Source organism: Mustela putorius, unplaced genomic scaffold, assembly GCF_011764305.1.
Source record: "Mustela putorius furo isolate JIRA1106 unplaced genomic scaffold, ASM1176430v1.1 tig00000083_pilon_pilon_pilon, whole genome shotgun sequence".
Taxonomy (NCBI): domain Eukaryota; kingdom Metazoa; phylum Chordata; class Mammalia; order Carnivora; family Mustelidae; genus Mustela; species Mustela putorius.
Genome location: NW_025421273.1, coordinates 17235253 through 17523610, shown reverse-complemented (window position 1 = coordinate 17523610; position 288358 = coordinate 17235253). Strand labels below are relative to the sequence as shown.

The window sequence follows — 288358 nt, the reverse complement described above, 5'->3', positions numbered from 1 at the left end:
ATAATAATAATGTCATAAATTCAAAGTTTTGAGGTTAGATATTTTAAATATATAGTTCCCTAAGTAAGATCCTTATAAACCTCCAAATAATTACTCAGAAAGAAATTCAGTGAAGATTTAGCCCTTATTCTTCATTTCCTAGGGGCTAAAAATGATCTGGCCAACCACACCTGGTAAACCTGCAGCTACACTAACCTCAGGTACTCCTCTCCCAACCTAGGATTTTTTTAACTGCCCAACTGTGAGTTCTAGATCTGATTACTTGGAGCTACCATAAGAAGAAAGGTCAGATTTTGCATGTTACCTCTCCATCAAAAGCCCACATTTCACTCCTGAAGAAAACATGACATCCTTCTGCCTCTGAGTGTGGTGGTCCATTTTTTGGGCTGGTGATTTTTTCCTATCAAATACAGCTACCCCAAATTTTTCCATGGAAGTCAGACATAAGAGTCATGAGTTGATCACATTAATAATACCACATAAAAACCAGGAACGTGACATCAGAGAACTTCTTAACAACCTTTTTCATCCATCAGTTTGATTCCATTTAGCAGAAGAGACATCAAGACAAGGGGGCAGCCACTCATTCTAGCCCTCCTGTGACAACAGATGATTCCTGAAGATGCATCTCTTCTTCATTCCCCTTTTTGTAGAGTGGATTGACTTCTATGGACTGAATACTTGATACCAGACTCATCAGATACAATCGGCAAAAACATTGTTCTCTTATACTCCTTCAAAAGGAAACTAAACCAGTGGTAGGTGACTTAGCAAGAGCAGATACTGATTTCAAAAAAAATTTGTTTACTTTCTACCTTTTTAGGCAAGGTGTAGAGAAGGAAATAGGCTAACTCAATATCAATAAAAGAAATGGTCCCTTAGAATTTCCCAAAGAACTGAATGGGAAGGTCATGAAGAATGAAAGCAATAAGAGAACACTAGCTTTGCATCCCTGTGTGACCTCCTCTGGACTCTATCACCCACCCATCATCTACTAAGCATATCTGTCTATAAACTATATATGTAGGTGGATATCTATCCACTTTTCAACTTTCTTCATTTTATAGATGTACATGGTACATGTGGCATAGTCTGTGCTCCTATTATATTAACAGGGACATCATAGTCAATAAAGCCCCACCCTTAGCCTGCAGTGTTTGTGGAGAGAGACTGATGAGTGATTATAGTGACAATTGCATGGGATAAACACAAAGAAAGGGTTAGCACAGGTTCTGTGGGGATGCAGAAGGGTGAGGCCTAGGGAGACCGAGTGGATGGACAGGCATTAAACAGTCAAGGAAGGGAGGAGAAACCGTAGGCAGAGAACAGAATGTACCAAAATGTGGAGATAAAAGACAGAAGTCAGAACCTGGTCAGTCAGGAAAGGTGTATACAGAACTAAGTTAAATCTCTGGTTCTGCTTTGAGGTTGTTTTTCAACAAATGTCATGAATGTAATTGGAACCCTGCCCAGAACACCTGCAATCCAAATGTAAATACTGTGGTGTGCTTTAATTCATCTCCCCAGAAAGAGGTGAGCGCTGATGTCATGTAAAACATTCCCATTGCCAATACAGACTTGAGTGTATAGTCAGTTTATATTATAAATACGAGTGCTGGGGTGTCATTTGACACTATCTGAAAAACAAGTTACACTTAAGCGAGAATCTGGGAGAAAGAAAAAAAAAAGAAAGCTAAAAGGGAAAAACTCATCGTAGCCCTGGATGTGTGCATTCCCGATCACCACTTGGAGAGTTTGTTTTTCCATTGATTATATTGCTCTCCAAGGTGAAAACAACAGAGAATTTCAGTTATTATCCAAGTAGGATTAGGAATCTGGTTTCCACACTGACGTGCAGATCTAACACATTCTCTTCTTCGGATCTGGTCTTTTAAACACAGCCTATTAAAGTTGCTTTAATTGGCATTTTGCTAGAAAGTTAATGCAAACTTACCAAAAATAGCTTGTGGGAGAAGCAGATAAGAACACAAAAGAAAAATACATTCTAATTGCACAATCGCTTTGCTTTCATTCAAGCTTCTTTACAAAGACAGTTTTAAAAATAGTGGCTCAATAACTTAGCCTTGGGCAGTCTGGTATATCCGTGCCTCCATTATTCCTGGAGGGATCTCACTCACTCCTGCATCTACATTGTCAGTGAGAAGGTTTTCTTATTCATCCAACCAATACTATTGATGATGCATTGCAGATCTCTGTTTGCTACACAAAATCAACATTTGTTTGACTCCTTTCTGTTTACCCCTTTTCAAAGAAACTACATTTTCATGCCTGTCCTTTGAGAACTGCTTATAAATCCTGTGTTGGGGAGGTTTCCTTGCAGCTGACTTTTATTCCTTTTCACAAATGCAGAGTCACATTGCCAACTTGTGCCAGTTAATGAAGAAATGTACACAAAAGTTCATTGTCTGATAGGCAAGACAGATGAGCAGAAATTAGAGTAAAATTTAATACACAGTGTGTTAAAGAGCTATGCAGAGACAAAGAGAAAGACAAAGGAACACAGCCCTGGGAGGAAGGCAAAGGGAAACTTCAATTCCCACTACCCCAGACACAGTGGGTCTCACATGCCATGAAGTAATATTAATCCCATGGGTTACTGGAATGTCCAAAGCCTCTCTGATATTTCATTTATTGCATACTGTTTGCATATTCTTTTTTGCATAATAATTATATAATTACTTTTTTTCCTCAAACCACAAAGGAGCCATTGAATATTTAAATTAAAATCAACCTAATTTGACTATTGGTTCTTTCTCCCTGACTGGATTTCTTTTCCGCTTCTGCCTTATACCCTTCCTTTTACAGGTTCCTTGCTCCTGCACCAACCCACACACCTGCTTTTCTCTCCCTGGAACAAGTGTGCTAGTAAGACCAGCAAGGATGACTCAGAGAGCACCGTGGCGATCATAACCCATGATCACCATCAAGGCTTTCGTAGAGATCATCACATCTGTGGCGCACTTAGCAAAGATGTTCAGTGTGTAATATGTCCATTTCACCAACACTCATAAGGAGACCTCTTAACAAGTCCATGAAGCTGGGATTATTCCCTATGTTTTGCACATAAGGAAGTAGGTGCTCAAGTCATTCAGCTGGGCAATACCTGAGCTCTTCCCCAGAGAACTGAGGCATAGACTGAGAATGTGGGATGGACTCTCAGTTAATCAAAACTAGAACAGAGTCTGGATCACAAGATGGGTGAGAGTAGGAGTGGTTCTGGAACTGCTTTAATCCCTCCTTCCTGGGTCAGTTCTGGCTGGGAGAAGGGAGACAGGAAGCAGGCTGGACCAACTCGATAACCCTGAGTTCCCACCCTGCCTGTAGGAAGACTGTTCCCTTGTCTCTGCTCACCAGGCTCTACACTAACCTCATTTGCCATGTCAAGACTGCTTAACCCCTAATGGAGGACAAGCTTTGTTCAAGATTCTGTAGAGACAAAGGGCCGGCACAGACTGAAAGCCAGGCTTCTGAGTAGTGCAGACTATGTCCTTTTGTTCAGCCAAGGCTGTAGGCAACACATTAGCCAAAAGTTCTGAGTGTCAGATCAGCTTTGCTGTGGTCAGCTTTGCTGACCTGCTGCTTCAGTTCTGGAAATAGAGTGTTCTTGTCATCCCTAAGGCCAATTGCTCACGTGATGGCTCAGTACTGGCCCCAGGCCCTAGCCTCTTTTTCTCTTTCTGAATATCAAGATTGATAACTGGATTGCTATTCCAATCCTTGGGCCTAAGGCTCCATTAATTACCCATTTCTTTCATCATCCTCAATATTTCAGAAACTAAATCCCAACATTTCTCTTCCAAACTTTCTTCTCTATTCTCAGATAGAAGCTTCTGCTAAAGCCAAACATGAAGCTTGAGCCCAGCTCCTTGATAGAAGACCCAGGTGATGCTACTACCCCTCCACCTACTAAATTCTAAGCATTTCCTGGCCTCATGTTCTTATTATTCTTTCTCTCAAGCTTTATTTTTATTATCTTACACACTTTGACCCTGATGTTATAAGAGAGGATCAGGATCTGACACCCCACAACCTGCATAATAATGTCTGAACCTCTTAATACACAGAGTATGTCCATGACGACATGAACCCCAGCAACCTCTCCAGCCTCTTCTCTTACCATCATCTGCTACACCTGTGATGCCCAGGGCCATGAAACTGTGCGGACTTCCCCAAGCAAATATTCTGTTCAACCCACTCCCCATTTACATTTCTTGAGATATTCTCTTATCTACTTAGCCCATTCCTCTTCAAATCTAGAGCTTATACCACATCCTTGATGAGGGAGAAATATACCTGGCCCTTGAAAGAAAGAGAGAGAATATGTGTGTTTTTCTACTATCTGATAGCTGATATAATCTCTGACCTTTTCGTTAATTTCTATCACTCCATTCACTTGTCTCCAGAGTTTCATCCACTGGGTGCATTGGTAGAAACCTGAATCAAAATCCATTTGACTACTGAGCTAACTTATTCCATAACTATAAAATGACAGCTCTGGGGGTCTTCATCAGTTTGCAACCATCTTTAACAGATCAGGGCGCTCTCTCCTACTGAGCCAGCCCTCAGGTCTCAGAACCCTTTGTAAAGTATTGCTCTAATCAATATGAAATCGAAGAGGAACGTGTGTTTACCAAAAGATTCCATGAGAACAAACATCCTGAGAGAAGATATTTGAAATGTACATAACAAATATCAGCATCCAGATCTTATAGAATGCTGACAAATAAAGCAAGAAAAATAAATATTTGCTACCTTCACTCTAGGAAGGAAAATTCCTGGTTAGGGGAGGCAGGGTGGGAGAGATTTGAGTTCCCTAAGCTTGGCATTTATGAAAATAAGAAAAGAGCACCATGGAAACATGCAACTATTTGATGTCAACAGCAGGTGTGGGTCAGGCTGTGGTTCCACCTTCATTCTGCTCACCTGCTTTGCCCCAGAGCCAGCAGACTCCAAGGTCTGCTGGCAACTTCCTGTGTTTATGAGTAGCTAGCAGGGACTTCAGCTTGATTTGCTTCTCCTTGGTCACTACACCCATTAAGCAGACCAAGATATTTACAAATCAAGATCCTTACAGGGGATCCAGAAGGGAATGACTTTTCTGAACAAGCACAGACACAAAACATTTTGACAGTGAAGAAAATCTGATGGTTCTGTCTATTATAGCAGCTGGGATTTGACCATAACACAGAAGATGCGTGGTGAATACAGTTGCAAGTCATCTGCCCATGTTTCTTGCTGAATTGTTGTGTTTTCAATGGTGAGTCCATTAAACTTTTCTTTTATTAAGCTTCCTTCAACTATGAAAAGGACAAAATTGTCAACAGACCAGTCTCCTTAAAAGGAGACCTGAATAAAGAGGCAAAGATTGGGTTGAGGGATGTCAGGATTCCTTCACCTGATGCTTTAATGCCACTGCTTCTGCTATAATGTTCTGAGAGGTGATCAGTTTTGGCTCAAAACCAGAATGGTGGAACTGTTAGATTACCAGTAGACTGATAGCATTTCATGTAGCCAAGCAGTCAGGCTTTGGTGTCAGGTAGGTTCAAGATCTGGAACTGGGGGTAGGTTTCTTAATTTCTGTGATATCTGGCTAACTCAATTACAACACTAGGTGAAGGATGTCTCTTCATAAGGCTGCTGCAGAGAGGAAATAAGATCCCACTGTCGTGTAGGTGCTTGGTAGGTGCTTATTGTGCCTGTCGCCTTTCCTTATTAGCACTCCTAAAAGAAAGTGAAAGAGTATACTGATCTAACGGGCCAGTAGTAAAAACCACAGACTAACTTTTTTAAAATGCACTTTAAGGAAATAAGCATTGATAACATGTTTCCAGAACCAACTATTTAGAATGATGTGGACGAATGGTAGTCATGTAAGAATGTCAGCTCTGTGGGGCCAGGGACCTGACTATTCACTCTCTGTGGATCTCTAGCACTTAGCTCCACAGCAACACAAAGCTAAAATTCTCTGAAAAGTTATAAAAGCACCTCTGAACAAAATATAACAGGTATTGGGTAAATAGGTCCTATGAATCATGACCTCGGCAAAAGAACTTGTAAGACATTGTACCTGGTACATAGCAGGTACTCAGAATGAGTAAGTAAATTAAGGGTTTGATACACACATTTCCTCAATACCTAACCTGGAAAACAATGGGGAGTACTCTTATCCCCATTTTATAGCTAGGAAAACTGAGACCCAGAGAGGTTCCTTAGCCTATCCAGTTATCACATAATTAATACATAATGAAGCAGGAATTTGACTGTCTTCAAAGACATTTTTCTTAAGGCTAACCCCAGCCAGGACTGGTGGGCTCTGACTCTGAGTAGACAGTGAAGGGGAGAAGGAGGACTGCTGTCAGGAGTGTCCGGCTGGCAGGGGCCCAAAGGGTGGGGTTGTGGCACAGGGTGGTTGGACAGACACAGGACTGTGCTAGCCTAGCTTCAGGGCTCCTGCCATGGGAGAGATTAGAGCAGACACTGGCAGAGACCCTGAGAGGGAGGCAGCTATGGAGTCAGGAAGCTGTGGCTAACCCTCAGAGGGTTGAGGGGGCCAGAGAAGACAATGCTGTAGCGACAGTCACAAATAGAGAAGTCTTTGGCAGACTATTCTCCCTCCTACTTGAGGCTCTTCATCAGTTTTCCTCCTCTTGGATTGTGCTCTCTGAAATCTCCAGCACAAGGAATTGCCTAAAATGAAACATCACAGCATTTACTGTCCTATTCACTCCCGCCAAGAAGGAATAGCATAAATAACTCACATCATCCTTTTTAGCATCGTGTTGGCAAAAATATATTAGAAGATATAATTGTCTGACACTTCGAGGAAGTGATGTTTCAAAAATAGGAACCCATGAAGAGGGAGAGAGAAAGAGAAAACACCTGACTCGCTTCGCTTCCTGTGGCTATTTATTTTAAAGATAAGCCTTTTTTTTTTTTTTTTTCCTGGCCTCAAGTTGCTGGCATAGTTATGTACCTACTTAAAATACGCAAGATAGAATCTTGAGAGCCTCTTCTATCTGTCCTCGAAAACTTCAGTCTTTCTTTCATTATCATGAAATTTCAGAGTTGAGAAGGATAGTCTCCATCCAGAGCCTGAATCCTCTCCCTGTGCTTTTACCCAAATTCAACCAAAACTACTCAGTGACAACAGGAATGCCCCTTCTCTGCAACAGGCCCAATCAGATCGTCCCAAGTACAATCTGATCATTTCATCTCTGCTTATACCCTGCAGGGGCTTCCCTTGATATCCAGATGAAGAGCAAATAGCCTTAAAGACCTAGCTAAGGTCCCTTTCATTACAGGGGCTCTGCACCTACTGCTACCTCTGTGTGGCTCCCATGCCCAGTTAAACCCATTCTGTCAGTGTGCTGCTGGATACCGCTCACATCAGCTCACAGGGCTGACAGTTAAGTTTTCAAAAACGTTACGTGCTGGTTGTTAACCACAGATTTTATTTTTAAATGACATAAATTATATTAAAACAAAGGCAATAAATACTCAAAATGTATAACTTCCTGACTATTTTAGTACATTGCCCTACTCACCATGCTTTTTGTTTTCCAAGTTTATTGAGATAAAAATTGACATATAATCTTATGTATGTTCAAAGTGTACATGTGCCAATTTGATGCATGTTTGTATATTGCAAAATTATTACCACCGTAGTCTTACCTAGTATCTCCATCATATCACATAATTACCATTTCTTTCTTGCAGTGAGAACACCTCAGATTACTCTTTCAGTAACTTTCAATGTGCTTGTGTATGTGTATACACACATACATACATATACACACATATACATATGTATCTATACACACACACATACATTATGTATATATAGAAATATATATTTACCTATATATTACAAATATATATTTACAACACAAAATATTTATAATATTATGAAAAACTTGATATATTTATTATTAATTATAATCACCATGTATTATTAACTATAATCACCATGCTATACATGATATCTACTGAACTTACTCATCATATAACTGAACTATTGTACCCCTTGACCAACATCTCCCCATTTCGTCCACCCCACCCCCAGCCCCTGGCAACCACCATTCAAAGCTCTGTTTCTATATAATGTGTCTTTTTAGATTCCACTTTATATATAAGTGATATTACACAGTATCTATACTCATAAGGTCATTTCTCTGTGATAGAAATGCTGTATAATGGTGGTTACTATACTTGTCTATACTACACTGTACTATACTATACTATACTATACTATACAATTACTATGCTATACACTCCACATTCAGACCTGTGACACTGACAGCCTGGAGCCAAACATAGAGAGAACATACACACCATGGAAACTGCCAGATGCTACGTATCAGGGCTTATCCCCTTCCCCACTCCCCCACAGAGCTGGTTGTTAAACCTTTAGCAGCAAACCATTGCTTCAAAATCATCTCCATCCTCGCTTCCTGTGGCTGCCTTCCCTGATCACTAGTCTAGGTCAGATTCTCGTGTGCCATGACTTCATAGGTTCGAATTCCTTTCTTGCAAAGTCTTCTTGCTTCGTAATTACACATTAACAGTGAATGACACTACTAAGTATATAGACTCTATATAAGAGCAGAACTCTTGCTGGGTTCTGCACACTAATGCAATGCCCCTGGCAACAAAACGATGCCAAGCTCATAAGAAATTCTTAATAAATAACTGGAGGGTCATAACAAACTTGAAATATTACAAATATTTAACTTGAGTTGTAATCTCCATGCCCTTTTAAGGGAGAATAACAATTTATTATTTTAACACATAAATGAGAATTCTTCTTAGGAATAAATTATCTTCTTTTGGTGTAACACTGATAAGCTCTTTGAAGTTAAAAGGAATGCCTCCTGAGGTCTGAGTGTTAGCAGGAGCTAAGGCACAAAGGATGTGGCTAAACCCCCTGCTTGAGAGAACAGGAAAGGGTAGCCTGATTGCATGAGATTGGAGGACTAGAGGCTGTGAACTCATCAGTGAGAAATCCCCTGTGGTTGGGTGGCCAGAGAAAGTTTAAGAAAAAGGATGTCTGGTATTTCATTGGAAGTTACCCTTGGCTCTTCTCTTCCTCCTTAACCATGCACAAGATCCTATGTGTGAGCACATGATTATAAATTAAAGGAAAGGCTACATTTCATGCTTGTATTGATACTACAGTATGGCTTGGATGGCAAAATAATTCATAAACTGAAACGATTGAACATGTACAAGACTTGAGAATTTGAGGTAATCACAATCAAAGAAAACCAGGAATTTAGGAAAACCTTCTTGGTGGTTTTAGATTTGCAGTTCATGTAAGGCATGAAAGGCATGTAAGATTGTAAGTTGTTTGTTGGCATTAAGGCTGTTCCTCAGATCTTCTGGAAGATAGGTAGTGGTCCTATTTCTAAACCTAGAGACCAAGAAATGCTTTATTTGTGTCTGAAAGTCCCCTTTGAGAAAAGGGAAAGTTTGGAGTCAACCAGACATATATTCAAATGCAAGATGAAAAACGCACAACCCTTGTTCAAGGTAATTATGATCATCCAACAAGAGCTAACTGGAGGCTGAATTAAATGGGATCAGGAAGAGAGGAATGGCAGATTTTAAGATATATTTTGGACATTGCATCATCAGTAAGACTTGTTAACAGATTAATACCGAAAATGAGGAAAACAGAGTAGTTGTAAAATCACTCAGATTTCCGAGTACAGCTTCTGAGGGGATGGTGGTATCATTTAGTGAAATGGGAATAACTGCGGGAGCACCATGGTGTGGAAGGGACGTGTTCGTGGTGTCTGTTCAGTGGTGCACTGATGGCACTTGTTAGAAAAAGGAGAGCCGGAGTTGTTGGATGTAAACCTTTCACTAGCAGGAGGATGCCCAGAAATACTCATAGTGAGGAGGCATAGTTAGGGTCACACAGCCACTGCCAATACACTCACTGGCTGTATCTGTTGACTTCTGCTCTTCAACTCACTGTGTGCTGATCAGCACCCTGTGGGTTAACTTGGATAAAATTAGAGGTTTGAGTCATAGGAATAAATGTTTATATTTCAAATCCATTTCTTTTTGAGAAGCAAATGGCAGCAAAAATATCGGCCTGAGAATGCATATATAAACTTCTGGGAAATTTTCAATATGCATCTTTCATGACTTATTTATCTAATCTTTCCTACTTGCCAGAATTATACATTAAACATTGAATGAGATGTGGTCAAGTAAATATTATGAAGGAAAAGGGGGACAGGGAAGAGGCAATTGTATATAAATTACCTTTTTCAAAACATGTAATAATGTTCTCGTAGTTCAAGTTTTAATGAACATCAAGCATAAACCATGGCACCAGGAAAATGCAATTCAGATGTGACTTCAAAGAGCTTATAGTATCAAGAAGCCTCAAAGACACCTATATTCAAAGTTACAAAGTGCCAAATGAGAAACAACTAGACAAATTCCGAAGAGGGAGAAATCATTCTTTCTTAACAATGATCCAAAGATTTGAGTATGTGATACTGATGATGGTTATGTACTGTCAGGAAATCATTATATAATATGCATATGGATTGAAGCATATGGCAGAAAAAAAAAAAAGAAAGAAAGAAAAAAGAAAAGGAAAAAAAATGGTTCCATAGAATAAGGAATCACTGTATGCAGTAGTTAAACTAGGATAGTTTGGGACATGATAGAGAATAATATCACAAATACAAGCTGAAATTATGAGAAAGGACACATCACAGGCCAGAGACCATAAGGGGCAAACCTGAGCCATTAGTTGATAAAAGTGCTTGGTGACCAAGGTGGAACCTGGACATCTTGCTGATTTAGACATTAGGTCAAGTTATTTACCAACATTAAGGTCATCTGCACAAATGGAATACAATTATACAAAATGTGTGGTATGCACACATTCTTGAAAATACAATTTTGCAAATACTGACTTGGAGGAGACACAAGAGATTTTGTGTGGGAGGTATGTCAGTGTTTCCTAATGTCATCACTATTGACATTTAAGGCAGGACAGCTGCTGTGCAGGTCAGTTCTGTGCACTGTCGTATTTTTTTTTTTTTTTTGTAGGACCTGTCCCTGTCCCCTAGTCAGCAAGAGTCCAGAAGCCCTTCCCCACTCATGGCAACCAAACAACTTCATACACTGTCAAATATCCACTGCGGGGCAAGAACTGTTGTTGCTCAACCCACCAAGACAAAAAGGATTTGAGAGGCTTCTTTAAGCTCCTAACCACATGACCTGGGGCACATTTCCTGAGCTTTCTTAGTTTAGTGGCCTCATTTCTGAAAAAGGCATGATATGAGGACGTGTGTCATGGGGTTACTTGGAGAAGGAAGTGAAGTGGTACACACGTCACTGAGAAGTGTGTCTGGCACAAGGGAAGGGTTTAATCGATGCTGTGTTAGATGCTCAGTGTCTTTCCCATCTTGCCTATGTGTCTGTGCAGAATCTCAAGTGCAGAAAACCAAGTGGAACCCACTCTTCAGATCATAGGACAACACCAACATTTGTTTAAAGCGCCAAAGCTTCTTTTTTTTTTTTTTTTCCCTTCATCACTCAATCCTTTCTCATGGAGGAAACTCATTAGATTGGGGGTTTCTAGCATCAAATATTTTTGTGCATATGTATGCTTTTAATTTGAATAAATTCCATCTAGCAAGAAACTTCCCTTACTTCCTCCCTCTTTCTTTCTTTCTCTTTCTTTCTCCTTCCTTCCTTCCTTCTTCTTACTTTCTTCCTTCCTTCCTTTCTTTCTTTCTTTCTTTCTTTCTTTCTTTCTTTCTTTCTCTTTCTTTTTTCTTTCTTTCCCTTCCTTCCTTCCTTCCCCCCTCCTCTTTCTCTTTCTTTCTTTTCCTTCTTTCCTTCCTCCTTCCTTCCTTCCTTCATTCATCCATTCCTTCCTTCCTTCCTTTCTTCTTTCTGACCGAAGACTAACTTAATATGGATCCAAGATACCTCAACTTCAGTGGTTCATGACCTCAATCATACATTAAAATTTCAAAGATGTCTTGTTAAAAGAGTTTTCTAGGCCCCACCCAGATTTTCTGATTCATTAGATCTGGGATGGGTATCTGTTTCTAACAAATTCCCAGGTGATGCTTATGAACCACAGTTGGAGAGCCACTGCTCCGGTCCATGACTTCTGGCTGCTGCCTTAGTACTCTATTCATACATTCTTCTCACAGTGGATGACCTATCTCCACGTCTCGGACCCCACAAACAATATTTCAGTCAGCATCATCCTTGTGCCTGTCCCCTCACAACTTGGTCTGACTTTTCCTAACTGTACTAAGAACGTCATGGCTGGCCCATGGGATGCATGCATGCTTATTCCATTAGGTACTGCCTGATCTTACTCTGGAATGGCTGAGCCTGGCTATCCTCTCACTAACTATGCCTCAACAGCTTTATCTCCATTTAACAAAAGAGGAACTATGAGTCAAGAAGTTAACTAAACAGACTGCCTCTGCTCTGACCATTAACACAGCTAATGAGTGAAAAGTCTTGGTGCAAACCCCAGTGACTTTACCCTAGTTGGTTGTTTCTAAGATGATCTTTCAGTGGCTCTGAGTTCTGCCACAGAATTTTCCACTCTCCCTGGACCTCACAATCTTATGCTCACAAACAAGCCATTATTTTGCTCAGAATTTCATCTCTTAAAAGAGTAAAGGCACCTGGTTTTTGTGAGTTTCCCCAAAGTTGGATTGAATCACCCAGCCTGGTCAATTCTAATTCTTGTATGGCATGAGTCAATCGCTGTAACATATTCCCCATCCGTGCTCACACAAGTCTCAGTCTTTTGCCTTGCCCTCCACAGACAAGGTGCTGTGTCTCTAAGGAAAGAACTCCAGACTTAATGTGATATTCCACAGATTTCTATGGTATGTTGGCCTGTCACTTGCATTGGGACCTTAAAAATATTCCCCTTTACTCACATATGTCCATTAGAGTTAATAAATCATCTTTATGGCCATGGTCCATTTTAATTTTATCATCTCTGCCAGACAATGCCAGGTAATGTCATATTCAAGTGGAGGAGAAAGCTCCCAATAAGAGATTCCAGGTCATGTGATTTATAAGAGTGGGGGCTAAAATTCTGAAGTGGGCATGTCCTTCCCCTCCACCATACTCTGAAATATCTTCGGGTTTCAACTTTCTTCTGCATAAAATGAGTAGGTTCAAGAAATTGTTGGTTTTTAATCTTTAATAATTTTATTGTTGAAATCTTAATTACACCATATGTAAGCTGAATAGTGTCTCCCCCAAATTTATACTCATAATCGCAATTATCTCAGAATGTGACCCCATTGGGAAACGGGATCTTTGCGGGTATAACTAGTTTGAATGAGGTCCTACTGAAGCAGGGTGGGCCCTTACTCCAATACAACTGGTGTCCTTTAAAAAAGGAGAAAATTGGACATAGACATGCATAGGATGATATAACAGAAACCAGGGAATGGCACAGATAACCAGCAAACCACCAGATGCTAGAAAACAGGCCTTCTCCTCTAGCCCTCAGAAGAAATCAGCATTGCCAGCATCTTGATTTCAAACGTCTGGTCCCCAGAAGTATATGAGAATAAATTTGTATTGCTCTAAGCTCCCAGTTTATGGTACTTTGCCATGGCAGCCCTAGGAAGCTAATGCACACCCTAATCTATTCAGCGCATCCCAATTGGTAGGTCCCTTCTTTTTCAAAGAAGATGAACCATGAGAGACTATGGACTCCAAGAAAGAAACTGAGGGTTTCTGGGGTGAGGGTGGTGGGGGATGGGTTAGCCCAGGGATGGATATTAAGGAGGACATGTATTGCAATGAGTACTGGATATTATACACAAACAATGAATCATGGAACACTACATCAAAAACTAATGAAGTACTATGTGGTAACTAACATAATAAAAAATAATAATAATAAAATAAAATTCTCATTTAAAAAACTGTAGTTGCTACGTGTTACATAGAACGTCCTTTAGCTGGGGATAGGAGTAATGAGGCAAATAAGGGTAAAGCTTTCTCTTTCTTTTTTTATTTTTTTTTAAAGATGTTATTTATTTATTTGACAGAGAGAAATCACAAGTAGATGGAGAGGCAGGCAGAGAGAGACAGAGGGAAGCAGGCTCCCTGCCGAGCAGAGAGCCTGATGCAGGACTCGATCCCAGGACCCTGAGATCATGACCTGAGCCGAAGGCAGCGGCTTAACCCACTGAGCCACCCAGGCGCCCCAAAGCTTTCTCTTTCTGCACCCATCTGTGGGGTAGTCATTCCTCATCATTGAGGAGAAGTACAAATGTCTTTGCAGGTGCTATCAAGCCAGAGCCTAGAGGAAGGAGGGCACCCTCTTCTTCCCATTTCAGAGACTGTCTTGAGACCAAGATAAAGAGACTGTCTTTACCTTGAATTCATACTGCATCGAATAAAAGTTGGGACCCAGGCAAATGTACCCTAAAATGATTTAAACCTGTTTGAATTCCAGGCCTGGTATTTCACTTACTTGTGGAGCATAAGGAATAACATGGAGGACATTAGGAGAAAGAAAGGAAAAGTGAATTGAGGGAAATTGGAGGGGGGGGGAAACAATGAGAGGCTGTGCACTCTGAGAACAAAACTGAAGGGAGGGGGTGGGGGGATAGGTGAGTCTGGTGGTGGCTGTTAAGGAGGGCATGGATTGCCTGGAGCAGTGGGTGTGGTGCATAAACAATGAACCTTGGAACACTGAAAAAATTAAATTAAAAATAAATAAATAAAGCCACAGAAAGTGGAGATCATGTGGCTTGCATAAGGCATTAGTATTAAACAATCTTATTAAAGAAAAGTCTCACCCCATGGGTCACAGTCACCCCTGACTTAAACAAAAAACATCTTTAGCTAAAGGATTCATTTTCTATGCCCAGGGTGTTTTAGAAATCTGGAAAAGAATTATGCCACTTTTCTAGGTTGTCTGACTCTTCCATATCACAAGGGAAATAGGGTGTGAACTCAATGGATACAGCATGAGAGACACACCCATTTGCACTCTGTCACCCCTAGGCTGAACCCTAGATTTCACCCACAGGCCTCTCACCACTTCACCTCTTTCTCCAAAGGCGTATTATCTGCACCCTCTTCCCCGGGATCCAGCAACACTTGCCTCCAAAATAGTACACATAGTTTGCCTGCCAGTACCCTCTTGGGTCTTAAGAATTTTTCAGTCCCAGATAATTACATTTGAATGGCCTTTCTCTTATCTCCCATAACTGAGCTCACCATCCCCCCACCCCAAGGGAAGCATGGGTTCTGGTCATGATATCTGCTGAGTCACCAGGAAAATGGAAGTCTCCATTCCCACACAAGGGCTGAGGGCTTGGAAAAGAAATCATGGAGTTACATGAACCTGGGGCTGCATCTGCTCCTGCCTTGGAATGTCTCCAAGCAAATCCATCACTTAATCATAGGAACTCTTTCTTTCCCAAAGCCCCTTCTGATTAGTTCTTTTATTCACCCAATATTCAGCATCTACTGTGTGCCAGGCACTATTCTAAGGACTTGGCATAAGACAGTGAACAGAAGAGATAACATTTCCTGTTCTAGTGAGGTTGATGTTTCAATGGGTGGGGTTGGAGCACAGAAAATAAACTGCAAATATAATGGTCAAGTGAAGCATATATTTCAGGAGGTGATTTGAGCCATAAGAATAAGAAAAGTAGAGAAAGAGGTAGAATGGAGAGTGTGTGTGTTAGAATTAAACAGGGTGGCAGGATGGATCTCTCCAAGAGGGTAGCATGTGCAGAGAGACTTGCAGGATGAGGTGAGGAAGTTATCCACACAGATATCTGGCAGAGGAGCATTCCAGAAGAGAGATCAAAGATGGGACCATGTTTGTCATGTTTAGGAAGTAGCAAGGAGCCTAGTATGGGTTGAATGAAGTGCAGGCAAGAGAGAGGCATCTATGTGACATACACAAAAAATTCGTATACATACTATATAAACCTTTAAACACTGCCTTTCCTAATAAGAAATAATTTTACTGAAAGCATCCCTCAACCCCTTGTATCACTATTCTGAAATACCTCACAAAATGAAATACACTGAAATTTCTAGGCAAATTCATGTCCCCTCTACACACAAAAATAACCAAAACCACCCTGCCTTCCCTGCTCCCTCCCTCTCTCTCTTGCCCCCAAAGTGTTCTCAGACCCTTCAGAGAGCACTAGAAGTTCAGTGAACATAGATTAATGTGGTATAACTGGAAGAGGCAGGAGAAGTCCTGCAATTTACTAATTTCCTAACCAGCTTTTTCAGCAAACATTTATCTACTATGTACCAGTAAGTCATATATTGAATAGCAGACATGATTATTATTAGCAACATTATTATTATTGTACAAGACTCCAAAAGCTGGGAGTACGAAAATGAAACAAGAAATAGCCCCTGCCCCCAATATTTAAAAAAAAAAAAAAAGTGGACAGAAATGAAGAAAAAAAAAAAAAAAAGATTTCCCTTCATACAATAATAGTGCTATACATATTCCAGACAATCTTTTGAACATTTTCCATGTATTTTTCCTCTCAACCCTTATCTCAGTTCTGAGACATTATGCTATTTACATCCATAAAGTCATAAAGAGGAAGAGATACTGAGAGGTCAACAAGCTTCCCTGCATTGAAACAGTATGTGTGGGGGAAAAGTAGAATTCCTTCTCTTCCTGTCAGACTCCTGAGCCTCCTAATGCACTCTGCTGGCGTACAATTAGAATCAGAACAACACATACACTTTAGTGCTACACAAAAGGAAATGAGCAGCCATTCATTCTCCCTCTCTGAAGTAACAGGAAAGCCACCAAATGCTATAAAACAGTGGCGCATCAGGTTCACAAAGAGAGAAAGGGCATTCCCATGAAGGAAACACATGCAAAGAACCTGAAAAACATAAGGAGCCCAGCTGAGCTAGCAGGAGATGGGGTGGGAAAGGGAGTTTGAGGTCCTATTGTGAAAGCTTAGTGATCCCTCTTTAGGAGTTTGCATTTTATACCGGGTGTAATCAAATTCCATCCTGCTGAATGCACAAATTTTACTCAACCCTTTTTGTATAGGGTTTTTTCCTTTTCCATGCCATAGCCACCTTATGCCCTGGGTTATCAGAAGGCTAATAATTCGACACCCAGCTCTGAAAACATACTTTCTTTACATAGGCAAAGAGCAGTTATAAAATCGAGATTAACATATTTATATTTTAATGCCAAGCCACCTGGCAAACCTTGGGGATAGAATAGGCACTTTGTCAACATTGGAAGGTTGATGGTTTTGTTGACTGGTTGGTTGGGTTGGTAGTATACTTGGTTGATGGAATGTATACATGAATTTCTGTAAGATCCCTAAATTTAGAACTTGTGTCCTGTTTATTCCTCCATTCCCTTCATGCTTAATACCATACCTCATAAATAGTTAGTCTCACTAACTACTGCTTGAATGAAAGACAATATGAACAAGGGAATGAATATGTTTATAAGTGAATGAATGTATAATCATAGAAATGAGTAGACAAATTGAGTGCATGAACAAAGAGAATGTTTGAGCAAATATGTCAATGTCCCACCCAATCTGTCTTTCCCTATGGGGAGTAGAAAGTTTTATCTGCACACACCACATTCTTTCTGTACTGTTTTCAACCTCTCTCTTCCAAAACACAATCCAGAGGAAGACCATATTACTGGGGAGAGGACCATGTCGCTGTGTTTTTGTTAGTCTTTAATTAAACTTTTAAAATTTGAGATGATTATAGAATCTCACGTAGTTATAAAACATAAAACAATGAGTTCTGGAGAGCCAGTTATTCATTTTCCTCCAGTGGTAATATCTTGCAAAACTATAGTACAGTATCACAATCAGGATATGAATGTTGAAAGAGAAGATACGCAACATGTCCATCACTGCCAGGATCCCTCATGTTGCACTTTTATAGCCACACCCTCTCTCCCCATCTTCCCTTCCTGTATCCACACATCCTTCCCATCTTCCCAATCTTGGATAAACATTTACTTGTTTTCCATTTCTAAAATTTGCTAATTTTAAGAATCTTAAATAAATGAAATCATACAATAAATAACCTTTTGTAATTGACTTCCACTCAACAGAATTCTCTGGAGATTCATCCGAGTTGTTGTGTGTGTATCAAAAATTCATTCCTTTTTATTGCTGAATGGTATTTGATTATATGGATGTACCATAGATGATTTAATCATTCACCCTTTGAAGAACCTATGTGTTCTTTCCAGGTTTTTTGTTTGTTTGTTTTGGGTTTTTTTTTTTTTTTAGCACTAACCTGTATTTGTGCACACATTTTTGTGTGAACATATGTTTTCATTTCTCTGGGATAAATGACCAGGGTGTTGATAAAGAGCCAACTGTTAGACATTAGTGCTTTGAAAATCTGCAAAACTGTTCTCCAGAGTCCTCATATCTTTGTACCTAAGTGACCCAGTGAAGATACGGAGACATGGGATCACTCACACATTGCTGGTGGAAATATAAGTGGTATAGGAACTTTGTACACCCACATTGTTGTATGTCAGCCATTCTAGTAGGTTACATACTGATATCTCATTGAGGTTTTAATTTGCATTTTTCTAATAGCTAATGATGTGGAACATCTTTTCATGTGCTTATTTGCCATCTGTGTATGCTCTTCTGTGAAATGTCTGCTCATGTCTTTAGCCCATTCACTAATTGAATTTTTTCCCATTGAGTTTTGAGAGCTCTTTAAATAGTCTAGATATTAGTTCTTTGTCAGATATGTGGTTTGCAAATGTTTCCTTCCAGTCTATTGTTTGTCTTTTATCCTCTTAACAGCCCATTACAGAGCAAAAGGTTTTCATTTTGATGAAGTCTGACTCATCCATTTTTTCTCTTATGAATTATGCTTTTGGTGTCAAGTCTAAGAACTCTTTGCCTAGATCTTGAATGGAAGATTTTACCCACTTTTTTCCTAAAAGTTTTATAGTTTACATTTTATATTTAGACAATGATTCATCTTAAGTTAATATTTACATGAAGTGTAAGATTAAGTAAAGCTTCACTTTTTTCATTGACTCTGGATGTTAAATTACAATAGTCTCTTTTGTTGAATATACTTTCTGGCATTGATTCCCTTCTGCACCCTTATCAAAAATGAGTGGGACATATTTGTGTGGGTCTATTTCTGGATTCTCTGTTCTATTCCCTTTCTCTCTGTGTCTATCTTTCTCCCAATACCACACCATCTTGATTACTGTAGCCATATTAAGTCTTGTAATTGGGTAATCTGATTCTTACATTTTATTCTTTTTTTTTCTTCAAAATTGCTTTGGCTATTCTAGTTCCTTTCCTTTTACATATAAATTTTGGATGATCTTATTCATAGCTATGAAAAACTTATAATTATGATAACTATTGTGTTCAGCAAGTTCCCCACATAAAACACAAACAAAAAAAATTATAATCCATATACCAGCAGTAATACAAAGAATAAAAGGACTCTTAGGTATAGACCTAAGAAAACATGTACAGGATTTGTATGCTAAAAGCTACAAAATGCTAATGAAAAAAAATTGAAGGTGATCTAAATAAATGTAGAGATATACTTTGTTCATGCATCGGAAGATTCAATATAGTGAAGACATCTGTTGCTTTGATTTCCTTACTACTGAGAGGACAATTCAAATGATCTCTTTCATATTGAGTGAATAGTAGTATTTTTTTGAAGGATTAGTCTGTTTTATCTATGTTGTCAAATCCATGTATAAATAGAGTTGCTCACTGTATCCCCTTATTATCATTTTGATATCGTCAAGGTCTATAGTAATATCTCCTCTCTTTCATGATAGTGGTAATTTCTATCTTCTTTTTTTTTGTCAACATTTCTTTTTTTTTTTTTAAAGATTTTATTTATCTATTTGAGAGAGAAACAGCAGGAGAGCAAGCAAGCAAGGGAAAGAAGCAGAGAGAGAGGCAGAAGCAGGCTCCATGCTGAGCAGAGAGCCTGAAACGGGGCTCAGTTCTAGAACCCTGGGATCATGACCTGAGCCAAATCCAGATGCTTAACTGACTGAGCTAACCAGGTGCCCCTCCTTGTCAATATTTCTAAAAGTTTATAAATTTTATTGATCTTTTAAAAGCAACAGTTCTTTATTTTACTGATTTTCTCCAGAGTTTTTCTGTTTTCAATTTCATTGATTTTTGTTCTTATATATTATTTCCTTTCCTTCCTTCTGCTTCTTTGGGTTTATTTTATTCTTATGTTTTTTCCAAGTTTCCTAAGGTGGAAACTAGATCATTGATTTGAGATTTTATTTTCTTAAAAATGTAACTAGTACTATAAATTTCCATTTGAGCATTGTTTTAGCTATAACCCATAAAATTTGTATATCACATTTTCATTTTGGTTCAATCCAATGTACTTTGTTAATTTTCCTTAAGACACCCTCTCCAAATCATGAATTATTTACAAAGGTGTTGTTGAATTTTCAAGTTTTGGAAGATTTTCCTGTCATCTTTATTAGTGATATCTAGATGGTTCCAGATGGGTCAGAGAACACGTAACATACGATTTTAAGTCTTGAATTTGTTGAAGTTTGTTTTATCACCCAATATGTAGACTACCTTGATATATGCTGTGCTACTGTTGGGTGCAGTGTTTTATAAATGTTGATTAGATCCTCTTAATTGATAGCATGTCAAGTTCTTCTGTGTCCTTGGTGATTTTCTGTATGGTTGTTCTATTAATTATTGAGAGGGGGTATTGATGTTTCCAACTATAACTATGGATTTGCCTATTTGTCCCTTTAGTCATCAATTTCCAGTTTCCATTTTTCATAGCTGTTTTTTGATCCATATACATTTAAGATCATTACATCTTCTTGGTTGGCTGGTCCTTTTACCATATATGTTCCTTTTTGTGAAATTTTTTTCTCTGAAGTCTTCTTCATCTGATATCAGTTATAGTCACTCCTACTTTCCTTTGATTAATATTTGTAACTTAATTAAAATTAGAAAATTAATGTATTTTTTCATCATTTTACCTTTAGCTTACCTGTGTTACTATATTGGAAGTGAGTTTCTTGGAGGCACAGATAGTTAAGCCATATTCATGAGTTTTTATCCAGTTTGCCAATACAAGTCCAGATCAAATGTGAATATGACCATTTACATTTAATATAATTATTTTAAATGAAGCTTGAAAGTGACACTCAGTTTTTCATTTCTATTTGTTCCTACTATATGCATCTCAGTCTTCTTTTTCCTACCTTGCTATAGACTTTTTTCTTTAGAGTTACATTTTGATTTTTTGTAGACTGAGTATATCCTTTTGAATAGCTTTTCTAGTGCTTGCTCTAGGTATTAACAGTATATATACAAAACTTAACATGGTCTACTGGTGATGTCATTTTACCAGTTCAAGTAAAGTATAGAAACCCTACCACCCTCTATATCCCTCAACCCCCTCTCATTTATAAACAGGTTAAATATTTCCTCTACATACATCTAGAACCACAGTGTTACAGCTTTCACTTCAACCATGAAACATAATTTGGAAACTTGAAATGAAGAGGAAAACCTATTTGTACATATTTCAGCATACTTCTTTTTTTGGTTGGTTGGTTGGTTGGTTGGTTGATTTTTTGTCCTTCCTGGTGCTCCAAGGTTCTTTTCTTTAACATTTCCTTTCTGTTTAGAGAACTTCTTTGAGCCATTTGTTAGAGTAGGTATGCAAGTGTCAAATTCTGTTTTTCTTCACCTAGGTATGTCTTGATTTCCCCTGCATTCCTTAAACATATTTTTACTATATACGATATTCTGGCTTTAGAGTTCTTTTTAAATATTTTTAGCACTTGAAAAAATGTTGTGCTATTTTCTTCTGATCTCCATAATTTCTGATGAAAAATCCACTCCCATTTGAATTGTTCCCCGCCCCCCAGGGGGTAAAGAATTAAATAATTCCTTGCTACTTCCAAGGTAGTATGTCTTTAGCTTTTATAAATTTGACCATGATGTGTCTCAGTGTGGATTTCTTTGGACTTAGCTTGTTTGGTTTCACTCAGTCTCTCAAACATGTAAGTTTATGTCTTTTACAAAATTAGGAATTCATCAGTGATTATTCCTTTGGGTATTTTATCAATTCCACCTTCTTTATCCTTCCTTTGTGGGAACTTTCATGACACTAGTGTTGGATCTTTTGTTATAGATCCACAGGCCTCTGTGGCTCCCTTTGTTTGCTTGTTTGTTTCAGCCCATTTTCTTTGTGTTCTTCAGATTGGATCATTTCTATTGTTTTCTTTCCAGTTCACTGATTCTTCCCTCCTCCTCTTTCCATCCTGCTATTGAACCCACCCATTCAGGTTCTAGTTACAGCAATAGTATTTTCACTTCTAAAATTTCCACTTGGTTCTTTTCTATACCTTATTTTTCTTTGCTGGTAATTTTTATTTCTTTGTTAAGATTCTTACTTTTTAATTTGTTTCAAACATGTTCTTAATTGCTCACTGAAGCATTTTTGTGATACTTCTTTAAACGTTTCCAGATAATTCTGGCATCTCTATCATCTCACTGTTGATATCTATTGATTGCCTTTTTTTCATCAACCAGAACTTGCTTATTCTTAGTTTGATGAGTCATTCTAAATTGAAACTTTAGGGGTGCCTGGGTGGCTCAGTTGGCTAAGCAACTGCCTTTGGCTCAGGTCATGATCCTGGAGTCCTGGGATTGAGTCCCACATCAGGATCCCTTCTTGGCGAGCTTCTCCCTCTGACCTCTCCCCTCTCATGTTCTCTCTCTCCCATTCTCACTCTCTCTCTCTTTCAAATAAATAAATAAAATCTTAAAATAAATAAATAAATAAATTGAAACTTTACAACTTGGGTTTTATAGGACTCTGATCTTATTTAAACCTTACATTTTAATTGGCATCCTCTGACAAGTGAAGGAGAGATGCTGTCTCATTAGTTCCAGGGGCAGTTTGAGTGTAGAAGTCTAGATTCTCCACATGGCCTCTGTAGTATCCAATGTGGTGTGTTCCTTGTTACTGTAGGTGGAGATGGGAGTTGTCCTCCTGACTGGGTCTCACTCATACCCCTGTTTGGGGATTGAGGGATAGGAGTTCTCTTTATAACTCTCATTAGACCTCTTTTGACACATCTGGTGTGTAGAGGGGTGGTGAACACCTCACTACTGCCCAATGAGGAAATCCACATGTAGTCCACAGACACTGTGATGGAGAAGGGACTCATTATTGTCTGGAAGGGATTAAAGTGTAAGAATGGGTTAGCATGAGAATGACCATCTCAAAGGCCGGGAAGCCATTTTACTGAGTTGAGGGAAGAAGAACTAGGGGAAGCTTGAAAAACAAGTTTTGAACAAGTTTTGAACAACAAATCAAATATAAGCACCAGAATGTGGGTGGCTGCGTCACAGACCAGATGCATTAGTAAAGAGTTTATCTCACTAAACCACCACGGAGTGACACAAAAGTAAACAGTCAGAGTGGGGCGCCAGTTATGAATGTAGCTATGGAAAATTACTGTGTGTTAAGTGCTTTGAAAATGCTATATAAACCCTTGGCTTTGAGTACTCGGGATGTTTGTTGAAACCTGCTGCACTGGGCAGATACTTGGAACCCAGCTAGGTGGAAATAAACCTCGATGTGTGACTTGCATTATTGAGAGTGTTCTCTGTCTAATTGAGGGGTGGTCAACTCTGTACCATAATAAAAGTTTCAGCTCCCTCCTCAGCCTCCTCTGACACCACTCCAGCAGGAGGTTTGGGGCCTCTAATGACAACCTAGGAAGATAGAAGTAGAGCTTCCCACTCAGTCTTTGCTGTGGTGTTTGGGTACAATAAAGTGGTTATTTTTTAGATGTTTTCTGTCTTGGTTGCCTGCCCCTTTCCTGTTCCTCTGTATAATGAGGTTATGCTTTTTTGAGGCTTTTTTTTCCCCCCTGTGCCTGTTGGCATTTCTGAGTTGCTGGCTTCTTTAGCACCAAGTCTGGGACATGTGAAGAAAAAGAGAAGTCAGAGGCCCACCACCTTGTTTCTTTTGGTGGTCTAGAAGTCTCCAGCCAGTCTACCATCACCCCATGTTTCAGAGTTTTCATGTACTTTTGTTAACGTAACATCTAGGGCATTTAGCTGTGCTTGGTGGAAAAAACAGGCCAAAGTCCATGTCTTCCATCTTCCAAGAAGGAGTCGTCTCAGGGTGTATTTCACAAAATTGCTCACACATTTGGCCTCAACTGAGACATTTATGTATTTCTTAATAACCCATTTACTTGACTTCAAGTAAGTCATTTACTTGACTTCACCAGAATACTAAATCTGAGAGAACAAAAAGTCAGCAGGAGGGGAGAGGACAGTCACAGAAGTTTTCCTGAGCAAGGAGACTGTCAGTGTTAACACTAAAAGAAGAAACTTCTTGAGAATTAATTCAGATGGAAACTGCTTATTTTTTAATATTGCTGAAACCTCGATTTGGCAGCATTCACTCAGAAATCCCAATTTTAAAAATAATCTTGCATGCTCAACTTTTGGTTAGATATCATTAAAAAACTTCCCTACCTTTTCAAACAATAGAGACACAGGAAAGGAATTCACTTCTTGATGACTCAGATCCTAATTCTAAGCTGCTGGGGAAGGCAGCTTTGCTTCCTCACTGCCAGTCAACTGCAAGCTCCCAATGCTGTTCTCACAGATGCTGTTCCCACATCCCTAACCCCTGCTTATAACGTTCTGTGGGATTAGAAATGAGAATACCATGCTTGGCAGTGTTATGGATAGATCAAGAGCCAGATGCTTGGGTTGAGGAGACAGGGTCTCTTCTACCATGTGACAGGCAGGGGATTTGACTCATTGTGGGTTTGATAATTTTAGTGTCACTAAATAATTTAAACAATTCAATATTCTTAGTTATGCTCTGGAAGGCTGAGATTGCCAAACAACCAGAAGTTAAAGCAAAAAAGAAGAAGAAGGAAAGAAAGATAGAAGAAAGAAAAATTTAAGTGTTATTTTTACAATGGTTGGTTTACTGTTATCCTGTTGGAAATGAATTTGTGGACTGTGGGTATGAACCAGATAATACACCAGATCCATTATGGATGTTATTAATTTGAATACAGTTTAATTTGCAGAGTCATAGCAAAATATGTTATCCACATTTTTTTTTTTTAAATGAGAGAACCAGGTTTGGGTTACACCCACTGCAAACAAAGTAGCTGGATTAAAACCAGTTCTTCTCTTATCTTTTCTAAGACAATGGTGTAGAGTGGGTGCCACAAAATCTCGTTAAACACACAGACAAAAAACCCCATGCTCCTACAACATGACTATCTAAAAGAGTGCTTCTCAAACTCTACGAGCTTAAGGATTCCAACCCAGTAGGTCTAAGACAGGCAGTCGTGTTGTATTTTTCTTACAAACTCTCAGGTTTTCCTGATGCTACTGGTGCCCTGGGTACATTTAAATATCAAGGATCTAAAAGATCCATTTTGATAATATGCAAAGAGTATGAATATGGGTTTGATCTTTTAATTGAAGGTATTTCAGGCAGTTCATTGTTTTGGTTATTTTCTTTTTTTTTTCCCTTTAAAAAATGCAGCATAGGCATAAAAATTACAGGACTGCTTCATAACTGATACTGAAACTGAATAGGAATGTTGATGTAAGGCAAGGAAAAAAATCTTAGGGCATATAAATGAATTAAAAGTAAAATGTCTGAACATAAAAAAGAAAACTAATCCCTTACCTATTACCAGTAGTATTCAATATTCTTTACCTTCATTGACCATAATTACTAAATCAAAAATCAGAATACATGATTTAATGATTTGACAAAAGATTAAAAATTAAAATTTGGTAATTAGGTGACTTCTCCAATTGAGAACAAGAATATTTCACTGTTAAAGATATGAAATGAACATGAAAATAACCCCCCCACACACATATATACATAAATACCCCACTATAAATGTGTTACCTAAAATACTTTAGACTAAAAGAGATCTAAGAGCCTAAGGATGTTTATATACCAGCTGCTATCCTGATTTTTGAATCTGCAATTTGTGTAAATCAAAACAATAACCCTCTGCATACTGATCTGAAAGAAAATATTTAGTCCTTTGAACAACATATATCTAAGTACGTTCCTGATGATTCTATTTCTCAAGCCCCTGCCTCTAAATTCTCTTAAGTAACACAACACATTTCAGTCAACTTAAGTCCCAAGTATAATCTTGCTTTACTATTTAAAAAGCATATTTCCAATTTTAAAAATGAAATTTCAACACTGATTTAGAATGGCATTTCCTCCCCCACCCATAGTGGAAAGGCTGCACTCCAGAAAGGGCCTCCAGGTGGCATTTTCTCTTTCCTCTCCCTAGCACTTTCTCCTACCACTCCCCTCAGAGCCTACCTGTCTAGGTTTGAAGCATGTGGGGAAAGAAGTTAAAGAAAGGTTGACTGGAAAGTTCTTGTCTGCTAAATAATGTTGTGAGCTGGTAGTCTGGGTTTGGCAGTTCTAACAAGAATGATGAAATATCCAAAAGAGCGTCAACCTCTGAGAAACCGCTTACCCTTGTGCCTGTTTTTAGCCATCTCCCACTGCAGTTCTCTGATATGGATGATGCCCCTATCTTCCTTTAGCTTCTCCTCTACCTTCTCTACCTTCTTTTCACAGAAGTCATTCACCCTTCTGGGTGTCATCAGGTGTTAAGATGGCTCCATACCAGCTCTTTCTTGCTTTATAACACTGATGTTGTCTAGAAAAATACTCATTGAGTATTCACAGAGAAATTCAGGATATCCAGCACAGCCAGTACCACCTCCCAGCACTGCCAACCCCTATTTCATCCATTTGCAGCTAATCAGCTCTGCCCTTTACACTTTTGGTTTGTAAAAGAAGACTCAGATTCCAGAACACTCTGACCACCCTCCCTCCCACTGCAGGGGACTTACACAAAACTCTCTGAGTGGTCCTGCCAAAAACCACCCCCACCAGGTGTGATATGAGTAACACCTACCTCCTCTCTTTCTTCTTTGTGAGGTGTAAGGGTTTCACAGCTCAGCGATTATTTTCCAAAAATACATATTCAAAAAAATTCTCTCACTCTCCACTCTGCTACCCTTTTGATTCCCATATGTGGTATGACATCTCACTAGCTTCTGATCATCTACTTTGAACTTTCTGCATATGATCTAGTACCTTCTTTGAAAGGCAATATCCATTGTCTCCTGGTGCCTCAGCCAACATTCTGTTAAATATGCTAATGGACCTCTGGAATCCCAAAGAGTATTTCTGAAACTTCTTCCAGCTTCAAATCTTTTCATAGGACAGATCACAGAACTGGTTTGGAGCACTTCTTTTGTAAACACTTTAGCAAGTGGTTGGCATTGAAAAGGACATTAGAAATAATCCTTCCTTTAGTATAGTAAAGATGATCTGGGGCCCAGAATGTGTATTGATGAAGTAAAGTGACCCAAGTTCTGAACAGGAGAGCTGGAACAAGGTCAGCTATTCAACTGGCAACTCTTTCCCCATACAAGGCCAGGACAGAGCCAGAGTTCTCAAAATGTTTGAAATTTGATAAAACGGAAGGAGCATAAAAAAAATGTCTTACTTTTTTTAAGGGAATTAAACCAGTCTTTCAAAAGAAAAAAAAAAGTTGGTGAAGAAAATACCAGCATTATGTGTTTCCAAGACTCTCTGTTCCAGGATTCTGAGACATCTTGTTTTATGGATTAATATATATCTTTATATTTCAGAATTATTTGGGAGCTATTCTGGGAAGACACATTTTGTGACTCAGCAGTATTAGGCTAGAAGGTCTTCCATGAGAAGAAGGATCAGAGTCAGAGCACACTTTTTTTTTTTTTTTTTTTTTGGCTAAGGAACCAACAGTTCTTGTGTTGTGTTGGAAACCAGGTCCTGCACTGCACTAAAGAAGCTCGGTACTCTCGCTGCCCCTAAAGCCCACAACTTCAGTGTAACAAAGCAGTTAAGAGCAAAGATGCTTTACTGTTTCAGACATAAGTTTGACCACTAGCTCACACATTCAGAGAAAGGAGAGCAGGTTGCCCACAAGTTCAGGATCTATTACATTGGTCTATAGAGTTTCCTTTTTACTGAGAGGCTAGGACCCTCACACTGTGAGCTAGAAACCACCCAAGTCCAGGTCAAGCCTTTGGGCTCTAAATATCACTCATCCTTTATTAATAGTCAAAGGCCTCGAGCCCAGAAGGAGACATCCTTACAGAATCTGGTATCACATTCAAAACAAATCAGCTTCCCTACCCAACTAATCTATAATGATGCTCTCCTTGCACACCAGAGAATATGTGAAGGGGACTATATTAAAAATTAATAATTAATAATTCAGGCTGGAAGCTTGAGGAGGTGATGATATAAATGGAGGCAGCATGCCCCTCTCTCATAGTAATTACCCGATGTGTCTGAGAGGAACCGAGTAGTCTGAGAAAAAACAACAACAACAAAAAACAAAACAAAACAAAAAAAACCTGATTTTGGAGTTGAGTACATCATCACAATTCTGTTTCCAAGGTACAGTGACTTCACCTCCTCAGTCAAGCTCTTTCACTTCCAAACAACAGTGTCTTTGGACATAAAATGGAGATAGGGCAATGCCTGCCTTAAGGAAGTATTGGAAAGATGAACTACTGAGTTAACAAATCAGCTAGGATAGGGCCTGACACACAATCAGTGTCCAACACACATTAGCTCATGTCACTGGAAGGACTATACCAAGGAATACATGCCAAATGAACACACAGAAAAGCCTGGTGTCCTTCACTTCTTTATGAGTGTTGCTGTAGCCCACAATTTTCCCTTCTGCATGGTCATTCTATAGCTTCGCTTTCACCCTCCTCCCAGGAAGCTGAATGACCACCCAGCATGAGCCAGTCTCTCATACCTGTCCATCCTGATCACTCATCACCCTCAGACTGAGGACCACAGAGAACCACCCATTCCTGATGTCTCATACCTCTGCTCAGAAATCCAAGGAGCAGTTACTGCCCAAACTTCAGTTGCTGCACTTTCTTAACTTATAATTCCCAGAGAAGGAGACCTGAGGTAGCTCTCTTTTGCTTATTACTTTTCAGAAATGATCCAGTCTAGATGCTAAACCAAATGATTATCACATCAGTTATCAGTAATGCTACATAACAAATAAATTCCAACGCAAGGACTTAATAAACATTCATTGAACTTGTGAGTTGGAGGGTTGGACTTGGCTGGGCAGTTCTAATCTAATCCCTGCTGTACTACTATGAGCTGGGTTCATGCCTGCATCTGTGACATCAGCAAGAATATATGATGAAGACTGACTGAGCTAGAATGCCCTCACATGTCTGCAGTGTCAGCTGGGGTGGCTGGGCTCCTGAACCATATGTTTCCTCCCAACTTCCCCAATTTAGACTGGTATTATTCACTTGGTGATCTATGTTCCCCCAGAAATTCATATGTTGAAGCCTTAACCCCTAGTGTGATGGTATTAGGAGGTGGGACTCCATGAGGACTAGTGTCCTTCTAAGAGGAAGAAGAGACCAGACATCTCTCCTTCTACCATGTGAGGACACGTGTCATTTACAAACCAGGACAAGGACCCTCACTAAGAACCAAATCATTCAGCACCTTGACTTCTAGTCTCCAAAACTGTGAGAAATAAATGCCTATTGTCTAAACCCATATCCTCGCTATTTTGTTATACAGCTTGAGCTTGCTAAGCCAATGGGCTAATTGGCAGCATTCTAAGAGACCTAAGGAATGCATGCAAGGTTTCTTGAGGCCTAAGCTTGAAACTGGCACATACTTCCACTTCATTCTACTTGCACAGGATTCTTGAGACAGCTTAGATTTGGGGGGCAGGGAAGTAGATTTCACCACTTGAGAGGAGGAACAGGGAAATCATGTTGCAAGAGCCCAACTGATAAAAAGGGGGTGAGAATCATAACCTCTTTTGCTATCAATCTACCAATGTCATCAAACTCAGAAATAAGAGTTTCCGAGTCAGAAAAATTCAAGTTTGAAATTAGCTGTGAGGTCTTGGGAAAAGGATTTAATCTCCTGAAGATTCCCATTCCTTCACCTATAAAGTAGCAATAGTAATCACACCGCCCTCACATTGCAGCTCTAATGATTAAACTAGAAAATTCCTGAGTATGGAGTCTGGACATAGTTAGCTACTGGGTTTTATGGTGGTACTCAATAAACATCAGCGTCATAGATATTTTATGTAAAGTATCTTCCAGTGAACAACATTTTTTGAGTCTCCCAAGGGCTATATTTTACAAATGGGAAATACAGAGTATAAGTCTCATTCTCAAAACTCATGATTCTTGTCTGATACCATACCACTATCTGTGATTAAGGGGATTTTATTAATATAAAGCTTACTTACTAAAACTATTAAGTGAGTATCCTTGCTTATGTAGAGTATTTTAATGCTGCTTCCCATGTTCATCTAAACGAACTTTAAAACCAGGTTTTTCAATAGACCACTTTATTGAAAATAAAAACTCTGGAAAGACAGATTTATAACATAATCATAGAAATGGTCTTCATGGCATTTTGGCAGTCCTGTGTAGAATCTTGGTCTCTCCTCCTTTAACCTGAGATACTGTGACTTCTTTCTGTGATACTCTAAAGTCTAGGAATAAGGGGTCTTGATCTCTTTCATAAAACTTAAGATTTTCTCCAATATCCTGAAAAGCCAATATTCTATTTTATCCAGTCTAAGCCCTCCTATATATGGCCATCAGAGTGATCACCTTAAAATGAAAATCTGACAAGTCATTCACCCCCTTCTTTGAGGTCTCACAAGATGCCATGCGCTTTCTTCTGCCCCTCAGGTTCCCATAGCTGATCCCAGCTCTAGATATTTTCAGATGTCTCAGGAGGGATTGAAACAGAGTCTGACCCTTGCCTACTGAAACACTAATGTTTATGTTGGCATCCTGCTCATAAACCAGGGAATCCTGCTATGTGACCCTTGGCTGGGAATTTCTGTGTAGAGTCAGCTCAACACAGAAAAAAATTCTGAGATGGTTTCTAAAGGTCTCCTATGTGGGCCCCTTTAACCTTAAATTTACCGTAATAGAAGCACAATCCTTGGGAGGGCACTGGAGGTCCAGGAATTCAGACTTTACATGACTATTCTATGGAAGGCCCAGATGAGAAGCAGAAATGGGGTGACCTTCCCTAAGACACACTCAGTTAGAACTCTGAGATTTTGAGACTAGTGGGCATTCCACTATACCCGTTACCCATGTTCTTCCCTTTTGGTGGGAACTCCCTAGAGTATCTTTAGATATATGCAATTATGTTAACCCCTTTAGAGAATAAAACCAAACATTATCACAGATCTACTCCTTTCTTGTTTTCTCCGGCTTCCCATAGCAGACAAGGCTACTGATTCACAGGCGAATAAATAGGGAGCCATCCAACTAAATGACTCACTGGCTCACACAGTTCATGAACATTGACACCAAAACCAGAACCCGTGGCTTCTGAAATTAGTCTAATGCCCCTTACCTAATGCAAACAGCACATTTGATTTTGTGTGACAGTGCCAAAGATAGCCATGCCCTCATTTCCAGCAACAGTAAATGTGTTTTTTGTGCTATGTAGCAAAGGGGAATTAAGGTTGCTGTTGGAATGAGGCTGTTCATCAGTTGACCTTAAAATTGAGAGATCATCGGCTTATATGGATGGGCCCAATATAATGACAGAATCATTAATGTGGAAGAGGGAGATGGGAGAGAGGGTCAGAGGGATGCCACTTGAGAAAACTCAACCCTACACTGCTAAAGATGAGGGAGATGCCATGTATCAAGGAACCAGGGGAAGCCTCTAGAAGCTCATAAGAGTAAAGCATAAATTTTCCTATAGAACCTCCTGAAGGAGCACAGCCCTGCCCTCACCTGAATTTTAGCCCAGTGAGACCCAGTTTGGACTTCTGACCCTGAAACCATTAGATTATAACATTGCATTGTTTTAGCCACTAAGTTTTTGGCAATTTGTGATAACAACAAATAAAAAAGCAATACAGCACCTAGGTGTAACTAGTATTTCACAAGGTCCTACCAACTGAGGAAGGACCAGTGGGTCCTAACATGTAAGCATGTGTTGTGTTCATTTCTTTCTCTATACTTATGGGAGAAGGAGTTTCAGCCTTCAGACCCCATTCTTTCTACCCTGTTACTATTCGTGGTTCTTTGCTTCATGAAGGCACATCCTCTACACCCACCTCCTGAACTTGAGCCAAACCATTCTATTCCTGACCACCTTGGTCCAACTTAGGCGCTGGAGTCCTTGATGTCCCCAAGGAGAGTGCTGTTTCACCAAGTATTCCATTCGCTAGAGTTCAGTCCCTTCTCTCTAAGCCTCTCATCCAGCCCGCCATGGACAAATGTTCAAGAACAAATCTACATGGCAAATACCATCTGATTGAGGATGCCCTGATTTCTGACCCCAGAAACATTTCTAATGATCAAGCATATGCCCCTGAGCCCGTGTTCATCTGAATAAGTTTGCTGGGGGATCCTTCCATTCTTCATGGGGCTAAGAAATCTCAAGTCCACATGGACACCTTTAGAGATTAATTTAAGAAAGGTAGGAAAACCAGTAGGGAGTAGGTCTGTTTTAGTTTATATTCCCTGCAAACCAACTGTGTGACAGACATTTTACCAGACACTTTATGTAATCATGTCAGTTCATCCCAGTTCAGGGATCTGAAGTAAGAGTTAACTCTTCCCCAAACCCAAAGCCAGGAAGTAGAGTATCTGGAATGTCAGGCACAGGGAGGCTGGACCCCGTGTGTACAGAGACTCCATCCATACAAGCTTCTCTGTGAAAGTATGTCATAGCTGGAATGGGGAGTGTGCGCTATCTTAGCAGCTTTCCCCTGCCCAACCTGGGTGATGGACATGGATCTCCTCCAGAGTATGGTTTGACCATGGAAGCTGACATTAACCAGCAAGGGGAAAAAAAAATCCATTTTTAAAACAGCAGAAGAAAAATTAAACTTGCTGCTCCATCATTTCATATAAAAAATCAAGGATGAAAATAAACATGGTTCCAAGTTATTTTATTCTGAATTTATTTTTAATGCCAATGACAACAAAATAGCTCTTTTATGAGTCATTTTACAAAACAGAAAACATGATTTCCTGAAATGGCATTTTACAGAAGCTTAAAGGAAACTACTATTTGACATGAGAAAGATGGAATGCAGCTAACTCTGTTCACCTGGTGGGGGGGGGGTCTTCTGCCACCCTACTCCCTAGAATACCCTTCCTCTCTTTAGCTACCTCCCCCTTCCTCCTACAAATGCCACTTATGCTGTTATTTCCTCAGGAAGTTCTTCTCTGGTCACGTCTCCTTTTTTCTTTTTTAAAATTTAAATTCAATTAATTAACATATAGTGCTTCATTAGTTTCAGAGGTAAAGTTCAGTGACTCATCAGTTGCATATAACACCCAGTGCTCATTACACCAAGTGCCCTCCTTAATGCTCATCATCCATTCCCCTTCCCCCAACCCACCCCCCCTCCTGTAACCCTCAGTTTGTTCCCTAGAGTTAAGACTCTCTTATGGTTTGTCCCTCCCTCTGTCTCTATTTCATTTTTCCTTCCTCTCCCTTATATTTCTGTTTTATTTCTTAAATTCCGCATGAGTGAAATCATAATTGTCTTTTGCCGGTTGACTTATTTCACTTAGTATTATACCCTCTAGTTCCATCCACATCATTGTAAATGGCAAAATTTCATTTTTTATGGCTGAATAGTATTCCATTGCATATATATACCACATCTTCTTTATCCATTCACTTGTTGATGGACATCTCGGTTCCTTCCATAGTTTGGTATTGCGGACACTACTGTTATGAGTTTTGGTGGTCACTCCCTCATTTTATTTTTTTTTAAAGATTTTATTTGTTTATTTGACAGGCAGAGATCACAAGTAGGCAGAGAGGCTGGCAGGGGTCGGGGGGCGGGGAAGCAGGCTCCCTCCTGAGCAGAGAGCCCAATGTGGGGCTAAATCCCAAGACCTTGGGATCATGATCTGAGCAAAAGGCAGAGACTTTCACCCACTGAGCCTCCCAGGAGCCCCCACTCCTTCATTTTATATAATGTCTCCCCCATTACATGCTCTCGAAGAATATGGTACTATTCCTTCATTGCATTTCCTGAAATTATGGTAATTGCTCTGTGTTTATGTGCCAGCGCTTAGACATGGGATGTGCAGATCCAGTCAACCCTACTTTCTTGGAGCATAGAGTCTAACTGGGGGAGAGGGATAGTTTCAGTGTCTCTCTCCATCAATTATACTGAGAAGTGCAGAAGTCCAGAAAACAAATGGATTTCAAGCAAGAACCATGACAGCAGAGAGCAGAGGACATAACGAGTCATGCTTACACATTGAACACACACATAAATATATGTCTCCTTTACGAGATGTTGTCTGTCCTGTTTGGCACACATTAGGAGATCATTAAATGATTATTAAAACACTTAATGAAATGGAAAGTAGCCACTTACAACATGTGGGCTAGTGAGGTAGTTAATGCCTGTGGCTCCTGGTTCAAAGCTGAACGTGCAAGCCTACAAGATAAACATTTGAATAATTATCACTAATAATCCCACAAGGTGCATGCCAACTCTCATCTTTGAGGTGGATTCCAAACCTAATAAGTCACTTGCCATCTTTAACTTAATTGTTCTGTCACCTGGGTTCTGCCCTGTTGACACCATCTCCTTGAAGAAATGTGCCTAATGTGACATGAGCTTTTGCTGATGTTCTTCTTAGTCTTTGGATGGTACTTCTAATAATCTTCTTCAGTTCATTTCTAAGATGCTGATCCTCCTCAGGCTTCTCTCTGTGTTTCCTGCCCAAGGCCCAATATATACAGAGCAAGAAGAGAAAGCTCAGATGCCATCTAGATGGGAGTTCATTTACTTATTTTGTTGAATAAGTACTCGTACAGCTAAGAGTAAGCTCCAGGCACTATTCTAGATGTTTTGTTAAATAATAATTCAATTATGGTTAATAACTTTCACAACTCAAGAATAAGACATGACTGGAAGCAGAATTCCAGACATGTCCAAGAAATGGTGGTGCAAATGGATGATGTTAATAGGACTTGCACTGCCCCATAAAATTCTACAGCACCTCCTCTCTTGAGATATAGCCAGTTGTCCAAATCACTAAATACCACTGTGAGAAGCCCCTTGTCACTTCTACCCAGAGTGCCATCTCTCAGCCCCTCCCTCCAAGTACTGGTCCCTAGCATACTCATCTGTAATGTGCCCATATCATCCCAGGCACATGTCCAAGCACCTCCAGCCCTCCAAAACAATGCCATCTTCCTCCTGCCTGCTCCATCTAATATGTTCCTATAGATACATTCAACTTGGCCACAGTTCTCAGCATCTTCCTCTTCACCTGCCTAGCCCATCAGTTCCAAGCCTTCTAGTCCATCTTGGCAGTCTGCTCTTTCTGCCCACACCATCTTTCTGCAGTCAAATGCTCTACCACTGAGCTATACCCCCTTCTCCCACACCATCTTTCTGTCCCCTTACACCTAGATCATTGTGAGAGTCTCCCTGCTGCTCTCTTTTCTTTAGATCTCCTCCCTCTTCTCTAAATATATACTTTCTTAGATATTAGAGACTCTATATACTTCACTGGATGTTCTATATACTTTACTAGGTGTTCTAGATACTTTCCTTCACACCTCTTCCAAATGACCTCATGGAAAATGGAAATCAGATCATGGCACTCCTCTTTGTAAAATTCTTCAATGCCTTCTTTAAAAAAAAAAAATATTTTATTTATTTATTTGACAGAGAGAGAGAGACAGTGAGAGAGGGAGTGGGGAGGACAGTGGGGGGTGGGAGAGGGAGAAGCAGGCTTCCTGAGCAGAGAACCTGATGCAGAGCTCCATCCCAGGACCCTGGGTCATGACCTAAGCCAAAGGCAGATGCTTAATGACTAAGCCAGCTGGGCACCCCTTTTCATTGGCTTCTTGTCTTCAGAATACAACAGGGAAGTGTTTTTCTGGAAGGAACAAGATAAATATGCTGACAAGTCTAACCTTACATTTGTCGTATGTGTCTTCATACTTGTGTTCCACAAGCATCCCAAGCTGTAGGTCTCCAACACTCCCTCATCTTTGAAGTCCCCTCTGCCTCTATAGAGGCAATTCTTTCTTCGTAGAATCTGCTTCCAATTGCCCCCCCCCCCCCGGTTAACCACTCTTCCCCTGGCCACCAGCTGAGAGGATGGCAGCTAAATATATGAGCCAGTCTATCTGTTGAAATATCGACCCCCATACTTGTAGGGTTACCTCACACTACTGCTTTTCTATGCCTCAGTTTCCCCATCTACAAAATAAGGATGATGGTATGTTTATATATATTAGCTTTTCTTGTCCTCACAATAACTCTGTGAGGTAAACATATGGTAACCCATGGCAAGCACTATGTGAGTTTTTATTATGATCAACTCTTGCACATTACCAGCTTTCTCCACAAAGCCCTTATAGATATATTTTATTTGTTCATTCACCAAACAACTTTTCTATTTTCAGTCACTCACCTCACTACAAGTTCCTTGAGAGCGGGGACTGGGTTTTATCCATCCCATCAACATCTAGCACAGAACACAGCAAGGACCAGAAGCTCAGTGGAGATTTGCAGTCCTAACAAATAATGCCAGTTTTCAGCTGTGTTCTCACATAACGAACCTGATACAGAGTGGCCAGGACATAACATTTATGTTATGCAGTGTATGTTATATACTATATATATAATATATATTATGTTATGCGGGACCTTCAACCACACTCGTAAAAAAGAAGCAAGGGAAGGAGTAGTTTTAAGAAGAGGATTATACTTTATGTCCACAGGCAATAAATACAGCTAAGCCTGAAATAGACAACTTCTGCTTGCAAAATATGTAGCATGATTTTAAGCATTTCCTTGTCAAAGTATTGACAGAAAAATGAAAAATACGTATCTTATTCATGTCCAGAAAAGTTGGATGGTGATAGCCCCATGGAATCCTCATTTAAAAAATAAAGAATTCATTGAAGGCTTAGACAAATTATGACTATGCAAAAGGTAGAGCTGCTAAAACCTCTTACAGGTGCAAAAGATAATACTATAAGACGCTCTTAACTATAGGAAAAACTGACGGTTGCTGGAGGCAACGTAGTTGGAGGGGGAAGAGTAATTGGGTAAAGAGAATTAAGGAGGGCACTTGATGTAATGAGCACTGGGTGTTATAAGTAACTGACTGATCACTGAACTCTACCCTGAAACTAATAATACATTATATGTTAACTAACTTGAATTTAAATTAAAAAAAAAAAAAAAAGATGATCACCATTTTCCAGCAAGGTAAAATCATCACAATTTGCTGAAATGTTTTAGGAAATAAAAGAGTTGAATGATACAATTCAAAGCCTCTGTGTAATTATATATATACACCATGCATATATTCTGCAATGGTGTTTGCATTGTTTACACAAAAGCATGTTTCTTTTACTTTACGAAATAAGATTTTTTCAGGTAATTTTCTCCACCCATGCTTGTTGCCCTAACAGCTCCAGTAAGAATCTCAGCTCTTTTATTCATCTCTGAATAAGGGGTGATGCACACAGCTTAGAGTCAGAAAGTCTGAGTTCCAATATGGTCGGTCACTGCATTCAAGCTGCATGATTAACAGGTCTCTTAACTTAGCTGAGTCTCAAGATTCTTTATCTGTAAAATTAAAAATAGTATTTACATCACAAGTCAGGTTCTGAGGTTTGAATGAGGTAGTGAGTGCTAAATTTTTGGAGACTGTGAAGCACTGTGGATGTAAAATGGGAACCCACTTACGTCATTCAGACAAAGTAATGGATAATCCTAGGGTCTCTATAAAATCATCATGAACATATCTTTGGCTTTGGAGTTGGACAGTCTTGGATTCCTTTCCAGATTTCCTAGATTTAACCATAGTGACTTCAGCTACCTAGAGAATGACCTTCAGTTTCCTGTAGAATAATCATATCAGTGTCATAGCATTTACTGAGTATTTATTATATTGGATGCATTATGTATACAATCTCATTTGATCATCATTGCAGTTCATCTTCCTTACCCACAAAGTCAGCACCTTCACTTCCACCTCATTCTTTAAATTCCATAACTAGACATTCTTCCCTTTGCCAAACCTGTTTCTTCTCTAATTCCTATTGAAATACAAATACTTTATACATGAATGTATCAGTCAAGAGTTCTTCAAAATCAGACAGAGAGATGGATAATAAGAAATGGGCTCACATGGTTACAGAAGCTAAAAAAAAAAAAAGAGTTTCAAAATGTGCTATGAGCAAGACAGAGATGAAGGGGAGTGAAAGTGTAGTTCCAGACTGAATCCAAAGGCCTGAGAAGCAGGAAAGCATATGGCTTCAGTTCCAGTTTGAAAGCAGGAAGTCTGGAGACCCAAGAAGAGTCAATGTTTCAGTCCAAGTCCAAAGGCTAGAAAAGACTAATATCCCACTTCAAACAGTTAAGCAAAAGATTTCCTTCTTACTCAGCCTTTTTTCTCTTCTAGTCAAGTCAAGTGATTAGATGAGGCCCAACCACTTTGGGAAGAACAGTCTGCTTTACTCAATCTACTGATTCCCATTTTAATCTCATGCAGAAACATTCTCATAGATACACCCAGAAAGATGTTTAGCCAAATGTCTGGGTACTCCATGCCTCAGTCAAATTGACATATATAATGAACTATCCTAATGAGGGTCTATGAGAGCTCCATCACAACATAAGCTGAATAGTGTTCCCTGAACCTTCCTTGAAGATTTCAGTTAGGAGGTGGAATTATCTGAGAAATAGGAGGATTTGGGAAGGTGTTCCATCAAGAGACAGGTGGGTCTTAGTGTGGGAGGAAAAAAGCAGAGAATACCAAGTACCAAATTAGCTTCACAGATTTTCCGAAATATGACTAAACCCGTCTTATATATATTGTCAGATTTTATTTTTCCATTAGTCATCCATTCATACATTTACATATTCACTTTTCAACTAACATTTACTGAAAGCATAATATGGTCTAGGTATTATGTGGGAGCAAGGGCCAAACAATCAATTGAGGTATGAAATTTGCTCTCAAAGTACACTAGAAACTAAAACCATGTTTTCAAATTTCTTCTAAATGATATGCTAGTGAAACCCTAGACATATTGGCTAGGAATTTGCCTTAAGTCTTACGTAGTTCAAACCAACTACTAGCAACACCATCACCAGGGACTTCTGACTTCTAGTCCTACCTATTTAGACTGTGATCACTCAACCCACCGTCCGAGTTAACATTCCTGTTTTTCAGTTTAATTCTGAGTGGGGAACAAATGCCTATTTCAGCTTTTATCCACATAGTCCTACTTACATCACACAAATCAATCAATAATTCCATAGAAGCATATCTTCTTACTGTCTTCCTAGCCCAGTTTGGTCACCATAAGGATAAGATGACAATGGCATTTAATGACCATTTCTTAAATTCCTATTCCATGCCATGCCCTTTTATAATTAGCTTCCTGTTATTCTCACAACCTACAAAAGCTAAAGCAAAGTATCCATTGTCTAAATAAGTAGACCAAAATTTAGACACAAAGAAGAGTTTGCTCAATGTCCCCAAGATAGTCAAGAGCCAACTTGGGTTTGCTATTTTTTTTTTGAAATATAGAAGTATATATTCATTTATTTAGTTATATTTGTTCAAACATAGTAATTCTATATTATGTTTGACTTTTTTTTATTTTTATTTTTATTTTTTTTTATTTTTAGTATAAAAGTATTCCTTGTTTTTGCACCACACCCAGTGCTCCATGCAATCTGTGCCCTCTCTAATACCCACCACCTGGTTCCCCCAACCTCCCACCCCGCACCCCTTCAAAACCCTCAGATTGATTTTCAGAGTCCATAGTCTCTCATGGATCACCTCCCCTTCCATTTTCCCTCAACTCCCTTCTCCTCTCTAACTCCCATTGTCCTCCATGCTATTTATTACGCTCCACAAATAAGTGAAACTATATGATAATTGACTCTCTCTGCTTGACTTATTTCACTCAGCATAATCTCTTCCAGTCCCATCCATGTTGCTACAAAAATTGGGTATTCATCCTTTCTGATGGAGGCATAATACTCCATAGTGTATATGGACCACGTCTTCCTTATCCATTCGTCTGTTGAAGGGCATCTTGGTTCTTTCCACAGTTTGGTGACCGTGGCCATTACTGCTATAAACATTGGGGTACAGATGGCCCTTCATTTTTTTTTTAAGATTTTATTTATTTATTTGACAGAGATCACAAGTAGGCAGAGAGGCAAGCAGAGAGAGAGGAAGGGAAGCAAGCTCCCTGCTGAGCAGAGAGCCCCACATGGGTCTCAATCCCAGGACCCTGGGATCATGACCTGAGCCAAAGGTAGAGGCTTTTACCCACTGAGCCACCCGGGCACCCCCCAACTTGGGTTTTGAAGTCATTTCTGTGTGACCCCTAGTTCATTCTTCACCTGCCACACTAGGTAGCTTTGCTGAAAATGAGCCAGCAAAGATAAAATTTAAAGTAAAAGTGTCATGTACATACTCAGTTGCCTTGCTAGCTACATAAAGAATGTGTTTGAGTGTGAGAAGCCCTTCTTGTTGGACCCTTGAACTTAGAGAGTAAATTATTTGGGAGAAAGTAGGTAAAATGCTGTTCTCCCTTACAAGTTCATTTATTGCTGGAATTTTGTTTTCACTAAACAAATACTTGCAAACACTATCATAGTTTTTTTTGTTCACAAAGAGAAATGATGTACTGAAATTTCTTGGCAACTCCAACCCTTACTCTGCAGGGAAATTCCTAATTAAGTCAGTTGGGCAGACTTTTAGAAGATTGTCTTAGTTTTGCCGAAATATCCATGTCTTCAGATTTCAGATGTTAAATAACTTATACTAAGGCTCAGCAATTCCTCATGGTTAACTCTGGGATGGATGAAAGCCTGGGGCCAATCCAGTGTCAGTGAGATTACTGCCCTGGATCTATGTGGTAGCATCTGATGACTACAGGTACATAACTCACTTTTCTTTCTTTTAAAAAAAAACAAAAACAAAACAAAAAAAACTTTATTTTTTCAGTGTTCCAAGATTCATTGTTTATGCACTACACCCAGTGCTCCATCCAATATGTGCCCTCCATAATACCGACCACCAGGCTCACCCAACCCGCCACCCCTTTCCCCTCCAAAACCCTTAATTTGTTTCTCAGAGTTCACAGTCTCTCACAGTTCATCTATCCCTCTGATTTCCCCCAACTCCCTTCTCTCCATCTCCCAATGTCCTCTGTGCTATTCCTTATGCTCCACAAGTAGGTGAAACCATATAATTGTCCTCTCTGCTTGACTTCTTTCACTCAGCATAATCTCCCCCAGTCCTGCCCATGTTGATACAAAAGTTGGGGTATTCATCCTTTTTGATGGAGACATAATATTCCATTGTATATATGGATAATATCTTCTTTATTCATTTGTCTGTTGAAGGGCATCTTGGTTCCTTCCACAGTTTGGTGAATGTGGCCATTGCTGCTATGGACACTGGGGTACAGATGGCCCTTCTTTTCACTACATCTGTATCTTTGGGGTAAATACCCAGTAATGCAATCACAGGGTCATAGGGTGGCTCTTCTTTTTTAATTTATTAAGGAATTTCCGCACTGTTTTCCAAAGTGGCTACACCAACTGGCATTCCCACCAACAGTGTGAGAGGGTTCCCCCTTCTCCATATCTTCTCCAACACTTGTTGTTTGCTGTCTTGTTAATTTTGGCCATTCTAACTGGTGTAAGGTGGTATCTCAATGTGGTTTTGATTTGAATCTCTCTGATGGCTAGTGGATGAGCATTTTTTCATGTGTCTGTTAGCCAGTTGCATGTCTTCATTGGAGAAGTGTCTGTTCATATCTACTGCCCATTTTTGATGTGGTTATCTGTTTTTTGAGTGTTGAGTTTGAGGAGTTCTTTATAGATCTTGGATAGCAGCCCTTTGTCTGTAGTGTCATTTACAAATATCTTCTCTCATTCCATGGGTTGTCTCTTTGTTTTGTTGACTGTTTCTTTTGCTGTGCAGAAAAAAAAAATTATTTCTTTTTTAGTGTTCCAGAGTTAATTGTTTATGCACCACACCCAGTGCACCATGCAATATATGCCCTCCATAATACCCACGACCAGGCTCACAAAACCCCCCAGCCCCCTCCCCTCCAAAACCCTGTTTGTTTCTCAGAGTCCACAGTCTCTCATGGTTCATCTCCAGAAGCTTTAATCTTGATGAAGTCCCAAAAGTTCATTTTCGCTTTTGTTTCCTTTGCATTTGTAGACATGTCTTAAAAGAAGTTGCTGTGGCCAATGTCAAAGATGTTACTGCCTATGTTCTCCTCTAGGATTTTGATAGATTCCTTCCTCATGTTGAGGTCTTTTATCCATTTTTAGTTTATCTTTGTGTATGGTGTAAGAGAATGGTTGAGTTTCATTCTTCTACACATAGCTGTCCAATTTTTCCAGCCCCATTTATTGAAGAGACTGTGTTTTTTCCACTGTATAATTTTTTCTGCTTTGTTGAAGATTATATTAAAGTTAAGGGTCCATATCTGGGCTCTCTACTCTGTTCCACTGGTCTATGTGTCTGTTTTTGTGTAGGTACCATGCTGTCTTGGTGATCACAGCTTTGTAGTAAAGCTTAAAATAAGGCAACATGATGCCCCCAGTTTTTTTTTTTTTTTCTTTTTCAACATTTCCTTAGCAAACTAGGGGTCTCTTCTGGCTCCATACAAATTTTAGTATTGTTTTTTCCATCACTTGGAAAAATGCTGGTGGAAACTGATTTTTCTTGAATGGGTTTTAATATTTCTTTTGCAATCACATATGTCTGGAATCATTCACTTGTGGCAGGAAATGTGTCATAGTTTGGGAGATGAAAGGAGGGTTTGCAAGCCATAGCTAATATTTCTCAGTAGTTACAGGCAAATAGGATGTCAAGGACACATACTTTGCCCTTCTTTCTCAGTTTATCCTACACTGTAACACTAGTTTTCAGATTCTGATGTACATGAGAGTCACCAGGAAAGTTTGTTTAGAATGCACAGCACTATACCTAAAACTCAGAGATTCTAATCATAGTATGGGTCCCTGGAATCTGCATTTTTAACAAGCCTCCCAAGTGACTCAGAGAAAACACTATAAAATCAATCATAGGGGAAATTTGCCTTAACTTTGTTCCCCAGAAAACAGAGCTTAAAGCATTAATGGTTGGGGTCTTCACTAGAAAATTTGACCCTAGAGAAGCTGGAATGAAGGCACATGGGAATATGATAGATTAGGAGGGAGACCCAGTATAATAAGTGACACTGAGCTAGCTGAGCATTTTTTATCATGCCCAAGTAAGTGTTCCATCCCTCTCTCACATGATAGTATCGTCCTAGGGCCCTCAAAAACTATTGAGTCCTAGACAGTCCTTTTTGGAGAATGAAAGGGAAAAGCTTATCTTCCAGCTTATATTTCCCAATATTCCCTAGGTATTTTAACTCCGTGTGCTTCCATTTGGGTTCTGCATAGGTTTAAGTGAGCACTGCAGTACCTCATGCTTCTGTGGCAAGTGAGGTGCTCAGCACTGGAGGTAAGAGGCTCAAGTAATGAATACCAGACTGGGTGCTGGTATTCATTTTGTGAAGTAGATGTGGAATAGGTGCAGCAGAGGTGGCTGATGAAGCTCACATAGAATACGACTGTAGCCAGAGCTGGGTCCTGACAGATGGCCAAAAGGACCTGTGGTGTCACATTAAAGCCGTCTGATACAGAGTCCATGGTCAACTTCTTCCTTACTCCATCTAACAGGGGAAGAATGTCTATGGACCAGGACAAAATGAAGTCCTCAAAGACAGCCAGGGTGAATGAACTCTGTGGGCTATCAAATTAAACTCAGAGCTGGAAACACCCCTCTTCTCACCACATGCATCTCCATTTCAGACAAGATGGACTGGAAAACCACATGCCTGGAAAGTGGCCTTGGACCAGACTGGGAGGGAGATGGAAGAGAGCCTTGAGTATGTGACTTGGGGGAAGGACTTCATTCCTTCTTCTTATCTCTTACTTCTGTTGCAATAAGATTCAGAAGGCCCTGCAGGGTCAGCAGGGGCATAAACAGAAGCAGGCATGGGCAGGACATGGAGTTTAGTCTGGAAGGAAAAGCATAGTAAGTAGAGGTTTCAAGTCAGTCAGGTGTGAGTTAGGGCAAGCCTGGATGATGTCCACCTTGAGAAGCTGTACCAATACTTACCCAAAACAGCATACACATAGTACCTGGGGATATACAGGTATCCAACCAGTGTGAGTGAACATATTCTTCACCTTCTTGTCCAAGTTGTAGTCTGGTGGTGTTAATGTAAGCTGAAGTCCCACACTCAGTCCCACCTGGTTGGATAGAAGTTAAATAGAATTTGGGAATCTTGCACAATCAGCAAAAGAAGTTTTATTGCACTGTATTTGTGCTGTTGGTATTTATGCTGATGTGGCAACTGTAGGGTCCTAGAGGATAGTTCAGTGATGGTTTCCCCACATCCCTCATAACCAAGAACAAAGACTAGAGGAGCTGGTACACCAAGACAGGGCAGTCTTTCTGTTGAAAGGCTTAGAAGACTTGAATACATTATCTCAGGCACTAATTAAAGAGAAATTACAACTGCTAGTACTACACAGGATCTCTGACCACCTGCATTTAAAGCCATGGACTTCTCACTACAACACATGAACATGATCTATCATATTTGCATTCCTTAAAAACCTCAGATCGTTTATTTAAATCAAATTATAAAAACTTTGTTTCAGTGAGGATAAATGGGGTTTGGAACTGATTATGCAAGTTCTTGAAATAAGGGTGTTTTAAAGTTATAAATGTATATCTCTACATTAGTTTCCTAGGGGTGCTATAACATGTACCACAAACTAGGTGGCTTACAATCACTATATGTCTTCTCTTTCAGTTCTGGAGGTCAGAAGTCTTCCATCAGGGTGTCAGTAAGACTTTGCTCCCTCCAAAACTTATAGCGTAGGATTCTTCCTTCCTTCTCCCAGCTTCTACTGGCCCAGGCTTCCTTGGCTTGTGGCCACATCACTCAGATCATTCCTTTCATCTTCATATGGTCATCTTCTCCCAGTGCATGGCCGAGTCTTTATTTTTATTTATTTATTTATTTATTTTTTTTACAGATGGAGATCACAAGTAGGCAGAGAAGCAGGCAGAGAGGAGGAAGCAGGCTCCCCGCTGAGCAGAGAGCCCAATGTGGGGCTCCATCCCAGGATGCTGGGATCATGACCTGGGCCGAAGGCAGAGGCTTTAACCCACTGAGCCACCCAGGTGCCACATGGCTGAATCTTAACAAGGCATTCCCCTTTCTGTGTGTCTATCCTCTTGTTACAAGAACACCAGTCATCTTGGCTAGGAACACCTAAAGGAACTCATCTTAAATTGGTTGCATCTACAAAGAACCCATTTCTAAAAAAGCTTTCATTCTGATATACTTAGGTTATAATTACAACATATCTCTATAGGGAGGACACAGTTTAACCCCCAGCAGACTCTAAAATCAAAACATCACTAAAGAAATCCATTCTTTAATTATTTCTAACCTTCACTCCCGAGTCTTCTCTTCCATCCACACCATCAGAATCCCTATCACATTGCTTCTTACACATGCTCCTCCCTTTCACACCCATTGCTACGATAGACCAAGCTCAAGAAGAACCAAATAAAGCAGCAGCTTTGCAACCCAACAGCTTCTTTGATACCCCAGAACTGGTTCTACTTCCCAACTGAAATTCTAGTACATATACACTCACAGGACTATTACGAAAATCCCATCACCTAATTGATTGATTATAGTATATTCAATCCATATTGAGCAATTGCTCAGTAGAGAAGACATGTTTTCATCTAAAACCTAGTACTAACCTTGTGGAAGCTTAGTATTCAAGTTATTTGGCATCAAACCTATTTAACACTTTAATTTCTTTGTCTTTCTGCTAATCTACAAGGCTGCATAAGTACTATTTCAGGTGCCAGAACAGAGCTTAAAGAACACAGATCAAGGCCAGGATGCATGGAGTCTGTATCATTGAGAATCTACTCTGTGCCCAGGGATCTTCGCTATGGCAGATTCCAAAAGGGAGAAACCCCACTGTAGAGGAACACCCTCTTTGTTCTCTCTCTAAAGTATTATAGAATTATTTCATTCCTACAAAATTCTTCTTAGGATCATATTTGGAATGGACTGAATGTTTGTGTCCCCTCAAAATTCATACGTTGAAATCCTACCCTCCACCCCAGTGCGATAGTACAAGTAGATGGCCCCTTTGGGATGTGATTAGGACAAGATTAGGTCATGTGGGTGAGGGGAACCAGGAATGAATCAGTGCTCTTGTAAGAGTCACTAGAGGGCTTGTACCCTCTCTCTGCTGTGAGAATACAGCCAGAAGCTGGCAGTCTACAACTGAAAGACAGCTCTCACTCTAACCATTCTGGAGCCCTGATCTAGGACTCCCAGCCTCCCAGAATGTGAGGAATAAGTTTCTGTTGTTGATAAGCACCCCCAGTCTATGGCACTTTGTTACAGCAGCCCAAACTAACAAAGACACTAGTCTTCCCATGGCTCCTATAAAATACTTTAGTATTTTTGATGTATGATCATTAAGGAACCATGTTCCTACTGTTCCTTAGAAAACCCCTAAGTCATAGAAGGTTCCCAGCACAGGGATGGCAGCATGGACTGTATAACTCCAGCCTTAAAATGATCCAAGTCACAGGACTGCCAACTTCACAACTGTTGACAGTGGACTCAGCCCCTAATTTTCACTTCATTGAGCTTCTGTGTCCCCCTTTTAAAGAAAGATACATTACTGACTGGGGCAAGAGGCTTGAGGGTTAGAGACCCAGGTTTGTCCTTGCCAGGTTTCCCAGCTGCAAGATCCAGGCAATACTTGTAACTTAACTGCTTTGAATCTCCAAAATTTATGCTGAGTGGTAGGTGAATTACAGACTAAGATGTAAATGAAGAAAACGCTCAGAAAAGCAGGGTGCCTGGGTGGCTCAGTCCGTTAAGCATCCAGTTCTAGATTTTGGCTCAGGTCATGATCTCAGGGTCTTGGGATAGAGCCCTGAATGGGGAATCCACACTCAGCAGGGTGTCTGCTTACAGATTCTCTACCTCTGACCCTCCCCTGATCTCTCTTGCTTTCTCTGAAATAAATAAATTTGTTTTTCTTTTTAAAAAGGAAAAGAATCTAAAAATTGTAATTATCCTACTTATGACAGCTATGGTTATTCTTATTTGTCTTAAAGACAGAAAAGCAATTTTAGTTTCCTTCTCCTTCCTTCTAGAAAAGAAAAAAAATTAAGAAAAAGACAGAGAGAGAGAATGAGAGGCTGAAAGCCTTGACTCCATTTAAAAGCCAAAGGTCGAATTCCATTTTTGGTGTTAAGCTTTGCCTCCTTCTTCTCTTCTATTCTAAGTCTTGCCTTGCTCCACTGTCTCCCCTAACCATGGTTTATACCACGTGCTAAGCAAAACCTATCAAGGATTGTTCTGTACTGTTCATGATGTTTTCTTTTTTCTTAATCCGATTCTCACTTCAAGACCTAAATTCAACCAATGTGAGGACAGATGGTGTAGGGCCCTTTGCCCTGCCAATTTAGCAACCCTGGCAATGATTCAGCTCCTGCACAGAGAAGGAGTGATTTTGCCTGCATGATTTAAAAATACCACAGTGTTTTAACCCCCGGCAAAACTGTTTGGCAAACAACCCCTAGCAGATTTGTATGTGTGTGGATGATGTCACCACTCCTTACCAGATTTGTCTAAACAAGGTTTGCTCAAGATAAATGGCTAACTGTGGCTGTCATTTAAATGTAGAATCAGGAGACAAAGCTGTGCAAGCCTGGAAAGAAATTTAGCTGAGAAGGTGGAACTTGTGCCACTGTCTTCATTCTTCCCATGACTCACCTTGGTGATCAGTCAAGTTTCCTCTACTTCCTCATTTGAAAATGAGAGATGTCATCTACAGCCGATTCCGCTCATCCAATTGCTGGGTGATACACCATGGGTTCTTGTTATTGCAAAGGATTCCAAGATGAGAAACAACTGCAGCCACCCTCAAGGAATTTATGATTTAATGAGGCATGTGAAGTTTGTCCCCCAAAGCTCATCTGTTCCTCAACAAATTCTTATGAGGTTATCTCAACTCAGAAATCCCTTCCCTCCAAACTTATATCTGGCTGAGTACTTTTCCTCACTCGGGCCTCAGCTCAAATGTCATCCCTGCAGAGATTCTACCTCACACTGCCTCATATAAAGAAACTCTCTACTCCATACATTCCTGGCCACTCTCTGTCCTGTTATCATGTATCATTCCCTCATTGAGCTGCCACTTCCACTTACATATTTCTTTCTTACTGGCATTTCACCAGGTACAGGAGCCTCTGCTGCTACTAGTTTCCATGGCCTTGGTAGGAGAGAGACACTAGTGTTCTGGAGCCCTCGTGATGCCAAAGCTGGAAGGGAACCTGTGGAGGCAGTGGGGATAGATGACTCTATCACCAGTGTGGTGATGCTGAGTCTCTGCTCTTTCACATGGATAATAATAATAATGATGCCAACATAGAAGCATTATTGTGATAATTAAATTATGGATTTATGCAAAATGCCTAGAACAATGAGGTCTTACTTAATGTTAGCCCCATGAGGCTCTTCTGAGGAAAAGTAGTGTGAACTAAGCACTGAATTTGTGTTTAATAGATCTTCATTAATGGATAAACAAACTAACATTTCTGTGAATTAAGAATTAAAGGAATCCAAGGAACATCAGTAGAGATTTAAGGGAAAAGCTCTTTCTTTATACATTTACTTGTCACTTCCACCCTGTGACTTGTCATTTACTTGTCACTCCCACCCTGTGACTTCCAAAGAAGTTAGGCATGAATGTAACAAAACTTGGCTAAAAAATCAAGCCAAAGTCAGAAACCTTGTTATGCTCATAATGGCCCTTGAGTTCTCACCTGTGAGGTTGAGAGCTCTTACACTGAGCCCCAGGTCTACCTATGTTGGGGTTTGCCTTCCTATTGGTTGTGTTAGGGTAGTCAGCCTAGGAAGCCAGGGATGCCTGAAGGTCCTTTCTGGAGAGAATGGACTTCTATGGGAACAACCCCACTAGCTGTTACTACCCAGACATTGGATGAGTTTGAATATCAATTATGTTTAAGTTGAGGTTTTTCCTAGGAAGCTACTTCTTGGCAGTCATAAAAATGGCCCAAATGGGGACATAGACCCAGTTGACACTGTGCCTCTAAAACACAGCACAGAACTCAACTCACACTCACACCAAGATTCCTCTTTCCAGAGTGCTCATGTGATGTGTTAGAGAGACCATAGCTAATGGAGAGAGGCTCATAACATGCTTCCTGGAGGAGACATGTTATTAAAGACCATTAGCATGAGGTGAGCCCATTTCAGGGGCCCAGAATCAAACTACCGAAGGCCCAGACACAAACAGGTGCTAAGCTATAAGAAATCAGAAATGCTTGTGGCAATTAACCTAGGTTCTCATAGGAGCTCTTTTATAATTCGTGAAAAGCACATGGATTTTGATCCATTACAAGAGACAGTACCTTCAACTGGGAATTTATAAAACAAACACACACCTTCCATGATGGTCTTGAACAGCCTCTCTTGTGTTTTGGGGTTTATGGATATATGTACAAGCTGCAAGTCAAACCCAGGCCTTGACACCATCTTGAGGCCAGCTGTGTGACAGGACCCTGAATTTGGCAATCACCACCCTCCAAAAGGGGGACACCAAATATCACCCAGTATTAGGATGTTGACCCAGGACCAGGATTTTTTTTTTTTTAATCACCTAAATTTATTTTGTTCAAAAAAATCTTAAAAGAAAACCAGTGAGAGAGCAAGAACAACAAGAAAGTGGTTAAGCCAGGCTTTATCATCTTTTATTTTTCTTTCTTTTCCAACACATCATCTCAGCTTTACAGAAAAGTGAATGCTTCTGTGTAGAATGTTTATTCATAAGAAATCAGGTTCTCCAGGGAAAAGTGGGTGACATGTACTCCATGGGATCTCTCTATGTGATTTTGGCAATTGCTTGTGAGTCCGTAATTACTCCAAAATAAAAATTGTTTAAATAAGACAATTTTTAAAATTTTATTATGTTATGTTAGTCACTATACAATACATATTAGTTTTTGATGTAGTGTTCCATGACTCATTGTTTGCATATAACACCCAGTGCTCAATACAATCCTCCTTAATACCCATCACCAGGCTAACTCATCCCGTCACCCCGCTCCCCTCTGAAACCTTCAGGGTTTTTTTCCTGTAGTCCATAGTCTCTTATGGTTCATCTCCTCCTCTGATTCCCCCACCTTCATTACACTACTGGGTATATACCCCAAAGGTACGGGTGCAGTGAAAAGAAGGTCCACATGCACCCCAAAGTTCATAGCAGCAATGTCCACAATAGCCAAACTGTGGAAGAAGCTGAGATGCCCTTCAACAGATGAATGGATAAAGAAGATATGGTTCACATGAGAGACTATGGACTCTGAAAAACAATCTGAGGGGTTTGAAGTGGTGGGGGGTGGGAGGTTGGGGTACCAGGTGGTGGGTATTATAGAAGGCATGGATTGCATGGAGCACTGGGTGTGGTACAAAAATAATGAATACTGTTATGCTGAAAAAAAAAAAAAAGAATCTCAAGCAGAATATACACCGGATATAGAACCCAATGAGGGGCTTAATCCCAAGATGCTGAGGTCATGACCTGAGCCGAAATAAAAAATTAAATGTTTAACTAAAAAAAAAGAAGAAGAAGAAGAAGAAGATATGGTTCATATACAAAATGGAATATTACTCAACCATCAGAAAGTATGAATACCCACCATTTGCATCGACATGGATGGATCTGGATGAGATTATGCTAAGCGAAATAAGTCAAGCAGAGAAGAAAGGGAAAAATAAATAAGGCAATAATTTTTAAAGTATAGATAAGAATTTTGGTTTCTCCTTATGTGCATTAAGTTCAAGTTGAAAAAATATTTAGATAATTCTTTGAAAGGGCTCCAGGTTATTGATATGTGGTTACACTTTCTCCTCTACCTCCATTTATGAGGTAAATTTATCATTTTGTGCACTGGAAATGCTATGAGGTTAGTGGTGTCACACTCCTTTTTAAAGGTAAGAAATGGAATATTACTCAGCCATAAGGGATGAGGTCTTGCCATTTGTGACAATGTAGATAGACCTAGAGACTGTTACTCTAAGTGAAATAAGTCAGACAAAGAGAGACAAATACCATGATTTCACTTATATGCAGAATCTAAAAACCAAAACAAATGAACAAAAACACAACAAAACAAAGACTTGTACAGAGAACAAACTGACGGTTACCAGAGGGGATGGGTGGGAGGGAAGGATGAAATAGGTGAAGGGGATTAAGAGGTACAAACTTCCAATTATAAAAGGAATAAGTCGGAGGAGGAGTCAAGATGGCGGAGAAGTAGCAAGCTGAGACTGCTTCAGCTAGCCGGAGATCAGCTAGATAGCTTATCTAAAGATTGCAAACACCTGAAAATCCATTGGCAGATCGAAGAGAAGAAGAACAGCAATTCTGGAAACAGAAAAACAACCACTTTCTGAAAGGTAGGACCGGCAGAGAAGTGAATCCAAAGCGACGGGAAGATAGACCCCGGGGGGAGGGGCCGGCTCCCGGCAAGCGGCGGAGCAACCGCGCACAAAATCAGGACTTTTAAAAGTCTGTTCCGCTGAGGGACATCGCTCCAGAGGCTAAACCGGGGCGAAGCTCACGCGGGGTCAGCGTGGCCTCAGGTCCCGCAGGGTCACAGAAGGATCGGGGGTGTCTGAGTGTCGCAGAGCTTGCGGGTATTGGAACGGGAAAGCCGGCTACAGAGACAGAGCTGACAGTAAGCTCGCAGCTCCGTGTTACCTTGAACCGGTCGCAGGCTCGGTGAGCTCGGAGCGCGGCCGGAGGTCAGGCAGACGGGGAGTAACTGGGCGCTGTTCTCTGAGGGCGCACTGAGGAGTGGGGCCCTGGGCTCTCGGCTCCTCCGGGCCGGAGACCAGGAGGCCGCCATTTGTATTCCCGTCCTCTGGAACTCTACGGAAAGCACTCAGGGAACAAAAGCTCCTGAAAGCAAACCCGAGCAGATTACTCACCCCGGCCCCGGGTAAGGGCGGTGTAATTCCGCCTGGGGCAAAGACACTTGAGAATCACTACAACAGGCCCCTCCCCCAGAAGATCAACAAGAAATCCAGCCGAAACCAAGTTCACCTACCAAGGAGTGCAGTTTCAATACCAAGGAGAGCAGCAGAATTCCAGAGGAGGAGAAAGCCAAGCACAGAACTCATGGCTTTTTTCCTGTGATTTTTTTTTTAGTCTTGCAGTTAATTTAATTTTTTCTTTTTCATTTTTTTTTTTCTCGCCTTCGGGTAAATTTTTTTTTTTAACTGTTACCTTTTTCTTTTTTAACGATTTTTTACTAGTTTATCTAATATATATATATATTTTTTTACATTTTTCTTAGGTGTTTTCTTTTTTTAAAAAATTCTTTTCTTTTCTTTTTTTTTTTCTTTTTCTTTTCTTTTTGTTTTTTTCTTTCTTTCTTCCTTTTTGAACCTCTTTTTATCCCCTTTCTCCCCACTCACGATTTTGGATCTCTTCTAATTTGGTTAAAGCATATTTTCCTGGGGTTGTTGCCACCCTTTTAGTATTTTACTTGCCCCTTCATTTACTCTTATCTGGACAAAATGACAAGACGTAAAAATTCAACACAAAAAAAAGAACAAGAGGCAGTACCGAAGGCTAGGGACCTAATCAATACAGACATCGGTAATATGTCAGATCTAGAGTTCAGAATGACAATTCTCAAGGTTCTAGCTGGGCTCGAAAAAGGCATGGAAGATATTAGAGAAACCCTCTCGAGAGATATAAAAGCCCTTTCTGGAGAAATAAAAGAACTAAAATCTAACCAAGGTGAAATCAAAAAAGCTATTAATGAGGTGCAATCAAAAATGGAGGCTCTAACTGCTAGGATAAATGAGGCAGAAGAAAGAATTAGTGATATAGAAGACCAAATGACAGAGAATAAAGAAGCTGAGCAAAAGAGGGACAAACAGCTACTGGACCACGAGGGGAGAATTCGAGAGATAAGTGACACCATAAGTCGAAACAACATTAGAATAATTGGGATTCCAGAAGAAGAAGAAAGTGAGAGGGGAGCAGAAGGTATACTGGAGAGAATTATTGGGGAGAATTTCCCCAATATGGCAAAGGGAACGAGCATCAAAATTCAGGAGGTTCAGAGAATGCCCCTCAAAATCAATAAGAATAGGCCCACACCCCATCACCTAATAGTAAAATTTACAAGTCTCAATGACAAAGAGAAAATCCTGAAAGCAGCCCGGGAAAAGAAGTCTGTAACATACAATGGTAAAAATATTAGATTGGCTGCTGACTTATCCACAGAGACCTGGCAGGCCAGAAAGAGCTGGCATGATATTTTCAGAGCACTAAACGAGAAAAACATGCAGCCAAGAATACTATATCCAGCTAGGCTATCATTGAAAATAGAAGGAGAGATTAAAAGCTTCCAGGACAAACAACAACTGAAAGAATTTGCAAATACCAAACCAGCTCTACAGGAAATATTGAAAGGGGTCCTCTAAGCAAAGAGAGAGCCTACAAGTGGTAGATCAGAAAGGAACAGAGACCATATACAGTAATAGTCACCTTACAGGCAATACAATGGCACTAAATTCATATCTCTCAATAGTTACCCTGAATGTGAATGGGCTAAATGCCCCTGTCAAAAGACACAGGGTATCAGAATGGATAAAAAAACAAAAAACCCATCTATATGTTGCCTCCAAGAAACACATTTTAAGCCCGAAGACACCTCCAGATTTAAAGTGAGGGGGTGGAAAAGAATTTACCATGCTAATGGACATCAGAAGAAAGCAGGAGTGGCAATCCTTATATCAGATCAATTAGATTTTAAGCCAAAGACTATAATAAGAGATGAGGAAGGACACTATATCATACTCAAAGGGTCTGTCCAACAAGAAGATTTAACAATTTTAAATATCTATGCCCCCAATGTGGGAGCAGCCAACTATATAAACCAATTAATAACAAAATCAAAGAAACACATCAACAATAATACAATGATAGTAGGGGACTTTAACACTCCCCTCACTGAAATGGACAGGTCATCCAAGCAAAAGATCAGCAAGGAAATAAAGGCCTTAAATGACACACTGGACCAGATGGACATCACAGATATATTCAGAACATTTCATCCCAAAGCAACAGAATACACATTCTTCTCTAGTGCACATGGAACATTCTCCAGAATAGATCACATCCTCGGTCCTAAATCAGGACTCAACCGGTATCAAAAGATTGGGATCATTCCCTGCATATTTTCAGACCACAATGCTCTAAAGCTAGAACTCAACCACAAAAGGAAGTTTGGAACGAACCCAAATACATGGAGACTAAACAGTATCCTTCTAAAGAATGAATGGGTCAACCGGGAAATTAAAGAAGAATTGAAAAAAATCATGGAAACAAATGATAATGAAAATACAACGGTTCAAAATCTGTGGGACACAACAAAGGCAGTCCTGAGAGGAAAATATATAGCGGTACAAGCCTTTCTCAAGAAACAAGAAAGGTCTCAGGTACACAACCTAACCCTACACCTAAAGGAGCTGGAGAAAGAACAAGAAAGAAACCCTAAGCCCAGCAGGAGAAGAGAAATCATAAAGATCAGAGCAGAAATCAATGAAATAGAAACCAAAAAAACAAATAGAACAAATCAACGAAACTAGGAGCTGGTTCTTTGAAAGAATTAATAAAATTGATAAACCCCTGGCCCGACTTATCAAAAAGAAAAGAGAAAGGACCCAAATAAATAAAATCATGAATGAAAGAGGAGAGATCACAACTAACACCAAAGAAATACGAACTATTATAAGAACATACTATGAGCAACTCTACGGCAATAAATTTGACAATCTGGAAGAAATGGATGCATTCCTAGAAACATATAAACTACCACAACTGAACCAGGAAGAAATAGAAAGCCTGAACAGACCCATAACCAGTAAGGAGATTGAAACAGTCATTAAAAATCTCCAAACAAACAAAAGCCCAGGGCCAGACGGCTTCCCGGGGGGATTCTACCAAACATTTAAAGAAGAACTAATTCCTATTCTCCTGAAACTGTTCCAAAAAATAGAAATGGAAGGAAAACTTCCAAACTCATTTTATGAGGCCAGCATCACCTTGATCCCAAAACCAGACAAGGATCCCACCAAAAAAGAGAGCTATAGACCGATATCCTTGATGAACACAGATGCGAAAATACTCAACAAAATACTAGCCAATAGGATTCAACAGTACATTAAAAAGATTATTCACCACGACCAAGTGGGATTTATTCCAGGGCTGCAAGGTTGGTTCAACATCCGCAAATCAGTCAATGTGATACAACACATCAATAAAAGAAAGAACAAGAACCATATGATACTCTCAATAGATGCTGAAAAAGCATTTGACAAAGTACAACATCCCTTCCTGATCAAAACTCTTCAAAGTGTAGGGATAGAGGGCACATACCTCAATATCATCAAAGCCATCTATGAAAAACCCACCGCAAATATCATTCTCAATGGAGAAAAACTGAAAGCTTTTCCGCTAAGGTCAGGAACACGGCAGGGATGTCCATTATCACCACTGCTATTCAACATTGTACTAGAGGTCCTAGCCTCAGCAATCAGACAACAAAAGGAAATTAAAGGCATCCTAATCGGCAAAGAAGAAGTCAAATTATCACTCTTTGCAGATGATATGATACTCTATGTGGAAAACCCAAAAGACTCCACTCCAAAACTGCTAGAACTTATACAGGAATTCAATAAAGTGTCAGGATATAAAATCAATGCACAGAAATCAGTTGCATTTCTCTACACCAACAGCAAGACAGAAGAAAGAGATATTAAGGAGTCAATCCCATTTACAATTGCATCAAAAACCATAAGAGATACCTAGGAATAAACCTAACCAAAGAGACACAGAATCTATACTCAGAAAACTATAAAGTACTCATGAAAGAAATTGAGGAAGACACAAAGAAAAATGGAAAAATGTTCCATGCTCCTGGATTGGAAGAATAAATATTGTGAAAATGTCTATGCTACCTAAAGCAATCTACACATTTAATGCAATTCCTATCAAAGTACCATCCATCTTTTTCAAAGAAATGGAACAAATAATTCTAAAATTTATATGGAACCAGAAAAGACCTCGAATAGCCAAAGGGATATTGAAAAAGAAAGCCAACGTTGGTGGCATCACAATTCCGGACTTCAAGCTCTACTACAAAGCTGTCATCATCAAGACAGCATGGTACTGGCACAAAAACAGACACATAGATCAATGGAACAGAATAGAGAGCCCAGAAATAGACCCTCAAATCTATGGTCAACTAATCTTCGACAAAGCAGGAAAGAATGTCCAATGGAAAAAAGACAGCCTTTTCAATAAATGGTGCTGGGAAAATTGGACAGCCACATGCAGAAAAATGAAGTTGGACCATTTCCTTACACCACACACAAAAATAGACTCAAAATGGATGAAGGACCTCAATGTACGAAAGGAATCCATCAAAATCCTTGAGGAGAACACGGGCAGCAACCTCTTCGACCTCTGCCGCAGCAATATCTTCCTAGGAACAACACAAAAGGCAAGGGAAGCAAGGGAAAAAATGAACTACTGGGATTTCATCAAGATCAAAAGCTTTTGCACAGCAAAGGAAACAGTTAACAAAATCAAAAGACAACTGACAGAATGGGAGAAGATATTTGCAAACGACATATCAGATAAAGGACTAGTGTCCAGAATCTATAAAGAACTTAGCAAACTCAACACCCAAAGAACAAATAATCCAATCAAGAAATGGGCAGAAGACATGAACAGACATTTCTGCAAAGAAGACATCCAGATGGCGAACAGACACATGAAAAAGTGCTCCATATCACTCGGCATCAGGGAAATACAAATCAAAACCACAATGAGATATCACCTCACACCAGTCAGAATGGCTAAAATCAACAAGTCAGGAAATGACAGATGCTGGCGAGGATGCGGAGAAAGGGGAACCCTCCTACACTGTTGGTGGGAATGCAAGCTGGTGCAGCCACTCTGGAAAACAGCATGGAGGTTCCTCAAAATGTTGAAAATAGAACTGCCCTATGACCCAGCAATTGCACTATTGGGTATTTACCCTAAAGATACAAATGTAGTGGTCCAAAGGGACACATGCACCCGAATGTTTATAGCAGCAATGTCCACAATAGCCAAACTATGGAAAGAACCTAGATGTCCATCAACAGATGAATGGATCAAGAAGATGTGGTATATATACACAATGGAATACTATGCAGCCATCAAAAGAAATGAAATCTTGCCATTTGCAACAACATGGATGGAACTAGAGCGTATCATGCTTAGCGAAATAAGTCAAGCAGAGAAAGACAACTATCATATGATCTCCCTGATATGAGGAAGTGGTGATGCAACATGGAGGCTTAAGTGGGTAGAAGAAGAATAAATGAAACAAGATGGGATTGGGAGGGAGACAAACCATAAGTGACTCTTAATCTCACAAAACAAACTGAGGGTTGCCGGGGGGAGGGGGTTTGGGAGAAGGGGGTGGGATTATGGACATTGGGGAGGGTATGTGCTTTGGTGAGTGCTGTGAAGTGTGTAAACCTGGTGATTCACAGACCTGTACCCCTGGGGATAAAAATATATGTTTATAAAAAATAAAAAATTTAAAAAAAAAAAATAAAAGTGGATTTAGAAAAAAAAAAAGGAATAAGTCACTGAAATAAAAAGTACAGCATAAGGAATATAGTCAGTAATATTGTAATAACTTTGTATGGTGACAGATGGTAACTACACTAATCATGGGGAGCACCACATGATGTATACAACTGCTAAATTACTATATTATACACCTGAAACTAATGTAACATTGTATGTCAACTATACCTCAGTAAAAATATAAAATTAAATTTATTTTTTTTTTTGAAAAGGAGAGAAATGAAAGAATCAGTTAAGTTAGATAACTTGCTGGAAGTCATTCAATTAAAACTAGAGTAATTCCAAGGCCCAACAAAGCTAGAGTAATTCCAAGACCCAACAAAGCTAGAGTAATTCCAAGGCCCAACAGTCTTGCAGTTCTGCCTCCCTGTGGAAGAAGCTGAAGAGCCAGGAAAAGCTTTCTTTTCCTCCATCCCAGGAACTGTGGTCTTACTTGAACATAATTAGGTCTCGAAAGTCTTGCTTTCTGTTTTTTTTGTGTTTATTTGTTTGTCTGTTTGTTTTCCCTGTGATTCTTCCATACAATCTACCCAAGGTCTTCATACCCTAGGTGGACTAGCCAGAGAGTGAAATCTTGACAAACTCACTGTGTCAAGCATTGTTCCTTTCAGACCCAGAGGAAGCTCAGCTCAGCCCATACACTACATCCTTTATTCACAGATGTAGTGGATCACTCATCCATCACGTAGTGTTTCTGGAGGTCTCATATTATGCTTTAGTGGCACCGAAAGAGGGTCCCAGGGAAAAGTAAGAGACCGATATTAATAGATGCCAAGCACAGTACAGGACACTCTGCAGGATGCAAGCAATGTGCTGGATTACAGCAGGCACTTGAAAGAACTTGCTGCCAGCTTAAATAAACCAAAAGTAAGGCAGAGAGAAATTAAATGTCCTAAGTGTCCAATATGTGCCCCAAACCTTGCTACATGTCCTAACTTACATTATTTTGTTCATTTCTTGGAACAGCTCTAAAATACAGATATTATTATCCCTTGATCATAGACATGGAAGCTAACTGAGAAACTGCACCTTGTCCAAGATCACCAACTAACAATTAGTACAACAGAAGTAAGAGCCAGGCATTTCTCTTTCCAGACCCCATGTTCTCTCCATCACACCTGAAGGATCTGGTCCATGTGTCTTGTGTGGTCTCAGGGAGCCACTGGCAACATCAAGTCATAAGATAATCAGTATTCAGTGCACAAGTGAAACAAGACCAGAAAAACCCATATTTGATGCTTGAATGTTGCTCAGAAATCCATTTTAGTGTGTTCTATAAATGTGATGGGCCACTCAGGGACTCCATGTGTCTTTAAGGACACCCTTTTGGGTCAGAATACTTCAGCCTCAACGGTTTCACGTGCTTTGTTTCAACTGAAGAGGAAGTCCTACTCACACACAGGTCCTACCACCCTAATCTGTGGTCACATTTCACAGGAAACCAAACCTAAAACGGACCTAGGAGGGGCTTTCTGCTAAAGGACACTGCTTAGAATTGAGAATAATTCACCTCATTGCATTACGGATTACTGGCTCCCAGAGTTTTCTGCAATGCTGCCACGGTGGCCCCTCACAGGAGACCAACATCTCAGCACGGGACCTTGTGCACCTCCACAGCTCTTCAGGTAAACTAAGGAGGCCAGCTCCAACTGAATGGGCATCTCACTGGCATAAAGGATCATTAGGAAAGAGCTGACACCAAGCAAAAATTGTTTTTATAACATTCAGTGCTGGGCCTTCTATAAAGCATTGAATGGCATAAAGAAAGCCAGCTCCCTTAACTCAGTTTTTAAAGAATCCTTCATTCTGCTGGAAGAAAAAAATCAAGATATGTACCAATTAAAAATTTAAAGACTAGATGTTTTCAATCTTCTCATTCTGGAGCTTAGAACCCCTGACTGTTTGCTACTAAAACCTAAAGGCCAGCCTGGTTTCTGGCTTTCTTGGCTGACCTTCATTAGGACAGCCCCCTAGAAAGGCAGACACAATTCAAAGTAGGTCATTGAAAGCAGAAGTTAACTCCTGGAGCCCCTGTGGATATATGTTTCTTTTTTTAATGTTCTAAATTGAAATAATTTCCTTTCTGGTTTGGTGTGACTTTGTAATCATGCCAACCATCCTTCCACTCACAGGAGTGAGGAGCCTAAGAGTAAGAGTGAAGGTGGGTACAGTGTTCACCTTCCAAGATGCCGGGAGGCATCTCTGCCAGGTGTTTCTTGGAAAGAACAAATAAGACATCAGTGAGTGAGATAGAAAAGAGAGTTGGTGTCCTCAAAGTCTGTCTGCTTTAAAAGATACTGACATGGCTGCACTTTATCAATAATGATTTTTTTTAATTGTGTGCAAGTGTTACTTATTTGATTATCCTCTTTGTTCTATTGTAGCATAGACCCTCAATGATGTTTCTCCATTGGTTTCCTGGGGGGCCCTCAAACCACAGGGAATGGTTATTTCAAATCTCAGGAAGGCCTATAGACCAGGTCAGTTGGAGGTCTGCCAGAAAAATGACAGTACTTCAGAAAACCTCTGAGAAACTCAAGATAAAATGTGCCCCAGAGAAGCAGGAAATGCTTTTTAGCATTTACAGCTCCATCTCTTGCTGGCCAATCTGTAGGTATTAACTCCCTTGATCCTCACACCCAACCTTTTGAGCTAGGTTAGTATTTTCCCCCATTTACAGAGGAACTTGAGTGGTCCAAGTAAATGTTCAAGGTTGCCCAGCTACTAATGCCATAGGAGAATTCAGAAGTACCCTGACTTCACCTGAGCTGACTGATAAGAATGATGTTTCTTGGCAGCTTCCTGGGGTTCATCTTAAAGCCGTTCCTGGAGCAGTGTTAGAAATATTTAATGGTGATATTTCTCTTCTTCTCTCCAAGGAGCCCACTTAGACAACTCCATGAACAAGACCATTCTAAAACCAAAGATTATCCTTTTCTGTACCATCTGGCCAGCGCTGGCCTTAGCATCAGGAGACCATATTTCTAGCTCACTTTGCCTTGAGTCAGGTTCTGTCCTGGAAAGACTGTGGGATTTAACATCTGACGAGTTGGTCGGGATCCAAATTCTTGCCACTTGGACCAATCCTCAATTCCTGCATCTTTATAATGGACCAAGATCACATAACACTTGCACTGACAACTTTTTAGCTTCAATAATATACTATTTATACTAAATGAAATATGGCACATATTTAGCACTTAGTAAGCACTCAATAAATGTCAACTTACTCACCATTACTTTCCTTACCCCAAATCAGTGCTGACCTTACTCTTAAAACATTCCCATGATTACCATGGAATTATTAATATGGATGAATTTATGAATATTTTATTTTAATAATCTCATTAAACAATAGTAATATATCACAGTTGCATATGATATCACAGTTGCATAGTCTTGTACAAGCAGCCTTTACTAAGTGGGCAGGGTGACACCAGGTCATTTAAGAGATGTTGCCACTGAGGCTCTGGGAAGTTGATGTGGTTGTACAATATGGTGAAATAGAAAAAGAAGGTGCTTTGAGGTCAGTCAACACTGTATGTGAATGTGATGTGTGACTTGTGTCTCTTTGGGTAAGTGACTTAACCTCTCTGAGCTTCAGTCAGCTGTTGATGATGTGTTGTAACTCAAAACTGGGTAAAATAATACACTTTGTAAGTTTGTGAAGATGAGAGCATACATATGGTGTCTGACACAGAAATCACGTTCAGGAAATAGACAAGTGGCAGCTGAGAGGTACCACTGCCAAGGTCAAACAGTGAGTAGCAGAGCTCACTCTAGAAGCATCTTTTTATGAACACCACTACATAAAGCACTTATATTCATATGTCAACTATAATTCAATAATATATTTTTTTTAAAAAGCAGTTATAGGGGCACCTGGGTGGCTCAGTGGGTTGAGCCTCTGCCTTCAGCTCAGGTCATGATCTCAGGGTCCTGGGATCGAGCCCCGCATCGGGCTCTCTGCTCAGCGGGGAGACTGCTTTCTCCTCTCTCTCTCTGCTTGCCTCTCTGCCTACTTGTGATCTCTGCCTGTCAAATACATAAATAAAATCTTATAAAAAAAAAAAGCAGTTATAGACAACATTGTAGACAATTGCCATGGTGTACCAAGACCCGAGTTCTGAAGAGTTCCTCCAGGCTATACCTACCCGTTCTAGTGTGAGAAAGATACAGGGCTCTAAGGGGTTACAGCATTAAACCGAGATAAGTACTTGAATCTAAATTAGGTTGAAGATTTTTACTGATGAAACAAAATGTCCAGTGATGTTGCAAGGTGAATTATCAGTAAGTCTGAAAAGATATGGCTAAAGTTCAGTATCAGTAACTTAAGAAAGAAAAATTACCATGGAAAACAGAACTGTGAAAAAGTCATTATGGAAATATACTTTGTGGTTTTTGTTTCATTTGTTATTTTGTGGATGGGATACATTGGAAATCATCATCATGGTTCACTCTCTTTTTTTAGTAGGTATATTTAGTCTTACTCTGTACAAAAGAATGCTGGTGTTCAGAGAGATTCCCTACACTGTCCACTTTACACAGTGAATAAGAGGTAAAGCCAAAAAGGGGACCTGGGTATTCCTGAGTCCCAAGCTCCTGTGAGGCTTCCTCAGTGCTCTGCTGGATGTGTTCAGGGTCATGATCATAACATCATTTTCTTTCAAACTAAACAACAGCATTTTTTGATGTCTCAGATAGACCACAAGCAATAGCAAATTGGTATATGAGTTTGGTTATTTTATCTCATTGGTGATGCTAATTGAAGGACTATTTCCCAAACACTTAAGCATAATAAATAGAAGTTCACCATGCTGACATGACACTGTGCATAGTTACCCACCACCTAAACCAAGAGGAGTCAGAAGATCTGAACATGACATGGAAATTCCATATCCATGTGTTTGAAGACACAGCCTTCCATTGTGGTGGGTTTTCTGTTGAATTTAGTGTGAGGTAAATATGAGGGGTGCCTAAGGCCCAGACCCAACCTCTGAGAGAGTTAAGCTTTTGTGGGGTTCTGGTGGACCCATATTTAATCATGGGTTTTGCAGATTTCATCTAAGGCTTTCAAAGTTGATAGGACTCAGCAGTATTATCTCATTCTGGCATTCTGGTCCATGTATCTATCTTCTGTGATTGTGAAGTGTTAAAAGTGACTTAGGTTATAAGTTCCTTTCCAATAGGCAAATCTATCCAGGAAACCAAATTAATGTAGGGAGGTAACTTCATGCAAAGAAAGTCAGAGCTGTGTCATTACACTCTCTGGACTCCCTGAACTATCGATAGTCTGATGTCTTGATAGGCACCTGAGAGCCACTCTGCCCCATAACTCCTATGGATGTTCATAGCTCAGGTCCCCCTTAGTCCTGGGCATGTCCGGGGATCTCCTGACCAGCTCTACCTCTATGGGAATTCCCCATAAGAACACTTTCCAACCCCAAACTCTTACTTCTGTTCCCAAGATCTTCCTACTACTTGACTCCACCTATTCTTTGAGAAAGAAAGAACCTGGGTTTAGGTTCAGACTGTTACTACCTTGCAGAATGCTTTCAACAGCTTATTTAATCTCTCAGAATCCCAAGTCATCCTTTAAAAGATGGAATTGCAATACTCACCTTCTGGATGTGTGGGCAAGAATGCGACGCAGTACATAAAAAATTACTTATTATAGTGCAAGGCAATTATTAAGAGCAAAGCAAAGGATAGTGGCTATATTATCATTTTTAGCACAGTTATCATCAGCTTAATATGTATTCAAGCAAACCTCCATTAGGTTCCTTGGCTTCCTTTCCTTCTTTAAGAGTTTTGACCTAAAGAAGTCCTGTTTTAAGGTGATTTCTCCAGAAAGCTAATTTCCTCATTTTCATATTTATTTTAATCATTCATCTTTCAAAGCCTTGGAAGTGTCTTACAACTCCTCAAATGTACCAATCCTCTAAAAATATTAAGACTTATTGAAAAAAGGTACAAATTTCTTAAAAACACTTTCCTTGCCAATTTGAAATCCTACTGTCCTTCACAGTACTGATACTTTTAGAAATTGCTCAATAGTTACCTGTTGAACTAGATCGCATAACCATTTATAGTTGACAAGATACTTTCACTTCCATCATCCCATTTGGTCTTCAAACCCATCCTATGAGCAAGGGAGGGTGAGTGTTTATATCCCCTTTTTCAGACTGGAGAAACAGAGTCAAAGTTGCACAGAGCTCTGTACGGTTAAGCACACTGGGTCTTAAAGACCTGCTTCCTATCTTGCCGGGCCAGTGAACCTGAATAAAAGAAGGGGGAGAAGAAAGAGTTAATTATATGGAGGAAGCTCAATTCAGGGGTTAAGTTCTAAATGCACTTGAAGTTTCAAAGAAAGCAGTGACCTCATCTGAATCCATACTGTGCATTTGTTCACTAGACAGATTTGGCTCAAGAGGGCTCTTGCTGAATAAAATGACAGAATTGTTCAATATTGAAAAATCTAGGTCATTTGGATTGTTGCCTGAGGATGGAATCTAAAGTAAACAGGGTGTCCTACATAGGGTTCTGGCATTCAGCAGATGGTGTTATTGTTATTGTTATTGTTGTTATTGTTGTTGTTGTTGTTACTGATTACATTACTCTCAGTTCAGTGTCTATTAGATTACCTGGCTTTTCTTGTCCTGTATTTGGGCTTAAAGATGCTCTCGAACTTCTTTGAGACCCACTTTATTGTGAAACAGATCCTCAGAAAATGACCAGCATATAGCTGATGCTTAATAAATGACTATTTTAAGAATGACAATGCTTTCACTATGGACCTTTAGATGTCCATGGGGGAGGTAGGGTCCCTGGACCAATCTCCATCCAAGGGCCAGCCTGTAAATTGTGTCAGGTAATGGCAGAGAGATGATAGATGGGTAGGTAGGTAGATAGATAGATAGATAGACAGACAGACAGACAGATAAGGGCCTGGAAGTGCTAGCCCCACTCAGTGTGTTTCTGCCTTGATTTTATGAAAGCCAGATGCAAACAGGTTGAAATAAACAGGAAAACCTTTATTTTTTTCTGATTTTGTTTTAATTTTTATTGTGTTATTTTAGTCACCATACAACACATCATTAGTTTTTGATGTAGTGTTCCAAGATTCATTTTTTATTATAACACCCAGCACTCCAAAACATCTGATTAAGCTCTCAATAATCTACATTTTGTTTTTGCTACAGTCTAGTTTTATCTGAGCAGTAAAACCACCTCGATGATAAGAGAGCAGGAAGAGGGAAGGATGGGAGAGAAGGAGGAGGAGGAGGAGGGGAAGGATGAAGGAAGCGAGGGTAGAAGGAAGAGAGGGCGGTGAGGAAACAGCATGAGTGAGTGAAAAAAGGGATAAAGCAAGAAGCTATTTACTACAAAATGAGAAAAAGTGGGGAAAGAAAAACCCTACCACGGAAGGAAGGGAACACTTTCTGCAGCAGAGAAAAAGATATGAGTTTTGAAAACAAAATGCACCAATGGGGATATATTCTAAAATCTATAGTTTGCATCAGATCACTAAGGGTGTTTTCAAAATCATTTAAAATAAGAAAAAAAAATGGATGCAGGTGCATATTACCTTGAGATACTTAAGGGAGGTTACTTGTTACCAAGACAGTTGCAAAATCTTTTTTTTTTTTAAATAATATGCCCATACTTAATAGCAGAAAAACTAGAAAAGCAGTCTTCTATATTCCTCAAAAAAAAATCTATAATAACAATCCATTTGACTCAAATGCCTCCATTTATTGGAAATCCAATAAAATTAAATGTTATACTTAATTAAATGTAGCTGATTGTTCTGACAAGGTACAGAAATATAAATCCAATCAGCACACAGCTTCCTCTACGTCTGAGCATCTCTAAGATGTAACTTTCTCATTTTTTGTATGAAATAGAAGAAAGCCGTGTATAACTGTGATCAAATCAATAAACATCTGCATCTGAGAAGTCAGATGTTTCAACATGTTTACTCAAAGCGTATGCATGTGTGCATGGACAGACATACATGTGCACGCACAGACACACGAGCACATTCCTTGGTCCTAGTCCCCAAAATATTCACACAGTGACCCCTCATTCCCTGCCTCAACTCCAAGTGACATCTGTCATTTGGGATCTGTTGGATGTGACTATTTAGAGAACTAGATGTGTATTGTATGCACTTTATGCTGGATTCTTTCTTGTTTTCAAGGTTTAATGAAAAAAAGCATCAAACCTTAATTCTGACCCTCCCCTCCAGCCTTGACCCAGTTTCAGCTGCAGAGCTACATCGTAGCTTCCTGACCATCTCTAATATCCTCCCCACCAGTTCAGAGTTAGCTTTCAGCCATTTCCTGTGTCCATTCAGATACAGTCATTACTGGCATGATGTTTCTTAAACTTTGAAATAAAGAGGCTAGCATTTTTATAATAAGCCTTATCTTTGAGGAATAAGTGAGAAGTATTTGAGAGCAAAAAAAAAATCTTCACCATAAATGCATTGTTTTTCCTTCATAAAATATTAATTTCAGATCAGGTGAAATGCAGCAGAAATATTTATGATAACATGTCTCTTTGCAAGCTCAGTTTGGTAGCACTGGTGAATTCCCAGTGGAGAACAAGAGTTCTCCAGGATAACAAGGAAATGTGATTTGTTGCTTTACATATTTCCAATTGTTTAAACTGCTTATGGTACCATAAGGGTATTAATTATTTTCGGATTAAGATCCGCACCAAAATCCAATCCATTTATAAAACAAGTCTTCCCTTCCTAACATATTCACTGAGACCCCAGATGAATTTCAAGCTTAGAAACAGCCATTCTGGTTTTAAAGCCCAAATCTAATGTTCGTTCTTTGGAAATCTTAAGCAAATCTTATAGTCTATCTATAGGACCTTGCTTTCTTTATTTTAATAGTTTTCTGAAATATTTATGTGCTTTAACCATCAAATCCATTATCTTCTTAAAAAATGCTTTTCAACCCACAAAGTACTTAGTAAGCTAATTGAATGTAGTAACCGAGACCATCCCTCCAAAACCGTGTGGCTATTTGGCCAAAATGGATGCTTAGAGCAGGGACTCCTCTCAGCTCCCAGCCATACTGTGCTCCTCTCTTTGATATGGCCCTCTGTATCCCTTGAGAGCAATGGATTGTCTTTTAATGTTGGTACCATAGGGTAAAGCAATGTTGCTCAAACTGGACTCATTTTGGACCCCAAGGAGTTTCAGAGCCTTAGATGTCTGTAAATCCCATGAGAATTCTGTCACCGAAATGAAAGCACAGATCTCTAAGCCAAAATGAATTAAGAGTGTATTCTGTTTCTCCTGCCTAGGCTTTGGAAGCTGGTACATTGGTCCGGCAATTATAGCACCGTGTTGGCATTTAAGAGGAGATTTGCATTGGCATCTAACGTTTAATACAGTTGATATCTCTCCTTGTTGGAGAAATAAACAGTGATCATGAAAAGAGGTGGCCTGTCCTCACAGACTCCCCAGGGCCCCAGGATCTCCTGCCAGGTTCCTCCCTGACTGTGGGCCCCCACAGGCAGAGTGCAGCTCTTTTTGGGAATCCCACGTGCTTCTGCCAGCATTCCCACCGCAGAGCCAGCTCTGGACATACCAGTGCCATTTGCACCAAGGACCCTGCTGTGACTGACAGATGGTACCTAAGCATGCCTTCTCTTTGATCACAAAAGCCATGGTTAGCCTTTGTTTCTGTGGCTAACTAGGAAGAGAAACTAAAGGAAATGCCCCAATTTGTTTTAAAAAAAAATAAAATAAATGTACAAACACATGTGATTTTTCTCCCTGGCTGGACCTTATAGCATCTCTGGGTTGCTCTTTTATCTTGGACAATCTCTAGACCTGGAAGCTCCATGATGGCCTGGGGGTCTCCTCTCCCTTCCATTATCATGCCCCAAGAAGGAGTCAGGACAACTCATAAGGAGCAGTAGAGAAACGAGTAATGAAATCCTCCACTGACCCCAGGAAGGTGCATGGACCCCTCTGGGCATGCTTTCCTCTGTGTTCCAATACCACCATATATTCCTCTATTATTTACAGACACATATTTAATATAGTTGCTTTCAGTGCCATACAGAAACAAACCAGTGTTACAAGACAGGGCCTTGTTCTGTGGTCTCTAATTCCTAATATCTCCATGGATGGTGCTTAACACATAGCAGAACCTCACAGAATACATGAACAATCCCAAACCCAAACGACAGTCGTGGGAGCCTGGGTTTTCCTCACTCATTGCCTATAGTGAGATCTGACACAGGAATTACTGCCTGGTGAGATTCGAAGCCTTTACACTCTTATCTGCGGTGTCAGTGTTTGGATGCAGTGGGTTTGCTTTACACATTTCACTGAAAATTAACACAGAAATAACTTCAAGCATATAGAGTTGTTATGAACAGTGGCATGGCTGAATTTCCATTTAGGATGAACCGGGGACAGTGAGGCAGATGGATGTACCCTTTGGTACTTCACTTAGGAATGAGAAAATGCCAGTGTGTGGCCCCAGGCAGAGAGCTGAGAAGGGAAGCTCTCACGTCCACTTCATTCTGCTGCCTTGCGCCTCAAAATACCTGGGGCATTTTCAAAAATATCAGTATCTGGGCTCCACCCCAGGACAACTGGATCAGATTTTATGGGGCTTCAGTGGTTGTAATAGTTCCCCAGGTAATTCTGAAGGTCAGAGAACTGTGAGAACCCGCTTGCCCCACCCATGGTCATGAGCAGAGGGAAGTGCTTCTCATTTTGAAGACGAAAGCCTCTAAGTCATACAGGACGTTTCATCTTAAAGTTCAAGTTAACGTCAATCCCTATCTTTCCATATCTTAGATAGCTTAGATAGCTTTCCTGTAATCCTCACAGGAGCCTTACCATACCTGTTGTGTTACCCCCACATCACGTATGAGCGAGCTGAGTCTCAGAGCAGGTAGATTGTTGCCCCAACGTATTACTAAAAAGTATCAAGGGCGATGGTTTGCAGTTTATTGTACGTGCAATGTAGGGCCCGTTACTTAACTTCCGTGAATGTCAGTTTGGTTTTGTTTAAAATAATGATGATAATACAGAACCTACGGGGTTACCTGGGGTGGAGCAGGGACACATAATAGGCGTTGGATGTTCATTACATACACATGTCAGGAAGGGAAGAGCCTTGATAATGTACCACTTTCCTAAAGCCTATGGACACGAAATTCTGTCTGCTCACCACACCTCATTCTCACCACATCCTTTTCAAAGTGACTGAGATCAGATAGAACTACAGCATTCTGGGGCAGCTCTTAGACACTCCGAATAAAGCAAAGAGCGGCTTATCTTGGAAAGCGCCACCCATTACGTCATGCTGATGCCACCACCTGGTTGGCTTGTACTTTGTTGTGGGTCCCTAAGACCCCAAATTTTGCTTTTTAAATGCTAGAAAGTTTGGATGCTTCTCACGACATTTTGAAATTCTTTTTATATAATAGGCCGTTCACATCTCTCGCAAGCTGCTAGTTACATCTTTTCTGAACACTTACTAAGATTTTAAATCACGAGCTGTTACAGATCAAATAATTTACAAAGGTTGAAGAACATGGCAAAAGTTAAAGGTTTCCTCCCCAGCCCCTACCCTGTCCATTCCCGATGCCCTCCATGTGAGGACTTCAGCAAAGCCTCTGCAGGAAGCTTGATTAGAGAAGACAGTAAAATGGGAGAAACATAAGAACATACATCCAACTTTTTTAGACTATTTTTTGTCACCAAATATGAAAGAATTACAGGGTTTTTTCTTTAGGATTTTTTTTTTATTATTTCTTTTCAGTGTTCCAGAATTCATTGTATATGCACCACACCCAGTGCTCCATGCAATACATGCCCTCTGCAATATCCACCACCAGGCTTACCCAACCTCCCACCCCCCTCCCCTCCAAAACCCCCAAAACCCTCAGTTAGTTCCTCAGAGTCAACAGTCTTTCATAGTTCGTTTCCCCTCCAATTTCGCCCAACTTTGCGAGAGCACAGAGAAAGAGGTAGAAGCAGACTCCCCACTGAGCAAGGAGCCCAACATGGGGCTTAATCCCAGGACCCTGAGCTGAAGGCAGATTCTCAACTGACTGAGCCACCCAGGCACCACAGAATTATAGTTTGTTTGTTTGTTTTTTTAAATAGAACTATTCTTTCTATCTTTTTTATATTCATTTTTATTATGTTGTGTTAGTCACCATACTGTACATCATTAATTTTTCATGTAGTGTTCCATGATTCATTTTTTGCATATAACACCCAGTGCTCCTTCAATGCATACCCTCCTTGATACCCATCACAGAGCTAACCTGTCTCCTCATCCCACTCTCCTCTAAAGTCCTCAGATTATATTACAGAATCTTTGAGCTGGAAGAGACCTATTTGGCCACACTGATCATTTTTCAGGTGAAAACTGAGGCAGAACACTTCAGTACCATGTTCAAGGTACTTCAAAAATCCTTGTTCAAGGATATACAGAAGATGGCAGGTGAGGCTGGAAAGCAGCTTCTTCCCTGGGGCCACATCCCCAAGCCTCTGATCTGAAGCAGTAAGCCCTTGGAGGGGACTGTCCTGCACCCTATGATCCTTCCATTTAAATTATCTTCCTGTATCCCATCTCAACATTGCTAACTGATGCACTTAAAGAAATGAAGGCAATTGCACTACTAGATATTTACCCCAAAGATACAGATGTAGTGAAAAGAAGGGCCATCTGTACCCCAAAGTTCATAGCAGCAATGACCACGGTTGCCAGACTGTGGAAAGAACCAAGATGCCCTTCAACAGAGGAATGGATAAGGAAGATGTGGTCCATATACACTATGGAGTATTATGCCTCCATCAGAAAGGATGAATAGCCAACTTTTGTATCAACATGGACAACTGGAAGAGATTATGCTGAGTGAAATAAGTCAAGCAGAAAGAGTCAATTATCATATGGTTTCAGTTATTTGTGGAGCATAACAAATAACATGGAGGACATGGGGAGATGGAGAAGAGAAGGGAGTTGAGGGAAATTGGAAGGGGAGGTGAACCATGAGAGACTATGGATTCTGAAAAACAACCTGAGGGTTTTGAAGGGGTGCGGGGTGGGAGGTTGGGGGAACCAGGTGTTGGGTATTAGGGAGGGCACGGATTGCATGGAGCACTGGGTGTGGTGCAAAAACAATGAATACTGTTACGCTGAAAAGAAATTTAAAAAAAAAAAAAATGAAGGGAGTGTTTAAGCAACACATTTAAGTGGTGGGTGGTCCTGAAGTGGGGAAGGGGGAGCAAATCTGTCCTATGTGACCATAATCAAATAATTTAATTCCTCTAAATATTAATATCCAAAAATCAATGTCAGTATAACCCTAGAAACCCAAATGTAACATAGCTGAGGTTACAGCAATCTGCAGACTTTGTTATACAAGTGATTGCTTGTGCATCTTTCCATAATGTTGTATTGTTTGCAAAACATTTTCAGATGCATCAACTGATTTCATAGTTAAAACAGCACAGTAAAAGAAAGATTTATGCATTAGCATTTATAAATGAGGAGACACCGACAGCTCCTACAAGGTCACACAGACGGTTAACAGCAGTGCTGGGACCAAGCAGCATCCTTCAACGTTCAGTGCAGGACCTTTCCAGTATTTGGTTCACATCATTTGTGTTATATGGGTAAAGGTTCAAGCCCTGTTCCCCACCTCCATGGAGGAGACAACTTTCAAAGAGGCCAAGCCCTAGATATACCACACCACATCCAGAGAGGACTGTCCGTGAATGAGAACCTAGCAGCTGTCTCCCCTTTCCATGCAGCGACTCACTGGAAGCAGAAAGTGGGGCACACAGCTGTGAAGTCACACACAGGGTTTCTGAACACCTGGAGCTTAGTCTGGCTCTTCAATGACTCTCCTGCCTTTACTGGTCCAGGACATACAGCTCAAGTCCAAAGCCTAGTCTTTGTCATGCGTGGTCCCTAACAATCCAAATCCCAGTGGACTCCTTCCCATGTACTATCAACATTCAAGCTGCTGACCCCCGTGTTCCGACAAGCAGGATAAAGCCTCTCCGGAACACTGGGTATTCTAACATCTTCATATCTTTGCACATGTCACTGCATTTGCCCAACACACTTCCCCTACTTCTGGGCTAAGAAAAGGTAGACTCACTCTGCAAGACTCAGTTCAAGGACTCTCTCTTTTGTGAAGATTCCCCTGGACTCCAAAGCATAGAGGATTGGTTTTGTTTCATATGCAACTGTTTTTACAAAGCATTTAGATAACAGCCATCCTAGAAAGAGGCAGAATCTATATGATACTGAGTTTTAGGAGTGCCTTGAGGACAGAGACTATGTCTTTTTGGGCACAATATTTGCACAAAGTAAGTTTTCAGTATATAGCAGTTGGATAGATGGATGCATAAATGCCAACGGATGGCTGGCAGGATGATCTAGAAGTGCCTAGTGCTCAGTGGGGTGTAATATGGTAACTGGCCAGGAAATGGCATTTTTAAGTCCTATGCATTCAGACTTCTCCTGCACATGGGTGATTTGGGGCACTTAAGTTAACTTCCCTGAACCTCATTTTTTTTTACCATTGAAGTCCACTCCCTACCCTGCTATGCTCAGACAGGAGTCCCAGGAGGCTGATGGGTAGAAACTGCAACAATGCCTCCTCACCCTTGGGTTCCTGTTGAGTTTGGCCAATGGGAGACAGCAGCAGGAGATTCTGGCCAAGAGAATTGTGAGATGGGGTTTTCTCACCCACCACACTTCCTCCCTGTGTGTCCCTCATACTGTGGAAGCCTTGGTTCCCTTCCCACTAGCCCCGTGTCTGGGTCCCAGTGACCCCTAGCTCCCCTGACTCCTCCAGGCCCAAGCATGGCAAAAACACACCCAGGCCCTTCACTTTCCTTTATGGTTTCCCCATACCTTGTTCATACATTTAAAATTTTTTTTTTAATTTATTTATTTGACAGAGAGAGATCATAAGTAGGCATAGTGGCAGGCAGAGAAGGGAAAGCAGGCTCCCTGCTGAGCAGAGAGCCCAATGTGGGGCTCGATCCCAGGACCCTGAGCGGAAGGCAGAGGCTTAACCCACTGTGCCACCCAGGCACCCCTGTTCATAACCTTTAAATCATCTTCTTATTAAACTTCTCAAATTATCAATTTGAGCATGCTATCTGTTTCTTGCTAGAACTCCAACTGATACCATGGGCAATATCCTTCATACCCCCAGGGCCTTTATGTAGATTAAATGTAATCACTGATGTAAAGCTCTTACTGAATAATCCCAGGGTCTCTTTGGCTAATTTATATGGTAAATGGAGTTAATAATCTCTCCTATGTGAGTGAATACAAGCCACAAATAAAATGTTGTGTTCTGTGCAAAGTGCTATAGAATTGAAGCTTCCCAATAAATATTTCATGGCAGGTCACGCTTGGAAAGGAGAAACATTCCTTCTCCTGCATGAGCACAGGCGCCCAGAGCAGAGCATCCCCCCCACCCCCCTCCAAGCAGGGGCTAACACATCCTGGGTGCCCAGGGGAAGTACACAATTGCACGCTAGAGAAAACCAGACTCAGGATGTGTGTGCTCAGCTCCCCGGGGCAGACAGGATGGATCCTGACAGAAAGAGGACAGCATGTCAGGGAAAAGTCCCCTCCCCCACCCCGCTCCAGAAATAAACCAATTATCAACCTGGATTGATTCTCTCCCCATCACTTCCTCTTAGCTGGCACCTGTGTCCCATTTTAACAAGAAACGACAGTAGCGTTCACCAGAATTAAAACATGATGTGTCTGGCTCAGTAGCGAGTTCACTTTTTGTTTCTACAGGCTGAACTGAAGATCCCTCTTATTTGCGGGGAGCCAAGAACTATGAACAGACAGTAAGTACTGTGACGTCACTGTGAGTCCCAATCTCCCCTCTCCTAGCGAAGGAAGGAAGGGTGCTCCCGCAACCCCCGTGAGAAGGGCATTTCCGGTTTCAAGGCCGAGCCAGAGAGTCCAGGGTCGAGGTCGTGCGTGTTTGTGTTCACTGAGCGTCTTTTCGATAGCACTGGCTTTTTCTGTGGGCAGTCCACTTGTTCTTGCCCAGCATGGGAGTGCCACCAGGACGGGGACAAGACACCCCAGCACCAGAATGCTCGAAGGCCACCCCCAAATACCACCCATTGTGTTACACCCCATTGCCTGAAGGTAGAACCAAAGCGACCATGGTTGTCACACTTGTTCCCACCGCAGAGAACTTAGAGTCCAGCTGTCTTTTTGTAGAGCACCCAGAGGGGTGAAGTGGTCAGTTGAGGGTATCCTAATGTGTATCTGATTCCACAAAAAATACCCATCCTGTTCCTGATGTGTATGACTATAATAAATAAAAAAAGAGCAGACCTCCAATTCGTAAGAGATATTTATAATGAAAAACACACAAAAAATGTTTTTAATTGAAAATTTTGGGTGTACTAATTTTAAAATCAATCTACTTTGCTTTATTGTGCCAGTTGGAAAGGTAGCGCTATTATTCTGTCATTGTGTGAGACAGAGCATGAGTTTCAGAGTTAGGAACACCTAGTGTGCATCCTTTGTTTTGCTCCATCATTTTACAGCTGTTTGATATTTGGGACATTACCTGATCTTCCTTCCAGAAAGCAGGATCTGTCCTGGAGAAGAACTAACTGACTGGTTTCTAGGTGGATTCCTGGCCCTGGAGGGAGCCTGGGGAACAGCCCAGGTTAACCAGGTGATGCCTGGGTCTCCTAGGTGGATGCCGGAGGCAGGGTTGGTGTCCAGAGTGACACAGAGGGGGCTCTTCCAGCATCACAGCTTTCCCAGTTGCCCCCAGGTGTCTGGAGGGGGACAAACTGACACACAGCCAGCCCCAGGCCTGTGGGATGTAGAAGCTGGGGCTGTTGCATCCCTTCTTGCCATGGAAGTGCAGCGGGAGCTTCCTGGCACATGGTTCACAGGTGGGCTCTGCCTTTGGCTCAGAATCTAGCTCATCGAGCATCTCTTCGGTATGAGGTGCCAGGACGCCCTTCTTTTCTTTGATCTTACGAGTGTGGTGGCGAGCGTGGCCAGATGGCAGGCACCACCACCTTCTCTGGGCATCAGCTTCCTGGTCTAAGTGACTCCTCTGAGACAGCACAGAAAGTGGGGATGGAGCCAGGGCTGGAACTGGAGTCTGATTCCAAATTCTATTTATCCCGTTCTGCAGGAAACTGAGGAAGGCAGGGGCTGGGCAGGTGAGGCCAGCATAAGTCAGAGAGCTGGCTGATCAGGGTTGCATGACAAAGACAATGAACTACAATCACTGATGGACATGGCAGTCAGCAGCTTCACTGTAAGATAAAGTCTGTGGCAGTGGAATGAATGGTAAGGCAGGTGCATCTGCTTCCTACCAACCTGGGTGGCTTAAAACAACCAAAACTGTGTTCTTTCAAAGTTCACGGAGACAAAAGTCCAAAATCAAGTTGTGCACAGGCCCCTGCTCACTTTAAAGCCTCCGAAGAAAATCGCTTCTTAACCACCACTGCCACCTTGTCCCCAGTTTCTGGTGGTCCCAGGTGTTCCTCAGCTTGTGCCTACATCACTCCACTGGCTGTCTCCACTCTCACTGGCCTTTTTCTCTGTGTCTATGCCTTCTCTTCCTCGGCCTGTCTCAGATCTCCCTCATGTTTCTTTTTTAAGGACATTTGTCATTTGGTTTAGGGTCCCTCTAATAATCCAGGATGATTTCATCTCAAAATCCTTAACTTAATTACATCTGCAAGGACTCTTCTTCCTCATAAGGTCATGTTCACAAGTGTCTAGGATTTGGGCATGGAAATATTTTAGGGCTGTCATTCAACCTGCTAGGGCATGCTTTATTTTCAGACCCACCCCCTTCTTGGGGGGGACTGTGGGGTTACTTTGACAATCTCAGCAGTATGTGCTGAAAGTTTCCAACTGGTTTTGTGATTGAGAGCCCCTACCCTGCATCCCTGCTTCTGTTTCTCCCTGTGATTCCACACTATGCCAACATTCTCCTGCATAGAGAAGAAAGGTGTCTCCCTCCCATGAGGACTTTGGGTAGCTTTGATTTTTAGCCAGACAGTTGACCTTTTGGCAATCTCATCTCATCTCATCAGGCTTCCAAAAGGAGGCTTTACGAGTTCAGCATTAAAATCGTGTGTGATGTGAAGCTCCCAGAGGACAGACTGCATAATCACAACTTCATAAACATTCCTTTTCTCTCCTTAGGATCCTGAATCAGAATCTGTATTTTCACAAGCTCCCCAGTTGATTTCTAGCCACATTAAAGTTTGAGACACACCTGGCTAGAACAGTGGCCCAGAGAGCTCTCTCCTTTCTGGCACGCTTGAGAAGCAGCTACGATATTTGCCAAGATAGGACTCAGAGAAGGCCGTCACATATGGGATGTTGCAAGAGCATAATTTGGAAATTTTTGACCCTCCCACCATATACACACATACACACACACACACAAACACACACACACACACACACACACACACACACAGGTTTTGCCCTGCTCTGCCTTGGGGGAGCACTCCTTTCTCTGTGAAAATCATTAGACCAGGGCAGTAGATTTTAAACCTGACTGAACAATAGGATCATCAAGGAGGCTCCAAAGGAAAAGCAATTTCAGAGTCCTCCCCCAGACCAAAGGAATCAGAATGCCTGGACACTGACTACTTATAATGCTCAACTCAGTCTTATCCACAGCTAGGGTTGCAAAATGCCGTTGCAAGAAGTCTTACAACTCCGTAACCTGGAGTTCTTTGTAATTTTCTAATCTGGAATTCTAAATGACCTTTGTAACTACAGCTAGTCCCTTACTGTCTGCCATTGGGCACTTTTACAATGAATGAATGAATGAATGAATGAATGAATGAATGAACAAATGAACAAACGAATGAACACAAATGAAAGGATGGTATAGAGATAAATTACACATTTACACACACACACATGTATGTATACATATATGCACTATACAAGTATGTGCACATGTATTTCCCTATAAATGTGTTAGTTCAGTCAATAACATTTACTGAGTATGCACTGTTCTGGGTTTCAGGCTAGGGACCTCTCTTATAAAGATGAGAAGGTTCTAGTCCCTACCCTCAAATAGCATTAGCTGTATGTTGTGCAGATCATTTTAGTCTTACACAAAAAGTGATGGGAGAGCAACACCAATGCTAAGGACTCTGGATATCACGGTCCTAAATTCCTTCTGAAATTAGCAGGCTATTTCATATTTCTTCTCCCTGCAACAAACTTTCAGCCTCCTGAACAATCTATCAAAGTACCTAAAGTTCCACTCCTTGGAGTGCATCAGTGCTGTTAAAGTAGGGTAGACAGACCTACCTACTCCATCAGGGCTGGATGAAGGGGTCTTGGCATTTGGTTCCAGGATCTCTTCATCATTCTGAACAGAACTGATAAGAACCTTGGTGCTACAGCTCTAAGTGTTTTGAAAGAGATGGAGGTCATGGGAGTGATCATCTTTAGGCCCTTACAGTAAGCAAATGCCCTACCCTGGCCAGGCTGCTTTGGGCACTCAAGAGGGAGACACACTCAACACATCCCAGATTGGAGGCTGATGGGGGCAAGCGCCCCTGTAGAGCCCACTTTGGACTGTGCTGAAAAAGTATGATGACCAACTGACTTTGCTCATTGTTAAAATTACTCAGTCTTCATGGAAATTTTAGAAAATATATAAAAGTACAAAGAATGAAACGAAAGTCACCATTTATCTTAGCATCCAAATATAACCACTATTTTGCTGCAGGTTTCTGAAGTCATATTTCTGTATCCTTGTGTAATATATTAAAATTTCAGCAAACCTACTTTTAACAATTCTGCTGTTTTCATTCATTCATTCACACCATTTTGTGTTATGAGCATGGTCCCACATTATGACCTTCTTCAAAATCACAGTGTTTTAAGGCTAGTACTTAAACAAGGTTCACAATCATTTAACCGTGATTCCAAAGCCAAAACCTCCAAAATACTGAAAACTGCCTGTAACTAATTTGGCAGTAAAACTTGACCTACAATGAAATGAAGGTATGTATGCTCTTCATTTAACCCTCTTACTGTTAATATATCTTAATGTTTTACAGCACAAATATCAGTGTGTTTAAAGACCAGGCATTGCTCCAAAACCTACAGGTGAAATTGTTGGTATCATTACATGCACAATATTACTTTCCAAAAATCCAAAATATTCTGAATCCTTAGCCCTAAGGAATTCAGGTAAAGAATGGCAGACATGTATTTTATCCAGTGGTTTATTTTATCTTGACCTTGGTGTTGGACATTTCAGTTGTTACCCATAAAGTTTATGAGGCAGTTTTATTGCCAATTTAAACTTTATACTCTAGGAGTATTAGAGAAGGCTGCGTCACTCTGGTCCCAAACATGCAATGCTGTGTCCTATCACATGTAAAACAAATCAAGACCATCTATTATTTAACAGGGACACAGTTTCGATCAAGTTATCTGACAACAAACCACTATTTCTTCTCTTGTTTTAGGAAACTTCTCTTTCATATTCCTTTATTTGGGCAAGAGTTGATGATAAACAAAGCAAACCAATACAATAGTTTGAGAGCTAGAGAGAGTCTTAGAGGTATGGAATTCAAGCTGCTACCCATGGCTGTAATTCCAGACTTGAGAATCTTCTTGAATACTCACTACCTTCTGAGGCAGTCAGCAGCTTATAAATTGGAGGAAAGCTCCTCTCTGTATTGAGACCAACAAAGCCAACTTCTAGGCTGTGTTATTCGTTGACCCTGTACATTTCACTAAGGAAATAACAATCTCCCCTGCCGTACTTTTCCAACCTAAGTGCACAGTCTGGTTGTGCAAAAGGAAGGGTAAAGAGATAAACAGCGCTACAAACTGGGAGTGCCTACAGGCCGGCACAAAACTAGCCATTTACATCAGGATATGTGCCACACTGTGTGGCTATGTAGCACAAAACCCCACTCCCAGGTCACCACATAAGACTGCCAGCCAGGGTAACATGTCTTCAAATTCAGAGTCAGCTAGAGTCACATGAGTTGGATTCTGAAGTCCATGATCATTGTACCATATTGAACTGTTTCGTGATGTTCAAGAATATCATCTTTATGTATTTCTCATCAGGGACACATCCCCAAATCGAACGACTGTTTTGCTTATGAGAGGCATATTTTCTCTTTGAAACCTTGCATGATAAAAGCCACTCAATTGCTGGGTGGGGATGGATATCAGCTTCTCTCCAAAGAGCCCAGCTCACTGTCTGGTACACAGGAGATGGCCCATAAATGACATTTCTCTTCATATGTATGCATGATAAAACTCCCAGTAAACTCTAGGTCATTATTTTCCTCCCTGATATAGGTGAACAACCCCTGCCTTCGACCTCAGGGAACAACTTCGTTTTGATTTGCAGAAATTCATAAGTGTAAATCCCACTGAATCTTGGAGAAACGAGAAGCTGCAATTTTGGCATCCCGAGATCAGAGTCTTGCACCCAGCAGAGTCAGCAGTGTGGCTGCCTTCCTAGTTCCCCAGAAGTAATTATGAACCAGCTTTCAGGCCAACCAGGCCCATCCGCTGGTGCCATCAGAGTCGCATCGCTACCATTCAGCTTCGTGGTTGGCTGGTAATTAAAAAGCTGCCAGCTGTGAGAAACACAGCTGAGATCCAGGGCGAGCATTTGCCAGAGGTTGCAGACATGGCTGGTGGTTCCTGTGTAGGAACAGCAAGGGCGGCTGACCCTGAGACTCATGGAGATAGGTGGGGATGGGCCAATGGAGAAGTCCAAGATAGTCTTCTTTCCCCTTAATGGCAAAATTACCAGCTGTTAAAGGAACGAACTGACTTCACTCACCTGCCGCCACTCGGGAAACTTCCAGTTGACCAAACTTGGTGTCCTGCTGACTAGCCACAAGGTTGGACTTTTCTTGCTTATGCCTTTAACAACATCACAAAGGATAGAGAAGGCTATGACTTATTTTGAGTTTACTGCTGTCATACCAGTAAAGTATATTCATTGTAGGAAATTAAAAAATGCAAGGACATCCATACAAAGGAAAAAGACCATAACAGAACAACTGAAAAGTGGCCAATGTTATAGACATACTTTAAACTTTCTTATAAAACTATGCATTCTATTTTGTTTTTTTTAATGTTAATATATCATAACTGTTTTCCAGTGTTTCTAAAGTCTTTTCCATAGCTTTACAATCTTTCATCATTTAGACACTTCATATTTTATATTCTCCCACTGCTAGAAAACAATACACTTTGACAAGTTCTATTAATACCTCTATGTCTTAAGATACTGTGTTTTATCATCTGGCAATGCACAAAACCAACCACCCCAGGGAAGTCCCATGAGCCAGGCCAATGTTTGGAGAACCTGACCCACAATGACAACTTATAACAATTGCATAGTATTTGAGTGTGTCAATGTGCAGAGAAATTGAAAGCAAGGTCCAGCATTTCAGGTTGGGTCCTCCATGAAGTCAAAACCACTACTCACCCACTTATCCTAGTCTCCATATACACAACATTCCCCCACCAATAAGACACAGGAAGAGAGGAAAGCAGGCCTCATGAAAATTTTGGTCATGTTGAAATGCACCTGATACCAAAACGCTGAAAAAGTTTTCAAAAGTTGTGGAGGGACTTGATGTGGGATCAAAAATCAGGAACCTAGAAAAAGGTAATCATTAGAAAGAGCAAAAGGAATTTCCCAGAGGCCTGGATACACAGAATTTCAGTATTCCTGGTGAAGAGAGATCACGTCACAAACCAGAGCACAAGCCAAATATCAAGTAGGAGGGCATCTTTTATGGTTCTGTTCTCACTTTCCATTCTTTAACATTAATTTTTCTGAAGGGGGGTGGGATTTTTTTTCAGTGATTATTTTGTCTTTGTTTCTTAAATAAGCAGGCTTTTATTGAACTTTTTATTTTGAACTACTTTTAGACTTAACAGAAAAATTGCAAAATAGTACAGAGTTTCCATGTATCCTTCACATACATACTCCCAATTTTTTTTTTATTGTGTTCAGTTAGGCAACATATAGGTACATCATTAGTTTTTGATGTAGTGTTCAATGATTCATTAGTTGTGCATAACACCCAGCGCTGATCATAACACGTGCCCTCCTTTTTTTTACGATACATATTTTAAGAGCTTAAAAATTATTCTGTTGAGTTAGTCAAAGAGGAAAGTAATAAAGTCAAATGTTTATTTAGCTCTCCCAACAAGGAGGCCAAATACTTCTGTGATTAAGAGAGTGGACTCTGGAGTCATCTACTAGGATTATCAGCTCTACCACTTACTGGCTGTGACATTTAAGGCAATTAATGAGCCTCTCTGAGCCTTTGTTTGTTTTGGTTTTGTTTTGGTTTGGTTTGGTTCTATCTATTAAATGGAAGTAGTAACTATCTCAAAGAAGCTTGAGAAGGGTTAAGTTAAGTAACTTAATATATGCAGTATGGGGTACTGTGGTGGGTTAGTCATTTAAGCATCTGCCTTTGGCTTAGGCAATAATCTCAGTGTCCTGGGATCAAGTCCCAAGTTGGGCTCCCAGCTCAGCAGGGAGTCTCTTTCTCCCTCTGCCCTCTCTCTCTGCCTCTCCCCTGCTGTTTGCACTCTCTCTTGCTCCTCTCTCAATAAATATAATCATATATATATATATATATATATATATATATATATATATGCAATATGTTTAGCACTGTGTCTGACACAGAGGGGGCACTCCACAGATGTTATAGCAGATTGTATTTTCTGAACATGACACATGCTCTAGTGCAATGTGACCTGGATACTTCCCATTCAGAAGTGAATCTTTCCTCCATCTTCTTTAATTTGTGTAGGCCTGTGACAGCACTGACCAATGGAATATGACAGAATGGACACTGTGCCAAGTCTGGGAACAGGCCTTCGCAGCCAGGCGGCTCTGGTTCCTGCCTTTGGAAGCTGGCTTCCACTGGTCATACACTATGACCACCATGCTGTGGGAAGTATAAGCCATGTGGGAGAAGCCCCCATGGAGAGCCAAGGAGGCTAAACGGCACCAGGCACCAGGCACCAGGCACCAGACACGAGAGCTGGAAGGCCACCTTGGGCCTTCAGCCTGGCCCAGCTCTGAGATAACCATCTGAATGCAACAGCAAGACAGAGCCTCAAAGGAACCCTCCCAGCTGAGAGCCAGGAGAGATAAAAATAAATCCTCATTTCTAAGCCACTGCTTTGAAGTGATGAGTTATGTAACAATAGATGTCTAGAATAGATATTGTCTACTATTTTTATGATCACAATTATTACTCCATCAAGACCCTTTGCTGTTGAATATTCAGGATATAATTTAGAGATTCTTATGACTTGATATCCCACTTTAAAGAACATCCATTCTAGATGAGAATGGCAATAAATAACTAATAGTGGGCAAACAGAGTGCTAATAAAGTGTTCTTTGCCCCAAGTATGTGTGAAGTGCTAAAGGGACACTGGGGTTATTTTGTCTGGGAGCAAATCTTGGAAAAGGAGTGCAGCGGTTGGTAGAAGACACATCATCACAGAGGAAGTGATAGTTGAACTGAGCTTGGAGGTTGATGCGATGTCACTGAGCAGCAAACAGAAGAGGGAGTAGGAATGGAGTAACCACCACAGCTGGAAGAACTTTATAAGGATATAATACAAAGGGGTAACTTTAAATTGACTGATAATTTGATTTTTTTCCCATAAAATCTAATTCTAAGTAATTGGAGAGAGAATTTCTTGATGGCTTATGATGGATAGAAGAATTCTATTTCACACACCTCTTTATTGATGGGGGAGGGGAGGAGCCACAATCTATAATCAGAAAGAGGATAAAGGTCTGGGTTGGAATTGCAACATTTAAAAACTCCGAGATGTTGCCTTTTGGACAGGCTGCAATTAGAGGAACTCGGGCTACTATTTGTTGCCATTGTTTGTTTGAAAAAAAAATTCTTTGAATAATGAAAATTCTACACCCAGATACTCTTCTGTGGACTTTTCTGAGAATTCCATCAAAGATCCAAGATAAGTTATGTGGTAGAAACAGGAAAACTTCCTCTGCCATCATTGGCAAGGTCTTATTTTCTTCCTTTAGTTTCTTCAATTGCTTGTAATATTGATTAGAAACAAAACAGTAGTCGTAAGATATGCATAGTATAAAGAATAATTTTAAAATTCTGCTATTTAAAATTACCACTGCTTTTGAAGTTTCATCCACTTTTCCGTGATCACAAATTCTCACCCCCACAGGGAAAAACTGTCCTGAATCCTGCATTCATCCCTTACTTACTTTAATTTTTCATTTTACCGTGTGTATTTGTATCAGAAAAAAAAAATGTGTTTGGTTTTGCTCAGTTTTGAACCTTAGACCCCCCCCCCCCAAAAAACCATACCACAGGGTATATTTTCCTTTCAGACTATGTGGTTTTTGATAGTTGGTTCTTCCAGTTATGGGCTGTGAAATATTAAGCAAGTTAATAAATGTCTCTGTGCCTATTTTCTCAACTGAAAAATTGAAATAATAACAGTACCCACTTCTCATGAAGGGGCGCTCATTTGTGTAAGACATTGGAAGTACTGCCTGGAACACACAGTGTGGGCTCCATAAGTACTGGCCATTATTCTCCAATCCGTTTTGTGACTGCCCCAATTTACATTCCAAGGATAATCCATGCTATCGTGGATAGCCATAAATTCTTTGATTTCATGGCTATATACTATTTCTTTATGTGCATAAAATACTACTCAATTATCTACTGTCTAGTCGGTAGACATTGGATTGTTCTCCAGATTTTGCTTACACCAGTGCTGCTAGGAAAATTCTAGTTTGGTGGAACATATATTCTAAGCTGGGGACAGATACTCTAGAGTATCTATAGAGTCTAGCTGTATGTAGAGGTATGTTCTCAGAATTAAAATAGCTGGGGCACAGAGCAGGCACACCTTCAACTTTACTAGACACAGTCATAGTTTCCAAAGTTGCCCGACCATTGCACATGCCCACAAGTGTGTGTAAGTGACCCAGCTGCTTTGGAACCTCACCCACGCTCCAAACTGGCAATTTTCATTTCTACCTAGCTGGGGGGCGGGGGTGATTTTAATTTACCTTTGTTGATGACAGACGCATTTAAGCATCTTTTCAAATACTTGTTAGCAGGGCACCTGGGTAGTCCATTCAGTTAGGTGCCTGGCTCTTGATTTTGGCTCAAGTCATGACCTTAGGGTCCTGGGATCAAGCCCCACATGGGGCTCTGTGTTTAGCAGGGAGTCTACTTGAGATTCTCTCTCCCTCTCCCTCTGCCTCCCATCAACCCCCATGCTTTCTCCATCTCTCAAAAAAATAAATAAATAATAAATCAAGATATCAAAAGTCCATGTTTTTGTGTTTGTCGCTGCCAATACATTTTTAGAGATGATATATATCCAACCGGCCTGCTCATGCTTTATAATTCTGTCAGTTTACTCTTTAGGGTTTGCTATGTAGATGACAATATCATCTGCAAATAATTGAATTTTATTTCTTCCTTTTCTTTTTTTATACTTTTTTATTCTTGCCTGATGGCACTGGTTAGAACCTCCAAAACAAAGCTAATTTAAAGTCACGATAGGGAGCATCCTTGTTCTTAATTTTAAAGGGAATACTTCCAGTGTTTCAGCACAAAGTATAAGAGATCGTTTCCAGATTGTGGTAGGCTTCAAACACCAGATCAAAGAAACTAGATCCCCAGGAGTCTGTTTATTTTTATTATAAATAAATATGAAATTTAATCATTGGTTTGCTATGATGATTACGTGTATTTTCCCTTCCCCTTCTGTTTGAAGGGTCCCCAGATTAACATTAATAAAATTTCTAATACTCAACAAAGCTAGAATTTCTGAGATAAACACAGCTCAATCATGACATTTTGTTATTTTGTAACATATTGGTCCAATGAGTTATTATTAATGGGCTTTAGTGAGAATGGCCTATAATCTTGTCTCTTCCTCTCTTCACTGGACTTGGCATTGGGTTTGTGCTAGCTTCATCAACTGAGTTAGGGTCTTTACCAATTTTTCTATGTTTTTTTAAAGATTTGACCCATTCATTTGACAGAGATCACAAGCAGGCTGAGAGGCAAACAGAGAGAGAGGAGAAAGCAGGCCCCCCTCGGAGCAGAGTGCCTAATGTGGGGCTCAATCCCAGCACCCTGGGATCACGACCTGAGCTGAAGGCACCCAGGTGCCCATTGAGCCACCCACTGAGTCACCCAGGCGCCCCACCAACTTTTCTATTCTTAACAGAAATGTGTGGTAGGGAGTAATTTTCCCCTTTAGCAATAAAACTGTCTTGGACAGGTATTTCCTTGGGGGGAGATTTTTAACTATTGATTTATTGTCAGTTATAGAAAATATCATTGTTGGTTAATAGTCCTTCATGGGTAATTTTGGTTGTACATATTTTTCTAAGGACATGTTTGCCACTGATATTCCTTTAGCATTTTAACCTCTGTTTCATCCTTAGTTATGTCTCTTTTTTCATTTCTAATTTTGACTGTGGTGCCTTCCCTTTTATTTCAGATCAAGCTTGCCATGGGGTATAAATTGTATTACTCTTCTGTTGTAATTCCGTGCTCTATTTTGGTAACTCCTGCTCTTTGCTACTTCCTTCTATCTGTGTTCTTGGCATTAAGCCTTTGTTATATCACCAGTCTACAAAGTTAGTGCATCAGTGATTAAATTTTAGCTTTTCTCCTTTTCTAATATTTCACTTCTATATGTCTACATTATTGTTGTGTCTTAAACTGTTTTATTCTCGTTACCATTTACTCTTTGACTCATGACTTGCTACTTTCCAAATAAATTTGCATTCTTTTAATTGCCTTTTTGTCACTGATTTCCCTCCTAGTATGGTGGTCATAGAAAATAGTCTCCATATTATTCTGTGACTTTTTTAAGGGAATTTGCATTGCATTCAATTATAGGGCAATTTTCTTTCAGTATGAAGAATAGAATTTGGATTGTGTGTGTGTGTGTGTGAAGGCTTATTGTAAGAAAACATTTGTTGGTTCCAAAAAAAAAAAAGTTTTTATTTTGTGCTCATTCTCATAATGATATCTTCATCGAACATATAATTCCAGGTTGGCAGTTCAAACCATGGAGTTATTTTTCTACACTATTGTGTCAACCACTATTGTTATTAACTATTGCTCAAAAATCAATTATCAATACAATTGCTATTCTTTTGAAGGTGATATTTCTTTTCTCACTGGATGCCTGTAGGTTCCTCTCTTTGTCTTTGGTTTTCTACAGCTTCAGTATGCTTTACCTAGGTGTGAATTTTTTTCTTTTTTATCCTCCTTTGGCTACATTGAATACTGGTTCTATGTTTTGAAGTTTTTCACCATTTCTTAGGAAAATTCCTTATATTGAAGCCTCTTATTTTTTATTTAAATAAGAAGTACTTGGATGCCTGGGTGGTTCAGTGGGTTAAGCTGCTACCTTCGCCTCAGGTCATGATCCCTGGGTCCTGGGATCGACTCCCGCATCGGGCTCCTTGCTTGGCGGGGAGCCTGCCTCTCTCTCCGCCTCTGCCTGCCTCTCTGCCTGCTTGTGTGCTTTCTCTCTCTCTTTCTGACAAATAAATAAATAAAATCTTAAATAAATAAATAAATAAGAGGTGCACACTTGGTGTATATTATTTGTCTGATAAGTTTAACATCTAAAGACTGAGTAGCTGATTCCATTGTCTAGTGTTTCATCCATCTTACTTTGGTTCTTTGCTATTTTAAGGGTTTTCTGATTTTGTGTGTATGCTCATTTTTCTTGGAAATTAATTTGGATGGAGAGGCACCTGGGTGGCTCAGTGGGTTAAAGTCTCTGCCTTCGGCTCCCGCCATGATCTCAGGGTCTTGGAATCGATGGCCCCCCCCGCCCCCGCATTGGGCTCTCTGCTCATCAGGGAGCCTGCTTCTCCCTCTCTCTCTGCCTGCCTCTCTCTGCGTCTCTCTGTCAAATAAATAAACAAAATATTTTTTTTAAAAAAAGAAATTAATTTGTGGGAATTCATTCAGGCCTGGGTTGAAGGTGGGCTCCTCTAGAGAGGATTTGTGTTTGCTTTTGTCAAATGCTTGAAGGAACTGCAAAAACAGAACTTATTTACTCTACCTTTCCAATGTGAAGTTTTTTAGGCATTCTAGGCTAAAACCCGATGTGTACTTACAAATTCTCAGGAGGAAGCCCTGCCCCCTTCACTCTGCACCAGTGTTGGAGGGTGGGAAAGTGGGCTTCTCTCTAGTTCATTCTTCAACTGAGCCTCTAACACTTCATACTCCTGTTTATATTGGGGTGGGTTCTCACACTAGACTCTCCATAGTGTAGGGGATCTGAGCCTTATTTCAAGTCCACTGTGCTCTGTGACGTCTTGAAAATCAAAGACCATTTTCCCTGTAGTAACAATTCCAGCAAAGAGACAGCTGGCTCCTGTGCTCCGCTTCCATCTCTGCGTTCTAATCTTTTTTCAGATTTTGGGATCTCTCTGGGAAGTCCTTACTTTTCCCAGAAATTGATTACAAAGTTAGTTGATTTTCAAAACTGCTTTCTGTGCAAGATTCAGTCAGGTATCTAGTTCATTATGCTATACGCAATCAAAGACATTCTCCCATTCTCTGTATGGAATTCATTTTTTTAATTGCATTTTGACAAAAATTTAACTAAAAATAGAATAAAGGAAAATCTCCATGTTTTCTGTTTTATCAATGATGTTCTTATTTTTATATAAAGAAAAGTAATATATCCTTTGGATTGGTGTGTTCTTTGCTTGATGTGATTCATCAAGGTTTTGCAAATGCGCATTCAATGATCATGAATTAAGCTCTTCCTACATGCCAGACTTTGTGCTATTCATATTTGAATGCATTATCTCATTAGATTTAATCTTCAGAAATAAAGGATTCAGGGGTTACCCTATCCATTAAAATGGGAAAACAGCATTCTGTGCAAAGCTAATATTGCCTGCCAAGTGCCCAGAAGTATTAATAGGTTCATGTGCACATGACGGATTAATCTTTTTATGCATAAATAAGCAAACAAACAAATAAACACACCAATAAATAGATCTAAAATACATAAACAGCCCTATATACTGTTATGGAATGATTTTGGAGTTTGGCTGTTACATGGGCTATGCTAGTTGTTAAGACAAGAGTACTGGATTACTAACGTCATCTTTCTGTCCTAGTTTCCTGGATCAGTAGGAGATAATATTACTCCATGATAATATTACCTCATGGATAAAAAAATAGGGATCAAATAGGTAATGTATATGAAAAACACCAGTGTTAGCTCAACCCCTCTTCTTCTTTTTTTAAATTTTTTTTAAGATTTTATTTATTTGACAAAGAGAGACAGCCGGAGAGGGAACACAAACAGCGAAAGTGGGAGAGGAAGAAGCAGGCTTTCCATAGTGCAGGGAGCCCAACATGGGGCTTGATCCCAGGACCCTGGGATCCTGACCTGAGCCGAAAGCAGACACTTAACAATTGAGCCACCCAAGTGCCCTCCCCTCCTTCTTAATTAGTCAAATTATATTTGGTGACATCTCAGCTGTGTGACCTTAAACAAATTACTACACTTATGTGTATCCCAGTTTCTTTTTCTATACAGTGTATGTAATAATAACACTAATCTCATTAAGTTGTCCTAACTGCTAAATCACAACCTAATATGTGTAGAATGCTTAGAATCTTATCTTGAATATAGCAATCCTTTATAGAGTTTTAGCTCTTCTCAACAGCTATTATGACCTCAATTTAAGAGAACACCTAATAAGAAGTAGGTTTTCTAATATAAGAAATGTGTTTTTTTTAATTAAGAATATATTTGAGAGAGAGAGAGAGAGAGAGACAGCATGAGCTGGAGGGAGTGTCAGAGGGAGAGAGAGAAGCAAACTCCCAGCTGAGCAGGGAGCCAACATGGGGCTCAATCTCAAGGCCCTGAGATCATGACCTGAGCCAAAAGCAGATGCTTAACTGACTGAGCCACTCAGGTGCCCCAAGGAATAAGATTTTTAAAGAAACTCTGTCTTTTCTGATTATAAAATAGGAGCACATTCATGTGAAATACAAAGATAAGTCACAGAGGTACAGAAAAAAAGGTAAAAGGAGCCAAAAACGTCCATGTCAAAGATCATGGTGCCATTCTAGGTATAGAAAAGTCTAAAAGGGTACAACTAAAATGTTAACAGTGATCTCTGCATGTAGGATCAGGACGATTTTTATATGGGTACATAATGTTGATGCTGATGAATAGAAGGCTATTCAGGCTGTATATGCGTATGTAGATATATCCAGCTGTCTGTCTCTTTAAAATTCAGTCACTGAAATAGGCTCAGTTAACAGTGTCTAAATTAAGATTTCAGTTGAAGCAATCCTTTATTATCTTCTTTACCTATATATTAATCCAGCTCAGTGTCTGTTCATTTGTGCATTCACTTATCCATTTATTTCCTATGTACAAAGCCCCATGCTGGTTGTTAGGGGCAAATAGATGGAGACATCTCGGTCCCAAATTTAACAATCCAATGGAGCCATTACTGCAAAGAACCAGTAAACAAGGAGTTTCTAAGCAATGGCATGTATTAAGTACCAGCAGAAAGTGAAGGGCAATGCAGGAGCACAGAAGTAAGGGCACCTATATCTACTCAGGTTGGAAGGTCATGTGGGAAGTATTATATTGGAGACAAGCAATTTTTCAGGTATATACATGGAAGGAACATTCTTTTTTAGCCTGAAAATACTTAGGAAGTTCTGAAAAGCGTGTTTTTTTCTATGCTGGGGAAGACCACTCTTTCTGTCCTCCCAGGAAAACTAGACATCCCTTCTCTGAGGGATGAAAATAAGGGCATTAGCTCAGCATTTGGAAGGTTATTAGTAAATAAAACCTAGCTACTTTAAGCTCTGGGCACTAAGGTGGGAGAGTCTAGGATAATAGGGCAACCAGTGACTGGGAACCAGTCCTCTCTGCCACTCACAAGTTCTTCAAATCCATATAAGATCTTTATGAGCCCTGGAATCCCTTATCTGAAAAAGGAATATAAAGCACCAATTTTCTCCACCATCTTTCATATGTCAGATACTTGAAATGGCAGCATGTTTGATCTTGAAGATAGATGATTATGGTCTCTGTGAAAAAAGCTTATGTGAAAACAGATTAAACCTTAAAATCAGTCGCAATCTTTCCCCCGTCACTCTCTAGATCTAGATAAGGGTTACGCTATATAATGTACATAAAGTACATAGGAAATGCCTAGCACCAGGTGCCTCTTAGTTGTTGTTCTTTGAACTTGGAGCCATAGATGGTAACAGCTCCAAAATTTAGTTGACATTTGAGACTCAGATAAATTGCCCAGTTACCTCATTTATAAGGCAGAGATGTCTCAAGATAGCAGTCCTCTAATGTCACTTGAGATAACACATAGGGAAGACTTAATTAGTTCGGTGGAACCTAAACAATGTGATGTGTCATTACATGATAATTTGTAGGATGAGATGCTTTGCTGAGAAGATCAATAACAGGTTGAGGAGCCTGTCCTATAACACCAGGATGCTAGTGACATACAAAACACAATGATGTATCCTTCAAGTTTCTGACCTAGGCAGAAGGGGAAACTGCTAAGAACTCACGTCCAGAGAGAGGTCATAGCAGAACAAGTGAATTTGGCATGTTTGAAGGTAGTGAATTGAGCACTCCTTCTATGCAAACTTTCACCCATGCTTAGCTTTTGAGGATCAGAACAAAAATGTCTATGGGCTTTAGGGCATCTAACGTTTCAGCATTCTTTACTTTTGTATCACTATCGCCAAGAATGATGTCTCTTATAAGTGAGCTCAAGGTTGTAATGAAGCATTTTTTTTTTTTTTAGTTAACTCCCTGCTCTAGTGAGATGGTGATTATAATACTTACCTCTCAGAATTATAGGGACAGACAGAAAAGTGAGAAAGAGGAAAGAAGGAATGGAGGGAGGGAGGAAGGAGGAAAGGAAGAAAGAAAAAATATATTTTCTTTGGTGTACTTTTGATAACAAGAATCTTCGTTCAGCAATTTCTTCTTGTAGCTAAGTCTATGGACTTGAAAATAATGCTGGGATCAACCCCCTTCCTGTAAAAACATCTACATCAAATCCATCCTGGTGGGCAATTAATAGTTAGAAATAATGGTTTGAATGCTGGCTGCTTAAGGTTCTGTGAGTCAAAGAGAGTTTCATTTGCCCATGAAAACACTTGAAGCTTTACCTATAAAAAAGGAAGAAGCAGGTGGGAGGAGACAGTTTTCCGCTGTCACAGCAGCATGGCCTGGAGGAGACAGGCTTCCCAAGCATGACTATAGTAGTGAGGCTAGGAAGTCATGCTCCCTGCCAAGAGGCACAGAGCCTGCTGGCTGGCTTCTATCTCCTACTTCTGTCTTCCTTGGCTCAGGTTCACCAACGGTAAGGAATTTCTTCTTGACAAAACAGATTTGCTGAGGCACATCTGCTCCAAAGCTGATAACTTGTCTTGAAAACCCATTATTGGACCATTTCACTCAATACCTCAAGGCTTGGGTCTATTTCCTCAGCTGACACATAAGGGCCATAGACAGTCTCTTCTTTCAAAGCTCTCTGGTTTGAAAACAAACCTTCACTTTCCACAGTTCAGCCTCTAATTTGCTTTTGATTGTGTTGTATTTAAAAGAAGCATTAAAGTTAAAAAATGAAATTAGAATTTGAAAACTTCCAAACAGACCTTTGTATATAAAAATGTAAAGTGTGTGTATGTGTGCACATGTGTGCCATTTTAAAAACACTCAATATATACCTGGTACATGCGTTATGTCATAAAATCATCCTAAGGATTAAATGAGGATTAAATGTATTACTGTCTCCAAAGCTAAGCAGTTAAGTATGTAAACAGGCACTTACGTCACTTCTTTACTCTGCTGATTGTAAGGTCCCTACCCTGAGAAAGGGAGAGATTGTAGAGAGGCATGCAGAATCTGAGCACAACAGGGTTAAAAGTCTCCCCAAGCACATTTACTCACTTTGCAGGTGTGAAGTCAACCCTATTTCAGGTTGGACGCTGATGAGACTCTGAGACAGAGACAGGAGCACATTGCCAATCATCCTCTCAGCCATGTCTTTCCACCACATCACTGGCTGTGAGAGGCAACAAGGGCTGGGTGCTTGGTATCATGGGGAGGACTTCCTGCCACCTCTGGGTGGAGCCAGAGCCCGAGCCCAGACAAAAGGGGATCAAGGAAGGTCTTTCAAAGGGAATTTTCATCATTCATTGCACTTGCACTTGTGGCCCAAGTTCTCACAGCACTATTCACACTGGCCAAGATGTGGGAACAACCTCAATGTCCATTAAGGAAAGGATAGATAAAGAAGGTGTGGTCTATACTGACCAGAGAATACTACTCAGCCCTAAAAAAGAACTTCTGCCATGAGGTATCTAGAGCAGTTAAAATCATAGAATCAACGAGTAGAATGGTGAAGGACTGGGGGAGGGGAGTAAAGGGAAGTTATTGATCAATAGGTATGGTTTCAGTTGAGCAAGATGAGTAGGTTCTAGATGTCTGCTGCATAGCATTGTACCTACAGCAAACAATTCTGTCTTGTGCACTTAGAAATTTGTTAGAAGTAGTGTAGATCTCATGTTCTTACCACAATCAAATGATTATTTTTTTTAAGGAAGAGATTTGAGTACCACAAGCAGAACAAACTTGGGACAGTTTCCTGCCATAAGCTGGGACCTACTAATCCTTGAGAACTAGAAAGGATTGGCATGAACACCTTTCTCATGCTTTAGTACTTTATAGCCTTACCTAAGAATTTTACAAATCCGAGCATAAGTAACTTCTCAGAATTATCTCTAGTTCAGAGTGGAGGATAAGAACTGAAAAGCAACAGGAATATGTGTCTCCTCTTAGTATTGCACTAAGCTATATTTGTAGTCAGTGGGGAAAAAAAAGTCAGTAATATTCACATGGCCTTTATTTTGAAATTTGATTTTTTTCATAATTAATTTTGATTTTTTTTTTAATTATTACTGTTTAGGGATACCTGGGTGGCTCAGTCGGTTGAGTGTCTGCCTTTAGCTCAGGTCATAAGCACAATCCCAGGAAAGAAAAAGATTGCTATCTAACCATATTCAGTTTGGTTACTACTGAGTTTTTTGATGCCCTCTTAAATTTTGTTTCCAAAGTGAATTTGGGAGACCTGCCTTCCCCTGGTCTCCCCTCTGAGTCTCCACCATGTTCTGGACTACAGCATATAAGCTGTCTGGGCCTAACCCTGGACTTTACCTTCAACTAGAGGGGAGACCTCATACAAATGATTAAGCCTCAATGTGCCTCAGTTTTCTCATCTGTAAAATGGAGATGATATCAGCACAACAGTTTTGAGATGTAACTGAGTCAGTACATGGGATGTAACAGAGGAGGTCCTGACACCTAATAAACACAATATTAAGTTATTATGAGAGCACATAAGTAAATATGAGCCACCATCATCCTGAGAGTGTCCCCACTTCTCACTATAGCAACAGCTGGAGTAAGCCTGGTCTGTGAAGCAAAGCCTAGAGATGTAGGGATAAAGGGGCATGGAGACATCATACTCACCACCACCCACAGTTTAGTGCTCACTATCGGCAGACATCCATCCTGGGGCCACATTTCCTTGCTGCTCTATCCCCTACCCCGTGCCCCCAGTGCTCAGTTTCCCAACACCCCACTGGCTTCTCCCTCTGCCCACCACCATATATGAACCTTTCCCACCTCCCTACTCCTGTGTGGCCCACATGCTGCTCTATGTTAGAACATTTTGACCTTCTCCAGTCCCTTCTTCCAAACTGTTGGAAATCCTGGGGCTGGTCTGCTAAATTAAGAATATGCAGATTATGACCTGCTGGTTAAGGAGTCACAAGCTGCTGTGGGGTGGGCAGGTAGTTCCCTTGGTGTCTCAGCTCCCACTTTGGGGAGGTGAAAAGCCCAGGGCCATTTTGATTGGAGGTGCAGTTTCAGTACAGTCACACAAAGGAGATAACTGACAAGGTTTATTAGGTACAGATCCCAGGATGGGACTCAATGAACCAGGGGTGGAAACAGTTCTCTGTCCCTGGTCATGAGTGCAGGGGAAAGAGAGCAGGGTTACACCTACTATTTATAAGGTGATTGCGGCAGAGGTCACTAACTTTTTAAGGGCTAACTCTAAGTGGTTATTTGAAAAGTGCCCCCAGGGAAAACAAAGCAAAAATTGGTGGCAGTCATCCTAAATTCAAGTGCTTATCTCAATGTCCAGACTCTGAGTGTGAGCAGGTTGTCATACTGTAAAATGCCTGGGCAGAAATGCAGGATGGCTGTTTCTTCAACACACAAACCAAGCATCAGGCCCGCTGCACATAACCAAGCTCATCAGGATTGACAGAATAAGGCAGAATAAGGGATTTCCGAGTACCATGACTTACGGACCTATGGTTATAAACAACATAAGAGATCAAAGAGCTGAGGAACCACGAGATACTTGGTGTGGTTGGTGTCCAGCATTGTCATGGTAGGTTTTCTCTCTGCGACATCTAGACATTGCTTTGAGACACTAAAAGTTTACAATTGTGTTGTTACCATGGATTACCATGACCTAATCTTGAATGTTTGTTAGGGGTATATCAGAAAGTGAAGGGAGTTTGAAGTTGTGGGGATGCTGTTACACGCGTCTACCTTATGACCAGCCTGTGACTATATGTCTGCTTGTGGCACTGTATCTTCTCCTTGTGTGTTGTCTTTGTCACTTGTGGCACCAATCCTGGTAGCAGCAAGAAATTCTGAGCCGGCAGTGATAGGTAAGAGAAAGGAAATCAATCCCTATAGACAACAATAATAAGCTCTTTTCTTATTTCTGGACAGCAGGCTCCATAGGGCAAAGACTATGTCTCTCTGGTCACCTCTGTGTCACCAGTACATAGCACAGAGCCTAATACAGAGTAGGTGTTCAGTAGGCATTTGTCGATGGGGTTATTGCTAGAGTAATTGATTGAAAGGAGAAGAGAACCTAAAGATGGAATCTCACAGGAGTTCCTCCCCCTGCAGCCATCCCAGGGAGAAGAAACTATGAAGATCTATCTGCTCCTTTCAGGAGGATCCATGCTTCTCCAGGTGATGTGAGTCAGAAATACAATTTGCAAAGAGAAACATGAGGCCAGGATCACATAGTAGTCCAGATCCAGGACATTTACATCTGACAGGTAGACTAGACACTTTCAAGCATCACGCCTGTGAGTCTGCCTATGTGTGTGTGTGCATGCAGCTGGGTTTTGTGTTTGATAGACCTGCCAGCTATCTTGTAATATGGACTTACAGATACCCACTAAAATAAAAAGTTTTAAATTGTGACTGACAGCTTAGCAGCACTTAACATTTTAAGAGACCTTCAGAGTCTACTGTTTACTTAGCCTTCCCTACAGCTCTGTAAGAATATCAGGGCAGATAGATGGATTCCTACTCGGGAGTTAACGGAGAATTCAAGATGGTGACTGTCCCAGGGCCACCCGATATGAAATCACAGCGGAGCCCAGTGGGATGAGTTGGGTCATTGTTTTTGTTTGTTTGTTTGTTTGTTTTTTAAATTTCTTTAAATTTCCTTTTCTCCTTTCTGTTCAGTTGGTGGGGAAGAAGAAACTCAAATATTCCAAGCTTGCTCAAGTTTATACAGGTCCCATCACTGTCAGTGTCAGGATTCAGACTAACAAAGACAGATGGCCTGGGTTTTCTTTCTGAACCCCAACTCCTTCCTCACTGTTGCCTCCCTTCCCCTGTCCAGTAGCCTACTCTGCCTGGAATGACCTCCCTCCCTAACAGGTCCACCTCCCAGATGTAAATTGAATGATTCTCCTGTAAAATGTGTCTTTTATTCTCCCAGGCCTCCCCAGAAGTCCTCTCTGTACCCACTTATTCTCTCTTTGCTTGCACTCACTTTGCCTCTACATCTCAGTCAGCAGCTCCCTGAAGGCAAGGCAAGGTCTTGGCCAGTTGCATGGAGCAGGTATCTGGCAGGAGGCACTGGGCAAGAAGTCAGAAAACATACAGCAGGGTAAGCTGAAAATAGTAAAGCGCTGTACGTACATCAGATTTGCTTATTTGTTTTTACCCTCTTATCTTCTTTTCCAAAATTGCATTAAAAATATTTATGCCTCACATGTTAGTTAGTTTGTTAGTTAGTTAGTGTAGGGATGTTCTTGAGAGTACCAAATTCATGGATGATGTATTTGAAGGATGCACTTCCACCATTCATTCGTTCATCCACTCCCTCACTCAGATGAAGATCTCCAACAGCTGCCTAGAAGCAGCATGCCCAGTAGCTGGGACAATACATCCCTCGGGTCCCCAGGAGATGGGGCACATCAGAGTATTCATGACAGAGAGCCTCGGCATGGTATGGACCCTATACCGAGGGCAGTCAGGGATCCACTGAAGTGAGAAGGGTGTCTGCAGTTGACCCTCCACTCCGTGTAAACTCTTGTTTTCTACTGAGGTCATACTGGGCTCTTAGTGCAGACCCAGATTTAAGATTGGGTCTTTTGGAACCACCTGGTTGTCTCTGCCTCCCCTGAGTCTTCTGCTCTAAGCAGCGTAACTTTGGCAATGCACTGAAACTGCCCATGCCTCCATGCCAGTCCTCAATTCCGGGGAGCCTGCAGAACCCCATTCAGCACCTGCACACCATCCCCAGCAACATGGCCAGGTTCTTCCCCAGGCTGTCCCTCAAGGGGCCAACTCCTCTCTACATAGGGGTCCACATCAGACTTGAAAGCACAATCTAATTCCCCTACAGCTTTAAAACACCCACAGCAAAACTCATTCTGATTTGATGTTTGATTATCATTTCACATGAAAGATGGCCCTGACATGCTCAGAGGTTAGTGAGGTGGGCAACCTTCCAGAGGCAGCTGCCATGAGCCCCTCTTAACTGTGGCTTCACCTCCAGCTGGAGCAAACTTCTGCCTCTGAAGTTGGAAGCACAGGCTCTCAGGCGAGCACTTCCCACTGGTTTCAAGCATCTGCTTTTCATCTGCCTGTAGGATGGTTTCACACTGCTGTTTATGCTTGTTGTGAGGAGGACAGCTGTTGAGCAGGAGAGCAGAAGCCTGCAGCACTTGGGAGAGGCACAAGGATGGTAACAAAAAGGAGTGAGACCCACAGCAGCAGCTCATGCATGCAGCCTGCATCTCACATGTCCATATGGTCAGTGTAGCCTGGCAATAGGATCCCTATGTTACAAGTGAGCGAGAGTGACAGATTTTTATGTGGTTAGTTTAACGTTGCTCAGTAGTTAACAGTAGAAGAATTATGGTACAGGATGGGTGTGTGTGTGTATGTGTATGACAGAGACAGAGACAAAAATTTTAGTCCAACATCCTGCCCCGCAGTCATGGCCCAAATAACCACCCTGGCAGAGATTCCAGAGCCAGAAGCTTCCTCATTCCTCACGGCGTCACAAGTTAGATTCCAGGTCTGTTGATGTTAAGGACTGAAGAAAAAGAGTCCATTCAGCTTTAGGTAGGAGGTCATATGGGGTAATGAAACAGAACCAGACTTTAGAAACTGGACAGTTATGGAGTTGGATCTCAGCTCTTCCACTTCACATGTGACATGGAAGAAGAACTTAAGAGATAATAATGTCCTTCGGTGGGGAAGATCTGGAAAGTGCCCAGAGTGGCGCAATCCAGCAGGATTTTCTGCAGTGCTGAAAATAACCCAAATCAAGACTAACCAATATGGTGGCCATTTGCCCCACGTGGATGTCGAGAACTTAAATGTGTATAGGGCAACTGAAGAACTGAAATTTTATTTTTTATTTGCAATTAAGTATAAATTAAGTAGCCACAAGAACATGTGGTTGCTATATGGGGTAGTACAGAAATAGAAGCTACAAATTCATGAGCTCACGTGTTCTCTGTGACAACTTTGTGAGTTACGTGGTGCAGGAAGTCTGTTCTCATTTTATTGACAAGGAAATTGAGTGTCAAAGAGATCCCACTAGGACCTCATGCGGGCATCTCATGCTGTTAGCTGGCTTCTGAGTTAGGGAGCTATTGGCAGCCCCCTCCCACTCAGTCCAGCAGAGCACAGGCAAGCCCGAAGGCCAGTCAGGCACTGCCTGGGCAGAAAAAGCGCTTTGCACAATGAGCCAAAGCCACTGACAAAATATTATTCGATGTGTCAGTGTTAAGGCATTCTGTCTAAACCATTTCCCATCACCAACGGGAGAGGGCCGGCTGGGTAGGATGCCCAGACTTGCTCAATCAATCTCGCGGAGGCTCTCTCAGCATGGCCAGAACAGGCTTTGCACTGGTCAGAAACATCTCCAGCTCACCATATCAAAAGCAGTTCTGAAATTCCCTCAATACAATGGGTTTGGGCCCTGAAATACACCAGCATTTCTGGGGGTGGGGAAGGCATCTATTGCGTGTTGAATTGTGTCTCCCCACCACCCACCACCCCACCAAAATCACATGCTGGAGTCCTAACCCCCAGCATCTTAGAACAGCACTGTGTTTGGAGAAAAGGACTTTGAAAAATTAATGAAGGTAAAGATGAGGCCATTAGAGTGAGCCCTGACCCATGATGACGGATGTCCTTTAAAAAAGGCGAAATAAGGACATAGATGCACAGAGGCACAACCATGTGAAGACACAGGGAGTTGAAGATGGCCATCTGCCAGCCAGGGAGGGAGACCTCAGGGAAAGAATCCTGCCCACACCCTGACCTCAGGAATCCTAGCATCTAAAGCTGTGAGAAAATAAATTTCTGCTGTTTAAGCCACGTGCTCTGCAGGTGTATGTTACAGAAGCCCCAGCAAACTAATACAATTATTTATTTCTATTTGATAAATCTTCCCAGATAATTCTAGCAAGCAGCACAGGTAAAGAATCCCAACTTCAATTCACTAAAGAATGACAGTTGTTAACAACCCCAATGTCAACAACAAGGATGACGATAATAAATTAAAATATTATCGCTTTTCACAGAGAATATGCCACATTCACATACATTTTCACCAAGTTATTGTGAGGACTAGTCTTTCTTCCCACTCTACAGATAAAGTGACTAGAGCCTCGGGAAGGAGAATTTGTTTAAATTCACAGAGTCCCTAATTAATGAAGCCAGGTCACATACCCTAGGTCCTAAACTCCTCAATCAGATTAGCTGTTTTTCACCAAAACCACCTCTGAGCAGAGTGGCTGGTGAATCCCGATTTGCCCAAGACAGTCCAAGTTCACACTGTTTCCCCAGAGCCATTAGGAATGGTGTTCCTCGGGACCCCTGGGTGGCTCAGTTGGTTAAGCCGCTGCCTTTGGCTCAGGTCATGATCCCAAGGTCCTGGGATCGAGTCCCACATCGGGCTCCTTGCTCGGCAGGAAGCCTGCTTCTCTCACTGCCTCTGCCTGCCTCTCTGCCTGCTTGTGTGTACTCTCTCTCTCTATCTCTGGCAAATAAATTTTTTTTAAAAATCTATTTAAAAAAAAAAAAAAAGGAATGGTGTTCCTCTTTCAAAAGCTTCTGGGTTTTTGCGATTTATAACATGGTCACCTAACAGATAAGCCATAACCGAGAGGTTACACATCTTCAGGAGAGCACAGCAGATATCTGCATGGAAAGGGAATGCCCTCGTGCAATTGGCGGTCCCATGGGCTCAGCTAGTGGTGTGGACACAGGCTGGACAACAAGTGCAGTGTGAAGAATGAGGTGGGCTTGAGTGCTTAATGAAGGACACTGGTGCTTTTCCATGACCTGCCGCGGGTTTACAGACAGCCCTGAGCTCCCTCCAGCTTTAATTCTCTGGTTAATTTGATAAGTGCTCTGTATGTTTAAGAGGCTGTGGGCAGGAGTCAGCAGTAAAAGAAGAATGATTCTCATGGTGTGGGATCTTCTCGAGAGGTGGGACATGCGTGTAATTCTGATATTCTGCCTCCACACATCTGGACTATGTGTTGCTGGTTTGTCACAGTAACAAGCAAACCCCAGAAAGGTCAGTTTCTTCAGGCAGGAAGGTTTATTGTTTTGTTCACACACAGTTTGCTGTGAGTCAGACAGTTCCCCTGGATGGATCCTTTCATGCAGTGGTGCAGAGATGCAGGCTGGCATCTGAGCTGTGCCACCTGGAGCAGGTGTCCAAGGCCAGGGAAGAGAGAGCTAGGCGGTGATGATTTTGCTCACACCTCGTTGTCCAGAACAGTTGCATCTCCCACACCCTGGCTGCAAGGTTACCCTCAACATGCCTGCCCTTCCAAGGGGCACCTGGGTGGCTCAGGTCGTGATCCTAGGGTTCTGGGATCGAGCCCCCCATCAGGCTCCCTATTCGGTAGTAAGACTGCTCTTCCCACTCCCCCCTGCTTGTGTCCCTGCTCGCTCGCTCTCTCTCTGTGTCAAATAAATAAATAAAATCTTTTAAAAATAAAATAAAATACCATCCCAGTCCAGCACTTTAGCCTCATGGCCAGCAACCCCTTGCCTGCCCTCCCAAGTTCCAGACTCACTCCCAGTACGTGAAAGGGAAGCTGACTCCATGACCTGCCAGAACACTTCCTCCCTCCCCTCTGCCCAGCACCACTTAAGCCCTAAGGTCCGTGCATGTGGTATCCACTTGTATGAGCTTCCTAGGGCTGCTATAACAAATTATCACAAATTCAGATGGTTTCAAGCAAAAGAAATTTATTCTCTTGTGGTTCTAGAGGACAGAAGTCTGAAATCAAGGCACTTGGAAGGACGACGCTCTCTCCTAACTTCTGGTGTTTGCTAGTGGTGCTCCATCTTCCTTGGCTTACCACTCCTTTACCCCCATTTCTGCCCCCATCCTCATGTGGCTTTCTGCCTCTGTGTCTGTGTCTTCACGTGCTATTCTCCTCTGTGTGTGTGTGTCTCTCTCTGTGTCTCTTTTCTGCTTATCAACACACACCACTCCTATTGGATTGAGGACCCACCCTACCCCCCCCCCGTATGACCTTTTTTTAAAGTTTCATCATAACTGCAAAGACCCTATTTCCAAATAAGGGCATATTCACAGCTACCAGGGCTTAGGACTTCAATGTATGGCGTGGTTTGTTTGTTTGTTTTTAAGACTTTATTTATTTATCAGACACAGAGAGAGACAGAGAGAGAGGAAGCAAGCAGGGGGGCAGCAGGTAGAGGGAGAAGCCAGCTCCCTGCTGAGCAAGGAAACCTATGCGGGACTTGATCCCACGACTTGGGGATCATGACCTGAGCTGAAGGGAGACACTTAACCAACTGAGCCACCCTCAGTGTTCACTTTTGGAGGACACAAGGCAACCCGTTTGGCTGCTGAGAAGTCTCCCCAGGCACCCATGAGCTGAATTGCTGTCCCACCTCTGCGTTCTCATGGATCACATGCCACATACCTGAGTACGGCATTGGTGCCAGTGTGGAAGGCAGTTGTTTGCACACCTCCCTGTAGGGGGAGGGACAATCCCTTCTGTATCTTGTGCCTTCTGGTGGCAACTTCCAATGCCTGACTCTGTACAGAGCAGCCTGGTCTAGAAAAACACTGACTTTCTAGGGAGGTGTTAATTTTAACTTCAATTCTGCCACCTGCTAGCTCTGTGATTTGGGACAAGGTATTTAACCTATAAGATTTTCAGTTTCTTCATCTTTAAAATGGGAGTAATAACCCAATCAAACCAGCATAAGACACAAAAAGAATTTATTCTCTTGAAGACTACCCAGCCCAGCAGCACATTTTACCAAAATTCCTTCCAGTAGTTGTGTTCTCAGATCTTTCCTCGTCTCTAATGACTTTCACTAATCTGAATGAACCTGAAGGGAAAAGTCAAATTGTTCTCCTGAGCTCTGCACCAGAAGGAAGCAAAAAAATCTTCAGAAGGCTGAACAGTGACAGGTGTTTCAAAAAGCCAGAGTTTGATTGGGAAAGCTGGAAACGCAGAGGTGTCTCTGAGAAGCAGTAGGGCAAGCGAAGTACTTAAATTAATTAGCGTTAAAAATGCGCGGTCTTTCAGAGAGCAGCGTAAGCCCAGTAGGCACCATCCAGGCTGCAGAGATATATTCTCTCCCGTTAGATCAAACATGGGGAGGTGGAAGGCATGAAGCTTGAGGAAATGACAGGCAAATGCAGTAAATAGAACTAATTAACTTCAGCTTCATTCCCCAGGTTGCAAAGTGTGGAGCACACACAGCAAGCCGGCCGGGAAGCTGCAGGGTCTCTGTCCTGCCTGTGACAAGGGATAACTTGTAAGATGCCTCCCAAAGTGACAGCCCAAGTGTTCCCTTTGGTCTGAAACTTCCTGGGGGCTACTTTTTCAGAGCAAATATTCAGGCTTCTTCCCTCTGTCTCTTCTCAGTGTCCCCTCTTGTCTCAGAGACCTTCCCTGCAGACCCCAGCAAACTCTATCCTCCTTCTATGAGCTCTGGCACCTCAAGAAACAGGTGGTGCCCAGGGTCAGGGAGTACCATGCAAGGATTCAGGACAGGGAATAGGGCCACAACTGTCTGTCTGAACCCAGCTGACCTGTGTGATTTTGTAAGGGTACTTTCTCCCCCCCGCCACCCCATGACTTATTTTCCTTATCTATAAGATGGGAGTCCTAGTTCTAACCTCACTGGTGGTCCTAAAGACTAATGGCAATATGTAAACACAGAGCTCTCATCTTCATGCGACAGAGCACCCAACATTGTTTTACTCTGTTCCATTATGACCAACCTCGTGGGGCAGACACAGGGAGCAAGTGAAATAGTGTATGTGACATCACACAGCAAGGCCTCGCACCTTTCACACTGGGAATGCCCATCCTATTGGCACCACGTGAGTAGGTTCTGTCTGCTTCTTGCATAGGCATCTTTCAGCCCAGTGACATCCCTGCCATTGGGAAGGGTGTGGAGTGGTTATAAAAGTTCAGAGTAGAAAGGTAGCAGCACTCCTGGTCTTCAGTGAACTTGCAGGCACCCAAGAGGGTATCGTGGTCCAGGGGGAAGAGCTCCAGTTGTAGGGTCGGGTGCTCCCGGCTCGGGCATACCACCCCCACCAAGCTGCTCATCTCATGTTGCTCCCCTGCAAACCTCAGTTACATGGGGAGTAAGAGTCAAACGAGAGAGTGTGGGTGACAGGTCACAGATCACCTGGCCCATAGTACATCCTCAGGAAAGGCTGGGTTCTATCAGATCCCAGGAAAGCCCCAACCCCATAGCAAAGACAGTGAAGATGGTAACAATAGTGAAGAGCCCAAAGACCCCGCTCTCAACCTGAGGACCTGCGGGCCTCAATAACAAAGCCTCAGTTATAGAAACAGAGTTCCAGATTTCTGTTGGGAGTTGCCTGGCCGAATTTGTTTCTTTGAGCCTAAGTTTAAGGTATTTAAAAAATACTATTCAGTTTCATGATATGTGATAGTGCAAAAGTGGCAAGAGTATGGAAAGTGGTAGAAATAATGAAGAATTTTTACATGAAAAGTGAATAAAAATCATGTCCTATGGTTCATGTGGCATGACTTTTTAATACTAGGAACATTCTGGAATATAAGCAGTGAGTATGTTTTGTTTGAGAAGTGTGGCCAACATGCACCAGCAGCAGTTACCAAGACACAAGGAAAGCGATTGTAGGACCCTGGGCTAGTCTCAGAGAGCTGCATGATAACGTGGCGGAGGAAGCAGATATCCCACAAATAGTCACAGGAAGGTCAGACATTCGGGATAGAAGTTGTATGTGTAGTATGTGTGAAGCGCTGTGCAGATTGCCAGCACAAAATCAGAAGTCCCCTACTTCCTCTTTGGCGTTCCTTCATATGCACACCCCAGGAGAGCTGGGCATGTCGTCCGCAAACCCTTCATGGACCGGGAGACAGGCAAAGGTGAAGCGGGGTGTGGTAGAGGTCTGCTGGAGAGCAGTGAACAGATCCAAGAGGTACTTTAGAGGGAAAGTCTCTAAGATCGGGTAACAGATAGTAGCAGATGACTCCTGGACTCCTCTACTGCACAACTGGGTGAGAAAAGTTGCCATTTACAGAGCCAAAGAAGCCTGCAGAGATGGGCATTTGAAAGATGTGACTTATATATTGGGTATTTTAATTGTTAGATGCCTGTCAAGCATCCAGTAGGAGACATCAGATGACCAACCTCTTCAAGAACTATTCATGCATTCGGCTATATCTAATACTGCAACTCAGGTTGCGAATTAGGTGCCCACACACTGAGTGAGCCCTCGACTCAGTGAAAGAGGCTAACGGCTCCAACAAAAAGGCCTCAGAAGCAGACACATTTGAATCCCCACTCCATTGTCCATTAGCTGTGCGACATCTGAAGGACAATTGGGAAAATCCTTCGGCTTTTTGAGCTTCACTAAAAAGCAGAAATTATCCCTCTGTTACAGAGTGGCTTCAAGAATGAAAAGAGATCGAAAACTTTCTAATTGCCAGGCGTTGTCATTGAATGCATTCCTCTTTTGCTTCATTTCCCTCTTTCTCCTCTATCGCCCCATTACTTGGTGATGAGGCTGAGGGGAATTAATATTAATGTGTAATTAAAATCATTGATTTAGTTATCTAATGTTGAAGGGTTTTGGTTTGGGTTTTGGTTTTATTTATTTTTGCTTTACTCCAAGTTCCTGACTATTTCATACAGATAGACCAATCAATAAATTGGTAGATACAGACACAGAGAGGGAGAGAGATGATGGATAGATAGCAATAGATGGGATCTATCCATGTAGATCTATTTAGACACAGATACATAAACAACAGGGACACAAACCAAATGTTCTTATCTTACTGTCAGACAACATGGTGATCTGAAAAGTTTCTACCTCCCTGTAATTGTGATTATTCCTCTCTGGCCATTTCATTTCCTGTTCTTGCATCTGAGCACCTGCCCCAGTGGGGATGTCTGTCTCCCCTCCACTGGCCTCTAGTTTCCAGCCTCTGCTTTACCCTCTGCTGCCTGTCCAACCACAGAACACAATTAAACGACTTCCCCTGGAAGGCAGCTAGAGAGCTCGGCCTTTGTGTGAGAGGATGCCTACTTCAGGCAGCTTGAGAATGCGTTTCCATCAATGTGTTCTGGGCAGGGATCCCTCAGACGGTTCTTATGTCCTGCGGGTTTATCAGGAGCTGACCTCATCATGTTGACCCCAAGACAACCAGACACCAGGAGAGAAGGCTTTCATTATGCCATGATGGGAAGTGACAGTGGATCAGCAAATGCTGATTCCCTAAAGTAGCTCTTGCATTTGATGTGATACAGTAGAGGATAGGGATATCTTTTCTTGAGCTGCTCCTCTGTACTTTCTGTAATACCTTTATTACCACGCTTATTCACATGCCCATCCATTCATTCATTCATTCACTCAGCAAATGTGCCTAGAGTTAATTGTACATGGAGATAAACATTACCCTCCATTCTCTTGCCTGTTTAAGGGGCCATCCATGATAGCATACATAGGACAATAGTGCCTGCCTGGCTTGCAGTATGTACCCCATAAACAATACGGTACTGGTGTAATTGCCAAAGAAAAGTGTGAACTTGTGATTGAGTGAAAGGATGGATTAAACAATGAATGAGAAGGAAGGATGCTCAGTCCGGCCTATGAGATTGTGGATCATGTGGGTGGGAAATGGGAATGAGGCATGCTTGTGAAAGGAAGATAAACATCCCCACTCCCACTGTGTTGCTATAATTAGTTTTATTGTCTCCTCCCTTCCTCAAGTTCACAGTCTATTTGGAGAGAGAGTGTCTCCATAATTTCTGAATCTGAAACCCATAGCACAAAGCTCAGCATAGATCTATGCGAGAAAAAAGTCAGGGCAGCACTGAGGTAGGGGCTGGATAGATCCCAGCTCCACCACTACCACCTGCAAGACCTCGAGCCTCCCGGAGCCCTGGGATCTCCACGTGTTCCTCCATAAATGATGGTCATGAAGGCCTCTCCCTGCTTCTCTCTCAGAGGGGTCACAGAGTCCAAAGAGATAAATATGTGTCATACTAAGTTGTCAACCACCAAGCACACTTGCTCAGAGGAAGTTGTTCCTTATTCTGTCAGCATACAGAAGTAAAATGAATATGAAGCAAACCACATCCAACCCAGATGCACAGTGTTGAATTGGCATCTACAAGGCTGAGGAATTTTCACAGAAAATAACCCAACTCCTGGAGTGAGAGGGTAGTGAGACTATTCCAGTGTGTCCCTTAATTATTGTGAGTCTTTCCCACTTGGGACCCCCAACCCTCGGAGGTCTTCTGGTCCAGTGCTTCTCAGACACTTTGCATGGACTGGGGATTGCTGGCAGCATCAAAAGCACAGGGAAGGGTTTTTCTATTTTCAAATATTTTATTAAATATTTCTGAGGCATTGAAAAAACTGAGTTCCCAGGTCTCCCTTGTGCAGGCTCTAATTCTGAATTCTTGAGATAGACTATGACTATCTGTTTATACAAGACCTTCTCAGTGGGCAACTAGGGTTAGGGACCACTGACCTACTCACCACCATGTTCCTCATCCTTTTCTGCTCTACAGCTTGGAAGATGTTGCCCCAAACCTACTTGGGCTTGCGAGACACTGACTTCAGGTGGGGGCAAGGGGTGTCCTCATAGATAAAGGGGAAAACTCCCTGAGTTGGCTGCAACTCCAAACCTTGATTTGAGGTTTTCTAGACCCAAGCGTCCCCTCTCATGACTTTGAGAGATGGCAGCGCTTCCTCTCTCCTGCTGGGTCTGTGCCTACTTCCTGTTCCTGGTACAGGTGAAACAGCAGGGGACCTCCCAAGTGAACACTCTGTTGCTCTGTGCCTTGGATCTCAGATTGCCAGTATGTCCTGAGAAGGTGAGCCCAGTATGTCTCAGGACATATTGGCAATCTGAAATCCAAGGCACAGAGTTGTCTCCGCTGAAGAATGAGGAGACAGGGGTCAAGAGCACACAGTTTGTCCAAAAGAGCTGGGAGCTGGGTCCATCTTCACCTGCCTCCAAAACCCCTCTGCCTCTCAGGGGTTCACCCACTGCTCTATTCTGCAATGTCTCAGGCATCTTTCTGTAAGTTGTCCTATCCTATGAGCAACTGAGAAACAGACCCTGCCTTTTCAGAAACTTAACATGAAATCAGAGAGAAGGGAAAATAGTAAATCATCTCACAAATGAATATTTGGACATGAGAAGTCCAAGGGTAACTTATAAGTAGAGGAGAAATGAGAAATTGTGAGAGACAGCTCTCGGGAAGAACAATGGCACAAAGCTCTCCCTATGATGCAGGTAAAGAAACTGAGGCACAGGGGTCAAGCAGACTGCTCAAGAAATACATAATCAGTGAGTAACAGAACTAAGATTCAAGCCCAGACATGTCATTAAGGTATAAATCTATAACCATGAAGTCAGGAAATTGCTGAAATACAGTTATAAGAGCCATATTATGAAATGTTATGCAGCCATCAAATATGATTTCATGGAGGTATATTATGCACATATTTTCTACCAAAGGAAAAAAAAATTTACTTGTGTGTGTGCTATAAGTCAGAATATGTCAAGATCTGTATTGTATGATTTTTATTTTCTTATTTTTCCTTATTTATTTTTCAATTTTCTACAATGTCCATGCATTATTCTTTTTAAGATTTTATTTATTTATTTGCAAGCATGGGGAGGGGGAGCAGCAGAGAGAGAGGGAGAAGCAGACTACTGAGCAGGGAGCCCAATGCAGGACTCAATCCTAGGACCCCAGGATCATGACCTGAGCCTAAGGCAGACGCTTAATCAACTGAGCCAACAAGGCATCCCCATGCATTATTTTTGTAATTAAAATGTTATATAAATAAAAACCTAAGAACCAAATTTTTTAAAAAAGGAAAGGAAAGAGGGAAGAATGAGGGGCTGATGCTCCAGTTTTTGAAGAAAAAAAAAAAAAAAAGAACTTCGTGTGAATAAACTCAAGGCCACTCAAGAGAATCAGTGGAACTAAAGACAGGCTGATGCTGGTCAGTGAAGCAGAAACAAGAGCAAAAAGGAGAATGAGAAACAGAAGGGTAGAAGCACAAGCAGGAGCTTGCTATTCAAATTCTGTTCTTCTTAGAGATAAAAATCATCACCATCATTGTCAGACTATTGCCCTCAAAGAAATCTTCACTCCATGGATGTAGAATTTGAGGTCTGGGGCTCTAAGGCAACTTCCCCCAGACTTAGAAGGGATCAGAGCTGGCCCCAAAGACCACAGCGGAAAAGACATGCTCTCTGGGAAAAAACCCTGTCTGTGAGGCTGGTGCCACCACCTTCTAGCTGGACCAGACAGACAAATCAAGGATAAGAATAACCAATCCAGTGCCCAAAGATCTCCACAAAGCATCAAATAAATGAGCAGCTGAAATTGTGTGCCTAGTATAGAGCAGGTCGCAAGTGTAGCTTCTTTTCCTAGTCTAGATGACCCCTTCCCCCTTCCAGACAGGAAACCTCCCCCAAACCATGTTAGTCCTCAGCTGTGTCAGTGGAAGTCTGACCAGTCATACAATGAAAGAAGGCTTGGTTTGGGTGCCTCTCTGACTCTGTCTATCTCTTGTCTGTTCCCCCAGCCTGGCTGTCTCTCCCATCTCTGCCTCTCTCTCTGCCTCCATCTCTCTCTCTGTCACAGAAGCACAGGCCTCCACACATGCATTCTTAGTCCAATAAATGCCTGGCATTCTTCATTTCCAAAGTTCATAAAGGATGTCACTGGATCTAAAAGAAATGATGAACTGGGAAGAGGGAATAAGCCCAGAAGAGCCAAGCTAAGTGTAGAAGCAGTGAGAAAAGCAAACACAAATTGTTCAAATTAACTTGCGGCTGTGTCAGCCTGTCATGTTTGCCTCCAGGCTCCCCCTTTAAACACAGAACACCTCCCCTCCAGGGCCGGGCACCACCATGCTTTTTAACTACATCAGCTAACGTTTCCCTGTAACAGCAAGTCTCAAATCCTGTCAGACATCCCCAGGGCTGGGTTGACTGGTTTGTCCAAAGCCTTGCGTGGCTTTACGACTCTATATGCAGGAGATCTTCATGTCAAAGGCATCTTGGAGCCACGTTCTTGGTGTATCTGGGATTTGGGAGCTGGAAGCTCATTCACATTCACAATATTACGGTGGGTATTATCCTCCTGCCCAGGAAAACTACTGCAATTCATTCTACTTGGAAACCACCAAGAAAGACATTGCACTCTTTGTTCTATAATCAGTGGAGTTGAACAAAGGAATATTTGAGACCTGACTGGATTCACCACCAGCTGGGTTGGACATATGGGGCTGGTCACTCTCCCTCCATAGGGTAGTTCTCTCAGCTCACACAAGGAGTTTGGATGGAGTCACCATTTCCCAAAGTGTGTTCCTCCAAGATTCTTCAGACAAATAAAATGGGTTGTTTCTTAACCGAGTAATATGGGAAGGAGGAGAAGCCCTCTCTCTTGCTTATTAGCATGTAAAAGTTACTAAGAAGTCCTGCTGGAATGATGCTATGTTTACTATCCAATGGGCTAACCCAAACAACTGGACATTAGGTTCCTTCTCCTTGTGCAAAATCTATTATTTAACATATCTTGATATTAGGGTCCAGCATTACACATTAGTGCATCCCTGTCCCAGCATTGACTGATGTCCCTCCAACTCTAATATCCTAAACTGTTTGAAGGATATAAATCTAAATTATGCAAGCTAATTACTTCTCTACCTGTGGGTGAGGAATAAAGAAAGAAACCAAAATGCTGGGCTGCTCCATTCGCTGGGACATGCACATCTCCACATTTTAACTTAAACACATCTTGCTTAGTGTGACATCTAACCTGTTTCTTCCCCTCTTCCAGTATACCTTGTTACACTGTAAGTCTGGACATCAGCATCCTGACTGAGGATCCCACGTGGGCTTGCGGTCCCCTCTGGTGACAGCTTCAGCTCCATGTCACAGCATTCTGTCTGAGTTGGAACTGCTTGTTCTCTTGGCCATTTCCAATACTAAACTCAGAGTCTCTAGAAGTCACAGCACCAAGTTTGTAAATATTGTATCACTATGTGCCTGACACTTAGAATAATGTCCAAAATCAGTTGAGTGTTTAGAATATGTGAGGCACCATCTTATTTAGTCCTTTCAAGTATCCAGTGACGTAGATACTGGTACCACCTTTGATGTACAGACGAGCAACCCGGGGCTCAGAAATGTGTAGTGACCTTTCCTAAGTCCACACAGCTATAAGGTTTGAGGCTAGAATTTAAACCCAGGCTATCAGACCCTGAAACTCTTGCTCTTGCCACCATATTCTGCTGCCCAGAGGCACTGATGAGATGTTCAACAAATACGTATTGAAAGGAGAAAAGCACAAAACTTTATTCAAGGAACTTTCTATAAGGGGGTACTTTTCTGATTCTGCTACCTCTGTATCTTGGGGTTAATAATATGTTAACCCTCTCCAACCCAAAAATTAATCCCTAAAACCCATAGAGGGACTTGTTAAGTCAGGGGCTCATTAAACCAACGAATGTGTTGAGTTTAGGAGGATCCATTCTGGATTCTCTGGAATGAGAATTGTATATAGTATATATCTTTTAAATAACCCATTATATTTGTTTACTACGTATCTTTTAAATATTTTAACAACTCTGTTAAGGTATAAGATACATAATAAAAATCATTGAATTGTACATTGAAAATAGATGAATGTCATAGAAGAAATTTGCTATGTATTTGTACTGAGGTTCCCTCCATCAAACCATGACAAGGGTTTTGGGGTTCTTTGGGGGGGTTTGTTTGTTTGATTATGTTGTGTTAGTCACCATACAGTACATCATTAGTTTCTGATGCAGTGTTCCAAGATTCATTGTTTGCATAAAACACCCAGAGATCCATATAATATATGCCCTCATTAATACCCATCACCAGGTCACCCCATCCACCCATCTCTTCCCCCCGAAACTCTGCTTGTTTTCCTTAGTCCATAGTCTCTCGTGGTTTGACCCCCCCTCTGATTTCCCCCCTTCATTTTTCCCTTCTTTCTCCTAATGTCCTCCATGCTATTCCTTGTGCTCCATATGATGGATGACTTTCTCTGCTTGACTTATTTCACTCTGCATGTTCTCCTCAGATCCCCTCCATGTTGATGTAAAAGTTGGGTATCCTTTCTGATGGAGGCATAATACTCCATCGTATATATGGACCATATCTTCTTTATCCATTTGTCTGCTGAAGGGCATCTCAGCTCTTTCTCCAGTTGTCAACATTGAGGTACATATGGCCCTTCATTTCACTACATCTGTGTCTTTGGGGTAAATACCCAATAGTGAAATCACTGGGTCATAGGGAAGCTCTATTTTTAACTTTTTGAGGAACCACCACACTGTTTTCCAAAGTGACTGCACCAACTTGCATTCCCACCAACAGTGTAAGAGCGTTCCCCTTTTTCCACATCCTCTCCAACACTTGTTGTTCCTCACCTTGCATAACAAGGGTTTTGAATCCAAAATCATGTTCTTTCTCAATAAAGAACCAGCAGTGTGGTGGAGACATCTTTGCTGTGGTGTGAAGGCCCATTTCTGCCGCACACTTTTTTGACGTCGGATTATAAGAAGACCCTCTTCATGGAGTCATGGCCCTCACACCTGTTACAGCTATTTCTGAGCTGTAATAGCCAGTGGCATCTAGTGAATTGTGAGCTCTCAGAGGAGGACAAGAGGAAGCCAAGAATGAACAAAATAACATAAATGTCTAGAGAAGGGGCTTAAAATCTGGTGACCCAAGTTTGCTTTCCAACATTATCCCTTTTGCACTGGGTGACTATGAACATCAACTTTCTGGGTTGAGCTGGATTCCAGGCTAGCTCTGTGCCTAACATTCTATATGGCCTTTTCCAAATAAAGGGGTAGCATTCACAGACATTTAAGTATTTTCTACTCCTGGAAATCTTTTCAGTGCCTAAAATGTCAGGACTCAAATTTCCAAGTAAAACCTTTTCTCTTCTTTCTTTTTTTTTTTTTTTTTTTTGTCTTGCCTCTAAGCAACTATTGTTCCCAAACCACTTGCTTTTATGATCTAGACTGCAAATACCAAGTCCTGTTTTGCCAAGATGAAAGAGTGATTGGAGACCCATTTAACAGTGTACATTTTCTCAGCATCTCAATCACAGAAATACCTGGGATAAACGGCTCAGTGCTGATCCGCTGTGAAAATTTGTGCAGTGTTCAATTACCCTTACAATTGTTCATCTCTTACCTGTGGAGCCCCAATGTTAATTTATGGGACAATGGGCTGCCATTGGGAATTTTTTTTTCCTGCACACAAAAGAAGTTCACAGAGAAGTCAGGGACCTCAGACCCCACCTCAAAAATGAGCCGTCCTTTGCTTTTCAAAATGTGCATCATCCTTTCCTTGACATTTTGTTTTTAATATCTTCCTGGAGAGGACAGAATAATAACAGTGAATCTGACATTGGCTTATGGCATCTGAGGATAGAATTAATTCAAGGGTTAGATATGCCAGTGGCTAACATTTGTGGGTCTTCAGACATGTGGCGCACTTCTGGCAGCAGCTCGCCCTGGCAAGGATTATGCCTTTGACTCAATAGACCCTAAAATGGAAAGGCCCAGTGACACTTAGCTTTCTCATGTTTGGTTGTAGACTTATTCATCCAGTCCTTATTCCACAAATGCTTCATAAATATCAATTATCTGTCAGTAACACTATTTGAGGCTAGGAATTCGGAGCCATACAAAATAGGTCCCCGCCCTCAAAATCTCCCTGCCTGGAGATGTGTTGCTATTATTCTGACCACTCCAGGATGTTTCTATCCTGTCTCAAGGGACAGACAGGCAAGCAAGCCGACAGTTCCAGCACACTATGGTCAACATGATGAGAGCTCTAGGTGCCGAGCACCATGAGAGCCTGGCGATGGGCCATCTAACAGGTGGGGTGGGCAGGACATGTTCAAGAAGGCTGAAGGGGATCTTGGTTTTCAAAGATGAGTAAGAGTGCAGGCTGATGAAGTGTGGGGGAACAAGAGAAACTCCATGGTTATACCTACTACACACAGGGGCTAGTGACTTGATGGGAAAATGCAAGGAGGCAAACATGAAGGATGGAGAAAGTCCAGCCGAGGAGCTCCAGATATAATCAATGACCGTTCTTTGACAGTTAAGTCAGCGCCTGAGGGAGGAGACTTTATGAGAGGTGTTAATCTAAACAATCCAGGTATCAAAAACTCGCTGAAAAGGATAAAGCAATTGGTCCCCCCAAAGAGGCACAGATTCCTAGTAAAACAGTGCATCTCAGAAACAGAGGTATCTCTGGCTATTGCCTGGCTGCAGGGCTTGGTACGTGGTCCTCTGTTTCTGGACTTCAAGTCTCTTCTTTGCATGAGGAGCTGTGAGCTCTAAGGTTCTGAGACGAGGGGGGTGGTGTAAGAAAAGGGGGGTGCTTGCTCAGTGCTCGTTCTGTATCCCGACACACAGCATCTCCCACTCACATGTGACGACCAAGGGGTAGGGAGTGTCCAGGCCACAGATTTCTCACATTCTCGTGTAAGAAGAAAACCAAGGATTGTTGTTTAGGCACCAACCCCCCCCCCAACTTCTTGTACCATTTAGTATCCATGAGTGACTATTAGGACAGGGTCTTCTGGAAAGAATTCTGGGCTTTAGCCCAAATAGTAAGTTAGGCTGGCAGCTCCCACTTACGGGGCTCAACCTCCTTGGGGTCCCCAGGTATGGTATTCAACCCCTTAGCCTCCGTTTCATTATCTCCAAAATGGGGGAAAGAACCCCAGTAGTCTGAGATTTCCTGAGACCCTACATGTGAAGCACACAGCACACTGCTGCGTTTAAACACCTTTCTATTTGTTTGTGTTTTGATGTTCGTTTTTTGAGGGTCATGGAAATCTATTCCAACCCATTTATAATGCTGAATACCCTCTGTCCTTTTTCTATTTCTTTTTTTTTTTTAATCCCTGTCACAGTCTACTCCCAAACCACCCCCTTCTCTTTCTCTCTCTCTCTCTCTCTCTCTCTCACACACACACACACACACACACACACACACACACCTGTGTTTCCTACAGAAATAAAGCTAATTCTAACAATGAATTACTGAGGTCATTTTCACACAGAGAGCGGCCGAGGTGCTCTGAGAAGGTGCTCTCTTTCCTCATAACGTTTAATTTTATTTCCGACAAGGTATTGACCACACTGTTTTTACCCAAACACAGTCTCAGAGATTCCATCTGTCTGTACTGATGTCTCTTCCCAGTCTGCTAGGGACAGCTCAGGAGTCTGGCCAGTTTAAAAACACAAAGTTTCAGGGTGCCTGGGTGGCTCAGTGGGTTAAAGCCTCTGCCTTTGGCTCGGGTCATGATCCCAGGGTCCTGGGATCGAGCCCCGCATCGGGCTCTCTGCTCAGCAGGGAGCCTGCTTCCTCCTCTCTCTGACTGCCTCTCTGCCTACTTGTAATCTCTGTCTGTCAAATAAATAAAATTTAAAAAATAAAATAAAATAAAATAAAAACACAAAGTTTCTAAAACCAGGGCCAGTTTATTTTCCTTAACACATGTTTAGTGTGTTTGGTTCTAATTTAGCGTGAAAAGCCTCCAGCAATCACTCCAGGGAGAGCTGGGTGGTGGTTAAGTGAATGGTGGCCTTTGGTCCACAGGTACGGGCCCACCTGCAGGCACCATTCAGGGGAAGGACAAATCCCTTCTGGAAGCTCAGCCCAGCTGAGTTCAGGGAACCTAGAACATAGATAGAGCTCCTCGTGGCTCTTCTATGGACAAGGACATCACAGCCTAGGGCATTCACTGATGAGGGATCAAAGCTGAAGGATACTGCCAATATGCGATTTTCTCCTGGAACTTCTTCTAAGTAAACTTATTTAGTCATACGTTACATGTCATCCATTTCAAGCATATGATTCAATTTTCTTTAGGAAGTTTAGCAGCTTGTGTAACTATCACCATACGTCAGCTTTAGAACATTTAGAACATCTCAATTAGATGTCTCACCCCCTTTCACTGTGAATCCCAGTCCCCAGCTCCCACCCTTTGCTCCAGGAAACCACTAATCTACTCTCTTTGGGGCTAGATCTTTTCTGGGTTTGTCCACGGTATACTAGGTGGATTCCTGTGCCCAGCTTCTTCTACTTCACATATTTTTGAAGTTTGTCCAAGTTGTGGCGTTTGTAATGGTTCACTCCTTTTTATTGCTAAATAATATCCCATTGCATGAATGATGCCACATGCCATCTGTCCACTGACCCAGCAGTGGGCTTCATTCTGGATGCTAAGGAAGAATGCTGCTAAAATCATCCCTGGGCAAGTCTTTGTGTGGTTCTATATCGTCACTTCTCCTGGGTAGACATTCAAATGTAGACTTGCGGGTCATATGGTACACTGGTGTTTACATTTCTAAGAAAATGCCTCCAGAATCTTGATTCTTGTAAGCTTGTTTGCTCTCCCCTTCCTAACTAAAAGGCCAGTGATTCTAGCACAAGGACAGTACCCTGCTCACCCCTTCTCTCTACCTCCTTACAGCCCAGGATGAAAAACATAAAACAAAAACAAAAACCAAAGCTGTTCTTTCTCTCCTGGTGATACACATAGTGGAAGAGATGCAAAGGGTTGAAACCCAAAGGAAGCCTATCAGGGGAGGAAGAAAGTTGTTCTGCTCTCTCCCATTCTCTTTTCCGTATGGTACAGGGCAGACAGAGGTTACAGGGAAATCAAGCTTCAGATGGTAGTCTTGGCTCATAAATCACTAAAGTCTTTATCTTTAATGCTCTGGGCAAACGCTAACTATTACCTAATTGGAATTTAATTTACTGAAGAGTTTGGGTACCTACTAAGTGCCTTGCTCAGAAAAAGAAGTGAGTAGGGAAGTAATTTCAATCGAAGAGTACCCTCTGTCCTTCATCAGCTTGCATCACCAGTGATGAGAAACCTATCATTATAATCACTCATCGCGGTGTAGTTCAGGAGGGGGTTGTGGATCGGCTCTCCTCCTCGGCTCACATCAACCCTGTTGACAAAGAATTCCTTCCCAGGGGATAAAAGAGAAGGGGATATTTGAACTTGGACGTGCCCCGGGCTTAGATCTCCTCCAGCTACAAAGGAGAGATGCTGGGATTGATCCTGAGTACAGGGAGACAAGTAGTGAAGTCATCCGCATATTTTTGAGGGGATAAAGGAGGCACACTGATTTATGAACACTTTAGGACTTGGGACAGGGAGGGGAGGAAGGAAGCCCAGTTCTGTGGGACTTTTATTCCTTCTATGTTCCTATACTTGAAAGGAGAAGAGAATCAACTTTTACTGGGCACCCAGCCTCACAACACACCTACTAAGACATCACTATTGTTGCCACTTTCGAGATAAGAAACTGTGGCTCCGAGCAGTCTAATCATTGCCCCAGGCCAGAAACCTGGAGTCTAATCACAGCTGTGCTCTGTACCAGCCATTGACGACACCAAAGCTGAGCTCATTCTGTCCTAGGACACTGTAAGTGGTTATCCTTCTGGTAAACTTTAGTAAACATTTAACCAACAGCTCCTGAGATAAATGCACACAATTTGCTATAAATGTTACAGATAACATGGGATGTACAGTATGCAATTTACAGATAATAGTGAAATACACAGCACTCTTTAAATTTCCATGGTGCCAATTGATTCTCACAAATGATTTCACTGATTTGTGTTGTACTCTTATATCCCTAACCAACCCATGGTTGCAATGACAAATGAGTACCATTCTCACATCAATATTGACTGAAATCTTCCTTTGCATGAATGAGTAAAACAGAAAGAAAACAACAAAGAAATCTTCCAGAACTTCACTTGTCAGTAATGTGAGTAACTTCTCTGCTATATCCAGTTTTGAATACCGGAAAAATATCTCCTCAATTTCGGTGTATTCATGATATTACAACTATAGACATGACACACTTTTTTTTTTAAGATTTTATTTCTTTGAGAAAGAGAGACAGCATGAGTAGGGGGATGGGCAGAGGAGGAAGGACTCTGCAGGGCTCCAACCCAGGACCCTGAGATCATGACCTGAGCGGAAGTCAGATGCTCAATCAACCAAGCCACCCAGGTGCCACTGACATGACATACTTTTTTTTTTTTTTAACTGTCAGGGACAGTATTTTTTTTTTTTTAGATTTTATTTTAAGATTTTATTTATTTCTTTGACAGAGATCAGAAGTAGGCAGAGAGGCAGGCAGAGAGAGAGGGGGAAGCAGCCTCCCCGCCAAGCAGAGAGCCCAATGTGGGGCTCTATTCCAGGACCCTGGGATCATGACCTAAGCTGAAGGCAGAGGCTTAACCCACTGAGCCACCGAGGCGCCCCATGACACACTTTTAAATTAAAGCTGCTTTATTAACATTTTTCTTCATTTTCTTGAGTTAATCTAGCAACAAAGCAGTAAGCAAACACTGACTTACAGCATGTGTAAAGTTCTGTGGTATAAATGCTCCCACAGTGGCCAAAGTCAAAACCAGCTTGAGGTCACTAAATGCAGAATTGGGAAGAAGGCACATGTTTCCACCACATGGATACAATAGACGTGAAGAGCATCAAACCACAGGTGATAGAAAATGTAGGAAAATAATTAGGAAGGGATATGTTTTGAGTACTTATTACCTTTGATTGTACTACAATTTATTATAATTGTATATAATTTAATTTTTAACAAGTCATTTACCATCTGGCTCTCAAATTCCTACCATGGTTAACAATCAGCCCCACTGTGTAGTGTAAATGCACTCCAGCACATCACCAATAGCCCCTGGTGACCCCCCTCACCCTCTCCCACCCCATGCAGGTCTGATTTGGAAGGTCTCCTCAATTCCTAACATTTTACAGCTGGAGAAATAAGGTCTGGAAATAGCAAGCATGCCATGAGGCAGAGGCTGAGTGAGAAAAACTAACATTTTCTCTCTTCTCCAGCCAGTGTGGTGGTTACCACTGAGAGTTCCCCAGGCCCCCACCAGCTCTCTGCTTCCTCTGGAATCCTAAGCACAACTAGCTCAGTGCTCCAGTGGGACAAAACATCTCCAGGAGGCCATCAAAGGCAAAGCCAAAGGGTTAGAACAATAATGCAAAATGGAATAGGGAAAAACATGAAATGCTGGGATGCTTGCTTTTTGAATGGTTTCCAGGGGAGCCAGCATTAAGGAGAAATTAACTCTGTGGATGAGGTTGGGAGAGGCGATGGGGAAGAATACCATAGAGTCTCAGCCACCCGCTACAAGGGTGATGAAACCTCCCTGGTCCCTCACCAGCTTGTTGTCCTCATGGTCCCAGGTCTCAGCTAGCATCAGTTCCTATCTGGGTTACTTCAATCACTTCCCCAAAGATCTCCCCACTTTCACCAAATCTGCCAGAAGTCCAGCTATTCTTCACACATCAGTCAGTAGATCCTACAGAAACATACTTGACATCACTGTGTTCTTCTGTCCAAGACCCCGCCTTGACTTCAGTTTTCTTGGAGCTTAAAGCTGAGATCTCTCAATGACTAGGGCCTTACCCCATCTGCCTTCACTCCCCCAAGGATGGGAACTCTTAGATGGTCTTCCCAATCCACCTTCTCCCCCGCCGTGCTCACTCCTGTTCAGACATGCTGGCCTCCTCACCTTGACCCAACTGCTTAGCCATGTACCTGCTGTCACCTTCAGGCTGTTCCTTCAGGCTGTCACCTCCACTGTCCCCTCCGGACCCGGATGTTCTTCCCAAAGATACCCCACAACTGACTCCCCACAGTGCCTTCTCTTGGTTCTCACCTTCTCAGCAAGTCCAACCCTGGCCACTGTGGGACCTGCCCATTCATCTTTCTTCCTCTTGTGATTGCTTACCTTCTCTTTCCCCAGGACAGAGAACCTTTTGTGCCTTGTTCTATGGAAGGTAGGAATCCTAGCTTTGTTCACTTACATATATCCCAAGCATAAGAGCAATTCTTGGCCCATAATGTGCACTAAAAAATATTGTTGTATTAATTCTGTTAGAGATTTCCAACTCAAATATTTGTTGAGGATGTATTGTATTCCAAGCTCTGTTTTGTATACATTATCTCATTTAAATTCTCATAGCCTACCCCAACCAGCCTCATACAGGGTCAGGCCAGTGGCTCATGATGGCTACTATTAGTATGCAAAGGAGAAGCCACAGAAAGCTAGCTGTGGAAAGTGTCAGGAAGACCATGGGAGGCCTGTGTTCCACATTTGGGACATGAACCATAAACACAGTGAGAAGCCCATCCGCAACAGAGCAGATGGATGGGGGGAAGTGAAATAGGGTGGGACTGGAGGGGAAACACTGCTGCCAACACTGCTGCAAATTCCCACAGTGGGGAGGCTAGAGCCCAGCCCAGGACCTGGCATCTTGTAGAATCTTCCCCTTTCCCTCTTATTTCCCTTTTCCATCTTGATTTCCCTTTCTTTCTTTGGGCCTTCTGAAGTCAGAATGTGTTGGGCCAGGAAATGGAGGAAAGCATATTATCTTGAGGGACCATACACTCTAGAAGCCCCTCCCGCCATGCAAGCAGGAGGTCCCTCCCTGGCATCCCTGCAGGTACAGGTCAGTTATGTCCCCTTTTACTCTTGAGTTTCCAATGGGTGTATATTAACCAGGCACAAATCAAGCATTTGTTTTGAGGAATTTTTTTTTAAATACACATTTTTTTTTTTTAAGTCCTCTTCTATCCACAGCCAGTAACTTTCAGGCATGTCCATCTATAAATTAAATTCCACTATGAATACCTCTTTGCATGTATAAAAAGGGTAATTCACTGTTGTTATTGTATTTGCTCATTACATACCCTGATGGCCTATTAGAAGCTACATCCCCTGACAGTCAAGACTGAAGAAAAGAGAGAGAGAGAAAGAGAGAAATCATTTGAAAAGCTGATCTGTAAGACTTCTATTTTTCTTGGTTCATTTGTTTCCTTTTGCTGAATCAAAATTTAAACAAAAAAGCAAGTGGGAATAATGTTTTGTGGGTTTTCTTGAAACTGGACATAAAGGATTCAGGATTATTTTCTTATGGTCTAAATTAAATTATCTTTCTTTTGTCTTTATTTCCTCAAGAAGATTAAAAAGAAAATGAGGAGAAATTATTTACAAGACACACAAAGAGGTTTAATTAAAAGGACAAGCCCTGGGGATGCAAAGGCCAAATGAAATGGACCTTGAGCACCACTGGTGGAGCTAGGAGCTGAGCCAGAACTTTCTCAGTCAGCATCGGTCTAACTCAGGCAGGTCATTCCACTTCTCTGGGTCCAACTTTTCCATTTGTAAGATTAACAGGTTCAAGGTGATGATGTCTGTCCTTATACTCAGGTTCATGCTCTGTAAACCTTTGAGGCTAAAACTGGAAAAAGAAGGAGATAAATTCATACCCCACCCTCCACTCTGTATCTGCAACCTATAGACAGAGATAATCTCTTCGGGAATATTCTGAGTCCATTTTCTGCCTTAATAAACAAGAATGAGTAATTCCTTAAGAGAGTCCTGTCTCTATATAGAGAGCTTCTCATGCACAAATATTTCCTCTGCTGCTATTCTTGGGGGGTAGGTGGCAGTGACAAGAACAGAGTTTTTGTGGTAGATGTGCACACCAGTGGAAACCATGCAGGTAGTAATCTCTGAAAATCCAAGCCTGGTCCATTTCAACAGGGAACCCAGAGCCTTTTTCTGAGTCAGAGGAAGCTAGAGGACAGAGTATAGCCCAAGTGGATCCCAGGAGCCTGAAGAAGGTTCAGAAAGGGGCTACCTCCCAGCCTGGTATAAATCCAGCAGTTAGTCAAAGCTGTGAACAAAAGAAAAATTAGGTTAGAACCAAGTGGACTGTCCTATAATTGTGTAACCATTCAAATCAGGAATAAACAAAAATAGGAAGCCATGGATTTAAAAAAAAAAAAAAAAAAAAGGCAGAGGGATGGGCTCTTGGCTCATCAGCTTGGTTCCCATGCATATGGTTGCCAGCTTCATGAAGGTAGGACCTTCTGTGTCTTGTTCACCTGTGTCCCCAGGCCTAATACAATGTCCAGCACATAATAGCATTGTGGAATACACAAGGGTCTCCTTCCCAATTTCAATTCAGTTCAGTAAAGGACTTGAGTCTAAAAGGACTTTTTTCCCCATGATCATGAGACAGAGCTTCTCAGGAGTTCTCAGTGAGGATGCAGGAGAGGCTTTAAGTCCAGGACAGGATGTGAGGGCTTAGGAAACTTGGCTATCATACACTCAGGTAGAGACAAGCACCATTCTAACTCACAGAGGGACATGGGACTTCTTCCTAGACACGTTTTTTTAAAAGATTTATTTATTTATTTGAGAGAGAGTGAGAGTGCATGTGTGCAAGAGTTGGGGGGAGGGCAGAAGAAGAGACTCTTCAAGCAGGCTCCCCACTGAGTGTGGACCCCCTACACAGGGCCTAACCTCACCACCCAGGAGATCATGATCTGAGCTGAAACCAAGAGCCAGACGCTTAACTGACTGAGCCACCCAGGCATCCCTTCCTAGATACATTTTCAAAAGATGATTGGAAAAGATGGCATCTGTGCTGGGCCCAGAAGAACTGAGAGGCTGATAGTTGTGCAGGTGCAGAAGGAAAAGAGGAAGAGAGGGAAGTGAATCACAGGCGGAGGCGGCAACATGAACAAAGAGTATCTCAAAGAGCTCTATTTGTGACCAGCAGGAGGTTCAGTTTGCCTGAAATGTAGGTTTGTAAAACAAAGCTGTAGAGTTAGAATAATAGCCAAGACAAAAATTGTAGGGACTCCTTGTAGAGAAAGGACTTGATGTTGAGGAGATCAATTAAGGAGCTCTTGTAACGGGGGATTCAGTGAGCACAGGACGCATAAGCTAAGTCATCCTTTTGCCAAGCCATGTAAAGTATGGTGCATATGCACACTCCACTTGTGACATGTTTTTTAAGACTCTGCCGCTAGACTTCCAGCTGCTCTGATTCACCACTATTTAACACAGGGACAAGAAAATGCTCAGGATGCATTTAGTGACAGAGTGCATCATGGACACACCAATCAGTCCTACCCTGACTTTACGCCTATGCCGTGTAACCATCATGGTCCCAGGGTGACTGAGTGGTGTAGGTGAGATAATACAAGGAGGAAGTAAAGGAGTTGGGGCTCAAACCCTAACTCTAACCCTGAAGTTATGTACCCAAGCTACCCTTCCCCTCCAGCTGGCTGTCCAGCAGAGTCACTGTCCAGGATTGTAGCTAAAAACACAACAGATAGGAGACATTGGACAAGACAGAAAGAACCCTCTGAGCAAAGAACCCTCTGAGCAATTCCCTTATAGCTGCTTCAGAATGTAAGTCTGTTCTTTATCTGGGCCATATCCCTCACTTTCTGCTTTGGATGTAGTGTCAGAAAAGGAAGGAACAGCCTCCAGAGTCCTTGGATTGTGATCTCCTGGGGTGCAGAGACTCAGGGAGTACCTTGTTGTGTTCTTGTCTCTGAACAGGGACTGAAACCATGCCTCATCAGCAGTGCTGGCCTCCCCAAAAATGTAGCTTCCAATGGGTTATCTAGGTGTGGGTTCACTGCAACAATCCAGGTGGACAATGAGGTCATGTCCTATAGACAAGGGCTCCCATTGTATCCTCACTAGCAGCTCAAACTCCAGTGTGACTTGGGCACAGAGAGAAAGAGAACATCCCACAGTGGGGGCCACAACAACCAAAGAGGATCTTCTCTCATGGCCTTGCCCCTAGGTCTCCTCCAAAGAAACCAGCTCAAAGCCTTGCTGAGCCCAGAAGGATCCATCAGGACAAAAAGTCTCCTGTGTGCATATCTTTCCTCTGTTCATCAGACACTTGATGTGGTGTACAGTGGAGTCCATTACATGTGGAGTCCATTCAGTGAAGGAACAGGTTTTACATTAAGATTTGTCTCAATATAGAACCTCATTAGCTAGAGGCATGGGTCCTCATTTTGTCATCTATAAAATGAGGACAACATGAATTGCCCTCCTCTAATATGAAGATCTGTTGTGAGGATTAAATTAGATCACCTGCAGTAGTATCTGGCACATGGTAGACACCTACTACCTATTAATTACATATTTTTTCTTCCCTGTGTGTTGAGAGGCACTTTTCAATAACTAAACATTTGAGAAGTATATTAGTCAGTGTTATCCAGGGCATAGAATGAAAAGAATACATGCGTACATACAGAGATTTATTTTAACAACTTTGCCCAAACAATTGTGGGAACTGACAAATCTGAAATCTATATGGCCGGCCAGCAAGTTGGAAACTCATGTAAGAGTTGTGTTGCAATCTTGAATCCAAGTTCTGTGGGGCAGAGCCTGGAAACTCAAACAGGGTTTCCATGTTGCTATCTTGAGCAGAATTCCTTCTCCTTCAGAAAACCTCAGTCTTGGCTCTTAAGGCTTTCAGCTGATTAGGTGAGACCAACCCACACTATGGAAGCTCATCTGCTTTATTCAAAGTCCACTGACTTCAGCATTAATGACATCTGGGATAGGTTCAGTCTGTTAGGTGGCTCAGTCTGTTAGGATTCCCAGATCTTGGTTTCAGCTTAGATCATGACCTCAGGGTTGTGAAATCCAGCCCATGTCAGGCTCTACACTGAGCATAGTGCCTGCTTAAGATTCTTTCTTTCCCTCTCCCTCCACCCCTCCCTCCCCCAGTAGGACACACACTCTTTCTGTCTGTATCTCTCTCTCTCTCTTTCTTAAAAAAAAAAAAATATATATATATATATGATTTTTTAATATATATTTATATAATAGTATATATATATATATATATGTGTGTGTGTGTATATATATATATATATATATATATATAAAATAGTTAATCACATCTAAAAAATACCTTTTCAACATCTAGACTACTGTTTGACCAGACAAGTGGGCATCATAACCTAGCTAAGTTGACACATAAGATTAACCATTATAAAGGTGTAAATACATGAGGGATAGCAATTAAAACATCTATATATAGTCAACTCATGAGTGGACGACTCTCTCAAATTCCCCTGAAAAGGTTCACCAGCTCAAATCTTAAGGGGCCAGTGAACATGTAGGAAAGTGTAAGATATTCAGGATGAATGATGGGCATCATGAGCTTGAGAGTAAAAACCCCATGTAAATATATTCAAGTTCAAAATTAAAAAAAAAAAGTGGCAAAAATGTCGTACATGCCCTTCAGCTTTCCTGGGTTCAGCAGCGAAGCCCATCATGATATCCAGCTGTAGCACATCAGGTTCCCAAGAAACTCAGCTTTTCCAGATGCTCAAGGAGAGTATTTCTTTATATGTATTTTTATTTTATTTTATATTTTTAGTATTCCAAAATTCATTGTTTATGCACCACACCCAGTGCTCCATGCAATACGTGCCCTCCTTAATACCCACCACCAGGTTCACCCAACCCTCCACCTTCCACCCCTCTAAAACCTTCAATTTCTTTCTCAGAGTCCACAGTCTCTCATGGTTCATCTCCCCCTCTGATTTCCCCCAACTCACTTCTCCTCTCTATCTCCCAATGTCTTCCATGTTATTTCTTATGCTCTACAAGTAAGTGAAACCATATAATTGACTCTCTCTCCTTGACTTATTTCACTCAGCATAATCTCCTCCAGTCCTGTCTATGTTGATACAAAAGTTGGGGTATTCATAGTTTCTGATGCAGGCATAATACTCCATTGCATATATGGACCATATCCTTTTTATCCATTCATCCATTGAAGGGCATCTTGGTTCTTTCCACAGTTTGGCGACTATGGCCATTGCTTCTATGACCATTGGCATACAGATGACCCTTCTTTTCACTACCTCAGTATCTTTGGGGTAAATACCCAATATTGCAATCACAGGGTCTTACATAAAAGATAAAGGGGAGACCTTATCTTTTATGTAAGTCATATAAAAAATTTTAATTTTTTAAGGAATCTCCACATGGTTTTCCAAAGCGGCTGTACCAACTTGCATTCCCACCAAGAGTGTAAGAGGGTTCCCCTTTCTCCACATCCTCTCCAACACGTGTTGTTTCCTATCTTGTTGATTTTGGCCATTCTAACTAGTGTAAGCTGGTATCTCAGTGTGGATTTGATTTGAATCTCCCTGATGGCTAATGATGACGAACATTTTTTCATGTGTCTGTTAGTCACTTGTATGTCTTCTTTGAAGAAGTATCTGTTCATGTCTTCTGCCCATTTTTTGACATGATTATCTTTTTTTGAGTGTTGAGTTTGAGGAGTTCTTTATAGATCTTTGATATCAGCCCTTTGTCTATAGTGTCATTTGCGAATGTCTTCTCCCATTCCATGGGTTGCCTCTTTATTTTGTTGAGTGTTTCCTTTGCTGTGCAGAACCTTTGATCTTGATGAAGTGTCAAAAGCTCATTTTTTCTTTTGGTTTTTTTTTTTTTTTTTTTTTTTTTTGCCTTTGGAGACATGTCTTGAAAGAAGTTGCTGTGGCCAATGTCGAAGAGGTTACTGCCTATGTTCTCCTCTAGGATTGTGATAGATTCATGCCTCATGTTGAGGTCTTTTATCCATTTCAAGTTTATCTTTGTGTGTGGTGTAAGAGAATGGTTGAGTTTCATTCTTCTACACATAGCTCTCCAATTTTCCCAGCACGATTTACTGAAGAGACTCTCTTTTTCCACTGTATATTTTTTCCTACTTTGTCGAACATTAACTATAGAGTTGAGGGTCCATATCTGGGCTCTCTACTCTGTTCCACTGGTCTATGTGTCTGTTTTTGTCCCAGTACCATGCTGTTTTGGTGATCACAGCTTTGTAGTAAAGCTTGAAATCAGGCAACGTGATGCCCCCAGTTTTGTTTTTCTTTTTCAACATTTCCTTAGTAATTCGGGGTCTCTTCTGGTTCCATACAAATTTTAGGATTGTTTGTAATAGCTCTTTGAAATATGCTGGTGGAATTTTGATCAGAATGGCATTGAAAGTATAGATTGCTCTAGGCAGTATAGACATTTTAACAATGCTTATTCTTCCAATTCATGAATATAGAATGTTCTGCCATCTTCTTGTATCTTCTCCAATTTCTTTCATGAGTGTTCTGTAGTTCCTCAAGTACAGATCCTTTACCTCTTTGGTTAGGTTTATTCCCAGGTATCTTATGGCTGTTGGTGCTATAGCAAATGGAATCAATTCTCTAATTTCCCTTTCTGTGTTTTCATTGTTAGTATATAAGAAAGCAACTTATTTCTGTACATTCATTTTGTATCCTGCCACATTACTGAATTGCTGTATGAGTTCTAGTAGCTTGGGGGTAGAGTCTTTTGGGTTTTCCATATAAAGTATCATGTCATCTGCAAAGAGAGAGAATTTGACTTCTTCATTGCCAATTTGAATACATTTTATCTCTTTTTGTTGTCTGATTGCTGTTGCTAGGAATTCCAGTACTATGTTGAGCAAGAGTGGTGAGAGTGGGTATCCTTGTCATGTTCCTGATCTCAAATGAAAGGTTGTCAGCTTTTCCCCATTGAGAATGATATTCGCTGTGGGTTTTTCACACACAGGGAGGGAACATCCCTATACTTTGAATCATTCTAATCAGGAAGGGATGCTGTATCTTGTCAAATGCGTTTTCTGCATCAGTTGAGAGATCCATGTGGTTTTTGTCTCTTCTCTTATTGATTTGTTTTATCACATTGATTTATTTGCAAATGTTGAACCACCCTTGCATCCCATGGATAAATCCCATGGTCATGGTGGATAATCTTTTTAATGTACTGTTGGATCCTATTAGCTAGAATCTTGTTGAGAATACTGGCATATGTATTCATCAGGGATATTGGTCTGAAATTCTCCTTTTTGGTGGGGTCTTTGCATGGTTTGGGGATCAGGGTAATGCTGGCTTCATAAAAAGAGTCTGGAAGTTTTCCTTCTGTTTCTATCTTTTGAAACAGTTTCAGGAGAATAGGTATTATTTATTCTTTCAGTGTTTGGTAGAATTCTCCAGGGAATCTGTCAGGCCCTGGGCTTTTGTTTTTTGGGAGGTTTTTGATCACTGCTTCAATCTCATTACTATATATTGGTCTATTCAGGTTGCCAATTTCTTCCTGATTCGGTTTTGGAAGTTTATAGGTTTCCAGGAATGCATCCATTTCACCTACTTTGCTTAGCTTACTGGCATATAACTGTTGATAATAATTTCTGATGATTGTTTCTATTCCCTTGGTGTTAGTCATGATCTCTCCTTTTTCATTCATAATTTTATTAATTTGGGTCCTTTCGCTTTTCTTTTGGATTAGTTTGGCCAGTGGTTTATCGATCTTATTGATTCTTTCAAAAAACCAGCTTCTAGATTCATTGATATGTTCTACTGTATTTCTGGTTTCTAATTCATTGATCTTTGCTCTAATCTTATTTCCCTTCTTATGTGTGGAGTTGGTTTGATTTGTTGTTGATTCTCCAGTTCTTTAAGGTGTAAAGAGAGCTGGTGTATTCTAGATTTTTCAATTTTTTTGAGGGAGGCTTGTATGGCTATGTATTTCCCCCAGGACCTCCTTTGCCATATCCCATAGGTTTTGCACCGAAGTGTCTTCATTCTCATTGGTTTCCATGAATTGTTTAAATTCTTCTTTGATTTTCTGGTTGAGCTAAACATTCTTAAGCAGGGTGGTCTTTAGCTTCCAAGTGTTAGAATTCCTTCCAAACTTTTTCTTGTGGTTGAGTTCCAGTTTCAAAGCATTGTGGTCTGGGGATATGCAGGGAATAATCCCAGTCTTTTGTTATTGGTTGAGCTCTGATTTGTGACCCAGTTTGTGATATATTCTGGAGAAACTTCCATGTGTGCTCGAGGAGAATGAGTATTCTGTTGTTTTAGGGTGGAATGTTCTGTATATAGCTATGAGGTTGATCTGGTCCAATGTGTCATTCAATGCTCTTGCTTCTTTATTGATTTTCTGCTTGGATGATCTATTACTGAGAGTGGCATGTTAAGATCCTCTACTATGTTAACATAGTTTTAATTTTTATTTATTTATTTTTCTTTTTAGTGTTCCAGAATTCATTGTTTATGTACCACACCCAGAGCTCCATGCAATACATATGCTTCATAATACCCACCACCAGGCTCACCCAACCCCCCACCATCCACCCCTCTAAAACCTTCAGTTTCTTTCTCAGAGTCCACAATCTCTCATGGTTCATCTCCCCCTCTGATTTCCCCCAACTCACTTCTCCTCTCCATCTCCCAATGTCTTCCCTGTTATTTCTTATGCTCTACAAGTAAGTGAAACCATATGATAATTGACTCTCTCTGCTTGACTTATCTCACTCAGCATAATCTCCTCCAGTCCTGTCCATGTTGATACAAAAGTTGGATATTCATCCTTTCTGATGGAGGCATAATACTCCATTGTATATATGGACCATATTTTCTTTATCCATTCATCTATTGAAGGGCATCTTGGTTCTTTCCACAGTTTGGTAACTGTGGCCATTGCGGCTATGACCATCGGGGTACAGGTGGCCCTTCTTTTCACTACCTCAGTATCTTTGGGGTAAATACCCAATAGTGCAATTGCAGGGTCATAAGGAGCTCTATTTTTAGTTTTTTAAGGAATCTCCACACGGTTTTCCAAAGGGGCTGCACCAACTTGCATTCCCACCAAGAGTGTAAGAGGGTTCTCCTTTCTCCACATCCTCTCCAACACATGTTGTTTATTGTTTTGTTAATTTTGGCCATTCTAACTAGTGTAAACTGGTGTCTCAATGTGGATTTGATTTTCATCTCCCTGATGGCTAATGATAATGAGCATTTTTTCATTTGTCTGTTAGCCATTTGTATGCCTTCTTTGGAGAAGTGTCTGTTCATGTCTTCTGCCCATTTTTTGACATGATTATTTGTTTTCTGTGTGTTGAGTTTGAGGAGTTCTTTATAGATCTTGGATATCAGCCCTTCGTCTAATCCTGTACTATTAATGTATTTGTATCAATATGACTCTTTATCTTGATTAACAGTTGTCTTATGTAGTTGGATGCTCCTGTATTGGGGGCATAAATATTTATAATTGTTAGATATTCTTGGTGGATAGACCCTTGAAGAATGATGTAGTGTCCTCCTTTATCTCTGACTATAGTCTTTAGTTTAAAATCTAATTTGTCAGATATGAGAATCGCTACCAGCTTTCTTTTGCAGCACATTGGCATGAAAGATGCTTCTCCAACCCTTCACTTTTAGTCTGGATGTATCCTTAGTCTTCAGATGGGTCTCTTGTAGACAACATATGGATAGCTCCTGTCATTTTTATCCAATTTTCAACCCTTTGCCCTTTTATGGGAGAGTTTAGGCCATTCATGTTGAGAGTGATTACTGAAAAATACATTTTTATTGATATCATGTTGCCTGTGAAGTCCTTGTTTCTATAGATTGTCTCTATGGATTTCTGTTCTATGACTCTCTTGGGTTCTTTCTTCTTTTCTATTACCCCCCCCCCTTAACATTTCTTATACTGCCAGTTTGGTGGTCACAAACTCTTTTAAACCTTGCAAATCTTGGAAGCTCTTTATCTCTCCATCCGTTTTGAATGTCAGCCTTGCTGGAAAAAGTATTCTTGGCTGCATGTTCTTCTCATTTAGTGTCCTGCATATGCCTTGCCAGCCCTTTCTGGTTTGCCAGGTTTCTGTGGACAGGTCTGACTTATTCTGATGGACCTTCCTCTGTACAGAAGGACTCTCTTCCCCATAGCAGCTCTCAAAAGCTCTTATCTAAAATTATGATTCTTCAGTCTCACAATCAAGTGTCTTGAGGTCTTTCTAGATTCATTGATTTTGGGGGGTGGGTGGCCTTTCTGCCTCTAGGACACAAACCCTGGTTCCATTCCCCAGACTGGGAAAATTTTCATGGAGAATTTGTTGAACTATATCCTCTAGTCTTCTTTCTTTCTCCTCACCCTCAGGGATCCCAATAATTCTGACATTGGAATGTTTCATGGCATCATTTATTTCCCTAATTCTGTTCTCATGGCTTCTAACCTGTTTGTTCCAGGCCTCCTCCTGATCCTTTTCCTCTCAGTTTGTCCTCTAGATCATTAATTCTGTCTTCTGCTTCGGTTACCTTAGCTGTTAGAGTATGTAGATTAGATTGGATCTCACTGATACATTTTTAACTTCTTCCCAGGTGGCTTTCACTTCTGCTCTAATCAATTCCATGTTATCACTAATCGTTTTCTCCAACCTAACCATTGCCTGGATAAGTGTTAAGCTGAATTCCTTTTCCAACATACTGTTTATGTCCATATCCAAAAGCTGTGATGGAGAGGGTACAGTCTCTGAACTTTTCCTCTGTTGGGTATTCCTTCTTCTAGTCATTTTGGTGAGAGGTGGTTGAGGGGATGTGTAGCTGAATATATCAACCATGATCCATGCAAGGTGCATGCTGGAATGCTTCTGAGCATTGGAAGTTACCACCAAAGAGAAAGAAAAAAGAAAAAAGAGAGAGAGAGAGAAAGAGAGACACAGGAAAAAAGAGAGAAAGAGAGAGAGAGAGAGAAGCCAGAATGGGCCCCAAAGGTAAAATTTTTAAGGTACACAAACAAAAATGGAGAAATAAAAAGACTGACACAAGTAAATGACAAGAGAAAAAAAGAGAGAGAGAGAGAGAGAGAAAGAACCGTGCCAAAAAGAACCCCAAGTATAAGATTTATGTAATACCAGAATAAAAACAAATACACAGAAACACTGATTGAAGAAAAGGATGGGATGGTGGTTATAAATCCTCAGTGTGGGCGAGGGAGATTATTTTTATTCTTCTTGGGTGTACCTTGATATCTTTGTTAAGGGACTCAACTTTCCAGAGATAAAGAGGGATTAAAACTGGTTTTTATATAGGGGTAGTATTGATTGGGGAAAGAGGATTACCTTGAAGCTTATCTCTATATGAATTTTTTTTAATAGAAAAGAAAAAGAAAAACACAAGTATATGTATAAAAAAAAGTTCAAGCTAAAAGGTTATTATGGAATATGCTGTATTAAACCTCTAGTTGTAATGGTAACTAGGTTTAAAAAATTAAACAGAACAAGAATAGTGAGAACAAATTAAAAATAAAAGTTATATCTATGAAATATACAGGTTTTAGGGCAATACAAGAAGCTTAATATATTGTTTTCCCCTGATAATAGGGTTTTACAGTTTTACGGGGACCCTGTGGTGGTTGTCCTCTCATTGTTTTGGCTGGATTCCTGGGGGAGGACCCTGCCTCGCATTGTTTTTCAGGCAGTTTTGCTTGGGCTGAGTCCTCCTGCCCCATATCAAGGGGCCAGGTTCTGTGGAAACTATTTTTTCAGGCTTTTGTTCTCTGGAGGGTTTTTTCTGTTTTTTGTGTTTTTTTGTGTTTTGTTTTGTTTTCCCCTTTGGTGGCTTTTTGCAGCTTTTTGGAGGTTTAATGGAAAGCAAACTGCACCCAGACCTCCTTCTCAGAGAGAAGCCTCAGCCTGCTCCCCTCTGGGTGGTCCAGAACACACAGACTCCCCCTCTGCAAACTCCATCTGCTGAGCCATGCAACCTCCCACAGGCAGTGCACGTCCCCAGCCACTGTCTCAGGGGTCACCCAAAGCATCCACTTGTCTCTGCACCCCTGTCCCACTAAAACTACAAGCAATATTGGTCCAGGGAACCCAAGTCCTGTGGCTACCTTTGTCGGAACTCTGTCTGGGGTCCAGATCTCAGATTGCCACCATGGGAGATCACACTGAGTTCCTTTCAGCCCTGGCTGGGAGAGTCCAGACCCTCCACGGGTCCTAGAGACCATGGGCTAGCACCAGGATGAAGCTTTCTCAGGCGCCAGCGGAGAGTGGGTCAGACCCCAGTCGCACAGTGCACAAAAGTTCTAGAGAGCACAAGCTGGCAGCATCACCAGACTCCCTCATACAGGGGTGGGAATGTGCCCAGCTGAGACATGATGCAAGCCTGCAAGCCCGCAACCCTGGAGACTCTGCCACACTCTGTCTGGCATGGGTGGTCGCTGGCAGTGGCCGTCCTGGGACCATGCGTTTAGGCCCATGCCCATGAACACCCAATTCCATCAGTTACCCCTTAAGATCCTTTTTCCTTTTTGAGTGCTTTTAACCAGACTCCAAGTTAATCCTGGTCCACAATCACAGGACACTCTCATATTGGGGTATTACTTTCCAGTGGGTCACTTCTGTTGGCTCCCTCCTCCTTCTGTTTATCCTCTGATCATTCCCACTCTGCTTTGCCTCTCCACTGGAGTCTTCTATCCCTGTAGAGATCCAGAAATGTAAATCCTACCTCTCAGGCTGGTTTCATGGGTGTTCGGAGTGTTCTGGTAGATAATTAGCTCACTTTAGGGAACTGGTTGAAACAGGGTCTCAACTTCTCCACCATCTTGCCCCTCTCTTCCTCAAGGAGAGCATTTCTTAGGTTTAGAAGAAACTGTGTAGGAATATACCACTTGAAAGAAGTTTGCACATACCACCCACACAGCTTAGGGACCAAGTGTAAGAAACAAAATGGGCACTTCTCACTTGAAAAAGTTGAGACAACTGATGTGGTGACTATTTTAAGGGAGTTAGAAGAACCGCATCCTACTACAAAAAAATGATTGCGGTGGTCTCTCATGAGCAAAAGAGTTAGAGAACCAGTTTATTCTGGTCTTGGCTGGAGCTTTCTGTAATTAGCTGAAAAACCTTCAAAAATTGGCCTGACATTTTCAGAGGTCATAGAAAGTTATAAAATAGGCCACAAAAAGATTTGAGCTGATTTGGTTTTTAGGTTCGCAAAAAATCCTTCCAGACATTACTAAAGTGTCATCTGCAGTCATGCTTCCACATTGAGTAGACACTAAAATGTGCCCTCCCCCCGATTATCTATCCCCTGGTACTCATGTTCCTCCCTGTGTAGTCCCCTCCCCTGGAATGTGAACAAGAGCTGTGGTTCAAGGAAATGGGTTGTCACTTCTGTTTTTATGTTGCCTAAGATTACAACTTCCTCTTGTCTTCTTGGTTGGCATACTTTGATGCGGTGAGTGGCATGTTGGGGAGGTCCACATGGCAAGGAACTGAGGACAGGCTCCACCCAATGAACGCTAAGGACCTGAGGTCCCTAGCCCAATAGGCCTTAAGAAACTGACTCCTGCCAACAATCATGTGTACTTAGGAGCAGTGGAGCTTTCCAACCCTGGTTGATACCTTGACTGAAGCCTCAAAAAGACTCTAAAACAAAGGACCCAGGAAAGCCATGCCTACATTCCTGATCCACAAATCTGTGAAATAATAAATGTGTTGATTAAGTTATTAAGTTTGTGATAGTATTGATATGCAACAATAGATAACTAATACAGTATGGCACATTTTTTAAGATGGAAACAAAAGGTGATATAACATCTCTAAAGATGTTAAAATAGCAAGTGCATTCTCATCCTTCTGAGGGCATGATAGCAGAAACCAATAGAAGAGAATTGATAATCACAGAAGAATTGATCAATTGTATAGGAGAGAAAATGATCCTGTGGATTTATAAGGGAGGAAAAAAATCCAATGGTTTTTATAAGGGAGTAGAAACTTTCACAGATTGTGTAAAAGAGAAGGAAAGCTCATGGATGCACAAATTAAAGTTAAAGGTGATGCTGGTACAAAGTAGGAGTAACACATAGCATAGTGGAATTCATGGCTCTTGAAGGGTTGTGCTAATGAGTATGAGGTCTTTTGGTTGGGCTGGACTCAAAGTGAGATCCCAGGAGACCCTATAAAATAGCTAGTGCCACCACCCTTTCTAGATAGACTCCTCAAGTCAATGAAGACCTGTGCCATTGTGTGGTGTTCATCTCTCAGGCTGAGAAAAAAGACAACAGAGTGCTGTGCCTATGGAAGTGTTCCAAAGATCTATAGCTAAATTAATGACAGAATAAGGAAAGCAGTAGGTTATGGTGTCCATATTTTCAAAGTCCACATGAGAAACAAATGTCTTATACTTGGAGGTTGAGTGGCAGAAACAGACTGAGCCAAAGAGATCATATCACAGGAACAGACATGACTTGCTCTTTAAGTATATGCTCTATGTAACTTTACTGAAGCATTCAAAGCCATTAACCAGAAACAGCAAGAAAATTCTAGAGTTAAGGCCAATGACATAACCTCTAATGCCTATAAAGTATTGGATTAGATAATGAAGTTGAATTTCCTGCTTTAAAAAAAAGGTAGGGGGGAGACCTGTTGGAATCCAATATTCTATTTACCTGGGAAAATATTGGGCAATTAACTGTCTGCCAAGGAAGCAGTTGTTACACTTAGATTAGATTGGATCCTTCTTGATGACCAGCCAGTACAGCCAAGCTCCCAAAACAAGTGGCTGGGTAAAAGACCAAAATGACGGAGGAGCGTAATTGTACTTTCTGTAAAGTCCCTGTCACAAGTAGGTCTCCATTTTTTCTAGCAGATGCTTCTCATTCTCCTAAAGTTAAGGAGAGCTTTATGTTGGTATCCTCAGCTATATGAGATAATAATCACATGCTGGTTGTTCTCAAAAGAAAAATCAGAAAACAAAAAAGAAGCGACCTACAAACAAATTAATAATTAATGCCAGGATTTTGTATCTCTCCAATAAAATAACCTACCATTTTGACCTGGATGAAATATTTTAATTATCAAACTGCACTTCTCAATGTTATTGGTTGTCTACCTTTGGTAATCTTTAGTCATTCTGAGTGAGAATCAGGTCCTAGGTTAAAAAAAAAAAAATGACCACTAATGTGCAGTTGATATATGAGGGAGGTACTGTAGCTCTGCCTTTTCTTGTTTGTAAAATGGGGATGATGAGATAAATCAGTGACTCAATCAGTTGGCAGAACCTGATTCAAATCCAGATCAAGTACAAGTGTGTGCTCTTTTTTTTTTTCTTTAAGATTTATTTATTTACTTTAGAGGGTGGGGGGAGGGGTCAAGAGAGAATCTTCAAGCAGACTCCAGGCCGGGTATGGAGCCTGACAAAGGGCTCAATCTCATAATGCTGAAATCATGACATGAGCCAGAATCAACAGTGGGACACTTGACTATGCCACCCAGGTACCCCCTCAAGTGTGTCCTCTTAATTCTGTGTCCACACCATTACCTTTGTGAGGACTGACACCTCTCTGACCTGATAGTCTCCTCCTCAGGGGACAACTGTCCTTAAAATCTTCAGCTTTGTCCCCATCTTTCCTTCCAATTTCCTTTCTCTCCTACTGAAAAATAGAGCCAAGGACCATTTTGACTTTGAGATCTCAGACTTTCCAAAGATTCAGAATGCAATGTGATTTTGTACTAGACTTTGTGAATCTCCACCTAGGTTTCCCTCAACCTTCTTTGTGAATTGCCTTGGTTGGATTTGGCTTACCTTGAACAGCCCACATCCACTGACTGGTCCACCCAGAGGCATGAAAGGCCAGCTCTCCTACCACAGTTCGGGACATTGTGAAGGGCCATCATGACAGCCTCAGAGTACAGCCCATATTGTTCCCTTGCCAATCTTTCCCCTTTTCTCTCCTTCCTTGGGGACTGATCCCAGGAGCTCACCCTAATGCATTTCTTACATGATTCCATTTCAGGGCCTATTTCCTCAGGATCCCAACATCATCAATTCCTTAGGAGACAGAACATGAGCTAAACATGAGATGAAGAAATCCAGTAGAGCTGGGGATAGAGTGGGATAGGTCTCTTTCAGAGAGTTCTGTGAGGACTTCATGGATTAATATGTGTGAAATGCCAAACAATAGCCAGTAAGTTATAAATCCCATGTAAGTTTTGAGTTGTCATTATGATCATTATATAGTGTTACACATTATTACCACTCATAATCTTGGAGTCAACAATCCAGGTGCACAAGTCACTGAAGGATTATGACTTAAGAACAATTTGTGTGATTTCTCAGGAGTCTGCAAGATACCTGTGAATGTATAGAATGGGAAGCTTCTGAAAAAGTTGCACTTGATCTGGAAGTTTATGAAGAGAAGTGTAGTTTCACAACAGAAGAAATGGTAGTGCTTTCTCTGCACTGGTCAGACTGTGACCACCATATTGGGTGTGGCTTAAAGTACAGGAGAAGGTGAGAAATTTGAGAGGAATGACCAGGACAGATTGAAGCAGGTGTCTTTAGCTTTAGATTTTTCCACCTTCCTCCCACCTCCCAGCTCGCCCCATCATTTGTCTGAGAACTACCTTAAGATCCTCATCTATCACTTTGGGGAAGCTTCCCTTGACTACCTTCTCACTTAAAGATTTAACCAGTTTCTTCCTTCTTTTTCCTTCTAGATCATATATGGGTTTTGTTGTTATTTGTTTTTTTTTTTTTTTTTCTCATTGCACCTATTGTTTTGCCTTAATTTGGATTTGGGTCTAATTTATTTTCTGAAACTTAAGACAGGTTAGATGCTTGTATGTTAGTTTCCTAGGGCTGCCATCATAAATTACCATAAACAGGTGGCTTAAAACAACATAAACTTATTTTCCACAGTTCTGGAACCCAGCAGTTTAAAATCAGCTGGGCTGTGCTTCCTCTAAAGACTCTGCAGGAGAATCCTTCCTTGCCTCTTCCAGACTTGGGTGGTTCCATGGCCCATGGCTCCAGTCTCTGCCTCCATCTTCATGTGGGTCTTCACACAGCCTTCCTTCATGTTCTCTCCTCTCTTCTCAAAAAGCCCTGTCATTGGTTTTAGGGTCGACCGTATTCCCGGACGATTCCATCTCAAGATCCTTAGCAGGATTATATTCTCAAAGAATCTTTTTTCCAAATACAGTCACATTCACAGTTCTCAGGAACACATATTATTGGTAGACATCCCTCAACCTACTACAGCATGTATATATTGATTTCACCATGGAACTAGTACACCAGTTCTAAACTGTCAGGTAGGTTAGGTCTACTCAAAAAGCAATGGGAATCATAGAAGTTATATTAAAAAAAAAAAAAAAAAAGGAGAGATCAAGAAAACAAATGTGTGAAGGGATACCAGATGGGTTTTGTTAACTGACCATGCAAGTGGGAGGTAGAGAAAAGAAAATCAAGGACGGCCAGAAGGTGTCGAACCTCAAATGCTGGGAGGAGAATCAAGAAGAGAGGCTGGATGGTGTGGGTGATGTGTTCTTGCTCTTGCTTTGGCAGGATGAGAGATGTTTGGAAGCAGGCTCACCTGCTGGTTCTCTGTGCCTCAGTTTCCCCACAAGCCAGTGGCACTTCTCACTTTTACAGGATGTCCTGAGTTCTCTGGGCAATGAATTAACTTGTGTTGCTTCCCTGGTGGGCACTTGAGTAGGATCAATGACAAGTAATAGAGTAGCAGTTTAAAAATGCTGATGTGATTCATTTTACGACATGGGTGGGACAGGCGGCAGAGTGGCCCACAGAAAGGACAGCTGGTCCCAAATGTTTGAGGCCTTGTAAAATGATGCATATCTACTTAACACTGCTGTAGTAAACAGAACTGTCATTCCTAGGCTCACAGACACAATGGCCAACTTGGGAATGCTGAACCTTCCAAGGTCAGATCTCAATTTAATGCAAAGCAAACAATCTTGACCCACGATTATTAACATTCTTAAGCACATTTTCTGTGACAGACTGAAACTTTATGATTCTTTCAACATTGTACTTTTTTTTTTTTTTTAATGTGTCTCTAAAAACTGGAGCCCTAAAGAATGATTTGAAATAGAGAAACCTGGTAGGGGGTAAAACTGTGGAACTGGACATTTCAGTTTTCCTTGAGTTTAGCAAACAAAATTCAAAGCCAAATAACTGGGAAGGAGCAGGAAACAGGGAGAGAACCACTTTGATTTCTAAGCTATGCTCTTTCCATGCATTTCCAAAGCAAATAGACTTTAACTACTTACTATCCAGGTAAATTGCCATTTATTTGCCAGCTTCGTTAACAGTTTCCTCACATAATCCATTGTCAGAGGAGGACCTCCCCACCCGACCCATTTTCTCTCTGTTCCTCAGTGGTTTTCAGTGAGGTCCGGCCCTGAGCTTCTGGAAATCACTGGCTCCTGGTTCCCCTAAAGCACATCTGACATGCACCTAGCCAGAGGTCAGAGCTCTGGCCTGCAACCAGCTTGCTCACTGTAGCCAAACCCCCTTGACTCTCAGGCTCCTGTGTCCTGGTCTGTATCTTGGAGCTGAGAAGGAGACCTGCCCATCTGACGGTTGCTGTCAACATCAAATACAAAAGAATTTGAATTCAACTCTCTTCTTAAAGTTAAAAAGTCGAAAACAAGTTATCTGGAAAAGTAAAGGTAGCATCCAGGATGTTGGGTTCTTAAGGTATCTAGAAAGAGGTTGAGGAAATTCTCAGAATCTTTCCCATTCTCCTACCATGGGACAAGTTAAAGCCATTTAGGCAAACGTTATGTGGGTTGTCAGAGTGCACAAATGCTCTGACATGATAGATGAAACTGAGGGTCTCCTTCTCTGTGCAGGGACAAGTCAGGATTTCCTTGGTAGCAGAAAGACCCACAGGATTCGGCACATAAAGGGCATGCTCACTTCTGTGAATGAGCCCAATGGGCAGGCCATTTGTTGATTCTTTATTGATTCATCTATTTGTATCTTACAAACATTCCTGAAGTCAGGGAGCCAGTGTGCTGGGAAAGAAATAATTCCCAGGATACGGCTATACTGTCAAGCCACTAGTCCACGGGAACACAATCACATGAACAGGCACACAAAAAATAAGATTGCTTGTTTACTTGTTTATGGCTTATCTCCCCAACAAAAGTAAGATTCATGAGGCAAACTCCATCCACCTTCTTTAACAACTGCATCTCACTGCATGGCCTCCAGCCTGGTACAGAGTAGATTTGATAACTGTTCATTGAATTAATGAGTGAATGGATCCGTGAACAAATGAATGAATGATTCAACAGAGATATATCAAAAGTCCTAAAGAGGAAGCAGCATAGAACTCATGGGAAACTAGTATTGGAACTAGACCCTGAAGAATGGGAAAGTTTTTGGCAGATGGAGAAGAGGCCAAAGAAAAATCTAATCAGTGATGTGGGAGCATGCAGACGTAGGGCCCAGAGAGAGGACAGTGTGGGGCCCTGGCAGGGGGACAGGATGGGAGGGAACAGAGACACAGACAACAGAAATTGTGCCCCAGGCCGCTGAGGCAAGCCTCTCAGAGATCATGGGAATGAGTTTGAATTTCATCCCCCAGAAAGGGAAAGTGGTGTGGCTTTTCAAGCAGGGAGTTGACATGATAATATCCTGCTAAGTAGAAAGGTCACAGTCACTCCTGCTGCATTTTGGTGTGTGGATTGGATCCGAAGCCAGAAAAGCAGGTAACAGCTTGATGCTGGGCATTAAACTGAGATAAAAAGAGCAGATTGATGATGGAAAAGAGCAAGGCAGAAGGAGCAGGAGAGGGGAAATCCGTGTGTCTGCCAAAAGAGCATGGCGATGTTGGTGTTGGGGACAGGAGAGAGAAAGCTCAAGGTTAGTGCCCATGCTGTTGGTTTGGAAACTATATGAGCAACAGAGGTGCTCACTGGGAAAGGGGCTCTGTCTGGAGGATAACCAAGCAGAAATGTCCAGAGAAGAGATGCCCATGTCAAGAACTTAGAAGGCATGAAACAAGTTTTGCCCAGATAAATAGAAAATCATGAAATATATGAGATTATACAATAATTAAATGATTTTTGAAATCATGAAATGATGAAAAAAATAAAATGAAAAACAAACTGAGGGTTTTGGAGAGGAGGAAGGTGGGGGGTTGGGTAAGCCTGGTGGTGGGTATTCAGGAGGGCACATACTGGATGGAGCACTGGGTGTGGTACATAAACAGTGAATTTTGGAACACTGAAGAAAATTTTAATTTAATTTAAAAAAATAAAATAAAATAAGATGAAAAATAACAAAATAACACTTCATCTTTCTGTCAATTTACACAATGATGAACTATATCAAGCAACCCACTAAATTTTTTTAATTTATTTTATTTTTTTATTTTTAAGAATTTATATATTTATTTGATAGAGAGAGCATGAGGAGGGGAAGGGGCAGAGGGAGAGAGAAAAAAAGAAATCTTAAAATAGACTCCCTGCTGAGCACGAAACCCAACATGGGGCTGGATCCCAGGACCCTGAGATCATGACCTGAGCTGAAACTAAGAGGTGAATGCTTAACTGACTGAGCCACTCAGGAGCCCCACACTAATTTTTTTAAAACACTTATTTATCTATTTCAGGGAGACAACAGGGGGAAGGGGGAACGAAGAGGGAGGGAGAAGAAGGTGGAGAGACAGAGAATCTTAAGCAGGCTCCACACCAAGCATGGAGCCCTATGCAGGGCTCCATCCCAGGACTCTAAGATCATGACCTGAGACTGCTTAAATGACTGAACCACCATGGTGCCCCTCACTAAATTTTTTATTTATCACTTCACAACCTATAGGCTGCACACAAAATCCAAGATGCACAGTCCAATCGCCGATAGGCATTTCCCGGAGTCCTTGGCTCCTGCATGCACAGGCTGCCCACTGAGGGCCCACTGTGGGCCAGGAGCCGACCCCTACCCAACAGAAGCACCGTCTGCACATCTCTGCCCTCACAGGCATGGTCGCTGAGCTAGCTTAGCAGTCCTGATCACAAGCTGCTGGTTAAGACCAAAGGAAAATTACAACTCGGACACACGCTATGAAGGAGCCCGTCTCAGAGGGCAGGGAAGGTTCCTCTGAGGACTGGGCACCTATGCTGAGCTCAGAAGTAGGAGTGAGAAGAGAGACAATAAACAATACCTGAAAGAGGCCTGGGGGTTAAGGTAGAGAAAGTCCAGGGACCCGGAAGAAGCGGGTTTGCCTCATGCGGAGGAAACCAGGAGGACAAGAAGGCCAGCCGAGCTAATGAGGCAGCTGTCGTGGAGCATTCGTGGAAGAATCCATTATCAATAAATGTCTGTTAACGTTCACAAAAGACCTGCAAAAGAAATGGAAGTATCTCAAACGCGGCTAATTGAACGAACGAGGATGCATAATAGTAATGGTTTACAATAGTGAGTGTGAACAGATTAACTCAATTTAAAATAATTTAATCTTTTCACAGTAAATGCCATAGCGAAGTATCTAAGTTATATAGAATTCCGATAAATGTCATTTGAATCTGAATTGATATTGCTAAGTAATCTTCCTTCCTACATTGGATGATGTCTGCTAGCGTGGGGTCAAATTCGACTAATAGAGGAAGCATTTGAACATTCTTTGGCTCACAGGCCCTGTCTCTCTTTGACAGCCTCCTATCAATCACATGGTGAAGGTGTGATCCTCCTCATTTTACAGAGCGATGTCACAGGGACTCACGCAGCTCAGGGAGGGTGCCAGCGTGAGCCTGCTGATGTGGGACAGCAGCCCACATCCTCACCCTGACTGAAGTGCTTCTTCACCCCACGCTACCGCTCCTTGTAAAATAAAGCTCTTACATTTAAAAGATGTATATTGTAAAGTAATTAAATTACTTTAAACATGGATTTTTTTAATCCCAATGGAAATGCAAAGAGAGATTTGGAATTATGTGTGAGACGTTCATTACTTAAATCTGACTGGGTGGCTGTTTCTATGAATGAATGCACTTAATTAACTTTTTTTTCCCCTAGCTCCTTGCTATTTCCTGACTGTAATTTATTTTCCTTCATCCCAGGGGCAACAGAAGGACAACAAAAGAAGGATCCAGTGATTTGAAATTCCAGAACCTCTGTCTGCCAAAAAATAGGTCAGAATATTTCCTTGTTTATTAATAGAAGAGTGAAAACGTAGCATCTGTGGCAAATCAGCTGACCACCATACACTCACACACGCACGTGTGCACACGCACACACGCACACCACGTTAATGTGATAGAATTTTATTGCTGCCAGTGGTCTTAGAGGTCACATGGAGACCAAGGTTCAGAAGGAAAAGAAACTCATGTGGGTTAAAATACCAGCACATGGGTGATGCAGGGAGAGGTTGAGAATCCCTACAGCACCCGCAGAATTTCCCATGAGGGCTGCTTCCACCACCCACCAGTGGTCCAAACAGCCCAGAAGACAACCACTAAGATGGAAACTTCCATTCCCAGCTGGTGAGTGATTTAAATGACGGATCATAGATGCATCAGGCCATGAGCCCACGACCAGCTCTCACACATGAGGAGAATAGAGGAAGCCATGTACCTGTGCGGTTTTTTCTCTTTGTCCTCCAGCTGAGCAAACACTTACTAAGCAGTCATGGCATTAGGACTTGCACAGGCTAGAGAATATGCAGAGATGAAAGACAAAGTCCTACCTCCCAGGGACTCAGAACCAAGTCTAAAAGGTCAGAATAGGGGCTAATTTCATGAAAGTACAAGATTCCAATCCTGAAGCCAATCCAGGTCGGCCATTGCCCAGCAGCCAGACCCTGGGCAACACCCTGATGCCCAGAGAGGGTGGTGTCCCTGCACCCCAGCAGAGCTCCCTCACTAAGCCCTGCCTGAGCAGCCTCCCTGCCCAGAAGCCCACAAGGGTCTCCGTATGTTATACCACACCTTGCATCCCAACACGCTTCAACCGAGTCAACTGCCAAACACCCATTCAGTTCCTACTATGTGCCAGGCACCCAGGCGTTCTTAGCACCCTAAGATTTCCTTGAAGAACTATTTTCCCTAAGATGAGTAAATGAATGCCTCTAAAACAGGATATTTGAAATATTGTCAAAACCACATTAAGCAAAGGAAAATTTGTGGCTGTTCTCAGACTTGTTCAATGTTTACATTAAATACATTTGAATAATGCATTTTAAGTCAGTTTTTCTTATTTCTTGACAATAGCAAGAGATGGGAGCTGGAAGGGTTAGAAGCCTTCCTTCAAATGAAGATGGTTGCAGCAATCACATACATCAAAGTAATATTTACAGCTACATTTGAAAAAGAGAGAGAGAGAGAGAGAAAGAAAGAGCAGTGCTTTTTTCCGCAGCAAATTATTTCAGGATGTGTCATAGCATGCTCAAGATATATTAAAAAGAGCAACAGACGATGCTTCTGCAACCTGTTCCAAACCATTTATAAACCTAAATTTAAAAAAAAAAAAAATCCCATATGCATACAAATCTCTGTACCGCTGCGTATTTTATAATGAAAGTATTATATGAGTATAAATTCGTATTTGAGATATATAAATTAAATCAAAATGTCTGAAAACTACATATTTGGGTCTACCGTCATACTTCAAGAACTATTAAACCGATTAATTCATTCTCTGTACAAATGACAATTATCAGCATTTGGCAGGGAGGAGAGAAGAAGGGTGCTGTGGGCAGGCAGGGCAGACCCCTGGAGCGCCGGGTCTCGGTGCCAGCAGAGCGACCTCAGTCTGACAAGCCCATTTCCTATCTCAGTGCCTCATATACTTTAGAAAGGCTATTTGAAAGTGAATGGGTAGGCCGTCTTGTCCCCCACTGATCCCTGTATGTAAGGCAGTGCCTGTGTGTGGGAAATAAATAGGGGACCCCTGCAGTGTGCAGTGTGCAGTGTGAACATAGTAGGTTCTCAATAAATAACAGTGGCTAATGGTCGCTAAGTGGTCATGTGACCATCGTGTGACCAGGTGCGGGGCGCCGTTTTAAGAGTTTAATAGGTGCTGTCTCTCTGGATTCCCACAGTCCAAGTGTTATTAATCTCCTTTTTATAGGACAGAAGGCATGTCCAGGATCAGTAAACTCCCCAAGGCTGATGAGCCTGTTGCTTTTCTAGTCATTACTGGTATCTAAAACAGCGTTGGCACTCCATGCGGCTGCCCTCAGTACTGCCAGCCCTTAGTTAGGTGAGGGGTCCGTTCCTGCGACAGGGGCAGAGGGCTGTCCCCCAGCCTCCTCCCACACAACCCACACACCACCCCCCACACATACACTCAAACACGCATGCGCCTCCGGACCACAGAAGATGTCCACGCTGATGCTGTGCCAGGGCCCCCCCCATCTGATGGGGTCCAAGAGATGATCCAAGAAAAACACAGGAGCCCATCCACATCCAGTGCCCACGACGCGTCCAAACTGCTGATAGGAACGTATCCTAGAACTCCCCATAGAATTCATTGAGCTGAATCCCCAGTATCCACTCCTGCTCTGTACTGCGCCCTAAAGTGCACAGAAAATGGAAAGATTCCGATTGATGTTTCACTATCGAGTCCAAACTCAAATCCGTAGTTAAGTGCCTAACGAGCACCAGCCACCACAAAAGGAATTTTGGCATTTAATCCTCGCAGTACTGATCTGAAGTAGTTATTGCAAATCCCATCTTATAGATGAGAAAAAGAGTCTGAGAGAGGTTCCATTGGCAGTCAGTCACAGAGCCGGTCACTGGCGACAGCTGGATTTGGATTCAGTCTCACCTCAAGTTGAGTGCCATTTCTGGGCTCCAGGTGACCCCAACTTTCCGTTATGTCGGCATAGTCCTATGGATTTCGTTTTCTGTTCCTGGGAGTATCCATTCGGCTCGTGTCAAGACTGCCATGAAGAAGGAGCATGTGCATGGCACCCCTGAGAAGAACAGCCACATCCATGACACAGCCTCACAGCCACAGGTCTTGGAGTGTGGCCCTGGACCAGCTTCCATCATCACCACCTGGGAACTCTGTAGAAATGCAGATCCTCAGGCCCTGACCTCCGGAATCAGAAGCTCAGGCGTGGAAGCCCAGGCCTCTGTGTTTCAACAAGCCCTTCTGGTGAACCTGGTGCCCATTCAAGTTTGAGAACCTCGACTTTATCATCGTTACCTGGAGTGCAGCTTCGGAGCAGGAGCAGGAGGTCTCTGGGCCCAGCACTTACTCTTCCCTACCCACTACCTCCAGGAAATGGGAAGAAGAGAAGAAGTTGCAAGAAGGGGGCCGGGAGGGTAGGAGGAAGGTGGGAGAGTTCAGTGCACTAGGGAAGTGGAAATTCAGAGTTGAAGACACAGCCCTTGCCATCTAGATGCTCAGTCTCTGGTGGGGGGAAAGTAAAGGCTGGTATTACAGATCACAGGACACTGTGCCACGTGCAGTGAAAGAAACAGACGCAGGCCCCGGGGGACCTCCAGGGGACACTGGGGGCACTAACGGTCAGGGAGACTAAGGGCTTGCCCACTAGGTTCCCAGCCATGCCTTCACACTCTGCAAGTGGAGACCCTTCCCATTCCCGATGACAGCACTCTAGTCAACACTGGCTCATGCGTCCCACACTCCAATGCTCCCAATCCCCTCTCCTCATTGACTATCCATTTGTTTCCCTTTGCCAGGAATATGTGCCGCAATAGTTAATTCCCCAGAGGTTGGGGGAGGGGAAGGTAAGGTACAGGTGGCTGTAATTCCTCAGCACCCCCCCCCCCAGAGCCAGTCCTAACCCTTCAGATGCAGCAGCCCTGTTCCTATGCTAGGAGGCCCCCTGCAGGACACTGGCCGCAGGCAGCCCTCCTCCAGGAGACAGACCCCGTGTCAGGGCTCCCTCCTGCTTGTTGCTCTTGATGTCTCTGCTTTCACCCCACACTCCTGCAGTGACCCTGAGCATCCATGACACTGACAGGTCCCTAAGAATACCACTCCCTCTGGCCCTCCTGGCTGGGCAGAAAGAGGAGTATTTTTCTAAAACGTGGCCAGCTGAGAGCCTTACGGAGGGCCCAAAGTGCTTTCACAGAGGGAGTGTGGACTACTGTGTGGTGCCCCGTTCTTGGGAACTCCCCAAGGTAGATGCTCAGGAAGCGTTGCTGAAGGGACGGGAGGAAGAAGGGCTGGAAGGACCCAGCAGGAGGCCGTTGGATGGCACGATGCCCGGGGCCTGGCACATACTAGATACTTGAACAGGTGGTAGAAGGAGCTTTTACCCGAAGGAAAGGATTGAGGGACACAGAGAAAAGACAGCACAAGTCAGGGAGGGCAGGAGAAAGGGTCGAGGCCATGGACTTAGGAGCCGTCCACCAGCTGGAGGAGCGCCAGAGCTAAACTGGGCACACAGGGCACACCAGGCAGCCACAGCCCTGGTTCTCTGCAGTGGAACCTATCCAAATGCCAGATAGGGTTGTTTTCACCCTTCAGTATTTGTCAGAGACATGGAGACCCCACACAAGAGGGATCATGCGTTTTGTCCTTGTCGAGGAAAGAAAAAACACAAGTTTTAACAATGAGATTTAAATTGGAAATTCATAACTCCACACTCCCTTTGGACTCTCCAAGTGTGTTAGGAAAGAAAACAGCAGGGGGAGGCTCACAGGCCTCAGAGGGATCCTGAGGGGGGGAGGGGGGAGGGCCCCCCCCCCCCCCGAGCCTGAAAGTTCCTGGGAGGTGTGAGCATTCACACTTCCAGACTTTTCCCTGGGATCCTTTCAGGGACAGCCCAGCCTGAGTATGTGTTTTGTTTTGTTAAAAAATAAGATAGAAAAGAGGAGGATTCTTGAAACTAATCAAGGATTCCTTTAACCAAGAATGAGCCCATTCTTTCACTAATTAAATATGAGCATTGACTTGAGTCGACCTTGGTGTGAGTTTCATCTACTGCAAAGTAATGTGGGTGTTGGGAGTGGTTCTCCAGTCTGGGATCCGTAACGAAAACGAAAGCCTGTTCCAGAGGAGTTTATGTGGGACACAGGCACACGCGTGGAGCAGGTTCGTCCCGTGTCGTGGACTCTCTGCCAGCCCTTGCCAGGGCAGGTGGGTCCACATAAAGACCCAGATACGGCTGACCATGCATCTCTAAGCTGCCCTACTCTTGCGACGCCCTCTAGTCTCTGCTTGCCTGTGCACCTGTACCCTGCATTCATTCCCTCGTCAGTGCGCTCACTCATGCTTACTTGGCCACACATTTGTGAGTACATGATATGTTCCAGGCATGTTCTGTATTCAGTGCCTTGTCTCCCTTTTAGGGACTGGGGCCCTGAGGAAGGGAGTTTGAGAAATCGAGCTGTACTCTGTTCTGTTTATAGGGGTGTGAGTTCCACTGGAGAAGCACCACATGAGCAGAGAAGAGCTCTGACAGCCACACGGGAAATTGGGAAAACCCGCTGTCGAGGCTGGTACTCACTCTCACTGAGACAGCTGCACAACCACATGGCCTTTCTGTGATGCAGCTCTGAGCAGGCTTTACCCAGCGTCTCACCCAATTCCACCTGCCTCCAGGACCATGCGGGTCTTCTAATGCTCCCCTGCTGGTTCCTCACTCTGGGCATGAGCACACCATGCCTTTCCACACTCAGCTCCCACAGCACCCTCATGCCAACCTGTACTCCCTCCAGTGCTGGGGAGGAAGGAAGGTGTACCCCACCCACAGACTGGCTGTACCCTCAGGAGAGGGGTAACCTGGGCCTCGGTCAACCCAGCCCCAAAATGACAGGACCAGTTCTGGTAGTTAGCCCTCACACTGAGATCAAGATTCCTGTCCATCAGGAGTTGCCAGGAGATTTGCTGAAATGATTTACATAAGGCTCGCCCTTTACCAGCACGGAGCAGGCATCCAAACAGAGGGAGGAAGGCAATGAATTTAGAACTTCAGAGTCGAGTCACCTTCATTGCTCTTTAGACTATATTAAAAGTGAATTTCAGTCTAAAGAACTCTCTTAATGTCCAAGATGGTGCTTAAGGCAAGAGGTGGAGCTGAACCAGTTAATCTTGGAGGCTTGGGACAGGGAGTGGGCTGGCAGGTGAAATAACACTGACTGTCTCCCAGGGGGCTTGTTGTGCATTCTGCTCCAGCAATGGATGCCTGGGGAGACCCAGAGGGGACCACACACGTCACACTCGAAGGGGCGATGAGGAATTATCCCCACACCAGGAACTTGACCCTGGAGACAGGACCCAATGTCGTCTCTATGGGACAGGAAAAACACACCATCCAAACTTTGTTCCCATGGATAAGTAAGACGCAAGTGCAACCCGCCTATCCAATCAGCTCCTGTTCTCCCAGGAGACAAGGGGAAAGGAGGGATGGGTTTAATTTAGTGCCCTTTGCAGGTTAAAAATTATTAAGCCTATTAAATTATTAAGAAGTATTAAAAATTAAAAATAATTCAGAAATTGAAATTCTTTATTTGTAATAAGGCTTAAATATTGAAAACCACAAACCGCCGGAGGCCAGTCTTGTTCATTTCATATTCCGTAAACTCCCCCCACCACAATGTGGACACCTGCCTGCACAAGCCAGAGATGCAGAGGAAGGCCTGCTGCCCAGAGGCTCAGAGGTGGAAGGAGCACGGAGTGGGAAAAGCAGAGGGGTGGCTGCCGAGCCATCCCCCTGTCCAGCCGTGGCCTGTCCACATGTGGCCATGTTATGGATGCCGTTGATGCAAAGGAGCCAAGGAGCATCCTTGTAATTCCCTGGCAAGAGGCAGCTTGCTAACGAACATGTGGGGCTTTCTTGAGCATAAAGAACACATCGGATCTCCATGAAGTTTGCCAGCAGCCTCTTTTGCTCATCACCCTGGGCTGTCCGACTGCAGAGCGTTAACACAGGAGCCTTTTCAGGTAGCCTGTCAGCTGCCTGTCTGCACTCCAACCAGACATAACAGTGGAGTGCAGGTCCCCTCTGGGGTCCCCTCCTCCCCAGGCCCTCCCAGGCCGGTTCCAGGCTTCCTCCTCTCCCTCTCCCCTTTCCAGGCTCAGCTGGAATAACAACGCTGCTCCCGGCTCTGCTGATGCTTCCTCTGCTAATTCATTTGGCTTGCACTGACGCACAGAGGGCCCTGGGGTGCAGAATCCCAGAGGATATGACATATGAATGAGCCTCATCCCTTGGGGACCCTGCCAAGAGGGAGAACGGAGGAAGCTCCCAGGAACGGAGTGCTAGTCAGTCTACTCACTGGAAATAGATAAGGGTAGGCTTGGAAATAATAAGGGTAGCGGGACACCTCTTGGCTCTGCTGATTGCTTGTTGGGCCACTTCACTTAACCTCTTCCGAACTTGAGCTGCACCTGCAAAGTGGGGAAAGCCAGCCAGTGGGAGCTGAGCCTCGCTCAGTGCGGGACAAGCTCCACTCTTCGTAGGTGTCAGAAGACCCCCAGGTCTACCTTTGAGGGTCTGAAACTTGAAACAACAAATTGGACAACATTGCCTCTGACGTGCTTTTCAGCATGATCAGTCTTTGATTCCAAAAACCAGGTGAAGCCAAGGTCAGAAGGACAGAATCCTAACTTAAAAGTCCAAGCTCTTGCTAGGCTCCCCAAGGAGAGTGGCATCCTCTTCCTCACCCCCAGGCTCAGGACACTGCCTGTGCTGGGTGTGATGCCTCCAGGCAAGGGCCTGGCTTGCCACACTCCCATCAGGCTCGCTGTGCACAGTCGCAAAAGCATATCACTTACATTCCCTGTGTCATGAGTGACAGGTCTGGGGAACCTTCAGAGGCCTTGATCTAAGACAAATATGTCAAGGAAGAGCCTGTAAGTTCAAAGTGTCAAGAGAAAGCTCCAAGTCCCCAGATAAGTGATCTGCCCCTTCCTGGCTGGCATACTGTTAATTTCTGCAGACTGTCAGGCAGCTTGAAAAGATGCCGAGAGCTAACCACAAGGGCTCCGAGACCACAGCGGCACACTGCCTTTGGGCTCGCCACCATCTGGGGGCGGGGGTCAGGGAGGCGGCGAGGACAGGGGGATCCAACAGGCTGGTGTCAGGCCTCTCGCTCTCTGTGGGACTGGGCAAGCTGGGGAGCTCTCTGAACCTCCCATTTCCTCATCCGTAAACTCAGGACAGCGTTAGTCACCCCACAGGGCCACTCCAAGTATTAAAACGGCAGAGGACAAAGGGCAAGCAGGAAGCCAGACTCAAGGGCGGAGGGCTGTGGTCTCCTGGTTACTCTTGTCTCCCGGCTTAACTATTCAGTGCCTGATGTCCCAGCCACCAGCCAGGCCTCATAAATATTTACACCTGGTGTGTGTTGCGATGCTCAGTTAATTGCCCCTGTGACGTACTTTGAGAGCCTCCAAGGACAGGTGCTGCGTGGGGCCCAGGATTATTAAAGGCACAAACAAGTTGGCTCAGAAGCAGCACCCTCCAGAGCCTTCCGTCGCCCCAGAGTTTTTCAGATCCTTGCCCGAAATCTAACCAAAAGGTGTTTCAAAGGCACCTTGTCCAATGTGAATGTGGCAGCCAAGCAAAGACCCTACTAGAAAATGGACAAGCGCACGTACAGGTAACTCACAGGGGAAAAAATCCACTAAAACCACTTGGAAGATAATAACAATAATTCAGTCTCACTAGGCATCTAGGAAGTAAAACAGGTAAAATAAGGAATCAGGTGCCAAGTAGGCAGGATCGTTTCAAAGGATGGATTTAAGGGTGATGAGACCCAGCGAGACGGTCTCTTCCAGCTCTGTGGATTAGCCTCCATTGATCCAACCCACGTGGAGAGCAACTGTGTGATCTACAGACAGGGGCGTGGATGGCCCCCATTGCCTGGCCTCTTCATTGCACTTGGTGGAGTCTCTCCATGGAAATATTTCAGGGATTAGATGAGAAATGCAAACATGGATATTCCCTGCAAGATCATTCACCCTAATAAAAACTAGGAAGAACCTAAACGTCCCCTCCAAAAATCGCCAATATCACCCAATAAAAATAAAATCACCAAATAAATATCCAAATAAATATCATGTCTTGGAATAACAGCTAAAGATAGATAATGCATTTTTAACATCAGCAGCCCATACATTCCTGTGCTACTTTTATACACCTGTATGTTTACACACACATACCCTTCTTAACATGTGTGCGTAGGTATAGCAGACTTGCCAAAATATTACCTGGGGCACTGTTGTTTTCTTCTCTGTGCATTTTTCTCTTTTCTGGATTCTCTATAACAAGATGTTGTTTCGGATCTTGAACAGTAAGAAAATGAAGAAATCATTCCGTAGGTTGATCTGGGAAATGTCTGTCGTGGCTGCCACTCCTCTGGGGAAGGTGTGTGGCCCGCATGCCGCTCACACTGACCTTGGTTCTCTTTCCTTCCCTAGGTCATGGCCTCGAATACACAATGCCACAGGTGAGTCAGGGGCCCTCTGTCACCTAAGCAGTGGGAATGCCAGCATGGCTCCGTTACTCTTCCTTCCATTCCTTTCTGCTTTTCTTTCAGTGAAACTATTGGCCTGTTCCAGCTGGCATTAGCCACTGACGGTCTCTCCCTCTGGTTGCTCCTGGAGTGCAGCCTGGCCTGTGACTTCCATGAGCTTTGGAAGCTGGCAAGCTGATGGGGAACCCTGGTTCCCCACTTTTAAGCTGTGAAGCCTAGGTCCCTTTGGGCTCAAGTTCCTTCATCTGGAAAATGTGTGAAAGTCTGCCTAAACGTCAGGGTTGTGGCCATTCCTTAGCACTCGTACAACTGAATTCTATATAATGGCTTCCCCCTGAAAATATGTGTTGCACAGATGATGGATTCATTTTATGCTTCTCTTGCATCTCTTTTCAGAGCCTAGTTCTGAATCCCATTAAAGTTTGAGTTAAAGTACATACTCTTCATCTTGGAGCACTATTGTTTCAGGGAAAGTCCAATAGAATGTCCCTAGAAAGCTGGTGGCCACAAATGATGGCTGCAAAGAGACAGAATAAAGTGAGAAATAGAAAAGAAATGTGCAAAGAAGGTATAAAATCATAGGAAGTGATGCAACCTGCCAATGAGCTCCAAGGTTCATACAGTGCATGCTGGAGCATGTCCCAAAGAGCCACGAGGAGGGGAGAAAAGCAAAGTCTGAACTGCAAGTATGAATATAGATAAGAAACAAGCACCCAGCTCTAATCTCTTACAGAAAATGCTTTTAGTAAGCTTCCCAGTCCTTTGCTAACAAAGGTTGCTTTCTCTCAAGGTAGATGCTTCCAAACTGTACCAGAGTCTTTGATCCCAAATACACCTCCCTCCATCAGCTCGCTACCCCTTCCCACCACCCACTTAGAGTCCTGGGAGTACTCTAGACCCTTCCAAAGGGGATGGTCCCTGCAAAGGAAATTGCCAATCTGACACAGGGGCTGGTGAGTTATAAACCACATGACCCATACCCCTCCCCCTTCGCTCCCTCTCCATGTTCCTGAAGACAGAAAGGAACTGACAGGTGGGTATTCCATTTAACTAACAACATTCAAGAGACAGAAGCTGGGGCGGGGGGGTGGAGGTGGACAAAAACAAATCAAAATCCCAAGAAAACTGATTGAGGTAAAGCTGCCCAGGCCTGCCCATACCCACTGGAATCTATATTCTGCTAAATATATTAACGGCAAATCACACCACCCCAGTCTATGCACCTTTATGAACCAGGACAGGTATCTATTAAAATATAACAGAACTGATGTTATTAAGGATGCTTGGGATTCACACAGCAGACTGTTTGCCACGATATTTATAACATTTCTAGATATTTTTAAGTTGCTTGCGATTTTTTACCATGGGATTAATTGAACATATGGTGGGGCTCCAGCAGGAGGGAATACTATATAGCCATTAAAAAGATGACACTGAAGCATATTTAGTGACATGGATATGTTCTAGTCTGCTATTCTATGACAGAGAAGGCAAGAACACAGTGTGCTCAGACCTACAGAGGTTATATCATGTGTGCACGTGTGTTTGTGAGTGATCAGGCTACAATCAAATATTTTTAGTGGGTGTTTTGGTAGGGGGACTTTATAGTAATTTTTACCTCCTTCTTTTTTCCTCAGCTGTTATAATTTTCTACAGTAGCATATATTTTATATGCTAAACATTATATATATAATACATATTACATAACATATATACATTCATAACATATTATATATATATATATATATATACATATATATATATATATATATGTATATATATATATATATATATATACACATTCCAGGCCTGGAAAAGACAAACACCAAACACATGTTCAAACTTGGACAATCTGTCAATACCAATACCTTCTGTGAGGCTGATTTACAGAGAATAGGGCCATGTTTTTCCATAAAAATAAACTCAGGAGTTTCTCTCCTTCCACTGATTAAAGAAGGAAATGAAAGAAGATAGCCCTATTTAGAAAGTGGTACTTCTCTCTTAAGACACCGTATACAATAAAAACCCTGATAAAGATATATATTGGCTATTGGCTATTTCAATTAAATGGACAAGAAATTTCATTTTGTCCAGGAGCACTTGTTTTATTTTTGTTTTTTTGTTTCCCAAAGAAAGCAGTCTTGAGAGTTGGTTTTTCCCACTTTCAAAAGAAAAATTAATAAGGATTTTAGGAGTAGGTGGAGGAAAGGCAGGAACGGGATACATGCACATCCAATGCCCCCTGCTGGCCATTTATAGACATTGCAACATTTGTATTAATTTCGCCGAGGCTGATTTTTCCCGCAAGATGTGGCCAAAATCAGTGGACAGAAACAATGTGAAAAGTTAGTGGTTGAATTGCTGGGAAAAGGTGTTCCTCCAATTCGCATAAGCACAAGCCAGGATTTCAAATCGCCCATGATTGGTAAACCCAGCGATTCAGAGCTGCCTTTAAAATGTATTGTGTATCAGAATCACAGTAGTCACAAATGTGTATTCTCAAGCCCACCCCAAGGTCTGTGCTTTTTCACAGGTCTGTCGTGAGACTAGTGAGTCCTTGCCTTCCCGGGATAACTCCACCTCATGGAGTGCTAGGGCTGTCTTTGGAAAATCACTGGTTGAAGCAACAATAAATAAAAAGGAAGCCATGAAGACTGTCTTCACTAGGAAGCTGCTTGTAATTCCCTGGATGACGACTATCTCAGAATATTTTATTTAAATTTCAACAGAAACCGTGCAGTTCCTAAAAGACAAACACTGGTGAAGGCAGCACAGGAAAAGAAACGAATCTGAAGCCCTAGCTAGGTCTGGAGCCCAGACTTTGAAAACTGGTTCTCCCATGACATCAATGAGACCTAGGACCTGTGAATGAGAGAAAATGGAAACTAACAACATAATGAGTCTCTAGTTTGTGCCAAGCATTTGATAGATGTCTCTAATTTAGCTGTCAGATGCTGATAATACTCACAGTGTAGATTAGGTAAACTGAGCCCAAGAGAAGTTAGATTACCCCCCAGGGAATAAGTCAGCAGAGTAGAATTCAGATCTGCCACAGTACTCTTGTCCCTGCTGGGGGCAAGCAGTATTTTCATCTTTAAACTGAGGTTGTCAACCAGCCATGTCACTGAATCCCTGAGCCTCACAGCTAGACAGGTTGTGCTCAACAGACCACTGGGGAGAATGGACAGAGCCACACCAACAGAGTTGAGTGTTGAAGAACGCACTGCTCTTTTTTTTTTTTTTTTCCTTAAATGAGAACTCTGTAAAAAACAAGTTCCTAATACGGATCTGAAGGCAGAGGACTCACAATCTGGATTGAGTGGAAAAGATTTGTTCATGACGTTGAACTTGAAATGCGAAACACAGTCATTCATTGGGGGGACACATTGCCAGGTGGTTATTTCTTTAAATTTCTCAACTGCTGTTTGGGGGAAACACTACTTTTCTCGTTCTGCAAGCTGATATTCGTTAACTGGGGCTTATGCACTTGCCTGAGGTCACGTGGCCAGAAACAGCCAGGTTTTGAACCTAGAATTTCTAACTTCTCATTCAGCGTCCATGAAATATGTGTTCATGACTTTTCTTCAGAAGCTCTGCCACCTTTTCGGTGAATTCCAAAGCTGACCTCCTCAAGGAGATTAAACAGCAAAGGCTGAAACACATGTTCAGAAAGAAATCACAAGGGCTTAAATGTGACTTGTTTTCTTCTATGTAAGTAAGTCCAGAGGTAAGCCCTCCAAGGTTGTTTGGCAGCTCTGCTCCCAGAGCTGCTGCTCCCTCCCTTGCATTAGCCTCAATCCCACTGCCGAAAATAGTGATAGCTGTGCTCTAGGCAGCAGGAGGATGGAAGGGAGGAAAAAAAAGAAATCAACAATGCACAACAATTTCTCTTCTGAAAGTTCCCTGAAAACTGAATTGATTTTCCACCTCTTCCATTTACCAAAACTTAGACTCATGGGCACATAGGACTGCGAGGAAGACCGAGTTGTAGCAAGTACTTGGTCTAGGTGCCCATGTAAGCAGCTGATGGTTGGGGCTTCCAGGACGGACTGGGGAAGTGGACATTGAGAGACATACAGCCTTCTCCTCTACAGAGTTCTAGTGATGGGGCCTTGGGACCCTCTGGCCTCTCCCTTATCACCAGGTATTGCTGAGTAAGACCAGCTGGCTCACCAGAGCCAATGCTCACCTTCGCCATACCTCTCCCCACCACCACCCCCCTCCAAAATCTTGTGACTGCATTGAAAACAGAAGCTGGGTCTGCTTGGGGAACCTGACTGGTTTGGGAATGCCATCATCTGAAAAGCCCGCTGACTCCACTTCCCAGAGAAAGAGGAACTTCAAAAGCACTCCAGGCTCCTTATTTTCACTTCCCTTCTTGCACCAGAGAACAAGACTCTCTTAATGGGACCTGCTGGGAACTATTTCAGCCGGTGATTTCCTTTAAATGCAACCATCCCACGGAGCCAGCCCTTGGGGACACAGCCAGCACCCCTGTGCCAGTAGAGGCACTAAAATGCACCAGCCTCGGGCTTTCAGAGGCTTCCGTTCAAGGATGTGTTTACAAGCGCTGATGTCAGAACTTCTCTCTAACTTTATCTAACATGGCTCATTCCCTCATGGAAGGGAGTCGGAGCTTCTAAGTCAGCAGTCCTCAGACATCAGTGTGAGTCGACGTCCCCACAGAGCTTGTGAAGAAACTAACTGGTTTGCACTGTGAGCCTGGTTTTGCTTTCTTTCCTTACTTTTTTGTTTTTGGTTTTTGATTTTGTTTTTTTGAAATGGAAAACAAAAAAAGTTTGTTAATCAGGAAGAGCTAACATCCATAATGCATAAACTACATATGTTGGCAGTTTAATAAGATAAGGATTTACTTCTTGTTCACATAACAATCCAATGTGGATCGAAGGAAGTCTTTTCCCCAAATGCTCATTTGGGATTCACTCTCCTTTCACGCACTGGCTTCCATTACCCCTGAAGACCTCAGGGTCTTCTCTCTCTAGATGGGTGTCGAGAGGGTCACGAGAAGGAGAGGGTCAAGTGGATCATCCAGAAGGGACGCCCATGCACCCACCTTGTCCTGGCGGCTAGAGCACCATGCCATGGCCATGTGGCACAAGGGACACTGGAAGAAGTGTGCCAGCCAAGGGCCCACAGGGAGAGGAAATGGGGCTCAGTGCATCTCCTTGCAGTATCTTCAAAGCCATTCGAGGCACTTGAGGTATTGAGGCCCAGGACTGGAGAGGAGCTCCTTCACTTTTACCTAAGATTGGTAGTCAGGGAGGCTCCCTCCAGGCACAGTGTGTGCAGGTCTCTGGGGTGGAAGGAGCTTGGCATACTGGAGAGACTCGAAAAGAAGCTGGGGTAGCTAGTTTCAGAGGAGAGGAAGAAACTGGAAAGACATGCGATCAGAGAGGGGCCAGGAACCAGACCGTGCTGGAGGTTGGGAGCCACGGCAGAGAATCCAAATTCCACGGGGCGTGCCATGGGCCATGAGTGACATGAACTGCATCACAGTTTTAAAAATATGCTTCTAAAATTATATCCCAAACCTGCATCATTAGGAACATAGGGACTGCAGCAGATAAAGACAACCCCTTCCCTAAAGAACAGCTAAGGACAGGGGTGCCTGTGTGGCTCAGTCGGTTAAACGTCCCCCTCTTGATCTGGGCTCAGGACATGAGCTCTGTGTCAGACTCCATGTTCAGGGAAGAGTCTGCTTGAGATCCTCTCCCTCTCCCTCCGCTCCTTCCCTGGCTCACGTGCTCTCTAAATAAATAAATAAATAAAATCTTCTAAAGGGGGGGGCTGAGTACATACCCATCAAAGAAGTAATCAAACGCTGCCTATTTTTATGTGGGTGTCCCAGTGAGTGAGACAGAAAGTAACTGTCCAGACAATTCTGTGACATTAAGGTCACCTAGAGTGTTCAGAGAGGGGAGCCCCAGGAGGATCTCAAAGCACCGAGCATTATGAAAGCAACACAGAGGAGGTGGGAACTCCAGCTGGACTCAACCCAAGCAAAGACTCAGAAGTGGCATGAAACATATTTGGAGAATCCAGGAGAGTCTCTGGAGGCTCATGAAGGAAGAGACCCCACAGCTCTCCATGTCGGAATAATGACCACATCTGATGAGAACCATTTCCTAAGATGAGGTTATATCGAACTCTGAATCACAGACAGGAGATGCTTCCCTCGGTCCTGCCGGCCAGAGTAGATCCCCAATATTTCAGTGCTCATTTGCCTCTTCCAGGCCGGCTGGTCCTTATGGGTGACCTTATTAATGTAACTCAATTCATGAGAGGGTTCTGGTTGCTACTGTGAAGGGCTGGAAAACCTGCGGGTTTCTCCACCAGGGAGATCAGAGAGGGGCCAGGAACCAGACCGTGCTGGAGTTTGGGAGTATGGTAGGGGTATGATTGTGCTGGGACGGGAAGGTGTCCTCAGTGCCCCAGGACAGTGGTAGCTGCAAGTCCTACCACCAGGATGGGCTGGGACTGGGCGGCAGGTGCAGACAGACTTCTGCTCTTGCCTGCTCATTATCTCAAGGAAATTAGCTTTGGCTGGTTAACACGTCCCTGATGCACTGGTCCTAAGCAAATTCCAGAGAGCTGTGTTTCCACTGAGCCAAACTTTCATTAATTTACACATTACAGTCTACACAAGGCTTGGGCATGCTGACACAAATCCCCAGCTATTAATTGCATATTTTGGTATGGTAAAAGAATTCTGGGTAGAAGGGCAAAAGTCTAAGAACATGATGAAGCCAAAACAAGATGCAGAAATACAAATCATCCTGTGGTCCTCTACGTGACTTGGACACAGGCCAGAAATTTGCCCTGAGATTCTGAACAGCCAAAAGAGGAAGGAAAATAGGATCTCTTGTAAAATCAGTGTTTCCCATTAAACCAAAGCAAACCAATTGCCGAGAAGCACACAGCTCCCGAGACCCACTAGAAACTTCTCACATATGTGCTAATAAAGAGGATGTGATAAGAACATTTTCTGCTTATGATGTTCCTGCATGCAGACTAACAGCATGATACTATAATGCAATTTAGGAAAATTAAGTGTAGAGAAAGCAAAAAACCCTGCAGATCATGTGAGCAGTTCAGCGGTTCTGCATCATTTGAGGGTAGAGTTTAAACTAGGGCATCGACCGAGTGCACTAGACGACCTCCAGGCAATCTTCCATAAAACAAGTCCCAGTGAGGGGGTGGAGCATTGACAGACCTCACATGAACAACACTCACTCAACAAACACCTGCCAAGAACTCATTTGTTCACGGGACAGCTGGGTGGCTCCGTGGGTTAAGTGTCTCACTCTGGATTTCGGCTGGGGTACTGATCTCTGGGTCGTGAGATCACCTGAACGTCGGGCTCCGCACTACATGGAGTCTACTTGCCTCTCTCTCTGTCCCTCAGCTCTCCTCCTGATCTCTCTCTCTCTCTCTCTCTCTCAAATAAATCAATGAAATCTTTTTTTAAAAAAAAAGAACTGTTTGTTCAATGTTGGGCCTGGGCCTGGAGTTAGGGACAGATGAGTGAGTAGACCTGTTGCCCTGCCCATGAAATACTTCCAGTCTGTTCCAGGAGATGGACATACAGCCAATTACAGCAAAATGCGGTGCTGTGCCAGAGGGTAGGGGAACTGTGAAGTGTGTAAACCTGGTGATTCACAGACCTGTACCCCTGGGGATAAAAATATATGTTTATAAAAAAAATAAAAAATTAAAATACAAAAAAAATCATAAAAAAAAATAATAATAATAAAAGAAGGGAAAGTATGGACATACATACTGCATTTTAGGCGATCGCCTTCAAGAGAAATAAATGGCAATGAACACAACTTCCAGAGAAACACAAGGGTCACTCTTTTCAAAGTGTTTTCATTTTTGTTTTTGTTTTTGTTTTTTTAAGATTTATTTATTTATTTTAGAGAGAGAGAGCCTGAGCCAGAGGGGCAGAGGGAGAGGGAGAGAAAATCCCAAACAGACCCTGCACAGAATGAGGGACTCGATCCCACGACCTCTGAGATCACAACCCTAGTGGAAACCAAGAGGCAGTCACCTAACCAGCTGTGCCACCCAAGCACCCCCACTCTCCTCAATGTCTTGCAGTAACACTGGGTCCACTTCTGTTTGCAGGCCAGGCTGTCGACGAGCCTCTTCTGGAACATGTAAGTCAGCCTTCCCGACTTGTCAGTCTTTGACATTTACAAAGTGAGTGGTTCTTTTCAAGGGACTTGGGTGAATTTAAAGAAATTTAAACTTAAAGAAACAAAATTTAGAAAAGAAACAAAAACATCAACAAGCTTTTCCAAATAGCATGATTTCCTAGTAGAGACACCTGCATTTCGGTTCTTGTGTATAACCTGTCTTCCCACAATACACACTGTAAATCAAACCATTACACTGTATGCCTTAAACTTACATAGTGATGTATCTCAATTATTTCTCAATTAAACTGGAAAAAAATAAATACGTGGATAATAAGGCATTAATAGACAGAGAGACAAAAAAAAAAAAAAGAAGAAGAAGAAAGAAAACTGTCTTCCAATTCCTCAGCTATGAAATGCAGATAAAAATTAACTCGCATGGCCACTGCAAAGATGAAATAAGATGAAAATACCACCACATGGTGCTGGCAAGGGGGAGACGAGAGAATCACTTCCTAAGGCTCATGGTAAAATCTTAAATTGGAACTCACTTTCTGGAAAGCCATTTCATAATAACCAATCAACATAAAAATGCTCACTTTCCTTAGCCCAATAATCCTATGGCTGGGAATTTAAACTAAGAAACTAATCTGATATTTGGATTAATATGTAAACATACTCATTTGTATTTTATAATAATATAGTTAAAGAGAAACACTGCAATCATTCTAGATATTCAATAACAGAAAAAAACAGTGACTAGATTATGATGTATTCATATGATGAAGCCATTAAGAGTATTGACGAGAATTTTAATGACTAAAGAAAATTTGAAATTTATAACATGAACTCAGCTACCTAATTTTATATTAGTTTATTGTTAAATTTTACATCATTTAAATAGTTTTACCTGGCATATCTATAGATAATATTGGGAACAAGTAGATAGAGGAGAGGGAGAGAGAGAATTTGCCTTTAAAATCATTGGTTCTGCACTGTTCCAAAACCTTCTTTACAATCAGATTAAAGCTACAGATCCTCACCCCGGGACACACATGCATAATCAATCAATCAACCAATCAATCAATCACAAATATTTTATAAAGTAGGAGGCTTGTGGACAGAAAAGACTGAGTTTTAGTTAAGAAAACCCCTGCTATTGATAGTAGTAGGTTGATAATAGATTATTAAATAGATGCAAGTCATTATATTTAAAAATAAAATTCTGTCTCTTTCTCATTCTGGAAAGAGATAAACCAAAATACTAATATTTAGTCCTGGGGGCAAGATTCTCAGGGTCTTTTGTAGATTCTCTACAGACCTGGGGTGATGGTTGCTGTTCCCCCTTGTGTCTCTCTGTGCTCTGACACCACGAAGTCTAGCAAGGGGATTAGACTAAAGATCTCTGTCTCAGATTCTTCTAGCATGTCCAAGATTTCCCAGAGGAACTGCACTCTGCGGAGTCTTGGTAGTTGCTGTAATAGTATGTAAATGATGCCCTTGCAACAAAATGTCCATCTGTCAAATCCCAAAAGGAGTTGCTCCAGGTCAGAACTCACTTCTGTGTGCAGTTCTGAGGGAGAACAGCCCAGCCACCTTCCCCTCTTTGCCACGTCAATTGTGAAAACCCCTGGAGTTCCCCTCCTGGCAGGCTTGCTTTGCTCTGGGCACTCAGCTATACCAAAACTCAGTACATTAACTAGAGAAAAAGGCTCTACCACGGGCAGGTGTCATGGGCAGATGTCAAAGTAGAACCTTTATGGACATTTTACTCAATTAATCTCCAACTACAACCAAATAAAGCAGATTTAGCCGTCTCCAATTTACAGATTAAGCATGTGAGTCAGAGGGGTTAAGTAACCTCCCCAAGGTCATAAAGTGGACCCAGTTTAGATCTAGGAGTGGGTGACTCCATCTTGGATCTATGCTGCCCCTAAGCAGAGCGATACTATCTGGTTTCCCATCCAAGAATTTCTGGCCAGAGCCCTGCTTTCCTCCTAAGACCAGACCAAGAAGGCACGGTTTCATAGCTGTAACACCTGGATGCTTGGAGCACAGCGTCCAGGCAACCATGCCAATGGCCCAACTCCAGCTTTGTTCAGTGACCTAACCTCTTTCAGTCGGTCATCAAGGTCCCTCTTTCAATCCTGTTCCTACTCCTGGGTCGTTGGGCTGGTCCCTGTTCTCTTAAACCTGAGCCCCTTGAATTTTATAACTTCATAATTGCCTGAGCCCTCAGTTCTTGTAGGACTTAAGCCTTGGTCTCCTTTAGGAGCACTTCGATAGGAATCAGGGCAGCACACTGAAAGCCAAACTCATAGTCTTCAGGGAGCCCACCTCTTATATGCTCTCCCATGGAGAACACTGACGTACTTTTGCATCAAATACGCAGAGTTACTTAGAGCCCACGGAAAGCTTAAAAGGCCTTCCAGACAGGGGTTGGTGAGTCCCCATGGCACTCCTGCTCACCTGGAAATTGGGACCTTCACGAACATTGTCTTTACCTGTACCAAACTGCTTTGGCAGAGCAACGACGAAAAGAGTCGTGCTTGGAGCTGGTAAGCAACTTGCCCACATACACTAGAGAACTGGAATCCTGCAGAGCTGGAATTTAGACACAAGCCTCTAATTCCAAGCCCCTCCACTATAATAAAACCACCTCCTAGACTGCTATGTTCATACAATGAAATAACGTACCTAAAGCATCTAGCGCATGTCAAGTCCTTAACAAACATTAGAGGGGCTCTAGGGGAAGATTGGCAACCTTGCTTTATCTCTGCATTCCTTCAATTGTCATTAGCATAGCAGCAGTCACAGTAATATTTATATACGTGTATGGTATTATATACAACACCATCAGGTATTTTGCTCAAAACTTTAGATGCATTGTCTCATTTAACTTCTGGTTGCCAGTATCACTCTATAACTCTGGGTGATTGTAGTAGTGTGGGTGAATATCAGCTAATTCAAAAATAAGTTTGAAGTGGCCTCCACTAAAGATTATCTCTAACTGGGGAAATTACAGGATCAATGAAAAATTTTAAATCATACCCATTATTACACACTAAATCGAGTTAAAATCCATTATTTTATGTACTTGCTTATTTAACAAGCACATATTAAGAATCTACTATGTACAAAAAAAAAAAAAAACAGATATGGTGAAGGCTATAGTGCAGTAACTTTGACTTTAAGCCTTCAGTCTTTGACTATAAAATAATTGGGAGTCCAAAGAAAGACTTAGCAGGCTGTCCAATTCATGTAGTGTGACTAGGATAGGCTGGGAATAAGTGGAATGCCCTCTACAGAATCAAAAAGGAACTTAAAAACTCAGGATCTGAGCCCAGGCTCACACTGTTTGCCATTGCACTCCCTGGCTAAAAGTCAAAATTATGGATGTTGCAACACAAGAAATGCCCTAGATTCTTCACCTTTCATCTTAGGCTCAGAACAATTTTAATACCCGGCACTGGATTCTAGAGGAGGTGGATGTGGCAGAAGACCTAGGTTCTGCCTATCAATGGCACCTACGACATCTGTGGTTTTCAGAAGTCACCATTCCCAGTTTCCATATTTGTAAAAGGAAGATGTAAGTTCTTAATCCTGAGGGCCAAACTGGGAGATGTGTGTGCCAATCTCTTGTAACTGGATCTGTTATTCATAGCTATGGCCATCTGGGGTCTTAGTGGGAATTCTAAGAGAGACAAGGGATCTTTTTGTATGAAAGACCATTGAGATTAGCATCTGGGCTGAAACACAACACAATGCTGAATCCAAATCCCAACACATAGGTGCAGATTCCAGAATTTCTGTGGTGGGGATTACATCTCTTGCTGGGTGGTCCCCAATCCTGCCATCTCCAGTGTTCAGACTTGGATCTCATTAATGATATAGAGAAATACAATCGACATTTGTGTATTGACCATGTATCACCTTGCTGATTGTTTATTAGTTCTAATAATTTTTTTAAGTGGGTTCCTTGGAATGTTCTACATACAAGATCCCATCATCTACAAATAGATCTCCTTTCTTCTTTAATGGCTCATGTGATTACACTGAACCACTCAGGTGATCCAAGGATAACATCCCTATTTTAAGGACAGACGATGAGTAATCTTAAGTACCTCCTTAATGTCCCTTCATAGCAGTACCCAGATTATTATTTGATTGAATAACCAAGAATGGGAATATTTGAGGCCATCTTTAAGATTCTGCCACCACAAGAATTTAACTGCCCAGATTCTTACAGGTTTTCTTCTAAGAGAGTCTATACGTCACTGTAGCCTCTCACCTTTGTTATGACTGAACCTTCCCTTGACTCACTCAACCATTTCCTCCTGCTTAGGAAAGGAACTTTGCTGTGGCAATTCTGGATGGATCGAAAGACCACATGGATGGTGACTATGAGGACCCTGAGCTTCACATGGTAGAAGCGTGGCCATCAATACAAATTTTGCCAGCCAGGCCTATAAAGGAATCAGAATATGCAGGTAACATCTGGTGTCTAAAATCTGGGAATGCACGTCCATGACGCAATACTGCACGGCAGTTAAAGCTGCAGATGCTGAATTAAACAACTCCAGGCTAAAATCCTGCCTCTGTGGTTTACTCATTGTGTGGCCTTGAGCAAGCCTAAAAAATTCATTTTCTTTACCTAAAAATGGTGTTCATAATAACAGAACTTACCCTCCAAGAGCTCTTTCAAGTTCTCAACAGGGGACTTGGCACAGAGCCAGAACTCTGTAAATACCAGTTGTCATTATCATGATGTTCTTCCTGAGTCCAAGGAGCAACCGGGGAGCATGGCAGAGGGTGGATAGGCAGGGCTGTGGGCAGCATGGGAACTTTAAGACAGAGTTTGCGTAATGGAGAGTAGCATGAAATGGAAGACTTTTCAACTTGGCTGACTTGTTTTATAGGCAACCAGCATGCATGTAGCCCCAGGACATGGCAGCAAAGCCAAGCTTATTAAGAGTAAGGAAGACATAATTTCACATCCACCCTGTCTCGTCCCAACTGGGACATACTCAAGTTCTCTGAACTGTAGATAGAGCACAGGGCTGTAAGCGAAAAGAGGAGGAAGCCCTTGTGATTTCTGAGGGCCTGACCCACAGAGACGAGTCTACAGAAGTTGTTTCAGAAAGAATCACCTTGCAAATAACGATGAAACTCCTTAGCTCATTCACTCAACAAGCAATTACCGAGTACCAGCCGTGTGCAGTTACTGCGTTAGGACTGATCAAGTGACACAAAGATAAACAAAGCAGGATCTCCATTCTCAGGAAGGTCACAATCTAGGGGCAGATGCAGAAAGATCAACAGATAATTAGGATAGACTATGCTAGGTGTGTAATATAGAAAGAAGAACCACAGTGTTGATGTTGGGGTCTTGGTGGGTGGGATCTAGAAAGATTTGCAAAGGGCGTGATAGGACAGGGCTTGAAGGGTGGGCAGGAGTTCCCAGAGACTGAGAAGAGTAAAGGATTTTCAAAGAGTAAAGGATTCTCAAAGACTCTGGAATTCACACATACGGACTGAGAGGAATACAGGTCCTACTCCTTGGGCTTCAATCTCTTAATCTGTCCAGTGAGTTTGTAGATATGCACATATTTTGTTAATTGTAATGTGCTGAGTCTACATACGGTAAGACTTCAAATTTTTCTCTTTCCACAGATACACGCTATTTCAAGGGTATGATGGACACACCCAATCCCTTAGACACCAAGACCTCTGTTCCCGCCGAGCGCCATCCCTGGTGCACACAGATGGGGCTGGAGAAAGTGAGTAAAGTTTTGGCCATGTGACCCAAACATGGGCAGGGCAATTCCTAGCAGCCGGGAGCTTCCCCATCTCTCATTCCCAAGGCATCTTGCTGGTGATGAGCACACTGAGTTCAGCAAGGTGTAGGGGAACTGATTTCTATGACTACTGAAGTCATGGTCCCAGGGAAGGAGCACCAAGAAGGGAAGAGGACTAGCATTTGGGAAGGTTTTCTGTGAGGCCTTGGGGTGGGCACTCCTCACAGGCACTTCACCTGAGGCTTGCCTCCTTTTCCAGAAGCAAATTTGACTCAGATCTTATTGATAATAACATGTCATTTTGCCCAGACTATAGGCCCAATGCTGACATCTGATAACAGGGTGCTAAGAAGTAAGTCAAGCAACCTCTCTTAGTCCTTTGTAACCTCATCTGTGAAATGGGCCTAAAAATCTCTACCATGCTTTACTTTGAAAGGCTGTTTGGACCCTACATATAAGAAACTTATGAATATATCCTATAAATAGAAATGCCATATATAGATATACATTAAAAATTTCATTTTTAATAGCACTTTTGCTAATGATTCATTTTCTTAATGCAGAAATACAAATGAATCACCCCTGGAGTTTCAGGGTATACCAGGCATGATGCCCTGTGACATTTTGTGTCCACATTCTCTGTGCAGACCTATTTCATGCAAGAGAGTTCCAGTGTTATAGACACCTGCTTTTTTTTTTTTTCCTTTTCCTATTAAGTTCTGCTTATAAAATGATTTCCCATGTGATAAACAAGCATTAATGGCATAATCTTTATAGATATATCATACCTCATCATGGCATTTTTTAATAATTTACTTAACCATTGAGTAAAAACATTTTAAAAGCTTTGGTACATGCTGTAAAATTTCTTTCCTAAAAAATTGCTTCAATTTACCCTCCCAGAAGCCTTGTACGAGAATGTACACTTCACAGGACTCTCACCAAAACTGGCTAGTGCTTTATTAATCACATTTTTAAAGGGATTTCACTGTCCTTTTTCTTAAATTTGCATCACATTTATTAGAGAGCATGAACATGTTTTTAAATATTTATAGCGCATTTTTCCTTGTGCATTCTTGGTTCACATTTCTATCTGTTTAACTTGAGGGCTTCTGTTAATATTGATAATCAAAGGAAATAACAAATATTACCAGGTAATGTCATTTACCCAGAACACATTCAGGAGAGTTTGGGAGAACAGGATGAGGGATGAAATATTGAACACTTCCGCTTTACACAGGCAGCAACCTAAACTTTAATCATTCATTCAACAAATTCATTCAAGAAATATGTGTTGAGTGCCTGCCAGGGATCAGACACAATGATGAGCTCCCACATGCACTGGTGAATAACCAAGGCCTTGTGCTCATGAAATTTACATTCTGGTGGGAGGAGACTGGAAATAAATAAATAAACAAGCAAATAAATAAATAATAGACAATATGCTAAGTTATAAATACTTTTTAAAAATCATTAAAGCAGGGTAAGGGTAGTCAAGGTAGGTCTCCCTGAGTAGAGATGGGAATGAATGAATAAATGGAAGAATGAATGACATTTAATCCTTAAAATACCCTTGCAAGATGAGCATTATAACCCCATTTTAACAGCTCCAACTTTTTTTTAATATTTTACTTATTTATTTGACAGATCGAGAGAGATAGGGGGAAACACAAGCAGGGGGAGCAGTAGGCAGTGGGAGAGGGAGAAGCAGGCTCCCTGCTGAGCAAGGAACCAGATCTTGGGGCTCCATCTCAGGATCTTGGAATCATGACCTGAGCAGAAGATGCTTAACTGACTGAACCATCCAGGCGCCCCAACAGCTCCAACTTTTATGAGCTCTTTGAGCCAGTTACTTACCCTCTCTGAACCTGTATTATCTTAGCTATAAAATCTCATCGTTGTTATGATTATACATACAGAGCATAGTGCTTAGCAGAAAGCAATCGGTCAACAGCAAACCTCTTCTTGAGAACAGGGACCATTTTCGCCCAGCACTTATGTAAGAGGATCTCAGGAGATAACTGGTTAAATGGAGGAAAATGAAAGAACAAAGAAACTCTCAGTCATTTGAACTGAACCTTGAAATATGAGCAGCTGTTTCATAGGAAAAGAAACCCAGGCTCTACTGACTTCTGTCCACATGGAACCCTTTTTCAGCCTGGTCTTCAAAGTTCTCAGGTGAACATTTGCTGCTGTCAGCAATATCTGCACTAGGGCAGCCCCACAGGGGTTGTTGGACAAGGAGGAGGACGCTTCAGGGCACTCATCACAGGAGCATAAAGCATATTCAGGGAACAGTAAGAAATGCAGAGCGACTGGACCAGTGGCTGAAGATACAAGTTCTGGTCTGGTTATTAAAGAATAGAGAATATTCACCTAAAAACTTGAGCTTCCCTTTCCCCCAGAATTCAGTGATTTATTCCCCTTTATATGTAAGTAGGCCTTTGTTAGAAGAATTTTTTTTTAAAGATTTTATTTATTTGACAGAGAGAGATCACAAGTAGGCAGAGAGGCAGGCAGAGAGAGAGAGAGGAGGAAGCAGGCTCCCTGCTGAGCAGAGAGCCCGACGCGGGACTTGATCCCAGGACCCTGAGATCATGACCTGAGCCAAAGGCAGCGGCTTAACCCACTGAGCCACCCAGGCGCCCCTAGAAGAATTTTTTTAAAGATAATTCTTGTTGGAGTTTTTAAAACAACTATGCCAGAATGTAAGCCTCCATTCTTATTACTTTATACTTTCTTCATAATATCCTTCTAGCTTTCTGTTACAATACAGATTTCTTCCTTTAGCTAGATCACTTTGCAAGTGGAACTATAACCTCAGCATATCAAGTCAAGTGAAATCATGTGAGAAAAAGAATATGGGAGAGTCAGCACAATGTTGGCCGGGGGCAGGGTGGCGAAGTTGAATTATTAATTAAGTAAGGACTTGAGCTCAATTCAGATAAGGAGGGAGTTTTATTCTTATGATCAATACTTGAATAATCACATTTTTATGAGAAGCAAATTCTATTTTTCATTATAGCCTCATTCTCAAGAGTTAATTCTTACTACTTCTATATCCACTGTAACCTCTGTTGAGAGTAAACCATCGATGACAGGGATCTTCAATAATCCTGACGAGAGGCCAGTTCCTACCTAGACTCCTTAGGTTGGCTACAACTGACTTCGACCACTGAGCATCTGCCAATCTTTTCATTTATTGAGCATTTGCTATGTACCAAGCACTGTGCTCAAAAATGGGGATGAAAAATGAGCCAGTACCCAGAGTCTAATGGAAGTGTAATGTGAAGTGCTAAGATAGAGGTGAGCATGGTTCACAGAAGCTGCATCACTTAGCCCAGCTAGAGGCTTTTGAGAAGACTTCTGGAAGAAACAGTGCAAAGCAGTCTTCGACGCATCATTGTATGGTCATCAGTGGCCCTCATTAGGGACCATTTTGCCCCTAGGGGATAGCTGGCAATGTCCAAAGATAGGCTGGTTGTCAGGACCAGCTGGGGAGTGCTACTGACATCTACTGGTGAAGAACAGGGACATTGCTAAGAGTACTATAATGCTCAGGGCAGCCTCCACAGCAAGGAATTGTCCAGCCCCAACTTTCAATGGTGCTGAGGTTGAGAAATCTGTGTTAAAATGTGCTATAAGGTGTTGTGAGCTCAGACCTCTGTGTCTCTGAGCTCTGAGTCCTTTAGAATCCAAGCTCTTATTCCTTTTTTTCCCTCATATTCCAACATTGATGCAGGCTTATAGTGGGCACGGATAAGTAGTTATCAGACAGAAAATGGAAGGAGCCCCCTTGGGAAGGGCAGAAAATATTCTCAGCCCTGGAATCCTATACTAACACTATCAGAGGGCACTTACTCCTTGGGAAGGTGTAGGGCAAAGAAGTTCTTTTACACAAAAGGACCAAATGGATCCAAATGTCCAAAGGCACCAAATTAATTTGGCTACCAAAGGGGAAAAGTGTGGAAATGCTGAGGAACCCCCATCCCTAAGATCCTAAGCACACAAGGTCCACCTGAGATAGAAACAAGAGAGAAATTCTACTGCTTCTATAATCAGGGTTGTGGTGAGAGGTGAACATAAGCCTTGAGAGACCCCATCTGTAAGGCAGGCTCACAGGGAAAGCTGAAAGTTGGAGGTACAACAGAACACTGAAAAACCCATCCAGCACCCCAACCTCCACAGAGTACACTTAAGGAACTGGAAGTCATGAAGGAGGCCATAGTGACAACAACATCCAAAGGACGTTCAACTCTTATTAGATTAATGGACCAGAAAAGGCCCACACACCTTCCAGGCAAGTACAGTGTCCCCATACTCCACAGAGGAAAAGAACGAGACATTGAACATCATAGGGTAATAAGTAACAGGCTATTCAATTATCCTTCTCCCTCCTGCCATCCATCTTGTCTACCTCAACTTGATGCCAATGGAGAGTAATGTACTTTCAGCGTTCTCTAGAAATAGAGGAGATAGATGACAGAGAGATACAGAGATACAAAGAGACACAGAGACAGAGACATAAAAGTGATTATGTGGGCCCCATTCCTTGATCTACCCTCTGAAAGCTGGAGCTCCAGGAAAGCCAGTGGTGTAAGTTCTAGTCTGAGTCCAAAAGGCCTGAGAACCAAGAGAATCAATGATGTAAATTTCAGTAGAGGGCAGGAGACCAATATTGCAGCTCAACACTCAAGTACAGAGACAAAATTCTTCTTTCCTTTGCCTTTCTTATTCTATTCATCCCCCAAAGATTAATTGATGCCCACCCACACTGGGGAGGGCCATCTGCCTTACTCAGTCTACCGACTCAAATGCCAATCTCATCTGGAAACACCTTCACAGACACACCCAGAAATGTTTAATCAATTATCTGGGAATTCTGTGGCCCTGTCAACTTGACACATAAAATTAACCAACCTAGACCCCACTGCTGACCTAGGCTTAGAGACTTTCAAAAACACTGGGTATCATTATGATATCTTCATTTTCTTCTCCACCCTCTTGCCTAGCAATTGTAGAGCCCCTAATAGTTGACCAGTGCCTTTAATAATATTAATAACGATAGCTAATAACTCTTAAGCTTTGTTGGTGCCATTCCCTGTTTTAGGCACCTTGCATGGTATGTCTCATGTAATCACCCCATCCTCATGATGTATCAGTACTTTTGTTACCATAATTTCACAAATGAGGAAATTGAGGCTCAGAAGATTAAGCAGTGGTGTTGTCGCCACCCCCAGCCCAAAGGAATGAGGGGACAGTTACAGAAAACCAGAAGCACACCACTTTGAGAGGAGGGACACCACCGCATTCTCAAACACAAGCATTTTTATGCCAAATACCATCCAAGGCCACTACAGTGGTCGTTGGCACGGTGGTTCACACATTTAGGTTTTTTTACATTTGTTAACTGACTGCCAACTATATACATATGGTGATTCTCTAAGAATGATGCATCGAGGGACTTATGTCCTGACCCTGGGGAGTAACCCTACAGAGTGGCAACACATTTGATGGTATCATAGTAACAACTGAAGAGATAATGGTGCCACGTTGTCTTCCACAGGTGGGCAAACCCGTTTCCAAGGATTCCAGAAGCCAACATGTTAAAGGTAAAGTCAAATCACAAAGTTTGAAACATAAGGATATGTCTTTGCTTCCAAGAAATCTGTTGGTGGTCACAGGTTATCTTTGTTGGTGGTCACAGGTTATCTTAATCAAGATGATTTATTGGACTGTCCTTCATGAAATAACTACTTTTGGAAAGGCTCTTACAAATCTTATGCCTTTTTACCACCTTACCTTATTGATGAAGAAATTGATAGTGAAAATTCATATTCCATGGCTATGCAATTTCAGAAAGGAATTGCTTTGAAACATATGGGTTGCATTAAATATATAACTAAGTTATTTCTCCAAGCATATCCCCAGTAAAATCACAAGATAGAAATCTAATTTTAAAACGTTGATTAATTCATATGAAAACAGATTTTGAAAGCTTTAGGCAAAGCAACTCAATTTGGAGATGAAGATACAGGTAGGAAGCTGAAAGGAAATAATCAATTTCAGTAGTGCTGGAAGCACACATGGAGGACAGCCAAAGAAATTTAATTGGATCATACACATTATAGCTCCTCTCATCATCTCCCCCATGCTCCATCTTCTCTCACAATGTCCAAATGGAAAAGATGGCAATGATTTACACTTCCCAGTACTTGAAACATATCAAATTTATCCTTTATGGGTTCAATGCTATCTTCTACAACCTATTATTAACATCGTATTTTCTTTCATGGGAAGGTGTAACAGCTAGGATCCTAATAGGAGACAGATGGCAAACACAAATTAGGATGACTTAAGGAAACTTATTTACAAAGGAACAATTTACTGAGCTGTGTGGGGTATATGGCTGATGTGGGAACTGGGGCTAACAGCAGTGGCACTGTCGCCACCCCCAGCCCAAAGGAATGAGGGGACAGTTACAGAAAACCAGATGCACACCACCTTGATAGGAGGGACACCACCAGCCCCACTGAGCCTCATGGAGGGGAAGCCAAAGGAACACATGCCCACCAACTTTCCTCTCTAACCTGCCTCTGAATTCCTACAAGGACTTTGCAATGACCCAACCAGAAACCAGACGGCAGGGCGGTCAATATGTGGTCCATGATGGTTGGTCCTCAGGGGTGGAGAGTGGAGTGGAGCAGAGGCAGATGGAGATGGTAGAGGATGCAGGAGAATCCAGGGGCACAGAGGAGATCCTCACAACAGGAAGCATGGTGGAAGGAGCAACCAGAGTAGCCAAAACATAGGCGCTTCCCCTTTCCTGGCTGTGTGACCTTAAGCGAGTCACCTAACCTTTCTGGGTCTTACTTTCCTCCTCTTTGAAGTGTGAAATGGGCAGGGTTTTTATGATTACTCAATTCAGGAGCATTCACCGAGGCAGGAAATTATAGCTATTCTCAGACCTTCCTCCTCCCCAATCTGTCTTCCTCCCATACCACCCTTAAACCTCCCTCAAAATAGGAGCTTCCAAATCGGTGCCTCTTTAGTCCTTAAAATGTCAGTACCTTCAATGTATACAGTACTTGATTCAGAGCTCTTCCCCATGAACTCATGTATTTTATGAGAACTCACATAACTCAACGTGAATTATGTAGACAAAGTATTTTCAGACCTCTTGACAGAGAAAGGGACCTAAAACACAGAGCGATCCCAGATGAGAGCATAATCATTTGATACACGAATGTTCCACATCATCCTAGAAACTTCACAGACACGTGTTGAGAAATGAGTCCTGGAGAGAGAGAAGACAAAATGGACCTCACAATTCCTTCCTTTTTTATAGTTCACCATAGACATCCAACTTCACTTCTTTGATTGAAGAAGCTTCTTTGGCCATTATTCTACATTATCTACAAGTCTGTTGGTCTATTAAGATGTTTCTAATCCCCATTCCAATATGTATGTTGGAGAAGCACTTCCCTCCACACCTCCAAGCTGTCCTCAGGCACAAGCTGTGTGTCTACAACTCAACCCAATCCTGATACTATCCACTCAGAGGTAGCATCAGATTACACAAGCTGAGGGCTCAGTCCACAAGCCTGTCCCCACTTCAGATGCCAGTCACAAGTCCAGATTGTCACTTGTGTTTCTGACAGAGAGGTGATGGATTGGAGGTCCCAGTGACACCCCTTTCTTAGGTTCCACTAATTTTCTAGAGAGGTCACAGAACTCAAAGCAACCTATTACTCATTAGATTACAGTTTATTATGAAAGGATGTAAGTCAGGAAGAGCCAAACAGAAGAAATGCACAGGATAAGGTATGTGGGAAAGGGTGTGGCACTCCCATACTTCCTTTATCTCCAACCCAAAAGCTCTATGAACCCCAACCTTTCCAGTTTTTATGGTGACTTCATTACTTTGGCATAATTGGTTAAATCACTGAGCATTGGCAAATGAATTCAGTCTCAAGCTTCTCTTCCCTCCCTGGGATAAGTGTGGGAGGTAGAGAAAGTTCCAATTCTCTAGTCATATGGTGGGCTCTCCCCATCCTCCCAAAACCATTCTCAGATGCAGTCCAAAAGTCACCTCTTTAACATAAGAAGACACCCTTATGGTTTTCATCACTTAGGAAAATCCAAGTGATTTATGAGCTCTGTGCCAGCATCCTAGAGATGAGGATCAAATATATATTTCTTATTATAAATCACAGTATCACAACTATCCATGCATATATTTATCTATGCTTTACCTGAACTCACAAAGCTCCTGGGGTGGTTAACAAAAACTTACATAGTAAAATGGAAGAAAATAAAAATAAAATCCTAGAGTGAAGCTAGGTAGACTATAACATGAAGACAAAGATAAAATTCAGGACCCTCAGGTACACATCCCTACACTCTATTAAATTTAAACTACTGGCTCGCCTCCTCAGCTTTCTGGTAGCCTAAGCAAACAGGAGGTCATGCTTCTTAATGTGATATTAATTGCCCGTAGTGGAAAAGCAAACTAATTTCTAAGAAAGCATAACAAGGACATTTCTTTCAGAGTTATGTCAATGCTGTCAATCTTGCAGTGAAGGTAGGCTGGTGTACAGGGACCATGGCTGCAAGTACATGACTGTTTTTGAAAAGGAGCCCCCCACTAGACTGCATACAGGATATCAGTGAAAGCAGAGTTCCCAGAACTGAGGCTTGTAGGGAGTAAGGGGAGGTTGCCTGAGAAACTTCTGCAGTAAGAGTTACTCTCTTTACCTCCTCTCTTCCCACATTTCCCTAATTGATGGTTCTCCATCACCCCTCAGAGCGCTAAGGAACCGCAGAGAGAAGGAAGCTCAAAGGAGTGAAATTAATATGAATACCCCCATTTTTAGGACCAGGCATCTTGCTGGAGAATGCTTGAATGATTTATGTGTTTATTACAAAATTCTGTATTTTTGATGGAAACACATTCTCAGATAATTTATTCATTCTCACAAAATGTCATGGAAAAAAACATATCGGGTAGTTCAGCAATGACAGAATTTTATGGTGATGTTTTTCATCAAGTTGAGCAGTTATAGATTTATGTTAATGTACACTTCATGTCATTTTTCTTGCGATCGTATTCTGACATTATCTGGAAACTGTCAGATTTCAAGATCTTATCTTCCCTGAAACTTGGCTTTTTTTTTAATTCTAAGAATGGGTGAAAGTTTATTTGGGGGCAAAGTATTTATATAAATAGTAGTACAGCTTGTTTGTGATGAGCCATTAGCACTCACCACAAATCCAAAAAAACTGTCCTGTTTTCAGAGAAGGATAGCTGTAATGTTCAAATATAGGGCAGCTTAGCTGCTTAATGCTGAGAATAAAGGACGTTAAGACGAATTTCTCTTGGCCTCAGATGTGAACCAAGCACAGACTGTGAACCAATTTTCTCTGAGGTGACAAGCATACCATATGCAAGAATGAATTTATAACGAAATACAATATACTATCCAAGAAAAGAAAGAGAATTATGCACAGGTGACTGAACATGTACATCCAGAAACATGAGCTTGGTTGAAAAGAAGCAAAATAGAATTCCACATAATACCATCAAAAGACCTTTCTTCTCGTTTGCTTTTAGAGGAATTTGGATGCCAACAAAATTAGAATCAGAGATGAGTTTGAGTTAATCTGGTTTAACTCCCTCAAGGAAATCTAGCAAGAGAAGTGGCTAGCTCAAGGTCACAGAGACCAGAGCCTAGACCAGAACCCAGGGTTTTGTCAACGATGGCAATGTTTCTAGAGTTTTGCTGTATTTGCTAGTACCTAAAATCCATTCCGCAAACTCCCCCTCCTGTTCCCTGTTATCCCACGCATCCAAAAGCTACAAGGTTTCGCGCTGGACATGAATTGATGGACGATACTGCCCCCTAGTGCCAGATTATGGCAACAGAAAACGTCGCAAAAATTATAGACTCCAGCGTTCTTTGAATTATATCTTAAACAAAAATAACAAGCCTTGGGTCACAGAGGTTATCAGAAATAAATTTAAGATTATTATCCTATAATTTTAGATTTAAATTTATTTCAGACACAACAAAATCTCAGATATAGCTTAAAAGCAACAGAAGCAGGGATGCCTGAGTGGCTCAGTTGGTTAAGCAGCTTACTTTGGCTCAGGTCGTGATCCCAGGATCCTGGGATCGAGTGCCGCATTGTGCTCCTTGCTCAGTGGGGAGCCTGCTTCTCCCTCTGCCTCTGCCTGTTTGTGTTCTCTGTCTCTGACAAATAAATAAATCTTAAAAAAAAAAATCTTTCAAAAGCAACAGAGGCATTGATACAAGATTCAGTTCAAAGTTGATGTCATAAATTTATTATAACTGGTATTAATTTTATAAAAATCCCTCAGTAACAGGACTACAGGAAAGCATTTGCCTCTCCATCACAGACACAGGAAAGAATAAGGCTCAGAGAAAAGGAAGGGCATCTGATAACTGCTCGTTTTAACACATACAGTTTTCTGAAAGAGAAATGTAAAGTAGCCACAAATAAAGGAATTAAAAACAAGGGAGTTAGCACACTGTGTGATAACTGCTAGGGTAACAGGGCACTTTGTTTAAAATTACTTGTTCCAGGAATTGAATAACATAAGACCTTAGACCATGAAGAGCCCGCACTCTGGTCCAGGCAACTCTAAGTATTCTGGGAACTCAACAGAGTGCATACTTAATTCTGCCTGGGGGAAGAACTGTGTCTCTCAGGAAGGTTTCACAGAGCAAGGGGCATTGGTCTGAGGTGGGAGACAATGACCTCCCGGGAAGTTAAACATGGTTTCTGATGCTTAGAAGTAGCTAGAATATGGTTGCATGAATGTGAGACCTGGGGACACGGAGCCCGGGGTTCACATCCCAGCACTACTGCTTTCCAAATAAGAAAACTCCAAGGATCTTAACCTCTCCACATTAGTCTCCACATCTCTAAAGTGGGGGAGATACCAGCTACATCATACAATATAAGTCTTTTTAAAGGTAAGGACAAGTGAAAACCTATAGCACCATCACTGACTCACGGTGGACCCTCCACAGAAGCCTGCTGAACTGACCAGATTCACAGGGTTCTGGGCTCCCTCTGACCCTTGCCTTTCTCCCTGACTCTCTTTCTAAGACTCTAAGAGAGTCTTCCTGAGGCTCTAAGCTAAAACCATTCATGCTCTATCCAGTCTGGTGTTCAGGGTACAAAATAAATCTTGTAGATGAATATGAAAAACGAGTTAGCCTCCTCAATCACAAGGATCAACAATTATTCAACATTGTTTTCCCTATAGCAAACACATAGCATTGTGCTACTTATAGCACAACACAGAGCATGTGCTACACATTGCTTATTTATTTAATTAATATTTATTCAATTAAGTCTAAAATTTAGCCCATTTTAATAGTGTATTCAATAAGCATTGCCAGATGTCACCAGACCACCTAGTGATGAACCCGGGACCCCCTAGTGGGGGTCATGCACCTGCACTAGGTGAGGGCCGTGGAGGAGCAAGTCAAGAGGCCCGCATTGCTTGCTTCTGGTCCCATTTCTTTCTCTGCCTCTAAATCTAGGCAAATGATATTCCCTCACTGGGCCTTAATATCTGCAGAAAGACAGCAGAACACAACGGTCTCTAGCATTTTGTGAATCTCTGGGTATTGTTCAGACACACAAACCCAACCACCCCACTGGCCATGTCAGCCCTGAAGTCTTAATCCTTCACGTGCCCTGCCTGCCCTCTCACCCTCATTCCCTGAAACACCAGGTCAAGGAAGAAGAGCTTCCCCAGGCTTGTTTGAGGTAGGAGCTTCTGCACTACATCCATCACTAAACCCAACACACAGCTGTCAATTACATGGTCAAGTGTGTGTTGATGTACACGCTCCTGCCACTGTACTGTCTCACCTGACTTGAGCAGTTGCTTAAGAGGGTGTGTCCCTCTCAAATTCATGGCTTTGCCTAACTTCCTCTCTCCCTGCCCCACCCAAAGAATGGTGTCAGCAATTTATTGTTGGAATTAATTTCTGAATGCTTCAACAGACTTGGAGACATTCCTCAAACAGGCCTTGTCAAATCTACATTACCCACGTGGATCATAAGTTGCTTCATTAGGCTCTTCCATAATTAATCATCAGGACATGCAGTCTTAAAGGTCCCTGTCCATATATCCTAAAACCATTAGACATGATAAATACTATAACTCAGCCCAGATTTTATCCATTTTTGTCCAAAGTTTTATTTCTCTAATTACGGAACATTACACTGATGGTCTATTTCCGAAGTAATGATCTTCATGATCATATTTCATAGATAAAGGGTATGGCATATATTGAACACAAATCGAATGGCAGCTAAGTGAAAAACAAGTATTATTTTATTTAATTCTAACCACATCCAAGGAACTATGCCTCATAATCTGCATTCTACAGACACAGAAACCAAAGCCCAGAGTGTTTCCCTAATTTTCCCACGGTCACTCAGTAAGTGACAGAGGAGGGATTAGAATCCCATGTGAATGATTTCAAAGACCCCATTTGTTGCCATTCTGTTGTTCATTGTCCCTTCTATCAAGAAACACATTCTTGGATCCCACATATCCCGCTGAACCCCTGAGAGGACAAACAATCTGTGTTAAGTCACTCAGCTCACTAGTGGTAGCCACCAGCACCAAATCACAAGCCGTGGTAAATGTCTGGAAACAGATCTCTGGGGGAAAAAAGTATGAGAACAGACACTATCCTACTTCCAGACGTACTGCAAAGGTCCGGTAATCAGGACAGTGCAATATTGGTGAAGCAGCAGACAAATGCATCAGTAGAGCAGAATGGAGAGCCCAGATATAGACCCACATATAGTCATCTTATATCTGATAAGGCAGCAGAGGCAATCCAATGGAACAAAGATTGTCTTTCCAACAAATATTGCTGGAACAACAGGACATCCTCTTAAAAGAAAGAAAGAAAGAGAAAGAAAGAAACCTAAACACAGACCTTACACCCTTTACAAAAACTTACTCAAAATGATCAGAGACCTAAATTAAAAATCAAAACTATAAAGCTCCTAGAAGATAACACAGGAGAAAACCTTGATGATCTTGGGTGTGGTGATGTCTTTCCAAACCAACACCAAAGGCACAATCCATGAAAGAAATCATTGATGTGTTGCACTTCCTGAAAATTACAAAGTTCTGCTCTGGGAAAGACAATGTGAGCAGAATAAGAAGACAAGTCACGTTACCTGTAGAGAATATCTGCCAAAGACACATCTGATAAAGGACTGTTGTCCAAAATAGGCAGAGCGCACGTAAAACCCAACAATTAAAAAACCAACAGTCCAATTAAAAAGTGGGCCAAAGACCTCAATAGACACATCACCAAAGTAGATATACAGATGGCAAATACGCGTATGGAAAGATGTTCCACATCACACATCATCAGGGGAGTACAGGTTAAAACAATAATGAGATGCCACTACACACCTTGAAGAATGGCCAAAATCCAGAACAGTGACAACACCAAATGCTGGCAAAGATGTGGAGCAACAGGAACTCTCATGCACTGCCGGTGGGAACGCAAAACAGCACAGCCACTTGGAAGACAGTTTGGCAGTCTCAGATACAACGAAAGTGTGCGTGAAATAATTTATTTTTTGATAATGGCTGTGTTTAACAACCGCATTGCAAAATTCCTAAAGCTCAACAGCAAGCTTCGTACGCTGGACCAGCTGCTCCAACTTACAGCCACAAGTGGGTCTTGTGATACTTTCTTCTCCGGGATGCTTTGCTTTAACATCCCAGGAAGGTTGACAATTTCTTCGTGATTTCTCCCTAATAAGTCGTGGAGGTAACAGTCCAACCCTAACCATCAGATTCTACAGCCATGCTGTGCTCCCCTCACCACAGGACCTCTGAAGCAGCAATAAATTTTGCAGCGGAAGTGAAATCAATCTTGGTGCAGAACGAAGAGCAAATGAGGACACTGTGTGGGCAGATGGTGCTAATTACACAGATGGCCACCAGATGGCGAGCATGCCAGCCTCCTCCTCGTGAAACCCACTTGATTGAATTTCAAGAAGGGAAGGACCCGGGGCACCTGGGTGGCTCGGCAGGTTAAAGCCTCTGCCTTCAGCTCAGGTCATGATCTCAGGGTCCTGGGATCAAGCCCCGCATCGAGCTCTCTGCTCAGTGGGGAGCCTGCTTCCTCCTCTCTCTCTGCCTGCCTCTCTGCCTACTTATGATCTCTCTCTGTGTGTCAAATAAATAAATAAAATCTTTAAAATAAATAAATAAATAAATAAATAAAAGAAGGGAAGGACCCCAGAGAACAAACGTTTGGGTCTTCTTATGTGACAGAGAGGGAACTTCTCCTAGCATTTGAGAATATTTGTGTGTACTTCACAAGGAGAGTAGATTGTCATTCCCCTTCTAGTTTTCCATCAGAAAATAATGCTAATAACCGGGTGTGCATTACAAGCCATGTACTTGAAGGGTAGTCATCCATGTATTCCACCCACAAATTCCAGTGAAGTGTGAGTAACCATTTCTCACTCTTCCAGATGAGAAAACAGCCGTTCCGTCAACCCGTTTGCTTATTTCATAAATATTTATTGAGCACCTGCTATGATCCTGCCCATAGTAAGTAGCAGAATCAAGATTCAAACTCCGGAAATGTTGCTCTGTATCTCATCTTCTTCCATTATCCCAAACATTAGTACTTTGTTAAACAATCGCCCCCCCAAAACAAAGCTGATTGGATTTTACAAATTAGCACAGCATGACATGCTACTTTGCCTATTTGATCCGGTTTTCTCGCTTGTAGGATTCTTAAAATTCACTCTTACTCACTAGTTTGTAGGATTTCAGTTACCTGAACAACAAACAAGTGAAGCTCGACAGCAAAAATGACTACTAATAGACATATTTGATATAGCTGAAATCTCCGCTACTGTTGACAATGATGCCAGATACAAAATTTTTTAAGTAGAGGGGGAGGTAACAGATGCCAGAGAAAATGTCATTTTATAATGAAGACACAGAATGTGTAAACAGTGTATCCAAAAGATACACCATGTTTAAGACAAAGCTCTTATCACAGCCTACAAGATGGCAGGCGATCTGGGCACTCCCCTACCTCTGCAACCACTACTCAAGCAGTACCTCCCTCTTGTTCATCTCACCTCAGGGCCTTTGCACTTGCTCTTCCCTCTGTCAGGAAACTCCTGTCCACACAGTCATATGATGGGCTCCCTCATGTTCCCTGGGACTCCGTTCTCATCACCTAAACAGAGAGGCTTTCTGGGATCTGCCTAAAAAATAGTGCCCCTGTTCCCCATCTCTCTTGTGTGACAGATGAAGAACTCTTCATGCGCCTGCTCTCCCTATGGCCTGGCTTTCTCCCTCACTCTGTCTCACTATTCTTTGGAGCACTTGTCATCACCTGTCCTTGTCATCATACACTTTTATTTGTTTTCTATGTCCTGCCACTGAAATGTAAGTTACCTGGGAACAGCAACTTTTGTTTGGGTATTATATTGCCCAGCACCCGCACCAATAAATATATTACAAATGAATCCATGTGTGACATACACTACATGCTCAATAATAAATCCATGAATAAAAGGAGGATAGATGTCTTTTCCTGAGTTCAGTCACGGAAGCAATGGGATAGATATCTCTGAAACGATAAATGAAATGTTCCTACTGAATCCCAGATACTCAGTCTCTTTATTGAATTTCTTTCCAGTAGATTGAATTGATCCCCCATAGATACAGTGGTAGCTAAGAAGAGAGGCCTCTTAGAAAGCCGACATCTAGCTTCACAGGGAAAGTCACCAGTGTAAGCAGTGACACAGTCCGTCGGGGAGCTGTGAGGGTGAGCCCAACGCACAACAAAGTGAGCTGAAGTTAATCTTAGGTCTTCTGACGTGGTGCCTTAGGAAGGCATCATGTGGTCTAAGCTTTTTGGAAATACCATGGAAATAGCCAAAGATCTCCCATTAACTAGATTGCTGCTGCTGTTGTTGAAAGCCATCCCAGATCCTATTTTGTTTTTACAGTGCCAAGAACGTCTACAATTCCTGTTTGCCATCAGTGTTTGAATGTATGCAGAGAAATCCAGTCTATCTATTTAAAAAGTGTTTTCCAAAAACAAAAGACGGAGAATGATAATTTTGCTCACTCAAATTCAAGTAATTATTTTAGACCCGGAAGAGCCCTTGAAATCATCCAAACAAGTGTTTGTTGTGTTGTGTTGTGTTGTTCTGGGCCGGCTGGAATTTTCCCCAAAAGAAATCTGGAAGCAGATGGAATGAAGCCTTCTGTGACAAGGGACAACGAGACAGACACAAGTCCTCTAGCCCTCCTGCTCCTTACGAGCCCCCAGGGGACCCCAGGGCGCCTGTCAGAGCATGGTTAAAAACCACTGAGTCAGTGTGGTCTCATTGCTCCACACACAAGGAAATGAAGCTCATGGAGGCCAGTAATCAGCCCAGGGTGAACTCACCTCTGACAGGAGCCATATTTTCCCATTGGCTCCTCCCACAGCCATATAAAACACCATTTAAGACACCACATCCACTCTTACGGATCAGTGACCTTTGCTTTCTCAACTTTGCTTTCTTTGCTTTTTCTGACCCCCCAGACTAACTTAAATCTTCCATGTGTCCCTTTAATACCACGGCCTTCTTTCTGAAATTCTCAGAGATTTAATAGTGTTTTCAGTCTGCACTCTTTAGGTACAAGCCCTATGGCAACAAGGACAGTGTCTCACCCTCCTCACTGCGTCCCCAGATCCCAGACCTTGGCCTAAAAACCGAACAAACATCAGCACCTTGAGGGGAAGGCTGTGCTGTCTTTGTATCCAGCTACCTAGTCCCATGCTTAGCTCAGAGTAGAAGCCCATTAACTGTCTTTGAGTTGAATCCAACTGTGGAAATAAAACTACCTGAGATTCAAGAAATGCCTGACTTTCATTCAGGCTTTTCTAGGGTTGGGTGGTCGTAAGCAATTGTCCTACCTAGTTTGTCCTTACTTTGGTCTAAAATAAAAGTTGGATTTGGGAGTCTTAGAAAAGCCTTCCATCTGGAAAATTCTGTGATGCTATTTTCCTTTGCTCAGAAATGTCCAGTGAAGCGTGTTTGGCACAAATGTGAAGCAATGATATAACAGTAGAGATATATAAAGATTTTAATTCTAATCACGAATTAGTAGTCAAGGGCTGCACCTTGAGAGCCGTACAGCATGCACTAAAGTCTTCTTTCTACCATTTTCCAGGTGACTGGAGGGTAACTTCCCCATACCTCAGTTGTCAGTTCCAGAACAAAGGCCAGGATCAAATGAAAGCACTTAACTAGAATCATTAGGTCCTGGGTACCTAATAAGATCTCCACAAAACTTACTTGACATTATCATCAAGATTATTCAAATGGAAATGATTTCCATTCAAACATATGCAAAACTAGCTTGATGACATTTTCCATACACTCACTGCTCTCCCTCTTATGTTTCAGGAGACAGACCCACAAAGGGAAACAAGGTAAGAGAAATCATTAAAATGTGTTTGTCACCCACTCTTTGTTTTAGAGGGATGTGGACAATGTAAAGACTTAGCACTTGAAAAATGCATCCCAGATGTTTGGTTGGATTTGTCATTTCTATTTGTAAACCCCCAAATTGTTAACCATTATTTCTGCTCAGAGAACAATAAATTTAATTTCTGATTCTCTTTCCTTCTGCAGACTCCTTTACCACCTCCTCGGTAAGACACCTAAAATAGAAATTGTACTTTGCTACACACTTAACTGATTAGTTCCAGAATTTGAAAAGCTCCAGAATTTAAAAAAAGAAAAACACAAACCATTGATGTGGAGAAACTAAGATAAGCTGACCAGTGAACAAGGTCGAACAAGCCAGCCACTCGACGTACCTTCACTCATCAGTCCGTAATGTGTGCCCTGCATCCTTCCCATCCTCTCCCATTTCTTCCCTCCATTTAGCACAGAAACCCCCAGACATCGCCAGCCCTATGAATTGCCTTCAGTATTTCTGGCAAGGGATAGGCCTATATTTATATTTAGATTTTTCTATCTAGTATATATAGAAATACTACTGTTATTCTATTATACATATGCATGAAGGCAAGAGTCACAGCCTTGACTTCACAGGCTCCTGGTGAGTCGGTCACTGCTGTCCCACTCGGGGCCCCGAGAGGACCTCTGTCACAGAGTGAAATACCCTTGCTGGTCACCTCTCATGGTTTCTCTCTCTGCCACCCTGAAGGGAAGTGTCTTGAGCATGGACTATGTCTTTGCTCTCTGCATCCCCAGCCTCCACCAGTAGTGCCCGAGAGTCTTTATAAATGACGGAATGTCAAAATAAAAGGGTGTGTGAGACATTCACTGACTCTCAAACATGTTCCTAATTCGGGGGAGGGGGGCACTTAAAGAGCTCGTGTCTTTCTCAGTCTCAGACAGGTGGCATATTGGGAACTCTATGATGCCCTGAAAAAAATGGCATCACCCCTTCTGGAAAAGAGAACGAGACCAAAGAGCATGTTGCAGGAAGGGAGCTCTAAGCTCATTAGGAGAATGACTACCGTACTCTGATCATTGCGGCTACCTAAAAAGGATCAGATTGCTCTGTCAAGCAGCCAGTACCCCAAAATGGACTCCCCACCCAAAGCTGGGTTCACGGAGGGCAGGGTTGGCTGAGCAGACTCCTGCCCAGCAAACCTTCTCAGACTCCCCCTGCAACTCTTCCCACAGGCCACTTGCCACTCTTCCAAAGAAGTACCAGCCCTTGCCCCCACAGCCGGAATGCAGCTGGTCGTCCCTCCCTCAGGGGCTCAGCCTCCCCAATGTCCAGAAAGGACCCAGGTGACAGGTTTGGTGTTGTTGCTGGTGAAATGTCCAGGGAGGCCGGTGGGCTCTGGAGGGTGAGCAGGACTTGGAAAAACAGGCTCCCTCCTGTGTTGGGAGGAGCCAATGATGCCTGGAGGGAAAATACTCTTATAAAACTGCTCTTTGATTCTTTAACCGAAAGTATACCTTCTTGGGGCACCTGGGTGACTCAATTGGTTGGGAATCTGCTTTCAGTTTAGGTCATGATCTCAGGGTCCTGGGATGGAGTCCAGCATCAGGCTCCCTGCTCAGTGGAGAGTCTGCCTCTCCCTCTTCTTCTACCTGCTGCGCCCCCTGCTTGTGCATGCACTTGCGCTCGCTCTCTCTCTCTCGCTCTCTCTCTCGTTCTCTCTCTCTCTTTGTCAAATACATACTCGTTAAAGAAAGAAAGATAACACATCTTCTTTGTAATAAAATGAGTTATTGAAACAAAGGCTCGCTTGAGTCCTGAATTGTTACTGAAGAAGATGTTAAGTGCCAGAAAGGAATCAGGACTTGTTATGTAAAAACTGAAAGGGGATTCAGGCTATGTGCAGACCAGTACTGCCCCTCAGCTTCTCACCACCCACCCCAGCTGTGGGAATATTACTTCACTGGAAAACACGTTTGTCAGAAACGTTATTGCCATTTTGACAAATAATTAAAAAGCCAAGTCTCTGGCATTAAGCTGACAACAGAGTCCTACTTCCAAATGTGTGGAGCATTAGGCAGCCAGCAACAATTGCAAAATGTAACAAAGGAGCATAGGAGCTTTTCTTTGCCCAAGAGAGTTTGGATTTGCAAAATTTCCTCACTTTAGAAGTCAGAACAGAGATGAACATTTCTCTCTCGTTCCTGCATGGAATGAATGATGCTTTCCTACTGCAAGCTTGAATCAGCAAGTTGGAGCACGAGGCATCACTTAGTCAGCATTTTTTGTAGATAACAGAAATTCAAAATATCAGGCACATTTTGAGATTCTGTGGAGAACCCAGTCAGCACTGGTTCTGATGGTGAATGCCAATGAGCCTAAAATACCATTTCTGCCTTATTTTTCTGGCCAATGTCCCCTCCTCTGTTCATCCTTTGCAGCCCCACACAAACACACCTCCCCCCTGGAGGAGTAGCCCTCATTCTCTGCCCGGTGCCATTTCCCTTTGTGTGCTGGTTTCTCCACTGGCCTTGCAGTGTGGGAAGGGACACAAGCCCTCAGGTGTCAATTCCAGCTGCCCCGGTTGAAATTCAGGTGATCTTTCGTATGAGATGGAAGAGAGGGGACAGCAGTTCTCGGCTGGAGGTGACTCTGGCCTCGGGGAAATTGGCAGTATCCAGAGACATATTTTGTTGTGACGGGTCAGGTGGTGGGAATGCTCCTGGCATCTGGTGGGTAGAGGTCAGATATGCCACCAAACACCCTGCAGTGTATGGGCCAGCCCTGTGACAAAGGATAATGAACCTCCAAGGTCCATAGTGCAGAGGTTGAGGACCTGCTTTAGAGCAAATGACTAATCTTCACCCAGCCCACATCTTCCTGGGCTGTAAAGTGAGGATGACAGTAATACCTACCACCTACCCTATGGGCTCATGTGAGAGTAACACAGGACTAATCATGACAACCATTCAACACTGCCCGCCTAGGTCGTCGCTGTGACCTTGAGCCTGTTCCTGTTGGTGCCTTTGCCCATCCCCCACCCCATATAATTATCTGGATACAAGTCTGTTCCACCCAAAAAGTGGGGACTGACTCATTTCAGTGTGCATAGTTTCCAGCCCAGGGTCTGCCTGGCACATAGTACACCTTCAATAAATCTGTATTTCCTTCTGCCATTTCCAGAGGGTCCTAGCCAGATGAGAAGAAACCAAATTTGCTCTATTTTGATTTCTAGTTTCAAAGCACGAGAGACAGGGAGGCAACAACAGCCAACAATAGACCATCAAACCCATGAAGTGATGTCATCAGCATTGGAAACATGAAATGTATCATTTCGGACCCTACTGACCTAATAGTCTAATACATCCAGAACTGGTCAAAACTCAGAGAGCAAAGCGGCAGAACACAGGATGAATAAAACATCAGAGCAGATGAGGTTGTTCGGTATGGAGAAAAAAAGAGGATCTTCTCTTCCTTCAGTGTCTTTATGCCAGAAAGCACAGCTGTTGGGACCCAGCAGAACTGGGTTTGGATCCCAGCTGAGCCACTTCTGGCTACATGATCTCATAAATCTCTCAAACACTTCTGAGTCTCCATGTTGGTGAGAACAGTGTAATCGTCCCCATGTGACAAGAGTGGCAGTGATGTCTCTAGAGTGCCTAGGAGAGTATCACAGCACAGGAAAGAAAAACACCTGAACATCATTTTCCATCTCTACCCGACAGAATTAAGCACCCATGACCCTATTTTCTCTCGAAATACAGACTCTATATCCTACTACAATGTTCCTCATTCTGGCTTTACATTAAAATAATTAGGAAAGCTTTTTTTAAAAAGTCCTATTCCCCAGGATCTGTGTTAATCACTCAGAGAGGGGAGAAGCAGCCATCACTATCTTTTAACACTCCCCTGGGGGCAATCTGATACACAGCCAGGGCTAAGGGCCCAGAGGGAGCCAGGTTCCAGGAATCGGTCAGTAAAGCTTTGATGGTCTTTCAGCCATTCCTACATATGCTCCAGCTTCCAGGGTCTAAAATAATACTCCTTGATCTGAAAATGAGTTCCTCTGCAGTCTGGATCACTTCAACCTATCATGCAGCCAATGCCATGGTGTTGGAGTCTTTACAAGTTTGCATTCTGCATCCTCTTGAGTTTCTGCAGCCAGAGCTAAATCTGTTTAATCACTTTTAGATGTGATGAGAACTGGCTGGGTCTCTTCACCATCAACCCCTCCAGAGTGTCATGACCTCCCATCTCACTGTATCCTTCCAAAAGGTGGTTTTCTAAAGGCTCAGTCCTCTAAAGTATGGTTTTTGAAGGCTCTCTGGCTATTCACAGTAGGTGTCTCATAAAAATCACTTCCTCACCCCTTGGACATGTAGGTCACTAAGATTCACAGAGGTTAGATGACTTGGTCAACGCTATAGGGTTGCTGCAGGACTATGGAGAGGTCAAAAACATGCAGAGCCTGTGTGAGACACTGGGAATATTACCATGAATAAGAAAGAGTTTTGCCATAAAAGGAGAGCTTCCAAATTCATTTGAGTTGGGTGCCATATTGGGAGTCAGATGGCCATTACTAATGACCCACAAGTTGCTTGTCAACAACCACAGGAGGCTGTGGCAAGGTTCACTTTCTCTGAAAACAGAAGGGACACTGGAGAGCTGAACTGCTGTAGCCCACACAGAAGGCTAGTACCCGCTCCACTCCTACCAGCTGCTCCATGGGTGCTGGGAGATGGAAGGCCCTCCATCAAGAGAGGCTGTGATTTACATGTGGTAATCCACCGCAGTCACTGACAGGCAGCCGACAGCTGCAGCCCTTTACAATGGGCTCTCCTCACAGTGAATGTGGGTCTGCCTATTGCTGCAACCGTTTGTCTCTGCCAGCTCGGCCGGTCTCTACTTGAAAGCTAGGTCTTGGCTTCACAAAACGATTGCTGAATCGAAGCACTTCAGTTCATGAAAATGTCACTTAAATCCTTCACTGACGACTGAAAACTAGAGAACTTTGAAGTCTGGGGAATGTTCGTTGGGTGTTCTCAACCATTTTTGTGTACCATTATTATGATTTTTATCATATCCGGGTACTTCATATTTTTGGCTCAGCTCATTTTTTTAAAGTAAGGAAATTTATTTAAAGGGGAAACATCATTAGCATAACTACAACACAGACAGTTTCAGACCCAAACTTTCAGCCTGTGTCACTTTTTCTCTCTTGAAAGGGAAGACAAATAAAATGCAAGAGCAATATTTAGATAAAGTCACCACCACATGGAGACTCTCTCTTTGACATATTTAGAAAGAGATTAAAAAGGGAGTAACTTTCCCACTAACCCTTATAATTTTAATACCCTGGCACATGCACCAAATAAAAATATCCTGAGTAATGACATTTGGGGAGCTCTTGTTATACAGTGGGTCCACTCTGGGGTCTTTCGGTTGCTTGACCTCATGCAGTCCCACAACCACACTGTGCAGAAAACAGTATCACAATCCTCAGTTTTCTGAGTGGGACACAGAAATGCAGAGAGGTCATGAGCCATGACATCTCCCTGCAGCTTCAGCAAAATCCAACCCCATGCTGCAGGGTTCGGCCAAAATGTAATTTACAGAAGGTACCTGCTATCTAACCAAAAAAACACCTGTCTGCCTATCTACAGTTTTCCCTTTTCAACCGCAAAGCTGGCACCACCTCAGTTCAAGCCATCTCAGGGACAAAAATGTATGTTCTGAGGATTTGGGAAGTGAAAACAACAACAACAACAACAACAATCCGTGGAGATATTGAGAAGCCAGAGTCCTTGAAGAGAGGGGAAACATTGATTACCAAGAAGCATACAAATTTGCATGGGAATGGGTACTTACAGGAAATACTGATTTTAGAATGTGACTTTAATTATTATTATTATAGTCCTGCAAGATATCGCCACTGGGGAAAACTGCATGAGTGCACACAGGATCCTTCTGTATAAGTTCTTACATGAGCATGAGACCTACAATTATCTCAGAACAAAAAGTTTCATTTAAAAGAAAGTGTTTAATGGATGCAGATGGAAGGTGCTATTTTCTTCCAAATAATGTTCACGTATATTATTTCATGAGAACCTTAATCAACCCACTTCATTTCTGTGTGGGTTTACCCATTTTACAGGTGGGAAAACCAAGCTTCAGAGAAGGGACTTCACTTCCAGAGAATGAGGGAGCTCACAGATGACAGCACAAGGATTCAAACCTAGTTTATGTAAAACTCAGCAAAATCTAAGGGAGGCTCAAGAAGTAAAATGGGTTATCCTCAAATACACACAGAGCACATATTATGAACAAGAAAAACATGGGGAAGCTTATCCCTGTCACGGTTTTTGGGCCATCTCCAAAACAGAACACAGGACCACTTACACAAAATGAAAGATGCTCATAGGGAGGTGGCATGGTGCCATTGGGGTGGTCAGACAGGTCCCCACCCTGGTCTGCATTTTGTGAGGGTGCAGGTCTCCCCCAAACACCCCCAACCACCACCAAAGCCAGATACCTTCATTTTATAGGTAAAGGGAGCAACTAACTTAGGGAGTCTTGTCAACAGAGGCAGTCTCGGGTCCAGAGACGTCATGCACAGAAAACCCTCCTACAACTGCTTGGGTTATCACGTAAAAATCCATCTTTTAATGCTACCACTTCAAAAGCCTAGTTTTCCTGAAGCCTCCCATTTCCATTGATCGAATATAATACTTATTTGTAAATCAGGCAATTTTATCTAGACGGAAGGACACTCTGTCACACTGCATAGGTTAAGGAACCTTAGACAATAAGACTTATTTACAAACTCAGTTAAATCTTAAAACATCTGAAATACCTATATACATCTAACTTTAAACCCTAATGAGCAAAACTTACTTTAACAACTTTTATAAATCTAATAAGGTAAATAGATAAATCTAGACAAATTCAAGTTCTCTCAAGCAGGCTGCAATGTTTATAAATGGAGTTGAACACAGCTTGACTCTTGGAACTTAAAAATCACAAGTCTAAAATCAATTGCATGTCTTAAATTGAAACCACATGTAATCCTAAAATGCCAGAGTCTCTTAAACATTGAAAACAAAAATTAGCCTCAACTTAACCCAAATAATTAATACTATGGGTGTCTGTTCAACTTTATTACTTCTGATCATATCTCTTTTTCTTCCCATTTGCCCCATTGAAAGGGGGAGGCAGTGGGTAGAGGTACCATCTCTGATGGGCTGATGAACTGGTTACAAAACATGGCCCTCACTCCACTTGCCTGCTGCTTGGTTGTCTGAGAACAGGATATAGCATCTGAGCGCTGTGTGCTCCTGGGCTCATCTCCGTCTCTCTAGATCAACTGTCGCCTTCTGAGGCTGGTGTTGTTGCCTCAACCTCCTCACATTCCCTCAGGACCAGGCTCTCACTGGCAGACCCAGGCAGACAGAATGTGCATGTCAGTCCTCATTGGCCTTTAACCACATCCCAACAGCAGTACCCACTGAGCGCCCCACATGGTCATCCTTATTGCTAGCAATCCTAAATGAATGCTCCTGTGGCCATTGCACAGATGAGAAAGACAAGTTCAGAAAGGTGAATTGATTGAATTGTCAGTATCCATGAAAGGCTTGCTAGCTCTTCTGAGACGTGCCCAGGGCACACATCAACACACCGTGCATTGAGTTCTTACCCCATCATCCATTCCATGGTATGTCTCATTCTCCCTCATGGAAGCATCTTTCCTCTAACCCACCGCTTCCTGGGGTCCCGCTGTACCCTGCAACGTCTTACTTAAGACTCGTTATATTTCCTCAAAACAAAACACTCAGAGTTTTGCAATCAAGATAATAATAGCAGGTCTGACTGTGCTAATAAAACCCAACAAGGAAAACCAAATGTGAGGAGAAATGATGATGTTACTGAAATTCTCCAAAAATGAGAAGCTAGTTTATTCATGTCCTTTCTGTCACCACCTTTTGTATTCCCTCATAACTTCTTCTGTTTCTTAGAAAATTATGAGAAAATAACCTGGCTTTCACTTTAAAGAACAGTGATGAATATCACACTGGACCATGGGCTGTTAATTTGGCAATGAAAATGCAGTCAAAGGTTTTTAAGGGCTCAGAGTGATTTTATCTTGATCATTATGAACTGTATTTATGTAACACCATATTTCTTTTCCTTACAGGCAGATAAGCTTAAAGGACTTAAGTGAGGTAAGTGGAATTTTGTCCTCAGAAACAAAGAAGGGATTTCTGTGCATTAATGTCTGTGATGGGCAAGACACTATTTGATTCAGAGACTTTATCACAATTAATTCTCATAACAGCTATACCCAAATGTATTAATATCTCTACTCTAAAGATGAGAAAACTAAAGTAAAACAAGTAAAGGTCCCGATCTGAGACCAAGGTCTTATTTTGTGACCTGAAGATATCAGAGTTCACTAGTCCAGTGAAGAGCATCCCAGTTTCCACAGAAGACATAAAGTTTCCACCAATGACCTCCAGTCTTCCGCTTTCCAGAAATAAGATGTTGGAAATGGTACTATACCTTACCATTTGTTCTTCAAACGAAAGACAAGACGGCTCAGTACAAAACATTTTAAATATGGACCACATAGACCTGGATTTGAATACACATACAACCCCACGGCCACAAAATAGAGAAAGATAATACTTCTTTGCAAGGTTGTTGTGAAAAAGTTAAAATAAGTCAAAGAAAGTGCATAATGACCAAGTGAGCTGTAGAAGCTCAATTAACAGCAGGAAAGTCAGATATCATGGAGCTGCCTTAGAGTCCTTCCACACTCAGCTCCTTAACTCCCAATGAGGAAATGATGGGTCCACTGTGACTGAAGGAAAGCCACTGTCCAACAGCTAGAGAGTGGCCTCACCTCATTCCCACTGGCTTCCTAAGGAGCATGGTTCTTGTTTTAGTCTTTCAACTATGCTCTTACATCTGGACAGCATAGGTTAATCTATTTTCTTTCTTTCTTTTGTTCTGTCTGTCCATCTGTCCTTTCTTATTTGGTTTTATGAGAATGCTAAAATCAAGTCACACTTCTCACTTGTGACTAAATAAGACACTTACTACCTCTCATCCATCAGATAAACATGGCAAAGAGGACAGCACATAACTGCTGAATGAGAAGGCCAGCCCTGGTTCTAATCAGGACCTCACCCAGCTCCTCCTTTTCTGGGAGTTTTTGGGTTTTCCAAGTGCCCCGGGGAAGGAGAAAGGTGGGTGTGGTGCTCTGCTACTGGGCACTCTCTGTCTCCACCGCTTTGTTCCTGTGGGTCGAATTTATGTGTCCCCGGTAGCAGATGGCTGGCACACAAGATGATCTATGGTCCGCAACTCATAGGTCAGCCTGTAAGGAAAACAGGCTCTCCAATCATTTAGGAGCAAGAAGGAAGTAGCGAGCCTCAGACAGCGGGGGTCATGCAGGACAGTTTGTTTTCTTTGCGACTTTGGTTGGCATTCTAGAAGTAGATACCATCTAAAACACAACACCGCCTACTGGAAAAACACATTCTTCCTCCTTATCTTTTGCCAAGATACTTCCCCATTGTTTGTCTGGGCTGAGAGTCAAGGCCATTTCTCCACCACAGAAGTCCATCTCATAGGACAAAAGCCAAGCTTGGGTGTGAAGTGCTTACTCACATTATATCTTGGGAACCAGAACTCATTCCCAGCAGACCTGGTGTGCTGCCCACCCCAACTCAGATTCACACAGCACATTATAGTTGTCAGAGAGACTCATTGTGTCATTTAATTCTCACACAACCCTAAGAGAAAAAAGAAGCCTCGAGGAAGGCTGAAGACTTTCCAGAGTCCCCACAGCCGGCAGAAGACAGGACCAGCCCCTGAAAATCCTGGTCCACTCCCCACACTATGACGTTCTGCCTCAGGAAACTCAGAGACACTTCTGAGCTAAAGTAGCTTGAAAGAAAGAAAAAAAAAAAAGGAAGAAGGAGGAGGAGGAGGGAAAGAGAGAAGGATGGGAATGGAGGGACGGACATAATAAAGCAGGCATCACTATTTAACTAGAACGTTTACTTTCTAACAAGAACAACCAAAAAAAGGTAACGTAGATAAATGAGAGATTTTACCCCACTTTTCTAATTGCATTCCATTTCAAATTCAGAGCCCTCAAGCACAAAGTGGGCTGGATCTCAATTAAAGAAAACACCTGCTGTCCCAGAAGGATAGCTTTTCAGCCGTGTTTCCAGCTCTGCTCCCCCAACTCCTTCAACAATCCTGAGATTTGTCTTCAACAAGACTGTCTCCGCAGCAGCCTCTGACTGGGCACTTGGAACTGCCATGTCCAAAGTCCCACGCAAGACTTAGCGGGGAGACTCTCAAACCACTCATTAAAACGGATTCATTACCCTTTTTACTTAGCCTATAGATTTGCCTGGTTTGCTGTCCATGATGAAATGTATGGCCTCTTGCCAGAACCCAAGGGGACACCTAGGTTTTCAAAACAAAGGGGCTTGCCTGTTGCCGAGCTTCAATCAAGAGGTTCAATGCCTCTCTGAGCTGTTTTTTGCTAAAGGTCTCTTGTCTGGGAAGACAATGTGAGTCAGGAGACCTAGGCTCGAAGGGTCAGTACACTCCCCACCCCACACACACACTCTCACACACACTCCTGCATTGTAAATACATCATAAGTCCAGTTTGTAGCCTAAACTTTTCATGTAACATTGAGACATAATTGGAGCATAATCCTATCACATACTCTACATAAATACTTTCCATGCATTTATAATTCTGATAAATCAGTATAGCACCAAAATTGACTTAACAGTTCTCACTTAGATGGGCACATAGATCATTTCCAGGGTTTGACACTATAAGGAATGATGTACTGGATGTCTTTGTGCATGCAAATGGGTCCAAATATTGGTCCAAAAATTTTCTTAGGGAAAAAAAATCTCATCGATGGAATTATTGGGATGAAAATAGGAGCAATCCTAAGGTTTCTTGATGGCTATTGATGAAGTTCTTGAACCTAGGTGAGGTTCAATGGGGTAAGGTTCGGAGCCGACGGCTAAGAAAGAACTCTTAAGACGTCTTTGGTGCAAAAAGGTGGTTTATTAGAGCACGGGGACAGGACCCGTGGGCAGACGGAGATGCTGCTGCGCCGTTATCCTGAGGAGTGGCTGATTATATACACAGGAGTTGGGTAGGTGAGGACAAAGAGGGTGATGTTAGTCTCTAAGGAATTTTGGAAGCAAGGTCTACAGGACCTTGAGGGGCTAGCTATTGATGGGAGAAAGGTTATTCATTACTAGTAGTAAAAATCTTCTTGTGAGACCCTTTAGATGTATATCAGTGGGTCATATGCTTGGGAATGATTCTCGGACACTATCTTGGAGATCTAGAGATAAAGTTTCACATTTCTCCTATCAAGTGTCCTTGTTAGTGAGATTTGGGTTTAGAAGAAATTTAACTTTATTTACTTTTCCTTCTGCCTCAGCCTCCTTCAGTTTTAATGGAGGGGAGGGTGACAGTAGGGCTTGAGGAACTGAGTTATGTGCCTTTGGAAATTGGGCTATTGATAAGGTAACTTCTTTGTTGTAAATCTCAAAGACATTTGTAAACCAAAGGAGACTCCTGCCTTGCAGGACTGTGTGTGATCTCTGCAAGTTAACTATTTGTTTTTCTTTTAGGGCAGTCAGGGGTGCCTGAGGAATGTGACACATATTGGGGGGGGGGGCAAGGTACCAGCTTTTGCTTGTCCTCAGCCAGCCTCCTGCTCCCTCATCAGCTATGATTCACATGTTTTCAGAAGAGCCAAAGTAATTTTAACGTCATCAGCAGATTGCATATTTGCCTGTTGCATCACACAGAGAGTAAAACATTTTTATTTTTATTTATTAGTGTTTTGGAGAATTATTTGTAGGTTTTTAAAAAATCTATACTAACAAAAATGTTGCCCAAATTCTACTAACCAATTGCTCCAAAACACAGGTTCAATGTAAAATTCTCTATCAGCAAGACTCACTCAACATTATTATTTTTTGTTGCTATTTCAATGCAGGTCCTTGGGACAGATCGAGGTAAGCTGTTTACATTTGTTTTCATACCCTGATACCATTAGGTTGAGTTCCATTTCCAGATTTATAGCATTAGTCATTTTTAGAAAAGATTGTTTCAGGACCTGGGAATCGAGGAGCACCTGTGTGTATGCACGATGATGTGATTCAGATGGGCCCGGGACCTCCCCTAGTGTACTCAAGAGCCCTCTGGTTGAAACAAGGTGATTAAAATCAGGGCTGAGCTGGAGGTCTTTCTTCTGCTCCAGGCACCTGACAAGAAGGAGGCACACGGTCTGCCCCTGCCACTTTAGAAAGACATGGCTGTCCCACTGCACCAAGGAAGCTCTTGGTCTCTCTGGCTTTGATGGAACCCATGCACACACACGCATACCCTCCTCTGATTGTGCATACACACATATATGTGTGCACACATCATTGGTGTTAATGTGCAACGCAATCCAACACTCATTCAGTAGTTGGCATGCTAAGCAACAGTATGCTCATGCCTACCTTTGAAATACCATTCACCATTCGCTTATGATGATCAGTTATGTCAAAGCCAAGGGCCTGAGCCATGGCCCAAAGAGTGGGACAGACACAAGCAGCATACTCCCACAAAGCAACATTGGTTAGGCTGCTACCGACTCACTCGGTGGTTTTGGCCATGTTGTGTTGCCTCTGCGGGTCTCAAGTCTGCTCTTCTTGGGAGTTTGGCTTCAGTGGGCCTAGACTGGGTTCGTAGATTCTCAGGGGTCCCTGATGGAGAAGTGGGGGTCGGTTGGCAATTCTAAATAATTTTAAGACCTAAAGTAAACTGTGCCTTTTCCACACCAAAGCTCAACATCCTCACTAAAATGTTCAGATGCTGTTGCCTTGGACTTCTGAGATTATCAGTACAGTGATGTCACATTGATCACCACACGAGGGACAGAGGCTCTAGGTGGCTGCTTATGACATGAAATGATTTTACGGGATAGGTGACTAGAGGACCAGGCATCAACCCCAATTATGTTTCAAGTATTCACAGCCTTTCAATCAGAGGTGTCTAGTCTGTGACCCACCTTGGACAAAGAAAGAGCACAGAGCAACAATGAGAATTAAGACATGTCAAGGTCGATATGCTTCCTTAACTTCACTAAGGACAGCCACAGGGAGAGTGTTTTATGGCATTTCATATCATAGTATGATTATATCCCTTGGTGATTTGGATGGCAGATTAAAATCTATTCATGATGAAAAGAAAATAAATAGTGGTCACATCCATGGCTTATGTAATTACTAAATAACTCCAGTTCATACGGTTGGCAGATCTTTTAAAAACTTAAAGATCAAAGGGGAAATTTTGAGAAAATATATGCCTGCTGGTAAGCAGGCAGGCACGGCTAGTCCAAACTCCCAGAATCCTGGGCGCTCTCTAGCCGTGTTGCTGAAGAGATGCAAGACTTCAGGAGGGCGTGGGCCAGCACTGGACAAGCCCCTGCCCAAAGCAGTTCTCAAGTTTCCCTGTTTTATTTATGTTCCTATGTAAGTTCTCACTTGAATGCAGAATTCAACTTCGGTTCACTTCCATGCCAAGCCCTTCCAAGAACAAATACCTTCCAATATGATATTCTGTATTTCTGGAACCTCAGTGATGAATTCCCGATTCAGGACTCTTGATCCTATCGAATATTCACGATTCAAAGTGGTTTTTATAGCCTCAGGGAAAAGCCACCCCCAGGAGCCAGGACAGTTGTAGAATACATAGGCTACAATTTCTGTAACAACAACCCAGTCCTAATCAGAGATCTACAGTTTCTGTAACAACAACAACAACCCAGATGAAATTATGGAAGTTCCATTAGGTCCCCAATCATTTTCTTTTTACAATCTGACCATTATGCGACTCCTTTATACAGTTCCTCATTATCAGAAGAAACTTGAATCAATTCACCTGTCACGAAATCAAAGCCCTCCAGATATTCCTCTTGCCACTTCCAGGTAAGGAGACAGGAATGCCTTGTTGGGTGGCAGCCTGGGGATCAGGCCATGTGTTGTCCTGGATAATGACGCACCAAGGCTTCCTGAGGAATGGGAAGTCTTTGGTCTTTGATAATGAAGCCTAGTGATGAGGCCCAAGGGAAATGTGTGAGTCACAGTTGTTAGGGAAGCTGATGGCATTGCTCTTCCTGCAATTTACTAGCGATTGCTTGTTAGAGAAGTTTGGGAGATCTGAAGGCTTGGATATGAACTAGACAGGATTAACTGGAATGGATGCAAATCAGTCTGGGGGAAAAATTGGCCATTTCTAGTTATTCTCAGCTGGTAACGTATAGGTTACCACCTGCAAACTGCCAGCTACTTTTGAACAAAACTTTATAGATGGCTGGGGGTTGAAAATGCCATTATCTAATTTAACATTTGCCTGATTGGGTTATTGTGACAACTACTGTCCCAATTGAAGATTCGAGGAAGCAAAGGCTCAAATCAGTGATTCACTGACCAAGGTCACTATAAATCAGTGCTGGCTTCCTTACAACAAAATCCAGGACCTCCAAAATTAGTGGTTCTAAGGTCCCCATGACCCCTGGCTGGTCAGCGGTTCTGACCTCAGATCATGCCACTTTCCCACTGTCTCAGCCCCTGTTTTCACTTAATGCAGGACATTTGCACATGCTATTCCTCTGTCTATACCACCTTCCTCCATATTTCCCTCTCAGGACCCTCTCCCTGCTTGGCAAACCCCTCTTCAGCCATCATACCCCAGCTTAAAGCCACACTGAATTTAAGAGATAGTTCTAACCCACTCTTTGGAAGGAATAAATGAGGCCCAGAGAGTCAAGTTCACTGAAGTCAAGTTCAACTTCAAAACCCAAACAGTAGCCCATGCTGCCAATCATGGCTTAATTCTGAAAATGCTGAAATCTGACTTTCCCTGGTGTCCTGCCTACAGTTAAGATGTTATATTTTATTTACTCAATAAATACTTATAGGGAGTGTACCTTATCTATGGTAGAACAGAGTCACGGTCAGGAGAGACCCACCAGAATCAGACTGCCCAGCCTCCTCACTAGCAAACCACATCCTTGGGCAACGTTGCTTGTCCTACAGTAGACACTGAGAGCAGATCCAGGCCTACTGCAAGTTCCTGAAAAATGTCAGCTCATTGCCACGGGTCAGGCCTGCTCATCAAGGGCCTGATCTCTATCCCCTGTTACCTCCCCTTCCCTCACTTGCTTGTTGGTGTTTCAATTGTCTTTTACTATATTTTATAATCCTCTTTCTCTTATGGATTTCCTCATCCTAATCCATAGTTTTCTCACTTAGCTCACGTTTCAAGAGGGAACAAGATAATTTCTGTGCTCCTCTTGCTTGCTATGGCTCACTCTCCTTCAACTGGTAAACAATTTCTAGAAAATATCAGCCCCAACCCGCCATCTATCTATGGTGACCATAGTTACGAGGCAAGTCTGAATTCATGGCTTCCAAAAGCAAAGAATCATAATATGTGCTTATTGAAATATGATGGAAAGAACACATGTGGGCCAATTTGTTCCATATATGGTTCCCTGCCTTGAGAAAAGAGAGAAAGAAACAGCTGCCTACTGCCTTACAAAACAAATCCTTGTAGCACAGCCAGTGAAATAGAAAGTGCTTGGAAAATGGGACTTAGTCCATTATGACTGACCTTGCCTTGGAGTGGAATTCTAGCTACCATGGGAAATACCAACATTCTGTCAATTCTAACATTTCCTTTAGCTCACCATTCGTGACCAGGAACCACAGTGTGCAAAACAGAGGTAAGAGCACCTTATGTAAGAATTATAAAACAAACAGGTAAGCCATTACACTATGACATCCCTGCGCTGTGACTTAGCTTTTGCGAGCCTCAGCGTCGTTGAGCTGATGCATGTAGGTGTAATTAGAGCATTTTCATCGATAGATAGTATTCCATTAGTTAATATCACAATGTATATCTGTAATTAAATATGATCCCTTAGGTAGCTTCCAGAGTGTTCTTCTTATGAACATAATGGTGTTATGAACAATAATGTAGAAGTCTTCCCACATACACAACACAGTAACTACTTCTCTGAGAGTGAAATTTCTGAGTTGGAGGCTGTGCCTCTCTTCGATTATACTAGATGTGTCTTCCAGACATGCTAGTTCACCAACAGCTTATGAGTCCTCCTCATGCCCCATCATCTCCAACAGTTGTTCTTGACAAACTGTAAGTTCTGCCAATCCTTTGGATGTAAAATAGATTTATCTTAAGTCTATCAAACAAAGAAAATCAAATGGATTCCTCTTACTAATTGATGATAAAGATGAACATAGGACACCTGTCTGCAGAGTTGTCTACTGTAGCATATAAATATAGTGTCATATTCCTATTGGTGGTGGGTCTCGATATTATTAGTATTATATTGTTCAAACAAATCTATCATATTTTTGCATTTCTTTCCTCACCCCATATGCTATGAAGATTCTGTGTTCAGGTCTAATCTTCTAATCTCTTTCTGTTGAGCCAGAAGAGAGCTGAAAGCTGCAGGAAGCAGACCCCATGGGATGTAGTGGAATGACTGAGGTTCTACTGACCTGAGTCCTAGTGCTGCCTCCTTCCCTACAACAGGGTCATCTTGAGCAAGTTCATTCTTGGAGCCACACCCTCCCTCCATCCATAAAATCCAAATAATAATATTAACTCACAGGATTTTATACACACACACACACATACATACACACACACACACACACACAAATGTGTGACACATAGTATACAACTGACACATTTTAATAAATATCCTTCCTTCTCCAGGGATTCCCAGCCCAATTGATCCATAAGACCCAAGAGTTTCCTGCCTTACCTCCATCTTGTCCTTATCCTTCCCCTCCCTATACTATCTAGGTATTAGATTGTAAAACCAATCTGGAAAGTTTATTTCCCATGACATGTGCCACATTGCTAATAAGAGTTGTTTAAGAGGGGCGCCTCGGTGGCAGTTAGGCAGTTAAGGGACTGCCTTTGGCTCCAGTCATGATCCCAGATCCCCAGGATCAAGTCCTGCATCAGGCTCCCTGCTCAGTGAGGAGTCTGCTTCTCCCTCTGGCCCTTCCCCTTCCCCTATTTCATACTGTCTTTTGCTCATTCTCTCTTAAATAAATACATAAAATCTTTAATTTAAAAAAAAAAAGTTTCCCAAGAGAAGATTTCCTTTTTTAAAGGAAGACAGTCAAAAGGAAGAACTGTGAATAACAGGATGGGTCCAATCCCTAAGAATCAAAGGGCAGAATGGCCAGACTAGGTGTATGAAGACAGGAAGACTTGCAGCATCAAGGGGCTGAGCAAATCTAGGGACTGAGCAGGGGCTGTGAGAATATGCTACAAGGAAAGTAGAATCAGCTTAGAGAAAATTCCAAAGTTTTAATTTGAAAGACAAAACCATGCACAAGTGAAAAATGAGAAGGAATTGAAGATTGGAACAGCAGTGTTAGTGAGGCCGATGGTCTTCACAGACAGGAGTCCAGTCAAGCATCCCCAAACTGGGAGTAAATCATCTGTTCTGAAGTCTTACAGGCTGTCCTCCACCCGTGTCCCAAAACAGTTGATGAAGGAAGTAGCCCAGGATGGATGGGGGAAATGTTTCCAGAGCCTTCAAACACCACAGATTCACTCCTCTTTCACTCATCAAGCATCCACAAAGCACATGGTTTTATGCAGAATTGGGTTGGGTGGGTCCTAAGAATACAGAACAGAGGCAGCCCCGCCCTTCAGCTAACCAGTGCTTAACTGCTCCCCTGTTGGCTTACTGAGCATGTGTTCATTCTCCTGAGTAAGAATTCATTGCTCGGGCACCAGGACTTGGCAGAAACTAGATGCATAGAAAAACACACAATCTCAGCACTCAGTTTTCAGTCTAGCTAAGCTTACTGGTTTTAATTTGAATGCCTAAGCCGAAGGAGGCAACACTCTTCATGTAGAAGAGTGAAATCTATGCCTCTGTCAATGGGTATATTATCTTATTCTACAAATGAGAAAGGAATTTGGGAAATGCTTTTTCTTGATAGTTCAGCAACTACTTGATAAACAGACTTGGCTCAATTCCCCGATTAATGAATTCAAGCTAAGCTATTAGGAGTCTGAAAATTCTGTGCCCAACAGAATTGGGGTTGGGAGGGGTCCACACCACCAGGCAATTCTCAACACCAGCTGAGTGACCTGTAGTTCAACTCTATTCTGACACTACAGGGAGTCCCTTAGATCCCACAAGATTGCACCTCCACCAGCCCATGTCAGATGTCAATCATATGCCCAGGTTGTCACCTGGGCTTCTGATCAACCAGCTATACATCCAAGGTTCCAGTGAACCTCTCCCTAGATTCAATTAATTTGCCAGAGTGGCTCACAGAACTCACAGAAACATTTTTCTTGCTGGATTACCATTTATTATAAAAGAATACAATTCAGCCACAACCAGATGATAGGGATGTACATGACAGGTCCTGAACAAAGGGGCTTCTGTCCTCATGGATTTTGGGACATGAATGATGGCACATGGAAGAGTTCTGGTTCACCAAACCAGAAGCTCTCTGAACCCCATACTCTGAGGTTTGGAGAAGTTTCATTTCATAGGCACAATTGATGAAATCATTGGCTACTGGTGACTGATTCAAGTTCAAGCCCCTTTCCCCTTTCCTAGGTCAAGGGGGTGGGACTAAAATTTCCAACACTTCAGTCACATGGCCGGTTTACCTGTCAACCAGCCCCCATCCTTAGGCACTTTTGGAAAGTCACCTTATTAACATAAACTCAGGTATGGTTGCAAGAGGTTTGTTACACATATTAAGGAGCCTGTATCATTCTTATTACTTAGGAAATTCCAAAGGTCTTAAAAGCTGCTGTTAGAAACTGACTATAACCAAAGACATGTTTCACCACTGCATCACAGAGCCTAAGTGAATGGGTATCAGGACCAAAAACAAATTATTTTGATATATTAGAAGATGGTCCAGAAAGGTTTGGCTCTACTCCAAAATTCTAATATTAATCTCTAAGCTTGGGATTGTATGGGATCTGTCTTCTTTTTGTTCAAAATTTTTTGTTTTCTGACATTTTATTTTTCTATCAGCATTTTATAAATATTCTTTAAAAGATATGCCTCTTACATTATAAAATTGCTTTTTAAATTGCATGTAAGAGTAAATTAAAATTTGCCAATAAATATGTATGGATACCTGCTTAAAATAAAACGCTTTTCTGTAACTTACAAAAGAAAAGTCTAAAACAGTGTTTCTTTTATAATAGTAACAACAGAAGCAGTGGTGTTTCTTGAGCGATAGTACAAACACCACACTAACAGCTTTATATACAGAAGAGTTTTGAAATGCTAGTAATTACTGATATCAATATGATTCAACAACCCATGCCTTTTTTATTAGGCTACCCTACCTCAAATTTTATTGCCCACCCACACACTGTCCTCTCCACAATATTCTTGTACTGTCCTCTAAGTAAGAGAGTCTTATTTCATGGGGTTATAAAACCAAACTGCAGTCTTATGTAAAATATATATATATATTTGTATATATAAGTATATTTATATATGTACATATGTGTATCTGTATACATATAAATATGTGTATATATAATATATATTTAATATTATAATATTATATTATATATGAGTATATATATAATTTCCAAAGATTAGCAGCCATTATTCTAGAACAAAATCAGTTAAATATTTGCAATGGATTATATACTCAGAATTTCATTCACTCATTAAACAAAGAGCCAAAGGGCTTTCAAAGGAAAACAGTACAGCGAGTTGTTCTGTTTGTTGTTTTGTTCCATTTAAATCATTCTCTGTATAGACTACAAATGCATATAGATGTTTCTAAATGCTCTTTTTCAAGTTGGACTTTTTAAATATTCAAGCAAGGCACTCAGAATCGAAATCTAGTAAATCAGTTGCCACAATATAATGAAAAATTAATAATCACTGAACATTATTATGTAAACTACAGAAACCAAGTGATAGACAATGCTGATAATGGTTACTTTCTTTTCTGAAGTACACTCTTACAGTTTCGATCCATGTTGAAAAGATAGAGATGGCCATTTCAGTAATAAGTCTCTATGCACTGTTTCACTCTAATTTAAAATAAAGTTTTTAAAGTATTTTCAGAAATACTACAAGAGCTCTTTTAGTTTTTTCTTGTTTAGGATTTGTCTAGTATATAGTCTCCATCCTCCCATTAGTGACCACTTTGTCATTATATTTTGGTGTCACTATATTTAAGCATAACTGGAATTTTTTAACTAATCTGTACCTAATTTTTAAATGCTTAGCTTAAACTTTTGACATTTATTGTGATTACTATATTTTAGATCAGTTTTTTTATATTATTCTGTGACTCCTATTTGCCCAACTGTTTTGGACTATTTCTTTTCCTGCCAGATAGTGGGTTCATCTCCTAATTCCCCTTTCTTTCTGCCCCCTTTGGGAGTTTTATGTTTCAATTCTATTCACTCATTCATGACCTTTAACATTTTAAATAAAATCGTGTTTAAATTTTAAAAATCTGAGGTTCATATCCTCAAGCAATACAAGAAACTCAGAATGCCCTAAATCTGATGGTATGGATTCTGCACCGTTTGAAAATTAAGTTCCCTTACTTATAAAATTTGAAAATCAGAAAGGTCTTTAGCATAATTCCTATTTTTAAGGTCATAAATTGGTGGGTGAAATTAATTTACTATGATGAATGTGATTTAAACTTGAAGCAATCAAACGTTTTTCAACAAACATTTTGGTACACATAATTCCCTCTAACAAACTTTCTTAGGCTCCATGTTAAAAGCCACAATCCTTGGAACCATTAAAATAGAATTTAAAATGTCTCAGGAGTACTCAAGTCTTCTTAGGAAACTTAGAGAAAAATTCAGCTTTTTGATGACAAGTAGCAGAATAAAAACACATGACCTAAATGCTACTGTAACTTGCATGTAAATATTTGCTATTGGTATTATGTTTCAAAGTATACTGTCAAAAGTATCCCACTCTTTCCAAGTTCTTATTCAGCTACTAACTAGAACTATAATTTTATTTTTATTTTTAGACTGAACTAATACTATATAGCTTATAATTCTGCTTTCATACTAATCACCTTTCTTCCATGTTATGTTATTACTGTCCAGTATTCTACATTGATATTGCTTTTATACTCTCAAGGCTTTATGATTTTTATACAGTTAATCCTTGCTTAAAATTACTAACATATTTACTAATATCTTTGCTTAGTATTTCTCCTAACACTTCACTCCTTCCTTGTGGCCTTGATTTCATCCTTTACTAGTGTTTATGAGAATTACATGGGGTGGAATTATGCTAATTTCATTGAATATAAGGAGAAAACACCATGTCAAAACTTGACAAGTGGTAGTACCTTAAAATTGAGGTTCCATGTGAACACTAAGCCCTTTCAATGAACTTTTTGTATTCTGTTACTTTAAAGTCCATTGGTCTATCTTGCTCTTTTAAAGAATGTTCTCACCAGACATGATTTTGTAACATCATGCATTGGTCACTTGGAATATGATTCACAGACCTGAGCAGATCTTTCCAAAGTTAACATATTTTATAATTTTTTTTAAATTACATTTGCAAATAACACCACAAATCTCATCAGAAAGTTGTGCTGTTATGTAATGATGGTAGATACAAGTTATTCCAAATTCCAATTTGCACTAGAAAAATCTAATTTTATAATTGGCAACAAATATTGCCAGTTCTTTTCCATAAAGTGACGGGCTTACTTTGTTCGTTTTTAATAAAATATCTGCCAACTGCCCAAGTCTGAATAATCATAATTTATGGATTAGTCATTCTTTTAGGTTAAAAAAGTGATATTCCACTAAAACAAAAAGTTATTCTTTCAAGTTAAAAAAAATAGCATTTTCTGAGTTGAGAACCAATTTGGCTTGTTGAAGAAACTGAACAGAGGTCATTATGACCAGAACGGAGTGGACAATGTGGGATGGATGGATGGATGGATGGATGGATGGATAAGATTATTCCAGGCCTTATGGACAGAAGTAAAACAATTTGGATTTTCTTCCTGGTGTAGAGGAAATCATGGAAGGACTTTTACAAGGTGGAATAGCAAAGTCAGAACTACATTTTGTTATGATTACTTCAGATGCCCTAGAGAGGAAGGGGCAAAAGCTGAAGCAAGAGAAAAATCCAGAGGAGACTGCTGTCCAAAATGAGATGACAGTAGTGTAAACCAAGAAGTGTACCCCAGACACAGGCAGGCGTGATGAGTTCCAGCTCCTTGCTGGAGGGAAGAAATCTGACACAGTAACAAAATCATACTTATATGTGAATTTCCTTTTCCCCAGATCATAAAGAAAGCATGCAGTTTCATCCTCCTCAGAGATGTCAGTCCCCAGCCCACCTCAGTCCTCAGGAAAATTCACTGCACTATAAAAACACAAACTGGAGGAAACCTTTCTCCACGAGGTCTGATGAAAAGGTAAAACAAATACTTCTCTTCAGTGTCTTTCTAGATGAACTTAGCATCAACAGAGAGCTTTATTGAACCATTCCTACATGGAGATCATCGTGGTTGGCTTTATTTTATTCCCCCTCAGGCTATATATTACTGATTTTTAATATTTTTACAGTGTTTTGTTATATTTTATACTGCCCTTCTAACCAGTCTTTAATTTGCACATTCTCAGATTCTTCAAGTGGCTTTAATTAATAAAAAAAAATAGAGATATCAAAGCCTGTGTTTTATATTCACTAGCTTTTTAGGACTAACAAGGATTTATATATTGCAATACTTTTGCCAATAAAAGAGCCACCTACTATACACTGATTGCATTTGAACAGTCCAACAATTTATTGAGCACTTATTGTATGCCATATAATGTGCTAGAGGATATTGTCCCTGCCCCAGAGGAAACATAGAGCAAGGAGAGGTGCTAATTCATAACAGATGTATTCTTGTTTGTCCTTCATCTATTTCCTGCTCTCTTTCTAAAATATTCACCATCCCTATTATCTTCTTGGATCATGCTGCACTTACATTTACAATGGGGATGGCGTGTGTGTCCATGCCCTTCCCTCCATTACTTTATAACATTGCTGATTAAATAAAGCCTTTCACTATAAAGCACAGAGGGATATGCTTCTTATGGGTCTCCATCCCATATCCCCCATATGCTTGGGGGGTCCTGCGATGGAGCTGAGAAAGTGTTTTAAGCAGAAGCAGAGCATATAAGGTATCTCTGGTCCAGTCTACAATCTTTGCACTATCCTAAAGGTCTTTTGCTGTCCTTATATTAATTTCTACCTTAATTCTAAAAGAGGTCTCAAACTCTTAAGTTAGACTTTGGGAAACTTTGGCACATACTTCTGTTACTGACCCTTGCTATGTACCTGGCTTCTCTTGCCTCTGTCATCTCCTTCATGAGCACTGAAATCCCTGAGTTCTAACCAGGTGTCTCTCCAAAGTATACCTCTCCCTGAGCATGGATTCCTCACAGGCATGGGAGAAGCTTGCACTAGATCGGGACTGCACTGATGTCAACAATTTCAATGCACCTTACGATCTGTGACCTACCCATGTACTATCAATAACAAGGTTTACTTATTAATATTCTTTGACTCTTTTTTCACTTTGTATCACTATTCTAAAGAAAAAGACAGTATTATGTGCCACAGATAGAAAGTAACTTTGAAACTAATTGCAACAATCCACTTCTGGGTATATATGCCTCAAAGAATTGAAGACAGGGACTCAGAGAGGTATTTGTACACCCCTGCTCATAGCAACATTTTTCACAATAATGCCAAAAAGTAGAAATAATCCAAGTACTCACTTTGTATATATAAAACATTTATACGATATTAATAATAAAATGTAAACTATATATCTATATAATATTTCAATTATATATTTACATAATATATCTAATATAAATAATATATAATATACAAAATATATTAAAATATATAATATACATAAATAGGGATACAGCAGCGACTTTATATATATTTATTTATTATTTTATGTTATATTTGTATATAAAAATACATATATGTTTGTATTTATATTTCTATTTTATATATATATATATATATTTATATAGAGAGAGAGAATCCCTGCAGTATCCTGTTACATATATATATATATGTATATGTATAATGAGTATTTGGACTATTTCCACCTCCTGGTATAAACACACACACACACACACACACACACACACACACACACACACATAACTTCAGTTTGTAATGATGACAAAGCTTTGGAGATGGACAGTGGTGCTGTTTGCAAAACCATGAGAATGTACTTGATGTCACTGCATTATAAACTCAAAAATGGCTTAAATGCTAAATCTTATGTTATGTACATTTTACAACACTTTTAAGTCACTTTAGCTCAAACAAAACAAGGCCATTAAAATGGAGCAAGATCCCACCACTCACTAATGGTTCTCAGCATAAGGACTGTTCTTCTGTTGCAGAAGAGATCAGAAAAGCCAGAGAGATATTAAGGACATACTAGAACAAAAATGAAACATTCCCCTTGAATTTTTCAAAGGGCTAGAGAGAGAACTGAAAGGAGGCTACTTCTCCCCCAGGTAACTCAAGAGTTATTTAATGCTGTATCTGAGTACCACCTAAACTTGTCTGCCAGGACTCATGACCACACCTAAAGAAAACAGGACTATAAAATCTCTAAGTGCCTTCCAGTTTGAGCAAGTAAATAAAATCAGAATGGCTGAAATGCACCCTGACTGAGCCCTGCCAAGCCCCAGTCTATCTGAGAGACCCTCCAGAAGCAGCAGACTGCTCTGAGCTCTGAGAGCTCCCACTTGTGAGAGGGATAGGGCTCTGAGGCTCCTTTCTTTCTGGAGCCTGTGACGTGGCTTCTCAGGGGTCAAGCAGAGCTCCTCCTGTCTCTGGACCTTCCCAAGGGGGCAGGGACTAGGTAGAGGAAATTATTCCAAAGGGAGTCTTAAATAAGAGACGACTTTGCTCCCCAACTGGATGAAAGAGAATGGCAGAGCCAGGCAGGAGAAAAGGGTGAGGCATGGGGTGGTTTCTAGGCAGCAGGCCTGGCTCATGCCCTGAAGTGACGCATGTCCAGAGACCAGCGAGCACATCTGGCTGGCCGGACCCATGCACTCAGCCTGGAGGGAGGTAGCCGGTGAGGTGGCAGACTCAGGCTGGAGCTAGCTCATGCCTCTCCCAGTGGAACTCACATATGCTTGGTGGTGTACCCATTGCTGGAAGGATCTCCATTCCAGTATGCACTGGGAGGACCAGAGACTCAGATGGAGAGCACAAGGACCTGCTGTCCCTTACCTAGCTCTTGCTAACCATGTGACAGATGCTGACTCCTTAAGCCTGCACTATCCTGACATGCCTACCACACAGGATTATTATGGGAGTGGACTTAATAATGAATGAAGAATGGCCTTGGAAAGGCTGGACTCACACAGGGGACTGTTTAATGTTATCATCCTTGGAATCCAGTAAAGGAATTGTAGATTCATGGCACATCTCCCTGGCAGCCCTTTCTTCTGTTATGGTGGATTTTATCATCAAAATAAATGAGTTAGTATAATAGGGTATCATGGTACAGAGAGAAATCCAGAAGGCCAGGGTTCGAATCCCAGTTCTACCACATGTGACTTGACACAAGTTCTACAAAGACACTCTTGATCTGTGCCTTCCCCTCCCCTGCTGGTTTTTCAAGGACTAAGGTCACGCCAGCTTCACAAACAATACACCTCCCACCTTCTGCACCTTCAGCAGGTGCAGATTCAGAAAGCACTGGTAGATAGAGTGTTTATGACCCATTTTGAGCGTGGTGCCAAAGGGCCTTTCTCAATAGATGGGAGCAAAATTTCTCATTACTTTCAATGACAGACGGACTCTGTTGTGCCAGTTTCCTAGAACAGTAAGCTGTGGTTACTTTTCTTGTGTCCATTTCCAGATCCAGGGATAAAATTTTGGGGCTGCGTATTTACTATAAATCAAACTGTGGTTTGACCCTAATGGAACAAAAAGCACACTTTAGTTAATTAATTGATTAAAGTTAGTACTTCTTTTTGACCCTAAAATATTCACCATCTATCTGCACCACAGGATGTCCAACGGAATGACTGGTACATCGGAGAACACAGTCGCCAGGCAGTGGAAGAGGCATTAAGGAAGGAGAACAAGGTAACACCTTGTAGAGGGGCCACTGCACCCTGTCTGCAGCCATCTCTGGTTTTCTGCCGAAAGGTCCCAGCACATAGCGAGCAGTGTGCTTTGATGCACCAGCCTGGATCTCTCAATGCTCAGGAGGTTGTCATTAAAAGGGGGAAATGGCTGTGTCACTTATTCATCTTGTGACTTGCCCTTCTTCCAAATTATCTTTAAGGAGGGTATGTGATATGATGAGCACTGGGTGTTATATGCAACTGATGAATTACTGAACTCTACCTCTAAAACTAATGATGTTGGCTAATTGAAATCTTTTTAAAAATATTTTTAAGTTTAGGTTTCTTTATGGATTAAATGAAACAGTTAAATGAACCCTAAGGAATGACTTTGGAGATCAGATGTGGAAGCTGGGGTATGAATGGTGGTCACCATGGAAAATGCCTTCCTTCTACTTTCTTCCCAGTTCATGTCGTTACTAAAGGTCTACCCAAAGTACAGGCAGGTCTTTTTAATTTTTTTTTAAGATTTTATTTATTTACTTATTTATTTATTTATTAGAGAAAGAGAAGGAGAGACAGAGAGCACAAGTAGGCAGAGTGGCAGGCAGAGAGAGAAGCCAGCTCCCTGTTGAGCAAGGAGCCCAATGTGGAACTCGATCCCAGGACCCTGGGATCATGACCTAAGCTGAAGGCAGTGGCTTAACCAACTGAGCCACCCAAGTGTCCCTAGAGGTGGGCCTTTATATCTCCTGTCTCCAGGAAGGGTACAGGGATCATGAATAATGTCCTAGTCAGGATATGATAGGTTTCTGTATTAACTACCCCAAGTTCTCAGTTGCTTAGCATAGCAAAACTTTCTTGCTTGAGCTCTGTGATCTACAAAGGTTTGGGTGCATAGATCTAAGCTGGTAGAGACCATGTCTTCATGTGAGCTCACACCAATCACATGCTGGCCCTTACCACATCTTCTCAAAAGTAATACTCATCTCTGCTCACATTTCATTGGCCAAAGTGATTCACATGGCCAGGCCTAACTTCCAAGGGGGTGGACACGGACAAATCTACCATTTGTCCAAAAAGAGAAAAGACATGAAATTACTTAAGATCAGATCAAATGACACTAGAACCATCATCACCAAGAGCAAACAGTTATTAAATTACTATTCTATTATGAGCAGAGAGCTCTATTAGGCTGTGAGAAATCTCTCCAAAGTGACAGAAAGGTTCTCAAGACTGTTGGATCATCAAAACCTCTAACAAACCAGTGCAATGTTTGTTATTGAATGAGGAAATACAAAGATGGAGTTAGTTAATTAGTAAATGGGTGGATAAATGATAGGGCCCCAATAAAGTTTAGTAAAATGTAGCTCTCAGAAATGATATTGTGAAATTAAATGAGATAAATTAGATGTTAGTTTCTAGGGTAAATTGAATGATGCCCCCTGACAAGAAACCCCAGACCTAATCCCCAGACCTTGTGAATACACCTCCTTACTTGGAAAAAGGGCTTTGCATGTGTGATTAAATTAAGAATCTTGAGATGAGGACACTATCTTGTATGAGCTGAGCAGATTCTAAGTAATCACAAGAATCCTTAGAAGAGGAAGACGTGGGGGTTCTAAGTGAAGGACCCCTGGCGGCCTCTGGAAGAAAAAAGTCAAGGAAACGCATTCTTCCCGAGGGCCTCCAGAAGGACACCAATACTACGACCCTTGCTTTTAGCCCCGTCAAACCCTTATCAGACCTCAGCCTCCAGAACTGTAGGAGAATAAATTTGTGTTTTAGTCCATGAAGTTCATGGTAGATTGTTCTAACAGCAGGAGGAAACTAACACAGTTGCTAACAAAGTATCCCAAACATATTAGAAGTCCACGGAACAATCTCATTTTCTACATAAGGAACCGGAGTCTAAATCAAGGTCTCAGTCATAAAGAGGAAAAAGTGGAAAAGGGGACAGAACCTATATTCAAGATCAGTGCTCTTTCCACAAAACCACAGCTGCCTATAGTAGTCATCACAGTTCTTTACTTTCCATTGGATAGCCGTAGGTGGCTAGGTGATGCCCTGCCTACACGACCCTCCCTGACCCCTCCCCAGGGAATCCCACCCTAGTTGACGTCTCCTGGGTAGATGGGGGAGCAGGACGTCAGCTCCAACCTTGCTTCCTCATCCTGGCTAACCAGCACCAAATGAGTCACTATACTCTCTGAGCTGTTTGCCAACAGAAAAATTACACTGAGCGGACCTGCTTCCAGGAGCCGCTGTGTGGATCGTGCTAAAAGACCAACATATGCACCCCTAATGTCCTTCCAGCAACATCTGGGCACTCAGTCAAGGCTCCTTTTGCCACCCCCTCCCCCTGTGTGCCTGTTTCTGCCCAAAAAACACTGAGAAAACTGCATCTCAGTTGCATGACTTCATCTTTTCCTATTCTGTTTGTCTCAGTTTTGCTAAAACATGTTTCTAATTAATGAAAGATAATTTCATTTAAATTGCAGGATTGCCTAGATTCATGGTGACAAACTCATCACAGAAGTTAAGATGATAAATCCAAAAATTTGTTCCATGTCTTGGCGTCTTCTCCCTTCCTGATCTTGGGCAATGTTCTGTGCTTGAATCTTAAGGCTTCAATTACCGCTGAATGTTTTATGTAGAACAAGTTCCAGAAGATTCTTCAACCCCACTTTATGTACTCAGAGGCTAATATATTTAAAGGGCAAAAACTTGGACTAGACTATTAGGTAATCTACTAACTAGCCATGAGGCATTAGTGGATTCACTTAAGCAATTAAGACCCTACTTCCCTTATCTGTAAAATGGGGATAAAATAACTTCTCAAATTTTATGTAAACATCACATGAAATAATGTAAAATGCTTAGCATCTTTTTTTTAAAGATTGTATTTACTTATTTGAGAGGGAGAGAGTACGCGCACAAGCAGGAGGAAGGGGGCAGAGAGAGAGAGAGAGAAGCAGACTCTCTATTCAGGAGGAAGCCCAACGAGGGGCTTGACCCCAGGACCCTGAGATCATGACCTAAGCCAAAGGCAGACAGTTAACTGATTGAGCCACCCAGGTGACCCTAAAATGCAACTTGAGAGCAAGTCGCAATAAACCCTAGCTATCAGAATTATCACATGTCTACAGTTTCTTAGTATTATTTATAAACAATATATTTATAGTATTAGTATAAGTATTATAATCATTATTCTCTGTATCTATAATGATAAATATTAGTTTTGCATAATAGGTATATATAGATATAAGATATAGTCTACATGGAGATAACTATATGTAACAATTAGTTATAAACATAAATTATTATATGTAATATCTATCTATAAAAAATAGTAAGTCCTCACACACCTAATTAGATCTATTCTAGATTATTTGTAACCATCTATGTAAGAATCTATGCAATTACAGCTACAGATTTTTCAATACTTTTCATCATACAAAAGGCACAGTGTAGCCACAAAACCAGCATTGCGGGGTGCTTCTGTTTAGGAAACTTACTCCATTTCCTAGCCTTTAATGACCAGACCTCCAGCCTCAGCTATTCCCCAGGTGGGCCTGGTCCCTGCAGTGTGGCTTTTCACAGCCCTCAAGCCATCTCACACTGCTGACCTTCTTTTGGAAACTCCCCATCTCCTCCCTTGGCTCCCGTCACACTGAAGCTTCTGGGTGTCCTTCCCAATCCCTCTTCTGTCTCCTCTTCTTCCCCTGCACCTGCCTTCCCCTCACCAGAGTCTATGTTAGCCCCTCCCTCATATGTCTGCTCATGCTGCTACCAATGACTGAAACCCCACATCTTTTGGGGGGACCCTAGCCCTATATTAACATCTCCCCACTCACAGGCCCCTTGTATTATGCTAAAAGCCTCCCTTGCTAAAGCTTGCAGTGGCTCCCACTGTCTCTAGACTAACACCTGAGCATCAGGCAGAACAGGATATATGGGAACAGGGAAGGTGAAGAAAGCACGCCTAGGAGGGGAGGTGGAGAGCTTCTCCATGCAGATGAGGTGGCCTGTGTAAAAGCTGAGAGCCCAAAAGCAAGAGGTGCCTTTCGGAAACCTTGGCTGGAGCCAGAGTTTTCAGAAACCAAACCCCAAGACAGGCTGGAGCATTTATCCCCAAACATCATGCTAAGGTTGTAGACACGACATTGATGCCAGTGGGGGACAGTGTAAGATTTGGAAGAAGGGGATGTCCTGATCTGACTGGTACACTTTTTAGAAAGTAACAAGAAACCTTACATGGGCTGACCCTCAAATATGCATTGAATGAAATTTCACGAAGAACTGTTTTGCCAAAAAACAAGCCACATGGGAACGTGGCACAGACAAGTGTCACTACAGCCAACACCATCAGGCCTGGGATGCTGGCCTGCCTGAGATAAAACCATTCTTCCTTCTGCTTCAGGATGGCACTTTCTTGGTCCGAGACTGTTCCACGAAATCCAGGGCAGAACCCTACGTGCTGGTGGTGTTTTATGGGAACAAAGTCTACAATGTGAAAATCCGTTTCCTGGAGAAGAATCAGCAGTTTGCCCTGGGGACAGGACTGAGGGGAGATGAGGTGGGTATGACCTGACAGCTTCCCTTTCCCAGATCAAAGACAGCAAGGGGAGACTGCGAGGAATGCTGGCCAAGTCACCCATCATATCCCCATGACTGCTTGGTGGGGGAGAAAAGAATGCCACCCTGGAGGTGGAGACTAACTCCCTTCCAGCTCCTTCTACAAGCATCCCTGCCCACCTTAAACTTCAGCCCATGGGCCCCAGCCACTCCTGACCATTCCATACCCTGTCCATGCAGATCTGCCCATCGAAGGAAAGTCATTCTGCAGGACATATCCAAATTCTGCCTCCCCGGGGGTCTCCCCTGAAGCTGAAGTTAGTGTTAACACCACATTCCTTCCCCACCCCCACGCCAAACCCCCACAGCTGGCGTTCCACACCCTACCTGCTGGCATGAGGAACACTTAGTTGTGTCTCCAAATTGAACGTGCGCTCAGTCACAGTATGCGGTGCCATGTTGGGCATGCCCGTCCTCAGTACAGACCTGCTGACAGGCGGCTTCAGGAGAGAATCCATCAGTTAAGGCCTTCCAGATTCACTGCATAAAAACAAAGGAGGAAGGAGACTGGATTTTGCTGAGTGTGCTTGCAGTCGGCCTGGTCTCCGTATCACCTCGCGTGAACCCTTGACGACTCCTTGCTACAACAATTGCTTCAACCTTAGAGGTAGGGAAACTGAGGCTCAGAAAGTTATGTAAATGGCTAGAGACACAGGAGTACTGAGAGGGTGAGGAGAAGCTACTCTGTCAACTCTTCTTGAAAGGAAGGTGGGACTGGAAGGGAAGGGTAGGGGGCAAGTTCTGCATCACCGCTTACTAAGTATGTGAGCTCAGACCAGTCACTTAATGTCTCTGGGCTTTAGTTTCTTCAAAGTGAAATGCAATGTTCTTTTCTTGTCCAGACTTCTCTAATTCAGGAATTTTCATTTAGCATCTCCAGACCTCAGTGTTATCTGTTGGTCTATATTATGTACTGACTTGTGCCCCCCACCCCCGACTCCTCCCAGATCCCTGTGTTGAAGCCTTAACCCCTAGGACCTCCAAATAGAACTGTATTTGGAGCTAAAGTCTTTAAAGAGGGGATGAAGGTAAAATGAGGTCACGTATGTGGGCCCTAGAACAGTATGTCTGGTGTCTCTGTAAGGAGATTAGGACACAGACATGCACAGACATAAGGTCACAGCAAGAGGACGGTGCCTACACAGCAAGAAGAGAGGCCTCAGGTAGAACCAACCCTGCCAACACGTTGATCTTGGACTTCTAGACTCCTGGACTGTTGTTCAGGTGCCCCCACCCTGCCCCTTCTGCGGCCCTTTGTCATGGAGGACTGAGAAAACAAATCCAGCATAGATCCAGAACTTTCACACAACTATCCATTGTGAGATCAAAGTGAAGGACAGTAGAGATCAAAGTGAAGGACACGGCCAGGGCTGCCAGAGCGCATCAGGAACGTGTGTATGTGAGGATCCCATTAGGGGCTGCGTGAAGACCGCAGCTTAAACCCAGTATCCGACCCAGAGCCCTTTTGGAGTATCGCGCGTAGCTGGAGAGGTGTGGTCCACACTGGCCTTTTCAAGAGCCTGGGAAAGTCTGGTCATAATTGAGAGTGAGAGTGGAGAGAGATTAATACATAAATCTGCTAAGTGCAGCCACACTGAGAGAAGACAGCAAAGATGAAGAGAATAGCCAATATTCCCTTTCGTGATGAGGATTAGTGACTTAACGAATGTAACCCCATTCCGAGCCAGCCTGACACTTAGCAAGCCCACGGTAGATGTGAGTTATTATGCTTTCATTCTTATTCCCGGATGTAATAACTGGGGTACAGTTCCCCGGAACCAGATGCATATGGTTAGTGGACATTCCAGTTCAGTCTCCCTCCAACCTTTCTAGCTTCTTCCACCTCCTAGAATTTCCCATGTTCTTTAAAAAAAAAAAAAAAAAAAAAAAAAAAAAGTTGTATTGTGACTTTTAAATGATCGGGACACAGAGCAAGTGGAAATCATGCGCCCTGACCCGCAGGGCCTCTGCGAGATGCTGTGTCACTTGCTCTTTTACCTGGACCTCAAAAAACCTCAGAGAAGCGTGCATTACTGAGACCCATTTACCAGTGAGGACACAACAGTGAGGACCTAAAGAGGTCACAACAGCTTTCCCCCCACATGCCACACTTTGGTCTGCTCCTAACAGAGGAGACGGCGATCTTACTCCGGATGACATCTGAATAGCGTTGAATCAGATCGTAAGCCAGTTCCCGCCTCAGCAGGGAAGCGCTTGCCAACTATGACAGCCCAGATTAGACCGTCAGCTTCCAGGTGAGCTGCTCTAATTATCGGCACCAAGGACCCCTCAAGGATTCAAATGCCTATTTTAAGAAAACCCTTTTTGGGTTATTCCGGAGTCTTCTCCTCCCATTCGTTTCCCCCCCAAGCCAGCCTCCTTTTTCCTACATTTATTTAACACCTGCATGTTTGCCGTGCACAAGGCCTATCCTATGCCGTGAACAATTACTAATTAACTTCAGCAATGTATTCCTTCCTGGACAACCTGCGACGATGGTGCCACCGATATTTCCACTTAACAGTGACAGTGAGACACAAATGTTAAGTAACGGGCCCCCCAGTCACAGCAGGTACAGGGCAAGACTGGGCTTCATTTTTCATTCTGCTAAAATACTCCTATGGTCTCGGGTAACATCGTGACCAAATGCCAAAAACCAGTAGCCTGCCCGGAAACCATCCAGAATGCGGGGTGAAGGAGAGTTAACACTTTCGTGAAGCTTACTGTGCACCAGACACCAGATGAGAAAGGACACTTCCCAACTGTACACTTTTCCTGCCTTGCGAGCCGGACGCTGGTGCCAGACTGGGCCAGTCTAGCTTGCTCTCAGCTCCCTCCTGCCCCTCACCAGCCACGGGAGCCCCCACTCTGCTGGGGAAGACGCTCCCAGTTTTACAAAAAGGAGAGAGAATGTGATACAGGAAGGCTCTGCTGAGTGCAAGCCAACCCCAGCTACTTCCTCTGGGGCTTGCATAAAGAAATAGTATCTTAGTTTGACTCTGCGGGAGCAAGGTGATGAGATACAGGGTTGTCAAAGATAATTTTGGTTTTGTGTGACTTTTGGGCTGCCTTGCAAACTTGAGAATTTAACCACACATCCAACACAGTGACACCCCTCTTAAGGGAGTTATTACATCTTAGATGAGGTGACATAAACACAGTCACGTAGACACTCAGACACACAGAGGCAGGTGCTTAGTGAGTAGGGGTTTCCGTCAGAAATGATTCCCAAGTGCCTCTGCCTTGGGTCTGTGCCCCCGGGGAACTAGTGAGGCACAGCCCTCCCCAGGATGTGAGGGTGGCAGGGGATGCCTGGACAAGGCTCCAGAAAGCGAGCATGCCAACATCTTCTCAAGCACAAAAGGGAAGCAAACCCACCCACATCTCCCAAGAATAGGCCTGGGGAGGTCCATTTTGCTGCATTGGTAGGTGTTTGTGTCATCCTGTCAGCCACGTGGCTAGAACCTCATGTCTGAATTTAGATTTAGGAAAGACCCCCGTGTCTTCATGCCCTGGGTCCTCTAACAGAGCACCACCAAGTTGGTGACTTCAAACATCAGAAATGCCTTCTCTTGTGGTTTTGGCAGCTAGACATCTGAAATCGAAGTATCAGCAGGGCTTCTGGACATGGAGGGAAGGTCCCTCCTTGCCCCTTTCAGCTGCTGGTGGCTGTGGGCAAGCCTCAGCTCCTTGTCCCATGGGTCCTATCGCCCTAATCTCTGCATCTGCTCTAATCTCTTCCTCTTCTCTGGATGAATCTCCTCCCTGTGCTTCAATCTGGTACAGGTATGCATGACTGCTTTTAGGGATAACCCAGAATTCCCTCCTCCTAGGAAGATCCTCAACAGACCCCATCTTTTTTTTTTAAAAATTAACATATAATATATTATTTGCCCCAGGGGTACAGGTCTGTGAATCATCAGGCTTACACATTTCACAGCTTTCACCATAGCACATACCCTCCCCAATGTCCATAACCCAACCACCCTCTCCATATCCCCCCCAGCAACCCTCAGGTTGTTTCCTGAGATTGAGTCTCTTATGGTCTGTCTCCCTTCCAATCACATCTTGTTTCATTTTTTCCTTCCCTACACCCCACAACCCCCCACCCTGCCTCTCAAATTCCTCGGAGAGATCATATGATAATTGTCTTTCTTTGATTGACTTATTTCGCTCACCATAGTACCCTCTAATTCCACCCACATCATTGCAAAGGGCAAGATTTCATTTTTGATGACTGCACAGTATTCCACTGTATATATGTATGTATGTATGTATATGTGTGTATATACATACACACACATACATGCACACACACATATACATATATATACCACATCTTCTTTATCCATTCATCTGTTGATAGACATCTGGGTTCCTTCCATAGTTTGGCTATTGTGGACATTGCTGCCATAATCATTGGGGTGCACGTGCCCTTTCTGATCACTACATTTGTATCTTTAGGGTAAATACCCAGTAGTGCAATTGCTTTAACTGATTCCATCTTTTGTCATGAGAAATACTATCCACTCTTGACATATAGGGCAATACAGATTCCTGGGATTGGGGCATGATGTATCTCTGGGGGACCGACCACCTTTCAGCCCAGTCTACCCATTTGCTCAGTTATTGCCCCACCATTCATTTTATGCCTACACTATGCTAGACTTCATGCTCCATTTTGGGGACACAGAGTCCTTACTGCCCAGGGGCTACCATGCTCATCTGTGCCCATCGATGCACACGCCTAAGCAGGGGTGAGACTGGAAATATTTAGCCACTACTAAAACACCAGCCCCAGCAAGAGAAGCACCTGCCATTAGTAACCCACAGAGCTTCACCTGCTGCCAACCGCTAACCTGCATCTGACTTCAGAAACCATGTGGGTCAAGGTTTCTGTGAAAGCTCATAGAAGTGAGCCACTTCCATCATCAGACCTTTCCTTGCCCTGCAAATGGTTATGATAAGTGGCCGAAAAATTATGCTTGATGTTTACTTGGTGAATCAAACTTTAAAGACTAATAAGTAGAGACCAACAATGAACCCACAAGATCACAACTTCTCATTTCCCTGCCTCTCTCTTTTCTTCTTTCACTCCTACGTGTGCTCGCAGATTTCTTTACTCTTCTGGCATTGAATCATTGCCTTCTATTGGGATATAAAGCAAATACAAAAGGTTTAAAGACATTTTAAGATTTAATATTAGGGTGACATTTGCTCCTCTCCTGGAAAAACCATTTCATATGAAAATAAGAGCTTCATTATAATATTTTTAAGAAGTCTCTTTAGGGAAATAATATATCAGTTGTGGGCCAATCACTACAAGGGCATAATAAGAAATGACAGTAATGATTTATCACTCCTGCCTCGCTTGCTTCCTACAACTTATTAAAATTATAATTTCATGTAAAATGGCATCCATGCAGTAGATTATTAAAACAATTAATATCACACTTATTATTTCAAGACCATCCTGAAGATAGCAGGAATGAGAAGAGGAAACAGGCGTTTTCCCTCTGAAGATGAAGATCAGGGAAGAGGCTTTCCTCTTTATCATGTGGATTAACCAGTTTTGCAGAAGAGTTCCACATGAGAAGCTTCTTTTCATTACTCACTTTCAGTTTTGTCAAACTTGAAAAAAGAGAAAGAAAACACTGTTCTTAGTTTATAACTGGAAGTGAAATACAAAAAAAAAAAAAAAAAAAAAAAAAGCCTTCCTGGAGGTATACAATAATCATCTATAAACTTCTCCAGTGACCTCATTGCTCTTTGTGCATATTCTTGGCAAACCCAAAAGGGATGAGGTCACGATAATGAGACATGTATTGAGCACTCAATGTATACCACGCTGTCCTCTAAATGCTGACTATGTGTCAACTGTCAATTCAACTAATCCTCACAAGGGCCCTTGGAGGTGGGTCCTGATGTTACTTACCATTGCTTTTCATCGATAGAGGAACTGAAACAGAGAGTGTGAGAAACTTGCTTGAGGTCACACAGCTAGTGAGTGGGAGAGCCTAGTTAGGAACTCAGGCATTTGGTCCCCAAAGGCCCTTCACATCCAAGTTCTCTAACACTATCCTTATTCCCTGTGGCACAACCAGGAAACCACCTTACTTTAGCATCAGGTAGGAATTAGTATTTATTGTGTACGTCTCAGGGGTGGACCGATGGGTTATCTCCTTGAAACCAGATCCAGTAACAGGTGCACAGGAGCAAGTCACAGAGTCAAGCAGGGCTGTTGTAGTTAAAAAGACAGAACCTAAGACAGATGAGCTGTGGTAGGAACAATGGGGAAGCTTGTGGACTCAGTCCTCAGGATGGGCAGGGATGGAGTGGATCTTGGGCCATGTCAGGAGATTCGTCGTTCCCTGCCTCTTTACCCAAGTCTTCCCCCTTATTCTTCACATCAGCCACAAGTGGCAGGAAGGAGGGGACCACCACGGTGGTTACAGACCTTTAGCTTTTCAACGCAGTGCTCCCCCAAGGAAAAGGAGTTCCCTCCCAGTAGCCACAGGCAGCCCTGAGGGATGGTTCGTGGGGGGCCTAGTGATGTTCTTGAGTTCTGAGTTAATTATTTTCAGAGCACATTATTCCTAAGTAAAATTACCTCCTTGTATAGGAAGCTATTTTCCGTCTGCTCCCAACAGAATGCAATCTCCATGAGGACAGGCACCATGACGATGCCATTCCCTTTTGAATATCCTGAAGGCCTGCAAACATTGCTGTGCTGGGCACACGGGGCAGAAGGAGGGTTCACAAAACTAGAGCAGCATCCAAGGCTTCCCCACCAGGGCTCCCTCCCTTCAAGCTGTGCCTTCTCTATCCCAGCCTGTTGGAACCCAGGATCACAAGCTGTAGGCAAGCTGTATAAGGGAAAAGCAGACAACTTTTGTCCAGAAAAAACAGGTTGCATTCCTGGTCCTGGGCCCCTGCCTTTGTGACCTCGAAGCAGGTCAGCCCACATCCCTGAGCTGCAGTTTCCTTAGCTCTTCCATGAACGCCATTCCCCCTGACCTCCTCGCCTCCTAGGGTTACAGCCAAGCCTCCTTAGCTCAACATTGTCTTAAGGCGTGCAAGGCAGGCTGAGTGAGCTCTTCCTACTCACCCTCCAGGATTTCCTTTGAGGGCACACCCAAACTCAGCTCATCAGAACCACCCTCTGGGTCCTCACATCTTCAACACCTGCCTTTGTTCATGCTTCTTCCTCTGCTTTTAGAATCCTTAAGCCTTCTTGTCCCTTTATCTAGACACCCAGAAGGTATAGCCCATCTCAGTTCTGTGTCTTCAGCAAAGCACGTGCTGATTCCCTAAACTTGAAATAATCTCACTACTGTCCATTCAATCACCACAACCCTTCATCTGTGCATTTCCAGGAACATAAAAGTAAAGATCCGCTGTCACCTCATTATTTCACAAGAAGCCCAGGGAAGGAAAGGTCATTGGCTAAGAACTGCCAGAACCTTGTGGCTGGCTCTATTCCTTCTGATTACCCCAGGACTCACTGGAACACAGGGGTTTCTGGAAGGGGAGCTCACTGCAGGCCTTCCCACCAATCCACTCAGTGCAGGTCAAGCCCTGACTTGCTCACTTTTGGTCTCCCCAACCATCTTACTCTCCCATGATAACATTTTTACCACTCATCTTTCAGGAGCTGTCTTTTCAGTTTCTTTTCTTTTCTTTTATTTTTTTGACACTTCCTGACACAGCTTCACAGTTTAAAAAAAAATATATTAACGTCTTCCCTAAGGAAAATGAAGCATCTTATTCTGTGCTTTAACCCACCAACATAAAAAATATTCAAATTTTCATTAACTTTCTTTTCTGTGTTTCAGAAGTTTAATTCAGTGGAAGACATCATCGAACACTACAAGTATTTTCCCATCGTACTAATTGACGGGAAAGACAAAACTGGAATCCACAGGGAGCAATGCTACCTGACTCAGCCCCTCCCCCTCAGCAGGTGCTTCTCACCTTGGTAGTCCGATTTTGTTTTCTCTGGGGTTCCAATCCCACCAGATCCAATACCTCTACCCACTTTTCATTGATTTCAAAAGACGATTTTTCTGTGGCTTGGAGGGATCCCTTTTTTGACTTCGGAGAAAAGGAAAACATTCTATAATGGAAATTGGGAAATTGATCTCAGTTTTGAAAGTTCAAACCACAGAAGAAATATTGGTAAGAAGAAAAAATAAAAACGGGCTTTTAAAAAATATCTCCTAAAGAGAAAACTATAAACGTGGTCCCCATGGGTCACCATCCTTCCAGATGAGAAATAAAGGCGATGAGAAGCTTTGCTTAGATGTTTGCAGCTAGCATGGGACAAATCTGGGTGAGACTCCCATACCTATTCTCTTTATAGGACCTGGTCCTGCCTTTGTTTCAGAAGTGGTAGGACCTGTGAAGGTACAATGTTTTTGAGATTCCTTATGCTGAAGATGTTGGTGAATGTAAGCTCTATTTTATTTGTAATCCTGAAACCTCAATTTTAGGGAAGGAATGTAACAGAAAAGTAAAGTGTTTGCAAATATCACCTATAAGACAGAAATCAGAAATGCTTTCACTCCGGGGATAGAGGGCTGTGGGCCCAGCCTCCAGGACTCTGTTTTGAGTGGCTTTAAGACAAATGGAATTAGCAGATTTGCAGTAAGGGAGTAAGCCTAAGTCTGAGCGAAAGTGTTGTGTTTTTTTTTTTTTTTTAATTCCAATTATGGACTTCCCTTCAAAAGAAGAGAAGTATCCTCAGATTAGTGCTATTTTGAAGGAATATTGCATGCCTCCTGATACTGTTCCCTCCTAAAGCTAAAAGGATCTTACATTATTCCTATTTTATAATACAAATAAGGAGTAAGAGGCTGAGAAAAGTTACTGGTCCCATTCAGTGTAAAAAGGGAGCACACATCTTTACCCATTTTGCCTGGCTCCATCCTAGCATGCCTTCCCAAGTACATTCCCCATGGAATTTTATCATCAAGTTGAAAAGCTAGAAAGACACCATTTGGAAATACAGATTTGCCTGCACTGAAATATATAAATAAATAAACTCTTTAGTGGAGTAAATTTAAAAAAAGAGAGAGAGAGAGAAAGAGAGTTCTGGTTGAAATCAATCTACATAATGACTTCAAATGTTACAAAAGCCTATACATGAAATGTATGAAATATTTATGCAAGAGTAGCATTAAGGCAGAAGTAAAATCAAAACCGAATTAGAAGGAAAGAGATAACAATGGGAACCATGCTTGGGATTCTCTCCTCTAAAACAGCAACCGAGGAATGCTCTCAGAGGAGTTCTAAAAGTCTACCTACCAACCAACCCGACAGCTGCATGGGTTCAGCTTTCCCAAGGTCAGTGGGAAGTTATGTCTCTAAGTCAGGTCAGGAGCATTTGATGTAGGAGCTCTTTGACGGTTCGAGTTCCTGATGCCCCACTGAGTCTCCCTTCCAGGGCACCTGCATGGGATCACATAGAAACCAGGAGCTGAGCAGACCTGAACTGTGGCTTCTAAGGAGCGTACTGTTCAGAGCTGCAGGAATTGTGGCTTCTGGTCACTCTCAGCTAGACTTCGGCAAACTCAGGCCAGCATGTGGAGGTCCCAGCTGGGATGCAGGAAGAATCTGAGCCTCCCTCTACAAAGCTTTTGGAAGATGCCCACGAACTCTGATTCACTGGTTTGCACCATTCAACACTGTGTGCTCAAGAAGTGTCTGAGTCTCCTCAAGCATCATGGTTGTCAAAAAGGGTGAGCATCTGCTGGTGTCTAGCATTTTATGAGGCTTATGTTCTTCAAAATGCTTCATTCATAAATGCCTGATATGATTGGAAGAGGAAGAGGAGGTAGAAATCAACCATCTTAAAATAAAAAGCCCACCATGCTTATCTATAATGAAAATCTCTGGAAAGAAAGATAAAATTCAAAATATTGACAGGGTTGTTTTTGAGATGATTAGGGTTTGAGGGATCATGTTAGTTGGGTCTTCTAGAACTCAGATGCCAAGACAAGAGTCAGAAATGCAAATATTTGTTAGAGGTGATGCCTGAGAGAGATAAGGGGTGAGGGGAAGGAATAGGACTAGGCAGGGAGAGCTTTTGGACTGTGACGTGGTCTGACCCCTATGAAAGGAGAGAGAGAAGGAGGGAGGTGGGAGTAAGGAAACCAGCCAGCTGAGATAGAGCTCTGAGAGAGTCCTGGTCAGGCCGCTGGTACCATTCAGAGCAAGGATTGCTCATAGAGGATACAGTCCCATGTGAGGCAGAAATGGCTAGGTCTTAGGACACACAGCACCATGTAAGTCATTCCCAGAGACTGCTCAGGGAAAACACAACCTTCTGATGCTGTGGGAGATCCAGAAGCTTCTACAGAGGAAGGCTTTCAGATAGCCCACTCATTAACAAGTTCCTCTTTCAAGAGAGAGCCAAGTGGCTCCCCTACCATGCCTGCTACAATGACTCTCCTTTACAGTGTTGATTGTAATAAGGACATATTGCTTATAAATATTACTGAAGATAAGAATATACCTATTTTAATCGCACTTGATTCTCACAACAGTTCTGTAAAGAAGGCAGGGCAGGTCTTCTGGACACACTGCATGACTGAGGACTCTGTGTCTCCTTGGCCCAAATCTTATGGTGACATAGTCATGGCTGAACCAAGGTATTCAGATGCAATTCTATTCAGTGTCTAGCTGCTTATTGGATCTGTAATTGAAAAAGTTCAATGATATGGGCTTGGCTTGCCCAAATTCCAAAGCAGTTTAATCCCTCTTCAACTCATATTTCATTTTCAGTGGAAAAGTGTCACTTGATTCCTAGCCATCAGAGTAGGAATCTGACTTTATCTGATTATAGCATCTATGCATTTAAGGCATTTCTTGTTGGCTAAATAACTATCATTCTGGATCAATTTGTATCTTCCTCAACTTTAATAATACCTTGCTCTAAGCACTTGTTTGTGTACACATATACATTTGTTGCTAGACATTCTTGAGGATGTTCGAATTATAGTGGTGAATTAAGTGGGAGAAACAGACAATGAAAAAGTACCCAGTAAATAAAATAATCTATTTTACTGTATTTCCAGTTGAACACTTACCACTGAGGGCTTATCAGTGAGGCCAACACTTGATATTTTGAGGAAGCTTTTTTGAGATGTTTTCTAAAAGTTCTATACCAGAAAATTTAAAATTTTTCCAAATTTACTTAATGAAAAATTTACCCACTTGGGTATATGTGTGTGGGAGAGGATGTGGGTGTGTGGGTGTGTGTTTGAGTAACTACACTGTAGCTGAAATCAGTTAAATTTTCAATGCTAATGACCAGAGAGTAACCAAATTTTACCCCATTATCAAACTCAGCTCATTGCCATGTGTAGGTACACATAAACACATTTTTTATAAGATGGTCTGTATCATAGATGACTAGCATTTTATTTGTGTACCCATTTTTGTATACTAATATTTGTTCTAGCTAACATTCACTTTCTTTTGAATATTCATGATTGATAGCTATATTAAGATAAATGAAATCAAATATGTAATTGAATGTCATAATATCTCTGTAACTATTAAAGAAAGGAATTCAAAGTATAGTTGAATTTTGTTCATCTCATACCCTATTAGCCTTAAAGTCTTTCTGAAGTCATAGTTAGGATAAACTCATCACAAAATTTGAGGAACAATTTTTGACATCTGAGCATTAGCCCATGCTAGATTTGGGGAATAAAGATGAAAAGACATAATCCCTGTGATTGAGGGTTAAGAGTCTGGCAGGGAAGATACACATGCAATAAAAATCATGCAACACAGAATAATAGATTTGCTCATTCTCTCTCTTGTGCCACCATTGAGTTGGTAGGCAGAAATGGATGTGTGGGGAGGATGTAGTGAGGGAGACCTGCCCAGGGGAAATGTTCAAGCAAAGAGTTGAAGGACAGCCCTAGAACCCAAGCGTTTGAGGTACAAATCTTTTGTCGATTTATTTCTGAGGGCCCTTATCTTTAGGGCTCTATCTTGGTCATTCTTGTCACCAGTCAAGCAATGACTACCTAGTGAATGGGTGTGGGAACAAAAGAAGTGGCATCTGTGGAGAAAGGACTGATGATTAGTCAAGTGGTTCTGGGGAAACGGGCTCACCATATGCAAAATACATACAGTTATGTCCCTACATCAAATCATACACAAAAATAAATTTACCATAGATCCAAGAGCTAAAAGTGAAAAGAAAGCTTTAAGTTGAGCCTTGTATTTTCTTCTGATAATCTCTATGATTTGGGGATAGGAAAAGAGTTCCTAAACCACATGGCAACATGAATTATAAAAGGAAAGACTGGAAGATTCATTACACCAAAGCTTAAAATTATTGTAAAAGACGAAGTCCAAAGGTATTTAAGCAACTCCACAGAACTAAGAGCAAAGGATATAAACAAGGAATCCATACACAAAAAGTAACCTCTTAGCCCTGTAAGGTGTCCATCCCTGCTCTCATAACTGGACAATGATGGAATTGACACAGATGTCAAGAGACACTGTCACGGAATGGAGTTATCTTCAAGGACAAATGCCATAGAGCTTAATGGAGCAGAGGAGGAGACGGAAATGTGGCTCCTCTGGTGCCCATCCCCACACCTGGATGATGGACCCACATGAGGAAGATCTGAGAAGAATGTTTAAAGAGAGACCAGAAGCTTAAAGAGTGGATAGCCCCCATGAGAATGCCATGGTGAGCTTCTCCTCTGCACATGGATGGAAGCGAAATGGCTAAATGAAAGCTAGATCATTCTTCTGTGTTCCCTGACGGGCTTGCTGAAGCCAAAGGCAGTTACCCAGGAGCCTCCTTCCAGCAAGCCTGGGCTTCATGATCATCTGACAGCAACTTCCACAATAGTAGCCAGGGAAACATTAATTAAAATAACAATTACATAGCACTTCCCACCCAACAGATTGGTCAAAATTAAAGATTTCAGATAATATCCAAAGCTGGTGAGGACATAAAGAAGTAAAAATTCTCAACTACCAGCTGGAATGTGAATCAGTATGGCTACATGGAAAGTAATTTAAAAATAGTAAAATACAAAACACATGACCCGTTCAATAAGAATTTCAATTAAAATATGGCTAAATATGAACTTATCCTTGATCTCTCTGGAAACTCCACTATAATGACAACAGAGGAATTGAAAAGTCAAGAATATGTGATAAAGGGAATGGAAGAAAATAGCAGAAGAGAGACATCCACAAAATTCGGGGTTAGAGAAATTAAAAGGACAAATAGTAACTGAGTTAACAAAATAGAAAAAGCTAAAATGTAAGCCTGCTAGGAGGAAATTCAACAAGAAACAAGCTTGACTTATTTCACTCACTTTTTGCTCACTTCATCAGTTTCAAGCTGGTTCCCCTTACAAAAATCTGGAAAGCCTCAGTAATACTTCTCAGCCTTTTTTTTTTTTATTAATTTGAGATAGAGTGAGAGTGAGTGAGCTAGAGCAAGACAGAGCACAAGCAGGGGAGTGGCAGGCAGAGGGAAAGGGAGAAACAGGCTCCTTGCTGAATAGGGAGTTTCAGGACCCTGAGACCATGATCCAAGCCAAAGTCAGACACTTAACCCACTGAAGCACCTAGCTCAGTGGGAAGCACCCTTACCAGCCCTTTTCATAAGGTTGGCACAAACCTAGCCATAAAGAAATAAATAGATAAGCCAATCAGCCTGACACAGACAATATAAAGAAATTAATTTACAGATTAATTTGCTTCACAAACATAGAAAATCTTTAACAAAATATTGGCAGATCAGTGGGGAGAAAAGATGTTGACCTAAATAACTTTGGAACAGAGTGGAGACTATAAGACCAAAGACAAAAGGATGACACACAGCATTGTACTCCAGTTGGTAAAGGCATTTCTCATACTGGTACACGTATGTGTATACAGTGGGATTGAACACATCAGTATATGCCAATCTTCTCTCTGCTAGAATGGAAGATGCCAGATAAGCAGGGGGATAAGGTCAGAATGAGTCATGTGACACTGCATTATAGTTGAACATCAGTATGAATTCATATTTTGTTTAACATAGATACATATGGATAAACATAGAAATAATTACAGATATGTGGATAAGCCCTAGTATAACACATACGTCTCTGAGCTCTGTTCATTTAGAGGGCCTAGAAGGCATGACGCTGTTCTCTATCAACAATTGTCCCCAAGGAACTAGAAGCAATGACAGTGGTAATTCACACATTCAAAGGCCAGAACTTGATTTCTAATAGCAATATCATAATGCTCTGGTTTCTCTTCTAATAACAATATCACAGAAAAGAAGTGGGGGAGGGAGGTCCCTGGAGAAATGGCTGATTCTGGGGCTGGGACAGGGAATATACATGATGATTCTGGAGCATCTGGTCATGACAGAAAGAAAGGAAGTACTCAAAAGCCACTGCACATGAGGGAGGTAAGTGAGAGGACACAGAAGCTAACAAAATAAATAACATGGTATTGAATTATAACCAACAGTACACAATAAATATTCACGAGTCCACAATGGTATAAGTACGTGGCAGATAATGGAAATGACTCACATACAGAATTCCAAATAATTTATGTAGATACTACACCATCAGGGAGGAAGACCATAACTCCTCACTCCCTATGTGTAGGTTATGCACAGCGAATTTCTCCCAAAGACTACTATATGGAAAGAAGAGAAAAATGACTAACCTTACAGTGGAGACAGATGATCAAGCTTCACATTATCAGTGATAACTACCGCCCATTTTAGTTGTCCTTGACATGATGTGATGAGAATGGCCCTTTACGTCAGTGGTCTTCCTCTCAAAATCCTATAACCACAATCTCATCATGAGAAAAATATTAGACAAAACCAAAGTGAGGAACATTCCACAAAATACCTGTCCAGTATCCCAAACTGCCAAGGTCATCAAAAACAAGGAAAGTCTGAGAAACTGTTCCATCTTGAGGAGCCTAAGGGGGCATGTCAAATAAATGCAGTAAGGAATCCTAGATGGGATCCAGGAACAGAAAAATTACAATAGATAAAAACTAAAGAAATTCAAAATGGAGTGCAGACTTCAGTTAGTAATAATGTAGCTAACTGCCTCATTAATTGTAACAAATTTATGTGCAAGTTGTAAATCTTACTGATGTAAGTTTTTAGCAACAGGAGAAATTTAGAAAATTGAGAAAAATCTGGATACAAATGAAAGCAAAAAAAAAAAAAGACATACAAAATCTAATGGGAGGAAGCAGAAGAGGTACTAAGAGGAAAGTTTACAGTAATAAACAACTGCATTAAAAAAAGAGAAAGATCTCAAATCAGCAATCTAACTTTATACCTCAAAGAACTGGAAAGAGAACAAATGAAACCAAAAGTTAGCAGAAGAAGATACGATCAAGAGAACTAGGAAATAAGCCACAGACTGGGAGAAAATATTTGCAAAAGATACATGTGATAAAGAACTGTCATCCAAAATATACAAAGAACTCTTAAAACTCAGCAGTAAGAAAGTAAAAAACCCAACTAAAAAATGGATCTTTTCACAGATACCTCCCCAAATAATATTTGATATACAGACAACAACCAAACATGAAAAGATGCCTCATGTTAAATATCATCAGAGAAATGCAAATTAAAACAAGATACCACTACAAACCTATGAGAATGGCCGAAATCTGGAACAGGGTAATGCTCGGTGTTGGCGAGGATACGGAACAATAGGAACTCCTCAAATGTTGCTGGTGGGAATGCAAAACAATACAGCCAATTTGGAAGATGGTTTTGCAGATGTATAATCTTACCAGATGACTCAGCAGTCACACTTCTTGGTGTTTACCCTACAGAGGTGAAAAAAATTTACACCTGCACATAAACCTGCACATGGATGTTTCTAGGATCTTTATTCCTAACTACAAAAGCTTGGAAGCCACCAAGATGCCCGTCAATAGCTAAACTAATAAACGAATGGTGGCACGTGAGACAATGGAATATTATTCAGTGTTAAAAAGAAATGAGCGACCATGCCATGGAAAGACATGGATGAGCCTCAAAGGTATATCACAAAGAGAAGGAAGCCAATCTTCAAAAGCGACCTACTATATGATTTCAACTATATAACATTCTGGAAAAGGCACACTATAGTAACAATAAAAAAAAAAGCTGTGGTGAAGGAGTAGGGAGAAGAGAAAGTTGAATAGGCAGAGGACAGATAATTATTACGGCAGTGAGAATATTCCATATGCTATTACAATAATGGGTAAATGTCATTATAGATTTTTCCAAGCCCACAGAAGGTATAACACCAAGAGTGAACCTTCAGGTAAACTATGGACTTCAGGTGACTATGTTGTGTCAATGCAAGCTCATTGATGGTAGCAAATGTCCCTTCCTACTAGTGGTGCTGAGAACAAGGAAGGCTCTGCACATGGGGGAAATCTTGTACCTTCCTCTCCATTTTATTGTAAACTTAAAACTGCTCTTAAACATTAAGGTCTTTCTTAAAAATACCCCCAAAAGTTAAAAGAATGAAAACAATAAAGATTATAGAAGAGAAAAAAAGAATAGAAAAACAAAAGGGAAAAAACATCAGTGAAAGAGGTTGACAAACTCTTAACAAATAAACTACAAAAAAGAGAAGTTCCAAATGGCTAAAATTAGAAGTGAAAGAGGGGACATTACAATGGACGCCACAGAAATAAAAAGGATTATAGGAGACCACAATGAACAGTTATATAGCAACAAACTGAACAACCTAGAAAAATGGACAAATTCCTAGAAACATAAAACCTAGCAAGACTAAACATGAAGAAATACAAAATCTGAACAGAACTATAGCTAGTAAGGAATTAAAGCAGTGATCAAAAACCTTTCAACAAAGAAAAGCCCAGAACCAGATGTCTTTACTGGAGAATTCTACCAAAGCTCTAAAGAATAATTAATCCCAATCTTCCTCAAACTTTTCCAAAGAATTGAAGAGCTGGGCACATTTCCAAACTTATCTATGAGGCCAGAATTATTCTTATTATCAAAACCAGACAAAGGCACAAAAAGAAAACCATAGACCAATATCCCTGATGAATATTGATGCAAAAATCCTAATCAAAACAAATCTTAATCAAAATACAAGCAAACTTCATTCAACAGCACATTAAGAGGCTTACACACCATGAGCAAGTGAGATTTCTACTTGGAACGCAAGGACTGTTCAACATACAGAAATCAGTAAATGTAATACACCATACATTAACAAAATCAAAGGCAAAACCCCCATGATCATCACAACAGATACAGAAAAAGCTCTTGATAAAATTTAACAGCCTTTCATAGCAAAAAGAATTTCTTAAAAAGCACAACAAATTGTGGGTATTGGAAGAAATTGCCTTAGTTAATGACAAACCCACAACTAACATCACACTCGATTTTAAGAGAGTGAAAGCTTTCCCTCTAAGATAGAAACAAGGCAAGGATGCTCACTCTGGCCACTAATGTTCAACATAGTACTGGAAATCCTACACAGAGCATCATTCAAACTAGACAGGCAGAAGGATATTATCTCTGCTCTCAGATGATACAATCTAATATCTAGAAAACTCTAAATATTTCACAGAATCAACGTGCAAACATCAGTTGTGTTTCTATACACTAATGAAAAAACTTGAAAAGGAAATTTAAAAACAGTACCAATCACGAGAGTATCAAATAGAATAAAATATTTAGGAAAAAAACTAACCAGGGAGCTAAAAGATTTGTACATTAAAAACTACAAAATATTGCTAAAAGAAATCAATGAAGATATAAATAAATGGAAAGACATCCTGTGTTCATGAATTGGAAGACTTAATATTGTTCAAATGCCCATACTACTCAAACCTACCTACAGATTCAATGTAATCCTTATCAAAATTCTAATGTTATTTTTTTGCAAAAATAAAAGAAAACCATCTTAAAATTTATATGAAAAATAGTCAAAGAAATCTTGAAAAAGAAAAATAAATTTGGATGCCCCACACTTGATCATTTCAAAACACACTACAAAGCAACAGTGATTAAGATGGTGTAAGTATAGGCATGAAGACAGATATATAGACCAGTGGAACAGATAGAAAGCCCAGAAATGAAGCCTTGAGTCTATGACCAAATGATCTTTGACAAGGGTGCCAAAGCTGCCCAGTGGGGAAAAGACAGCTTCTTCAACAAATGCTGTTTGGAAAACTATGCATCCATATGCAAAAGGATAACTAACTTAGACAACATACCAAACATACCAAAATTAACTCAAAGTGAATTACAGACCTAAACATAAGATCTAAAATGGTAAACCTCCTGTAAGAAATATAGGGTGAAATCTTCAGGACACTGCATTTGACAATGATTTCTTGGATATGGCATGGCAACGAAAACAAAAATTGACAAAGGGGACCACATTAAACTTAAAAACTTCTGTGCAGCAAAGGAAGAACAACTTGGTGATAGGCAACCTATGGAAGGGGAGAAAATATTTGCAGGCAATATGTATCTTATAAGGAGTAAATATCCAGATTATATAGTAGACTCCCAACAACTCAAAATAGCAACAAATGACCTGATTAAAAAATGGGTAAGGGGAGTGCCTGGGTGGCTCAGTGGGTTAAGCCTCTGCCTTCGGCTCAGGTCATGATCTCAGGGTCCTGGGATGGAGTCCCACATCGGGCTCTCTGCTCAGCAGGGAGCCTGCTTCTTCCTCTCTCTCTCTCTGCCTGCCTCTCTGCCTACTTGTGATCTCTGTCAAATAAATAAATAAAATCTTTAAAAAAAAAAAAAAAACATGGGTAAGGGATTTAAAAAGATATTTCTCCAGAGAAGATATGCAAACGATGCACATGAAAAGCTACTCAACATCACTAATCATTAGGGAGATTCAAATCAAAACCTTACACCCATTAGTATGCTCTTACCAAAAACATAAAAACAAAACCAATCAAACAAACAGCAGCAAAAAAAAAAAAAAATAAGCCCTAGAGTGGATATGGAGAAATTGGAATGCTGCGCACTGCCTATAGGACTATAAAATGGTTCAGCTGCTGTGAAAAACAATATGGAGTTTCCCCCAAAATAGTAAAAACATAAATACCATTTGATCCAGCAATTCCAATTCTTGGTATGTATCCAGAAGGGTTGAAAACAGCATCTCAAAGAGATATTTGTACACCCACATTCATTGCAACATTATTCACAACAGTCAAGGGGCAGAAGCAATCTTTGTGTCCATCAACAGATGAACGGATAAAGACAATGTGGTATATCCATACAATGGAATATTATTCAGCTTTAAAAAGGAAGAAAATTCTGTCATACTGTACAGTATGGGCAAATCTTGGGGACATAAACTGAAACATGCCAGTCATAAAAACACAAATACTACATGAGATTCCACTTATTTGAGTTATCTAAAGTAGTCAAACTCATGGAAACAGAAAGTAGAATGCGGTTACCAAGGGTTGAGGGGGAGGAGGAAATGTGGAGTTGTTTAGTAAGTAGAAAGTTTCAGTCTCACAAGATGAAAAAGTTCTAAACATCTGTTGCACAAAAATGTGCAAAGAGTTAACACCATTGCCCTGTGGACTTGAAACTGGTTAAGATGCTAAATTTTATGTCATGTGCATTTACCAATTTAAAAAAATATAAAAAAGGAACTGACAAAATGTGTATGTGTGTCTCTGTATCTAGCAATGTATATATAAAGGTAAGTATGTCATGATGAAATAGGACTTACCCTAGGAATGACATGTTGGTTTAACATTTGAAAATCAATGTAATTTTCCACGTTAACAAAGGAAATGAGAAAAACTACTTGATCATCCCAACAAATGCAGAGAAAGCAATAAAATAATAATTTACCATTAATTCATAAAAAAAAACTTCTAGCACTAGGTACAGAAGAAAATTTACTCAGTCTGACTAAGGGGACCTACAAAAACCTTCAGCTAACATGATACTTAATGGTGAAATATTGAATATTGAAAAGGAAAGAACTAAATGACATCTTTAACCCATTTTTCCCTGTTATCTGGGAAAAGCCCCTAGAAAAGACAGAAGATGGGTGATCTGATTCAATTTCCTTATAAACATGAAATGACAAGCCTCTTGGCAAAGAAACTAATGGTACTTACTAGTAGGAGAATCTTTACCTGTGGAGTACATTTAGAAGGATGGACAGGTTTGCTTATAGTAAATAAATCTGTAGCCTATGGATTTATGGAGCATTGCTCCCTGGAAATGTTACGTAACTAGCAAAATATAGAACAGAGATGTATTCATGACTTAAATGGCTCATTTACGTGTAAATGATGCGAACTACTCTCATCATTTACAAAGGCACCAGAGCATATCTGAGGTCACAATAGTGGACTCGAAGGGGTCTGTCAATGGTTCTGAACCTGTTCCTTTCCTCATCTGTATAATTTGACTGTTTTCACATCTCTGATTTGGGTGAGTCTGCTTTGATAATCTGATCCTTGTTTTGGGGTGAGATGTGCACAGAAAGACCTGTACCAAGATCTTCCCTTTATTAGTGCCTGTATCAGTGAGACATTATGTTCCCTGGACAAAGAACCACATGGCCATTAAGAGGAAAGAAATAGATTATGTATTTCAGCATAACTAGGTCTGAAAAACACATACATAACACTGCACAGTAAATTTTGAAACCACATAAAACAATACAATGTGCTGTTCATGGGTACACATGAGAGATAAAACGTGTTGTTAACCCTGAGCTGCCGGTGTGCACATTATATACGTGATGTGGAACAGGGATGGGGAGCACAAACAGCAATTTGTAATAAACTACAATTCAAGAACTCTAATGTGTGCCAAGTACTGTTTTAAGCATTTTAGATGTATTGGGATTTTTTTTTTTAAGATTTATTTATTTATTTGGGGGGAAGGCAGAGGAGAGGGAGAGAGAAGCCCAAGCAGATCCCCTACTGAGTCCAGAGCCTGATGCCGGGCTGGAAAGCCCACCACCCTGAGATCATGATCTGAGCTGAAATCAAGAGTCGGCTGCTTACCTGACTGAGCCACCCAGGTGCGCCGGTGTACTGTGTTTTTTATTTCTTTTTGTTTGTTTGTTTGTTTAAGATTTTATTTTTAAGTAATCTCTACATACAACACAGGGCTCGAACTCAGAAGATCAAGAGTAGCATGCTCCACTGACTGAACAAGCCAGGTACACCTAGATGTACTGTTTCATTAAGTCTTTTCAAGGCTCCTGTCAGTTAGTGGCCAACACACTCTTTCATTTTTAGAAGACAGAAAGGAAGCACAGAAAAGCAAATAACCTTCTCAAGATTCTTCATTTCCATTCATCCTCTCCTTTATCCAGAAAATATTTCCGGAGTTCCATTCTGTGCCAGGAACTGTTCTAGGCACTCTGATAACAGTAGGGAGAAAACCAAGCCCTCCTCCAGCTCTCCCTGTAGGGAGACAACAGAAACAAATTATAAAGACAACAGAGAAATTATAAAGTCTGGACATTAAAAAATTCAAAGTCTGTTAGAGGAAATTAAGAGTCACAAAGAAATGAATAGGGCAGGAAAGACAGTAAGTGCCTGGCACATGGCAATTCTAAATAGGACAGTCATGGAGGGCTTTGCTAAAAGGCGACATTTGAAGAGAAACATGAAGAAGGTGAAGACATAAGACATGTGGATTTCTGGGGCAAGGACAATCCGGGCAGGGACACAGCAGTGTTTAGACTGAGGCACCCACGGGCCAGCAAGTTCATGAAACAGTTAAGAGACTAGTCCCTCCCTCTCTTGCACACACGTTTGTCTACTGAGGTCCCAAGTGTCTGTAGCAGTGCCTGGCACAGAAGTAGACACTCAAAGAATATTTGATGAATGAATGAATGAACAGAGGATTAACTAGTTGAGAGCCAGAGTAACCAGAGAGAGGTCAGAGAGGCAACAGGAGCTGATCAGGTGGAATCTTGCTGCCCTTGGGAAGACCGGCTTTGACTCTGAATGGGGTAGGAGGTCCCTGGCCAGACTCAGACACTATCCAAGACTTCAGTTTAACAGGATCGCTCAGGCTGCGGAGCTGAGAACAGCCTGAAGATGTAGACCGGGGAGGGCAGAAGCAAGGAGAGCATTCAGGAGACCACCCTCACACAAGCAGGTGGCATTGCTACCCTAGGCTGAAAGGCAGCAAGGGCACAGAAAGTGGTCACCTATTTTGAAAGTGCGGAGCTCCAGGAAGAGAGGTGCTCAAAGTTGGGATTCAATGCAAGGGGTCTGAGGTACCACAGCCAGCCTGGCACTGCAGCCAAGCTGTTTTCTGAGGGATAACAGAGCAGTGGGGCGGGCACAAAATGGGGCGGGGGCAGCTTTAACTAGGGTGGGCTCTCTGTTTTCTGGTAGTTCCGCCCCGGAGGCCCGCTGCTAACGTGGGGCTTTTGTGTGAATTACGAGGCACCCTTCAGAGTAGAAAGGACCCATTTGAGACAAAAACACCAGCTGCGTTTCACTCTACAGCCCCGGCCCCCACTCCAGCCGCTCCAGCAAGTTCCTGGACCCCTGCAGCAACAAGTCCCCCCCCATGGTCACTTTCTGCGCCTAAGGGAGGGGCAAGCTACCAAGAACGTACGGGGGGGGGGGGCGGTGGTGGTCAAGCTAGTCATCCAAGAGGATGCTTGATCAAATCAGCCCAATTCCGTAGCCCTTAGGACCATCATAAAAGGTGAAAACAAACAAACCTTCTATTTAACATAGAGACTAAATATCAAAGGATACTTTAAAAAACCCTAAAAAAAAAAAAAAAAAAAAAAAACCATAGTGGAGAAGGAGTGAGCAGGCAGGCTTGATTGCCGGATTTTTAACAGTCACCCTAACTGAAACATACTAAAAATTCACAAGCAGAAAGGAGGTAAAGGTGGTATTACAAGTCAGTGAGAGAAGGGTGGTTCCTTTATATACAGATTGCTGCATCCAAAACCTTGTCACACAGGGAGGAAAAAGCACATTCTTCTGTTTATCTACAGAAAAAAAGTAATTTGCCCAAGAATGAAATGTTTAAAGATAAGAAATATATAATAATAACTATTTAGGAAATAATGTATGAAAATATGGGTATGCTCTTGGCATTTGTGGCAGCGTGTGTCCTGGGGATTTTTTAAGAAAGACAGGACAATCAAAACAAAAAGGAAAATGTAACATTTGACTATGTAAGTATTTAAAATATGACAAAAAGACAATAAGCAAAGTTGGAAAGAATAGACTGTGAAAAACCTTTGAAGCGGGGCACCTGGGTGGCTCAGTGGGTTAAAGCCTCTGCCTTCGGCTCAGGTCATGATCTCGGGGTCCTGGGATCGAGTCCTGCATCGGGCTCTCTGCTCCTCAGGGAGCCTGCTTCCTCCTCTCTCTCTGCCTGCCTCTCTGACTACTTGTGATCTCTGTCTAATAAGTAAATAAAATTAAAAAAAAAGAAGAAGAAGAAAAAATCTTTGAAGCAACTGTGTCAGATAAAAGATTCTTATGTATGCTACTCCAGTAACTGACGTAAATTGATAATATAAGGACAAATAGTCCAGTTGAAAAATAATCAAAAGATTAAAAATAGCCATTTGATAGAAGGGGAAATCCTGATGCTCACAGACAAATGAAAAGAAGCTCAACTTCACAATTATCAGGGAAATTCCAATTAAAGTAACAATGAGTTAACATGTTTCTCACCCAAGAGGTGGCAAAAAGTTCAGAAGAATGTTACAGTCAGTCTTAGTAGGGGGCGAGGGGACCCAATTGCCAATAACAATGAGCACTGAAATTACTTCAGGACTTAGGAAACTAATCTGGCAAACTCTGTTAAAATATATATCTTTCTACTCAGCAATTTCAATTCTAGAAATCTATCCTATAGAATTAAAAGTAGAGTAGTTCATTATATTCTAAAAATCAAGTATCACGTTTTGGTTGGAGAATAAAATTTGTTCAAAATATAGATGACAATGCAGGATACATTCTGCAGCACTGGAAATACAGTTTTCATGACTGGCTACCTATAATTTTCACATGTTTATTTGTGAATGATAAGGAAGATTTTCAGATGTATTTGCAAGCACTTGTCTGCAAATAACACATTCCCAGTGGGATAGGAGAGGGTTCTTTATTTCCAATAAATGCAAAGCCAAATTGAATATTATGATACTAGATATAATTTTCTCTTTTTATTATTTTTTTTAAAGATTCTATTTATTTGACAGAGAGAGACACTGAGAGAGGGAACACAAGCAGGGGAAGTGGGAGAGGGAGAAGCTGGCTTCCCATGAAGCAGAGAGCCTGATGTGGAGCTCAATATGGGGCTTGATCCCAGGACCCTGGGATCATGACCTGAGCCCAAGGCAGACGCTTAACAACTGACCACCCAGGTGCCCCTTCTTTTTATTATTTTTAATTATTTGAGGAATCTTGATACTGATCCCCATCCTGCTGGGGAAAATGACATGCCAACTTAGTATGTGATTTTGAATATAGACATCTGAATTTAAGGAACCATGACAGGCAAACAGAGCCACACCTAGCTACAAGCAAGACTTGAAATTTTGTTCCTTCCTTCTGAGAACTTCTTGCTGGTTTGGTCCTTCCTTCTGAGAACTTCTTGCTAGAAGTTTAAGAGTACTCAATTAAGCCAAGTTCTCCTTTTTGCCTTAGCAACTTCAGTTGGTTGCTGTTTTGTTAGCCTGGCTGATGTCAAGGAGCCAAGTTCTTGGCAATCTATGGTGGACATATGGCATAAATGAAAAATAAATCTATGTCTTTTTAAACCACTGAGATTTGGGGGTTGTTTATTGCTATGATGTAACCTAGCCCATCCAAACTGACGCAATAGCTAAATTACCTGGGGCTCTCAATCTGAGCATCTCTTTCAGTATTCTACACAGTTAACTCATCTCAGCTTCAGATACTATTATTATCCCCATCATTTCCCAGATGAGAAAATTTAGAGATGAACGAATAGAGGAAGAGTTAAGTGTCAATATTTGGACCTGCAGATTCCAAGTCTGCTTCCAGCTCTGGCCACTCACACCAAGATAGTAGGCATTCAACTATCATAGGTGTCTATTGAGTGCCAGGTCCACTCCTTAGGTGAACAACACAGACCAATAACTTATTTCGTTGTGTAGGAGAATGAGAAGACCCAAGTAAACAAATAATAAATGATTTGTTTGTTATAAAAAATGTAAACACAAAGATGTGTTAAAGTGTAGGGAGGGTATGGCTATGGGAGATGAAACCGTTAGACCTCTAAGAAGGAGGGTTTTGAGTTGAGAGGAGAAAGATGAGAGATGTCACAGACAGAAGGAACGCCTGCTAGGGTCCTGGGACACAGAAGCCCTGTGCATCAGCGCTGCAGAGGGAGCCTGCGTGGCAGAGTACAGGAATGAGAAGGGAGGAAGGAAGGGATGCTGCTGGAGGTCAGGTCTTACAGGACTGGAGGGTCCTGCAAGGACTCCAGCTGGGGAGTGGCTCCATCCCACTTGCTTTGTGGAAGGGGCACTCTGGATGCTTCAGCATGTTTGAGAGCGAAAGCAGGGAGCTGGGGCAGGAGGCTATCACCTCAGCCTAGAGCTATCTGCCTCAAAGGGCCAGGTGTTGCCCCGCCCCCATCCTTTCTCAACACACAGGCAACCACGGACGCAGCTTGGGCCGTGAGACCTGAGTTAGAGTACACACCCGAATTCCCCTACCTTGTTCCGCGGATCCCGCGCTGGGATGCCGAAGCTGTGTCGGATTGCGAAGAACGCTCCTCTCCTGTTTTGCACTCCCTTTTGTACCTCCCTCAGGAACCTCTTCGGGGATGGCCCTGTCCTATTCAGGCTTTGGCTACCCCCTGGTCCAAGCAAGGGACGCTGGCGGCTCAGGCCAGCTTGGTCCTGGAAGCCGGGTCTGTTCGGGCCTGGCATATGCCAACTCTGGCACGACACTGATGAACAAAATAGCCGTGACAAGGACATGTGCGCTGGTGGAACTGACAGTCCAGAGACAGGGGGGCACACTTGTCAAAGAAAACGTGAAGAATGGGAGGCTGTGAATCATCAGGAGCCCCTTTGATCCCCCCTCTTCTGGACCCCCAGGTAGGCATTTGCCTTTGGTTAAATACCAACTTTGCAAACGCCGGTCGCGAGAGCGCAAGCGTCTGGGCCGGGAGTCTCGCCAGCGCGGAGAGTCCAGCCCCCGCCGCTCCCGCGGTCTAGGGGAAACAAAAGCAAAGCAGCACATCACGAAGAAGCAAGTCGCGGGGAGGTCGCGCCGCAGGCTGGGGGCGCCCAGGTTGCTGTGTCAAGCGGTCAGGTGAACGCAAAGCTGCCCGCGCCGGGTAGAGCTCTACAGGCGCGGAGCCCGCGGGGTCGGCCGAGCAGCGACGCCACAGGCCGCCCGAGGTACTACAGATCCCGCGCTCGCGGCGGCGGGGCGGGGGAGGGGGGGGAGAGAGATAGCGTCGGGTGGGGGGCGGTGGCGGGGAGGGGTAAAGACTGCCTCCAATGGTTCTACCAGACGCGCATGCCCGGTGGGCCGCTCTTCGCTCCGCATGCCCTACTGCGCCGGCCCGCACAGAGGCGGTGTAATAGGGCGCGTGCCCCCAGAACGCAGCGCAGCCGGGTGGCAGAGGGTGTCTGGAATTCAAGCCTGGTCTCAGGCGCGGCTGTCCCCCCCCCGCATTTGAGTTGATAAAAGCATCTCAGAGCCTGGCAGTAACTTGTACAAGGTCACACAGCCCGTACCAAAAAGTAACGGGATTGGGATTGCGACTCTGCAGCCTCCACCCAATGCGTCTCAGGAATGGGAGGAGCACTGAATTTGAGTATCTTTGTAGTCCTTCACGACTTTGGAAAACCTGAGCAAAGAGACGTTTTCCCCCTCTTTCACAGGTGAGCAAACTAAAGCTCAAAGAACTTACTAGACATTTCTGAAATATATTAAACAAACTAACAAAGCTTAAGTTCTCATTTTATGCACAGTCTTGAAATGCCTGAGATGTACATGTCTTTGCCCGCCTCCGTCCCCTCCCCCTGAACTCCCGCAACTAGCCCAAAGATCCAGACCCTGTTGTTAGAGACATGACCCATTTCTGGGGCACATTGAGGGTGCAATCCCTCCCTCTGAGCCACAAGGTCCTCACTAGCAGAATCCCAATAAATGACTCTCAAGATCACAATCCAGCATTATCTAGAACTGCAGTTCTTCCTTCTCTCCTTCAAACATGCCGAACTCTACCCATCTCAGGGTCTTTGCATGTGCTCTTACCTTATGTGTGAAGCTCTCTTCCATCTTCCCATGCTGGATCCTACTGATGGAGCTCATCTTCAAAGTCCCCTTCACTGAGCCTTTTTGATCATCCTTTCTCTTGCTTTGCACTCCCTTCCACACCACACGACCTAGTTTTTCCCCTTTGACCTCTAGCCCTCCCTAATATTAATTATATATTCCATTAATTGTCTGATCACCACCCCTAGCAACAGGAAGGCTCCCTGAAGAAGCCTGATTTTGATCCTCGAGTACTCTGTCCTCAACATCTAGCTTGCTTGTGTCTGCACTAAATTAGTGCTCAGTGAATGTTTGTTGAATGAATAAGTAAATGAATGGACATCTCCCAACCCTTATACTCAATGACTGGTTTTGTTCGCATGTCTTCCCTCCTCTCTTCTATTCATCAGACAATCAAATCCAGCAGCCTGTATTAGTTTCTTAGGGCTGCTGTGACAAACAGAAATTTATTATCTCACCAATCTGGAGAGGAAGTGTAAAATGAAGGTGTCAGCAGGCCCGTGCTCTTTGGGAATGCTATAGAGAGAGATTTTTTTCTTGCCTTTCCCAGTTTCTTGGCTTGTGGCAACATAACCCCACACTGGCCTTGTCTTTGCATGATGACCTTTCTCCCTGTATTTCTCTGTGTCTTCACATGGCATTCGCCTCTCTGGATTTCTTCTTTTTTAAGGACAGCAATTGCATTAGATTAGGGCGCACCTAATTACCTCATTTTAATTATGTCTGGGAAGACCTTTATTTCCAGATAAGGTCACATCCACAGGTGTGACTTTGCATTTACATTCACTGAGGATTGGGTCTTTAACATATCTTTTGCGGGGGGCATGATTCAACCTATAACAGAGGTGCTCTATGGAACACTGAAAAAAGATTTAGGCAAACTAAGCAGGACAGGGAAGAAGACTCAACAACAGCTGTAAAGGTCAGCCATGTGCCCTGGTTGAAGGTCCAGAAATAACATTTCCAGGTGCCATCTCCTTTTCTTAAAGAGGGAACAATATGTCAACTTTAAGGGTTTCAATGGGAGTGATCTCTATTCCTTCTTGGCCCTTTTCCAAGCTGTAAACACTCCCACTTCCAGACCCTCCACAAAGCATTTTAATCTGGCTGAAAGTGGACTTCTGGGAAATGTAAATCTATCAGGGACTGCACTAAACCTTGACCTTCTTTCTCTTGTCTATGGTAGACAATTCACCTGTGAGCTAGGTCTTACTGTTTGCTGAATTTTATATTAGAAGCTGAGGTTCAGACAGGTTAGGGAGCAGGCTCACAGCTTCTCGGTGTCTGACCTGGAATTCATAACCAGCTCTATCGAATTCCAGAAAAATTGCCAGGAAAGCCAGAGGTACTCTTTCATCAGTTGTGTGACCCAAGAGGGCAGAACTGTAAGGCGTGAGTGGAAGTTACAAGGAGAGCTACGATTTAGGAAAAATTCTCTAATGCTTAGACTTCTGATTCTCTGATACTTAGAATTAACAGTGTTTCCTGATTTAGCTGCTTCTGCTACTAAGCGATTTCTAGGCTGTTTAGATTCTCAGTGTCCTTCCCAAGCCTACCCCTCTCTGAGGGTGACGGAATTCTGTGCACAAATGGGTTTTTCTGAGAAAATGTCCCCTAGAGTTCGTGAGCGGTAGGAGATATAGGACCAGGAGGATCCCTTATGAAGAATGAAGGTCAGGTCTTGCAGCAAGAGCGGGGGCAAGAATTTGCGGCTGATGTTCAGTCTCGGGATTGGCATTCTACTCTTGCTATTCAGCGGTGGGCATTTCTGCCTGGCTGCTGGCCCTGTGCCTCACACTGTCTTCCTGAACTTCACTTCTCCGTGTTGAAGAACCGCCCCCAGCTCTGCCTCTCTTCCCTGCCTCTGGCCAATGTCCACGCACCCTGACCTCCGGACTCCAACAGGATGGTGTTGGAAACCAGCCGTGCTCCTTCCGGAGCTTTGAAATAAACTTTCGGCTGTTATTCCTGGAGGAACAGTGCTTGCCGGTGCCGGTGCCTGTGCCGGTGCCGCTGCCGCTGCCGCTGCTCGCTGCCACAGTCCGCCGTTCCTTAGGAGCACTTGCATTTTGTAGGGAGCCGCATCTGAGTCACTGATTATTGGGACTCGTCCCCTTCTTTCCTCAGAGAGGGGTCTATTCTAGGCAGACTTTCTTTCCGGAAGGTCCAAAAGTGCGCGTGTACTTGGAGTGCAGCAAGGTTCCCGGAAAATGGTATTGGAGTCCAAGTAGCAGGAAAAAACACTAGCATTAAATGAGCTCACACCATCTCCAGACTCTCCCAACAATCATTGTCTCGCCTGGCCCTCAACAAACACCTACGTGATAGGTAAGACTCTGGGCTGCAGGTCGGTCTTCCCCGCCTTTAGTAAGGGCAACTCCCAGCCTCAGAGAGGTCAGATTAGGGGGCTTCTTTGCCCAAGGTCCCAAAGCTAGAATGCAAACAAGTTCGGGAGACTCGGGATTCGAACCCGACTCAAGGCCGTATCATTCATTGCTGCTTTCAAAAGAGGAAGAATTTGGAGGTCGAAGAGCTGGGCTCCTTTTCTTTCTCGCCCTCCCTCAGTCGCTGCCGGACTTCAAGCTCCATGCGGGCAGGGAGCTACGGCGCCCTCGGCTTACACCCAGCACGGGCACACAGCGAGCGCTCGCGAAGAGTCCTCCCCGGCGACATCGGAAGGAAATGGTTCCCCATTTGCTGGAGGCTCCTGGGCTTGCGGGCAACCAAGCAGAGGCCACTGCACGCAGTGGGTGTGGACGAGCTGGGTCGACCTGGGAGCCCAGCACCCGGATCGAGACGCGTCTCCGGCTCCCGCGAGCTCGGACACCCGGCCCCGGCAGGCTCTGGCGTGGGGACCACCGGCGCCGCCCGCGCCGCAGCCGAGCCTCTGCGTCGTATTGCGCACGCGCGGCGCCGGCCCGACTCCGCCCCGCCGAGTAGGGACCTACAGCGGGCGCGGCGGAGGCGGTGGCGGCCTGCGGCCGGCGGTGTAGACGCCCCTTGCCGGGAGCCGGGACCCGCCGGCCGGGTGAGTGGCTGCGCCAGAGGGCGAGGGCCCCGGGTTCGCGCACGGGACGGGCGGGGCAGGCCGGGGAGCGGAGGCGGCTGCGGGGGCCGCGCGGGGCGGGGGGCGGCGTGAGGAGGCCGCGCCGGGGCGGGACGGGGCGGGCAGTCCGGGGCCGGGTCGTGCGGGCCACGGTCTCCGCGTGTCGCGCGGTCGACCGGCTAGCCGCGTCGTAGCGTGAAGGCCCCCGGGGCGGGCCGGGGACGGGCAGGGGGCTCCGGGCCGGGGGCCTCCCAGAGCCCGGGGCCGCGGTGGCGGCGGCATGCGGGGCCTTTGTGCCGCCGCGACCCCGCAGGCTCGCCCCCCGCGCGTCGGTCGCGAGTCGCGGCGGCGGCGTGCGGGCCGCGGGGCCGCGGGTGTGGAGCCGCGCAGCCGGCCTCCTCCGCCCGCCCCCAGCGTTTCAAATGATGCATCTCCTGCGAGGATTTCTACCGGTCGCTCCGAGCAGGAAGTGTCGTCGGGAGGCCATTTTTAAAGCCTCCTGCGGGCCTGGGAGGTAAGCGTTGACGTGGTGGGACTCTCCGTCCGTAGTTGGAGGAGACCCCGCAGCCCCGCCACGGCCTGACCGGCCCCGGGAGACCACGCAGTGAGCCCCTGCGCCCGCGTCTCCCTTCCTAGCACCACGCTGTTAGATGAGGACTCGCCTGGGAGACCGTGTGCCCTCCGTGTGAGAGTGCCAACAATAAACTTGAAAACCGGACTGGCATTGTCTTTCCTTGGGAGTTGGGCGGCGTGTGCCCCGGGATGGGCTTGTGCACGGAGGACCTGGGCACCTTCTGCCGGAGAGGGGAGTCAGGGGAGCGTGGATGGTGAAGGTTTGACTTGCTCCGACGCTGGTGCAGCCTTTGTGGGACCTCCCCATCCCAGCTGTCCTTTCTTGCGATCTTGGGTTGTTGGGCAGTTTCAGGCAGGGTGCAAAGGAGTGACTATTTCTTCACCGGAAAGGGAAACCAAAGGAGAGAAAGAAAGGGAACACGTAAGTTCCTCTGTGTAAATGTAACGCATTAAAATAACGCTGACTTTAAAAACTGAGATAATGAACAATTAGCCTAACATTAAACAAGTTAAAAAGTGACTTAGCACTTTGTCCTCTATTTAAAAGTCTACACAGCTGAACTGTAATGTGTTACAGCCTCTAAGAATTATATCTCTTGAGTTTAGAACTGAAGTCACCAAGGTTAAGACAGCCGAGGTCTCCAGGAGCTTGTCCTGCTTTCCTAGAGGAAAGGAGGAAGAATAACAATGTATACCTTTATCTTTCTCTGAGTCAGGGATGCAAAGTTCAGCCCCTCGGTCATGTGTGTACACAATAGGAGATACTGGTGGAGGGTTCTCGAATCCCAGCAAATAGTTGTTTAGAAATCAGTGTCATATAGTCTCTTCAGAATGCCAGGAGAACGTTAGCTTGTTTTAATCATCTAATATTGATGTTCTTTTTCACCAAGGATGCACTTTTTAAAATTATTCCTTAACCTAGATATAATAGAGCCTTGAAAGATAACCCTTTTGTATGTATCCGGTTTTGTTATGCTGATAACATTTATTATAGATGCATTTTGAAGACAGGCAAAGGAGGGTATTATTCCATTGAGCCTCCTTCCTGACATTATGTCAAACGAATGTATATTTTTTTTTTTAAAATTCAGTGATAGCAATGTGGGAAAAAAAACAAAAACAAAACAATACCAGGATCTGCCCTGGTATATTTGCCTTTAAGTAAAGAGATCCAGGCCAGTTTTGGGGCAAGAGGAAAAACAAAGAACATTTTTGTGATCATTGCTATGAAGGCTGGCATTTCATTCATTCACTCATTTATTCATTCATTCCCTCCACCAATATGTATTGAGTGCCTCCTGTGCCAAGCCCTGTGCTGTTGATGGGTAAACATTGTCCTCACAGTGAGGCCTCCCAGCCTTGACTGTTCTCAAGCTGCCTGGGCCCCTGCATTTTCTTTGTTCACATATGCCAGCCCAGCTAATTGCAATTTCCAGAAGCCATCCTTGGAATGAAGGGGGGGGTCGGTCCAGAGACTGTAATCCAGATGTTCTCACCGTGGAATAGGGGTAGCGAGGCAGCAGAATCACCTGGAAAAAGTTGTAAACCGCGTGCCTCAGCCCATTTCAGGAAAAGAGCAGTCTGATTTATTAGGTCACCGGAGTCCTAGGAAACCTTTTCTTTCTATTTTAAGCTCCTGTGTTACCTTGCCATACATCCCTGCTGGAGAAGCGTCTTGGGGGCTCATTCTCCTTATATTCTGGAAGACAATTCCTGGGGAACCAAGGCTGCACAGACCCAGGACTTACATCCAGATGCCTGGCTTCTGCTGCACGGTATTTGCACAGTGCTTGCAGCCTCCAGGATCCTTGGTGTAGAAACCTGTGCCAGGGCCTGCAGGTGTGAGGCTAGATGGGGCTTGGTGCCTGAGAAGACAAGGCCTGAAAGAAGGAACAGTCCTGGAACTTGCCACACCTTTGACTCATCTGCAGCTCGACAGCCCCAGGCAGGAAGTAAGAACGGTACCCGAGTGACAGCAGATGCTGTGACTTCAGTTCACAGTCTCACACAGCCCGCTAGCAGAAAGCAAAAGAATTTTGATTAGACACCAGCTGACCAACTCCATGACCTGGGAAAAGACATACAGCCTCTGCAGCTCTGTTATCTTAGAAGCAGCAGATAATTGAAGGTGTACTTTGAGGAATATTGAGGTAATGTATGAATGTGCCTCTGCAGGCACCTGGCACCCCATCCACCTGACTTCAGTCAAGATGCTCCAGGATTGCCAAGGCCAGCCAGCCACCACGAGCGTCCTGATCAGATCACTGATACAGCATTTACTGCTTCACTGAAACCACCCATTTACTACTGCTCTCTATCTCCCATTACACTCCTGAAAGACAGCAACCCGTGGCAGGTGTAGGGGTAAAATAGTCTTGGTTTGTGCTCATTATACACACACACTACCAGGCATCGGTACCACGCCAGAAACAGTTACATTTCCAAGAATCTGCAAAGTGGTTACTGTCATTGCATACTTTACAGAGTATCAGTAATGACATTTTCCAAGGTCAAGTGGCTAAGCAAGGGTAGGACCCAGCATCCCCTTGTCTAGTCATCCCACTACCTTCAAAGGCAGTGGCCTTGCCCCCATTTCCAGCACCCTTGGCTGGGATGGGTATATAAGAGATTGTACAATGACGTTTGTAATATTCTTGCCATCCCCACACAGTTCTGTGCACCTGTAATGTCAGGTAGTGGTTCTTAACCTTGGCTGTATATTAGATTTACCTGGAAAGCTTTTAAAACTCCCAGAGCCTCCCCCACACACAATGGGGCCTAGGCATCATAACTTTTAAAGCTCTCCAGGTAATTCTAGTGTGCAGTAGGGCGACCACCCCAGGTACCTCCTTTAAAAAATAAGTTTACCATCCTGGGGGTATTATGACAAGTGGATCATCCTAATGCAGTCAAGGTTAATAATCACTGCTGTGGTGGGAGATCCTTCTTTATTTGATTATACTTTTTATTAAACCCTTAATCCATTTCATCTACAAAACTTGGTTTTTCTTTAAGCCAAAACCGGGGGTGGGGGGTGGGGGAGGTGGATACAAAAATATATGTGTCCTTCATTTTTGTCACCATTAGAGACCTTAAGTCCCTAGATGTGATCAGTTACACACAATTTTGTAATGCTGCTTGTAATACTACTTTGTTTTTTACCATGTATTTTTTTTAATGCTAACAAGAGCATAATTTCCCTATAACATTTCTTTTCCACATAGAGAACTGTAAATTTGATACTTTTAACACTCTGCCATTGGTCATATTCTTTCTGTTGAAAGGTCTCAAATTGTTAAAAACAAAAAAATACTATGTAATAACTTAGTTTTCTGATATAGTCTCAGTTGAAGAGCTTCACTGTGTCAAGTCTGTCTCCAAATAACTCCTTTGTAGATGGGGCTGTGGAGGAGATCCTGGCCTCCAGGCCCTGAGGATCTCATCTGGCTGATTTGTTAAGCTAAGAGTTTCTGCTTCTCAGGAGTTTCCGGACTCCTCTACATTTAGAGGAGTCTTACAATAACAGGTTGACTTATTTCTTAACAGAACATGTACTGTTTGTTAAGCATAAGGTTACCTGCTGTCTGCATATACCTTTTCCTCACATCAGTGTGTAAATTACGCATTACCATTCCTACTTTACAAGTGAGAAAATTCAGGCTCAGGGGAGGTTAATAGATCCAGATTTACACAGTTATTAAGTCCAAAACCTGGCTTTTAAACCTTGATCTTGATCTCCCAAGGTCATTGTCTTTTCCACTCTTACACTTTCCCCCTAGAAAGTAGAGGAATCAGTACAGCGACTTTCTTGTCCAGCCTTCTTGCCCCCATTCTGTTCCCCAAGTGGTACATTTGGTTTCAGAAGGAAATCTAGAATCCCAAAAGCTATACACTTGTCAGCAACATTTGGAAGTGTTTTTTTTTGTTTTTTGTGTTTTTTTTTTTGTCATTCAGGGGCCATCAATTTGCACTTCAGTCATTTCAACGTGCAGGGTAGTTGGGCAAAAAGAAAGTAACACTTGGTGTTTTTCTTTTTTTAGAACTATGTACCCTTTCAGTTCAGTTCTGATTCTTTGTAATGGTTTGAAAGAGTTCTTGTTGAGTGAGATACCAGCTTCTTCGAAAACACCATTTATCTGGGCAGTGGTAGCACTTTACAGGCCTAATGTTGCTTCCCCCGCCCCAATCAGGTGTTGCTGTCTACACGCTGCTGGGCACTTTGAGGTAGAATGCTTTAAAATTTTGCTTGCTGGGAAACACTTCTTAGACCAATCTTTGCTATAACTAAGTAGACAAAAGGAACAGAAAAAATTTTTGAGCCTCTCTGTTACTGGCTGAGTGCTTTGTATATGTTCTCTTGTTTGGCTTTCCTAATTACCTTTTTTTTTTTTTAATTTTATTTATTTATTTGACAGACAGAGATCACAAGTAGGCAGAGAGGCAGACAGAGAGAGAGGAGGAAGCAGGCTCCCCGCTGAGCAGAGAGCCCGATGCGGGGCTCGATCCCAGAACCCTGGGATCATGACCCGAGCTGAAGGCAGAGGCTTTAAACCACTGAGCCACCCAGGCACCCCCTAATTACCTTTTAAATCTGAAGATCCTAAAGCCTGTTTCCTTGCCTGACAAAGCACAGAGGGAATTACTTGCCTTAGGACCCCAAGACACAGGGACAGAATCACAGTTTGAACTGCAAACCTTCTAACTCCATTCCCTTTCCCTTTGCCCATAGTACTGCTCCGTCCCTGCACTGGCAGTGGATTTGGTAGAAGTCCCATGGAAGGATTCCTGGAGAGAGCATCCTGACTCTGCTTCTCCATCCAGAAGTGATGTGGACAGTCAACTACTACTACTTAGTTTGGTGGACATCTCAGGAACCAAAACTAGGTGTGGATGGGGGTGGCATGTATGTGATGTAATTGGCTGGCCACCTCTCACATTACCATCTAGCTTATAAATGCCCTTGCACTTACAGGGATATTTCACAGTTCAGCTGGGCTTGGAGAGGATCAGGGAATTCAGTAACTAGCTTATACATAAACCTAAGTTGTAGTGAGTACTCCCTTATGTGGTTCTTGCATCGTTTCACATTAGCCACTTTGCCTCTAAGGCTAGGTGATGGTCTTGGCTCCAGAGGTAGATTGTGTTTTAGGCTATACAACCCAGTAACTGTAATTAAAATCATAATGTGAGATTCAGTGTACATTTGGGAAAAAGCAATTGTTAGGCAGTGACGAAGCATGTATTTTTGACCCTTTGACTCTTCATGCGATTGGCATGATTTCTTTATTTTTTTAAGAGTTTATGATGTGTAACTGACCTAAGCACTTTACATCACATTGTCACATAATCTTCATGACATGCCTGTGACATAGGGACTGTAAACAGGAATCAGACAGTTGGCCCCAGGTCACACACCTAGAAAGGGATGGCACTGGGATTTGAATCTCTGTACTATGATTCCGGAATCTGCAGCTTTAAATCGTGTCATTACTTCTCTTCTTCTAATTCTGTTGGGCATTTGATGTTTCCAGTATTTAGAAGTGTGATGCTTCCATCTTAATGAGAACTTGTATAACCCTCATGGTTTTTACAGGCTTTTCTTTTCAATAGGTTTTTATAGTGTCATTGACCTGGTGTCTGACAAACAGTCTTTTTCTCCATCCATCTGCATAATAAACTTAAGAAACCAGGCCAGGTGAGCTCAAAATCAAAAGGAAAAGGCAGCAGCAGGGAATGCTGCACGGCCTCTCCCTAGAAAGAGACAAGATTGAGGAAGCACATTTATGACAAACCATGCCCTTCTCTTTGGGGTTTGTCAGTCATCTTTAGCTGATGCTGTAGATAATTCTGCATTAAAAAACTCATTGCGTCCTGTGAAAAAAACAGACAACTTAGTATTCATTGGACATTTTCTTTCTTGTGTCCACGGTTAATAATACTAAGTATTTTCTGTGCTTTTGAAAGCCCTCCTAAGTTATCTTTAAAAATATTTATATGTTTCTAGTCCTAGGAGGTCAAATGCAGAGGTTTTGGGATAGAGACATGAGTTTGAAAGGTAGGTCAACACTGAAACTGCAGTTTACTGAGCGACCTCCCAGTGTCGGGCATGCACAGCTTTTTATCATCTCATGTAAGCTGCAGTCATCAGCCCCCTGGGCAGTGGTTTGCCAAAAGGACCCAGCTTCCCAGGTGGTTGGACCCTATGTGAGCCAGACAGAATGAGTTGTACGAAGGGAGAGGGCTCGCGAGTCAGTCACTCGGGTGCACCTGCAATGACATCAGATGCGCTCGTGTGTGGCACCAGCCGCAAAGGCATCTTAGTTCTTCCCTGCCATTCACCGCATCCATTCACACCTGTCATGGGGTGCACTCATATCTTTACCCCCCACAATTAGACACAAGCATGGCATCTTTGTCACCTGAGCTGAGGAAGTGCCAGTGTAGAAACACTGCATTTATCTTGAGAATGGTTTAGAAACCAGGAAGACACTTGGAAACAGGTGACTGTAATCCCAATGTGGCTTAGATGTCTTGCCTCCCATTAAACATATTTGCTAATCACAGCCTCACGCTTCCTACTGGCACTTGCTCCTAAGGATTCTTAACTCAGAATAACTGGCAAGATAGTTTTATGGAGACACTTCTGAGAGGACTGCACTCCTTCAACGCTGTAGATGGCTTGGCTCATCCATCAGGATGCACTCCACTTCTTGCCAAGTATGTGATCTTACCATCCAGTCTGTCTGGGATTTCAAGTTTTTGGTTTTAGGAGGAATAATGTCTACAAGTTTTAAGAGGACTTGGAAAGGAAATGGCAAAACTGTTTTCTATAAATTTTGAAGAATCCCAGAGACTGGGAAAAGTGCTGGAAAACTAAAAATGCACAGTTGGAATCCTGGTTTGGGTGAGTCTTCAAATGGAGGAATCTCGTCTGAAGATTCTTGAGAATGTCTTAGAATTAATATGTAAGATGTTGAAGTAGTTGGCAAACAGGTTGTGCCTGGCAAATGAGTTACTTCTTTCCTCCCCTCCCCTTCTCCTGTTCTCTTGTCCCCTCCCTCTCTCTAGATAGTAGGATTACGGGGCTAGTAGATAGCAGATTTGGTATCAGCTGGTATGCAGATCTTTAGAACAGAATTGAGAACCAAGGGCTAAATGAGAGAAAAGGTGTGCAGGTTGATCATAGTGCTATCAAGAGGGATGAGGATGTTTGTAGCCCCAGAACCAGGATATAAGAAAGTTACAAGGACAGTGGTTTCATTTTCATTTAAGGGCAAATTCTCAACAATGAGAACTACGGGACAATAAAATTAGCAGCCTAAAGACGGGAGCCGTTTTGTTTATGGCAATATAAGACCATCAGTTGCTCCCATCAACTGGTGAAGATGACTTAAAGGTTTGAAATGTTGTTGGCAGTTTCTTCCAGTGATTTCTAACACTGTCTTTTCACCACAACTCACTAGCATAGGGGTAAGTCCAGAATTGTCTGTCTCACCTGTGACACTGAGACTCCTCCACATTTGGGAGCCACTGGACCAGTCCCTAACATAACCCAGTATGTTAGAGTCCCTTTTCACCTGTGCATTCTTGGAACCATGATTTTCTTAGCTTCTGGCCACAGATCTTATTTCATTTTTGTTTTGTTTTGTTTTGTTTTTAAGATTTTATTTATTTACTTGACAGAGATCACAAGTAGGCAGAGAGAGGCGGGGAAGCAGGCTCCCTGCTGAGCAGAGTGGGGCTCAATCCCAGGACCCTGGGATCATGACCCGAGCTGAAGGTAGAGGCTTTAATCCACTGAGTCACCCAGGCACCCCTCTTGTTCTGTTTTAATGGGATGAAAATGCCCATGTGAACACGTTGACAATAACAGTATTCTCAGATGGTAGAATCCTGTGATTTCAGGGGTCAGCACTGGGAGACTGGGCTTGGAAATCATGTAGACGAATGTAGGTAAATAAGCAGGTGTGAAAGGGTGACTCGCTTGAGAAATAGCAGAAGTTCTGCTTCTAGAAGTTCTCGTACTAGTATTGTCCCTGGGGTCTCCCTTCACTAAATCCAGTTTACAACTCTGGAAAATGAAGTGCATGGGAGCTTCTACGAGTGATTCCTAAAACTTCCATCTGTTGTGTATACCAGGCGTGCAGTGGGAAATGGAAGTCCTTGTCTTTGTCCATTACCAGTTTGCTAGCTGGAGGCATTTGCACGTCTTGCCCTCTTCACAGTCCTCTTCCATAGGTATGTGTTCAAACACTAAAGGCAGAGGGAGCACCTTGTGACCCCATGGGCTTCTGCCCACTTGCTGTCTAAGTATTACATACACATTCATAGTGCAACAAGTCTGATTGAGTCCTAGATGCCACCAGGGTTCTGCTGCATACTGGGAATTGCCTTTGAAAGGAAGCAGCTCTCTTTTGCAAAAGCAAAACAGGGAAGGACAACAGTGTCAAAGAAAATAAGCCCTGTAGTCAAACACGGTATGTTCTTAAGTGGTCCTTTCCAAAAATGCTTTTAAAGACAGGTTTTACCATAAATGACTCTTAATCTCACAAAACAAACAGGATTGCTGGAGGGAGGGAGGTTGGGAGAAGGGGGGTGGGATTATGGACACTGGGGAGGGTATGTGCTATGGGGAGTGCTGTGAAGTATGTAATCCTGGCAATTCACAGACCTGTACCCCTGGGGATAAAAATATATGTTTATAAAAAATAAAAAATTAAAGACAGGTTTTTTTTAAAAAGATCTTTTTTTTTTTTAATTTATTGACAGAGAGAAATCACAAGTAAATGGAGAGGCAGGCAGAGAGAGAGAGAGGGAAGCAGGTTCCCTGCTGAGCAGAGAGCCCGATGCAGGACTCGATCCCAGGACCCCGAGATCATGACCTGAGCCGAAGGCAGCGGCTTAACCCACTGAGCCACCCAGGCGCCCTAAAGACAGGTTTTATGCTGAATTTGAATATGCAATAATTACTTCTCTTGACCCAACAGAAGGGCCTACTGCTCCTGCAGGTTGGCCTTTCAGACTTAAGTTTGCATGGCTCTGGACCTGTGAGCACTGTGCCAGAACAAAGCTTCTACTCCCCCCTCATATTGCTGCTCATCATTGAACAGACACTCACTGGGTATCTCTGTATGCCTCTTGACACTTAGAGAAGCACTTTGAAACTTCACAAGTGTTCTCTTACACTCTCGAGCGTTTTACTCATTGTGGCAGCACTGTGGGAGAGGTTGGATAAGTGTCCTTCATTCTTGTTGCCAGATAAAAAAATTGAGTCTCAGAAGACTTCAGTGGATTTTAGAAGGTCATAAAATAAAGGCTTTTTAGCAGATCCCCAAATAGAATGTTTTTGTTTGGCTCCAGGTTCTTGTATGTTCTAGAAAAAAGCATGTGTACTTAAAGGTAACTTTTTATAGAAGTCCTCATCAGCATTACACCTGTTGTGGCACTTGCTGTAGGGACATTTGCGTCTCTGCCACCACTGCCCAGGCAGCCACCACCTCTCACCTCAGCCCCCCATACTGTCATTCCACCCTCACAGATACTTGTCCATGCAGCAGCTGGGGGCTTTGTGGGGGTGCAAATCACAGCAGGCCAAGTCGCTGTTCCAGTCTCCCCTGTTACCTGTCTCAGGGACAGGAAAAGCCACATCCTTACAATTCTGTGCTAGAGCTTTCCTTGATCAGCACCCCTACCCCCTCTGACCATGTGGACTCTTCTCCTCTTCCCTCCTCTCCCCTTCTCTCCTCACTCAGTACCCTCTGTTCTCCACCTCCTTGCCATTCCTCAGGTGGTCCAGGCCCACATCCCACAGACCTTTGCCTTCTCTCTGCCGGAAACTCCCTTCTCCTAGACAGCCCAGTCCTTGCTCCCTGGCCGCCCTGAGGTCTCTGCTCAGAGGTCAGCCTAACGGGAGGCTCTCCTGACTCTCCACACCATCCCGTGCCAGCCCTACAGCCTCATCACCTACTTACTCCCTGGCCCTGGCCTGGCTTTATGGCTGTATTTTTATCAATTACTCATCACCACCTAAGAAATAACTACGCTGCCTGTTTCCCCTCTCTAGACCCTCCTGATGTACAGACTGATCCTGGGTTTTGCTCACTGCTGGCTCCTAATAGACGCTCAGTAAGATGTTGATGGAATCAGTGTCTGTCTATCCAACATGGCCGGTGTATTATTGATTTCTTACATTTGTGAAAGCAAATGGAGCAAATGAGAGAACTGGGAATCCAAGCTGCCAGTTAGCTTTCATATAGAAACAAATGAACACCGGAGCCGAAGCCCTGGCTCTCTCCACCACTGGATAATTTGTGTGTTTAAAGTTGAAGTAGCACCCTCCTGCACAAAGCTTTATTCAGGCTAATATGAAATTATACCTGTGAAATTGCTGAGATGCTGTCCGTGACCCCTAAAAATGACTGTCACGTATCGGGGCTCTTCTGAACGACAGCTGTGGTTTCCTTGCTGCCAGCCTATTATGGTTGGTCTAAAGGGATGAGTTTTAGGGGGCTGAATTTAAAATTGTCTTCCATAGGCTTCTTATTTGCCATTTCTGTTGTATTACGTTTTAATGTCAATATTTGTTTAAGAAAATATGTCAAGATTTAGTGTAAAAATCAAAGGTCATTGAAATAGAGGATACGTGTGGAAATAGCTTAACTAAACCTTAAGTTCATGTATTAACTTTGCTTTATGATGTCTTTTTTTTCCCCCCTTTAGTGTTGCCTGGACTATCAGAGAATTGAGAACAATCCTATTTGGGGATCATACACTGACTGTGGCGGTTTATAAACAAGGATAACTGATGACGCCCCCCAGGAAGTCACTGCTTCTCCGCCAGTCACGAAGTTAAATGAAGGATGGCCCCTAAGGGTTTTATCATGTGAAGTCTTCCTGAATTTTCTGGTTTTCTCTTTTTGGAAATGCAAATAAAGAAGATGAAGGATATTGGACAGCAGTTATATACCACTCAAGTGAATGATGGACATAATTCCTTGACCATGTCCCCCAAACAACCGAATGCTAATAGAGCCACTAGACCAGATAGACAAGAAGCGCAAGCTCTCTTGTGTCAAGGCTCAGAGGCAGAGGCTGCCATGATGACCATCGCTACGTGTATGAAGTGCAAGAGTGTTGACAAAATCCCACTTCAAGATTTGAAAAAGGGTACTGGGCCAAGCCAGAAGGAAGACAAATACGTTTGCTTCAGATGCAACCTCGGTGTGGCCACTTCGCATTTCCATTTTGTGAATAGTAATCCCAGTGCTACTCCTGTAGGAAATAAAGCTGAAGCCATCGCCAGTTCCATCAATAACAAATTTAAGGTAAGGAACTTTAAGCCAGGCAAATACTATTGCGATAAATGTCGATTTTCTACAAAGGACCCTCTTCAGTACAAAAAGCACACGCTCCAACATGAAGAGATTAAATTCATCTGTTCTCACTGCAGCTACATATCCTACACAAAGGGGGAGTTCCAGAGGCACCTGGTGAAACACACAGGCATATTCCCTTATCAATGTGAGTACTGTGACTATGGTGCTATTCGGAATGACTACATTGTCAAACACAGGCGCAGAGTGCATGAGAGGGCAGGGGGACGGCGGCCGCCTAGAACTGTTGCCAAGCTGGAGCCAAAAAGAATCAGCACATCGAAACAAAACACAGAGCTCCTGAAAGCTCCCCACCCAAGGACTGCATTTCAAAATAAGTTATCAGATCAACTCTCAAGGTTCTCCCTCCATACAAATAAAGACAAAATGCACAATATCATGTTGTTGCCGGAATCAAAGGAATACCAAAAGGATGTAGTGTGTATTCCAAATAAAGTGACCCTGATGGAGCCAAATGAAGGCCGTCTGTTTGAGAACAAAAGCGTGGAGGTGGAAGTGTTGTCCCCAGCGAAAGAGCCTGTCCAGCCAGGAATGCCGTTGACAGTGGTGGCACCAGCAGAACTTGTGGTCCCTGCCAACTGCTTGGCCCAGCTGATCGATGTGAAGGTCGTCAATGGGACCCAGCAGCTTGTCCTGAAACTGTTTCCTCTGGAAGAAAGTAACCGCCCCGAAGCTGGTGGTGGTGAAGGGAGTAATTCTGAGCATATGATTAAAGAGAAGGGTTCAGCTGAACCAGAAAAAGTGGTTTCTGCAAGCCAAACAAAGTCACTAGTGATTGAAGGGAATGTTGGAAAACTGGCAGGCACTGATCATCTTCAATCGTCAATTCAGAAACAACTTAAAAATGTGAAGTGGGTCAGGTCTTATGATTTTTTCATGTCAAATTCTAGTGTGCACAATCGAGAATCCCTTCTCTACCCAGATACAGTTGAGGACTTCCAGAAAAAAAGTAGTATCTATCCACATAGACCAGCTCTTCCTTCTTTCTCTTTAAGAGGTCATTCTCCAGCATCTGTAGTAAAAAACAGTGTTTTCCACAGTTTCAGAGCTGCATCAAACCCTTTTCCATATAAGGCTGCTGTTTCTTTTGCTGAAGATGGAAGGAACTCACTTAGTGACTCACAGCAGTTCTATCCCTTGGCTGCATCACCTGCAACCATGTCCTTCTCTGGAGAAAAGGGTTTGTTGCCTGTAAGTACAAGTAACTTGGAATCTAGACATGAGATCAGTATTCCTATAAAAATGGTTCCCTCTCATAGGAAGTTGAAAGACAAGCAGACCGAGGAACACAAGGCAGTTTCAAACACAGGCCAGATTTCTTCCCAACATAAAAGCGAATATTTACACGTGAATATACCAGGAGAGGATAGAATCAGGTCTCAGCCGCCCGTGGAGGAGCCTTTAGAATTAAAGAATCCTGAAAGGACTAAGGACTCTTTTGATGGTCCAGTCATCTCGTCAGTATTTTCTCTGAGCTCTGGGTCTGAAAACGTCCCTGAGGGCGTTAAGTGGAATAGTTCAACGTCCAAAATAAAGTCAATTGAACTCTTGCGCAGAAAGATAGCTCAGTTGATTGAATCCTGTGGCAAGCCATCATCTTTGTCTGCAAATAACGCACATCGCCGTTCTGTAGGGCAGGCATCGAAGGGAACTTCACAAGCTGCTCCCGAAGGTATTCACGAAATTAACATGTCATTTGCAGGCACTGGCTATTCCACAGGCACACTCCCGAAACCTCAGGAAGACGGTGGTATCAATGGGCCACTCACTCCTCAGCAAATATATCCACAGTTTATAGAAGGCAGCAGTGGGAAAACTGAAAGCAGAGTGACTAGGAAGGCCCATGTTACTACTCCAGTATTGATCCCCAAAGGGGCTGTGTTGAGGGTTCTTAATTCTTCTGAGGACACCCACATTATAGAGGCAACGTGTGAAGCACCGGTCAGCATACCTTGCCGTGAGACCCAGTTAATAAAACCCATTCCATTCTGCCCAGTGAGACAGACAGACTCAGACTTACCATCTTTGACAAGTGAAAGTGGGCCCATAGATATGTCCCAAAATCTTGATATACCTCTTCGGCCAAAACCAAGAAAAGAGAGTGCTTTTTGTAGCACCATGCCTAAAAAAACTGGCCCCCTGCACGGTCAGCAAGGAAGCAGTGAACTGAGTAAGCAAGGCAAACTGCTTTCCAGAAGTCTTCCTATAAGTAAAAACAAAACCAAACAAGTGAATTCATCCAAGAAGAAAAGCAAAATCCAGGCTGATCCCAGCCGCTATCTCAAGGATCCTTCAATTTTTCAGGTCGCAAGACAGCTTCGACTGATTGCCGCTAAGCCAGACCAGTTGATTAAATGCCCCCGTCGGAATCAGCCTGTCATCGTGTTAAACCATCCTGATGTTGATTCTCCAGAAGTCACCAACGTGATGAAGGTAATCAATAAGTACAAAGGCAATGTCCTCAAAGTCGTCCTATCAGAGAGGACGAGGTGTCAGTTAGGCATCAGACGGCATCATGTTCGCCTGACATACCAGAACGCAGAGGAGGCCAATCAGATAAAAAGGCAAATGATGTTGAAAATGAAACTTAAGAAGGTGCATAAAAACAACTACCAGGTGGTGGATTCCTTGCCTGATGACTCATCGCAGTGTATATTTAAGTGCTGGTTTTGTGGGCGGCTTTATGAAGACCAGGAAGAGTGGATGAGTCACGGCCAGCGGCATTTGATAGAGGCAACTAGAGATTGGGATGTTCTTTCTTCCAAGGGCAAATAAGTAAAAAATGGTCTTTGAAGCAAATTGTTTTTCTTACTTTTAGTTTATTCTAGTTTGTTTTTCCCCTTCCTCCCTGGCTCAATGGGAGAAATGCAGATTGTAGGAATGGGAGGATCATTCATTCTTCAGAAACCCTGTGAGAATGTTGACAGCCAGGAGTCTTAACCTGAGATGACTGACTGGACCTTGGCAGATGTCTGTAGCCCCCGGAGTCGTATGCACAGATCTATGTACATGTGTTTTTCTGGAAAGAAGTGAAACTTCCAGATTTCCAGTTGAGATCCTAGATGTCTTTGTTTAGCACCCCTTTTTTCTGAGTAGAAACAAATCTGGTGATCTGTTCAGGGCGGCATGTTTAGGGTGTTCTAAACTATGTTCTTTATTCAAAGTACTACTGAGGAATGAAACCCATATCTTGGTGTACACATCCATTTTTCTCTGCACTAACTTGTGCTGAATATTTGATACATAATGGAAATCATACTTTCTACTTTGTTATCTTAAATTGGGTTATAGAAAATGGCTCTTCCTTGAAATTCCTCACCCACTGGGCAGTACTCAGAAGTGTTGTCTCTAGCACAGAGCATTAGCTTTGCTTGGCCACTTGAAAGAATGATGCCAAGGGTTTGCCTGAATTTATTACTTCAGCAGTAGATATTCGGGGAGGAAAGAAACATTTTCATAGCTTTGCTTTCTTTTTAAATGTCCTGATTTATGACAGCTTGGGAGGGATTGTGCCTTTAAAAAAAGGAAGGAGAAGAAAAAGAATGGTCACAGAGATAAAATATCCAAAATTAAGGCTCCTGTGTGCCCTTACCACCCTCACAAACATAAAGTAACTAGTTTAAAATGTGAATGAACAGGCTTCTTATGACATAGGTAAAACTGGGGAAGACAGTTCAAGGTAGGACTGTGAAGAGAGTTATGACTTTATAGTGATCACTGGTTTCCTTTGAGAACTCTCAGACCAGGGCGAAGGCTTCGTGCACTTTCTCCACCACTTAGGATCTCAGACACTGCTCCTCTCTCGGCCCTCAGCTCAGAGCCCGCTCTTCCTCTGCCAGTTTTCTGAACAGGCTCTCCTGTGGAGTGAGCTACTTCCCTATTCACCTCCTGTCCCCTTCCTTTTGTGCCTTTGAGGACCCTTAAGGCTTTCCCTCATGAAAATAAACAAAATAGAAACATCCCACCATCTTCGTTGAGGTTACAGAAACACTATTCCTGCTTTTCACTGATAGTCACAGTCCGCTTCTAACTTCTCTTTTCCACAGTCTGTTCTCCCGATCGCTCACCTTTCCTAGGTAGTAACTCTCCAGAACACCTGCTTCCCTCTCCACCAATAGACACCAGCACCACGGCTGGTCCACAGGACACGTTGTGTGCGTTAGGAAAACTCCTTCCGCACCTTTACCACCTCGTGGGCACATTGGTGGCCTGGCAGAGGGAGCTCGGGCTAGATCTCGTCCTCACTCGCCCAGGCAACAACCATCACACAGAACACACCCACGCACCTGGAACGGCCACAGGGTCGCTCCAGCTCTGTTTTCCTCCTCCCTTTAAGACTGCTCCATCCTTAGGGAAGTCGTTAGTGCAGTGAATGGAACCGGGGGCTGTTATAACTGGAAAAAACTTGAGTGAGATTTCCGTTGTGCTGGTTAGTTGGAACTTTCTGTGTTTGTTTTGTTTTGTTTTTACACCTGTGAAAGTCTTGGGCTGTCTTCTGATAGGTGGAATTGTAATTCTTTGCAGTTGGTTCTCATTACAGATAATCGACATTTCTTATGTCTGATTGAATACATGATCATTAAGTTGGCTACTTGGTTAATTTTTATTGAAATTTAAAAGTTGGGTTTTTTAGATGTGTATATATGCATGTGTGTACACATATAAATATTTTTTACCATATGAAAACCGCAGTAGCTAATTTTCTGATTTCCTATTTTATAATGAAATTATGTGGGCTGGAAAAACAGAAGACATTTTATATTCTAGAAATTATTTTGGAAGCACATTTTTATAATGGTGTGATCTCATTTTTAAGAAAATGAAAGCACAAGTAAGTGATGAGTCTGGTTTCTATGAACAAACAGGAGTAGAAACCCCTGAGGATCATTCTGTTGCAGTATTTCATCCCCGCGCATTTCTAGTTGGTGCTTTCCAGGAACTGGATCCCGCGTACCACTTAACCACATAGAGGAGAACACTGCAATGTGAGCTGTGTGTAGATGTGTGCCCTGCCGGCAGAATGGAAGGCTCCTAACAATACTGAGAAGAAAAGGCTGTGATTTTTTTATTTTTTATTTTTTCTCCTTCTATACCTCACTGCTTAGTAGCATCTTTCTTGAGAGGCAAGAGCCTGACCTTTCAAGAAAAGTGACCATGAATCAAGTCAGAGTGTTAAGTGTCAACATGAAATATTTATACTTTGGAGCATCAACCGTTTTTCAAGTATTACCTAAAACTCAGCTTATGTACTTGTATGGAGCTAAATTTTATGAGTAGACTACGTAGCAAAGTATTTTTTTGAGATTTCCAGAGCTACAACACTTTTTTGAGGAATCCTGAAGGCTCCTGAAAGTCATAAAAAATGAGAAAACAAAACATGTCTGTCCTCCCTATATGAAGAACTTTAGGAAATAGCTTGTTAACATGTAGGTAAATGTCAGAAACATTTCTAACAAAATTGAACAAGGTAGGAGTAGAACCATGTTGAGTATTTACATACTCCTACCTTGATTTTGAAGGACCTGTACTCGCTAAATTTTATTAATAGTATTTACTAATAAAATTTTACACTTATTTCTTAGAGTTTCTTACTTTTGGGGGCCAGAAGTGAGATGATCTTGTTATAGTTATGACAGAGTGAAAATTAAAAAAAATAAAAACAACTCATAGTCTCATAGATAATATTTTACCCAAATTTTTATCCCCTCCCCAAAACATTTTGTGAGCCCTACTGTGGGCCAAATGCTGTTTGTTAAACTAAACTGAACACAGTATATTAACCCTCAAAAGCTCCATCCCTCTTTCTTCATGACCTACTAGGTATAAACCATCCCTGGAAACAAAGATGTGGCATTGCTTGGCCTTTGGAATAATTTTTGAATCTGTAAATGTCAATATGAGCAGAAAACATAACATTGACACGTTTTAAGCATTATTGTAAGTCCTGTGTGAACAGTTTGTGTGTCTGCTGCTCTGGTTTTGAAACACGTTTGTATATAGATATAGAAGTTGGCGTAAATTTTGTTAAATAAAGCAATTGTAAAATGTTCTCTGTCCTTTCATTTCAGTGTTCAGGGGGCTATTCCTGACATAGTCTATCTTGTGGGATAGGTCTCTGAAACATGGAAAGGTGTCCTTCTGTACAGCACAGGTCCCTTGAGTTCCAGGGGGTATATTTTGAACTTAATGCACTGCTGGCTAGCCATGCATACTCTGAAATGACACCAGGTCCCTTTTTTCTTTTGATCTACCTTGAAGTCACAAGAGGTGCTGGTTTGGGCAGCAGTAACAATTTTCATCTCATGGTCTGTAGCCTGGTTAGAGATGGTATGTGGCCACTGCACCTGCCTCTCAGCCGGGAGGGGCCCGGAGTGGGAGAGCTCCCAAGTGGTTGATGAGCCTGCTGGACCATGTGGGCAGCTGCACTGTGCCATCGTCTGTCCAAACATCCTCTCATCTGGCACGCATACCTGGGAGGAAAGAGGATGAGGATGTTCAGGGTGGGGGTGGGGAGGGGGTTCCCTCATTTCATTCCAAGGAGTCAAAAAGGGAAAAGAAGAAATGGACTTGAGTTTTGGCAGATCCTGAGGAAAACATAAAGATGTGAGTTGCTTAAATTCAGCATTTTGCTGTTCTCATTTGTTAGCTGAGAGGAGTTGTCATCCTCCATCCTATAGATCTAGTCTAATAAGTTGTTGCCTTTGGTTATTTGCGGGGAAGTGGGAATCAAGGCGGTGGAAGCCTCAAGAGGGGTTTACATTGGGTGTGGACGACCAGAGGGGGCTGCGGAGTGAACACAGAAGGGGCCTGAGCAGAAGCTGATGTCCAGGCCAGAAAGCAAGGGAGGGGCGGTTGCTAAGCCACACTGTATTGTGAAGGAACCTCAAGCTCCAGAAAGACGAACATTTACATGAAGCTGAGCAAAGTCATGGGCAAGCTGGGGTTTTAGCAGGAAGCTCCAGGCATCTGAAAAGCTTTTTGCTTTGCAACATGTGTAGAGCCCTTTGCTGCCACCATTTACACTCAGTATGAACTGACTTCTTGAGAGTCTAGCAGGGGTCAGAGCCCTTAGCTGGAGCGAGATAGTGTTCAGGGAATGCGTGCTTCATCTAGAACGGTGCTGTCCAGTAGGGGTATAATGTGAGCCACATATGGAGTCTGAGCTTTCTGGTAGCCACATTTAGGAAAATAAAAAGAGTGGGTGACGTTAAATGTTTTATTTGACCCAATACGTCTAAAATATTGAAACATTTTCAGTAAAAATAAAATGGGGGTATTTCATGCGTATATACATATAGACACATATATATGTACATATATATGTACATATATATAGACAAATACACTGCTTAAAACAATCTTTAGGGGCGCCTGGGTGGCTCAGTGGGTTAAAGCCTCTGCCTTCGGCTCAGGTAATGGTTCCAGGGTCCTCGGATGGAGCCCCGCATCAGGCTCCCTGCTCAGTGGGGAGCCTGCTTCTCTTCCTCTCTCTCAGCCTGCCTCTCTGCCTACTTGTCATCTCTGTCTGTCAAATAAATAAATAAAATCTTTTAAAAACACACACACACACACACACAATCTTTAGAAACCTGGTATATATCTTCAACTTACAGGAGGTTTACATTTTAATGCTAAATTTTCATTTATAATGAGATGTCTCACCAAAGCGCTTCAGCTGTCTTTAGTGGCAAGATTTTTAACAGCTTCCATTTTTCTATTGAAATGAGAAATTTGGTTCTTCAGGCACCCTAGCCACATCAGATGTTCACTACCCACGTGTGTCCAATGTTTACCGCACTGAACCACCTAGGACTGGGTAAATCATACTGTGTTGTAAATATCAGCTTGCTTGTCTGAGCTCCTTGACAGGAAGAAGTGGGTTTTATTTATCCATGTATCTCTAAAACTAGGGTAGGCCAGGCAAGGTCCCACTAACACATTAACAACATGCCCGCTCTGTGCCCAGATTCCGCATCCATGCCCCACCCTTCTATCCCTAGACCTGTACCTACCTTAGAGAAATGGTTGCACATGTGACTTTTTAAGGTCAATTAAAATTTATTTTGCAGCCTTAGCTTGTCAACCAAACAAGAATTTATTTCTCATTGACACTGCACCCACCATGCCAGGGATGGGGTTCCCATCTTGTAGCAGCACCATTCCAACCAGTTGGGCTCCTTCCTCAGTGTGACGGCAAGAGGAGAAGATCTTATACAAGTGGGAAACAACACACAGAACTTGCTCACGATCTGCCGCCCCAGCAGTGGTCACACAACCTCCCCAAGGGGCAATGCCATCCCACTGCCTCTGTGTGCAGAACGGCATACTGACCACTAGTGACATCTAACACAGTGGGCCACAGGCTGAGTGCTGCTGGAGGGGCATGGATGGCAATCACCCTGTGTGGAAAGCAACGCGTTAACCTGATAGTTGTGAAATGGTAACCGTCAGCTAAGGCAGGGTGAAGATATGGAAAAAGAGGAACTTCAACCTGTATTTGGCAATGTCTGAACTTGAAGAAGCAATGTACTCTTTTCATTTGCATTGCCCTGATTCCTAGTGAGATGTGTATATTTTGTAGGTATTTCTTAGACATTTTCATTTTCTGTGCATAGACTATTGGTATTCCTTGTCTGTTTTTGCTATTGAATTTATTGAATTTATTTTAAACTTTTTTTTTAATTTTTATTTATTTATTTATTTGACAGACAGAGATCACAAGTAGGCAGAGAGAGAGAGAGGAAAGCAAGCTCCCCGCTGAGCAGAGAGCCTGATGCAGGGCTCAATCCCAGGACCCTGAGATCATGACCTGAGCTGAACGCAGAGGATTAACTCACTGAGTCACCCAGGTGCCCCTATTTTAAACTTTTAAAAGACAATGTAGACCCTATTAAAAATCCATAAAGAAACATTTTTTTTTCCTTTGGGTTTGGTGTTTTTGTACTTTATTTTAGAAATCTCTCCGCACCTTGAAGTCAAAAAAGAAGGCTTTTTGTATTAAATGTAATATTAAAAATAAACTTCCATACAATAGTGAACACTATAACAAAACACAAGCTGTCAGATAAAGGCTTTGTTAAAGTCTTTTCCAAAAGGATCTGGGTCCAAATCCTTTTACATGTCAGTTCGGGGTGAATTACTCAGTTGTACTAACCCTCATTATGGGAGAGTCTGCTTTTATCCCTGTGTGGGACACTACCTCCATATACCCAGGTTCCATATTTGTGTGGATCTATGTATGGGTCTCTGTGTTGATGCATTACACTGTTCATTGTGATTCTTCTTCAAAGTTAATTCTATTTGTGGAATGAATAAATATGAATTTCAAAGTTAATTCTAATAAGATAGTTTACCATTAACAGAGGTATATATGAAGTGCAGACACTTTCCTTGCCAGATATTAGAAAGCTGTATAATGACCTTGGCTATTCTTGGCTCTTTGCTGTTCAATATGCATTTGAAAATCAGCCTGTCAATCCTTCTTGAGATTTTGATTGGAAGAGTGTTGAATTTACAAACGCATTTGAAAAAAATTTCCATCAGTGGGAATATGTTATTACCATTTAGTCTGCTAATTGATTTGAACACGTAATAGAAATAAAGTTGTGCTGGACCAATAACATTTTATAACTTATTCCCTTTTGGGGAGGGGGAAAGATTTCATTAATAATAACAATAAAAACTCTAGGTTGCATAATCAATTAAAACTATGAGGAAGGAAGGAAGGAAGAGAAATTCTAGACCACCATATCACTTGCAATAAGAGTAGCAAAATTGCCAAGTGCAAATTCAATATTTTAAAAATCAGTGGAATTCCTACACATCGACATGGAAATAGCTCTCATAGGAATGTTCCTATTACCTCCGCTATTCCATAGTTTAAGAAATGTCCTAACTAATGTATATGAAATTAAAAATTAAAATGGGTCTCTTTGTATTTTCTATATAAGCAAAAGATTAGAGTTTGAAAGAAAGAAATATTAGAAGAGACAAATTTTCCTTAAAGTTTCACCATAATTTTAGAGTTCCAGCATAATTTTTCCATAGGTTCTTAGAAGATATATTTTATCAGCTTAAGGCAATTCTATTCTATCCATAAGTTGCTTAGGTTGTTTTCTTTTTCACAACTACATTTGTTAAATTTATGTAACATATTCGATACTTTTTCTTTCTTAAAATTCTAACATTTTTCTCATATTAAATCTTCCTTATATTCCTGGGATAAACCGTATGTCATCATGATCTATTCATGTGTATATAGGGCTGAATTTCCAGATCTAATGCTAGAATCTATGCAAATGTTACAGGTCTGTAATTTCCTCTTTTAGTATTGTCCCTATACTATTTTATCAAGACATACCACTCTCATATATATATAATGGAATACTATGCAGCCATCAAAAGAAATGAAATCTTGCCATTTGCCACTACGTGGATGGAACTAGAGGGTATTATGCTGAGCGAAATAAGTCAATCAGAGAAAAACCATTATCACATGATCTCTCTGATATGAGGAATTTGAGACACAGGGCTGGGGGTTTTGTGAGGGGTAGGGAAGGAAAAGATGAAACAAGATGGGATTGGGAGGGAGACAAACCATAAGAGACTCTTAATCTCACAAAAACAAACTGAGGGTTGCTGGAGGGAGGGGGGTTGGGAGAAGGGGGGTGGGGTTATGGACATTGGGGAGGGTATGTGCAATGGTGAGTGCTGTGAAATGTGTAAGTCTGATGATTCACAGACCTGTACCCCTAGGGCAAATAATATATTATATGTTAATTAAAAATAATTAAGAAAAAAATGATATACCACCCTCACAGATTGGGCAGGGGGGTCACTTCTTCGACTCCATTTGATGTAAATTGTTGCAGAGAATAGAGATCAGTTGGTCCTTGGAGAGTTAATCCTTCAGCAAAAACATCCTGACCCTTTAACAGAAAGAGAGAAACATAGATGGAGGGAGAAGAAGGTTGGAAAGTCTCAAATACGGATTTGATTTCTACAATAATTATCTATTTTTTCAGGTTATCTATTTTTTATTAAGTCAATTATGCTCCTCTAATCTGTTCAATTCCACAGACTCAAAAAAATAGAAACAGTAGTCCTGTCTTTTTGATGTTTAACGGTAAGTAGAATGATGCATCTTATATTATTTGGTGGGAAATACAAGTCCATATGCCATCATGTAGAAAAACTGTATCCCATCTGACCGAGTCAATAGAAGTCATAAAGTCAATCACTTGAAAAGGTTTGCATTCATAATGTTCCAAAAATAAGAATTCATTCAGCTCGGGGCGCCTGGGTGGCTCAGTGGGTTAAGCCACTGCCTTCTGCCAAGGTCATGATCCCAGGGTCCTGGGATCAAGCGTTGTGTCAGGCTCTCTGCTCAGTGGAGAGCCTGCTTCCCTCTCTCTCTCTGCCTGCCTCTCTGCCTACTTGTGATCTCTGTCTGTCAAATAAATAAAATATTTAAAAAAAAAAGAATTCATTCAGCTTATGAATGCAGCCCATAAACCCTATGAAAAGCAAGGTTCGCCTCAACACCAAGCACACTTGTGGACATGCCTCCATATGGATAAAGAACAGCTAGACTGCAAATGGTGCCTAGCAGAGGAGGAGATTTCACCAAGTTGTGGAGAACATTTTGCTGTTGTCACTAAAGTTTTTGTCTTTGGATGTTTCTCAGGGCACCTGTCATTCATTTTTCACAGCCCCAGGGTCTAGCATCTGGCTTCCCCCTGTAGCACAACTGTGGCATGCCTCAACTGGGGATATGCTCTCCTTTAGAGGACATAGGATGCCAGACAAAAAGCCCATTGTGCAGAGTTGTCTGATTGCAGCACTGAGCCCATACTAGTTAGAATAACATGATAACAAAACTCAAACTTGTCGTGGTTCAAGTCTAGCTAAGATTTATAGTATCCTTGGGTGTAGTCCACTCCAGGCTGGGTGGCATTCCTGCAAATCTTACCTTGGGGGCCACATATTTCAGATTGCAGAGTACAGAACAGATAAGAAAGGGGTGGAGGAGGAAAGAGGGCTGTCTCTTAATTGCTTCAGCTAGGAGGTGACAGCCCTTTGGTTAGAATTAGTTCAACAGCTTCAACTAATTGCACGGGAGATTAGGAAATTGGGTGGGGGGCACATGGGATATCTGGTAAACAATTTGCCACATTAACTGTGTGACTTTGAGCAAGTAACTCAACCTCTCTGTGCCTCAATACATGTAGGATTAGCCCTGATTTTAGAGCCAAAGTGAACACATTTTATATCTTGCATCTTATGAGAATTCAAACAGCCAGGTGGTATCTCAGATATTAAATATTTAATTCAGTAAGTATTCACTAATCTACTGAACACATTTTCTGGGGAAGACATGCATGATCTTAATATTGCCATGATTAGAACACTAAGATCCATGCCTTCACATCGCCTGGAACTTCAAAGTGTGGTCTGTGGTCTGTGGGCCACAGCATGGGGATCACCTGTTATCTTGCAAGAACTACAGACTCTTCAGCCCCATCCCTGACCTCCTGATTCAGAATCCACAAATCCCTGGGTGACTTGTGTGCACATGACAGTTTGAGGAGCACTGGCCTAGAATACTGATCCTTCATTTCTGGCTTCATCTGGCTCATTCTTTGTTTCCCGTCTCAAGAACACCTGCTCTGATTCTCTCAACCCCACCCCCATCTCGAGGTTAGGGATTAGACGTTGCCATGGCACTGCTATTGCTCTTAGAAAATGAAAGGGGAGAAAGTACTCATGGTCCAGTGGGGAAGCCAGCATACTTTGTGTTATCAGAACAAGTGGCATATGCAGAGCCATGGGCGATAATTAATGGTAATATGAACCAGGGGGACAGGGTGGGGGCAGCAAGCAGGAAGGAAGACAGCAGGGAACTGAAAGACAGTGCCTTGGGCTGAACAAGCTGAGCCCCGAGTCACAGAGAGGAACCCAGGCTGAAAGAAGTGAACCAAGGTGCTGCTGCAGCCAAGTGGTTTAGAGCTTGAGGCTCAGGGCTCATCTCTTAAACTCACCTCCTACAGGCTGACCTCCTGCTTTCTCCGTGCCTGTCATTTTATGGCCCCTGGTTTACAAGGGAGCTGGGGTTGAGGGCAAGACCTCTCAGGGGCTCGTGCATAGTAAGCTTGTGAGTTAAACACTAAAGTCTGAGAAGTATTGCTTTACTATGCGTACAAATCACGATGATCTCATTAAAATACAGATTCCAGCTCAGCCTGTCTGATGATGCTGACGCTGCTGTTCTAGGGACGAAGCATTGAAACCTTTAAGTTTTCTTTTATAAAAACAGAACGAACAACAGCTGTGGGGGAAAGCAGTGTGGAGCCTATTCAAATACTCTTACTTCTTTGAACTGATACAGAAAGCAACTGCCTTCCTTGCCATTAGCCTTTCTGAGCTCAATACATACAACCATAAATTCCTGTCTTCTCTCAGAAACTAAAGAGCAAATAGCTAATCCGACCGTGGAGCAGCCAGCTTTCCACCATCTCAGCAACTCAAACAAGGTTGATCCTAAGTACCTCACCCTGAATCCCTCCCCTTGGATGTCAAACCTGGAGATTCTGATCCTGAAGTTTCCTCATAAGACAACTGAAAGCATGGATATGTACACTTCACTGGGGCATTTTGAATAATGATTTGTAATGAACTCCTAGAACTGGCCATCATATGGGTGAGACTCTGGAAATCCTGGAACTGGTCTCAGGGTTTTAAAACTCCCTGGGCAGGAGCGCCTGGGTGGCTCAGTCTGTTGAGTGGCTGATTCTTGGTTTTTGTCCAGATCATGATCTCAGAGTCCTGGGATTGAGCCCCACACTGGGCTCCAAGCTCAGCAGGGAGTCTACTTGTGGATTCTCTCTCTCTCTCTGTCCCTTACCCAGCTCATGCTCTCTCTCACTCTAAAATAAATGAATAAATAAATCTTAAAAAAAAAAAAATCACTGGTGAGTCTGGTCAGGTGCTTCACCACCAAGAAGACAACATTAGAGTCTTATCTCCCATCCACACTCCAGCCAGAACCTGTCTGCCTTGTTACTATTTTGCACTTGTCTCCAGACTTTTTCAAGGAACAAAGCAACTTAACCCTTTGAAAAATTAATGTACCCTTTACCCTTTGTTTTAGAAATCATAAACCTGGCAAGTCACTTCATTTCTTCCAGCCCCCATGTTATGCAAATCCCTGTCTTTTAAAGGACTGTGTAAGGAGGGCATGTATTGCATGGAGCACCGGGTGTGGAGCATAAACAATGAATCGTGGAACACTAAAAAAAAAATAAATAAATAAAAAATTAATTAAATTTAAAAAATAAAAAAAGAAGGGCTGTGTATTCTATTTGCAGGGAAAACAGGGTGTTCCTCTTTCTAGACTCTATTCATTTTGGCAGAGATTTCACTAAGAAATCCATAAAAGAAAATTATGATTTAGAATGCAGAGGTTTCTCAGACAAAATGAAAGATCATGGTTGGCAATTGTGTTTGTAATTCACACAAATACCATCTAAAACCTGGAAGTTTTCTGTGTCTTAATACTGCTAGAACTGAGATTTGAAGGGAAGCTAAAAATAATAAAAACTTAGCTAAATATAATACTGAAACATTTATTTTAAGAGTAAAATACCTTTTAACCGGTAAAGTGTGGGCGTTGGATTAAACCATAATAATCATGCTATTTATTATGGCTATTACTATCATTACGCACAGCTGAAAGGGACTTTCAGTACCGCTAAACTGCAGGCAGGTAACGCGCAGACGTCATGGCGCAGGAGCACGCAGGACACGCCCCTCTACCGGCAGACAGGTGGGTAGCAATGGAAGAGGACACAGAAGGCACGGGTCCCTCCATACGTTTAATTGCTTACGTCATTCTTCTTCCAGTGGGGCGGAGCGACTGGGGGTGGGCGCCCGTGGAAGGGGTCCAGCGCAAGACCCAACTTGGCAAGTTGAGGTTTCCTCTTGTACTGGAAGTGCCCTGTTTCCTCCTTTGCCGCTCTGCTTTGTCCCTAGAAAGGCTGAAGTCTAGGGACTAAAATTATTGTGTCCCCTTGCCTTCTGGCTTCACTTCGGGTGGCAGGATAAGAGATCCGCTCTACTGCCCTGTTCCCCTTTAGAAGTGCCACAGCCAGGGATAGAACTAGCTTTGCGGGGTTTACACACACTTTGAGTCCTCCTTAAGGAAAAAAATACAAAAAGTTTATCACGACATAATCGGCATAAAATGAAAATATGGGGGCGCCTGGGTGACTCATTGGGTTAAAGCCTCTCCCTTCTGCTCAGGTCACGATTTCAGAGTCCTGAGATCAAGCCCTCCATCGGGCTCTGCTCAGTGGGGAGCCTGCTTCCCCCTCTCTCTCTGCCCTGCCCCTCTGCCCACTTATGATCTCTGTCAAATAAATAAATAAAATCTTTAAAAAACAAAATAAAATGGAATGAAAATGTGTTTAGAATAAGAAGCAAAATCACAACTTTCAAAATTAAAAAACAACTTATAAATAACACAAATTTATATCTACACATACCTCAATAATAACTTTCCTGTACATTTTGATTTGCCTTCTCTTTATTATGATGAGGATTTCATCAACTTGGTAATATTGCAATAGAAAAACCTGAAATTTTTAACCTTTTTTTAGCTGCTTGAATGGTGCGGTCACTGCGTTATTAACATGCCAAACTTCCATTTAAATGGGAATAGACTGAAATAGAATTTATTTCTGATAGGACAATATTTGTTTTGACCAGGGGGTGAATGTAAACTGAACCCTCTGCTTACAATTTTACATGTCTGTTAGCTGGAAAAATTTCCCACAGACTAGCTCTGGCTTTGTATACTCCAAATTCCTTCTTTTCCTTTCACTACCCACATACTTCTGGTGGCTAGGGTCCATAGGCCACATCTGTATGACAGTATAGCCCATGATCTTGCAACTTTGTGTCCTAATACTTGAGTTGTCACGGAAGACACTGAAGTTCTGGAGGCCATTCCTACATGATGGGTCTCACAGTAACCGTCCACAGAAGGGACTGGGGTTGGTGAGATATATATAAACATTTCCTAAACTCAGCACCTCCTTAGCTAGATTTAAATTACTCCAAACCACCCAACAAGAAGGAAAATGTGATGAAAGAAAAGTCTGAGTGGAAAGAGAGATCTTATGCAACAGTGGGTTAAAGATCTCACTTTGGAACAGTTTACAAAAGCATAGGACCATGCGAACACATTGCTAGCTACATGCTCTAACAAAGCTTAAGTTTGTTGAAGGGTCCCTTCTGCAACTGCACTTGTGCCTGAGTTCCAGTGGTCACCTCTTCCCCTTGCTCCTTTATCCAGGTGTCCTTGACCGTACCCTTAAACAGGTCAAATATTTCCTGCCAGATCCATACTGGTGTGCGCCCCCAGCCCTGCCAGCAATGATAATGACGAAGCCAGCGTTTATCATCTCCCCAGTGTCCCAGTCACTGTGCAGAGAACTTAGTGCATATTGACCTGTTTGTCTTTACACCAACCCAAGAAAGTGCTATAAGTACTGTCGTGGCTTGAGCCCTAGCATGTCACTCTAGATCTGTGACCTGGAGCCCTAGACAGTTGAAACAGCTTCACCAAGATCCTTGCAGGCAAAATTAGGATAATCTAAGTTTGTATAGTATTCGATGGGGACAAGTGTATGGAGCACATGTCATAGTTATGAGAGATAGGAAAGGAAATAGATCTAGTACAGAAGGTTGAGGAACAGCAGCTGAAGTAGTGAAAGGCAGCCCAGGATAGAAACAGCTTCATGGACAATGAGTGTGGGAGCTGTGGGGGATGCCTCCAAGAGAACACAGTGTGAGTCTCCCAATATAGTGAACAGATGTCAATTTTCATTCATTCATTCATTATTCATACATTCAGGACTACTTATTGAGTGTCTACTGCCTGTCACACATTGGTAAGCCTTAGGGATCCACTGGTGAAAGAGACAGGAAAAGTCCATACGCTCGTGGAGTCTAACATCCTGTTGGTGAAGATGGCAACGAATGCATTTACTTGTTTATTTCATTTGTCCTTAGAGCAGATCTTCACCTAAAATGAGAACAGGGTAATGTTTGCAGAGTGACCTGGAAGGAGAGGGTGAATTATTTTACATGCAGTATTTAGAAGGGCCTCTCTGAGGAGGTGTATGTAAGCAGAGATCTCCAAAAAGTGGGGGAAAGGAGGTCCCAAATACCAAAGGGCAGGACTTCCAACACTGGTTCCTTTGCCTCTTGTTGGATCTCCCCATACAATGAATAAATTATGGGGAGGGTCATCTGTAACTCCTTTTATCCTTCTCCCTGCAACTATTCTTTGATGTACTGTTTATAAAGCATTTTTCCCCCCACTGGTACCTATCTTCAAAAGAAAGATATCTGCACAGGATCCAAGAAATCTAGGCATGGTCAGATCCTATCAGTAGCTAGATACACAGAAGAGAATTATCCCACCTCTGCTCTCCACCAGCCCATCTGTAGCATGAGGGGGTGGATGAGTATGTCTCTAGGATCCCCAACACAACCTGATCCCTCTCTTAGTCTGTATTTTCCAATCCATCTTTCCATTGGCTGGTATTTTCCAAATGTGTTTCCATTGTACAGTGTGGGTCCCCTTGTCAGTTCCTTGCTGTCATGTTCTTATTGTTTCAGTTGACAGTGAAAAGTGAATTTGGTAGCACCTAAATAGTCTGTAATTCTCACTTGCAGAGCATTGAGAGCAAGCTAAATAAAAACACTCTTTGTGCTAATCCTTCCAACAGCTCAGAAGTATTTCCAACTCAGCTCATTACGTGGAAATGTGTTGGTGCTCTTGCTTTTCTTCATTACGCAGGCCTGGGCTTATCCTGAGAATCCATGGTTCCCCAGTGTGGGGCGGGGGTGGGGTGGTCACTTAGCACCTGGGGCAGGCATGCTGTTGTTTGGCAAAGGGCCTCTGCACCAGGCAGAGACTGCATAAAACCCTGAGGGAGAGAGTTGATGATGGACGTATTCATTCAACAGACAACATATTTCAGTTGTTTCCCCAAGGAGGACTTCTTTGCCATCATTTATTTTTAATGGGTTTTTGAGAGTCTGCAGGGCATACTGATAGGCACCCCTGTGCATGTTTCAAGAAGAAGCAGTATGAGAGAAGATCACAGCATGTGGGGCCACTATGAAAGAGAGGGCTCAAAGGACACCAAGAAGGAGAAACCCACTTTCTCCTTACTTCTCGTTTAACACAGGAATGCAGAAATAATAGGAATGAGAAGGAAGTACTGAGAATATTTCAAAGGGCTGAAATGAATGTCTTGTTTGGTTTTGTCTTTTTGCTGTTCTATGCCTTGCTTTCTTTTTTTTCTTTTTTTCTTTTTTTTTACTTTTTAATTTTTCCAGTTGTTATTTAAATTCCAGTTAGTTAATATACAATGTGATATTAGTTTCAGATATACAATATAGTGATTCAACACTTCCATACATCACCCAGTGCCCATCATAACAAGTGCCCTCCATTAATCCCCATCACCTTTTTCCCCAACCCTTCCCCCCAAACCCCTTCTCCTTTCTGGTGACCATCAGAGTGTCCTCTATAGTTAAAAGTCTCTTTCTTGGTTAGGGCTGAAATGAATTTTAGTGAAGTGTTGAGTTGCGAGCTCAGTCAGTTAAGCATCTGCCTTGGGCTCAGGTCATGATGTCAGTCCGGGTCCTGGGATTGAGCTCTGAATCATCAGGTCCCCTGCTCAGCATGGAGTCTGCTTCTCCCTCTGCCCCTCCCCCACCATTTGTACTCTTTCTCTCTAATAAATAGATAAAATCTTTAAAAAAAAAAATAACTAGTAGAGCTAGTGGAGTTGAAAGACAAACCAAGAGGATTGGAATGTTACTTAATCATTTACAAGTCATGTATGTTTATTTTATTGCACATCTAAATACCGTCAGCCCATCTGCAGAGCCATGGAGATGCATAATTAAATTCAGTCATCTCGGACCTTTTGCAGCCACTTGGATTTATGAGGTCATATCTTTGCACACTTTTCTTTTTATCTTTCATATTACTAGAGTATACTTGTCAAAGTAGGAGGATAGAACATATCATGCAAGCTAACAAACCGTGAGGTATTTTTACATATTCAGACATGTGCATCAGAGTCCCCACTGGGCTTTCACACAAGGACTTGCTATAAGTGGGGGCATGCCACCTCTCCCAGTGAGACCTGGAGCCTCCCTTTCATGCTGGTGGACCTTCACAGACCCAGTTCACTCAGTGATCAAGTTCTTTGTGTAAGGATTGGTTTGCTTGAACTTTGAGTGTGTCTGCTTCTATTTGATGAACTGCTCTTTCGTAGTTAGAAAATAATCAAGCATTTTGAAAATTAAATATCGAATTCGTATCAGGTACTTTACACAATGACTGTATGTATGTGCTTAGGCATTCCATTAGTTTCCTGGCTCTGCATAAGAAAGTACCACGAACAGAGCAGCTTGGAGCAACAGAAACACAGTCACTCACTGTGGTAAAAGATAAACTTCCAATATCAGGCTGTTGGCAGGGCCCTCCTCTCCCCAAGGTCCCTGGAAAAGAGTCCTTCCTTGTTGCTTCTAACATCTAGTAGGTGCCAACATCTTTCGTGTTCCCTGGCTTTGTGGATTCAGCACTTCAGTCTACGCCCCAATCTCCACATGGCCATCTTCCCTCTGCATCTCTGTCTCTGTGTCCAAATTCCCCTCTTCTCATAACCATACCAGGGCTTTAACTTGACTACATCCGCAAAGACCCAATTTCCAAATAAAGTCTCATTCATAGATTCCTGAGTTAAGACTTGAACAGAACTTCCCTGGGGACACAAGTCAATCCATGACAAGGCACACATGTGTAGTTTCTCTGGTATCTTTTTAAACTTCTAGTAAGACAATCTGGCCTATAAAAGAAACAATTCGATGGAAGAGCACGGATCCCCTTGCTTCACTTCGGCAGTGCTCATTGCCTAGTCTTTTGGCTAAGATACTTTAGTTAGCTTTTTGTAAACAGTTTTAAGAGTTCTTATTTAAGCTCAGTATTGCTCAGCAGTATTTGGAAATTGGGCATTCCAGTCAATTTTCCCTCCCTAGACTCTCAAATCAGTTTTTGCCTGATTTTCCTTTTATCTTTCCAAATCCGCCTTCAAGTCTCCATGTCAAGAATTCCAAGAGCATTCCTGGTCCAGCAATTTGCTGGATGAACTCGCCAGACTCAACACAGTTGTAATCACAGCGGAGATTTATTACAGTGAAGACATAGAAAACAGAACAAGCAGAAGGAAAAGGCATGTGGGGCTGAGTCCAGGGAACATTTGGTACCAGCTCCTGAGAGCCCTGTTCTAGTGGAGTCATCCTGGAGGGTTTCATTTCTACAGCAATGGGTTGTGACAACACATGTGAGGTTCAGTCCACCAGGGAAGCTCGTGGCAGGCTCTGCTCTGGGGCTTTACTGGGGGCTGGTGGTGTACTCAACCTCTACCTCTCGTGTGCCAAAGTTCCCAACTACCAGGAGGAAAACATGCTCAACATGAACCACATTGTTTGTCTGAAGAGTCTAGGCAGTGACCCACTCTCATCACTGAGAAAATATCTTGTATCAGCGTAGGAAACTGTTCATCAACCCAGGACCAACCTTGTGTACAGAACATTCTAAGGATGAGTCTCAGGCTTGCTGTGTAAACCCTCCACCCACCACCACTTCCTTTCTTGTGTCCCTCCCTCAACTCTTCCTAAGCTTGTGTTCCTCCAGATGAATTAATTGCTTTAGTTAAGGAACATTTCAACTAAACTTCTCTTTTTTTTGAATGGTGAATGTCACTTGAGATTATCATTTATTTATGGTCTAATTTATGGAGAGTTATTTCCACTTTTAACATGATGAGAAAAAGGACAGATGACAGATAGGCAGAAGGACATCTTGTACTTGGGGAGGAAGGCTCAACATTATTAAGATTGGTTCATGCCAGTCCTGTACATTTCTTAGGCTTATTCTTATGTGTTTAACTATTTTATCTTGACAGTATAAATATGATCTTTCCTCCCACTATATTTCAAATGTTTCTGAACATATACAGCTTTTTTTACCCCATTAATTTCTATAAATTAAAGTTTCAACTAGCCACATTTCTTTTTCCCCTTTTTTCATCTTGAAATTCAATTAAGCTACATATGGTACATCATTAGTTTCAGATGTACAGTTCAACAATTCATCAGTTGCACTTAACACCCAGCGCTCATCACATCATGTACTCTCCTTAATGCCCATCACCCAAATACCCCATCTCTCACCCTCCTCCCTTCCAGCAACCCTCAGTTTGTTTCCTAGAGTTAAGAGTCTCTCATGGTTTGTCTCCCTCTGATGACTTCCCACTCAGTTTTCCCTCCCTTCCCCTATGATCCTCTGCACTGTTTTTCGTATTCCACTGGGGTGCAGGTGCCCCTTCAGATCACTACATTTGTATCTTATGGGTAAACACCTAGTAGAGCAATTGTTGGGTGGAAGGGTAGCTCCATTTTTAACTTCTTGAGGAACCTCCATACTGTTTTTCACATTGGTTGTACCAGCTTGCATTCCTATCAACAGTGCAAGATGGTTCCCCTTTCTCTGCCTCCTTGACAACATCTGTTGTTTCCTGTCTTGTTGATTTTAGCCATTCTGACTGGTGTGAGGTGGTATCTCATTGTGGTTTTGATTGTTTTTCCCTCTTGCATAGTGATGTTGAACATTTTTTTCAATTATCTGTTTTACTTGTATGTTTTTTGGAGAAGTGTCTGTTCCTATCTTCTGCCCATTTCTTGACTTGATTATTTGTTTTTTGGGGTGTTGAGGTCAGTGAGTTCTTTATAGATTTTAGATAATAACCTTTTACATCATTTGCAAATATCTTCTCCCATTCTGTAGCTTGCCTTTTGGTTTAACTGACCGTTTCCTTTGTTGTCCAGAAGATTTTTATCTTGATGAAGTCCCAATAGTTCATTTTTGCTTTTGTTTCCCTTATCCTTGGAGATGTCTCTAGCAAGAAGTTGCTGTGGCCGAGGTCAAAGAGGTTGCTACCTGTGTTCTCCTCTAGGATTTTGATGGATTTCTGTCTCACGTTTAGGTCTTTCATCCATTTTGAGTTTATCTTTGTGTATGGTGTAATAAAATTGTCCAGTTTCATTCTTCTACATGTGGCTGTTCAATTTTCCCAATACCATTTGTTGAAGGGACTCCCATTTTTCCATTTTTCTTTGTCAAAGATTAATTAACCATAGAGTTAAGGGTCCATTTCTGGGTTCTCTGTTCTGTTCCACTAATCTATGTGTCTATTTTTGTGTCAGTACACTTTGTCATAGAACTTGAAGTCCAGCATTGTGATCTCACCAGCTTTGGTTTTCTTTTTCAATACTCCTCTAGCTCTTTGGGGTCTTTTCTGGAATAAATTTTGGTATTATTTATTCCAGATCTGTGAAAACTGTTGATGGTATTTTTATAGGGATTGCATTGAATATGTAGATTGCCCTGGGTAGCATAGACACTTTTAAAAATATGTGTTTTTCCAATTCATGAGCATGGAATATTTTTCCATTTCTTCGTGTCTTCCTCAATTTCTTTCATATGTATTTTGTAGTTTTTAGATTGTAGATCCTTTACCTCTTTGGCTAGGTTTATTCCTAGGTATCTTATGGTTTTTGGTGCCAGTCTAAATGAGATGGATTCCTTAATTTCTTTATGTTTCATTGTTAGTGTACAGAAATGCAACTAATTCTGTGCATTGATTTTGTATTCTGCCATGTTGTTGAATTGCTATATGAGTTCTAGGAATTTGGGGTTGGAATCTTTTGGGTTTTCCACATAGAGTATCATGTCACCTCTGAAGAGTGAGAGTTTGACTTCTTCTTTACCAATATGAATGCCTTTTGTTTCTTTTCGTTGTCTGATTGTTAAGGCTAGGATTTCTAGTACTATGTTGAGCAACAGTGGAGAGGGCATTCCTGTCATGTTCCTGACCTTAGGGTAAAAGCTCTCCATTTTACCCCATTGAGAATGATATTCCCTGTGGGCTTTTCATATATGGCTACACTGTACAAAGTTTTAACCAGGAAAGGATGTTGTGTTTCACCAAATGCTTCTTTCTGCATTAATTGAGAGGATATATAGCTCTTGTCCTTTCTTTTATTAATGTATTGTATCACACTGATTGATTTGTGAATGTCAAACCACCTTTGTGCCCAGGAATGAATCCCACTTGTCGTGGTGCATAATCATTTTAATGTACGGTTGGATCCTGTTGGCTAGTATTTTGTGGAGAATTTTTGCCTCCATGTTCATCAGGAATATTGGTCTATAATTCTCCCTTTTCCTGATTTTAGGACCAAAGTAATACTGGCCTCATAGAATGAGTTTGAAAGTTTTTCTTCCATTTCTATTTTTTTTTTTTTTTAAACAGCTTCAGAAGAGTAAGTGTTATTTCTTTAAATGTTTGGTCGAATTCCCATGGGAAGCCATCTGGCCCTGGACTCTTGTTTGTTGGGAGATTTTTTGATTACTGCTTCAGTTTCTTGCTGGTTAAGGATCTGTTCAGGTTTTCTGTTTTTTTTTTCTGTTTCAATTTTGGTAGTTTATAAGTTTCTAGGAATACATCCATTTCTTCCAGATTGCCAATATAGTTGTTCATAGTATGTTCTTAAAATCATGAATGGAAGAGGAGAGAAAATGACCAACACCAAGAAAATACAAACAATTTTATTAATTTGGCTCCTTTCTCTTTTCTTTTTGATATGTCTGTCTAGGCCTTTATTGATCTTACTAAAATTCTTTCAAGGAATGAGATTCTAGTTCTATTGATCTATTCTATTGTTCTTTTGGGTTCTAGTTCATTGATTTCTGCTCTAATCTTTATTATTTCTTTTCTCCTACTTGGTTTGGCTTTATTTGCTGTTCTTTCTCCAACTCCTTTCGTGTAAGTTTTGTTCGTGTATTTGAGACTTTTCTAACTTCTTGGGAAAGGCTTGTATTGCTATGTACTTTCCTCTTAGGACCACCTTTGCTGCATCCCAAAGTTTTTGAGTAGTAGTGTTTTCATTTTCATTTTCATTGTTTTTTTTTTTTAATTCTTCTTTAATTTTGTGATTGGCCCATTCATTCTTTAGTAGGATGCTCCTTAACCTCCAAGTGTCTGAGGTCTTTCCCAATTTCCTCTTGTGATTGAGTTCCAGTTTCAAAGTATTGTGGTCCAAAAATATGCAGGAAATAATTCCCATCTTTTGGTACTGATTGAGACCTGATTTGTGATCATTATGTGATCTATTCTGGAGAATATTCTATGTGCACTCTAGAAGAATGTGTATTCTGTTGCTTTAGGATGGAATGCTCTGTATGTATCTGTGAAGTCCATCTGGTCCAGTGTAACCCTGAGATCATGGCCCAAGCCAAAGACAAACACTTAAAGACTGAACCACTCAGGTACCACAGGTCAGAACTTTTACAGACAGCTATATTCCATGTGGGGTAGAGAGCATTCCTGTAGGCTTCCTGTAGGTCATATGATGTTAACCCTAGACCAACTACCTCAAGTTCAGTTACTATTTATGTTGTTTAGAATTGCATTCAGAGCCAAGGTTGGGAATCATTTAGCTAGTTAAAGAAATAGCAATCAAATGTAATTAAGGACTTTGTTCAGATTTTAATTTGAACAATACATTTTCAGACTATTAGGGATATTTAAACGTAGATGTGGTATTAGAAAATACCAAGGAGTTATTTATAATTTTGTTAGATGTAATAATGTTCTGACTTATGTAAGAAGATGCCCACTTTTTAAAGAGATGCCTATTGAACTATGTAGGAATGTCATGTTTGTTATTAATTTTAAAAGAAAACACTTTGGGTCTCTAAATCAATGTGAAATATTAAGAAGTGCATGGTGACTACACATATAAACCATATTTTGTTGGATGTGATAATAGCATCAATAACAAATCAAGTAAATAGAATTCGGGATGTCTCAATGATTCATTTTATTAATAGCCCCAAGGAGAAAAAAAAAAAAAAAACATAAGATAATCTTAAGGTGGAAACAACATTTGAAAAAAATTCAACAGCTATCTAAAAAGCAATTATTAGGTGGTCGGTATTAAAGTTTATTATAAAGCTTCAATAATTAAGGGTGCAGTGCAGGAGGAAAAACCACACATTAGTGAGACATGACCATATATTCACATAGAGACCTACACACATATGAAGATGTATTAGACTAAAACAATAGCAAATATCACTGTATCAAAATCATTTCCAAACCCATTGCTTTTCTCACTACAAAAACCAAACAGCTTTCAGAGTTATGATTCATGAAACAAAATAGATTCACAGGCCTTTCCCCCTGAGCATTCTAGTTCCAACTCAATAATTCCTAGACATTGTAATGACCTAGGACCCATGTGTGGACCATCCATTCACAGAGGGCTGTGGGGAGGTAGATAAAAGGCAAAGAAGTTGGCAGGAACCAAGTTTTTAACATTCCCCTAGGCTTATTTTCTTGCAGAAAGCTTTAGATTCTGTGACTGGGCCTAGTCAATATGCTATCATGAGAAAAGATATTGATTTGATTTTCACTATCCATCATTCCAAAGACTGAGGAACAACAGGAAAAGAACTTCTTTGGTTGGAAGGAAAAGAGAGTGTCTGTCAAGTTGTTTCTATTCATTTGCATTCACAAACCCTGTCTCTCCCAGTGTGTTACCTGTCAAGTCTAACAGGATGGAAGCAGACAGGTATAATAGCTCTAAATTAAGTGTACTGGGAAAAAGAAATGAAAAACAGCAAGTGAGAAGATCCAAGGAAATAAGTATGGCTGTTGCTCAGTTATCATGCTCCCTGTCAGAGGCTGAGGAAGGTAACTAGCATTTTTATTCAACTCAGTCCAGAAGTTGTTAGGAACTGGAGATGTCAGGGTGAAGATACCATCATAGCCCTCAAGGAGCTCAGATTAGAAGGGGAGGCTGAGGATACAGCAAGGCAAGAGCAGTGATAAAATGGTCCCACATAACACAGCAGAAGAGCCCCCCTCCCCCAAGGGTCTTGGAAGGCCCTCTGAAAGAGATGATATTAGAGCTGAATCAAAGGTTGAGCAGAAGTGAGCCACGCTAGAGGAGCAGTGGACAAACTCAGCAATGAAAGAATTCTAGACAGAGGAAATAGTGTCTAACACCAAATCCAATTGCCTCCTATTGTTGTGTCACTTGCTTTTCACAAAATCTCTTTAAACTCTAATAAGAAATATGTATTTGGTCTTCATTCCCCTTTCTGGCACAGAACTCCTAAAACTCTTGGAATTTCCTAAGCGGTGAGAATGACTTTTTTTATGCTAATGAGGGGACTTTTGGAATTTTCCTAAGGATGGGGGCTTGCTGCTAGCCGAACTAATGCTTTGATGAGAGTGTTAGAAATTTCAGTCCCACCACGGACCCTGCAAGGGATAGGGGGTGGATATTGAGTCATCTGCCAATCAGTCTGACTAGGTAATAAAGCCTCAATAAAACTCCAGAAGGACAAGGTTCCAAGAACTTCTCAGTTGGTGACCATGTGGAGGTGCTGGGAGAGTAAGGTAGCTGAGAGGGCAGGGAAGTTCCTCACCCTTTCCCACATACCTTGCTCTATGCTTCTATTCCATGTGGCTGTTCCTTTTATTTTAAAACAGTAATCCAGTAAGTAAAATACTTTTTAGAATTCTGTGAGCTGCTCTAGCAAAGTAATGGAACCCAAAGATGGGGGGTTGTTGGAACCTCCAATCTATAGCCAATTGGTCAGAAGTACAGATGACAACCTGGGCTTGTGACTGAAGTGGGAGGGAGGAAATGGGGGATAGTTTTATAGGACAGAGCCCTTAACCTGTAGAATCTGATGCTGTCTCTGGGTAGATGGTGCTAGAATTACATTGAATTGTAAGACACCCAGTTGGCATCTCAACATTTTCTGGTATGCAAACACTGCCCCCAACCCAGAAACACACACACCTGTTGAAATTGGATCTGGAAGCTTTAAACTCACATGGCAACATGCTCATGAGAACATCCTGATTTCTCAAATGAGACAATGGAATCTAGAGAGGATAAGTGGCTTGCCCAAGTAGAAGTTGGCATACACCAGAATGAGGGTTCAAGTCCAGGTCAGTAGAACTTCAAAGCCTAACTTTTAATAGAGGCAGACTATGCTGCCTTCCCAATGTGATGAGCAATAATAGTACAGAGGTGTGTTTGTCCATGGGTAACTACAACGAGTGCTATTTCTGGATTGTTATGTGGAAGGCAGAGATAGTTAAACATTACATAGAAAATTTTGTGTGCCACGTGAAGACGTTGGATGCCATCCTGGGGTAATTAGATATCAAATGGCTTTAAGCAGACAAATGTGGTCAGATGAGTTTTATGTCAATTTATTTTCTTTGGTTTCATCACAGTAACGTGAAACAAGACTAGAGACAAAAGGTTGGTTAGGAAGCGCTAAAGGTAATCTGAAGAGAAGGTGGTGAGTGTCTAAACTAGGTGGTGAGAGAAGAGATGGCAAAACTGGGGCAGTGGGAGAAGTAGTGGAGAGCTAACAGCAGGACTGTTGGATCCAATGTATAAAGAGAATACAGCAGGGGTAGTTAAGGGGGACTAAGTCATTAGTTGGGATGACTGGGTGAATTGTTGGTGTCTCCAATGAAACACAAGGATAACTGTCTGAGAGAATGAGTCAACATGTTGTGTGTTCTTAACTTGAGACCATGAGCCTATCTAATGCAATGGATTCCTAATTGTATTAGCTAATTTCCCATTTTTATATAAGCTACTTTGGATTGGTTTTGAAATGCTTCATGGTTATACCTGCCACAGCTGGATTCAGAGTCTCAACCAAATTCATAAATAACCTTTCAGCTTCTTAGTTCAAATTCCCTTTGTTACCTCACTCTTCATCTCCTTCTTCACAGCAGTGTTAATGGTTGACAACTCCAGATGGTACTATACACCCATCACTACAGCTGAAAATGCCCCTTGCTTTTTCAATAACCATGCCAACTCCTGAAAAGGAGCTTTAAATAGCCCTCATAGGGACAGGTCTGCCCCTAGAAAAATCATTGAGTGGACCAAGGAGATACTTTGAACAGAAATTGTGGATTATGCATCCTTCCCTCTAGTGGAAGGAATAGGGTCAGGGAAATCCCTGAGAGGAAAAAGAGTTCTAGTACCAAAAGGAATTCTATTTAATAGGCCAAAGCAACAGAAATTCACACCATGGGAAAATATCCATCTGGGGTTGATGATACGACTGGTATGTGGAGGAAGAGGTCAAGGTTGGAGGTAAACACTTGGAAGTCATAAGCAATGCATTAGAACTCAAGGAGAGTATGAATGTTAAGATGATTACTAGGCCAAGGCTGAAAGTACTCAGGGAACCTCAGCCCCTAAGACAGGAAAAGAGGAACACATAAACTAGAAACAAAACAGAGAAGGAAGAGAATCATGTGCCAAGGAATGTACGAACACTTTCTTATTTCATTTAATTTTCACTACAACGCCATAAGGAAGGTAGAAAGTTTTCCATTTTACTAGAAGAAGAATTTAAATCAGAGCTATTTGTCTTGCTGGTGCGCAAATACAAATCTGACAGGTGGAGATGGGATTGGAAACTTTGGTTATGAGGCTCCAAACTCTGTTCTGCCACAGAGTATGGAGATCCCCACTGACAGCAAAAGGGCTGAGGAAGTATTCTGTTCCCAGGTGTTTTCTCCTCCCATCTGGAAGGACTGCACTTTTAAATACCTACCTGTTTCTTGACAGTAAATATCTTTATTCCACAAAAAAACACCCCCCACAAACTCCACCCCAAATTAAAAACAGTTCTAACCACTCTTCAGAAGAGCTTATACTTAAACTTTTGCAATCTGTCCTTGATTAAGTTTGTACAGACTTGAGAAAACCTAGAAGTATGAGAACTAAAAAGACCATTGGAAATCATTCCATAAGGGATTCGGTGATGGATTCCAAGAGAATCCAGTAAACCTTGGAATTTTAATATAAAATTGTGTTTGTGGGGCGCCTGGGTGGCTCAGTGGGTTAAAGCCTCTACCTTCAGCTCAGGTCATGATCCCAGGGTCCTGGGATCGAGCCCCACATCGGGCTCTCTGCTCAGCAGGGAGCCTGCTTCCCTACCCCCGCCTGCCTCGCTGCCTACTTGTGATCTCTCTGTCAAATACATAAATAAAATCTTTAAAAAATAAAAAATTAAAAAATTAAATAAAATTGTGTTTGTGCATAAAGGCATTCTCTTTTGAGATCAGAATCTATAGTTTTCTTTGGATTCTCAAAGGAATACAAGAGCCCAAATACCTTAACTTTGTAGAAATGGGTCAAATATCTACACCCTGTAGGCCTCAAAGTCACACCATGAGACCTCAGGAGATTCCGGTCTACACCTTAGGTTTCTTGATTCCCAAAGCATGACAGCTTCATGAAACCTCTGATGATAAGAATCCCATGTTTGGAAGAAAGGTTTTTGGCCCTGTGATCATCTATAGATTTTACGGCCAGCAAGGGTTCTTCTTGTAAAGTCATTCCTTAAAAAACAAAATGTTTTTATTAAACTGTCATATATAGGCACCGGGAACGTGAGGTGCAGACGGCATCATTTCAGGGACAGGAAATGCATAGAAGGGCAGGAAGAGGGGATGGAAGAAAAGGGAGAAGGAGGCAAAAGGGAGGAGGAGGAGGAGGAAAGACCTTTGACAAGGGAATCCACATCAGCTGAGGCACTAAAAGGAGAAGATAGGTGGTGTCTTGGTTCATACTATGGTCTGAGTATTTGTATCCTCCTGAAATTCACACAATGAAACTCTGATTCCCCAAGGTGATGGTATTAGGAGGTGAAGCCTTTGGGAGGTGCTTAGGTCATGAGGGTGGATCCCTTCTCATTGGGATTCATGTCTTATGAAAGAGACCCTTAGAACTCCATAGCTCCCTTCTTTCTTTTTTTTTAAGACTTTATTTATTTATTCAAGAGAAAGAAAGAGAACAAGCATGAATGGGGTAAAGGACAGAGGGAGCCTAGCTCCTTTCTTTCAAGTGAAGAAACAATGAGAAATCTGCAGCCCAGAAGAGGGGCCCTCAACTGACCATGCTGACATCCAGACCTCAGTCTTCCAGCCTCCAGAACTATGAGAAATTTCCATTGCTCATAGTATGGTATTTTAATATAGCAAACCAAATGGGACTAAGACAGTTCCCACCCTCCAGAATCAGACCCTGCCATGAGGATTTAGGTTTAGGTCATTTATTAGGTGTGCTTCCAGAAGAAACTGGAAAAACGAGCTGAGGAAGCAGGATGGGGAAAGAAAGAACCAGGCAAGCATATAACTCCAAGCAACATCTCTTGGACAGTGGCAAGCCTGATATGCCAGAGACCTTGAGCATGTGCTAAGTCTCAGAGTTTGTTCCTGGAGGAGGCCTGGAATCAGCCGTCCTTTAGCCAGCTGGGGAAGGGAAAGGAGGTGGAGGAGTCCAAACTCAACACCTGCTGCTCTTTGTGTTCTTTGTGGGGTGGGCAAAATGAGCAGCTCAGGTAGCCCAAGGGCAGTTCTGAAAAGAAAAGAGCCAAATAAGGTCACCAAAAGAAATTGCACACCAGGACTGGGGAGATGCACAGAGAAACAGTAAAAGGCATCCAAGGGCACCAGAGCAGAGCACTGACAGTGTCCAACAAAGGAAGGAAAATGAACCTTTATTCTTCACCAGGTACTTTTTCCTTTTCCCTTTTTCTCTGTTAACATCTGATCCAGGACAGAATTAACTCACTGTAGTAGCATTGGTATTTTGTTTTTGTTTTAATATTTTATTTATTTATTTGACAGACAGAGATCACAAGTAGGCAGAGAAGCTGACAGAGAGAGAGGAGGAAGCAGGCTCCCTGCTGAGCAGAGAGCCCAATGCGGGGCTCGATCCCAGGACCCTGGGATCATTACCTGAGCTGAAGGCAAAGGCTTTAACTCGCTGAGCCACCCAGATGCCCCTCCATTTGGTATTTGTACAGCTAAACCTGAGCTTCTGAGCCCTGGTTGAGAAGTGCTGAGTAATAATCATTTTCATAGAATGAAATCAGTACACAGTGTTATAAAATAGATTGCTATTAAAATATGAGCAACCAAATTATTTGTAAATATTTATTGTGCACTTACCATGTTTCAGGGACAGATCCATGGTGAATTTACTTATTGACTCTTCCCATCAAACATCTAAAGTAGGTACCAGCATTACAGCTACTTTATAGGTGAGGAAACTGAAGCAGAGAGAATAAATATCATGTAGAAGAGCACATACATAGTAAGAGATGATGCCAGTCCTCAGATTTAGACCACTTGTCCCTTGAGCCCATGCATGCTCTAAACCGCTGCACTGTGTTCTTGAGTAATAAAGATCCTGACTTTTGCTCCAAGACCAGCTGTGCTTTTACTGTATGACTTTGAGTAATTGAAAATATGAGCAAGTTACTGCTTTTGAGAATGAGAGTATTCGAGTATCCAAGGGCATATCTCTTTCCTTTCTAAAGATAAGACCACTGGAACACTATCAAAATGGGTTGAGTTACTTATCCCCTGATACTCACCCACCCTTCCTGAAAAAGCATGCATAATCAGTATGTTTTGAGGAGGACAAATCAACCACTTCAGTTTCTCTCTTGGGGAAAGTGGTCTTTTCATGTTTAACAACACTTGTTGCTTTAGATTCTTCCGATGGCAAAGGAGGGCACCTTTGGAAGTGGAGTGTTCCTACCTTTCAGCAGAATTTATATTTCCTTGATGATGAGTAATGTTGAACACTTTTTTCTAAACTATATGAGAGTAAATTGAAGACCTCAAAGTCCTTTACCCTTAAGTGTGCCCAAGTGTATTTCCTGAGAACAGGAATATTTTCATACATAATCCTAGTTTAATTATCAAGTTCAGGAATTTAACATGAACATTTTCTCAATTTATAGTCAGCTAACATCTGTTATATACTCACTGTAACAGGCTCTGTGCTAAAAACATGTGCATTGTTGGGAGGATTAGTGAAATAACCTAAAACTTGGTACTTTTATTGTCCCAGTGTTATACACAAAGCGTCCCAGACTAAGCACATAGCTGGGAAGTGGCCAAGCTCAGGGGTGACCCCAGCCAAGTCTTCTCCCTTAAGTTGAGCTCCTAACTATTCTCCTGCCTTCCCAGGGCTCCAGTGGCTCTCCTCATGTCAACCATTCCTTTCACCTTGATGCTTTTTCAAATCCTACCTGACCTCTAATGCGTAGCTCAACCCTTTCAAATAAGTCTTAATGAATTACACAGGGCAAATTTGAATTCTTCCTTGATAATTCGAGTTTTCATTTGGAAAATGAGGTTAAGGAGACAAGAAAGAAAGGAAGTCCAAGAGAATGTTGCTACTTTTTTCTAGATAGGTCCCCTAAGGTAAGGGAAAGAAAAGCAAAAATAAACTATTGCGATTATA

At 42.2% G+C, this 288358-nt stretch overlaps 2 protein-coding genes across 7 annotated transcripts; both read left to right on the top strand.

The window, feature by feature from the left end:
- Window positions 1-59514: 59514 nt before the first annotated feature.
- On the top strand, window positions 59515-225088 carry CLNK (cytokine dependent hematopoietic cell linker). Its single transcript, XM_013044762.2, has 19 exons — window positions 59515-59718; window positions 73924-73976; window positions 141783-141854; window positions 151066-151094; window positions 159270-159301; window positions 163626-163770; window positions 164954-165060; window positions 170645-170690; window positions 182590-182615; window positions 182818-182837; window positions 183844-183954; window positions 190800-190827; window positions 194661-194679; window positions 196557-196638; window positions 198397-198437; window positions 205043-205176; window positions 208812-208889; window positions 213294-213449; window positions 221344-225088. The coding sequence occupies exons 2-19, from the start codon at window positions 73966-73968 to the stop codon at window positions 221488-221490; spliced, it is 1284 nt and encodes a 427-aa protein (XP_012900216.1). The 5' UTR covers window positions 59515-59718; window positions 73924-73965; the 3' UTR covers window positions 221491-225088.
- An 18632-nt stretch (window positions 225089-243720) lies between these two features.
- ZNF518B (zinc finger protein 518B) lies at window positions 243721-261877 on the top strand. 6 transcript variants are annotated; one of them, XM_045075630.1, is made up of 4 exons: window positions 243723-243845; window positions 246070-246586; window positions 249166-249320; window positions 255156-261877. In XM_045075630.1, exon 4 carries the CDS (start codon window positions 255359-255361, stop codon window positions 258602-258604), a length of 3246 nt encoding a protein of 1081 aa, XP_044931565.1. In that variant the 5' UTR covers window positions 243723-243845; window positions 246070-246586; window positions 249166-249320; window positions 255156-255358; the 3' UTR covers window positions 258605-261877. The 6 variants fall into 6 exon arrangements, with proteins under 6 accessions (XP_044931560.1, XP_044931565.1, XP_044931572.1 ...); XM_045075637.1 differs by lacking the exon at window positions 246070-246586; XM_045075633.1 differs by lacking the exon at window positions 249166-249320.
- Window positions 261878-288358: the final 26481 nt, after the last annotated feature.

What these genes read in the sequence shown, in the direction of transcription:
- ZNF518B (XM_045075625.1), top strand. Translation starts at nt 255,359, where the DNA reads ATGCAAATAAAGAAGATGAAGGATATTGGACAGCAGTTATATACCACT.
- CLNK (XM_013044762.2), top strand. An exon ending in AATGTCCAGAAAGGACCCAG is followed by an intron (nt 183,955 to 190,799) that starts GTGACAGGTTTG and finishes TTTTCCTTACAG; the next exon opens with GCAGATAAGCTTAAAGGACT. An exon ending in CCACGAGGTCTGATGAAAAG is followed by an intron (nt 205,177 to 208,811) that starts GTAAAACAAATA and finishes TCTGCACCACAG; the next exon opens with GATGTCCAACGGAATGACTG.